This window comes from Phodopus roborovskii, unplaced genomic scaffold, assembly GCF_943737965.1.
Source record: "Phodopus roborovskii unplaced genomic scaffold, PHOROB, whole genome shotgun sequence".
In the NCBI taxonomy this organism is placed as follows: Eukaryota; Metazoa; Chordata; class Mammalia; order Rodentia; family Cricetidae; genus Phodopus; species Phodopus roborovskii.
In genome coordinates, this window is record NW_026126558.1 from 5,402,286 (window position 1) to 5,679,983 (window position 277,698).

The following is a 277,698-nucleotide window of genomic DNA, read 5'->3' on the forward strand; positions in this document are numbered from 1 at the left end:
CCCCCCAAAAAAAGTTAAGCTCTGCCTGCATATAGGCAGGATATGTGTTAACTTGACCCCAAATGTAGTTTTTGCCTTTATAAACCCCCAACTAACAATAAGAGCTCAGGGGGTCATTCTTGGAGAATCCTGAATCTCAGATATTGACCTGGTGTCTGAAACAAAAAGCCTCTTATTAGTGACTATTATGCCTAGTCAGACTGGTGAATCTCTGAAAGACCCCAGACCCATAATAGTGTATAGATATGCACGTGGAGGTCGGAGAACAACTTACAGAGGACAGCTATATAATCCTGACTGATCTCATTCTGCAGCCTTAGCTGGCCTGAATTTAATATGTAGACCAGGCTAGCCTCCAGCTCACAGTTTCTACCTCCCAAGTTCGAGGATTAAAGGTGTGTGCTACCATACCTAATATATATATATATATATATATATATATATATGAGATAGGGTTTCTCTGTGTAGCCCTGGCTGTCCTGGAACTTGCTCTGTAGACCAGGCTGGCCTCGAACTTACAGAGATATGCCTGCCTCTGGCTCCCAAGAGCTGGGATTAAAGGCATGAACTACCACAACTCTGCCCCAGAGTATTAGGTTTAAGATTAGAAGCTGCCACCTAAATGTTCTTCTGGAAGCATAAGCAATGCAGTTAAACAAGAAGGGGAAGCAGCAGACAAGCAGCTAAGAAATGAAATGCAAAGACACTAAACCATTTGACAAGATCACAGATCTGCAAAATTCTAGATAATGAATGATAAGACTGACTCAAGCAATAAAATAATTCAGCAAATTAGCAGACTATATGCCACAATAAACATGCAAATAGGTTCCATGCACACACAAACAATAGCCAGCTAGTTAGTAAAAACATAGCAAAAATCCATTTACAACAGCGACAGAAAAGATAAACTATCCCAGAGTAAATGAAATCCAGAAACATACAAAACCACTGAGGAAAACATTTTAAAAACTCCTCAAAAAAGTTAAAGTGGAATGTGGAGGGTGATGTCATTTGTCCTTACATAAGAGGACTGGCAGTATAAAGATATAGCTCTTCCCAAGTTACTTTGTTAATGAGGTTCTTTTTTGTTTGTTTGTTTCATTTGGGTTTGGTTTTGGTTTTTTTGGGGGGAGGGGGAGGGGAGATGGGTTGTTTCGTTTTGATTTTTTGGTTTTTTTGTTTGTTTGTTTGTTTGTTTTGGTAAGACAATCCCAATGGAAATGCCAACAAAGCTTATTGTTTTTGGAGCTAGCCGAATTTATGCTAAACCATGCAGAAAAAAATAAATATGCAAGAACAGACAGAACACCGAAAAAACTTCATGGGGAACTAGCTGTGCCAGATATTAAAATGTGGTTCATAGTCCCTTGAATTAGAACAATGTATCTCTGACACACTCACAAACAGACTGATCATGGGAAAGAATACAGTTAGGGGGCAGCCCTAGGCAGTTAGGGAGCAAGCAGGCCCTATGCAGTTAGGGAGCAACCCTATGCAGTTAGGGAGCAGCCCTATGCAGTTAGGGAGCAGCCCTATGCAGTTAGGGAGCAGACCCTATGGACATTCACTGGAGCTCTTGTAAGTGGAGAAAAAAAAAAAAAAAAACAGCTTTTCAATATACAGTGCTGAGACAACCAAATAGTCATTTGGAAAAAGATAAAATTAGATTCTGATGTTATACTATACACAAGAATAACTTCCTAATGAATCAGGAGAATCAGAAACATGAAAAGAAAATGGTTTTAATCTCTTTAATCTGTGTATAGGTGAAAATACTAAGTAACCTTGGAACACCATATTTGGTATATATGCCCTAGATTGAAGTAAGAATTGCTTTCTAGGGGCAGGTGAGATGTGTTCAGTGGTTAAGAGCACTGGCTGCTCTTCCAGAGATCCTGAGTTTAATTTCCAGCAAACGCATGATAACTCATAACTATCTGTAACGGGATCTGATTATCTCTTCTGGCCTACATGAAGACAGAGCACTCATATACATAAAATAAATAAATAAATAAATCATGAAAAAGAATGGCTTTCTAACCAGGAGTAGAGGTGTGCATGTGCAAGCCCAGCACCCAGGCAACTAAAGTATAAGGTGATGGGGGATGTCCTTCCGTATATATGTTTCTCTTATTGGTTAGTGAATAAAACACTGTTTGGCTAATAGCCAATAGAGGCAGGAAGATAGGCAGAACTAGGAGATGAGGGAATTCTGGGGAAGGTAGGCAGAGGGAGACTGAAAAAGACACCATGTAGAGACCTGGAGAATAGGACTCGCCAGGTGTTCTCTGGTAAGATAAGGCCATGTAGAAATACATAGATTAGTAGTTATGGGTTAGTAATTAAGAGAGAACTAGCCAGTAAGAGGCCTAAGCCATCAGTCAACAGTTCAATAATAAATATAGCGTCCTTGTGCTTATTTGGGTCTGAAGGACACAGGACCTGGTGGGACAAGGAGAAACTACAGCTACAATAAGGATTGATGTGAGTTCAAGGCCAGCTTGGGCTATACAGTAAGATTCTGTTGCAAAATTTAAAAAAGTTATCATTTTATGTGTAAGGGTGGTTTGTCTGAATGCATGTCTGTATACCACATGCATATCTGGTAGCCAGAAGAGGGTACTGGATTCCTTGGAACTGGAGTCCACTATGGGGATACTGAAAAGTCAAACCCAGGTCCTCTGGCAGATCATCTGTGGCGGCTCACAATTACTCGTAACTCCAGGTCCAGACAATTGGATGCCCTCTTCTGGTCTCCAGTACACATGTCACACATACATACACATCTTTTTTAAATATATAAACTTTTTAAATTTAAATGAGATGTAGAATGTAAGGAAGAGAAAAAGGAAGGAAGGAAGGAAAGAAGGAAGGAAGGAAACTAGGGCTAGAGAGATAGCTTTGTGGTTAAGAGTACTTGCTACTGTTCATGAGGACCCAAATGCAGTTCCTAGCATCTCATGATTTACAGCTGACCTAAACCCCAGTTCCAGGGGATTAGATGCCTTCTTCTGACCATTGAAGGCATCAAGCGTATACATGGCACACATACATGCATCAAAACATTCACACATACAGAGAATAAAATCTAATAAAAATGTAAGTAAAGTATATAGTATAAATTAAAACTTAAATGTGGAACTAAAATACTCAAAGCACCATTTTAAAATATGAAAGTACAGGTCTAGGGAGATGGCTCAGCAGTTAGCAGCATATGGTCATGGAAGCCTGTAACTCCAGTGATGGGGCAGAGGAGGGGACAGAGACTAGAGAATGGCTGGGGTTTGCTGGCCACCAACCTAGCTCCAGGTTCAGTGAGAGACCTAGTCTTAAGAGAATAAGGTGGAGAGTGGCAGAACAGGATGCCTAATGTCATTCTCTGACCTTTGTGGGCATACATAGCTATACAAAATCACATGTATTTGATATGCAAGCACACAATATAGGAAACTTTAAAAGTTTGAAAGAGTAGCCAGGCTGAGTTAGAAGCAGACTTGTAACTCCTGAGGTAGGAAACTTGGGAAATTGAAGCCAACCTAGGAAACATAGTGAGACTCCCTGATGATTTCTCAGACAGAAAAATAAGTTAATGGCATGAGGGACAATCCATACAACATACAAATGGATATGCAATAAGCTAGCAAACCAGAAGCTGCACGGAGAGACACAGAGGAGTGGACAAGATTCTCTGTGAAAAATAAACAAATGCCAATCAAAGAAAAACCAGGCTGTGCAGTGATACCACACACCTTTGATCCCAGCAGTCAGGAGACAGAGACAGGCAGATCTCTGAGTCTGAGACCAACCTGATCTATAGAGTGAGTTGTAGGACAGCCAGAGCTACATACAGAAACTCTGTCTCAAAAAACAAAAATAAAAACAAAAACAAAACAAAAAACAAAAGAAGAAGCAGCAGCAAGAAAACCAGATGGTTAAGCCATAGTAAGATGTCAGAATTAGGACTAGAAAAGGATAAAAAGAACAAATCACTAACTTACCAGGGAGATAAGCCAGCGCACCTCATAAAGTATCCCAAAACATGTGAAGAAACCAGGTTGTACATGGTACAAGGGAGGTTGAGGCAGGAGGATCATCAGGAGACAGCATGTGCTACATAGTAAGTTCCAGGCCTACCTGGTATAGGCTGAGACTGTCTCAAAGATGGAGGTGGAGAGAATAGGAAGAGGGGTGAGACAAAGGAGGGGGAGAGGGAGAGACATATCTAAAAGGGAAACGGGACATTCCTAGTTGAAATGTTTGCATATTTCAACACTTTCTTTCAGCAGCTGATGGACAAGCAGACAGAGTCAGCAGATGTGGAAAACCCGCAGGATGTCATGGCCACAACCACTGACTGACAGCTGGAGAATATTCTACTCCACAGCAGAATACATTTGCTTCAAGTACACATTAAATATTCAACAAGATTGACCATGTCACAATATAAACTGACAAGTTTGCAAGGATTAAAAGCATTCAAAGCACACATACCCTTTAACCATTACAAAAATTGTATTTAAAATTAATAACAGAAAAATGTTAGGAGAATCTAGACTTTGGATTATCTGAAAATTTGAAAATTAAATAACCCATTTATAAATCAAAACACCATAAATCGAAATATCAAACATACCAGAAAAGCAAGCTGAGTGTAGTGGCACACTCCTGCAGTCCTAGCACTTGGGAGGCAGGGGCAGGAGAATTAGAGAGAAGAGGTCATCCTTTACTACCTAGCAAGTTTGAGGCCAGATTAGATTACATGAAGCCCTTTCTAAAAAAAACTCAGCAGGCGCTGATGAAAAAAGCCAGGCTGGGTGGTGGCAGCACAAGCCTTTAATCCCAGCATTCAGGAGGCAGAAGCAGGCAGATTTCTTTACATTCAAGGCCAGCCTGACTACAGAATGAGTTCCAGGACAGCCAAAGCTGTTTGTAACTCTGTCTCAAAAAAAAAAAAAAAAAAAAAAAAAAAAATCAGCAGGCTAGGTGCATGCCATTAGTACCAGGATTTGGGGGACAGAAGCAACTGGATCTCACAGTTGAAAGGGAAGTTGGACTTCCCTTTATGGGACCACCAACCCACAAATAATGATACAGAGACATATTATTAGTTATGAAAACTTGGCCTTAGTTTAGGCTTTTCCCTAACTAGCTCTTATAACCCAAATTAACCTGCATTAGTAATCTGTGTTCTGCCATGTGGCTCAGTCACCTTTCCTCAGTATGGCACGTCAGAAGTCAAGACATCTCTCAACTATATAAGCTGGTTTAATGTAGCAGGCCCTTTCATAATCCAATGCATCTCGGCTGCTGTTTTCTGCTCATTAGCATTCAAAAACATCAAAATTAATAAAGCACCATACAAGGTCCAAACTCCCTGTGTTATATATTCCATCCTTACATGGCTTGCTTTTTTACATTATTTTACTCTTTTTAAAAGACTATTTTATTACTTTTAAACTATTTTTGACTGTCTATATCCATTTCCTTTTATTTCTCCATCATCTAAGCACATTTTTAAGCATACTATATCTGTTCAGAGGTTTTTCTCAGTGTGGACCTGATTTGTGTATGTCTGCAGCGTTTTTCTGACAACTTGAGCCAAACCTTAGCCTACCACACTATCTGCCAAGTGGCTGTCTATGCTGGTGGCTGGCTCTGCCTGACTCAGGTCCATGAGAGCCTAGCCTTATGCCTGTAGGCCCCAGCCAGGTGCTGCTTTTAACCAGGAGCTGAGTTTAAGCACCCCTGCTCTGGGAAGTTGGTGGGCCACACTGCAGCAAGCACTTTTACTTGGAATGCTGTTTCTACTCAGTGCACTGGCTGCTCAAGGGCTCACTCTACAGCAGGGTATCTTAAAGAAGCCATGCCTCTGCATGCCACAAACACTGAGTTACTAGGAAACTATGTCCTTTCTCAGGCCCTATGTGGAAATATGTGCCCCATTTTTTCCTAGTTAGTTTTTCCCCAACTAGCTCTTATAACTTAAATTAACCTGCTTTTATTAATCTATGTGCTGCCACATGGCTTGGTTACCTTTTCTCAGTATGACACATCCATCTTGCTCCAAGTCTGCCTGTCTTCTTCCCAGAGTTCTCTCTGCACCTGGAAGTCCTGCCTGACCTCTCTTGCCTAGCTGATCACAGCACCATATCTTCACACAGTGTACAACTATCCCACAATAGTTTCTTGTATCTTTTTCTTCTTGCAACTCCAAATTTCACATTATCCTAAATATACAGTGGTGGTTTGATTAAGAATGGTCCCATACATTTGAGCTCATACATTTGAGCTTAGTCATCAGGGAGTGCCACTCCTTGAGAAATAATGGGACATGTGACTTCGTTGGAGGAACTGTTACTGGGGGTGGGCTTCCAGTTTTCAAAAGCCCAAGCCAGGCCCAGTGTCTTTCTTCCTGCTTCCTGTGTATCTAGATGTAGAACTTTCAGATATTTTTTCCAGCACCATGTCTCCTTGCATGCTGCCATCCTCCCCTTCACATAGATAATGGACCAAACCTCTGAAACCGTAAGCAAGCTCCAATATAAGAGTTGCCATGGTCATGGTGTCTCCTCACATGAATAGAATACTGGCTAAGACACAAGATCCCAGGAGTGGAGTATTGTTGTGACAGGCTTGAATATGAGCTTGCTGGTGGAGTGTGGACTTTGGGATTTTGGGCTAAAAAAAGCAGTTGGATGTTTTAAGTGGGGCATAATGGGCAATACTATCAGGATCCCTTTATCATCTCTACAATGTCTTAAAACTGAAGCATAAGTAATTATTATACCTTTACACTCGATAAGCAGGGGAAAGGGCAGATGCCTGTCCTAACCCTATAGCTCAGAAACACAGGCCTTTTAAACTCGATGGCCAGAACTAAGCTGGTTATGACACACTGCATCCACCCCAGCTGCTGATCACAACTGTCTGTCACTGAAACATCAATTTGACATTCTGCAGAAGGCAGGCCTGGGTATGGAGATATGGGAAAACACCAAATTGCAAATTTTGAGAGCTGAATAGTCAACAGCTTGGCAGGAAAGGATGGGTGGGGCTGGCAGGCAGAGAGAATAAATGGGAGGAGAAAACTGAGGAAGATCAAGAAGGAGCAATAAAAGGAGGAAGACATCAGGGGCCAGACATCCAACTACACAGTGAGGCACAGAGTAAGAAGTAAAGGAAGTTAATCAGAAATAGAGAAATGTAAAAGCCCAGAGGCAAAGGATAAATGGAATAATTTAAGTTAAGAAAAACTGGCAAGAAATAAGCCAAGCTAAGGCCAGGCATTCATAAGAAAGAATAGCCTCTGAGTGGATTTATTTGGGAGCTGGGTGGCAGGCCCCCAGAAGAGTAAAAAGAGCCAAGGAGTAAAAACAATCAACTACAAACCCAGTTTCTTTTACAATTAATGAAAAAAATAAGACAAACGTGGTGGAATACACCTTTAATTGCAGTAGTTGAGAGGCAGAGAGGGGTAGATCCAGGCTAGTCAGGACTGCATAATGAGACATTTCCTCAAACAATATAAAATAAAATAAATAAATAAAAATAGTTCTAGAGTAACAGCTCAGTCAGTAAAAGTGTTTAATTCACAGACTTGAGGACATGGGTTCAGTCTCCCAGGACCCACTTAAATACCCAGGTATGGTAGAGTATAGTTGTTATTCCAGAACTGTGGAGGCAGAGATAGCAGGCAGGATCCCTGGGCTCACTGGCTGGCCATCCTGATCTACTCGGCAAGTTCCAGACCAATAAGAAATACTATATCAAAAAACAAACAAGTAGACAGTAACCGAGGAACAACGCCCAAAGTTGTCTTTAGCTTCTACATGCTTTTGCACACAGGTATAGACACACACACACACACACACACACACACACACACACACACACACACCAAGGTGTAGAAACACACATCTGTAACATCAGCATTTGAGACATGATGGTGTCACGAAGATCAGGAGTTCAATGTCATATATATATATATATATATATATATATATATATATATATATACACACGCATATATATCCATATCCATATCCATACATACATACATACATACATACATACATACATATATATATTTTGAGGGGAGCTTGAGCCTTATGAGACCATGTCTAAAAATAATGCTAAATTTTACATTTAAGTTTAAAAATCATTATGCTTATTCAGTGTGGCCTATCCTATCACCTCAGCATTTGGGAGGTGGAGGCAGGAGGATTAGGAGTTTAAGATTATCCTTACCTATACAGCCCTACATGGGCTATCTGAGTCTGTCTGAAACAAGCAAGCAAACAAATACCTTGGTTCAACTTCATAGTTATCAACCAGCTAAAAATTAATTGTTAATATGAAGTCAGGACAGAAATTTTGTTTGTTTATTTGCTTTTTTTTATTTTTTTATTTTTTAGACACGGTTTCTCTGTAGCTTTAGAGGTTGTCCTGGGACAACTTCTGTGTACCAGGCTGGCCTCTATCTCACAGAGATCCACCTGCCTCTGCCTCCCAAGTGCTGGGATTAAAGGTGTATGCCACCATCACCTAACAGGACAGAATTTAGTATTTGAGCTGAGTACCAATTTTTGCATGAAACTCTCCAGTATCTTCCCCCAACTATACTTTAAGCCTATTGAATCCTACCTGAGATCCAGAGTGCTAAGGTGCATTAGCATTCTGAAAACAGAGTGGCAGATAGACAGAGAGGAGTGTCACCCACTGGGTGGTGGAAGACCACAGGAGCTCACATCCCATGTGCAGCAACCCTGGGCCTCCCCGCTGAGGAGCGAGGGAGGCCCACATGTTTGGGGGCTTCTGCTGAACATGTGTCGCCAAGTTGTCTGCAAATATACCCTCTGTGAACTATCATGTGTAAGGTCAACATGAGAGCTCAACATGTCACCAGAACTCTTCATGGAAAGCTTTCACAACAACCCCTTTATAGAAATAAATACCTAATTGCTAATTGTTTTGTTTCTGGGGTTTCCTTAAGTCAAAGTATATCCACAAATACTGTAAAGGCTGATTCTGGAATTGCTAGAAAATGAAAAGCTAACAAAGGCCTGCGAAGCAATGCCTACCACCCAAGACACCAGAGGCCTACTTCCAAATAGGCCCCTCTTTCCTCCAGCACAGAATTTTCAGAAACAAACCTTCATACCAGTGTGAGGGGTAAGAGTGGGAGAAGGAGCCACAGGATGGAATTGTGTTCTCTTGGTAGCAGAGGCCTGGGTTCTTCCCATTGTGGAGTTTATGGTCTTCCAGAATACTTGATCCTTAAGAGTGGCAGACCACAAATGTGGCATGGTGTCATGTGCCTGTAATCCCAACACGTAGGAGGGAAGACAAGAGGGTCACGAGTTTAGGTATTCCCTGGCTACACAGGGAGTCCAAGAGTAGCCTGGGCTATATGTGAGCTGTCTCCAGAAAGTAAACAAACTTGATATACCACTGCGCAAAAACATTTATTTTTCAACAGGTACCAGTTTGTGCTAGTGTGGGCTAGCATGGGTTCTGGTCTCTGACTGGAGGTGTGGGTTCATATCCCACTTTTAATACCAGATATTATGGAAAAATGGCTAAATAGATGTTTATTCAGGGAGAAATAACTTACAACAGAGACAGATGAATGCCAGCAGGTTCCTGTCCCAAGGATGCCTCCACTCCAGATGCTCTCTGTCTCTGTCCAGCAAGTGGGAATGCTCAGGGGTCCCCTAGTTCTCCCAGGTCACATCAGCACCTGTCCCCCCCCCAATGGGCATGGTCAGTGCAACAGGTGTGGACAGAGTAAATGTCTCACTACAACTGGGATTGGATTTAGCACAGACTTTCTTCCCCAGATATCTTTGCAAAGAGCTTCAATCATTCCAACTGGAGTTTGAATCACTTTAAACATGGCACTGTCAAAATCAACTTGTGGAAGGCTGAACCTGGCCTCAGGTATGTTCCTTATTGGGCACTGGGGAGAGGGGTGGAGTAAAAGGCAGGAAGGTCTATGATATTTTGACAAGATCTGGAGGGGTAAGGCAGGGCATAATAGAAACAGAGAACAACAGACATACCATTGCTTACAGCACTCAGGAGACTGAGGTGGGAGGACCTTGCGTTTGAGGACAGCTTTGACTATATAGAGGCCTTAAGGGGGGGAAAGATCTTAATTCTTAATAGTTGTTTGAATTTTAGTATTTTTAATTATAGCAGCTGTATATCTGGGTGTTGGTGTGTACACATGAGTGCAGGTGCTCACAGAGGCAAAGATATGTTAGATGTCCCTGGAGCCGAGTTACAGGTGATTATGAGCTGCCCGATATTGGTGTTGGGAATTGAACTCAGGCCCTCTGGAAGAATAGTACATGCACTTAACTGCTGGGCCATTGCTCCAGCCCTTAGTAATTGTTCTGAAAACATATCCAATTCATTGAGACACACATAGATCTCCTCAGGGTGTCAGGGTTTTCACTTTCTTCTCTCTCTCTCTCTCTCTCTCTCTCTCTCTCTCTCTCTCTCTCTCTCTCTCTCTCTCTGTGTGTGTGTGTGTGTGTGTGTGTGTGTGTTTATGTGCCCTGCATGAGTGCAGTGTCCTGCCAGGCAGAAAAGGGCATTGGACTCCCTGGAGCTGGAGTTACAGACAGTTGTGAACCACCATGTGGGTGCTGGGAATTAACCCAGGTCCTCTGGAAGAGCAGCCAGTGCTCTTAACATTTGAATCACCTCTCCAACCTGATTCAGTCATCACACATTCCAGAATAGTGCTATGCAAGTAACTGATTCATAGCTTATGTTGTAATTACACCTAAACTATTTGTGGTTTAAAGCAACTTCAGAATGTTTTACGGTCTCATGTAATCCAAAGGACTTTGTGACCACATCGAGCTTGTACTTGCTGGGTGATGGCGCTAATCGTGCCAAGGACCATAAACTCTGGATAAAGTGATTAGAGACTTCCGCTGAGGTCCTGCAACCCTGGCATTGACTTTGCTTGCATTTGGGCTGTTGCCTCAGAGGAAGTACAGCAGAAACTGGATTTACAGCTCTGCTGTTTGGGATGAATTTTACCAGCTACTGTTTTTAGGTGACTGGGGATAAATTAAAAACAAACAAACAAACAAAAAACAGAAAACCCCTGTAACTTGTAAAATGTACACCATAAGCTCTGAGCACGGACGTTAACAGCAGTGCCATTTGCGGTGGTCAAAACTTGAAGAAACCAAAATGGCCTTCAGTAGGTAAATGAAAAATAAACAGTGGTTCTTTCAGATGGTGGAATACACTCAGGGCTAAAATAAAAGGATCTTGAGGACCCCAAATGGATGTTACTAAATGAGAGAAGTCAACATGAAAAGGGCAGACACCACAATTCCCACTGTGTGACATTCTAGAATAGCAGTTGCCAGGAGCAGGGTGGAAAGAGCTGAAGAGGAACCGGTGAATCACAGTGGACTCTTGGGGCAGTAAACCTACTCTGTGCCAAGACACATCATGTCGATAACAACAAACCCTATCACTGCAAATCTACAAAAACCCACGTGCCTTTCAGCACCAAGAGTGACCCCTCCTCTCTGTGAACTGTGAGCTCTGAGAAGTGACAAGGAGGCAATGAGGTTGGTGGCTGTTGAAAATGACTGATGTGGGCAGGTGTAGACAGAGTGACTCTCATAAAGTCTGTTGTTTTTTGTTGTTGTTTGTTTGTTTGAGACTGGGTTTCTCTGTGTAGCTTTGGCTGTCCTGGCACTCACTCTGTAGATCAGGCTGGCCTTGAACTCACAGGTATCTGCCTGCCTCTGCCTCCTGAGTGCTGGAATTAAAGGCATGTGCCACCACAGCCCAGCATAAAATCTGTTTTTAAAATGTACAGCTTAGCTGGGAAGCAGAGGCAGGTGGATGTCTGTGAGCTCCAAGTGAGCCTTGTCTACAAAGCAGATTCCAGGACAACCAGGGCTACACAGAGAAACCCTCTTTTAAAAAATAAATAAACAAACAACAAAAAGCTTAGACCCTCATGGTTAAATGTCTTTTCACAATCTAACTTTTCATATAACTACCTTAAGTCCTCTACAATTTTGAGAACATTATTAAATTATAGGATTAAATCATGAAATAATTTTCATTTAAGTACTACATAATACTGTTCTTTTTAAAAGAATCTGTAAAAGCTGGACATGATAGCACATGCATTATACTTGGGCAGTTGAAGCAGAAGGACCAAGAATTCTAGACTAGCCTGTGCCACAGAGCAGCAGTTTGTCTCAAAAAAAACAAAATAACCATAATTTTTTTTCTTTTTAAATACTCCACGCCATCGTATAATACATATTGAGACCCTGTCTTTTTGTTTTGTTTTTCAAGACAGGGTTTCTCTGCGTAGCTCTGGCTGTCCTGAAACTATCTCTCTAAACCAGGCCAGCCTCAAATGCACAGATATCTGCCTGCCTCTTCCTAATGAGTTTTGGGATTGAAGGTGTGCACCACCACCTCTGGTGAGACTCCGCCTTAAAAAAATTAATTTAGTATTCTGGAAACCCACTGCATTAAGAAAACTCCAGCAAAGAGTACAGAAACAAGAAGTGTAACTTAGATGCTTGTCAACTCTATCAAGTGTGCTGTTTGGGAAAAGGGCACCTTCCGCTCCCAGCTTTCCCCAAAGTGCTGCCTTTGCTGCTGCCAGCCCCTTTCTTACACCCTTGGCTGGCTTTTCCTATGAAAGTCAAGAGAGTGGCTTAAGTCTTGAACTTGTGTCTCTGCTAAGCTGACAATGTTGCTGATGTGTAAGACCAGGGGAGGGGAGAGAATCAACCTGTGCTGACCAGTAACAGAACCGGCAGCAGAACCAGTGAACTATTTGAACAGTTGCCAAGGGAAGTGTCAACCTCAGTGTTTTTTAAATAGCACTGGATATCAGTGTACACTGCCAAGTTCAGAGGCGCTAGTTCATGAGATAGCCCAGAGCTCTGCTGGTCAGCAGGAAGACTGGAAGGGAAGATAGGGCTCAGGCTTCTGCAATCCTACATGCCTTCCCCTGTTTCCACCACAACAGGCAGCCAGGGCAAAGGAAGAAGAAAAGTAAAAAATAGAACCCAATGCTAAGGGAGCGCCAAGTGGAGCTTGGCAGCCCCAAAAGCCTAGCAAGCGGCTCTGCCTCTAGAAACTGATTTTCTTGGTCCACAAACAGTCAGGTCACAAAGATCTGCTGCTGCCTTTAGGAAAGAGTGCTGGAAGAAGTCAAGAGAATCTGTTACACTAGAGAGAAAAACTGTCCTTTTAGACAGCACTTTAGCAATGGTGCCTTCCACAATGAGAGGCTTGGTGGTGGAGAGCAGAACCTGTGTGAGACGGTGTTCCAGTCTCAGTGTCCAGACACACTGTCCTGAACCCCCTGGAATCTGCTGATGGGAAGTGAACAAAATCCCTGCCCTCGTGTATCATCTGTGCTGTGAGGTAGAGGAAGATAATACTTAATTATCAGGATGGAAGAGTCCTAGGAAAGAAAGGGGGAAGGAAGAGAGGCAGAGGGGGAGAAGGGGCACATTGGAAATGCATTTCCATAGAAACCAAAGCAAGAGAAGGAAGGGCCAGGGTGGGGCAAGCGCAGTCCCCAGGGGAGCCGCCAGTTCTCTTGCCCTTATCTCGTGTGTGTGTGTGTGTGTGTGTGTGTGTGTGTGTGTGTGTGTGTGTGTGTTAAACAGTGGTTCATTCAAATAGGAAACAACCGAGTGCTCTGTCAGCTCACTTGCATTTTTTTATCATTAAAATGTCCTTTGCTTGCTGACTGTGATTATTAACACTTTAGGAACTTGCTGTTCCTAGGAATGTAGCTGCAATGCAATGTGCTGAGATTAGAGGGTGCAATGCCCACAGGTCAATAGTTGCTACATATTCCACAAAGCACCTGCTCTGGGCGCCCTCACAATTTAACACCAGCTATTATTATGCCCACTGGGCTGCCCCCATGCCAGATCCTGTTACAATGCCTGCTGTCCTTATTCCTTCCTGAGCAACTGAAAATAAATTGAGATACAAACAGCTAGATCAAGACACCCATGGTGGGTGGGGATAGGGCTGATGCTCCCATGGAGGTGGGTCACTCCCTGGCTTATTAGTAGTCTCACCAATATGAAGGCTCTCCAAATTCCACTATTTTGAGATTTCTGAAGCTCCATTGACTATTGGCTAGTAATTCTCTAATCACAAGGTTGTCTCCTCTGGCAATCAGGCCCACCCACCTGAAGCTACTTCAGGGTCCCCATAAATCACTGGATCACAACCAACCAAAGACTATCAACTCAGGAACTTCTAAGGGTATAGGAAGTTCTGAGCTAGGAAATGGGGAGGGTCTTTACTTTTTATTATCTGACAATAACATAGTAACAGTTCCATTGCCACTATTTTGAATGGTCCAATAAAGTGAAGGTGAGTAAAGTAAAACTTATTGTAACTCTATTATTTTATTAAAAACAGTATAAGCCTGGTGTGGTGGCGCATGCCTTTAATCCCAGCACTCAGGAGGCAGAGGCAGAGGCAGAGGCAAGTGGTTCTCTATGTGTTTGAGGCCAGCCTGGTCCACAAAGCAAGTTTCAGGACAGCCTGAGCGGTTACACAGAGAAACCCTGACTCAACCACCTCCCACCCCCACAAAGTATAAAAAATGAATAACATCTGTGGTTCAGTCGGTGGAGTACTTGCCTAGTAGCATGCACAAGGTCCTAGGTCTGATCCCTGGCACTAAGAAATAATAGTAGCTTAAAATTTAAAATCAAGAAAAATAAAAGAGTAATACCCAATGTGGGATGTAAAACATGATCCAAGTCTAGTGTGGTGGTGGTACACACCTGTAAGTCCAACACTAGGGATGCAGAGGCAGGGGGATCTCTATAAGTCCAGCCTCCTCTACATAGTGAGTTCTAAGCCGATCAGGGTTATAAAATGCATGGAAACCCTAGGGGTCATTTTATTTTGTTTTATTTTATTTGGTTTAGTTTATTTGGTTTGGTATGGTGTTTGGTCTTTTAAGACAGGGTTTCTATGTGAAGCCCTGGCTGTCCTGAAACTAGTTCTAATAAACCAGGCTGGCCTCAAACTCACAGAGATTCTCCTGCCTCTGTCTTCTGAGTGCTAGGATTAAAAGCATGCACCACCACTGCCCAGCAAGACCCTGGTTTGTTTGTTTGTTTGTTTCTTGGCAAAACAAAACAAGAACCATGAGACATGGGCCGGTAAGATGACTCAGCAGGTAAAGACACCTGCCACCCAGCTTGGGTTAAATATCCAGGACACAAAATGGGTAGAATGAGAGAAACATGCCACACAATAAATGTTTAAACAAAACTGGGCTCATTGTCATACAATAATCCCAGTACTCAGGAAGCAGAAGCAGAAGCACAGGCAGGTAAATCTACGTGTGTTCAAGGTCCACCTGGTCTACATAGCAATTTCCAAGTTAGCCAGGGCTACATAATAAGACTTTATCTGAAAACAAACAAACAATGAGAAAAATCCATGTTTGTTACTCACATCTATAAATCTTGCTCTTGGGGGATAAAGGCAGAAGAGTTAGAAGTTCAAGGCTATCCTTGGCTCCATAGTAAATTCAAGGTTAGCATGGATTACATGAGCTCCTGCCTCAAAAAAAAAAAAAAAAAAAAAAAAAAAAAAAAGGTATGGGGAATAGAAGAATCAGGTCAAATGAGAGACCCTGGGATCAGAACAAGAAGACCTCCCCTAGAGTAGAATGTCACAGGTGAGGAAAACGTTCTGGCATCCTGCCTCGCTCAGAGTGTGGTCTGGATCTGTGCATGTTTGAGACTTGGGGCTCTGAGCCAGCATGGAGGTTTCACCTATGTCTTAGAGTTTCGGTTTCTGTGATAAAATGCCCTGACCAAAAGCAATTTGGGGGAAGAAAAGGTTTGTTTTATGTTATACTTCCAGGTAACATTCCATCATGAAGGGAAGTCTGGGCCAAAAATCAGGATGTGAATCTGGAGGCAAGGCCTGAAGCATGGGGGAGGGGTGGGCGGACAGCTTACTGGCTTGCTCTTCATGGCTTGCTCTGTATGTAGGCTTCCTTCCTCCCTTCCTTCCTGTCCTCTCTCCCTCCCGCCCGCCCTTCCTTCTTTTTACCGTTATTTTTACTATTTATGTGTATCAGTGTTCTGCCTACATCTGCGTCTGTACATCATATGTATACAGTGCCCGTGGAAGCCAGAAGTGGACATCAAATCCCCTGGAACTGGAGTTGTAAGCTCTTATGAGCCTCCATGTGGGCACTGGAAATTGAACCCAGGTCCTCTGGAAGAGCAGCTAGCACTCTTAACGGCTTAAGGTTTAATCATCTCTCCAGTTTTCAGCCTGCTTTCTTATACTACCCAGACCTCCTGCCCAGGAATTGGCACCGCCCACAGTGAGCTGGACCCTCCCACATCCATCATTAATCAAGACAAAGCGCCACAGATTTACCCTATAGGCTGATCGTTTTGTTTTGTTTGAGGCAAGGTTTTCTCTGTGTAACAGCCCTAGCTGTCCTGGACTGGGAATTCACCTTATATACCAGACTGACCTTGAACTCATAGAGATACTCCTACCTGTCTCCCGAGTGCTGGGATTAAAGGAGTACTTCGCAGCACCAAATGAGGCTGATCTTAAGGGGGCATTTTCTCATTAAGATTCTTTCTTCCCAGATGTGGTGTTGCTGTGGATCTGAGGTCTCTCAGAGATTCACTGCGGCCATGAGTAAGTTTTAATAAGAAAAGGCTTCATTAAATCCTGGCACTGATACTCATGGCACCAGGACTGCAATGGAAAGCACCCACAAGATGCAGCATCTAATCATATCAGCCCACGGTTTATAAACTCAAAAGCCACAAGATTACAAGTGCAGGTGGAGACAGAGGCAGGTGGATCTTTGTGAGTTTGAGGCCAGCCTAGTCTGCAGAGAGAGTTTCAGGACAGCCAGGGCTACACAGAGAAACAATAGCAATAACAAATCAACATATGTCTTGTAGTTGTCTTATCATTGACAGAGTATTTGAGCAAACTAACAAAAGCAGAAATAGTTTGTCTTATGAACTACTATCTTGCTAGAACAGAAAATTTTATAAGATCAATCAATTTAAGTATAATCTTCAATGTCTGGGGGTGGAGAAGGGAAGTGGCTGCTAAGGCACAGCCTGTACAGGTTAGGGCTTGCATGTTAGAGGCATTTTTTGCTTTTTGGTCTCTCAGGCATAAAAAGTATAGCCTTTAAATGTAACCATTACAGTGGCTTGAAGGAAAACGGCCTCGAGTAAGTGGCCCTACTAGGAGGTGTGGCCTTGTTGGAGTAGGTGTGACCTTGTGGGAGTAGGTGTGACCTTGTGGGAGTAGGTGTGGCCTCGTGTGAGTGGGTGTGGCCTTGTGGGAGTGGGTGTGGCCTCGTGGGAGTGGGTGTGGTCTTGTGGTAGTGGATGTGGCCTTGTTGAAGTAGGTGTGCTGGGAAACAATCCTTTTCTACACTCTGAATTACTCTCTGTATTACTCTACACTCTGTATTACTCTCATTGGTTAATGAAAAGCTGACAAGTCAGTAGCTGGGTAGGAAGTTAGGTGGGAAAGCCAAACTGAGAATGATGGGTAAAGGGGGGACAGAGTCAGCAGAGAAGCCAGAGAGCCACCCAGGAAACATGCTAGAGGACAGGTGGGCCACGAGCTATGTGGCAAAACATAGGTTCATAAAAGTGGGTTAATTTAAATGCAAAAGTAGTTAGTAATTTATTGGCTGAACATTTACAAATAATATTAAGTCTCCGTGTGATAATTTGGAAGCAGCTGCTGGGATGGACTGGGGAATGTCCATCTACAGTGTGGCCTTGTTGGAGGAAGTGTATCACTGGGAGTGGGCTTTGAGGTTTCAAATGCTCAAGCCAGGTCTAGTGAGTGTCTCTCTCCCTGTGCGTGCAGATTCAGATGTAGAATTCTGGGATCCTTCTCCAGCACCATGTCTGCCTGCATGCCATCATGATAACAGACTAAACCTCTGAAACTGTAAATCAGCCCCAATTAAATGTTTTCCTTGTAAGAGTTGCTTTGATCATAGTGTCTCTTCATGACAATAGAAACACCAAGACTCTGTATGTGCCTAGGTTTGTGTCAATTTGCCTGAAATCCCAGGATTTTGAAGACAGAGACAGGAGAACTGAAAATGTCTGCCTTGCTGTGCTTCTATCAAGTTTAAAGCTGGCTTAGGAAGCTTATTATGACCCTGTCCAAAACAAGTAAGAAGATGGCTGGTGATACAGCTCATGGAACCTGCTATGCTCTCCCACGTGGTCCCTTACCTTGGGACCCCACTCACTTGGGACCCTCACTCAGGACCACCCACCCCCACCCCTTCTCCAGCTTTTATTCTTATAACTGTAACTAAAGAACAGCAGCAGTCTCCCTGTCTTTGTTCAGACCAACCAACCCTGAAATCACCTGACAATTTTACCAACCCAGGTAACTGGATCTATCCACAGAACCAATGAGGCTCAAGGCAAATGTCTCAAATCCGCAATTCTAGAAATCTCTCAGGGAACAATCACCCACATGTTTTGGTCCACCACCATGACTGACCCCATAAGCAGAGGTCAGGACCAGTGAAAACCGGATCTGGAGGTAGGGATTCGCCACTCCTGCCATCTGCTAGCACATCTTCACCTCTCGAAACCTTGGTTTTCTAACCGGTACAACAGGAAACATTTGGTTTAAAGAAGATCAGTGTAGTCAGCCCTTTTCTGTCCTGCCTGCCAGCTCCCAAATAACCACATGGGGACTTCTTACTAATTGTGAAAGCTTGGCTGATAACTTAGGCTTGTTATCAACTAGCTCTTACAATCTAAATTAACCCATTTGTATCAATCTAGTTTTTGTCTCATGACTGTATTACCTCTATTATGTATGCTTATGCTGCTTCCTCTATGTCTGCCTGGTGATTCCCTGCTTCCTTCTTCCCAGCATCCCGTGTGTCTGAAAATCCTGCCAGCTATTTGCCATTCAGCTCTTTATTAAACCAATCAGAATGGCACATTAACAATATACAAAACATTATTCTAAAGCAGGTCGGTGTTGGAAGTGTGGCTCAACTGGCAGAGCACTGATCTGGCAAGCTCTGGGTTTGGGTTTCATCTCCAACACCACATAATGAAGCCATAGAAGTTACACCTTGTAATCACAACACATTGGGAGGTAGAGACAGGAAACTCAGAAGTTCAAGGTCCTCTTCAGCCACATAATGAGTCTGAAGTCAGCCTGAGGTAAGTGAGAGTCTGTTTAAATATACAGGGTACTCAGACTTATGGCAAAGACATTATGCTCTTAGTCTGGACAGTCAGCAGGCTGACGCTGTTGACCATTCTGAGCTCAGCTCAGAGAGATTAGCTTTCCAGTGAGGTTGCAAATCATAAGACCTAGCTTTGAGAAAGGTGTTTGGGAATTTCCTAGAAGTTGAATAAGCTCCTACACAGCAGCAACGAATATTCACCAGATGCTTATCATATACTAAAGCTCTTCTGTTGCTGGATGGATAAATGACACATGGGGTAATGCTGCCCCCTGCTGAACTGTCTGGCTCATAACTGACAATTTTTTGTCCACCAGACAATAGGGTTTTTTTTTTTTTCTTTTTCTTTTTCTTTTTTTCCCTGAGTTAGCTGCCTGTGGAGGTATTTGGAAACTTATTTTATAAAGAAATTGACTCTGTGTTGGAAGGTCTTTGATTACTGCTTTGTCTAATTATGAGTCTATGTAGTTTCTATTTCATTGTGCTTAGTAGAGGTCAGGTTCTTTAGTGTGTGGATGAACAGTCATTCCCCCACCCCACTACCCCCCCACCCCCGTTCCCGTGGAGTCATCAGTAATAGCTCACATCCATGTCTGATGGTAGCAATCTGAGGCTTCTTTCTCATCTTTCTGGCTAAAGGTTAAGCTATTTCTTTTCATCAATAATCCTCAATTGCTTGGAGGCTCTCTGTTGTTCTCTGCTTTAGTTATCTATGCCCTAATATCTCTTATTCCCTCCCTCCTGCTAGCTTTCAGTTCAACTGATGCTTTTTTTTTTTTTTCTGGTTCCTTAGATTGTAAAGTTAACTTTTGAATTTCAAATCTTTCCCTGTTTTTTAGGAGAAACATTTTGGGACATAAATTTCTGCTTTTACTGTATGCCATAAATTTTGGTATGTTGTAGTACATTTGTCACGTCTATAAGCATTTTATTATGTTCTTGTGATTCCTTGATATTTAAATTCTTTTCAGGAAGATGGGAAAGGATTTGATTAGTTGGGTTTTGCTTGTTTTGCTTGTTTTTTGAGGCAGGGTCTTCCTAGGTATCCCAGGTCAATCCTGAACTCATGGCCCTCCATCATCTGCCTCATGATTGATGCTACAAATCTATTTGTTACTTAAGAATGTCTTGCCAGGGATAGTGGCACATACCTATAGTCCCAGTACTCAGGATGAGTTGGGAAGATTTTGAGTTTAAGATCCAATCTTGGATACAAAGCAAAACCCTGTTTCCCCAAATAAATAAATAACAAAACCAGAAACAGCCACTGAAAAGTGTCTTGGTTCATTCAACCAGCCGAAACAAAACATGAGACTAAGCAAATACATACAACGCAAGTTTATTTATCATGGTTCCAGGGGCTGGAATTTTGGTGTCTATACTTTTCTCTGTAGTTTCCCTGATGGCCTTGCCACTTCGTCCAGCTGGAAGGAGTACTGTGTCCTTGAGTGGTGGAAGGAGATGATTGTGCCTTCTGGTGTCTTAATCACCTCCTAAAGTCCCCACTTATTAATACTACCTAATTATGGTAGAGAAGATATAATGGTCTACCTGCCTAGTTCTAGACCACCTAGGGCTACATAATGAGATCCTGTCTCAAAATGAAAATTAAACAAACAAAAAAAATCGCACTTACAATGGGGATGTAGCTCATTTGAAAGCATGTGCCTGGAACAGACTAATAAAAATTTAGGAGGGAAAAAGAAAGAAATAAAAGCATATCCCTAGAATCACAGGACCCTGGATTCAGTCCCTAGAATCAAAAATCACAACTTAAATCTTTTGCTTTTATTTATTTGCTTCAAAAACCAGAAGAAAATGCTACTCTGTAATTTTTCAGTCTCTATCATGCCTCCATCACTCAAATGAAATCATATCTTTACATGTGGAGCAGCAAAACAACACTACTGATTTGTTTGCTTTAGCCTCTTAAATCAGGTCAGAAAGTACCCGATTTAAAAATCAAAATATCAAAGCTAATGTTATGTTACAAATTACCATAATCATCCATCAGATGTTTAATTCCTCAGATGGCACAAACCTGTATTTACACAAAATGGAGGCAAGATACAGGACTGTGAATACAAATACAGCATAGACATCACAACCAATTCGTGAGTTGACTTCTGCACACATACTACATGTCTACTATGCTTCAAGTTTGTTCTGAGTTGTTCCCTTGACCATACCAATGTTTGCTAGATATCAATATTTATTGCTTCTTGAGCCCAACCTGAGGGGCCAAGGCCTCAGCGCAGGATTGCAGTCAGTTAAGGTGCTGGCAAACCACCGAGGTCCAAGATGCGCATGGACTCGAGAGCATGGAAGCTCCTGGCTCAGGGCAAGAGAAAGTCACGCACGGTTCGGGTGCTGTTCCACTAAGCCGGTGCAACTATCAGGGAAACTGGCCACCCAGAGCCGAGAGAGGTCTGTACTGTGGGCTTCACGTGCCACCCGAAGCCATGCTTATGATGTCAGTCCGTCCGCGAGAAGGTGGTGCGCGGTCAGACCCAGAGGTGGCCGGGGAAGGAACAGGCAGGCAGGCGGCCCTTGGCTCTTGGTTGATGGAGGGAGATTGGGTGGCCGTGTGGCCCGGTGGAAGGAACTGAGGATACATAGCCCAAGATAATTCTGGCTCCAGACCTGACACCGCCCCCATAACCCCCAGCGCCCACCGGCACAGCGCCAAGACCCAAGTTCCAAGTTCCAAGTTCTGTGGTCTCCATCGATCCAGGAGCATCTTCCATGCTGGCCAGCGTGCCCCCCTTCTCCCATGGGCGGTGCGACGCTTCACACCCAGGAATGGATGGCAGCACTGGTGGTGCGGATGGACTTCGGGGTGGGGTGGGGTGGGGTGAGAGCAGAACTGGGAGCCCAGGAGCCTGCATTCCAAGTTCCAAAGAGTGAACCAAGATTCATCCTGGACACACACACACACACAGACACACAGACACACACACACACACACACACACACACACACACACACACACACAAGGGGGATGTGTTCGCAAAGTCCTTTTGTACACCAGGAATACATCCTGGTTCCACTGTCTGAGGTCCCTTAGACTGCTCAGTCCTTCTAGCTGAGACCCATCCATATTCAGGGGGGCCTGAGTCAGTCCCATGCTGGCTTCCCAGCTATCAGTTTGGTGGCCCGTTAGCTCCTCCTTGTTCAGGTAAGCTGTCTCGATGTGTTCTGCCGCTTGGTCTTGTCCTCTCCATCTGCATCTGGGTTCTACTTGACTCAGTATTTATGTATGGGTGTTTGCTCCTGTTTCCAACAGGCATTAGTTGAGGGCTCCATGGATAAGTTAGTTGTTGATCTCACTCTCCTGGAAGGGCATTTATGGTAGCCTTTCCACAGAAGCTCAAATTGTTAGTTGGCAGCAGTCTTGTAGTTCTCTAGACATTTCTTTGTGTTAATTTTATCTTCAAACCAATATTGGCTCCCTCTTTTATGTTCTCTCTCTCTCTCTCTCTCTCTCTCTCTCTCTCTCTCTCTCTCTCTCTCTCTCTCTCCTGTCTTCTATTCCTATCCAGGCTCAATCTTCCTGGTCGCACATGTTTTCCTTTCCTCCCCCTCGTTTACTCCTACTTCTCTCTCCATTCGCCTCACCCCCCACTTTCCCTGAGCTCTGGGGGACTTGTCCCTTCCCGGTTCTGTGAGGGACTTTATATGAATCTCTTAGAATACATCTTGTATCCTAGTTCCTCTGGTGGTGTGAATTATAGGCTGGTGATCCTTTGATCTAGGTCTAAAATCTATATATGAGTGAGTACATACTGTGTTCCTCTTTTTGTGACAGGGTTACCTCATTCAGGATGGTTTCTTCAAGTGCCATCCACTTGCCTGCAAATTTCAAGATACCATTATTTTTTTCTGCAGAGTAGTATTCCATTGTGTAGATGTGCCACATCTTCATTAACCATTCTTCAATTGAGGGGCATCTAGGTTGCTTCCAGGTTCTTGCTATTACAAATAGTGCTGCTATGAACATAGTTGAACAGATGTCTTTGTTGCATGGATGTGAATCCTTGGGTATATGCCTAAGAGGGGGATTGTCGGGTCCTGTGGTAAACTAATTCCCATTTTCCTGAGGAACCGCCATAATGATCTCCAAAAATGGCTGTATGAGTTTGCACTCCCACCAGCAGTGGAGGAGTGTTCCCCTTTCTCCACATCCTCTCCAACATGAGTCATCATTGGTGTTTCTAATTTTAGCCATTCTGGCAGGAGTAAGATGGTATCTCAAAGTTGTTTTGATTTGCATTTCCCTGATAGCTAAGGATGTTGAACACTTTCTTAAGTGTCTTTCAGCCTTTTTGATTTCCTCTATTGAGAATTCTTTCTTCAGTTCTGTACCCCATTTTTTAATAGGGTTATTTGGTGTTTTGTTGACTAGTTTCTTGAGTTCTTTGTGTATTTTGGAGATCAGCCCTTTGTTGGATATAGGATTGGTGAAAATCTTTTCCCAGTATGTGGGCTGCCGTTTGGTCTTGTCCACTGTGTCCTTTGCCTTACAGAAGCTTACAGAAGGTCCCATTTATTAATTGTTTCTCTTAGTGTCTGTGCCCCTGGAGTTATATTCAGGAAGCAGTCTCCTATACCAATTTGTTCAAAGGTACCTCCTACTTTCTCTTCTAAGAGGTTCAATGTGGCTGGATTGATGTTGAGGTCTTTGATCCATTTGGACTTGAGTTTTGTGCATGGTGACAGACATGGGTCTATCTGCAGTCTTCTACACACCCTCATCCAATTGTGCCAGCACCATTTGTTGAAGATGCTGTCTTCGCCCCATTGTATAATTTTAGCTGTTTTGTCGAAAATCAGGTGTTCATAGGTGTGTGGGTTAATATCAGGATTTTCAATTCGATTCCATTGGTCTACCTGTCTATTTTTTATGCCAATACCAGGCTGTTTTCAGAACTATAGCTCTGTAGTAGAGCTTAAAGTCAGGAATGGTGATGCCTCCTGAAGTTCTTTTATTGTATAGGGTTATTTTGGCTATACTGGGTCTTTTGTTTTTCCATATAAAGTTGATTATTATCCTTTCAAGGTCAGTGAAGAATTGTGGTGGGATTTTAATAGGGATTGCATTGAATCTGTAGATTGCTTTTGGCAAGATTGCCATTTTTACTATGTTTATCCTACCTATCCAAGAGCATGGGAGATCTTTCCATTTTCTGGTATCTTCTTTAATTTCTTTCTTTAGAGCCACAAAGTTCTTATTATATAGGTCTTTTACTTGTTTGGTAAGTGTTACACCAAGATACTTTATGTTGCTTGTGGCTATTGTAAAGGGTGATGTTTCTCTGATTTCTTTCTTTGTCTCTTTGTCGTCTGAAAAAAGCAGGGCTACTGATTTTTTTGAGTTTATCTTGTATCCTGCTAGTTTGCTGAAGGTGTTTATCAGCTGTAGGAGTTCCCTGGTAGAGTTTATTGGGTCGCTTATGTAAACTATCATATCATCTGCAAATAGAGACAGTTTGACTTCTTCCTTTCCAATTTGGATCCCCTTGATCTCCTTTTGTTGTCTTATAGCATTAGCTAGAACTTCTAGTACGATATTGAAAAGATATGGAGAGAGAGGGCAGCCTTGTCTTGTTCCTGATTTTAGAGGAATTGGCTTAAATTTCTCTCCATTCAGTTTGATGTTGGCAGTTGGTTTGCTGTATATTGCTCTTATTATGTTTAGGTACGTTCCTGTTATCCCTGACCTCTCCAAGACCTTTATCATGAAAGGGTGTTGAATTTTGTCGAAGGCTTTTTCTGCATCTAGGGAGATAATCATATGGTTTTTCTTTTTCTGTTTGTTTATATGGTGGATCACGTTGATAGATTTTCGTATGTTAAACCATCCCTGCATTCCAGGAATAAAACCTACTTGGTCATGGTGGATGATTTCTCTGATGTATTCTTGAATTCGGTTTGCCAGTATTTTATTGAGTATTTTTTGCATCGATGTTCATCAGGGATATTGGTCTTTCTTAGTTGTGTCTTTGTGAGGCTTGGGTACCAAAGTTATTGTGGCCTCATAAAAAGAGTTTGGCAATTAACCTTTTGTTTCTATCTTGTGGAACAGTTCGAGGAGTAGTGGTATTAGTTCTTCCTTGAATGTCTGGTAGAATTCTGCATTGAATCCATCTGGCCCTGGACTTTTTTTGGTTGGAAGGCTTTCGATGACTGCTTCTATTTCATTGTGGGTTATAGGTCTATTTAAGTCGTTTGTCTGTTCTTGATTTAATTTTGGTAAGTGATAGTTATCCAGAAATTTGTCCATTTCCTTTGAATTTTCAATTTTTGTGGAATACAGATTTTCAAAGTATGACCTGAAAATTGTCTGGATTTCCTCTGTGTCCGTTGTTATGTTCCCCTTTTTGTTTTTGATTTTGTTAATTTGCATGTTCTCTCTCTGCTTTTTCGTTAATTTGGATAAAGGTTTGTCTATCTTGTTGATTTTCTCAAAAAACCAACTTTTTGTTGCATTGATTTTTTTTGTATTGTTTTCCTGGTTTCTATTTTGTTGATTTCAGACCTCAAGTTGATTATTTCCTGGCATCTACTCCTTTGCGGTGAGTTCACTTCTCTCTGTTCTAAGGCTTTCAGTTGCTTTGTTAATTCTCTTATGTAACTATCCTCTGTTTTCTTCATATGGGCACTTAGTGCAATAAACTTCCCTCGTAGCACTGCTTTCAAGGTGTCCCATAAATTCGGGTATGTTGTGTCCTCATTCTCGTTGAATATTAGAAATTCCTTAATTTCTTTATTTCTTCTTTGACCCAGGAGTGGTACAATTGCACATTGTTCAGTTTCCATGAGTTTGCAGGTTTTCTGCTATTTGTGTTGTTGTTGAATTCCAATTTTAAAGCATGGTGGTCCGATAAGATACAGGGGACTATTCCTATTCTCTTGTATCTGTTGAGGTTTGTTATGCCACCTAGTATGTGGTTGATTTTAGAGAAGGTTCCATGTGGAGCAGAGAAGAAGGTATATTCTTTTGTGTTTGGATGGAATATTCTATAGATGTCTGTTAACCCCAGTTGAGACATAACTTCTGCTAGTTCTTTTGTTTCTTTGTTGAGTTTCTGATTTGTGGTCCTGTTTAGTGTTGAGAGTGGTGTATTGAAATCTCCCACTATAAGTGTGTGAGGTTTTATATGAGCTTTGAGTTTTAGTAGTGTTTCTTTTACGAATGTGGGTGACTTTGTATTAGGGGCATAGATGTTCAGAACTGAGACTTTGTGTTGATGGATTTCTCCTGCGATGAATATGAAATGACCGTCTTCATCTCTTTTGGTTAATTTTGGTTTGAAGTCTAACTTGTTAGATATTAGGATAGCTATGCCTGCTTGCTTCTTAGTTCCATTTGATTGGAAAATCTTTTCCCAACCCTTTACCCTGAGGTAATGTCTATCTTTGAAGCTTAGATGTGTTTCTTGTATGCAGCAGAAGGATGGATTCTGTCTTCGTATCCATTCTGTTAGCCTGTGTCTTTTTATAGGTGAGTTAAGACCATTAATGTTGAGAGTGAGTAAGGACCATTGATTGTTGATGCTTGTTTGATTTAGGTTTGTTGTTGGCAGTGGTATTGTGAATATATTAGTTCTGCTTTACCCTTGGTTTCTGGTGTAGTTGGATTATCTGTTGCCTACATTTTTGTGGGCGTAGTTACCTTCCTTGGGTTGGAGTTTTCCTTCCAATACTTTCTGTAGGGCTGGATTTGCAGATATGTATTGGGAAAATCTGGTTTTGTCATTAAATATCTTGTTTTCTCCATCTATAGTGACTGAGAGTTTTGTTGGATATAGTAGCCTAGGCTGGCATCCATGTTCTCTTAATACTTTTAGAACATCTATCCAGGACTTTCTGGCCTTGAGGGTTTCCATGGAGAAGTCAGGTGTAATTTTGATAGGTCTGCCTTTATATGTTACCTGTCCTTTTTCCTTCACTGCTCTTAATATTCTTTCTTTATTCTGTATGCTAGGTGTTTTGATTATTATATGCCGAGGGGTCTTTTTTCTTTGGTCCGGCCTATTTGGGGTTCGGTATGCTTCTTGTACTTTCATGGGCATGTCCTTCTTCAGATTTGGAAAATTTTCCTCAATGATTTTGTTGAATATGTTTTTGGCACTTTGAGCTGGGCTTCCTTACCTTCCTCTATGCCTATTATTCTTAGGTTTGGCCTTTTCATGGTGTCCCACATTTCCTGGATGTTTTGTGTTAAGGATTTGTTGGATTTATGATTTTCTTTGGTCGATGAATCTATTTCTTCTAGTTTATCTTCTGTGCCTGAGATTCTCTCTTCCATCCTTTGAATTCTGTTGGTTATGCTTGTGTCTGTAGTTCCCGATTTTTTGCCCAGTTTTTCTATTTCCAGCATTCCTTCAGTTTGTGTTGCCTTTATTTTCTCTATTTCAGTTTTCAAGTCTTGAACTGTTTCCTTCACCTGCTTAATTGTTTTTTCTTGGCTTTCTGTACTTTCCTTAAGGAATTTGTTCATTTCTTCCACTTTTTTGTTTGTTTTTTCCTCCATTTCTTTAAGGGATTTTCTCACATCTCCTTTGAGGGCCTCTATCATTTTTATGATGGTAATTTTTAAGTCATTCCCTTCTGCTTCCTCTGCTTTGTTGTTGTGTTCCGTTCTAGTTGGTGTAGATTCCCTAGATTCTGGTGGTGTCATGCTTGTCTTTCTGTTGTTAGGTGTTTTCTTGTATTGCCGTCTTCCCATAGCTTCTTCCAGTAGGTGTTGGTGGGGTCTCCCCCTCTCTCTATGGTACTTCCCCGGTGGGCTTATGTGGGTCAGAGATTCAATATCTGTAGCTCTGTGTGGCCCAAGCTCTCTAGGAGGTCTCTCCGGAGACAGGGACCCAAGGATGGGGTCAGGGCTGAGGATCCAGTAGAAGATGCCATGAGCCAATGGCTCTAGCCAATGGCTGGCAGAAGAAGACAAAGGCTGAGCTGAAACTTGGGAAGGTTTTGCAGGATAGTCGGATCTCACTGGAAACTGGAACTCTCCAGCTGAGGCCTCTTTCTTTAGCAGAGGGCCGGATTTGGGGATCAAGGATCTTGCCCACAGGAACTCATAGTGGACCCGCAGAGATAGGCGGATCTCTGGGAGGGGCCCGGGACTCCAGCAGAGGACTGGAGGTGGGGTCAGAGACCAAGCAGGTGGAAATTATGGGTGGTCCCATGTGGATAGGCAGGTCTCCTTTGTTCAGAGTTGCTCCGAGAAGTCTCCGAAGTAGGGTGGACTGTTGGCTCCACCCTCTGTCCCAGTGCTCAACCAGAGCGGCAGGACTGTGGGCAGGGTAGGGCACAGGGTAGGGGGGCCGGCTCGCGGTGGGGATGGGTGGGGGTGTATCAGAGGAGAGCCACTATCTTATACTTCTGAAGGACAATACCCAAAAAGATTAAAAAAATGTGTCGGGGGGGGGGGGGGAAGAGGCATCTGTGTGCTTATGTCTGCAGTTCTGCAGATGCTGTCTGAAAAGAGGAACCCATCCTCAAACATGCCCTGTACCTCCTTCACCCCCTCACTTCCAGGAACATCCTGGCAGTCACCTTCTAAGTTGTATGTGAAAATAAATTAGACAATGGAAATAGAAATCAGAAGGTGAACAAGTCAGCAGAACTCATCAAAATACAGAGAATAAATAATAAAGATTTCTGGATTAGTTGCATTCAGCATGCTCAGCATGAAAGTAACCAACATTTAACTTTAAATTTATTTATTTTGTGCATATGAAGGTTTTTCTGCATTCTTCTGTGCACCATGTGTGTGTGCTGCCCAGGGAGGTCAAACAATGACATTGGATTGCCTGGAATTGGACTTACAGATGTTTGTTAGCTATCATGTGGATACTGTGAATTGAACCTAGTCACCCGCAAGAGTAACAAATATTCTAAACTGCTTCTCCAGCTCTCTAGCCTCCAGAGCAAATATTTGATATATGAAGATTAGCGTATAAGCCAAGATATTTTAAGTGGAAATAAGTAGCCAGTCAGAGGATACTTGCCAGCTTTCTTGAACCCAGGAATAATAAGCTTGCCAATTCTATACATTGGAATCCAGAGAACATATAGGCGGGGGGGGGGAGCAATAGGAGGCAAGGTGTGTTTGCACCTGCCTTGAGTCACTGAGGAGACAGAGACAGGTCTCTATGAGTTCAAATCCACCCTGGTGTCAATTTATTTGGGGGAATGGGGGAAGGCAAAGCACATGAGTGCCATAATCTATGGGACTTGGTTTTCTCCTCATACCATGCCAGTCTCAGGGATCAAATCTAGTTGTCAATTTTGCTGGCAACCATATATATCCACTTAGCCATCTCATGTATTTGGCTACTGTAAGGAGTAAGGTTTTCCTCCCGCCGCTGGTCTGGTCCCACCACCGCGCCAGGACCAATTAACACACTGAGACTCTGTATTTGATATGCTGTTGGCCAGGTACTAGTTTCTTATCAGCTAGCTCTGTCTTAAGTATTAACCCATTTGTGTTAATCTATGTATTTCCACATGGTCTTCTTACTGGGAGCCAGCTGCCATACTGCTCTTTCCAGACTTTCCATCTTGACTCCTCCTTACTACTTCCTCTTTCCTCCTTGTCTCCTAGTCTCTCCTATCTTCCTTTCCTATTGGCCAACAGTGCTTTATTCATTAACCAGAATGAGAAACATATATACATAATGGCATCTCCCATCAGGCTACTGCTTTGGGAGGTTGTTTAACCTTTGGGATATGGCCTTGCTAGCAGAAGAAGGTTACCTATGTGGGTCTTAATGGTCATCACCACTTCTGGTGCCAATTCAGGGTTGTCTACTTCATGGTCTCCATGGTCTACCACAATGTGAGAAACAACAGAACACTGCCACAGACCAAACCAGCCTGTTTCTCTTCCAAGCTGTATTAGAATGAAATTTTTGGCAGCCAAGAGGCTTCCTTCAGTAAGCAATTTCTGTTACATTTTTGTCAAAACAACTAGAAAAGTAACAGCCCTCTTTTCTGTTTTAATACCACACCCAAAAAGTACAAAGCAAGAAAAGGGTTTTGTTTGTTTGTTTTTTTCAGACCTCACTTAAACCAAATGTTCATCTCCACTGCAATTAGTTAATCACCTTGAAGCATCTACCTTCAACACATTAGGAGAGAAATGTGGCAGATTAGAACAGTTCTAATGACACCATTACTCACTGTGATGGTTAGAAGTCAAACTCAAATGTTCTTTCTTTTAAGCCTAGTTAAATGTGCATTCCAAATTAACATTAGCTCTTATATGTGTGGTTATTTGAATGAAAATGGACCTGAAACGTTCGTGGGGTGGGACTATTAGGAGGAGTGGCCATTTTGGAGTAAGTGTGTCACTGGGGGTAGGCTTTGAGGTTTAAGATGCTTAAGCCAGGCCCAGTGTCTCTTTCTATTCCTGCTACCTGCTTCTCCAGCTGTAGAACCCTCAGCTACCTCCCAGTGCCATGCCTGTCTGAGAGCTGCCATGCTTGCTGCCATGACAATAATGGATCAAACCTCTGAACCTCTCAGACAGCCCCAGTTAAATCTTTTTCTTTATGAAAGTTGTCGGGACAGTGATATGTCATCACAACAATAAAACCCTAACTAAGGCAGTATGTGATCAAATAGAGTAACTTCTGGGTCAAGGGAGGACTTGGTAGGGAGATAATTCTCAAGTACTATTAATAAAAAATAAGTCAGAAACAGTATCTGAACCAATAATATCTTAGGTCAGACAGCGTGAATGATCTGTCTGTTAGCATATGTTGTCCTCCATTCCTGGTGACGGAAGAAGGAAATTTTAGAGTGTATGCAGCCTATTTAAAGACTCTAATGAGGACCTAGAGTTATGGCTCAGAGAGTCAGAGCACTTACTGCTCTTGTAGAGGACCCATGTTCTATTTCCAGCACCCATGTCCGGGGATTCATAACTGCCTGGAATTCTAGGTTCAGAGAGTACAACACTCAGGTCTCTTAGGTGCATGTGCTCATTTACACATTCCCACACGCATCAGTTTTAAAAGTGCAAGTGAATAGTGAAGATTTTTTTGTTTCATTTTCACCTTTAAAACCAAATTTGACATCTCAAATTTCAAATGGAGAGTTACAGATGTTTTTATTTTAGGTAAAAAAAAAAAAGCCCTATAACATGGAAATATTTGATAATAATAAACTATTGCAATCTACAGTTACTTGAAGGTAAATTTTATTTTCAGAAACATCTTCAGACTCAAGGCCAATTTCTTTTTGTGAAAAGACTTTCTGCATTCATGTGTATTATTCCCCAATAAGATGAGGGTGTGACTAACTTTGAGCCATGAATTAGATGGTTGAAGTTATGAGCAGTGTGACACTGATAGCCAGTGGGTTAGATTTTAGGAAGAGGAGCTCCTTCCTGGAGCCTTAAATCTGTAGTTTCATGTTGGAGGGGGGGACTCCTATGAAGTTCATAGAGCTATTTCTTCTACCTTGCAGTTCTAATTGTTTTAAGTCATTTTTCAAGGTTTCAGATAGAGTGGGAAAAATCTTTTAAGGCAAAGATTGCTTTTCCATGTTAAAAATTATCTAATTCAATTTGTTTTACAAACTTACCATATACTTAGGTGTATTTCTTCCAATCCCACTAAGTTATGTTTGTTGTTTTGTGTTTTGCTCCCTTTCCACGCTACTATAAATGATTCTGACTTCTAAATGAGAGCCTCATGCAACTAGCAGAGCATATGCAGAGGTATTTAACTGTTAAATGATTTTAATTGTTTCTATTTTTGCTTTGATCATACTTGAGGATCTGAAGGATTGAGTTAATTTGAACATGAGTACTCCTAAATAAAAACAACAGAATAGTTGACAATGACATCAAGAAAACTAATCATCCACCTTCTTATCTGTAGAATGTATGTACAGATCGAGCATTGAAAATACTTGATAGACAATCTAAACCTCCAAGATTTCCTCCTGAGGATAAGAGTGAGGATATGTTAATGGGGCAAAAATATACTCATGGCAAAAGCCCATTAAACAAGAAACAACAAAAATAGATCATGGGTTTTCTGGAAAAACTGAAGTTAATGTTGTTCTTGTGAGAGCCACTACCTAGTACCTCCAAAGATGAAGGATTACCACACTACACAGTGATCCCCACAAATTTGAAAAGTACTGTTCTATATGAATAAGCATGCATATTTAGAAAGCAGTTTGAGAACATGTCCATTTAGCAAGACAACACTATTAACTCCCCCCCCCCCACACACACACCAAGTCCTGTGACTTCCCAAGCCCAAGCTTTGGACCTGGTGTACAGTACCAGGCATGGATTTCCACCTAGGGAACTGGACTCACATCCAATCAAAAACTGATTGGTTATGTACACCCTTAACCTTTGGGCCACTTTTAAAGCAATGTATAGTTTTGGTGACTTAGTTGAATAGCTGTGGCTTTAGTTGCATGGCCTGGGAACTAGGTTCTCTATTACCATGATCTCTGAGTTTGCTTCTGTGCTGGTACCATGCTGGTTTTATTACTATGGCTCTGCGTCATAACTTGAAATCAAATATAGTGACATCCCCAGCATTGCCCTTTTACTTTGGATTAATTTGGTTTTCCAGGTTTTTGTGTATTTCTATATGAATATTAAAGTTCTTCCTCCAATTTTTGTGAAGAATACCATTGGAATTTCACCTGAAATTACATTGAATCTCTAGATTGCTTCTTGTAAGAAAGCCATTTCTCAGAATATTGAAATTTTCCAACCCATGATCATGACACATATTTGCAACTTCTAGTATCTTCCCCATATTTTTCCCTTGGTTTCTTAACATTTTCATTAACAGGGCCTCTTTGACATACTTGATTAGGCTTACTTCTAGATATGTTTTTTGAAGCTAGATTGAGTGGCAATGTTCTCATGATGCCTTTCTCAGTATGCTTGTTATTAGTGTATAAAAATGTTGCTCCCTTTCTAAGATTATTATTTATTGTATTTGTATTGCTTTATTATATTTCTGTAGCTTTATTTTTGTATATTCTTCCTGGATTTTAATATTTTAGTAATATTGGTTTCACAGAAGGAGTTTGAAAGGGCTTCTTCTGATTCTGTTTTTTTTTTTCAAATAATTTAAGAAGGACTGGCTATACATTTTTGAAAATGTGGTGGGAATCTACTGTGATTCAGTCTGTACCTGAACTTGTTTCAGTCAGATGGCTTTTTGTTACTCTTTCAGTTTTCTCACTTATTTTCAGTCTGATGATGTTACTGATCTCAGTTTTGTTTAATGTTTTGGTAGTTTGGATGGATTTGGAAATTGGTACATTTCTTTTAGATTTTCCAAGTTAATTGAAAACATATTTTAAAAATAATTTTGACCACCTCATTCTCATTTATTTTTATGTCTGTCGTGCTTGTATGTGTGTCTGGGCACCATGTCTATGCAGTATCCATGGAGGCCAGAAGGGGGTATGGAATCTCCTGGGACTGGAGTCACAGACTGGTGTGAGCCACCATGTGGGTGCTGGGTATTGGGACCCAGATCTTCTGGAACAGTAGAATATGCTCTTAACTTCTGAGTTACCTCCCCATCCCCAGAACAAAGGCTTTGTAATCATTTGTTTATTGTGGTCTGAATTTCTTGGTGTCTGTTGTAAAGACACCCTCTTCATTCTTTTAGTTTCTTGGGCAAATATCTGCTGATTTTCTGACTTATCATCATCTTTAAGAAGCAGCTCTTAGATTTATTGCTTCTTTCTATTGTTTTATTTGTTTCTGTTTCATTAATCTCTGCACAGATGGACTTTTTTTTTTTTTGGATGTGTGCCTGATGTCAGATTCTAGCCTGCTAGGGTTGTGTGGCCAGAGTTAGGCTGCATCTTAACCAGCAAAGTCGGTGTGAGCCATGGTCTGGAGCTATGCCTATGGGTATGGATGTAGCAGCGGTGGGAGTAAGGTAAGTCAGAGCCTGAGGGTCCAGAGTAGGTCACCGAGTGTTGAGATGGTAGCTGGGGAGGTGTGTGATTATTTTCACTTCTTTTTTTCTGTTCCAAGACAGAATTTCTTTGTAGCTTTTGTGCCTATACAGGAACTCGCTCTGTAGCCCAGGCTGGTCTCAAACTCACAGAGATCCACCTGTACTCTGCCTCCTGAGTGATGGGATTAAAACATGTGCTATTACTGCCCGGTTATTTTCACTTTTTAATGACAGGCCAGTGACTGTGAGTAGCTAAGCACTTATGAGGACATGTAATTAGTAAATGGTTAGTAGTGTCTAGTTTTTTTTTTTTTCTGTGTCTATATGGTTACCACTAAAAGAAAGAGTGGTTTGAAAATATGCATGCCAAAATAAAACAGATGAAAGTATAAAATAAAACAGATGAAAGTATAACCAAGTAAATGTTTATTCTACCTTTCCTATATGCATAAAATAACAAGAACAAGAAAATAAAGAACAAGGGGGAAAAAAACAAGAACAAGAAGAAAATAAGAAGAACAAGAAAAAAAATAAAACTAAATGTGACAGTGACTACACAACTGTCCATGTCCAGCCTCCCTCTGATGACTCAAATGAAGAACAGAGAGCCCAGCTAGGTCAACACAGTATTCATTTCTTAACCAGCACCTCAGGGAAAGATTAAAGGAGAGGATGAAAGAAGGTACTGAAAACTCTGAGTCGAATCTCACGCTTCTGATGAAGAACCGCACCCTAGTACTTCTGCAGGAAGAACACGCTCAACAGTAAGTGGCTCCCACTAATCTATAAAAGGCTCTATTTCATCATGAGGGGAAAGATGAATGCACAAGGACTCTCTGTGGTACTGCAGAGGGTTTCCAGACAGAAGAACCCACCCTTGAACATGCCCTTGCGCTTCCTTGTTCTCTTAGTCACAGGAATAATCTTAGTAGTCATAGTCCAACTTTACAGGCAGATCATTTAAACCCTGAAAATAACAAATCTTAAACTTGCCATGGCTTAAACACAAAAGTAAATGCTAAACCCACAATGCTGTAGTAGTGAGGAAGCTGGGAGTCGTTAGCGTTGGGATGATAATTGATGTATGTAAGCCAAAGCATAAGTATTTGGAGATTTGATGTTAGACATATGCCTAAATCTAGCAAAACCCAAGTGCAGTCATTTAGGCACTTTATAGAAACAATTTTACTTAACTGTAAAAAAAAAAAAAAAGACACCATACTTCTGTAGTTAACGATATTTATGTTAGGACAATTGAATTCTCATTATTTTCTCCATCCTGCTTTTACTTTAAATGTTTCAGAAATTTGTCTAGATTTGCATTCCTTTTTTCACTTCATTGAGAATTTCACACAATGTATTTGAATTGCATTCATCCCACAGTCCCTCACAGATTACATCACCTTTTCCTACTCATTTAATTTTGTGTCCTTAGGTTTTTCTCTAAATTCCATTGAGTCAGATTTGGAACATGGTCCACCTACCAAGGGCTACATTTACCCTTAAAGAAAACTCCCTCTCTCTCTCTCTCCTTGCAGCAATTGTTGCCAGTAGCTCCTGGGGGGGGGCTTCAGGTTCACCTCCCCTCTTCATGCTGGTTTTTCTCTGGCTTGAGATTGCACAGGTCTTGCACATGTTATTACAACTGCTGTGAACTGCATAACTGCAACTACCCTGTTTTTTTTTTATTTTGTTTTGTTTTGTTTTTTTTTTTTTTTTACAGAAAATACTGCCTCCTTGTAGTTACCCATGAGTTCCAGCTCTTAGAATCTTTCTGCCTCCCTCTTCTGAAATGATGCCTGAGTCTTAGGAGAGAGTATGAGATAAGTGTTTCATTTAGGGTGGAGCATTCTGCAGAGGGAAGGTGTGGGTCTCTGTCAATCACCATCTACTGCAAGAAGAAACTTCTCTGAAGAGGATTAATAGAGGCACTAATCTATGGGCTTAATGAAATTGATAGGTAAGTCATGAGGAACCAGTTTAATGCTGACCTCTATGGGTATTCCAAAAGAAACATTTACATCTATATATTCAAGCTTATATCTACAAATGAGAGACTTACAGTATTTTCACTCTGGGTGTGGACTACCTCACTCTGGATGACTCTTTCCAGTGTCATCATTTTACCTGTGGATTTTATGTCTTAATCTTACTCGCAGAATAAAACTCCATTTTTAAGTATGCCACATTTTTATTCTCTGTTCATCAGTTGATGGACATCTAGGTGGTTTCCACTTTTCTGAAAATCGGGAATAAGACAGCAATGAACATGGATGGGCAAGTATTGCTGTAGTGGGAAATAGAGTCCTTGGGTAGATGCCCTGGAATGGTCTAGCAGGATGAAGTGGTAGATTTATTTCTAGCTTTTTGAGGAACATCTTCCCTGATTTCCCTAGTTAGATACACCAGTGTCTCCCACCAACAGTGTAAACCTGTTTTCTCTCTCCCCATATCCACGCCAGCATTTGTTGACATTTTAAGAATCTTAGTCATTCTGACTGGTGTGAATAGAAATCACAAAGTAGTTTTAATTTATATTTTTCTGATTTCTAAGGATGTTGAACATTTAAAACTATTGGTCATTTGCTTTTCATCTTTTGGGAGCTATTTGTTTCATGCCATGCCTCATTTAAAAAAAAAATGGGTTGCTTTGTCTTGATGTTTATTTATTTATTTTTAATTATTTGTTAGTTTGCTTGTTCACTTGTTTTATATTATACATAGCAGCCTTCTGTCAGACAGATAGCTGGTGAAGATTTTTCACATTCTGTAGGCTGTCTCTTTACTCCAGTTATGGTGTCTTGAAAACATCAAAAAAAAAAAAAAAATCGAACAAAAAATAAATCCACCTTTAACCTGAATCACACCTTCTGGTAGCAGCATACATATATAAAGGGTGTAGAAGAAGCAAGTTCATTCCTTTACTGGCATTAGAGCCTACTTGTTTGGATTTTGGTGTACACTGAAGAGCAGCTGAGACATCCAGCCTCATGGACTGAACAGTTACTAACTGCTGGAGCCTTCAAGTTTTCATTGGTAGACATCCATTGTTGGATAGCTGGACCAGAGCTTGTGAGACATTCTAATAAATTCACTTTCTTTGTACACGGAGTGATTGATTTTTACCTGTCCTGCCCATGTAAAGAGCCTTGAAATATGTATCTGTGGTTTTCTTCCTTCCTTCCTTCCTTCCTTCCTTCCTTCCTTCCTTCCTTCCTTCCTTCCTTTCTTTCTTTCTTTTTTCCTTTTTATCTGCCCACTGAGGAAAATGTGTTGGTTAGGTTAACAACAGTACTCATAAAGAGTACTTCCTAGACCCATTATTCTCTAAGTATTCAATTTACCCTGAAGACTACTCTTTTTTTTTTTTTTTTTTTAAAGAGTTTGCCCTGAATTCCGGAAGAAAACTTTGGAAGCAATGGAGCCACCATCATCCAGCCTTGTGGTGGGAGACAGTTCTGTCATTATTTTATCTGGTTCCTACATTTTTCTCCATGTTCTCTAAAGTGCCTGTGACTGACAGGTAAAAAGTACCTCAGTTCACCTGACCTCAGCATGAAGCCACAGACCAAGCATCTTCTTTTGTGTCCTTAAACCTCTCTCCCTTTTTAAATTCGAGACGGGTTTCCCTGTGTAACAGTTCTGGCTGTCCTGGAACTCACCCTAGACAAGGCTGGCCTAGAACTCACAGAGATCCTCCTACCTCTGCCTCCTGGATTCTGGAATTAAAGGCACGTACTACCCACACCAGGCCTTAAATCTCTCTTTAAAATTGTTAATATTCAGGGCACCCTTCCATCTGTGGGACGGGGAGTCACTGTACTCCACATTGAGGAAAGGGCTGTGCTAGCTAGCCATGTTATTTTCAGAAGGAAGAATGGGAAGCGCCTGTGGAGTGCTGGAAGATAGCAGGATCAACTATTGGAGCCAGGGGCAAGAGCTGCTGAAATGCAAATCTCTACAGATCTGGAAAACCTCTGGGCCTGGGCTGGAAGGCAGAGACAAAACCGTTGTGCTGCGTCTTTAAGAACACTGTAACCATAAGGGCGGAACTCATGTCATTTAGACCTGACTAGCCAATCAGGGCCTTCAGTTCGAACTGCCAGTCAGAAGTGGTGTAGGGTTTTTCCGGGAGCCGGGCTGCAAACTCTGCTTTGCGGAGAAGTTGGAGCCAGTGTTTTCATGTGCTGTGCTGCGAGTGCTGCTGCGGGGAACTGTGAGGGGGTCATGGGCGAGCTGGGAACCAGGAACATGGTGAGTGAGGGGCTGCTGTCCCCAGATGGGGAAGAGCAGATGGGGAGGTGCGGGAGCCGGTGTGGAAGGTCCTCACCAGGGTTGGGTGGGAGTCTGTGGACAGATTGCTTGTCCTGTGAGTTCCCACGTGGTCCCTGCGATTCCCTGGACCCATACACAGGCTTCGGAATAACTTTGCTGTGTGGGCTTGATCTGTGTAGAGCATTTAGAGCAGGGAGCTGTGTGTAGAAACATATTTGTAGTCAACAACAAAAGTGCTTTTGGTGCCTCAACGGAAGGCAGGTTTCCAAACATGATGAGACCTAGTTTCTCCAGTTACTTCTAGGCGCTCAGCAGTTTGCATTTAATCTTTACGAGAACGGTCCATTTACAGTTACTTTTGTGGAGGTTGTAAAAGGCATCTGATGTGTTAGTTAGCACTCCACTACTTAGCTGTGATATATAAGAATAGAATTGGTGACATAAAGGATTTACTAGTGCCCGGTAGGTAGTTTCACTAGGTAGAATTTAGCTGAGGGAAGGCTGCCTCTAATACACCCCAAAGATAGCAGGGCGTTGGTGGTGCATGCCTTTACTTCCAGCACTGGAGAGGCAGAGGCAGAGGATCTCTGTGAGTTCGAGACCAGCCACATTTGGCTCCAAACCATTACAAAGGAGACACCCCTACTGCCACCAGCCACTAGGCCCATTCCCATATCAAAGAACAGGCCTCTAACAAGCAGCTCATGGAGGCATCACAATCTACATCAAAGCCTATTATGCCTTAAAGTTCCAGTTTTCTTCTAGAGAAAAGCATAGTTCCCAGAGATGGGGACTATGACACCAGGTGAGAAGTAAAACACTGTTGTGTTAAGGACTGGCTTGATCAAACAAGGTTTGCATTCAGGCCCTAAGACAGTGAGGAGGAACATTCTTGAGAGAGCCAGTGACAGCCTAGGGCCTAGGCCTTGGGAGCTTTGCCTAGGGCCTTGATGTATTGAGAATAAAACAAAGTTCTTTCTCTAAAACCAGGAGTATAGAGCTGGGAATGGTCTGGGGCTTTTGTGGAGGGGATCCATCAGGTCGAGAACTCAACTCTTCCCACCACGTGGGGCTGTGGTTATCAGTACTGAGGGCACTGTAGGCTTAGTCAGTAATGTTCTTGAGATTCCCTGTGTCCCCTTGTGCACCGTTGTTTGATTAGCCAACTCCTGCATTTGTCCCATTGTATGATAGTTTCTGGTGCATTCATAGATGTTCCCCATTTCCTTTCATTCTCCCCTGGAAGTAGTATACAAGATGCTAGTCTTCTTAAGAAGCTTACTTGGCATAAGACAGCTTGTGCAAGATCTCCTCACCCCAGATTTTATATTTTCTACCGCTACTTTTCCTGTCTTTCTCATTCCCTGGCACGGTCACCTCAGGACCTGAAGAATGACCTGCTGTCTCAAGTCACTGGTGTACTTCAGAAGTAATTCTGAAAATATCTTTACTGTGTCAGTCCCCCATCTACCTAAGTGTCTAGATTTGCAGTCTCCTGTCCCTATTTAAATAGTTCAAAGTGTAATCTGGCACATGATCCTAAAAGAAACTTAAGGATGACAGCATATGTGGAATGCAAAATCTGTCTAGGCTGGCTTCTCTTTGATCATTAGACAGAGATAGATGCATGCTCCTCATTAAAGAGATTTTTATTTATTAATCTTCTGAGTGTGTGGAACGATTTCTTCCTGAGAAGACATAGTAATTCTAGAGCAGCTGCATTTCCAGCCTTTTAGAAATATGTTTCTGAGGCAAGCTTTCCTATTGACTCAAGTGGCCTTGATTTCAAAGTGTTGCACTCAAGGACAATGACCTCTATAATACACCTCCAAAATTCTTAAATTAAATGACTGTACCACCACACATAATATAACAGGTTATAATAAGAATAGGCACAAACCATCATATTGAGGTTGGATAGGCAATCCAGTATGAAGAAAAGGGTCCCTAGAGCAGGTAAATGAGTCAAAGACACCCTCCTCACACTCCCACTTTTAGGAGTTCTACAAAAACACCAAGGTATGTGATCATAACATATATGCAAAGGACTTAGCACAGACCCCTACAGGATCCATGATTGCTCTTCAGTGTGTGTGAGCACTTATGACACCTGGTTTTTTGATTTTGTGGGCTGTGTTCTGCCGTCCTCAGTCCCTCTGGCTGCTACAATTCTTCCTCCCCCTTATCTGCAGAGTTTCCTGTATTCCTCCTAATGTTTGAATGTTGGTCTCTGCATCTGCTCCCATCCGTTTCTAGATTAATCTTGTCTCAGTAAAATTGGGCTAGGTATCATTCTATGAGTATAACAGAATATCATTAGGAATCATTTCACTGATTTATTTTTGCTAGTCTTGTTTGGATCTATCCTATTCTTGGACATCCAAGCAATGTTTGGCCTGGGTTCTCTTGCATAGAATGAGCTTAAATTTAGACCAGTCTTTGGTTGTCCACTCCCATAAGTTCTGAGCCACCAATAACCCAGCATCTTGCAAATAGGACTAAATGCAGTTTGAAGGTTTTGTGGCTGTGTTGGTGTCCCAATCCCAATACTAAAAGCCTTGCCTGTTTATAGAAAGCTGTTCAGGCTCCTCATCCCCCATTTTAGGAGTCCTTCCTAGGGTCATTTTCATAGAATTCAAAGAGTATCTAAAGAGGTAGGTTTACTGCTTCTTTTAAAGTTAGCAAGGAAAGTGGTTAAGTAAATGATAGCTATATTACAGAGGCTGCACTAGGTTTTCATATCAACACCCAAATGTCCCCGAATTCCAGTAGTCTCTCCTTATACTCTCTGTCTCCATCCCTCCTCACAGCCCACTCTGTTCTGTTCCCATCCCCACCTACCCCCAGTCTATCCAGAAAATCTATTCCATTTCCTCTTTCTCTGGAGATCCATGTATAACCCCCACCCCAGCCCTTCTTGTTAATTAGCATCTCAAGCTCTTTGGATTGTAGCATGAATATACTTTACTTTACAACTAACATTCACCTATAAATGAGTTCACACCATGTTTGTCTTTTTGGGTCTCAGCTACCTCACTCAGGGTGATTTTTATCTAGTTTCATTTGTCTGCAACTTTTATGATGTCCATGTTTAATAACTGAGTAATACTCCATTGTATCAGTATACCACATTTTCTTTATCCATTCTTTGGTTGAGGGAAGGTTGTTTCCACTTTCTGGCTATTAGGAATAAAGCTATTATGAATATAGTTGAGTAGGTGCCCTTGTGGTAGGATGGAGCATCCTTTGGGTATATGTCAAGAGTGGAATAGGGTCATCTTGGCATAGGTCTTATCCCAATTTTCTGAGGAACTACCATTTTGACTTCCATAGTGGCCGTACAAGTTTGTAAAAGTTATTTCCCATACAGGAATCAGCTCAGCTCAGCTCATGCCATTCTGAGGTTTAAGAGTTTCAGTGACTTGAAATTATTAGGCCTGCTCTTACTATCCTTAATGAAATTTTGTTGTTGTTTTGTTATTTAGCCCAGGCTGGCCACCAATTCATGGCAGTTTTCCTTCCAGCTTCTGAGTGCTGGTACTGTATTCCACATACCCCTTCAAATAGTTTAAAGTTACTGTCAGACCTGAAGAGTGAGGTTCACTACTTATAGAATGAGAAGGGAAAGTGGTTCAGCCAATGAAAGCTATCCAAGCAAGGCTGCAGAGATTGAGGGCATATGTTCACATCCATTGTGCCATTCACACATTTGTGGAGGGTTTAAAAACCAACACTCAACAAGTGTGGAGTAATGGTAACTATATTTGGCTGCTTGTCAGGATTGCAAGAATTGCTTACTACAGTTTACTCAACACCACCTGAGTTACTCTGAAGCACAGCAGTTAGGAGATGGAGCCTAGAGAGTGGAATTTTAAATAAACCTGCTTTAATGTGGGTATTTGTAACCTGCAGCTCTAGAGAGTTTCACAGAAGAAGGAACTCTCAACTTGGCATCATGTGGAATCTTCACACTAGAGGGATTATTTGCTAGTACAGGTATTCTGTATTTTTTTGAAGTTCAAGGACTTCCCTGTTGCCTACCTATTCTAATGGATGGTATTATAGTTTGTATGCATCTTAAATTGCCAACTTTGTCCTGTAACAGAGGCATGTAGCTAATGTTTTGACCTTGTTTAGCAAATGCATAGACCAGTGGATATAGTGAATTTGGATAATTGTAGCCTCTGTTGCTTTAGATAAAATTATTTTAAGCAATAAAGTCCTCCAACTCGTGAAATTGACCTAGGATAGTTCAGTAGTAAACTTGAATTAGCTCTTGTATGTTTGAAAAACAATCACACAGAACAAAATATTTATACTGACTTTGAGTGCCAGCAATTATTTTATAAAGCTTATTTACATGTATTTGTGAGATTTGGAGATGACTCATCAGGTCAAAGCATGTTGCTATACAAGCACAATAAGCTTGTTCCTGGGGACCCATGGTAAAATGAAACAAGTACTGAAAGTTCTCCATTCCAGTCCTCATGAGGTATAGCATATACCTGCACTCACACATCAGACACATATCACACACTTCTCCCTCTCTCTCTCTCTCTCTCTCTCTCACACACACACACACACACAAATGCACACACAACATACACACAAATCCACACACATAAAAACACACACCCCACATAAATCTACACACATTCAAACACACACACAAACACCAACATATACACAAACACAAATGCAAAGAAACGCAAACACACATACAAACATAAATATATACACAGCACACAAATACACACACATCACACATACCCACACACACAAATGCACACACAAACACATACACAAATATACACACAAATATATATACCCACAAAAAAACTACTGAAGATATATGTGGTAAATAAATTTACACAGGGCTAAATTTCTTGTTCAAATTGTTATTTTTTATTTGTATGAGATAATACCATGTACTGAAACGTTCTGACGTCATAAAACTAGTTTGTTCTGGTAGTCATAATAGAAATATTTGCAAAGTAAATATTCAGTGACCTTGGCTACCATGAGGAGATGTTGCCTACAATATTTTCATATTTAATATTAGTTGTTTAGAAGAATCATTTTGAATCTTCATCAAATCCAATGGAGACACTGGAATTTTAAAGACCCTTGTAGGTTAAATAATAAAGAACTTTAATATATTGAGGGAATAATAAAAGACTTTGGTTTGGTTTGGATTTTTTGTTTGTTTTTGTTTTTTCCATATTCTTTCTATGTAACCCTGGCTATTCTAGAACTTGCTATGTAGACCAGGCTGGCCTTGAACTCACAGACAGATTCTCCTGACTCTGACTCCCAAGTGCTGGGAATGAAGGCTTACACCAGCCTTGGTTTTAGATTGTTCAACAGTCTCAGTATGTATCATTGATCGGACTGGAGTTTTTGAGTACAGCATGCTGGCTATTTGCCTCTGAGATCTTTTTTATACGACCATTAACTACCAATGTCAGTTGTGCTTTGCAAAAGTAGAATAACATATGTGGCCAGAAATTTCAGGCCAGATTGATTTACTTTGCAAACTGGTCTTTAGGAGACCAGGATTGCCTTTTGTTCCATAGTCACCTGAGAATGGCCTCGACTTGATGCTCTCACACCCACACAAGCCACTATCCAGCTTATGATTTAAGCATGTAAAATGTGAAAACATTGCTCCTTTGCTCACAGTGCATAGACTTTGATTCAGAGTTGAAGAATAATTTTCATTCACATCTGTGTGATTTCTGTTTTCTTTTTGCCCTTTTTGGCCCAAGTCTACGGGAATTAGTTCTAAGTCATCACTCAGCTTTCCTTCTAAACAGCTTATTTGCTTTTACAATTATGACCTTTTGCATATCCTAGATTCTCTATTATTCTAGATAATTTTCATGTTGGGAGTGAAACCCATCCAGGGCTCATGCTAGGCAGGTGGTGTACTCTGGAGCTGCTTCTTTCCTTAGAAATACTTGTTTGAAAATATTTTTTCTTTGGTATCATTTAGTATCATTCAGCCCTTTGTTTAATAAGTCTTTTGCATTAGGTTTTACTTCATCTGTGGGTTTTCTCATTTGTATTGTTAAATGACTTCATTCCTTAGTTTTTAAGGCTTTTTTGTTTCTGTATCCTATCTTTGAATAAAGATTCAAGCTTTTTCTTGTGAATACTATTTAGAGTGATTATAAGGGCATGTTTTTGTTTTTGTCACAAAGCCTTATAGCTGTTTTGGCTAAATCACATTTACCCTCTTTTTTAATTTTTTTTCTTTATAGGATTTTTTATTAATTTTTTAAAATTTAAAACAATCTTATTTTACATACCAATCCCAGTTCCCTCTCCCTCTTGTCCCTCCCATTCCCCCCACCATCTCCCCATTCCACCCCCATCCACTCCTCAGAGAGGGTGAGGCCTCCCATGGGGGATCATCAAAATCTGTTACATCATTTAGGGCCGGACCGAGGCCCTCCGACCTTTATCTAGGCTGAGAGCATATCCCTCTATGGGGAATGGGCTCTAAAAAGCTAGTTCATCACTAGGGGTAAATACTGGTTCCAGGGATTTAAAATTTTTAATTAATAAATTAATTGATATTTTTGAGCTAATACGCTGGGTAGCTTTTCTGAAATTCATCTGTGTAGACCAGGCTGGTCTCACACATGGGGTAATCATGCTGCATTTCAAAGCTGGGATTACAGGTGTGTGCCCAGTAAAATGTCATTTATCTTGCAGTTATTTTCTTCTGTAATATGTGTCTAAATTAATGTTTGTGTGTTGCAGCAAATGTGATATCTGCTAACAAATGTAGCTCTTGCTTACAAGTAGATAGCTATTGGGATGGACATTTCCTGTTCTTCCATTGTAAGTTAGTATATTTGAGTTCAGATTACTTAAATGCAGGATACATTCTCAGTCCTATGGAAGTATAGAGACATTATGTGTATTTATGTTAAGTGAAACTATTACTTCTTTTCTATAACAATGTACCAGGAAGGTCCTTACAAATACAAAATAAGTAATAAAGTTTCCTGCAGTCCCTGTCTATGTTCTTTTAGGCCCCTGGGAGCAGGTTATGCTCCTTATAGGGAAAGCTGTTTTCTGGATTTAAGAAGCATTCATTTACTGTACAGGTGCCAGGGTAGTATATAATGGTGCATTTGCTTTTCTTCTATCTAGGCTCATAACTAACCAAAATTATACTGAGAAATACATTTCTGTTGACTCACAAATACCTATGTTTTTGTTTCTTAGCCCTACATTAGCCACTCTTTTTTGAGGACTTCGTACACAAATACAATGATCAAATCCACCCCTTATTTCCTCTCCTTCTGTACCCCAGCCTCCTTTGTTTCCTCTTCTCAGCTTCATGGGCTGATTTTAGACTCACGGAATTCACTTTGTGCTTGGGGAGGAAATGGTTTATTTGGCTTCCAAGTCCAATTCACAGTCAGTCGGGAACTCAAGGCAGAAGCTGAAATAGAGGCCCTGGAGGATGCCTTGTTCTTCAGAACTAGCTTCTTCAGTTTTCTTTTCTTTCCTCTTTTAATTGAAAATAGATTTTTGTGCAATATATTTCAGTGATGATTTCCCCTTCCCCAACTACTCCGAGATCTTCCTTTCCCATCCAAACCCACACTCCTTCTTTCCCTCTCTCATTAGAAAAGAAATAAGCATCCAAAAAATTCTGTTTGCATTCTCATACTCTATGCCTAGGAATAGCACAGCTCACAGTAGACTGGGCCCTCATAGGTCATTAATCAAGAAAGCTCCCTATAGTTGAAGTTCCTCTTCTCAAATATTCCTAGTTTGTATCACGTTGAGGAATATTTAACTAGAACAAGTACCATTAGTTTAGGACCATTGTGGGCTGTGAAATGAGACCTCATCTGAAAATAAAATAAAGTAACAGAATAAACAAATAAATACATCAACCCTTAGGATTAGTTTATCTTTTACATTACTAATTTCAAATAATTTGATTCTTCCTAAGATTTTGGAAGGTTTGTTTATGAAAGCACCTATTATTTTTGTCTTAAGTTTGGCTTTAACCAATTTGATGATTTTGTTCAAAGGTATAAAATAGGGGAAGTTTGGATGTGGGTAGGTGAAGCATGACCCTAATTAGTCTTATCAATAGAAACCAGGAGTCAGATATTGAGGTAAATGCTGAAAGATCAGAGAAGCAAAGGAGCAAACATTAGAGACTTTTTACCTCTCCAAATCCTCAGCCAAAAGAGTCTGAGACCCTGTCTCGACCCACGTTATATCCCTGGCTCTACTTCCTGATTATGCTGGGATCAAAGATGTGAGCCTGTCAAGTCCTGGGATTAAAGATATGAGCCAACACAATGTGGCCTTAATGGTTAATTAGTGCCTAGCTCCAAGCCAGCTTTATTTGTCTGCACAAACAAAATATACATTTCTCCTTTTTTTGTCTAAACAAGAAACAAAAGTTTTAACTAACATATAAAAATTATATATAATAACTATATACAAATATATACAGGTAATAATTTCATTAATAAGGTCTAGTCCACTAGCATTTGGCAAATTCAGAGAAAATACTCTATCATCTATCCTATCTTGGTGAGTCCAAACTGTTGTACCTAATTCACTATCTATCTATCCTAACTTGCATTATCACAGTTCTATATCCCCTCTTTTCTTTTTACCAGATCCCTGAATTTAATCTCCTTTGTTCAGATTTTGTCTTGACCATTACCAATAACAACTTGTACCCCCTTTAAGGATAATAAGTGGATATGACCCATCTTTTTGGAATGTGGGCATAGTTCTTTAGACTACTTCATGCTGATTGAGGACACTGGAAATCTTGGGGGACCCCGAGAAAATTCAGGATTATGGTCAAGTCCTGACTGGAGAATTCTTTGAGGCTAGATTATCTCAGCCAGCAGCCTTGAAGCCATTCTGGGTGTAGAACTCAGAGAAAACTGCAATAGAAAGGCTGTGAGATATTGGATCATCTGGGCCATTTGCTCCCATTGGAGATTATTCAGGGGGTCTTCCTTGATCAAACCTATTTTTCCTTAACCCAGAATGAATTCAGCACCTCTCATTTCCTGTGCAAACATAATACATCTTTTGACTTAAATTTTGAAGTCAAGATATTTTTTAAATATATAGGTTGGATTAATCTAGCAACAGTTATAATCAAATGTTTCTTAGCAGCTGTTGCTTCTTCCTCATCAAACAGTTAAAAAAACAACACAATAACATAGTATCCAGACTCTGTTTATTTTCCATCTTTTTGTAGCTTTCTTTATATTGCTTTACTCCTTTTTAAAGGATTTTATTATTTTAAAATTGTAAACCATCTAGAGGTTTTTTTGTTTTGTTTTGTCTTTTGTTTGTTTGTTTTGTTTTTTTCTGACTCTGTCTTGGCAGCATATCTCTATCTTTTGGGGACCAGATCAGTCTTTAAGTGGGAAGACAGATTGGAAAACCAAAGGTCTAGTTCATAGAGGTTGTGAACATTGCACTCTACTTTCAGGTTTGTCTTACATTACAAATAATTTGGAAACTGGTAGAAACAAGAGATAGGGATCATCCTTCAGCAATACATGGTTAGAATGTTTTTAAATTTCTGTTGCCAGGCTTGCTTCCCAAAGCAAGTAAAGAACCTAATACCTACTGTAAGAAACCATACTTCTTTAGTTGATAGAACGCTATAGAAAAAGATGACAAAACATTCCGGGAAAACTGCAAAGTATTTTGGCAAACTTCTACAAATGAGCTAAGACTAAAATTAAAAAATAGGAATAAATGATGTTGCCATTGAAGGTCTGGTAGGCACAGGTGCAGATGTAACAATTATTTCACCAAATTGGCATCCAATTTGGCCTCTCAGGAGGTAAGTATTCAGCTTGTAGGGATTGGAATTTTATCTCAGATTAAAAAAAAAAAAAAAAAAAAAAAAAAAAAGGGCACAAGATGGGTCGAATGTATAGGGCCAGAAGGACAGAGAGGAAAATTAAAGCCATATGTTGCTAACACAGTGCCCTGGCCCACGGGGTCAGTCGATGGGGACCCTGACGGAGGGAGTGAGAATGAGGGGACAAGAGACGTGAGAGAAGGAGACAAGACAGTGCTCAGATCAAGTCTCATTTAATGACTATAACCACAGTGTTTAAGTAGTGGAGAAATGAGGGAATGGGCCAAAGGGAGGATGTGAGGGAGGCACAATGTGCTTACAAGCAGGATGCTGGTGCTCTGCTATAAGATAAGTTGTTATATGATAAGCCTGCAGCTGGGGCTCTTTCAGGGTCAGGCTGCATCATATGCTTAATAGGAAAATAGTCAAAGGGGAATGGAAAATTACCAGTATGTTAGTATCTAAGAGAGTAGTAGGAATGATGGCTGTTAAGATGCTAACTTTGCTCTGGGGTTCTCCACAACATAGTAATGAATTTGTGGGTACATGATTTGTTATAGCAGTTGAATAATCAGATTAACATTCCCCCAATCTTAGAAACAAACCATAAACTAAAGTGTGTTTCAGGGAAAAATATTAGAAGGTATTATAAAGAACAGTCACTGACAGTTCAGGTTGTACAAGAGCAGAGCAGAACAGCTGATCTTTCAAAGACACCAACAGCCCTACCTTTAAAATGGTTGACAGACAAACCTGTATGAGTTGTGCAATGGCCTTTAACAAAAGAGAAATTGCAGGCTTTAGAACAGCTGGTACAGGAGCAGCTAAATGCTCAGCATATTGAAGAATCACCCCAGCCCTTGGAATTCTCCTGTATTTGTTGTTAAAAAGAAATCTGGAAAGTGGAGAATGGTAACAGATCTAAGAGCTGTTAATAAGGTGATTCAGCTAATGGGCTCTCTACAGTCTGGAATTCCTTTGTCTTCTCTATTCCCTAAATGATGGGCTCTTATAATTATTGATTTAATAGACTTTCCCCCCCCCCACTGTACCTTTACAGAAAAAGAGAAAAATTTGCCTTCACATTACCTGCTTATAATAATTCTCAACCTGCTAAATGATATCAATAGAAGGTTCTCCCAAAGGGAATGTTAAATAGCCCCACCCTGTGCCAATATTTTGTATATCAGCTGTTGGAAATGATACATATGTAATTTCCTCAATCTATAGTTTACCATTACATGGATGATATCTTAATATCTGTAATTTCCTCAATCTATAGTTTACCATTACATGGATGATATTTTAATATCTGATTTAAATGTAGATACTTTAGAAAGAATATTTGAAGAAGTAAAGAACATTTTGTCCTGTTGGAGGTTACAATTGGTCCAGAAAATATACAAAGAGGAGATGCTATTAATTATTTAAGCTGTAAAATAGATTTAGAAAAAATTAGACCCTAAGTAGGGTAAATTAGGAAATATTAATTGTAGACTCTTAATAACTTTGAAAGATTGCTAGGAGACATTTCCTATTTATGGCCCATTCTTGGGTAGGTCCTGAGTAACTGAGTAATTTGATCAAAACCTCAGAGCGTGACAAGGGCTTCAGTAGTTCCAGGAAATTATCAGCTGAAACTAAGAGAGAGTTGGCTTTGGTGGAATAGAAAGTACTAAATGTAAATGTGTGTCATGTGGATCCAAAGCTTAACTGAATTCTGGTCATTTTTCCCTCTCAGCATCCCCTACAGGAATATTAATGCAGAGGGAAGATATCTTAGAATGGTTCTTTTTAACCACATAAACTGAGTTTAAAAAAAAAAAATAGAAACTTTTGTGGAAAAGATCTCTGAGTTAATTCTAAAGGAAAATTGAGATTTCATCAATCAGCAGGAATGGACTCAGTAGAAATTGTAGTACCTTTTAATAAGGGTGAAGTTGACAAATTATGGCCAGAAAATTTTCCTGGCAAAGAGCTAGCAGTGATCTTTGGGAGGTATTAATAACAAACATCCCAAAAGCAAGAGAATTAAACTTATAAAGATAACTAGTTGGATTGTTCCTCACATTTTTATTGGAAACACCAATATCTGGAGCTCCTACATTCTACTCTGATGCAAATAATTAGTAAAGGCAAGTTACAAATCAGAAAATTCAAGTAAAATGGTTCTAAGTCCTTATGATTCTCTTCAAAAGTCAGAACTTCATGCTGTTCTCCTGGTGTTAATGGATTTTATGGCACTTCTCGACATAGTTACTGATTAACAATATGCAGAAAGAGTTGTTTTGCATGTTGAAACCATTGAATTTATGCCAAATGATACAGAATTGACTTTTTATTTATTCACTTTCAAGAAATAATCAGGAGTAGGAATCGTCCCATATACATACATAACAGGCATTTGATCCCATATGGGTCTGCTAGGCTCTCTAGCTCCAAATAATGAAGAAATTGATCAACTTTTGGTTGGAAATGTGCTGGAGGCCTCAGAATTTCATAAAAAAATATCATGCCAATAGCAAAGTTTAAAAGACTTTCCCATCACTTGGCAACAAGCCAAGAAAATTATAAGGAAATGTCCTACTTGTTCTTTATACAATCAAACTCCACTACCTGCAGGAAGTAACTCAAAGGGTACTCAAAGGAATGAAAACTGGCAGATGGATGTGTTCCACTTTGTAGAACTTGGAAAATTAAAATATGTACACCATGTCGTTGATACCTATTCAGGTTTTTAATTGGCAACTGCTTTCAGTTTGGAAAAGGCAGATTTGGTCATCAAACATTTGTTAGAAGTTATGGTCATTATGGGTATATATGTAGAAATAAAGATAATGCAAAAGCATATGTCTCTAGAAAAGAAACAGGTTTTTGCTTATTATAATATAAAGCATAGTACAGGTATACCACACAATCCTACAGGGCAGGCAGTTACAGAAAGATGAAATCATACTCCAAAGGATATGCCATATAAATAGAAACGGATAATAAAGGCCCCCAGAAGTAGATTGCATAATGCTGTATTAACTTTGAATTTTCTAAATGCTAATGAGAAAGGAACAACGGCTTTGGAGAGACATTGGGTAATGGAAAAAAAAACTACAGAATTAAATCAGCTAGTATATTTTAAACATGTGTTGACCTCAGAATGGAAACCAGGACATGTGTTACATTGGTGAAGGGATTTTGCTTTTGTTTCCACAGGAGAATAAAAGCTATGGATACTATAAAAATTGATAAAGATTAGATTTGAACAAGAGACCTCTTAATTAGAAGAGATGATAATTCATCAAGCTGCATTACTGTTTAAACTAGCTTACAAAGCTAACAAATGCTTTTCATTTGATCAGATATAATTTGTTCTCAAAATTAGGATCAGGGAAGGGTTTTGTTTCTGTCCTTTCAGGAGAATAAAGACATCCAAATCCAGGTAAGGACTCTGAAGAACACTGGCCAAATGAGACATCTGAAGAAAAAGAACAAATCATCTAGGGAAAAAAAATGTCCCAAGAAAAAGAATAAATTGGCCTATTCTTATATCACATTTACAACAAGATAAACTTTCCTAAATCTTCCCAATGTTTGTTTCTACTGTTCTCTACAGACATATGATGTAAATGGGATTTTTATAGTCCCAGTCTCATTAAAGACTAAAGCTGGCTTTAGAATTGGAATGTGGCTCTTTACTTCTTTGAGCCTAGGCATGCTTGATCTTTCTCATATCAGAAGAGCCACCTGATATGGGACAAGAAAAACAAAAAATAAAGGACTTTATTATTGCCACTAATCCTCATAATCCTTTCTTTTTATATTGCCTCTTTAACAGGTTTTCTTAAGTTACAAATATTATATCAAAATTTATAAGATTAATATATAAGTATTTTATATATGTATACACACACACACACATATATATATATATAGTTTTTGTCATGAAATGCAACATAAAAGAATGCAACACATTTTTGCAACATTAAAACACATGTTACACAGCATAAGCAAATATAATCCATCTTAAAATAATATTCCACAACAGCCTGATTTGAATTTTGACACCACAAAATATTGAGATCCCTAGAGCTATGAGACATCTTCCATGGAGAGTTAGCTGTATATAGGCAGTGGAAGTAACCAAAGAGAGAGATGTGTGAGAAGTTGCAGGGATAGGGCCATCTAAACCCATTGAAAATGAAGCCCAATGCATCTGAGACAGAGCTATAGGGTTTGATGTTTGTTTTGCTGTACTTTCGTCTTATCTTGGGTGAGTCTTCCCTCACTATGTCTTCATTTGTCTCTTTTGGAATATGAATGGTGTTCTGTGCCATTGTGTGATGGAAAGATGAAATTTGTTTTCTGATTTTATAAGATGTCAGTCAAGAGATTGTCTTGAGTGTCAGAAGAGGCCAGACATTTGAACAGACATTTAACAACAGTAATAAGAAGTATTTTCTCTTTTGCGGGCACACCACCCAGCTCCCAAACAAATCACACACAGAGTCTTATTGTTAGTTATGAATGTCCTGGCTAGCTCATTGCTAGCCAGCTTTTCTTAACTTAAATTAATTATCCTGTCTGCCTTTTTGCCTCTGGGCTTTTCCTGTTCTCTTACATCTGTAAATTGTACTCTTACTCTGTGGATTGCTGTGTTGCTGGGTGGCTGGCCCCTGACACCCTCCTCTAATGCTTCTCTTGCTATCCTTTTCTTCATTTCTCCTATTTATACTTTCTGCCTGCCATCCCTGCCTATCCTTGCTCCTGTCTTGCTATTGGCCATTTGGCTCTTTATTAGACATTGGGTGTTTAAGATAAGCAAAGAATCACAGCTTCATCAAGTTAAACAGTTGAAGCACAAACAAAGTCACACACCTTAAAATAATATTCTAACACAAACAACTGTAGGGGTTGTTGCAGATTATGAGGATCATTGAAATGACTAAATGCATTTTCTTTATGGATGACCATTAGCCCATAGTAACTTGTGTCAGAATGTAATTGACTGAATGAAAAACCTCCCAAACAGGGTTGTATGCTTGCACCTGTGTCTTTCCTTGGTGACTTTCTTTGGATTGCTCATGACACTTTAGGCTTTCTGGATGAAATTCTTCATTGGGGATGTGATATGAGTCTGAATAGCCTCACTCTGTTTTCTGTTCTTTGTATCTAATGTGTTGTGGTTGAAACTAATCATCCAGTTTCCTTCTTGTACTATCATACCTTCACTAACATTATAGACTCTACCCATGATTCGCATAAGATGCAGTAGAAGCAGTTACTGTTTAGTGCTAAGCCAGTTTGCTACCCTTCTGTTTTGTTTTAATTTGTTTGTTTTTGAAGACAAGATCAGCCCTCGCTGTCCTGAAAGTAGCTATATACACCAGGTCAGCCTTGAACTCAGAGATCCCCTCAATTCTTGTTTCTAAATGCTGGAAATAAATGTGCGCCAAGATTCCTGGCTGTGTTTTTTGTTTTGTTTTGTTTTGTTTTGTGTTGTTGTTTCGTTTTTTGTTGTTGCCGTCATTTTTTCTTTTTGTTATTGTGTGATGGGCCTGGAATGCAGGGTTTTTGTCCATGTCAAGGAAGCATATGCTGTTGTACTGAGCTTTGCTCATATCTTGAAATTTAAAATTGGGCAAAGGGTACAATTCTGTTCCAGGATGGCATGTATATATGGCATTAATATTGCCTGAGCCTTCTATGTCATTGGATTGCAAGTACATCATGTTCTTCCTCGCTGTTGTATTTGTTTTTTGTTTGTTTGTTTTTTTTTTTTTTTTTGTAATGAGAATGAGTGTTTTATTTGTATGGATGGATGTGCACCACTAGGGTTCCAGCTCCTTACAGTGGTCAAAAGATGATCTCAGAAAACCTGAGCTTAGATACTAACTGTAGTAGATACTAGCTAGTACTAGTAATACTAGCAATTGAGCCACCTGTATGCAAGACCAGCAAGAGCTCTTCAATATTGAGCCATCTCTTCTGCCCTGTATTATTTATGTTCGGCATTTGTTACTAATGTTTTCATCTGTCCATTTGTAACATTTAAAACATGCAGTGCCTTGAAGTAAAATCTTATTGATGTAACAGCTTAAATTGTTGTACTCTAGGTTTCTGTAAGAGGAATATAGAACTGGAGTGAATGCATAACTCTTTGTAGTAAGGTCAGTAAAAACCTGAGTTCTTTCTTTTTTGTTTGTTTGACTGATTTTTTGCATTAGTATGTACTTCTGGCTATTCTTGAACTGACTGCATATGCTAAGTTGGCATTCAACTCTGTGGCAAATGTCTGCCTCTGACTTCTGAGTGCAGAAGTGAAAGATTAGCTAATACACCCAGCTTGTCCATCTTATTTTTCTTTTTTGTAGTTAGTAATTGTTCATATAATTTCTCTCATGTATACTCTGTACTGTTGACCTGTTTACTTGTCTGTCTATGTCTTTTAATAGACATTTCTTTTGCAAGATGATATCCCATTCTCAGGGAACAGAGTTGACTGGGAAATTCCATTATAATGTCTATGTCATGGGATGAGTGCGGGGAGCATCAGAATTATATGACTATACTATCAAAGAAGTAGTCATTTACCATGCAGCCAGTATCATGCTTTCTGTTGAACACATGTATGGGATATTTCAGAATACAGTGACCTATAACGATGTGCATGTTGACTTCACTTGGGAAGAGTGGACTTTGCTGGATCCTTCCCAGAAGAATCTCTACAAAGATGTGATGCTGGAGACCTACAGGAACCTCACTACCATAGGTATGACTGACTGCATTTTCCTTCATGTTTTAAAAGAAGGGGACAACTGTTCCATGGTTTTTGATGCTCTTCTGTAATTTGTTTGAGAAAGAAGAGTGAGGTGAATAAATGAGGCATGGTTCTAAGGTTCACAGAAGATAGTAACTTAAATTTTGCACAGTTTTCAATAATATACCATACATTTTCTGGTACTATATTTTAGGATACAATTGGGAAGACCGTAATATTGAAGACCATTGTCAAAGTTCTAGAAGACTTAAAAGGTAATTATTATGTGCAAGCTGATAGAAATGTGCCCCTGAAGAAATTGTAATGTGTCCTGGAAGTAAACAAAAACAACAGTATAAATATGCCCATCTTAATTTGTATGGATTATTATTCAATTCTCACAAAACTATAACTTCTGGTAGGTGAATTGCATTTGTAAGTCATTCATTTAAAAAAGAAGTCATGGAAACAGTGTCTTAGCAGATATCACCATTTGAATCATAGCTCCATGAGAACTATGCTGTGGATTTGTCAATTCATACCACCCATATTACAAAAGGTATGCATGTTGAGGAGGTGATAAGTATATCTCCAAACTATTATAATAAGTAAATAGTCCATAGTAAATCTAGTGTATCTCATATACTTGTGACTGTGCTTAGTTTAGTTAGAGAAGCAGTTAGCGTCAAAGGACAGTTGTTCTGGAGAATTCTTTACCTATACCACAAGTCTATGAAGGGCAATTAGAATCAGAGGGCAGTTGTAGTGGAGAAACCTTAACCTATACAACAAGTCTGTGAGGCAGATAGAATCAAGGGGCAGTTTAGTTTTGTGATTCTTTATAAAGTTACCTTTCAATATAACTAATAAAGTAATTCATTCTTTGTAAATGAAAACTGCATCCTGACGGCAAAAGAGCTGATTGAGAAGAGTATCTTGTTTGCCTACACAGTTAATCTGTAACAAGCTGCTTGGGTATGAATGTATGTGGGTTCTTGGGATAATTTGTTTTTTACGTGTAGTATGTAAAATGTTTACTGATGTAAGGGATATTGAAAACATGCTGTTTTTATTTGTATTCATTGTAATCATTTACTTGAGAAACAGAATGTAACCACATTGTAATTGTTATATTGCTTGAAAGCTTTTGCTGTTGTATATAAGCTTTAAGGGAAAGAATAAGATAGAGTTAAAAATGAGTTAGAAAGAAAACATCAAGAATGAGAGAGATGGAAGGATTTACAAGAAAAACATCAAGGATAAAGATAGATTTAGAAGGAAAATGTCAAGAGTGAGAGAATTAAGAGGAGAACATCAAGAAAGTCAGAAGGAAAACTTCAAGAGGACATATGGGACAGTTCTAAATAGAGATAAGCATACAGGATGAGAACACAAAAGGAGAATAAAGAATAGGTCTGAAAGAAACAACAACAGCAAGAAAAAACAAACAAACCCAAACCCTTAATGAAGGGGAATAACATGAGTGTAAACCTGGTGATAAAAACCTTAAGATCTGATTTCTCTTTACAGTTGATCCAAAGTGTAAAATTTATTCCTACCGATACAAAGATTTAACAATGTATTTAACGTGGTAAAGATTTTACATGTGCCAATTATTCTTGCAGGCATGAAAGACGACAAACTGGAGAGAAACCTTCTATATGTACCCAATGTGTTAAAGCCTTTACATATGGCAGTAATCTTCAAAGCCATGAAAGAACACACATTGAAGAGAAACCATATGAATGTAATCACTGTGGTAAAGCCTTTGCTCATCATAGTGTTCTTCAAAGGCATACAAGAACACATACTGGAGAGAAACCCTTTGAATGTAATCAATGTGGTAAAGCCTTTGCTTATCACTATGGTCTTCAAATACATACCAGAACACATACTGGAGAGAAACCCTATGCATGTAATCAATGTGCTAAAGCCTTTGTACAACATATTCATCTCCAAATACATAAAAGAACACATACTGGAGAAAAACCCTATGAATGTAATCAATGTGGTAAAACCTTTGCTCATCCCAATACTCTTCAAAGGCATACAAGAACACATACTGGAGAGAAACCATATGAATGTAATCAATGCGATAAAACCTTTGCAGGTCATAATGAACTTCAAAAGCATAAAAGAACACACACTGGAGAGAAACCCTATGAATGTAATCAGTGTGCTAAAGCTTTTACACGTCACGCTCATCTCCGAATACATAAAAGAACACATACTGGAGAGAAACCCTATGAATGTAATCAATGTGGTAAAGCCTTTGCCCTTCACAGCCATCTCCAAAGCCATGAAAGAACACATACTGGAGAGAAACCATATGAATGTAATCAATGTGGTAAAGCTTTTACACGACACTTTAATCTTCAAAAGCATAGAAGAACACATATTGGAGAGAAGCCCTATGGATGTAATCAGTGTGGTAAAACCTTTGTTTGTATCAGTAGTCTTCGAAATCATGAGAAAAAAACATACTGTAGCGAAACCAAATAAATTTAATCAATGTGGTAAAGTTTTGCATGTCATACTGGTGTAAACCTTTTTGTGTGCAACCAATCTGTTGCAAGTTACATTAGTTTTTGAGTAATGAAAAAGATACCAAGGGCTTGTTATTTGGTAAGATCTTTAGCCAGCACGCAATCAGAAAAAAAAAAAAAAAAAAAAAAAAAAAAAAAAAAAAACCAACAACAAAGAAATCCAGTATTCTGTAGAAGAAATTTGACAGTGTTAACTATCTGTTCAAGCATTATGATATGTTTTTATATTGTTTGCATGGAAAAATACAAATTTATGAACCTTATGTGTAGGGTAAAAGTGTCAGCCAAAGAAACACACTCTGACCCTGAATAGAGAGCCCAAGTAACATACCTTGTCCCTAATCCAGAACCAGCGAAAGGTCCCCTCTGGCCCTGAAACTAGAGCCAAAAAAACAAAAACAAAAACAAAAACCAGCAACAACAACAAAAAAACACTCTACCTTTGACCAACTGAACACAAAACCAACCAATCCCTGAGCACAAAAGCCAGCCATTCTCTGAGCTAATTCACATTCAGGGATTGAAATCTGACCAATTCCCACCCAGAAAATCTTCTCCCTGGAAAAACTCTACCCCTATGAAGCCCTATGTAAACCCTGTGTTTTTTCAGTTGACAGAATCCTTTTTCCATTCTGGCAGAGGCAGCCACTCCCCTGGATTCCTCCCCTCCAAATAAATCTCTCGATTGGGTTTTAGATGAAGGCCTTCCTTTCAGTGAAGTGGAGCAGAGAAGCAATGGACACCTTTGCTGGGAAGCTGTCTTAAGGGAGTTTGCAGGAGCTGGAGTTGACTAGTACATTACTGCAGCAGTTTCCCCCTAGGTTGAGTGAAGCAGAGAAGTAGCAATTTGGTCCAGAGCGGAGAAGAAACAGACATCTCTGCTGGGAAACTCTCTGTTGGAGTGGAGCAGAGCAGCATGGGACATCTCTGCTGGAAAGTTCTCTTAGCAGAGTGAAGCAGAGCCTGCTGAACAGCTCTCAGAGAGGAGCAGGATTGCTACATTCTGCCTGGAGACCATCCCCAGTGGAACTCAGATTAAGGTATAGCCTGACATCCTGACAACCAGGATTCCTTTCTTCTCATAGCTGCAGGTGTCAAGGATACCTTCCTTTCACAGCTGTAGGTATAACCTGCCTTCCAACAGTTAGGGTATCTTTCTTCCCAGAGCTGTAACACTTGCAATATGAATTTAAATGATAATGTAACCCTTTTAGACTGTATACTTCTCTTCAGTTGCTTGAAATAACTAATTCAGGTATAGAACTTTATGGATTTGTATTAGTTCCTATTCTGTTGTTGTGATGTCTGTCAACTTACAAAAGAGTTTAGTTTGGCCCTGGTTTCCAGAGGGATACAGGATCACCATGAAAGTGTCATGTGGACAAGTGTCACACATAGCAGCTAAAGTAAGAGGATAAGAACTCACATCCTTACCCTGCAGCAGGAAGCAGAGCGTGGAGACTGGAAATGGTGTGTAAATATAAATTCCCAGTGACATATTTCCTCCAGTAGGGCAGCATTTCCTACATCTTCCTAAATGTTACCACCAATTTAGAAGGATTGATTTGTCTGGCTTCAAGGCTATATTCTTGCTTTCTGTTAAATTAACCAATTCATGATGAGGAAAAACTTTGTAAGTAAGGCATTAGATATTAGAAATGCTGTGTTACAGGAATGAATGCTTAAAGAGAAAAACTTTTAATCGATGAAAAATCATTTCTTAAGAGTTGTTTTAACTGTGATTATGTAATGTCAGGGTGTGTTTCTGTGGGTATGTGAATGTTCATTCTGGTTCCTGAGAACATTAGAGCCTTGGATGTTCTTGTAGAAGGAATTACAAGAAGTCGTCACAAATCAGACCTTGGTCCTGGGAATGAACATTTCTTAACACCCAGCCATGTCTCTAGCACTGGAGATATTTTAAAGCCTATTTATATCATTTTTTAAGGTAGGAAATAGGGACAAACTCATACAAGAGAAAAACTATGTAAGTGATTTATTAATGATTTCAGACATCACAGTGTATTTAGCTTCAATGAATGTTTCATTTCTTTTACATAACAGCCTTGAAGGAAGTAAATTCCTTGCCATGTTCACTCAAGACTGATGGTGCAGATCACTACATTATGGTTCCCATTTTGAGACATTTGAGGTAGACACTAAAGTGTGCTACACGTGAAAATCCATTTAGTGAAGTTTATTTTGTGGTCCTTATATTCGTTCTGTGGCTTCTAAACAGGCAAAGTATCACAGCTTCACAGAGTTAAACAAATGCAGCATAACAAAAGCAACAAAGCATCACATTGCCCAACATATCCGCATTTTTCTATACAAAAATGAAAAGTTTTAGCTTGAACATAGTAAAGATTGTATTCACAATATACTTAATTCCAATTCATTTGTTTCTGGTAAATTTGAATAAAATACTTCACAATCTATCCTAACTTAAATGATCTCTAACTATCTAATGATCAACTCCATCAAAGGCACCAGAAGGATATTATTTAAATAAACAAAAACTCCAATGCAAATGACCTTAAAAAATTAAAAAAAAAAAAAAAAAAAAACCAACCCTAGAAATGACAAGACACTTAACTGCCTGGACAGTCACCCAGAGATACTTTACAACTTTGGAGCATCCATCTTTACCCTACAGCCCATAATATCTGGCAGACATTTCAGTGAAGCAGGAAATTTGAAAGAATCTTCGTTGATGGAGGGAGATTGGGTGGCCGTGTGGCCCAGTGGAAGGAACTGAGGATACATAGCCCAAGATGATTCTGGATCCAGACCTGCCACTGCCCCCACAACCCCCAAGGCCCACCGGCACAGCGCCAAGACCCAACTTCCAAGTTCTACGTTCCAAGTTCCGTCGGCTCCAGGCTCCATCGATCCAGGAACATCTTCTACGCTGGCAAGCGTGCCCTTCTCCCTTCTCCCATGGGCGGTGTGAGGCTTCACAAGGACGAATGGATGGCAGCACTGGCGGTGCGGATGGACTTCGGGGAGGGATGGAGTGGGGTGGGGTGGTGTGGGGTGGAGTGGGGTGGGGTGGGGTGGGATGGGATGAGAGCAGAACTGAGAGCCTAGGAGCCTGCATCCCAAGTTCCTAAGAGTGAACCAAGATTCTTCCTGGCCCCCACCCACCAACACGCACACACGCACGCACACACACACACGAGCACGCGCGCACGCGTGAGCAAATGCACAGGTAAGTACGCAGGCTCACACAAACACTCCCTCTAACCCGCTGCCAGCCACCCTGCTGATCTTCCTGGATTCTCTGGGAAGAGGGGGGATGTCCTGGGGAGATGGGGAGGACTAGGAGGAGGATGTGGATGAGGACGAAGAGGAGGACCAGAGAAAGGACCAGGAGGTGGAAGAGTGGCAGAGAGAGAGGAGGAGGAGGAGGAGTAGCGGGAGCAGAGGGAGGACGATTTGCAAGAGCAGGAGTCAACAGGTTCCCCCCAAGCGTGCCCCGCCCGAGGGTGATAGGATGACCGCCCTGCCCAGCGAGCACCCGATCCGATCCGTCCTGGCACCGCGCGGGAGAGCACCTGCAGGAGAGTATCTTCCCCCGTCTGGGAGGATGACAGAAGCCATCCCGACGCCTTGCCTGCGCCTTCCTGGGCACCTGCCCTGGAAGCCAGCGGTAGACGCTCATCGGGAAGAGAAAGCTGCAAAGCGCACTCCGCAGCCTGGGATGAGCCTCGCACCTCTCCTCTTCCGACGCCCGCACCCCCATTCGCACCCCTAACCCTGATCCCACGCCTGCTCCGCCGGGCACAGAAATGGCCTGCAGGTCAGAGGAGGGCTCCAATCCGCCCCGAGGCAAGGAGCTGCAGCTGGCTAGCTGCAGGGCAACAGGCCCCAGGTGGGGCGGGTCGGGGGTCGGGGTCCAAAGCCCTCCCCTGCCCTCCTGCCCTCCTGCCCTGGAAGGCCCCCCCGTAGGGTCCGAGCCAACACCCGTGGATTCCCCACGGGGGGGAGCGAGAGGCGAGGCGCGTGCACACTGGAGCCGAGGCCGAGGGAAAGGGAGGAGCAGGCCCTGGGGGGCCAGCACACCTGGCGGGGGCAGGCACGGCTGGGGCCCGGTGAGGGTGCCCGATGAAGGGAGGGAGTGGAGGTCCGTGGGGCGGGGGAGGAAAGGGTGGCAACGGCTGGCCCTGGGCCCCTGCTCCGGGCTGGGGCAGAGTGCTGAGGAGGGCCTAGGTGACAGGCAGGGGGCGGGAGCGCTGGCGCGGGGCTGGCTGAGGTTTGAGCCGGGCTCAGCTCAGGGCCGGTCGGTGGTGGGCTGGGCTCGGCTGGGCTCGGCCGGTGGCAGGCTGGCAAGCGCAGCAGCAGCCGCAGCAGCAGGCTGATGGGGCGTCGCGGCGACAGCCGCCCTCGTCTACGGCCATACCACCCTGAACGCGCCCGATCTCGTCTGATCTCGGAAGCTAAGCAGGGTCGGGCCTGGTTAGTACTTGGATGGGAGACCGCCTGGGAATACCGGGTGCTGTAGGCTTTTTGGCTGCCCTTTTGGCCCTTTGGGGCCTTCAAGGCCGGCGGGCCGAGAGCCAGCACTGGCCAGGACACCCCCATCCATCCGCACCCCGGAAAAAGCCCCTCCCCACCACACCCCCAGCCCACCGCCACAACCTTCGAAATTCACCCACCGCTCAGAGCCCTCAGGCGGGCAGGAAACCCACGAGGAGGGAGGGCAAACCCCCGAGTGGGAATCCCAGAAGCACCCAGGCTGAGAACCGCCTGCTACAGGTTGTCTGCATATGGGCGTGCTTGTGTGTGTGTGTGTGTGTGTGTGTGTGTGTGTGTCTGTCTGTCTGTCTGTCTGTCTGTCTGTCTGTCTGTGTAGGCACCGATCCCTTCCCTCCGTGCATGCTTGTGTTTCAGCGTGCTTGCGTGCATAGGAGAGTGTGTGCCTGTCAGTCTGTCTGTGTGTGTGTGTGTTGTGTGCCTGTAGGCCCCGTTGGGAGTGCAGCACACGCAGGGGTGCCCTCTGCGACTCCCATGGGAAGGTGGGTGTGGGTGGCTGTGCGAGCCATGATGGGATCGGACGGGCCACGGGCCACGGTACGGTATGGGACGGGACGCAAGATGTCAACAGTTGGAGGCTTCTTGACTCGAGAGCATGGAAGCTCCTGGCTCAGGGCAAGAGAAAGTCACGCACGGTTCGGGTGCTGTTCCACTAAGCCGGTGCAACTATCAGGGAAACTGGCCACCCAGAGCCGAGAGAGGTCTGTGCTGTGGGCTTCACGTGCCACCCGAAGCCATGCTTGCTTATGATGTCAGTCCGTCCGCGAGAAGGTGGCGCGCGGTCAGACCCAGAGGTGGCCGGGGAAGGAACAGGCAGGCAGGCGGCCCTTGGCTCTTGGTTGATGGAGGGAGATTGGGTGGCCGTGTGGCCCGGTGGAAGGAACTGAGGATACATAGCCCAAGATGATTCTGGATCCAGACCTGCCACCGCCCCCACAACCCCCAGCGCCCACCGGCACAGCGCCAAGACCCAACTTCCAAGTTCTACGTTCCAAGTTCCGTCGGCTCCAGGCTCCATCGATCCAGGAACATCTTCTACGCTGGCAAGCGTGCCCTTCTCCCTTCTCCCATGGGCGGTGAGAGGCTTCACGAGGACGAATGGATGGCAGCACTGGCGGTGCGGATGGACTTCGGGGAGGGATGGAGTGGGGTGGGGTGGGGTGGGGTGGGGTGGGGTGGGGTGGAGTGGGGGTGGGGTGGGGTGGGATGGGATGAGAGCAGAACTGGGAGCCTAGGAGCCTGCGTTCCAAGTTCCTAAGAGTGAACCAAGATTCTTCCTGGCCCCCACCCACCAACACGCACACACGCACACACGCACGCACACGCACACACAGACGCGCGCGCGCGCGCGCACGTGAGCAAATGCACAGGTAAGTACGCAGGCTCACACAAACACTCCCTCTAACCCGCTGCCAGCCACCCTGCTGGTCTTCCTGGATTCTCTGGGAGGAGGGGGGATGTCCTGGGGAGATGGGGAGGACTAGGAGGAGGATGTGGATGAGGACGAAGAGGAGGACCAGAGAAAGGACCAGGAGGTGGAAGAGTGGCAGAGAGAGAGGAGGAGGAGGAGGAGGAGGAGGAGGAGGAGGAGTAGCGGGAGCAGAGGGAGGACGATTTGCAGGAGCAGGAGTCAACAGGTTCCCCCCCAAGCGTGCCCCGCCCGAGGGTGATAGGATGACCGCCCTGCCCAGCGAGCACCCGATCCGATCCGTCCTGGCACCGCGCGGGAGAGCACCTGCAGGAGAGTATCTTCCCCCGTCTGGGAGGATGACAGAAGCCATCCCGACGCCTTGCCTGCGCCTTCCTGGGCACCTGCCCTGGAAGCCAGCGGTAGACGCTCATCGGGAAGAGAAAGCTGCAAAGCGCACTCCGCAGCCTGGGATGAGCCTCGCACCTCTCCTCTTCCGACGCCCGCACCCCCATTCGCACCCCTAACCCTGATCCCACGCCTGCTCCGCCGGGCACAGAAATGGCCTGCAGGTCAGAGGAGGGCTCCAATCCGCCCCGAGGCAAGGAGCTGCAGCTGGCTAGCTGCAGGGCAACAGGCCCCAGGTGGGGCGGGTCGGGGGTCGGGGTCCAAAGCCCTCCCCTGCCCTCCTGCCCTCCTGCCCTGGAAGGCCCCCCCGTAGGGTCCGAGCCGACACCCGTGGATTCCCCACGGGGGGAGCGAGAGGCGAGGCGCGTGCACACTGGAGCCGAGGCCGAGGGAAAGGGAGGAGCAGGCCCTGGGGGGGCCAGCACACCTGGCGGGGGCAGGCACGGCTGGGGCCCGGTGAGGGTGCCCGATGAAGGGAGGGAGTGGAGGTCCGTGGGGCGGGGGAGGGAAAGGGTGGCAACGGCTGGCCCTGGGCCCCTGCTCCGGGCTGGGGCAGAGTGCTGAGGAGGGCCTAGGTGGCAGGCAGGGGGCGGGAGCGCTGGCGCGGGGCTGGCTGAGGTTTGAGCCGGGCTCAGCTCAGGGCCGGTCGGTGGTGGGCTGGGCTCGGCTGGGCTCGGCCGGTGGCAGGCTGGCAAGCGCAGCAGCAGCCGCAGCAGCAGGCTGATGGGGCGTCGCGGCGACAGCCGCCCTCGTCTACGGCCATACCACCCTGAACGCGCCCGATCTCGTCTGATCTCGGAAGCTAAGCAGGGTCGGGCCTGGTTAGTACTTGGATGGGAGACCGCCTGGGAATACCGGGTGCTGTAGGCTTTTTGGCTGCCCTTTTGGCCCTTTGGGGCCTTCAAGGCCGGCGGGCCGAGAGCCAGCACTGGCCAGGACACCCCCATCCATCCGCACCCCGGAAACAGCCCCTCCCCACCACACCCCCAGCCCACCGCCACAACCTTCGAAATTCACCCACCGCTCAGAGCCCTCAGGCGGGCAGGAAACCCACGAGGAGGGGAGGGCAAACCCCCGAGTGGGAATCCCAGAAGCACCCAGGCTGAGAACCGCCTGCTACAGGTTGTCTGCATATGGGCGTGCTTGTGTGTGTGTGTGTGTGTGTGTGTGTGTGTGTGTGTCTGTCTGTCTGTCTGTCTGTCTGTCTGTCTGTGTAGGCACCGATCCCTTCCCTCCGTGCATGCTTGTGTTTCAGCGTGCTTGCGTGCATAGGAGAGTGTGTGCCTGTCAGTCTGTCTGTGTGTGTGTGTGTTGTGTGCCTGTAGGCCCCGTTGGGAGTGCAGCACACGCAGGGGTGCCCTCTGCGACTCCCATGGGAAGGTGGGTGTGGGTGGCTGTGCGAGCCATGATGGGATCGGACGGGCCACGGGCCACGGTACGGTATGGGACGGGACGCAAGATGTCAACAGTTGGAGGCTTCTTGACTCGAGAGCATGGAAGCTCCTGGCTCAGGGCAAGAGAAAGTCACGCACGGTTCGGGTGCTGTTCCACTAAGCCGGTGCAACTATCAGGGAAACTGGCCACCCAGAGCCGAGAGAGGTCTGTGCTGTGGGCTTCACGTGCCACCCGAAGCCATGCTTGCTTATGATGTCAGTCCGTCCGCGAGAAGGTGGCGCGCGGTCAGACCCAGAGGTGGCCGGGGAAGGAACAGGCAGGCAGGCGGCCCTTGGCTCTTGGTTGATGGAGGGAGATTGGGTGGCCGTGTGGCCCGGTGGAAGGAACTGAGGATACATAGCCCAAGATGATTCTGGATCCAGACCTGCCACCGCCCCCACAACCCCCAGCGCCCACCGGCACAGCGCCAAGACCCAACTTCCAAGTTCTACGTTCCAAGTTCCGTCGGCTCCAGGCTCCATCGATCCAGGAACATCTTCTACGCTGGCAAGCGTGCCCTTCTCCCTTCTCCCATGGGCGGTGAGAGGCTTCACGAGGACGAATGGATGGCAGCACTGGCGGTGCGGATGGACTTCGGGGGAGGGATGGAGTGGGGTGGGGTGGGGTGGGGTGGGGTGGGGTGGGGTGGAGTGGGGTGGGGTGGGGTGGGATGGGATGAGAGCAGAACTGGGAGCCTAGGAGCCTGCGTTCCAAGTTCCTAAGAGTGAACCAAGATTCTTCCTGGCCCCCACCCACCAACACGCACACACGCACACACGCACACACAGACGCGCGCGCGCGCGCACGTGAGCAAATGCACAGGTAAGTACGCAGGCTCACACAAACACTCCCTCTAACCCGCTGCCAGCCACCCTGCTGGTCTTCCTGGATTCTCTGGGAGGAGGGGGGATGTCCTGGGGAGATGGGGAGGACTAGGAGGAGGATGTGGATGAGGACGAAGAGGAGGACCAGAGAAAGGACCAGGAGGTGGAAGAGTGGCAGAGAGAGAGGAGGAGGAGGAGGAGGAGTAGCGGGAGCAGAGGGAGGACGATTTGCAGGAGCAGGAGTCAACAGGTTCCCCCCAAGCGTGCCCCGCCCGAGGGTGATAGGATGACCGCCCTGCCCAGCGAGCACCCGATCCGATCCGTCCTGGCACCGCGCGGGAGAGCACCTGCAGGAGAGTATCTTCCCCCGTCTGGGAGGATGACAGAAGCCATCCCGACGCCTTGCCTGCGCCTTCCTGGGCACCTGCCCTGGAAGCCAGCGGTGGACGCTCATCGGGAAGAGAAAGCTGCAAAGCGCACTCCGCAGCCTGGGATGAGCCTCGCACCTCTCCTCTTCCGACGCCCGCACCCCCATTCGCACCCCTAACCCTGATCCCACGCCTGCTCCGCCGGGCACAGAAATGGCCTGCAGGTCAGAGGAGGGCTCCAATCCGCCCCGAGGCAAGGAGCTGCAGCTGGCTAGCTGCAGGGCAACAGGCCCCAGGTGGGGCGGGTCGGGGGTCGGGGTCCAAAGCCCTCCCCTGCCCCTCCTGCCCTCCTGCCCTGGAAGGCCCCCGTAGGGTCCGAGCCGACACCCGTGGATTCCCCACGGGGGGGAGCGAGAGGCGAGGCGCGTGCACACTGGAGCCGAGGCCGAGGGAAAGGGAGGAGCAGGCCCTGGGGGGGCCAGCACACCTGGCGGGGGCAGGCACGGCTGGGGCCCGGTGAGGGTGCCCGATGAAGGGAGGGAGTGGAGGTCCGTGGGGCGGGGGAGGAAAGGGTGGCAACGGCTGGCCCTGGGCCCCTGCTCCGGGCTGGGGCAGAGTGCTGAGGAGGGCCTAGGTGGCAGGCAGGGGGCGGGAGCGCTGGCGCGGGGCTGGCTGAGGTTTGAGCCGGGCTCAGCTCAGGGCCGGTCGGTGGTGGGCTGGGCTCGGCTGGGCTCGGCCGGTGGCAGGCTGGCAAGCGCAGCAGCAGCCGCAGCAGCAGGCTGATGGGGCGTCGCGGCGACAGCCGCCCTCGTCTACGGCCATACCACCCTGAACGCGCCCGATCTCGTCTGATCTCGGAAGCTAAGCAGGGTCGGGCCTGGTTAGTACTTGGATGGGAGACCGCCTGGGAATACCGGGTGCTGTAGGCTTTTTGGCTGCCCTTTTGGCCCTTTGGGGCCTTCAAGGCCGGCGGGCCGAGAGCCAGCACTGGCCAGGACACCCCCATCCATCCGCACCCCGGAAAAAGCCCCTCCCCACCACACCCCCAGCCCACCGCCACAACCTTCGAAATTCACCCACCGCTCAGAGCCCTCAGGCGGGCAGGAAACCCACGAGGAGGGAGGGCAAACCCCCGAGTGGGAATCCCAGAAGCACCCAGGCTGAGAACCGCCTGCTACAGGTTGTCTGCATATGGGCGTGCTTGTGTGTGTGTGTGTGTGTGTGTGTGTGTGTGTGTGTCTGTCTGTCTGTCTGTCTGTCTGTCTGTGTAGGCACCGATCCCTTCCCTCCGTGCATGCTTGTGTTTCAGCGTGCTTGCGTGCATAGGAGAGTGTGTGCCTGTCAGTCTGTCTGTGTGTGTGTGTGTTGTGTGCCTGTAGGCCCCGTTGGGAGTGCAGCACACGCAGGGGTGCCCTCTGCGACTCCCATGGGAAGGTGGGTGTGGGTGGCTGTGCGAGCCATGATGGGATCGGACGGGCCACGGGCCACGGTACGGTATGGGACGGGACGCAAGATGTCAACAGTTGGAGGCTTCTTGACTCGAGAGCATGGAAGCTCCTGGCTCAGGGCAAGAGAAAGTCACGCACGGTTCGGGTGCTGTTCCACTAAGCCGGTGCAACTATCAGGGAAACTGGCCACCCAGAGCCGAGAGAGGTCTGTGCTGTGGGCTTCACGTGCCACCCGAAGCCATGCTTGCTTATGATGTCAGTCCGTCCGCGAGAAGGTGGCGCGCGGTCAGACCCAGAGGTGGCCGGGGAAGGAACAGGCAGGCAGGCGGCCCTTGGCTCTTGGTTGATGGAGGGAGATTGGGTGGCCGTGTGGCCCGGTGGAAGGAACTGAGGATACATAGCCCAAGATGATTCTGGATCCAGACCTGCCACCGCCCCCACAACCCCCAGCGCCCACCGGCACAGCGCCAAGACCCAACTTCCAAGTTCTACGTTCCAAGTTCCGTCGGCTCCAGGCTCCATCGATCCAGGAACATCTTCTACGCTGGCAAGCGTGCCCTTCTCCCTTCTCCCATGGGCGGTGAGAGGCTTCACGAGGACGAATGGATGGCAGCACTGGCGGTGCGGATGGACTTCGGGGAGGGATGGAGTGGGGTGGGGTGGGGGTGGGGTGGGGTGGGGTGGAGTGGGGTGGGGTGGGGTGGGATGGGATGAGAGCAGAACTGGGAGCCTAGGAGCCTGCGTTCCAAGTTCCTAAGAGTGAACCAAGATTCTTCCTGGCCCCCACCCACCAACACGCACACACGCACACACGCACGCACACGCACACACAGACGCGCGCGCGCGCGCGCGTGAGCAAATGCACAGGTAAGTACGCAGGCTCACACAAACACTCCCTCTAACCCGCTGCCAGCCACCCTGCTGGTCTTCCTGGATTCTCTGGGAGGAGGGGGGATGTCCTGGGGGAGATGGGGAGGACTAGGAGGAGGATGTGGATGAGGACGAAGAGGAGGACCAGAGAAAGGACCAGGAGGTGGAAGAGTGGCAGAGAGAGAGGAGGAGGAGGAGGAGGAGGAGTAGCGGGAGCAGAGGGAGGACGATTTGCAGGAGCAGGAGTCAACAGGTTCCCCCCAAGCGTGCCCCCGCCCGAGGGTGATAGGATGACCGCCCTGCCCAGCGAGCACCCGATCCGATCCGTCCTGGCACCGCGCGGGAGAGCACCTGCAGGAGAGTATCTTCCCCCGTCTGGGAGGATGACAGAAGCCATCCCGACGCCTTGCCTGCGCCTTCCTGGGCACCTGCCCTGGAAGCCAGCGGTGGACGCTCATCGGGAAGAGAAAGCTGCAAAGCGCACTCCGCAGCCTGGGATGAGCCTCGCACCTCTCCTCTTCCGACGCCCGCACCCCCATTCGCACCCCTAACCCTGATCCCACGCCTGCTCCGCCGGGCACAGAAATGGCCTGCAGGTCAGAGGAGGGCTCCAATCCGCCCCGAGGCAAGGAGCTGCAGCTGGCTAGCTGCAGGGCAACAGGCCCCAGGTGGGGCGGGTCGGGGGTCGGGGGTCCAAAGCCCTCCCCTGCCCTCCTGCCCTCCTGCCCTGGAAGGCCCCCCGTAGGGTCCGAGCCGACACCCGTGGATTCCCCCACGGGGGGAGCGAGAGGCGAGGCGCGTGCACACTGGAGCCGAGGCCGAGGGAAAGGGAGGAGCAGGCCCTGGGGGGGCCAGCACACCTGGCGGGGGCAGGCACGGCTGGGGCCCGGTGAGGGTGCCCGATGAAGGGAGGGAGTGGAGGTCCGTGGGGCGGGGGAGGAAAGGGTGGCAACGGCTGGCCCTGGGCCCCTGCTCCGGGCTGGGGCAGAGTGCTGAGGAGGGCCTAGGTGGCAGGCAGGGGGGCGGGAGCGCTGGCGCGGGGCTGGCTGAGGTTTGAGCCGGGCTCAGCTCAGGGCCGGTCGGTGGTGGGCTGGGCTCGGCTGGGCTCGGCCGGTGGCAGGCTGGCAAGCGCAGCAGCAGCCGCAGCAGCAGGCTGATGGGGCGTCGCGGCGACAGCCGCCCTCGTCTACGGCCATACCACCCTGAACGCGCCCGATCTCGTCTGATCTCGGAAGCTAAGCAGGGTCGGGCCTGGTTAGTACTTGGATGGGAGACCGCCTGGGAATACCGGGTGCTGTAGGCTTTTTGGCTGCCCTTTTGGCCCTTTGGGGCCTTCAAGGCCGGCGGGCCGAGAGCCAGCACTGGCCAGGACACCCCCATCCATCCGCACCCCGGAAACAGCCCCCTCCCCACCACACCCCCAGCCCACCGCCACAACCTTCGAAATTCACCCACCGCTCAGAGCCCTCAGGCGGGCAGGAAACCCACGAGGAGGGGAGGGCAAACCCCCCGAGTGGGAATCCCAGAAGCACCCAGGCTGAGAACCGCCTGCTACAGGTTGTCTGCATATGGGCGTGCTTGTGTGTGTGTGTGTGTGTGTGTGTGTGTGTGTCTGTCTGTCTGTCTGTCTGTCTGTCTGTCTGTCTGTGTAGGCACCGATCCCTTCCCTCCGTGCATGCTTGTGTTTCAGCGTGCTTGCGTGCATAGGAGAGTGTGTGCCTGTCAGTCTGTCTGTGTGTGTGTGTTGTGTGCCTGTAGGCCCCGTTGGGAGTGCAGCACACGCAGGGGTGCCCTCTGCGACTCCCATGGGAAGGTGGGTGTGGGTGGCTGTGCGAGCCATGATGGGATCGGACGGGCCACGGGCCACGGTACGGTATGGGACGGGACGCAAGATGTCAACAGTTGGAGGCTTCTTGACTCGAGAGCATGGAAGCTCCTGGCTCAGGGCAAGAGAAAGTCACGCACGGTTCGGGTGCTGTTCCACTAAGCCGGTGCAACTATCAGGGAAACTGGCCACCCAGAGCCGAGAGAGGTCTGTGCTGTGGGCTTCACGTGCCACCCGAAGCCATGCTTGCTTATGATGTCAGTCCGTCCGCGAGAAGGTGGCGCGCGGTCAGACCCAGAGGTGGCCGGGGAAGGAACAGGCAGGCAGGCGGCCCTTGGCTCTTGGTTGATGGAGGGAGATTGGGTGGCCGTGTGGCCCGGTGGAAGGAACTGAGGATACATAGCCCAAGATGATTCTGGATCCAGACCTGCCACCGCCCCCCACAACCCCCAGCGCCCACCGGCACAGCGCCAAGACCCAACTTCCAAGTTCTACGTTCCAAGTTCCGTCGGCTCCAGGCTCCATCGATCCAGGAACATCTTCTACGCTGGCAAGCGTGCCCTTCTCCCTTCTCCCATGGGCGGTGAGAGGCTTCACGAGGACGAATGGATGGCAGCACTGGCGGTGCGGATGGACTTCGGGGGAGGGATGGAGTGGGGTGGGGTGGGGTGGGGTGGGGTGGGGTGGGGTGGAGTGGGGTGGGGTGGGGTGGGATGGGATGAGAGCAGAACTGGGAGCCTAGGAGCCTGCGTTCCAAGTTCCTAAGAGTGAACCAAGATTCTTCCTGGCCCCCACCCACCAACACGCACACACGCACACACGCACGCACACGCACACACAGACGCGCGCGCGCGCGCGCACGTGAGCAAATGCACAGGTAAGTACGCAGGCTCACACAAACACTCCCTCTAACCCGCTGCCAGCCACCCTGCTGGTCTTCCTGGATTCTCTGGGAGGAGGGGGGATGTCCTGGGGAGATGGGGAGGACTAGGAGGAGGATGTGGATGAGGACGAAGAGGAGGACCAGAGAAAGGACCAGGAGGTGGAAGAGTGGCAGAGAGAGAGAGGAGGAGGAGGAGGAGGAGGAGTAGCGGGAGCAGAGGGAGGACGATTTGCAGGAGCAGGAGTCAACAGGTTCCCCCCAAGCGTGCCCCGCCCGAGGGTGATAGGATGACCGCCCTGCCCAGCGAGCACCCGATCCGATCCGTCCTGGCACCGCGCGGGAGAGCACCTGCAGGAGAGTATCTTCCCCCGTCTGGGAGGATGACAGAAGCCATCCCGACGCCTTGCCTGCGCCTTCCTGGGCACCTGCCCTGGAAGCCAGCGGTGGACGCTCATCGGGAAGAGAAAGCTGCAAAGCGCACTCCGCAGCCTGGGATGAGCCTCGCACCTCTCCTCTTCCGACGCCCGCACCCCCATTCGCACCCCTAACCCTGATCCCACGCCTGCTCCGCCGGGCACAGAAATGGCCTGCAGGTCAGAGGAGGGCTCCAATCCGCCCCGAGGCAAGGAGCTGCAGCTGGCTAGCTGCAGGGCAACAGGCCCCAGGTGGGGCGGGTCGGGGGTCGGGGTCCAAAGCCCTCCCCTGCCCTCCTGCCCTCCTGCCCTGGAAGGCCCCCCCGTAGGGTCCGAGCCGACACCCGTGGATTCCCCACGGGGGGAGCGAGAGGCGAGGCGCGTGCACACTGGAGCCGAGGCCGAGGGAAAGGGAGGAGCAGGCCCTGGGGGGGCCAGCACACCTGGCGGGGGCAGGCACGGCTGGGGCCCGGTGAGGGTGCCCGATGAAGGGAGGGAGTGGAGGTCCGTGGGGCGGGGGAGGAAAGGGTGGCAACGGCTGGCCCTGGGCCCCTGCTCCGGGCTGGGGCAGAGTGCTGAGGAGGGCCTAGGTGGCAGGCAGGGGGCGGGAGCGCTGGCGCGGGGCTGGCTGAGGTTTGAGCCGGGCTCAGCTCAGGGCCGGTCGGTGGTGGGCTGGGCTCGGCTGGGCTCGGCCGGTGGCAGGCTGGCAAGCGCAGCAGCAGCCGCAGCAGCAGGCTGATGGGGCGTCGCGGCGACAGCCGCCCTCGTCTACGGCCATACCACCCTGAACGCGCCCGATCTCGTCTGATCTCGGAAGCTAAGCAGGGTCGGGCCTGGTTAGTACTTGGATGGGAGACCGCCTGGGAATACCGGGTGCTGTAGGCTTTTTGGCTGCCCTTTTGGCCCTTTGGGGCCTTCAAGGCCGGCGGGCCGAGAGCCAGCACTGGCCAGGACACCCCCATCCATCCGCACCCCGGAAACAGCCCCCCTCCCCACCACACCCCCAGCCCACCGCCACAACCTTCGAAATTCACCCACCGCTCAGAGCCCTCAGGCGGGCAGGAAACCCACGAGGAGGGAGGGCAAACCCCCCGAGTGGGAATCCCAGAAGCACCCAGGCTGAGAACCGCCTGCTACAGGTTGTCTGCATATGGGCGTGCTTGTGTGTGTGTGTGTGTGTGTGTGTGTGTGTGTCTGTCTGTCTGTCTGTCTGTCTGTCTGTCTGTCTGTCTGTGTAGGCACCGATCCCTTCCCTCCGTGCATGCTTGTGTTTCAGCGTGCTTGCGTGCATAGGAGAGTGTGTGCCTGTCAGTCTGTCTGTGTGTGTGTGTGTTGTGTGCCTGTAGGCCCCGTTGGGAGTGCAGCACACGCAGGGGTGCCCTCTGCGACTCCCATGGGAAGGTGGGTGTGGGTGGCTGTGCGAGCCATGATGGGATCGGACGGGCCACGGGCCACGGTACGGTATGGGACGGGACGCAAGATGTCAACAGTTGGAGGCTTCTTGACTCGAGAGCATGGAAGCTCCTGGCTCAGGGCAAGAGAAAGTCACGCACGGTTCGGGTGCTGTTCCACTAAGCCGGTGCAACTATCAGGGAAACTGGCCACCCAGAGCCGAGAGAGGTCTGTGCTGTGGGCTTCACGTGCCACCCGAAGCCATGCTTGCTTATGATGTCAGTCCGTCCGCGAGAAGGTGGCGCGCGGTCAGACCCAGAGGTGGCCGGGGAAGGAACAGGCAGGCAGGCGGCCCTTGGCTCTTGGTTGATGGAGGGAGATTGGGTGGCCGTGTGGCCCGGTGGAAGGAACTGAGGATACATAGCCCAAGATGATTCTGGATCCAGACCTGCCACCGCCCCCACAACCCCCAGCGCCCACCGGCACAGCGCCAAGACCCAACTTCCAAGTTCTACGTTCCAAGTTCCGTCGGCTCCAGGCTCCATCGATCCAGGAACATCTTCTACGCTGGCAAGCGTGCCCTTCTCCCTTCTCCCATGGGCGGTGAGAGGCTTCACGAGGACGAATGGATGGCAGCACTGGCGGTGCGGATGGACTTCGGGGGAGGGATGGAGTGGGGTGGGGGTGGGGTGGGGTGGGGTGGGGTGGAGTGGGGGTGGGGTGGGGTGGGATGGGATGAGAGCAGAACTGGGAGCCTAGGAGCCTGCGTTCCAAGTTCCTAAGAGTGAACCAAGATTCTTCCTGGCCCCCACCCACCAACACGCACACACGCACACACGCACGCACACGCACACACAGCCGCGCGCGCGCGCGCGCACGTGAGCAAATGCACAGGTAAGTACGCAGGCTCACACAAACACTCCCTCTAACCCGCTGCCAGCCACCCTGCTGGTCTTCCTGGATTCTCTGGGAGGAGGGGGATGTCCTGGGGAGATGGGGAGGACTAGGAGGAGGATGTGGATGAGGACGAAGAGGAGGACCAGAGAAAGGACCAGGAGGTGGAAGAGTGGCAGAGAGAGAGGAGGAGGAGGAGGAGGAGGAGTAGCGGGAGCAGAGGGAGGACGATTTGCAGGAGCAGGAGTCAACAGGTTCCCCCCAAGCGTGCCCCGCCCGAGGGTGATAGGATGACCGCCCTGCCCAGCGAGCACCCGATCCGATCCGTCCTGGCACCGCGCGGGAGAGCACCTGCAGGAGAGTATCTTCCCCCGTCTGGGAGGATGACAGAAGCCATCCCGACGCCTTGCCTGCGCCTTCCTGGGCACCTGCCCTGGAAGCCAGCGGTGGACGCTCATCGGGAAGAGAAAGCTGCAAAGCGCACTCCGCAGCCTGGGATGAGCCTCGCACCTCTCCTCTTCCGACGCCCGCACCCCCCATTCGCACCCCTAACCCTGATCCCACGCCTGCTCCGCCGGGCACAGAAATGGCCTGCAGGTCAGAGGAGGGCTCCAATCCGCCCCGAGGCAAGGAGCTGCAGCTGGCTAGCTGCAGGGCAACAGGCCCCAGGTGGGGCGGGTCGGGGGTCGGGGTCCAAAGCCCTCCCCTGCCCTCCTGCCCTCCTGCCCTGGAAGGCCCCCCGTAGGGTCCGAGCCGACACCCGTGGATTCCCCACGGGGGGAGCGAGAGGCCAGGCGCGTGCACACTGGAGCCGAGGCCGAGGGAAAGGGAGGAGCAGGCCCTGGGGGGCCAGCACACCTGGCGGGGGCAGGCACGGCTGGGGCCCGGTGAGGGTGCCCGATGAAGGGAGGGAGTGGAGGTCCGTGGGGCGGGGGAGGAAAGGGTGGCAACGGCTGGCCCTGGGCCCCTGCTCCGGGCTGGGGCAGAGTGCTGAGGAGGGCCTAGGTGGCAGGCAGGGGGGCGGGAGCGCTGGCGCGGGGCTGGCTGAGGTTTGAGCCGGGCTCAGCTCAGGGCCGGTCGGTGGTGGGCTGGGCTCGGCTGGGCTCGGCCGGTGGCAGGCTGGCAAGCGCAGCAGCAGCCGCAGCAGCAGGCTGATGGGGCGTCGCGGCGACAGCCGCCCTCGTCTACGGCCATACCACCCTGAACGCGCCCGATCTCGTCTGATCTCGGAAGCTAAGCAGGGTCGGGCCTGGTTAGTACTTGGATGGGAGACCGCCTGGGAATACCGGGTGCTGTAGGCTTTTTGGCTGCCCTTTTGGCCCTTTGGGGCCTTCAAGGCCGGCGGGCCGAGAGCCAGCACTGGCCAGGACACCCCCATCCATCCGCACCCCGGAAACAGCCCCCTCCCCACCACACCCCCAGCCCACCGCCACAACCTTCGAAATTCACCCACCGCTCAGAGCCCTCAGGCGGGCAGGAAACCCACGAGGAGGGAGGGCAAACCCCCCGAGTGGGAATCCCAGAAGCACCCAGGCTGAGAACCGCCTGCTACAGGTTGTCTGCATATGGGCGTGCTTGTGTGTGTGTGTGTGTGTGTGTGTGTGTGTCTGTCTGTCTGTCTGTCTGTCTGTCTGTCTGTCTGTGTAGGCACCGATCCCTTCCCTCCGTGCATGCTTGTGTTTCAGCGTGCTTGCGTGCATAGGAGAGTGTGTGCCTGTCAGTCTGTCTGTGTGTGTGTGTTGTGTGCCTGTAGGCCCCGTTGGGAGTGCAGCACACGCAGGGGTGCCCTCTGCGACTCCCATGGGAAGGTGGGTGTGGGTGGCTGTGCGAGCCATGATGGGATCGGACGGGCCACGGGCCACGGTACGGTATGGGACGGGACGCAAGATGTCAACAGTTGGAGGCTTCTTGACTCGAGAGCATGGAAGCTCCTGGCTCAGGGCAAGAGAAAGTCACGCACGGTTCGGGTGCTGTTCCACTAAGCCGGTGCAACTATCAGGGAAACTGGCCACCCAGAGCCGAGAGAGGTCTGTGCTGTGGGCTTCACGTGCCACCCGAAGCCATGCTTGCTTATGATGTCAGTCCGTCCGCGAGAAGGTGGCGCGCGGTCAGACCCAGAGGTGGCCGGGGAAGGAACAGGCAGGCAGGCGGCCCTTGGCTCTTGGTTGATGGAGGGAGATTGGGTGGCCGTGTGGCCCGGTGGAAGGAACTGAGGATACATAGCCCAAGATGATTCTGGATCCAGACCTGCCACCGCCCCCACAACCCCCAGCGCCCACCGGCACAGCGCCAAGACCCAACTTCCAAGTTCTACGTTCCAAGTTCCGTCGGCTCCAGGCTCCATCGATCCAGGAACATCTTCTACGCTGGCAAGCGTGCCCTTCTCCCTTCTCCCATGGGCGGTGAGAGGCTTCACGAGGACGAATGGATGGCAGCACTGGCGGTGCGGATGGACTTCGGGGAGGGATGGAGTGGGGTGGGGTGGGGTGGGGTGGGGTGGGGGTGGAGTGGGGGTGGGGTGGGGTGGGATGGGATGAGAGCAGAACTGGGAGCCTAGGAGCCTGCGTTCCAAGTTCCTAAGAGTGAACCAAGATTCTTCCTGGCCCCCACCCACCAACACGCACACACGCACACACGCACGCACACGCACACACAGCCGCGCGCGCGCGCGCGCACGTGAGCAAATGCACAGGTAAGTACGCAGGCTCACACAAACACTCCCTCTAACCCGCTGCCAGCCACCCTGCTGGTCTTCCTGGATTCTCTGGGAGGAGGGGGGATGTCCTGGGGAGATGGGGAGGACTAGGAGGAGGATGTGGATGAGGACGAAGAGGAGGACCAGAGAAAGGACCAGGAGGTGGAAGAGTGGCAGAGAGAGAGGAGGAGGAGTTGGAGGAGGAGGAGTAGCGGGAGCAGAGGGAGGACGATTTGCAGGAGCAGGAGTCAACAGGTTCCCCCCAAGCGTGCCCCGCCCGAGGGTGATAGGATGACCGCCCTGCCCAGCGAGCACCCGATCCGATCCGTCCTGGCACCGCGCGGGAGAGCACCTGCAGGAGAGTATCTTCCCCCGTCTGGGAGGATGACAGAAGCCATCCCGACGCCTTGCCTGCGCCTTCCTGGGCACCTGCCCTGGAAGCCAGCGGTAGACGCTCATCGGGAAGAGAAAGCTGCAAAGCGCACTCCGCAGCCTGGGATGAGCCTCGCACCTCTCCTCTTCCGACGCCCGCACCCCCCATTCGCACCCCTAACCCTGATCCCACGCCTGCTCCGCCGGGCACAGAAATGGCCTGCAGGTCAGAGGAGGGCTCCAATCCGCCCCGAGGCAAGGAGCTGCAGCTGGCTAGCTGCAGGGCAACAGGCCCCAGGTGGGGCGGGTCCGGGGTCGGGGTCCAAAGCCCTCCCCTGCCCTCCTGCCCTCCTGCCCTGGAAGGCCCCCGTAGGGTCCGAGCCGACACCCGTGGATTCCCCACGGGGGGAGCGAGAGGCGAGGCGCGTGCACACTGGAGCCGAGGCCGAGGGAAAGGGAGGAGCAGGCCCTGGGGGGGCCAGCACACCTGGCGGGGGCAGGCACGGCTGGGGCCCGGTGAGGGTGCCCGATGAAGGGAGGGGAGTGGAGGTCCGTGGGGCGGGGGAGGAAAGGGTGGCAACGGCTGGCCCTGGGCCCCTGCTCCGGGCTGGGGCAGAGTGCTGAGGAGGGCCTAGGTGGCAGGCAGGGGGGCGGGAGCGCTGGCGCGGGGCTGGCTGAGGTTTGAGCCGGGCTCAGCTCAGGGCCGGTCGGTGGTGGGCTGGGCTCGGCTGGGCTCGGCCGGTGGCAGGCTGGCAAGCGCAGCAGCAGCCGCAGCAGCAGGCTGATGGGGCGTCGCGGCGACAGCCGCCCTCGTCTACGGCCATACCACCCTGAACGCGCCCGATCTCGTCTGATCTCGGAAGCTAAGCAGGGTCGGGCCTGGTTAGTACTTGGATGGGAGACCGCCTGGGAATACCGGGTGCTGTAGGCTTTTTGGCTGCCCTTTTGGCCCTTTGGGGCCTTCAAGGCCGGCGGGCCGAGAGCCAGCACTGGCCAGGACACCCCCATCCATCCGCACCCCGGAAACAGCCCCCTCCCCACCACACCCCCAGCCCACCGCCACAACCTTCGAAATTCACCCACCGCTCAGAGCCCTCAGGCGGGCAGGAAACCCACGAGGAGGGAGGGCAAACCCCCGAGTGGGAATCCCAGAAGCACCCAGGCTGAGAACCGCCTGCTACAGGTTGTCTGCATATGGGCGTGCTTGTGTGTGTGTGTGTGTGTGTGTGTGTGTGTGTGTGTGTGTCTGTCTGTCTGTCTGTCTGTCTGTCTGTCTGTGTAGGCACCGATCCCTTCCCTCCGTGCATGCTTGTGTTTCAGCGTGCTTGCGTGCATAGGAGAGTGTGTGCCTGTCAGTCTGTCTGTGTGTGTGTGTTGTGTGCCTGTAGGCCCCGTTGGGAGTGCAGCACACGCAGGGGTGCCCTCTGCGACTCCCATGGGAAGGTGGGTGTGGGTGGCTGTGCGAGCCATGATGGGATCGGACGGGCCACGGGCCACGGTACGGTATGGGACGGGACGCAAGATGTCAACAGTTGGAGGCTTCTTGACTCGAGAGCATGGAAGATCCTGGCTCAGGGCAAGAGAAAGTCACGCACGGTTCGGGTGCTGTTCCACTAAGCCGGTGCAACTATCAGGGAAACTGGCCACCCAGAGCCGAGAGAGGTCTGTGCTGTGGGCTTCACGTGCCACCCGAAGCCATGCTTGCTTATGATGTCAGTCCGTCCGCGAGAAGGTGGCGCGCGGTCAGACCCAGAGGTGGCCGGGGAAGGAACAGGCAGGCAGGCGGCCCTTGGCTCTTGGTTGATGGAGGGAGATTGGGTGGCCGTGTGGCCCGGTGGAAGGAACTGAGGATACATAGCCCAAGATGATTCTGGATCCAGACCTGCCACCGCCCCCCACAACCCCCAGCGCCCACCGGCACAGCGCCAAGACCCAACTTCCAAGTTCTACGTTCCAAGTTCCGTCGGCTCCAGGCTCCATCGATCCAGGAACATCTTCTACGCTGGCAAGCGTGCCCTTCTCCCTTCTCCCATGGGCGGTGAGAGGCTTCACGAGGACGAATGGATGGCAGCACTGGCGGTGCGGATGGACTTCGGGGGAGGGATGGAGTGGGGTGGGGTGGGGTGGGGTGGGGTGGGGTGGAGTGGGGTGGGGGTGGGGTGGGATGGGATGAGAGCAGAACTGGGAGCCTAGGAGCCTGCGTTCCAAGTTCCTAAGAGTGAACCAAGATTCTTCCTGGCCCCCACCCACCAACACGCACACACGCACACACGCACGCACACGCACACACAGCCGCGCGCGCGCGCACGTGAGCAAATGCACAGGTAAGTACGCAGGCTCACACAAACACTCCCTCTAACCCGCTGCCAGCCACCCTGCTGGTCTTCCTGGATTCTCTGGGAGGAGGGGGGATGTCCTGGGGAGATGGGGAGGACTAGGAGGAGGATGTGGATGAGGACGAAGAGGAGGACCAGAGAAAGGACCAGGAGGTGGAAGAGTGGCAGAGAGAGAGGAGGAGGAGGAGGAGGAGTAGCGGGAGCAGAGGGAGGACGATTTGCAGGAGCAGGAGTCAACAGGTTCCCCCCAAGCGTGCCCCGCCCGAGGGTGATAGGATGACCGCCCTGCCCAGCGAGCACCCGATCCGATCCGTCCTGGCACCGCGCGGGAGAGCACCTGCAGGAGAGTATCTTCCCCCGTCTGGGAGGATGACAGAAGCCATCCCGACGGCCTTGCCTGCGCCTTCCTGGGCACCTGCCCTGGAAGCCAGCGGTAGACGCTCATCGGGAAGAGAAAGCTGCAAAGCGCACTCCGCAGCCTGGGATGAGCCTCGCACCTCTCCTCTTCCGACGCCCGCACCCCCATTCGCACCCCTAACCCTGATCCCACGCCTGCTCCGCCGGGCACAGAAATGGCCTGCAGGTCAGAGGAGGGCTCCAATCCGCCCCGAGGCAAGGAGCTGCAGCTGGCTAGCTGCAGGGCAACAGGCCCCAGGTGGGGCGGGTCGGGGGTCGGGGTCCAAAGCCCTCCCCTGCCCTCCTGCCCTCCTGCCCTGGAAGGCCCCCCGTAGGGTCCGAGCCGACACCCGTGGATTTCCCCACGGGGGGAGCGAGAGGCGAGGCGCGTGCACACTGGAGCCGAGGCCGAGGGAAAGGGAGGAGCAGGCCCTGGGGGGGCCAGCACACCTGGCGGGGGCAGGCACGGCTGGGGCCCGGTGAGGGTGCCCGATGAAGGGAGGGAGTGGAGGTCCGTGGGGCGGGGGAGGAAAGGGTGGCAACGGCTGGCCCTGGGCCCCTGCTCCGGGCTGGGGCAGAGTGCTGAGGAGGGCCTAGGTGGCAGGCAGGGGGCGGGAGCGCTGGCGCGGGGCTGGCTGAGGTTTGAGCCGGGCTCAGCTCAGGGCCGGTCGGTGGTGGGCTGGGCTCGGCTGGGCTCGGCCGGTGGCAGGCTGGCAAGCGCAGCAGCAGCCGCAGCAGCAGGCTGATGGGGCGTCGCGGCGACAGCCGCCCTCGTCTACGGCCATACCACCCTGAACGCGCCCGATCTCGTCTGATCTCGGAAGCTAAGCAGGGTCGGGCCTGGTTAGTACTTGGATGGGAGACCGCCTGGGAATACCGGGTGCTGTAGGCTTTTTTGGCTGCCCTTTTGGCCCTTTGGGGCCTTCAAGGCCGGCGGGCCGAGAGCCAGCACTGGCCAGGACACCCCCATCCATCCGCACCCCGGAAACAGCCCCTCCCCACCACACCCCCAGCCCACCGCCACAACCTTCGAAATTCACCCACCGCTCAGAGCCCTCAGGCGGGCAGGAAACCCACGAGGAGGGAGGGCAAACCCCCGAGTGGGAATCCCAGAAGCACCCAGGCTGAGAACCGCCTGCTACAGGTTGTCTGCATATGGGCGTGCTTGTGTGTGTGTGTGTGTGTGTGTGTGTGTGTGTGTGTGTGTCTGTCTGTCTGTCTGTCTGTCTGTGTAGGCACCGATCCCTTCCCTCCGTGCATGCTTGTGTTTCAGCGTGCTTGCGTGCATAGGAGAGTGTGTGCCTGTCAGTCTGTCTGTGTGTGTGTGTGTTGTGTGCCTGTAGGCCCCGTTGGGAGTGCAGCACACGCAGGGGTGCCCTCTGCGACTCCCATGGGAAGGTGGGTGTGGGTGGCTGTGCGAGCCATGATGGGATCGGACGGGCCACGGGCCACGGTACGGTATGGGACGGGACGCAAGATGTCAACAGTTGGAGGCTTCTTGACTCGAGAGCATGGAAGCTCCTGGCTCAGGGCAAGAGAAAGTCACGCACGGTTCGGGTGCTGTTCCACTAAGCCGGTGCAACTATCAGGGAAACTGGCCACCCAGAGCCGAGAGAGGTCTGTGCTGTGGGCTTCACGTGCCACCCGAAGCCATGCTTGCTTATGATGTCAGTCCGTCCGCGAGAAGGTGGCGCGCGGTCAGACCCAGAGGTGGCCGGGGAAGGAACAGGCAGGCAGGCGGCCCTTGGCTCTTGGTTGATGGAGGGAGATTGGGTGGCCGTGTGGCCCGGTGGAAGGAACTGAGGATACATAGCCCAAGATGATTCTGGATCCAGACCTGCCACCGCCCCACAACCCCCAGCGCCCACCGGCACAGCGCCAAGACCCAACTTCCAAGTTCTACGTTCCAAGTTCCGTCGGCTCCAGGCTCCATCGATCCAGGAACATCTTCTACGCTGGCAAGCGTGCCCTTCTCCCTTCTCCCATGGGCGGTGAGAGGCTTCACGAGGACGAATGGATGGCAGCACTGGCGGTGCGGATGGACTTCGGGGAGGGATGGAGTGGGGTGGGGTGGGGTGGGGTGGGGTGGGGTGGAGTGGGGTGGGGTGGGGTGGGATGGGATGAGAGCAGAACTGGGAGCCTAGGAGCCTGCGTTCCAAGTTCCTAAGAGTGAACCAAGATTCTTCCTGGCCCCCACCCACCAACACGCACACACGCACACACGCACGCACACGCACACACAGACGCGCGCGCGCGCGCACGTGAGCAAATGCACAGGTAAGTACGCAGGCTCACACAAACACTCCCTCTAACCCGCTGCCAGCCACCCTGCTGGTCTTCCTGGATTCTCTGGGAGGAGGGGGGATGTCCTGGGGAGATGGGGAGGACTAGGAGGAGGATGTGGATGAGGACGAAGAGGAGGACCAGAGAAAGGACCAGGAGGTGGAAGAGTGGCAGAGAGAGAGGAGGAGGAGGAGGAGGAGGAGTAGCGGGAGCAGAGGGAGGGACGATTTGCAGGAGCAGGAGTCAACAGGTTCCCCCCCAAGCGTGCCCCCGCCCGAGGGTGATAGGATGACCGCCCTGCCCAGCGAGCACCCGATCCGATCCGTCCTGGCACCGCGCGGGAGAGCACCTGCAGGAGAGTATCTTCCCCCGTCTGGGAGGATGACAGAAGCCATCCCGACGCCTTGCCTGCGCCTTCCTGGGCACCTGCCCTGGAAGCCAGCGGTAGACGCTCATCGGGAAGAGAAAGCTGCAAAGCGCACTCCGCAGCCTGGGATGAGCCTCGCACCTCTCCTCTTCCGACGCCCGCACCCCCATTCGCACCCCTAACCCTGATCCCACGCCTGCTCCGCCGGGCACAGAAATGGCCTGCAGGTCAGAGGAGGGCTCCAATCCGCCCCGAGGCAAGGAGCTGCAGCTGGCTAGCTGCAGGGCAACAGGCCCCAGGTGGGGCAGGTCGGGGGTCGGGGTCCAAAGCCCTCCCCTGCCCTCCTGCCCTCCTGCCCTGGAAGGCCCCCCGTAGGGTCCGAGCCGACACCCGTGGATTCCCCACGGGGGGAGCGAGAGGCGAGGCGCGTGCACACTGGAGCCGAGGCCGAGGGAAAGGGAGGAGCAGGCCCTGGGGGGCCAGCACACCTGGCGGGGGCAGGCACGGCTGGGGCCCGGTGAGGGTGCCCGATGAAGGGAGGGAGTGGAGGTCCGTGGGGCGGGGGAGGAAAGGGTGGCAACGGCTGGCCCTGGGCCCCTGCTCCGGGCTGGGGCAGAGTGCTGAGGAGGGCCTAGGTGGCAGGCAGGGGGGCGGGAGCGCTGGCGCGGGGCTGGCTGAGGTTTGAGCCGGGCTCAGCTCAGGGCCGGTCGGTGGTGGGCTGGGCTCGGCTGGGCTCGGCCGGTGGCAGGCTGGCAAGCGCAGCAGCAGCCGCAGCAGCAGGCTGATGGGGCGTCGCGGCGACAGCCGCCCTCGTCTACGGCCATACCACCCTGAACGCGCCCGATCTCGTCTGATCTCGGAAGCTAAGCAGGGTCGGGCCTGGTTAGTACTTGGATGGGAGACCGCCTGGGAATACCGGGTGCTGTAGGCTTTTTGGCTGCCCTTTTGGCCCTTTGGGGCCTTCAAGGCCGGCGGGCCGAGAGCCAGCACTGGCCAGGACACCCCCATCCATCCGCACCCCGGAAACAGCCCCTCCCCACCACACCCCCAGCCCACCGCCACAACCTTCGAAATTCACCCACCGCTCAGAGCCCTCAGGCGGGCAGGAAACCCACGAGGAGGGAGGGCAAACCCCCGAGTGGGAATCCCAGAAGCACCCAGGCTGAGAACCGCCTGCTACAGGTTGTCTGCATATGGGCGTGCTTGTGTGTGTGTGTGTGTGTGTGTGTGTGTGTCTGTCTGTCTGTCTGTCTGTCTGTCTGTCTGTCTGTCTGTGTAGGCACCGATCCCTTCCCTCCGTGCATGCTTGTGTTTCAGCGTGCTTGCGTGCATAGGAGAGTGTGTGCCTGTCAGTCTGTCTGTGTGTGTGTGTGTTGTGTGCCTGTAGGCCCCGTTGGGAGTGCAGCACACGCAGGGGTGCCCTCTGCGACTCCCATGGGAAGGTGGGTGTGGGTGGCTGTGCGAGCCATGATGGGATCGGACGGGCCACGGGCCACGGTACGGTATGGGACGGGACGCAAGATGTCAACAGTTGGAGGCTTCTTGACTCGAGAGCATGGAAGCTCCTGGCTCAGGGCAAGAGAAAGTCACGCACGGTTCGGGTGCTGTTCCACTAAGCCGGTGCAACTATCAGGGAAACTGGCCACCCAGAGCCGAGAGAGGTCTGTGCTGTGGGCTTCACGTGCCACCCGAAGCCATGCTTGCTTATGATGTCAGTCCGTCCGCGAGAAGGTGGCGCGCGGTCAGACCCAGAGGTGGCCGGGGAAGGAACAGGCAGGCAGGCGGCCCTTGGCTCTTGGTTGATGGAGGGAGATTGGGTGGCCGTGTGGCCCGGTGGAAGGAACTGAGGATACATAGCCCAAGATGATTCTGGATCCAGACCTGCCACCGCCCCCACAACCCCCAGCGCCCACCGGCACAGCGCCAAGACCCAACTTCCAAGTTCTACGTTCCAAGTTCCGTCGGCTCCAGGCTCCATCGATCCAGGAACATCTTCTACGCTGGCAAGCGTGCCCTTCTCCCTTCTCCCATGGGCGGTGAGAGGCTTCCTGAGGACGAATGGATGGCAGCACTGGGGGTGCGGATGGACTTCGGGGAGGGATTGGGGTGGGGTGGGGTGGGGTGGGGTGGGGTGGAGTGGGGTGGGGTGGGGTGGGATGGGATGAGAGCAGAACTGGGAGCCTAGGAGCCTGCGTTCCAAGTTCCTAAGAGTGAACCAAGATTCTTCCTGGCCCCCACCCACCAACACGCACACACGCACACACGCACGCACACGCACACACAGACGCGCGCGCGCGCACGTGAGCAAATGCACAGGTAAGTACGCAGGCTCACACAAACACTCCCTCTAACCCGCTGCCAGCCACCCTGCTGGTCTTCCTGGATTCTCTGGGAGGAGGGGGGATGTCCTGGGGAGATGGGGAGGACTAGGAGGAGGATGTGGATGAGGACGAAGAGGAGGACCAGAGAAAGGACCAGGAGGTGGAAGAGTGGCAGAGAGAGAGGAGGAGGAGGAGGAGGAGGAGTAGCGGGAGCAGAGGGAGGACGATTTGCAGGAGCAGGAGTCAACAGGTTCCCCCCAAGCGTGCCCCGCCCGAGGGTGATAGGATGACCGCCCTGCCCAGCGAGCACCCGATCCGATCCGTCCTGGCACCGCGCGGGAGAGCACCTGCAGGAGAGTATCTTCCCCCGTCTGGGAGGATGACAGAAGCCATCCCGACGCCTTGCCTGCGCCTTCCTGGGCACCTGCCCTGGAAGCCAGCGGTGGACGCTCATCGGGAAGAGAAAGCTGCAAAGCGCACTCCGCAGCCTGGGATGAGCCTCGCACCTCTCCTCTTCCGACGCCCGCACCCCCATTCGCACCCCTAACCCTGATCCCACGCCTGCTCCGCCGGGCACAGAAATGGCCTGCAGGTCAGAGGAGGGCTCCAATCCGCCCCGAGGCAAGGAGCTGCAGCTGGCTAGCTGCAGGGCAACAGGCCCCAGGTGGGGCGGGTCGGGGGTCGGGGTCCAAAGCCCTCCCCTGCCCTCCTGCCCTCCTGCCCTGGAAGGCCCCCCCGTAGGGTCCGAGCCGACACCCGTGGATTCCCCACGGGGGGAGCGAGAGGCGAGGCGCGTGCACACTGGAGCCGAGGCCGAGGGAAAGGGAGGAGCAGGCCCTGGGGGGGCCAGCACACCTGGCGGGGGCAGGCACGGCTGGGGCCCGGTGAGGGTGCCCGATGAAGGGAGGGAGTGGAGGTCCGTGGGGCGGGGGAGGAAAGGGTGGCAACGGCTGGCCCTGGGCCCCTGCTCCGGGCTGGGGCAGAGTGCTGAGGAGGGCCTAGGTGGCAGGCAGGGGGGCGGGAGCGCTGGCGCGGGGCTGGCTGAGGTTTGAGCCGGGCTCAGCTCAGGGCCGGTCGGTGGTGGGCTGGGCTCGGCTGGGCTCGGCCGGTGGCAGGCTGGCAAGCGCAGCAGCAGCCGCAGCAGCAGGCTGATGGGGCGTCGCGGCGACAGCCGCCCTCGTCTACGGCCATACCACCCTGAACGCGCCCGATCTCGTCTGATCTCGGAAGCTAAGCAGGGTCGGGCCTGGTTAGTACTTGGATGGGAGACCGCCTGGGAATACCGGGTGCTGTAGGCTTTTTGGCTGCCCTTTTGGCCCTTTGGGGCCTTCAAGGCCGGCGGGCCGAGAGCCAGCACTGGCCAGGACACCCCCATCCATCCGCACCCCGGAAACAGCCCCCTCCCCACCACACCCCCAGCCCACCGCCACAACCTTCGAAATTCACCCACCGCTCAGAGCCCTCAGGCGGGCAGGAAACCCACGAGGAGGGAGGGCAAACCCCCCGAGTGGGAATCCCAGAAGCACCCAGGCTGAGAACCGCCTGCTACAGGTTGTCTGCATATGGGCGTGCTTGTGTGTGTGTGTGTGTGTGTGTGTGTGTGTGTGTGTGTCTGTCTGTCTGTCTGTCTGTCTGTCTGTCTGTGTAGGCACCGATCCCTTCCCTCCGTGCATGCTTGTGTTTCAGCGTGCTTGCGTGCATAGGAGAGTGTGTGCCTGTCAGTCTGTCTGTGTGTGTGTGTGTTGTGTGCCTGTAGGCCCCGTTGGGAGTGCAGCACACGCAGGGGTGCCCTCTGCGACTCCCATGGGAAGGTGGGTGTGGGTGGCTGTGCGAGCCATGATGGGATCGGACGGGCCACGGGCCACGGTACGGTATGGGACGGGACGCAAGATGTCAACAGTTGGAGGCTTCTTGACTCGAGAGCATGGAAGCTCCTGGCTCAGGGCAAGAGAAAGTCACGCACGGTTCGGGTGCTGTTCCACTAAGCCGGTGCAACTATCAGGGAAACTGGCCACCCAGAGCCGAGAGAGGTCTGTGCTGTGGGCTTCACGTGCCACCCGAAGCCATGCTTGCTTATGATGTCAGTCCGTCCGCGAGAAGGTGGCGCGCGGTCAGACCCAGAGGTGGCCGGGGAAGGAACAGGCAGGCAGGCGGCCCTTGGCTCTTGGTTGATGGAGGGAGATTGGGTGGCCGTGTGGCCCGGTGGAAGGAACTGAGGATACATAGCCCAAGATGATTCTGGATCCAGACCTGCCACCGCCCCCACAACCCCCAGCGCCCACCGGCACAGCGCCAAGACCCAACTTCCAAGTTCTACGTTCCAAGTTCCGTCGGCTCCAGGCTCCATCGATCCAGGAACATCTTCTACGCTGGCAAGCGTGCCCTTCTCCCTTCTCCCATGGGCGGTGAGAGGCTTCACGAGGACGAATGGATGGCAGCACTGGCGGTGCGGATGGACTTCGGGGAGGGATGGAGTGGGGTGGGGTGGGGTGGGGTGGGGTGGGGTGGAGTGGGGTGGGGTGGGGTGGGATGGGATGAGAGCAGAACTGGGAGCCTAGGAGCCTGCGTTCCAAGTTCCTAAGAGTGAACCAAGATTCTTCCTGGCCCCCACCCACCAACACGCACACACGCACACACGCACGCACACGCACACACAGACGCGCGCGCGCGCACGTGAGCAAATGCACAGGTAAGTACGCAGGCTCACACAAACACTCCCTCTAACCCGCTGCCAGCCACCCTGCTGGTCTTCCTGGATTCTCTGGGAGGAGGGGGGATGTCCTGGGGAGATGGGGAGGACTAGGAGGAGGATGTGGATGAGGACGAAGAGGAGGACCAGAGAAAGGACCAGGAGGTGGAAGAGTGGCAGAGAGAGAGGAGGAGGAGGAGGAGGAGGAGGAGTAGCGGGAGCAGAGGGAGGACGATTTGCAGGAGCAGGAGTCAACAGGTTCCCCCCCAAGCGTGCCCCCGCCCGAGGGTGATAGGATGACCGCCCTGCCCAGCGAGCACCCGATCCGATCCGTCCTGGCACCGCGCGGGAGAGCACCTGCAGGAGAGTATCTTCCCCCGTCTGGGAGGATGACAGAAGCCATCCCGACGCCTTGCCTGCGCCTTCCTGGGCACCTGCCCTGGAAGCCAGCGGTGGACGCTCATCGGGAAGAGAAAGCTGCAAAGCGCACTCCGCAGCCTGGGATGAGCCTCGCACCTCTCCTCTTCCGACGCCCGCACCCCCATTCGCACCCCTAACCCTGATCCCACGCCTGCTCCGCCGGGCACAGAAATGGCCTGCAGGTCAGAGGAGGGCTCCAATCCGCCCCGAGGCAAGGAGCTGCAGCTGGCTAGCTGCAGGGCAACAGGCCCCAGGTGGGGCGGGTCGGGGGTCGGGGTCCAAAGCCCTCCCCTGCCCTCCTGCCCTCCTGCCCTGGAAGGCCCCCCCCGTAGGGTCCGAGCCGACACCCGTGGATTCCCCCACGGGGGGAGCGAGAGGCGAGGCGCGTGCACACTGGAGCCGAGGCCGAGGGAAAGGGAGGAGCAGGCCCTGGGGGGGGCCAGCACACCTGGCGGGGGCAGGCACGGCTGGGGCCCGGTGAGGGTGCCCGATGAAGGGAGGGAGTGGAGGTCCGTGGGGCGGGGGAGGAAAGGGTGGCAACGGCTGGCCCTGGGCCCCTGCTCCGGGCTGGGGCAGAGTGCTGAGGAGGGCCTAGGTGGCAGGCAGGGGGGCGGGAGCGCTGGCGCGGGGCTGGCTGAGGTTTGAGCCGGGCTCAGCTCAGGGCCGGTCGGTGGTGGGCTGGGCTCGGCTGGGCTCGGCCGGTGGCAGGCTGGCAAGCGCAGCAGCAGCCGCAGCAGCAGGCTGATGGGGCGTCGCGGCGACAGCCGCCCTCGTCTACGGCCATACCACCCTGAACGCGCCCGATCTCGTCTGATCTCGGAAGCTAAGCAGGGTCGGGCCTGGTTAGTACTTGGATGGGAGACCGCCTGGGAATACCGGGTGCTGTAGGCTTTTTGGCTGCCCTTTTGGCCCTTTGGGGCCTTCAAGGCCGGCGGGCCGAGAGCCAGCACTGGCCAGGACACCCCCATCCATCCGCACCCCGGAAACAGCCCCTCCCCACCACACCCCCAGCCCACCGCCACAACCTTCGAAATTCACCCACCGCTCAGAGCCCTCAGGCGGGCAGGAAACCCACGAGGAGGGAGGGCAAACCCCCGAGTGGGAATCCCAGAAGCACCCAGGCTGAGAACCGCCTGCTACAGGTTGTCTGCATATGGGCGTGCTGTGTGTGTGTGTGTGTGTGTGTGTGTGTGTGTCTGTCTGTCTGTCTGTCTGTCTGTCTGTCTGTGTAGGCACCGATCCCTTCCCTCCGTGCATGCTTGTGTTTCAGCGTGCTTGCGTGCATAGGAGAGTGTGTGCCTGTCAGTCTGTCTGTGTGTGTGTGTGTTGTGTGCCTGTAGGCCCCGTTGGGAGTGCAGCACACGCAGGGGTGCCCTCTGCGACTCCCATGGGAAGGTGGGTGTGGGTGGCTGTGCGAGCCATGATGGGATCGGACGGGCCACGGGCCACGGTACGGTATGGGACGGGACGCAAGATGTCAACAGTTGGAGGCTTCTTGACTCGAGAGCATGGAAGCTCCTGGCTCAGGGCAAGAGAAAGTCACGCACGGTTCGGGTGCTGTTCCACTAAGCCGGTGCAACTATCAGGGAAACTGGCCACCCAGAGCCGAGAGAGGTCTGTGCTGTGGGCTTCACGTGCCACCCGAAGCCATGCTTGCTTATGATGTCAGTCCGTCCGCGAGAAGGTGGCGCGCGGTCAGACCCAGAGGTGGCCGGGGGAAGGAACAGGCAGGCAGGCGGCCCTTGGCTCTTGGTTGATGGAGGGAGATTGGGTGGCCGTGTGGCCCGGTGGAAGGAACTGAGGATACATAGCCCAAGATGATTCTGGATCCAGACCTGCCACCGCCCCCCACAACCCCCAGCGCCCACCGGCACAGCGCCAAGACCCAACTTCCAAGTTCTACGTTCCAAGTTCCGTCGGCTCCAGGCTCCATCGATCCAGGAACATCTTCTACGCTGGCAAGCGTGCCCTTCTCCCTTCTCCCATGGGCGGTGAGAGGCTTCACGAGGACGAATGGATGGCAGCACTGGCGGTGCGGATGGACTTCGGGGAGGGATGGAGTGGGGTGGGGTGGGGTGGGGTGGGGTGGGGTGGGGTGGAGTGGGGTGGGGTGGGGTGGGATGGGATGAGAGCAGAACTGGGAGCCTAGGAGCCTGCGTTCCAAGTTCCTAAGAGTGAACCAAGATTCTTCCTGGCCCCCACCCACCAACACGCACACACGCACACACGCACGCACACGCACACACAGACGCGCGCGCGCGCGCACGTGAGCAAATGCACAGGTAAGTACGCAGGCTCACACAAACACTCCCTCTAACCCGCTGCCAGCCACCCTGCTGGTCTTCCTGGATTCTCTGGGAGGAGGGGGGATGTCCTGGGGAGATGGGGAGGACTAGGAGGAGGATGTGGATGAGGACGAAGAGGAGGACCAGAGAAAGGACCAGGAGGTGGAAGAGTGGCAGAGAGAGAGGAGGAGGAGGAGGAGGGGAGGAGTAGCGGGAGCAGAGGGAGGACGATTTGCAGGAGCAGGAGTCAACAGGTTCCCCCCCAAGCGTGCCCCGCCCGAGGGTGATAGGATGACCGCCCTGCCCAGCGAGCACCCGATCCGATCCGTCCTGGCACCGCGCGGGAGAGCACCTGCAGGAGAGTATCTTCCCCCGTCTGGGAGGATGACAGAAGCCATCCCGACGCCTTGCCTGCGCCTTCCTGGGCACCTGCCCTGGAAGCCAGCGGTGGACGCTCATCGGGAAGAGAAAGCTGCAAAGCGCACTCCGCAGCCTGGGATGAGCCTCGCACCTCTCCTCTTCCGACGCCCGCACCCCCATTCGCACCCCTAACCCTGATCCCACGCCTGCTCCGCCGGGCACAGAAATGGCCTGCAGGTCAGAGGAGGGCTCCAATCCGCCCCGAGGCAAGGAGCTGCAGCTGGCTAGCTGCAGGGCAACAGGCCCCAGGTGGGGCGGGTCGGGGGTCGGGGTCCAAAGCCCCTCCCCTGCCCTCCTGCCCTCCTGCCCTGGAAGGCCCCCCCCGTAGGGTCCGAGCCGACACCCGTGGATTCCCCACGGGGGGAGCGAGAGGCGAGGCGCGTGCACACTGGAGCCGAGGCCGAGGGAAAGGGAGGAGCAGGCCCTGGGGGGGGCCAGCACACCTGGCGGGGGCAGGCACGGCTGGGGCCCGGTGAGGGTGCCCGATGAAGGGAGGGAGTGGAGGTCCGTGGGGCGGGGGGAGGAAAGGGTGGCAACGGCTGGCCCTGGGCCCCTGCTCCGGGCTGGGGCAGAGTGCTGAGGAGGGCCTAGGTGGCAGGCAGGGGGGCGGGAGCGCTGGCGCGGGGCTGGCTGAGGTTTGAGCCGGGCTCAGCTCAGGGCCGGTCGGTGGTGGGCTGGGCTCGGCTGGGCTCGGCCGGTGGCAGGCTGGCAAGCGCAGCAGCAGCCGCAGCAGCAGGCTGATGGGGCGTCGCGGCGACAGCCGCCCTCGTCTACGGCCATACCACCCTGAACGCGCCCGATCTCGTCTGATCTCGGAAGCTAAGCAGGGTCGGGCCTGGTTAGTACTTGGATGGGAGACCGCCTGGGAATACCGGGTGCTGTAGGCTTTTTGGCTGCCCTTTTGGCCCTTTGGGGCCTTCAAGGCCGGCGGGCCGAGAGCCAGCACTGGCCAGGACACCCCCATCCATCCGCACCCCGGAAACAGCCCCCTCCCCACCACACCCCCAGCCCACCGCCACAACCTTCGAAATTCACCCACCGCTCAGAGCCCTCAGGCGGGCAGGAAACCCACGAGGAGGGAGGGCAAACCCCCCGAGTGGGAATCCCAGAAGCACCCAGGCTGAGAACCGCCTGCTACAGGTTGTCTGCATATGGGCGTGCTGTGTGTGTGTGTGTGTGTGTGTGTGTGTGTGTGTCTGTCTGTCTGTCTGTCTGTCTGTCTGTCTGTCTGTGTAGGCACCGATCCCTTCCCTCCGTGCATGCTTGTGTTTCAGCGTGCTTGCGTGCATAGGAGAGTGTGTGCCTGTCAGTCTGTCTGTGTGTGTGTGTGTTGTGTGCCTGTAGGCCCCGTTGGGGAGTGCAGCACACGCAGGGGTGCCCTCTGCGACTCCCATGGGAAGGTGGGTGTGGGTGGCTGTGCGAGCCATGATGGGATCGGACGGGCCACGGGCCACGGTACGGTATGGGACGGGACGCAAGATGTCAACAGTTGGAGGCTTCTTGACTCGAGAGCATGGAAGCTCCTGGCTCAGGGCAAGAGAAAGTCACGCACGGTTCGGGTGCTGTTCCACTAAGCCGGTGCAACTATCAGGGAAACTGGCCACCCAGAGCCGAGAGAGGTCTGTGCTGTGGGCTTCACGTGCCACCCGAAGCCATGCTTGCTTATGATGTCAGTCCGTCCGCGAGAAGGTGGCGCGCGGTCAGACCCAGAGGTGGCCGGGGAAGGAACAGGCAGGCAGGCGGCCCTTGGCTCTTGGTTGATGGAGGGAGATTGGGTGGCCGTGTGGCCCGGTGGAAGGAACTGAGGATACATAGCCCAAGATGATTCTGGATCCAGACCTGCCACCGCCCCCCACAACCCCCAGCGCCCACCGGCACAGCGCCAAGACCCAACTTCCAAGTTCTACGTTCCAAGTTCCGTCGGCTCCAGGCTCCATCGATCCAGGAACATCTTCTACGCTGGCAAGCGTGCCCTTCTCCCTTCTCCCATGGGCGGTGAGAGGCTTCACGAGGACGAATGGATGGCAGCACTGGCGGTGCGGATGGACTTCGGGGAGGGATGGAGTGGGGTGGGGTGGGGTGGGGGGGTGGGGTGGGGTGGAGTGGGGTGGGGTGGGGTGGGATGGGATGAGAGCAGAACTGGGAGCCTAGGAGCCTGCGTTCCAAGTTCCTAAGAGTGAACCAAGATTCTTCCTGGCCCCCACCCACCAACACGCACACACGCACACACGCACGCACACGCACACACAGACGCGCGCGCGCGCGCGCGCACGTGAGCAAATGCACAGGTAAGTACGCAGGCTCACACAAACACTCCCTCTAACCCGCTGCCAGCCACCCTGCTGGTCTTCCTGGATTCTCTGGGAGGAGGGGGGATGTCCTGGGGAGATGGGGAGGACTAGGAGGAGGATGTGGATGAGGACGAAGAGGAGGACCAGAGAAAGGACCAGGAGGTGGAAGAGTGGCAGAGAGAGAGGAGGAGGAGGAGGAGGAGGAGTAGCGGGAGCAGAGGGAGGACGATTTGCAGGAGCAGGAGTCAACAGGTTCCCCCCCAAGCGTGCCCCCGCCCGAGGGTGATAGGATGACCGCCCTGCCCAGCGAGCACCCGATCCGATCCGTCCTGGCACCGCGCGGGAGAGCACCTGCAGGAGAGTATCTTCCCCCGTCTGGGAGGATGACAGAAGCCATCCCGACGCCTTGCCTGCGCCTTCCTGGGCACCTGCCCTGGAAGCCAGCGGTGGACGCTCATCGGGAAGAGAAAGCTGCAAAGCGCACTCCGCAGCCTGGGATGAGCCTCGCACCTCTCCTCTTCCGACGCCCGCACCCCCATTCGCACCCCTAACCCTGATCCCACGCCTGCTCCGCCGGGCACAGAAATGGCCTGCAGGTCAGAGGAGGGCTCCAATCCGCCCCGAGGCAAGGAGCTGCAGCTGGCTAGCTGCAGGGCAACAGGCCCCAGGTGGGGCGGGTCGGGGGGTCGGGGGTCCAAAGCCCCTCCCCTGCCCTCCTGCCCTCCTGCCCTGGAAGGCCCCCCCGTAGGGTCCGAGCCGACACCCGTGGATTCCCCACGGGGGGGAGCGAGAGGCGAGGCGCGTGCACACTGGAGCCGAGGCCGAGGGAAAGGGAGGAGCAGGCCCTGGGGGGGCCAGCACACCTGGCGGGGGCAGGCACGGCTGGGGCCCGGTGAGGGTGCCCGATGAAGGGAGGGAGTGGAGGTCCGTGGGGCGGGGGAGGAAAGGGTGGCAACGGCTGGCCCTGGGCCCCTGCTCCGGGCTGGGGCAGAGTGCTGAGGAGGGCCTAGGTGGCAGGCAGGGGGGCGGGAGCGCTGGCGCGGGGCTGGCTGAGGTTTGAGCCGGGCTCAGCTCAGGGCCGGTCGGTGGTGGGCTGGGCTCGGCTGGGCTCGGCCGGTGGCAGGCTGGCAAGCGCAGCAGCAGCCGCAGCAGCAGGCTGATGGGGCGTCGCGGCGACAGCCGCCCTCGTCTACGGCCATACCACCCTGAACGCGCCCGATCTCGTCTGATCTCGGAAGCTAAGCAGGGTCGGGCCTGGTTAGTACTTGGATGGGAGACCGCCTGGGAATACCGGGTGCTGTAGGCTTTTTGGCTGCCCTTTTGGCCCTTTGGGGCCTTCAAGGCCGGCGGGCCGAGAGCCAGCACTGGCCAGGACACCCCCATCCATCCGCACCCCGGAAACAGCCCCCTCCCCACCACACCCCCAGCCCACCGCCACAACCTTCGAAATTCACCCACCGCTCAGAGCCCTCAGGCGGGCAGGAAACCCACGAGGAGGGAGGGCAAACCCCCCGAGTGGGAATCCCAGAAGCACCCAGGCTGAGAACCGCCTGCTACAGGTTGTCTGCATATGGGCGTGCTTGTGTGTGTGTGTGTGTGTGTGTGTGTGTGTGTGTCTGTCTGTCTGTCTGTCTGTCTGTCTGTCTGTCTGTGTAGGCACCGATCCCTTCCCTCCGTGCATGCTTGTGTTTCAGCGTGCTTGCGTGCATAGGAGAGTGTGTGCCTGTCAGTCTGTCTGTGTGTGTGTGTGTTGTGTGCCTGTAGGCCCCGTTGGGAGTGCAGCACACGCAGGGGTGCCCTCTGCGACTCCCATGGGAAGGTGGGTGTGGGTGGCTGTGCGAGCCATGATGGGATCGGACGGGCCACGGGCCACGGTACGGTATGGGACGGGACGCAAGATGTCAACAGTTGGAGGCTTCTTGACTCGAGAGCATGGAAGCTCCTGGCTCAGGGCAAGAGAAAGTCACGCACGGTTCGGGTGCTGTTCCACTAAGCCGGTGCAACTATCAGGGAAACTGGCCACCCAGAGCCGAGAGAGGTCTGTGCTGTGGGCTTCACGTGCCACCCGAAGCCATGCTTGCTTATGATGTCAGTCCGTCCGCGAGAAGGTGGCGCGCGGTCAGACCCAGAGGTGGCCGGGGAAGGAACAGGCAGGCAGGCGGCCCTTGGCTCTTGGTTGATGGAGGGAGATTGGGTGGCCGTGTGGCCCGGTGGAAGGAACTGAGGATACATAGCCCAAGATGATTCTGGATCCAGACCTGCCACCGCCCCCCACAACCCCCAGCGCCCACCGGCACAGCGCCAAGACCCAACTTCCAAGTTCTACGTTCCAAGTTCCGTCGGCTCCAGGCTCCATCGATCCAGGAACATCTTCTACGCTGGCAAGCGTGCCCTTCTCCCTTCTCCCATGGGCGGTGAGAGGCTTCACGAGGACGAATGGATGGCAGCACTGGCGGTGCGGATGGACTTCGGGGAGGGATGGAGTGGGGTGGGGTGGGGTGGGGTGGGGTGGGGTGGAGTGGGGTGGGGTGGGGTGGGATGGGATGAGAGCAGAACTGGGAGCCTAGGAGCCTGCGTTCCAAGTTCCTAAGAGTGAACCAAGATTCTTCCTGGCCCCCACCCACCAACACGCACACACGCACACACGCACGCACACGCCCACACACAGACGCGCGCGCGCGCACGTGAGCAAATGCACAGGTAAGTACGCAGGCTCACACAAACACTCCCTCTAACCCGCTGCCAGCCACCCTGCTGGTCTTCCTGGATTCTCTGGGAGGAGGGGGGATGTCCTGGGGAGATGGGGAGGACTAGGAGGAGGATGTGGATGAGGACGAAGAGGAGGACCAGAGAAAGGACCAGGAGGTGGAAGAGTGGCAGAGAGAGAGGAGGAGGAGGAGGAGGAGGAGGAGTAGCGGGAGCAGAGGGAGGACGATTTGCAGGAGCAGGAGTCAACAGGTTCCCCCCAAGCGTGCCCCGCCCGAGGGTGATAGGATGACCGCCCTGCCCAGCGAGCACCCGATCCGATCCGTCCTGGCACCGCGCGGGAGAGCACCTGCAGGAGAGTATCTTCCCCCGTCTGGGAGGATGACAGAAGCCATCCCGACGCCTTGCCTGCGCCTTCCTGGGCACCTGCCCTGGAAGCCAGCGGTGGACGCTCATCGGGAAGAGAAAGCTGCAAAGCGCACTCCGCAGCCTGGGATGAGCCTCGCACCTCTCCTCTTCCGACGCCCGCACCCCCATTCGCACCCCTAACCCTGATCCCACGCCTGCTCCGCCGGGCACAGAAATGGCCTGCAGGTCAGAGGAGGGCTCCAATCCGCCCCGAGGCAAGGAGCTGCAGCTGGCTAGCTGCAGGGCAACAGGCCCCAGGTGGGGCGGGTCGGGGGTCGGGGTCCAAAGCCCTCCCCCTGCCCTCCTGCCCTCCTGCCCTGGAAGGCCCCCCCGTAGGGTCCGAGCCGACACCCGTGGATTCCCCCACGGGGGGAGCGAGAGGCGAGGCGCGTGCACACTGGAGCCGAGGCCGAGGGAAAGGGAGGAGCAGGCCCTGGGGGGGCCAGCACACCTGGCGGGGGCAGGCACGGCTGGGGCCCGGTGAGGGTGCCCGATGAAGGGAGGGAGTGGAGGTCCGTGGGGCGGGGGAGGAAAGGGTGGCAACGGCTGGCCCTGGGCCCCTGCTCCGGGCTGGGGCAGAGTGCTGAGGAGGGCCTAGGTGGCAGGCAGGGGGGCGGGAGCGCTGGCGCGGGGCTGGCTGAGGTTTGAGCCGGGCTCAGCTCAGGGCCGGTCGGTGGTGGGCTGGGCTCGGCTGGGCTCGGCCGGTGGCAGGCTGGCAAGCGCAGCAGCAGCCGCAGCAGCAGGCTGATGGGGCGTCGCGGCGACAGCCGCCCTCGTCTACGGCCATACCACCCTGAACGCGCCCGATCTCGTCTGATCTCGGAAGCTAAGCAGGGTCGGGCCTGGTTAGTACTTGGATGGGAGACCGCCTGGGAATACCGGGTGCTGTAGGCTTTTTGGCTGCCCTTTTGGCCCTTTGGGGCCTTCAAGGCCGGCGGGCCGAGAGCCAGCACTGGCCAGGACACCCCCATCCATCCGCACCCCGGAAACAGCCCCCTCCCCACCACACCCCCAGCCCACCGCCACAACCTTCGAAATTCACCCACCGCTCAGAGCCCTCAGGCGGGCAGGAAACCCACGAGGAGGGAGGGCAAACCCCCCGAGTGGGAATCCCAGAAGCACCCAGGCTGAGAACCGCCTGCTACAGGTTGTCTGCATATGGGCGTGCGTGTGTGTGTGTGTGTGTGTGTGTGTGTGTGTGTGTGTCTGTCTGTCTGTCTGTCTGTCTGTCTGTCTGTCTGTGTAGGCACCGATCCCTTCCCTCCGTGCATGCTTGTGTTTCAGCGTGCTTGCGTGCATAGGAGAGTGTGTGCCTGTCAGTCTGTCTGTGTGTGTGTGTGTTGTGTGCCTGTAGGCCCCGTTGGGAGTGCAGCACACGCAGGGGTGCCCTCTGCGACTCCCATGGGAAGGTGGGTGTGGGTGGCTGTGCGAGCCATGATGGGATCGGACGGGCCACGGGCCACGGTACGGTATGGGACGGGACGCAAGATGTCAACAGTTGGAGGCTTCTTGACTCGAGAGCATGGAAGCTCCTGGCTCAGGGCAAGAGAAAGTCACGCACGGTTCGGGTGCTGTTCCACTAAGCCGGTGCAACTATCAGGGAAACTGGCCACCCAGAGCCGAGAGAGGTCTGTGCTGTGGGCTTCACGTGCCACCCGAAGCCATGCTTGCTTATGATGTCAGTCCGTCCGCGAGAAGGTGGCGCGCGGTCAGACCCAGAGGTGGCCGGGGAAGGAACAGGCAGGCAGGCGGCCCTTGGCTCTTGGTTGATGGAGGGAGATTGGGTGGCCGTGTGGCCCGGTGGAAGGAACTGAGGATACATAGCCCAAGATGATTCTGGATCCAGACCTGCCACCGCCCCCACAACCCCCAGCGCCCACCGGCACAGCGCCAAGACCCAACTTCCAAGTTCTACGTTCCAAGTTCCGTCGGCTCCAGGCTCCATCGATCCAGGAACATCTTCTACGCTGGCAAGCGTGCCCTTCTCCCTTCTCCCATGGGCGGTGAGAGGCTTCACGAGGACGAATGGATGGCAGCACTGGCGGTGCGGATGGACTTCGGGGAGGGATGGAGTGGGGTGGGGTGGGGTGGGGTGGGGTGGGGTGGGGTGGAGTGGGGTGGGGTGGGGTGGGATGGGATGAGAGCAGAACTGGGAGCCTAGGAGCCTGCGTTCCAAGTTCCTAAGAGTGAACCAAGATTCTTCCTGGCCCCCACCCACCAACACGCACACACGCACACACGCACGCACACGCACACACAGACGCGCGCGCGCGCGCACGTGAGCAAATGCACAGGTAAGTACGCAGGCTCACACAAACACTCCCTCTAACCCGCTGCCAGCCACCCTGCTGGTCTTCCTGGATTCTCTGGGAGGAGGGGGGGATGTCCTGGGGAGATGGGGAGGACTAGGAGGAGGATGTGGATGAGGACGAAGAGGAGGACCAGAGAAAGGACCAGGAGGTGGAAGAGTGGCAGAGAGAGGAGGAGGAGGAGGAGGAGGAGGAGTAGCGGGAGCAGAGGGAGGACGATTTGCAGGAGCAGGAGTCAACAGGTTCCCCCCAAGCGTGCCCCGCCCCGAGGGTGATAGGATGACCGCCCTGCCCAGCGAGCACCCGATCCGATCCGTCCTGGCACCGCGCGGGAGAGCACCTGCAGGAGAGTATCTTCCCCCGTCTGGGAGGATGACAGAAGCCATCCCGACGCCTTGCCTGCGCCTTCCTGGGCACCTGCCCTGGAAGCCAGCGGTGGACGCTCATCGGGAAGAGAAAGCTGCAAAGCGCACTCCGCAGCCTGGGATGAGCCTCGCACCTCTCCTCTTCCGACGCCCGCACCCCCCATTCGCACCCCTAACCCTGATCCCACGCCTGCTCCGCCGGGCACAGAAATGGCCTGCAGGTCAGAGGAGGGCTCCAATCCGCCCCGAGGCAAGGAGCTGCAGCTGGCTAGCTGCAGGGCAACAGGCCCCAGGTGGGGCGGGTCGGGGGTCGGGGTCCAAAGCCCTCCCCTGCCCTCCTGCCCTCCTGCCCTGGAAGGCCCCCCCGTAGGGTCCGAGCCGACACCCGTGGATTCCCCCACGGGGGGAGCGAGAGGCGAGGCGCGTGCACACTGGAGCCGAGGCCGAGGGAAAGGGAGGAGCAGGCCCTGGGGGGGGCCAGCACACCTGGCGGGGGCAGGCACGGCTGGGGCCCGGTGAGGGTGCCCGATGAAGGGAGGGAGTGGAGGTCCGTGGGGCGGGGGGAGGAAAGGGTGGCAACGGCTGGCCCTGGGCCCCTGCTCCGGGCTGGGGCAGAGTGCTGAGGAGGGCCTAGGTGGCAGGCAGGGGGGCGGGAGCGCTGGCGCGGGGCTGGCTGAGGTTTGAGCCGGGCTCAGCTCAGGGCCGGTCGGTGGTGGGCTGGGCTCGGCTGGGCTCGGCCGGTGGCAGGCTGGCAAGCGCAGCAGCAGCCGCAGCAGCAGGCTGATGGGGCGTCGCGGCGACAGCCGCCCTCGTCTACGGCCATACCACCCTGAACGCGCCCGATCTCGTCTGATCTCGGAAGCTAAGCAGGGTCGGGCCTGGTTAGTACTTGGATGGGAGACCGCCTGGGAATACCGGGTGCTGTAGGCTTTTTGGCTGCCCTTTTGGCCCTTTGGGGCCTTCAAGGCCGGCGGGCCGAGAGCCAGCACTGGCCAGGACACCCCCATCCATCCGCACCCCGGAAACAGCCCCCTCCCCACCACACCCCCAGCCCACCGCCACAACCTTCGAAATTCACCCACCGCTCAGAGCCCTCAGGCGGGCAGGAAACCCACGAGGAGGGAGGGCAAACCCCCCGAGTGGGAATCCCAGAAGCACCCAGGCTGAGAACCGCCTGCTACAGGTTGTCTGCATATGGGCGTGCTTGTGTGTGTGTGTGTGTGTGTGTGTGTGTGTGTCTGTCTGTCTGTCTGTCTGTCTGTCTGTCTGTCTGTGTAGGCACCGATCCCTTCCCTCCGTGCATGCTTGTGTTTCAGCGTGCTTGCGTGCATAGGAGAGTGTGTGCCTGTCAGTCTGTCTGTGTGTGTGTGTGTTGTGTGCCTGTAGGCCCCGTTGGGAGTGCAGCACACGCAGGGGTGCCCTCTGCGACTCCCATGGGAAGGTGGGTGTGGGTGGCTGTGCGAGCCATGATGGGATCGGACGGGCCACGGGCCACGGTACGGTATGGGACGGGACGCAAGATGTCAACAGTTGGAGGCTTCTTGACTCGAGAGCATGGAAGCTCCTGGCTCAGGGCAAGAGAAAGTCACGCACGGTTCGGGTGCTGTTCCACTAAGCCGGTGCAACTATCAGGGAAACTGGCCACCCAGAGCCGAGAGAGGTCTGTGCTGTGGGCTTCACGTGCCACCCGAAGCCATGCTTGCTTATGATGTCAGTCCGTCCGCGAGAAGGTGGCGCGCGGTCAGACCCAGAGGTGGCCGGGGAAGGAACAGGCAGGCAGGCGGCCCTTGGCTCTTGGTTGATGGAGGGAGATTGGGTGGCCGTGTGGCCCGGTGGAAGGAACTGAGGATACATAGCCCAAGATGATTCTGGATCCAGACCTGCCACCGCCCCCACAACCCCCAGCGCCCACCGGCACAGCGCCAAGACCCAACTTCCAAGTTCTACGTTCCAAGTTCCGTCGGCTCCAGGCTCCATCGATCCAGGAACATCTTCTACGCTGGCAAGCGTGCCCTTCTCCCTTCTCCCATGGGCGGTGAGAGGCTTCACGAGGACGAATGGATGGCAGCACTGGCGGTGCGGATGGACTTCGGGGGAGGGATGGAGTGGGGTGGGGGGTGGGGTGGGGTGGGGTGGGGTGGAGTGGGGTGGGGTGGGGTGGGATGGGATGAGAGCAGAACTGGGAGCCTAGGAGCCTGCGTTCCAAGTTCCTAAGAGTGAACCAAGATTCTTCCTGGCCCCCACCCACCAACACGCACACACGCACACACGCACGCACACGCACACACACAGACGCGCGCGCGCACGTGAGCAAATGCACAGGTAAGTACGCAGGCTCACACAAACACTCCCTCTAACCCGCTGCCAGCCACCCTGCTGGTCTTCCTGGATTCTCTGGGAGGAGGGGGGATGTCCTGGGGAGATGGGGAGGACTAGGAGGAGGATGTGGATGAGGACGAAGAGGAGGACCAGAGAAAGGACCAGGAGGTGGAAGAGTGGCAGAGAGAGAGGAGGAGGAGGAGGAGGAGGAGTAGCGGGAGCAGAGGGAGGACGATTTGCAGGAGCAGGAGTCAACAGGTTCCCCCCAAGCGTGCCCCCGCCCGAGGGTGATAGGATGACCGCCCTGCCCAGCGAGCACCCGATCCGATCCGTCCTGGCACCGCGCGGGAGAGCACCTGCAGGAGAGTATCTTCCCCCGTCTGGGAGGATGACAGAAGCCATCCCGACGCCTTGCCTGCGCCTTCCTGGGCACCTGCCCTGGAAGCCAGCGGTGGACGCTCATCGGGAAGAGAAAGCTGCAAAGCGCACTCCGCAGCCTGGGATGAGCCTCGCACCTCTCCTCTTCCGACGCCCGCACCCCCATTCGCACCCCTAACCCTGATCCCACGCCTGCTCCGCCGGGCACAGAAATGGCCTGCAGGTCAGAGGAGGGCTCCAATCCGCCCCGAGGCAAGGAGCTGCAGCTGGCTAGCTGCAGGGCAACAGGCCCCAGGTGGGGCGGGTCGGGGGTCGGGGTCCAAAGCCCTCCCCTGCCCTCCTGCCCTCCTGCCCTGGAAGGCCCCCCCGTAGGGTCCGAGCCGACACCCGTGGATTCCCCACGGGGGGAGCGAGAGGCGAGGCGCGTGCACACTGGAGCCGAGGCCGAGGGAAAGGGAGGAGCAGGCCCTGGGGGGGGCCAGCACACCTGGCGGGGGCAGGCACGGCTGGGGCCCGGTGAGGGTGCCCGATGAAGGGAGGGAGTGGAGGTCCGTGGGGCGGGGGAGGAAAGGGTGGCAACGGCTGGCCCTGGGCCCCTGCTCCGGGCTGGGGCAGAGTGCTGAGGAGGGCCTAGGTGGCAGGCAGGGGGGCGGGAGCGCTGGCGCGGGGCTGGCTGAGGTTTGAGCCGGGCTCAGCTCAGGGCCGGTCGGTGGTGGGCTGGGCTCGGCTGGGCTCGGCCGGTGGCAGGCTGGCAAGCGCAGCAGCAGCCGCAGCAGCAGGCTGATGGGGCGTCGCGGCGACAGCCGCCCTCGTCTACGGCCATACCACCCTGAACGCGCCCGATCTCGTCTGATCTCGGAAGCTAAGCAGGGTCGGGCCTGGTTAGTACTTGGATGGGAGACCGCCTGGGAATACCGGGTGCTGTAGGCTTTTTGGCTGCCCTTTTGGCCCTTTGGGGCCTTCAAGGCCGGCGGGCCGAGAGCCAGCACTGGCCAGGACACCCCCATCCATCCGCACCCCGGAAACAGCCCCCTCCCCACCACACCCCCAGCCCACCGCCACAACCTTCGAAATTCACCCACCGCTCAGAGCCCTCAGGCGGGCAGGAAACCCACGAGGAGGGAGGGCAAACCCCCGAGTGGGAATCCCAGAAGCACCCAGGCTGAGAACCGCCTGCTACAGGTTGTCTGCATATGGGCGTGCTTGTGTGTGTGTGTGTGTGTGTGTGTGTGTGTGTGTGTGTCTGTCTGTCTGTCTGTCTGTCTGTCTGTCTGTCTGTGTAGGCACCGATCCCTTCCCTCCGTGCATGCTTGTGTTTCAGCGTGCTTGCGTGCATAGGAGAGTGTGTGCCTGTCAGTCTGTCTGTGTGTGTGTGTGTTGTGTGCCTGTAGGCCCCGTTGGGAGTGCAGCACACGCAGGGGTGCCCTCTGCGACTCCCATGGGAAGGTGGGTGTGGGTGGCTGTGCGAGCCATGATGGGATCGGACGGGCCACGGGCCACGGTACGGTATGGGACGGGACGCAAGATGTCAACAGTTGGAGGCTTCTTGACTCGAGAGCATGGAAGCTCCTGGCTCAGGGCAAGAGAAAGTCACGCACGGTTCGGGTGCTGTTCCACTAAGCCGGTGCAACTATCAGGGAAACTGGCCACCCAGAGCCGAGAGAGGTCTGTGCTGTGGGCTTCACGTGCCACCCGAAGCCATGCTTGCTTATGATGTCAGTCCGTCCGCGAGAAGGTGGCGCGCGGTCAGACCCAGAGGTGGCCGGGGAAGGAACAGGCAGGCAGGCGGCCCTTGGCTCTTGGTTGATGGAGGGAGATTGGGTGGCCGTGTGGCCCGGTGGAAGGAACTGAGGATACATAGCCCAAGATGATTCTGGATCCAGACCTGCCACCGCCCCCACAACCCCCAGCGCCCACCGGCACAGCGCCAAGACCCAACTTCCAAGTTCTACGTTCCAAGTTCCGTCGGCTCCAGGCTCCATCGATCCAGGAACATCTTCTACGCTGGCAAGCGTGCCCTTCTCCCTTCTCCCATGGGCGGTGAGAGGCTTCACGAGGACGAATGGATGGCAGCACTGGCGGTGCGGATGGACTTCGGGGGAGGGATGGAGTGGGGTGGGGTGGGGTGGGGTGGGGTGGGGTGGGGGAGTGGGGTGGGGTGGGGTGGGATGGGATGAGAGCAGAACTGGGAGCCTAGGAGCCTGCGTTCCAAGTTCCTAAGAGTGAACCAAGATTCTTCCTGGCCCCCACCCACCAACACGCACACACGCACACACGCACGCACACGCACACACAGCCGCGCGCGCGCGCGCGCACGTGAGCAAATGCACAGGTAAGTACGCAGGCTCACACAAACACTCCCTCTAACCCGCTGCCAGCCACCCTGCTGGTCTTCCTGGATTCTCTGGGAGGAGGGGGGATGTCCTGGGGAGATGGGGAGGACTAGGAGGAGGATGTGGATGAGGACGAAGAGGAGGACCAGAGAAAGGACCAGGAGGTGGAAGAGTGGCAGAGAGAGAGGAGGAGGAGGAGGAGGAGGAGGAGTAGCGGGAGCAGAGGGAGGACGATTTGCAGGAGCAGGAGTCAACAGGTTCCCCCCAAGCGTGCCCCGCCCGAGGGTGATAGGATGACCGCCCTGCCCAGCGAGCACCCGATCCGATCCGTCCTGGCACCGCGCGGGAGAGCACCTGCAGGAGAGTATCTTCCCCCGTCTGGGAGGATGACAGAAGCCATCCCGACGCCTTGCCTGCGCCTTCCTGGGCACCTGCCCTGGAAGCCAGCGGTAGACGCTCATCGGGAAGAGAAAGCTGCAAAGCGCACTCCGCAGCCTGGGATGAGCCTCGCACCTCTCCTCTTCCGACGCCCGCACCCCCATTCGCACCCCTAACCCTGATCCCACGCCTGCTCCGCCGGGCACAGAAATGGCCTGCAGGTCAGAGGAGGGCTCCAATCCGCCCCGAGGCAAGGAGCTGCAGCTGGCTAGCTGCAGGGCAACAGGCCCCAGGTGGGGCGGGTCGGGGGTCGGGGTCCAAAGCCCTCCCCTCCCCTGCCCTCCTGCCCTCCTGCCCTGGAAGGCCCCCCCCGTAGGGTCCGAGCCGACACCCGTGGATTCCCCACGGGGGGAGCGAGAGGCGAGGCGCGTGCACACTGGAGCCGAGGCCGAGGGAAAGGGAGGAGCAGGCCCTGGGGGGGGCCAGCACACCTGGCGGGGGCAGGCACGGCTGGGGCCCGGTGAGGGTGCCCGATGAAGGGAGGGAGTGGAGGTCCGTGGGGCGGGGGAGGAAAGGGTGGCAACGGCTGGCCCTGGGCCCCTGCTCCGGGCTGGGGCAGAGTGCTGAGGAGGGCCTAGGTGGCAGGCAGGGGGGCGGGAGCGCTGGCGCGGGGCTGGCTGAGGTTTGAGCCGGGCTCAGCTCAGGGCCGGTCGGTGGTGGGCTGGGCTCGGCTGGGCTCGGCCGGTGGCAGGCTGGCAAGCGCAGCAGCAGCCGCAGCAGCAGGCTGATGGGGCGTCGCGGCGACAGCCGCCCTCGTCTACGGCCATACCACCCTGAACGCGCCCGATCTCGTCTGATCTCGGAAGCTAAGCAGGGTCGGGCCTGGTTAGTACTTGGATGGGAGACCGCCTGGGAATACCGGGTGCTGTAGGCTTTTTGGCTGCCCTTTTGGCCCTTTGGGGCCTTCAAGGCCGGCGGGCCGAGAGCCAGCACTGGCCAGGACACCCCCATCCATCCGCACCCCGGAAACAGCCCCCTCCCCACCACACCCCCAGCCCACCGCCACAACCTTCGAAATTCACCCACCGCTCAGAGCCCTCAGGCGGGCAGGAAACCCACGAGGAGGGAGGGCAAACCCCCGAGTGGGAATCCCAGAAGCACCCAGGCTGAGAACCGCCTGCTACAGGTTGTCTGCATATGGGCGTGCTTGTGTGTGTGTGTGTGTGTGTGTGTGTGTGTGTGTGTGTGTCTGTCTGTCTGTCTGTCTGTCTGTCTGTCTGTGTAGGCACCGATCCCTTCCCTCCGTGCATGCTTGTGTTTCAGCGTGCTTGCGTGCATAGGAGAGTGTGTGCCTGTCAGTCTGTCTGTGTGTGTGTGTGTTGTGTGCCTGTAGGCCCCGTTGGGAGTGCAGCACACGCAGGGGTGCCCTCTGCGACTCCCATGGGAAGGTGGGTGTGGGTGGCTGTGCGAGCCATGATGGGATCGGACGGGCCACGGGCCACGGTACGGTATGGGACGGGACGCAAGATGTCAACAGTTGGAGGCTTCTTGACTCGAGAGCATGGAAGCTCCTGGCTCAGGGCAAGAGAAAGTCACGCACGGTTCGGGTGCTGTTCCACTAAGCCGGTGCAACTATCAGGGAAACTGGCCACCCAGAGCCGAGAGAGGTCTGTGCTGTGGGCTTCACGTGCCACCCGAAGCCATGCTTGCTTATGATGTCAGTCCGTCCGCGAGAAGGTGGCGCGCGGTCAGACCCAGAGGTGGCCGGGGAAGGAACAGGCAGGCAGGCGGCCCTTGGCTCTTGGTTGATGGAGGGAGATTGGGTGGCCGTGTGGCCCGGTGGAAGGAACTGAGGATACATAGCCCAAGATGATTCTGGATCCAGACCTGCCACCGCCCCCCACAACCCCCAGCGCCCACCGGCACAGCGCCAAGACCCAACTTCCAAGTTCTACGTTCCAAGTTCCGTCGGCTCCAGGCTCCATCGATCCAGGAACATCTTCTACGCTGGCAAGCGTGCCCTTCTCCCTTCTCCCATGGGCGGTGAGAGGCTTCACGAGGACGAATGGATGGCAGCACTGGCGGTGCGGATGGACTTCGGGGGAGGGATGGAGTGGGGTGGGGTGGGGTGGGGTGGGGTGGGGTGGGGTGGAGTGGGGTGGGGTGGGGTGGGATGGGATGAGAGCAGAACTGGGAGCCTAGGAGCCTGCGTTCCAAGTTCCTAAGAGTGAACCAAGATTCTTCCTGGCCCCCACCCACCAACACGCACACACGCACACACGCACGCACACGCACACACAGACGCGCGCGCGCGCGCACGTGAGCAAATGCACAGGTAAGTACGCAGGCTCACACAAACACTCCCTCTAACCCGCTGCCAGCCACCCTGCTGGTCTTCCTGGATTCTCTGGGAGGAGGGGGGATGTCCTGGGGGAGATGGGGAGGACTAGGAGGAGGATGTGGATGAGGACGAAGAGGAGGACCAGAGAAAGGACCAGGAGGTGGAAGAGTGGCAGAGAGAGAGGAGGAGGAGGAGGAGGAGGAGGAGTAGCGGGAGCAGAGGGAGGACGATTTGCAGGAGCAGGAGTCAACAGGTTCCCCCCAAGCGTGCCCCGCCCGAGGGTGATAGGATGACCGCCCTGCCCAGCGAGCACCCGATCCGATCCGTCCTGGCACCGCGCGGGAGAGCACCTGCAGGAGAGTATCTTCCCCCGTCTGGGAGGATGACAGAAGCCATCCCGACGCCTTGCCTGCGCCTTCCTGGGCACCTGCCCTGGAAGCCAGCGGTGGACGCTCATCGGGAAGAGAAAGCTGCAAAGCGCACTCCGCAGCCTGGGATGAGCCTCGCACCTCTCCTCTTCCGACGCCCGCACCCCCATTCGCACCCCTAACCCTGATCCCACGCCTGCTCCGCCGGGCACAGAAATGGCCTGCAGGTCAGAGGAGGGCTCCAATCCGCCCCGAGGCAAGGAGCTGCAGCTGGCTAGCTGCAGGGCAACAGGCCCCAGGTGGGGCGGGTCGGGGGTCGGGGTCCAAAGCCCTCCCCTGCCCTCCTGCCCTCCTGCCCTGGAAGGCCCCCCCGTAGGGTCCGAGCCGACACCCGTGGATTCCCCACGGGGGGAGCGAGAGGCGAGGCGCGTGCACACTGGAGCCGAGGCCGAGGGAAAGGGAGGAGCAGGCCCTGGGGGGGCCAGCACACCTGGCGGGGGCAGGCACGGCTGGGGCCCGGTGAGGGTGCCCGATGAAGGGAGGGAGTGGAGGTCCGTGGGGCGGGGGAGGAAAGGGTGGCAACGGCTGGCCCTGGGCCCCTGCTCCGGGCTGGGGCAGAGTGCTGAGGAGGGCCTAGGTGGCAGGCAGGGGGGCGGGAGCGCTGGCGCGGGGCTGGCTGAGGTTTGAGCCGGGCTCAGCTCAGGGCCGGTCGGTGGTGGGCTGGGCTCGGCTGGGCTCGGCCGGTGGCAGGCTGGCAAGCGCAGCAGCAGCCGCAGCAGCAGGCTGATGGGGCGTCGCGGCGACAGCCGCCCTCGTCTACGGCCATACCACCCTGAACGCGCCCGATCTCGTCTGATCTCGGAAGCTAAGCAGGGTCGGGCCTGGTTAGTACTTGGATGGGAGACCGCCTGGGAATACCGGGTGCTGTAGGCTTTTTGGCTGCCCTTTTGGCCCTTTGGGGCCTTCAAGGCCGGCGGGCCGAGAGCCAGCACTGGCCAGGACACCCCCATCCATCCGCACCCCGGAAACAGCCCCCTCCCCACCACACCCCCAGCCCACCGCCACAACCTTCGAAATTCACCCACCGCTCAGAGCCCTCAGGCGGGCAGGAAACCCACGAGGAGGGAGGGCAAACCCCCCGAGTGGGAATCCCAGAAGCACCCAGGCTGAGAACCGCCTGCTACAGGTTGTCTGCATATGGGCGTGCTGTGTGTGTGTGTGTGTGTGTGTGTGTGTGTGTGTGTGTGTGTCTGTCTGTCTGTCTGTCTGTCTGTCTGTCTGTGTAGGCACCGATCCCTTCCCTCCGTGCATGCTTGTGTTTCAGCGTGCTTGCGTGCATAGGAGAGTGTGTGCCTGTCAGTCTGTCTGTGTGTGTGTGTGTTGTGTGCCTGTAGGCCCCGTTGGGAGTGCAGCACACGCAGGGGTGCCCTCTGCGACTCCCATGGGAAGGTGGGTGTGGGTGGCTGTGCGAGCCATGATGGGATCGGACGGGCCACGGGCCACGGTACGGTATGGGACGGGACGCAAGATGTCAACAGTTGGAGGCTTCTTGACTCGAGAGCATGGAAGCTCCTGGCTCAGGGCAAGAGAAAGTCACGCACGGTTCGGGTGCTGTTCCACTAAGCCGGTGCAACTATCAGGGAAACTGGCCACCCAGAGCCGAGAGAGGTCTGTGCTGTGGGCTTCACGTGCCACCCGAAGCCATGCTTGCTTATGATGTCAGTCCGTCCGCGAGAAGGTGGCGCGCGGTCAGACCCAGAGGTGGCCGGGGAAGGAACAGGCAGGCAGGCGGCCCTTGGCTCTTGGTTGATGGAGGGAGATTGGGTGGCCGTGTGGCCCGGTGGAAGGAACTGAGGATACATAGCCCAAGATGATTCTGGATCCAGACCTGCCACCGCCCCCACAACCCCCAGCGCCCACCGGCACAGCGCCAAGACCCAACTTCCAAGTTCTACGTTCCAAGTTCCGTCGGCTCCAGGCTCCATCGATCCAGGAACATCTTCTACGCTGGCAAGCGTGCCCTTCTCCCTTCTCCCATGGGCGGTGAGAGGCTTCACGAGGACGAATGGATGGCAGCACTGGCGGTGCGGATGGACTTCGGGGGAGGGATGGAGTGGGGTGGGGTGGGGTGGGGTGGGGTGGGGTGGAGTGGGGTGGGGTGGGGTGGGATGGGATGAGAGCAGAACTGGGAGCCTAGGAGCCTGCGTTCCAAGTTCCTAAGAGTGAACCAAGATTCTTCCTGGCCCCCACCCACCAACACGCACACACGCACACACGCACGCACACGCACACACAGACGCGCGCGCGCGCGCACGTGAGCAAATGCACAGGTAAGTACGCAGGCTCACACAAACACTCCCTCTAACCCGCTGCCAGCCACCCTGCTGGTCTTCCTGGATTCTCTGGGAGGAGGGGGGATGTCCTGGGGAGATGGGGAGGACTAGGAGGAGGATGTGGATGAGGACGAAGAGGAGGACCAGAGAAAGGACCAGGAGGTGGAAGAGTGGCAGAGAGAGAGAGGAGGAGGAGGAGGAGGAGGAGGAGTAGCGGGAGCAGAGGGAGGACGATTTGCAGGAGCAGGAGTCAACAGGTTCCCCCCAAGCGTGCCCCCGCCCGAGGGTGATAGGATGACCGCCCTGCCCAGCGAGCACCCGATCCGATCCGTCCTGGCACCGCGCGGGAGAGCACCTGCAGGAGAGTATCTTCCCCCGTCTGGGAGGATGACAGAAGCCATCCCGACGCCTTGCCTGCGCCTTCCTGGGCACCTGCCCTGGAAGCCAGCGGTAGACGCTCATCGGGAAGAGAAAGCTGCAAAGCGCACTCCGCAGCCTGGGATGAGCCTCGCACCTCTCCTCTTCCGACGCCCGCACCCCCATTCGCACCCCTAACCCTGATCCCACGCCTGCTCCGCCGGGCACAGAAATGGCCTGCAGGTCAGAGGAGGGCTCCAATCCGCCCCGAGGCAAGGAGCTGCAGCTGGCTAGCTGCAGGGCAACAGGCCCCAGGTGGGGCGGGTCGGGGGTCGGGGTCCAAAGCCCTCCCCTGCCCTCCTGCCCTCCTGCCCTGGAAGGCCCCCCCGTAGGGTCCGAGCCGACACCCGTGGATTCCCCACGGGGGGAGCGAGAGGCGAGGCGCGTGCACACTGGAGCCGAGGCCGAGGGAAAGGGAGGAGCAGGCCCTGGGGGGGGCCAGCACACCTGGCGGGGGCAGGCACGGCTGGGGCCCGGTGAGGGTGCCCGATGAAGGGAGGGAGTGGAGGTCCGTGGGGCGGGGGAGGAAAGGGTGGCAACGGCTGGCCCTGGGCCCCTGCTCCGGGCTGGGGCAGAGTGCTGAGGAGGGCCTAGGTGGCAGGCAGGGGGCGGGAGCGCTGGCGCGGGGCTGGCTGAGGTTTGAGCCGGGCTCAGCTCAGGGCCGGTCGGTGGTGGGCTGGGCTCGGCTGGGCTCGGCCGGTGGCAGGCTGGCAAGCGCAGCAGCAGCCGCAGCAGCAGGCTGATGGGGCGTCGCGGCGACAGCCGCCCTCGTCTACGGCCATACCACCCTGAACGCGCCCGATCTCGTCTGATCTCGGAAGCTAAGCAGGGTCGGGCCTGGTTAGTACTTGGATGGGAGACCGCCTGGGAATACCGGGTGCTGTAGGCTTTTTGGCTGCCCTTTTGGCCCTTTGGGGCCTTCAAGGCCGGCGGGCCGAGAGCCAGCACTGGCCAGGACACCCCCATCCATCCGCACCCCGGAAACAGCCCCCTCCCCACCACACCCCCAGCCCACCGCCACAACCTTCGAAATTCACCCACCGCTCAGAGCCCTCAGGCGGGCAGGAAACCCACGAGGAGGGAGGGCAAACCCCCGAGTGGGAATCCCAGAAGCACCCAGGCTGAGAACCGCCTGCTACAGGTTGTCTGCATATGGGCGTGCTTGTGTGTGTGTGTGTGTGTGTGTGTGTGTGTGTGTGTGTGTCTGTCTGTCTGTCTGTCTGTCTGTCTGTCTGTCTGTGTAGGCACCGATCCCTTCCCTCCGTGCATGCTTGTGTTTCAGCGTGCTTGCGTGCATAGGAGAGTGTGTGCCTGTCAGTCTGTCTGTGTGTGTGTGTGTTGTGTGCCTGTAGGCCCCGTTGGGAGTGCAGCACACGCAGGGGTGCCCTCTGCGACTCCCATGGGAAGGTGGGTGTGGGTGGCTGTGCGAGCCATGATGGGATCGGACGGGCCACGGGCCACGGTACGGTATGGGACGGGACGCAAGATGTCAACAGTTGGAGGCTTCTTGACTCGAGAGCATGGAAGCTCCTGGCTCAGGGCAAGAGAAAGTCACGCACGGTTCGGGTGCTGTTCCACTAAGCCGGTGCAACTATCAGGGAAACTGGCCACCCAGAGCCGAGAGAGGTCTGTGCTGTGGGCTTCACGTGCCACCCGAAGCCATGCTTGCTTATGATGTCAGTCCGTCCGCGAGAAGGTGGCGCGCGGTCAGACCCAGAGGTGGCCGGGGAAGGAACAGGCAGGCAGGCGGCCCTTGGCTCTTGGTTGATGGAGGGAGATTGGGTGGCCGTGTGGCCCGGTGGAAGGAACTGAGGATACATAGCCCAAGATGATTCTGGATCCAGACCTGCCACCGCCCCCACAACCCCCAGCGCCCACCGGCACAGCGCCAAGACCCAACTTCCAAGTTCTACGTTCCAAGTTCCGTCGGCTCCAGGCTCCATCGATCCAGGAACATCTTCTACGCTGGCAAGCGTGCCCTTCTCCCTTCTCCCATGGGCGGTGAGAGGCTTCACGAGGACGAATGGATGGCAGCACTGGCGGTGCGGATGGACTTCGGGGAGGGATGGAGTGGGGTGGGGTGGGGTGGGGTGGGGTGGGGTGGAGTGGGGTGGGGTGGGGTGGGATGGGATGAGAGCAGAACTGGGAGCCTAGGAGCCTGCGTTCCAAGTTCCTAAGAGTGAACCAAGATTCTTCCTGGCCCCCACCCACCAACACGCACACACGCACACACGCACGACACGCACACACAGACAGACGCGCGCGCGCGCACGTGAGCAAATGCACAGGTAAGTACGCAGGCTCACACAAACACTCCCTCTAACCCGCTGCCAGCCACCCTGCTGGTCTTCCTGGATTCTCTGGGAGGAGGGGGGATGTCCTGGGGAGATGGGGAGGACTAGGAGGAGGATGTGGATGAGGACGAAGAGGAGGACCAGAGAAAGGACCAGGAGGTGGAAGAGTGGCGAGAGAGAGAGGAGGAGGAGGAGGAGGAGGAGGAGTAGCGGGAGCAGAGGGAGGACGATTTGCAGGAGCAGGAGTCAACAGGTTCCCCCCAAGCGTGCCCCGCCCGAGGGTGATAGGATGACCGCCCTGCCCAGCGAGCACCCGATCCGATCCGTCCTGGCACCGCGCGGGAGAGCACCTGCAGGAGAGTATCTTCCCCCGTCTGGGAGGATGACAGAAGCCATCCCGACGCCTTGCCTGCGCCTTCCTGGGCACCTGCCCTGGAAGCCAGCGGTGGACGCTCATCGGGAAGAGAAAGCTGCAAAGCGCACTCCGCAGCCTGGGATGAGCCTCGCACCTCTCCTCTTCCGACGCCCGCACCCCCATTCGCACCCCTAACCCTGATCCCACGCCTGCTCCGCCGGGCACAGAAATGGCCTGCAGGTCAGAGGAGGGCTCCAATCCGCCCCGAGGCAAGGAGCTGCAGCTGGCTAGCTGCAGGGCAACAGGCCCCAGGTGGGGCGGGTCGGGGGTCGGGGTCCAAAGCCCTCCCCTGCCCTCCTGCCCTCCTGCCCTGGAAGGCCCCCCCGTAGGGTCCGAGCCGACACCCGTGGATTCCCCACGGGGGGAGCGAGAGGCGAGGCGCGTGCACACTGGAGCCGAGGCCGAGGGAAAGGGAGGAGCAGGCCCTGGGGGGGCCAGCACACCTGGCGGGGGCAGGCACGGCTGGGGCCCGGTGAGGGTGCCCGATGAAGGGAGGGAGTGGAGGTCCGTGGGGCGGGGGAGGAAAGGGTGGCAACGGCTGGCCCTGGGCCCCTGCTCCGGGCTGGGGCAGAGTGCTGAGGAGGGCCTAGGTGGCAGGCAGGGGGCGGGAGCGCTGGCGCGGGGCTGGCTGAGGTTTGAGCCGGGCTCAGCTCAGGGCCGGTCGGTGGTGGGCTGGGCTCGGCTGGGCTCGGCCGGTGGCAGGCTGGCAAGCGCAGCAGCAGCCGCAGCAGCAGGCTGATGGGGCGTCGCGGCGACAGCCGCCCTCGTCTACGGCCATACCACCCTGAACGCGCCCGATCTCGTCTGATCTCGGAAGCTAAGCAGGGTCGGGCCTGGTTAGTACTTGGATGGGAGACCGCCTGGGAATACCGGGTGCTGTAGGCTTTTTGGCTGCCCTTTTGGCCCTTTGGGGCCTTCAAGGCCGGCGGGCCGAGAGCCAGCACTGGCCAGGACACCCCCATCCATCCGCACCCCGGAAACAGCCCCCTCCCCACCACACCCCCAGCCCACCGCCACAACCTTCGAAATTCACCCACCGCTCAGAGCCCTCAGGCGGGCAGGAAACCCACGAGGAGGGAGGGCAAACCCCCCGAGTGGGAATCCCAGAAGCACCCAGGCTGAGAACCGCCTGCTACAGGTTGTCTGCATATGGGCGTGCTGTGTGTGTGTGTGTGTGTGTGTGTGTGTGTGTGTGTGTCTGTCTGTCTGTCTGTCTGTCTGTCTGTCTGTCTGTGTAGGCACCGATCCCTTCCCTCCGTGCATGCTTGTGTTTCAGCGTGCTTGCGTGCATAGGAGAGTGTGTGCCTGTCAGTCTGTCTGTGTGTGTGTGTGTTGTGTGCCTGTAGGCCCCGTTGGGAGTGCAGCACACGCAGGGGTGCCCTCTGCGACTCCCATGGGAAGGTGGGTGTGGGTGGCTGTGCGAGCCATGATGGGATCGGACGGGCCACGGGCCACGGTACGGTATGGGACGGGACGCAAGATGTCAACAGTTGGAGGCTTCTTGACTCGAGAGCATGGAAGCTCCTGGCTCAGGGCAAGAGAAAGTCACGCACGGTTCGGGTGCTGTTCCACTAAGCCGGTGCAACTATCAGGGAAACTGGCCACCCAGAGCCGAGAGAGGTCTGTGCTGTGGGCTTCACGTGCCACCCGAAGCCATGCTTGCTTATGATGTCAGTCCGTCCGCGAGAAGGTGGCGCGCGGTCAGACCCAGAGGTGGCCGGGGAAGGAACAGGCAGGCAGGCGGCCCTTGGCTCTTGGTTGATGGAGGGAGATTGGGTGGCCGTGTGGCCCGGTGGAAGGAACTGAGGATACATAGCCCAAGATGATTCTGGATCCAGACCTGCCACCGCCCCCACAACCCCCAGCGCCCACCGGCACAGCGCCAAGACCCAACTTCCAAGTTCTACGTTCCAAGTTCCGTCGGCTCCAGGCTCCATCGATCCAGGAACATCTTCTACGCTGGCAAGCGTGCCCTTCTCCCTTCTCCCATGGGCGGTGAGAGGCTTCACGAGGACGAATGGATGGCAGCACTGGCGGTGCGGATGGACTTCGGGGAGGGATGGAGTGGGGTGGGGTGGGGTGGGGTGGGGTGGGGTGGGGTGGAGTGGGGTGGGGTGGGGTGGGATGGGATGAGAGCAGAACTGGGAGCCTAGGAGCCTGCGTTCCAAGTTCCTAAGAGTGAACCAAGATTCTTCCTGGCCCCCACCCACCAACACGCACACACGCACACACGCACGCACACGCACACACAGACGCGCGCGCGCGCGCGCGCACGTGAGCAAATGCACAGGTAAGTACGCAGGCTCACACAAACACTCCCTCTAACCCGCTGCCAGCCACCCTGCTGGTCTTCCTGGATTCTCTGGGAGGAGGGGGGATGTCCTGGGGAGATGGGGAGGACTAGGAGGAGGATGTGGATGAGGACGAAGAGGAGGACCAGAGAAAGGACCAGGAGGTGGAAGAGTGGCAGAGAGAGAGGAGGAGGAGGAGGAGGAGGAGGAGTAGCGGGAGCAGAGGGAGGACGATTTGCAGGAGCAGGAGTCAACAGGTTCCCCCCAAGCGTGCCCCGCCCGAGGGTGATAGGATGACCGCCCTGCCCAGCGAGCACCCGATCCGATCCGTCCTGGCACCGCGCGGGAGAGCACCTGCAGGAGAGTATCTTCCCCCGTCTGGGAGGATGACAGAAGCCATCCCGACGCCTTGCCTGCGCCTTCCTGGGCACCTGCCCTGGAAGCCAGCGGTAGACGCTCATCGGGAAGAGAAAGCTGCAAAGCGCACTCCGCAGCCTGGGATGAGCCTCGCACCTCTCCTCTTCCGACGCCCGCACCCCCATTCGCACCCCTAACCCTGATCCCACGCCTGCTCCGCCGGGCACAGAAATGGCCTGCAGGTCAGAGGAGGGCTCCAATCCGCCCCGAGGCAAGGAGCTGCAGCTGGCTAGCTGCAGGGCAACAGGCCCCAGGTGGGGCGGGTCGGGGGTCGGGGTCCAAAGCCCTCCCCTGCCCTCCTGCCCTCCTGCCCTGGAAGGCCCCCCCGTAGGGTCCGAGCCGACACCCGTGGATTCCCCACGGGGGGAGCGAGAGGCGAGGCGCGTGCACACTGGAGCCGAGGCCGAGGGAAAGGGAGGAGCAGGCCCTGGGGGGGCCAGCACACCTGGCGGGGGCAGGCACGGCTGGGGCCCGGTGAGGGTGCCCGATGAAGGGAGGGAGTGGAGGTCCGTGGGGCGGGGGAGGAAAGGGTGGCAACGGCTGGCCCTGGGCCCCTGCTCCGGGCTGGGGCAGAGTGCTGAGGAGGGCCTAGGTGGCAGGCAGGGGGGCGGGAGCGCTGGCGCGGGGCTGGCTGAGGTTTGAGCCGGGCTCAGCTCAGGGCCGGTCGGTGGTGGGCTGGGCTCGGCTGGGCTCGGCCGGTGGCAGGCTGGCAAGCGCAGCAGCAGCCGCAGCAGCAGGCTGATGGGGCGTCGCGGCGACAGCCGCCCTCGTCTACGGCCATACCACCCTGAACGCGCCCGATCTCGTCTGATCTCGGAAGCTAAGCAGGGTCGGGCCTGGTTAGTACTTGGATGGGAGACCGCCTGGGAATACCGGGTGCTGTAGGCTTTTTGGCTGCCCTTTTGGCCCTTTGGGGCCTTCAAGGCCGGCGGGCCGAGAGCCAGCACTGGCCAGGACACCCCCATCCATCCGCACCCCGGAAACAGCCCCCTCCCCACCACACCCCCAGCCCACCGCCACAACCTTCGAAATTCACCCACCGCTCAGAGCCCTCAGGCGGGCAGGAAACCCACGAGGAGGGAGGGCAAACCCCCGAGTGGGAATCCCAGAAGCACCCAGGCTGAGAACCGCCTGCTACAGGTTGTCTGCATATGGGCGTGCTTGTGTGTGTGTGTGTGTGTGTGTGTGTGTGTGTGTCTGTCTGTCTGTCTGTCTGTCTGTCTGTCTGTCTGTGTAGGCACCGATCCCTTCCCTCCGTGCATGCTTGTGTTTCAGCGTGCTTGCGTGCATAGGAGAGTGTGTGCCTGTCAGTCTGTCTGTGTGTGTGTGTGTTGTGTGCCTGTAGGCCCCGTTGGGAGTGCAGCACACGCAGGGGTGCCCTCTGCGACTCCCATGGGAAGGTGGGTGTGGGTGGCTGTGCGAGCCATGATGGGATCGGACGGGCCACGGGCCACGGTACGGTATGGGACGGGACGCAAGATGTCAACAGTTGGAGGCTTCTTGACTCGAGAGCATGGAAGCTCCTGGCTCAGGGCAAGAGAAAGTCACGCACGGTTCGGGTGCTGTTCCACTAAGCCGGTGCAACTATCAGGGAAACTGGCCACCCAGAGCCGAGAGAGGTCTGTGCTGTGGGCTTCACGTGCCACCCGAAGCCATGCTTGCTTATGATGTCAGTCCGTCCGCGAGAAGGTGGCGCGCGGTCAGACCCAGAGGTGGCCGGGGAAGGAACAGGCAGGCAGGCGGCCCTTGGCTCTTGGTTGATGGAGGGAGATTGGGTGGCCGTGTGGCCCGGTGGAAGGAACTGAGGATACATAGCCCAAGATGATTCTGGATCCAGACCTGCCACCGCCCCCACAACCCCCAGCGCCCACCGGCACAGCGCCAAGACCCAACTTCCAAGTTCTACGTTCCAAGTTCCGTCGGCTCCAGGCTCCATCGATCCAGGAACATCTTCTACGCTGGCAAGCGTGCCCTTCTCCCTTCTCCCATGGGCGGTGAGAGGCTTCACGAGGACGAATGGATGGCAGCACTGGCGGTGCGGATGGACTTCGGGGAGGGATGGAGTGGGGTGGGGTGGGGTGGGGTGGGGTGGGGTGGAGTGGGGTGGGGTGGGGTGGGATGGGATGAGAGCAGAACTGGGAGCCTAGGAGCCTGCGTTCCAAGTTCCTAAGAGTGAACCAAGATTCTTCCTGGCCCCCACCCACCAACACGCACACACGCACACACGCACGCACACGCACACACAGACGCGCGCGCGCGCGCACGTGAGCAAATGCACAGGTAAGTACGCAGGCTCACACAAACACTCCCTCTAACCCGCTGCCAGCCACCCTGCTGGTCTTCCTGGATTCTCTGGGAGGAGGGGGGATGTCCTGGGGAGATGGGGAGGACTAGGAGGAGGATGTGGATGAGGACGAAGAGGAGGACCAGAGAAAGGACCAGGAGGTGGAAGAGTGGCAGAGAGAGGAGGAGGAGGAGGAGGAGGAGGAGTAGCGGGAGCAGAGGGAGGACGATTTGCAGGAGCAGGAGTCAACAGGTTCCCCCCAAGCGTGCCCCCGCCCGAGGGTGATAGGATGACCGCCCTGCCCAGCGAGCACCCGATCCGATCCGTCCTGGCACCGCGCGGGAGAGCACCTGCAGGAGAGTATCTTCCCCCGTCTGGGAGGATGACAGAAGCCATCCCGACGCCTTGCCTGCGCCTTCCTGGGCACCTGCCCTGGAAGCCAGCGGTAGACGCTCATCGGGAAGAGAAAGCTGCAAAGCGCACTCCGCAGCCTGGGATGAGCCTCGCACCTCTCCTCTTCCGACGCCCGCACCCCCATTCGCACCCCTAACCCTGATCCCACGCCTGCTCCGCCGGGCACAGAAATGGCCTGCAGGTCAGAGGAGGGCTCCAATCCGCCCCGAGGCAAGGAGCTGCAGCTGGCTAGCTGCAGGGCAACAGGCCCCAGGTGGGGCGGGTCGGGGGTCGGGGTCCAAAGCCCTCCCCTGCCCTCCTGCCCTCCTGCCCTGGAAGGCCCCCCCGTAGGGTCCGAGCCGACACCCGTGGATTCCCCACGGGGGGAGCGAGAGGCGAGGCGCGTGCACACTGGAGCCGAGGCCGAGGGAAAGGGAGGAGCAGGCCCTGGGGGGGCCAGCACACCTGGCGGGGGCAGGCACGGCTGGGGCCCGGTGAGGGTGCCCGATGAAGGGAGGGAGTGGAGGTCCGTGGGGCGGGGGAGGAAAGGGTGGCAACGGCTGGCCCTGGGCCCCTGCTCCGGGCTGGGGCAGAGTGCTGAGGAGGGCCTAGGTGGCAGGCAGGGGGGCGGGAGCGCTGGCGCGGGGCTGGCTGAGGTTTGAGCCGGGCTCAGCTCAGGGCCGGTCGGTGGTGGGCTGGGCTCGGCTGGGCTCGGCCGGTGGCAGGCTGGCAAGCGCAGCAGCAGCCGCAGCAGCAGGCTGATGGGGCGTCGCGGCGACAGCCGCCCTCGTCTACGGCCATACCACCCTGAACGCGCCCGATCTCGTCTGATCTCGGAAGCTAAGCAGGGTCGGGCCTGGTTAGTACTTGGATGGGAGACCGCCTGGGAATACCGGGTGCTGTAGGCTTTTTGGCTGCCCTTTTGGCCCTTTGGGGCCTTCAAGGCCGGCGGGCCGAGAGCCAGCACTGGCCAGGACACCCCCATCCATCCGCACCCCGGAAACAGCCCCCTCCCCACCACACCCCCAGCCCACCGCCACAACCTTCGAAATTCACCCACCGCTCAGAGCCCTCAGGCGGGCAGGAAACCCACGAGGAGGGAGGGCAAACCCCCCGAGTGGGAATCCCAGAAGCACCCAGGCTGAGAACCGCCTGCTACAGGTTGTCTGCATATGGGCGTGCTTGGTGTGTGTGTGTGTGTGTGTGTGTGTGTGTGTGTCTGTCTGTCTGTCTGTCTGTCTGTCTGTCTGTCTGTGTAGGCACCGATCCCTTCCCTCCGTGCATGCTTGTGTTTCAGCGTGCTTGCGTGCATAGGAGAGTGTGTGCCTGTCAGTCTGTCTGTGTGTGTGTGTGTTGTGTGCCTGTAGGCCCCGTTGGGAGTGCAGCACACGCAGGGGTGCCCTCTGCGACTCCCATGGGAAGGTGGGTGTGGGTGGCTGTGCGAGCCATGATGGGATCGGACGGGCCACGGGGCCACGGTACGGTATGGGACGGGACGCAAGATGTCAACAGTTGGAGGCTTCTTGACTCGAGAGCATGGAAGCTCCTGGCTCAGGGCAAGAGAAAGTCACGCACGGTTCGGGTGCTGTTCCACTAAGCCGGTGCAACTATCAGGGAAACTGGCCACCCAGAGCCGAGAGAGGTCTGTGCTGTGGGCTTCACGTGCCACCCGAAGCCATGCTTGCTTATGATGTCAGTCCGTCCGCGAGAAGGTGGCGCGCGGTCAGACCCAGAGGTGGCCGGGGAAGGAACAGGCAGGCAGGCGGCCCTTGGCTCTTGGTTGATGGAGGGAGATTGGGTGGCCGTGTGGCCCGGTGGAAGGAACTGAGGATACATAGCCCAAGATGATTCTGGATCCAGACCTGCCACCGCCCCCACAACCCCCAGCGCCCACCGGCACAGCGCCAAGACCCAACTTCCAAGTTCTACGTTCCAAGTTCCGTCGGCTCCAGGCTCCATCGATCCAGGAACATCTTCTACGCTGGCAAGCGTGCCCTTCTCCCTTCTCCCATGGGCGGTGAGAGGCTTCACGAGGACGAATGGATGGCAGCACTGGCGGTGCGGATGGACTTCGGGGAGGGATGGAGTGGGGTGGGGGGGGGTGGGGTGGGGTGGGGTGGAGTGGGGTGGGGTGGGGTGGGATGGGATGAGAGCAGAACTGGGAGCCTAGGAGCCTGCGTTCCAAGTTCCTAAGAGTGAACCAAGATTCTTCCTGGCCCCCACCCACCAACACGCACACACGCACACACGCACGCACACGCACACACAGACGCGCGCGCGCGCGCACGTGAGCAAATGCACAGGTAAGTACGCAGGCTCACACAAACACTCCCTCTAACCCGCTGCCAGCCACCCTGCTGGTCTTCCTGGATTCTCTGGGAGGAGGGGGGATGTCCTGGGGAGATGGGGAGGACTAGGAGGAGGATGTGGATGAGGACGAAGAGGAGGACCAGAGAAAGGACCAGGAGGTGGAAGAGTGGCAGAGAGAGAGGAGGAGGAGGAGGAGGAGGAGTAGCGGGAGCAGAGGGAGGACGATTTGCAGGAGCAGGAGTCAACAGGTTCCCCCCAAGCGTGCCCCGCCCGAGGGTGATAGGATGACCGCCCTGCCCAGCGAGCACCCGATCCGATCCGTCCTGGCACCGCGCGGGAGAGCACCTGCAGGAGAGTATCTTCCCCCGTCTGGGAGGATGACAGAAGCCATCCCGACGCCTTGCCTGCGCCTTCCTGGGCACCTGCCCTGGAAGCCAGCGGTGGACGCTCATCGGGAAGAGAAAGCTGCAAAGCGCACTCCGCAGCCTGGGATGAGCCTCGCACCTCTCCTCTTCCGACGCCCGCACCCCCATTCGCACCCCTAACCCTGATCCCACGCCTGCTCCGCCGGGCACAGAAATGGCCTGCAGGTCAGAGGAGGGCTCCAATCCGCCCCGAGGCAAGGAGCTGCAGCTGGCTAGCTGCAGGGCAACAGGCCCCAGGTGGGGCGGGTCGGGGGTCGGGGTCCAAAGCCCTCCCCTCCCCTGCCCTCCTGCCCTCCTGCCCTGGAAGGCCCCCCCGTAGGGTCCGAGCCGACACCCGTGGATTCCCCACGGGGGGAGCGAGAGGCGAGGCGCGTGCACACTGGAGCCGAGGCCGAGGGAAAGGGAGGAGCAGGCCCTGGGGGGGGCCAGCACACCTGGCGGGGGCAGGCACGGCTGGGGCCCGGTGAGGGTGCCCGATGAAGGGAGGGAGTGGAGGTCCGTGGGGCGGGGGAGGAAAGGGTGGCAACGGCTGGCCCTGGGCCCCTGCTCCGGGCTGGGGCAGAGTGCTGAGGAGGGCCTAGGTGGCAGGCAGGGGGGCGGGAGCGCTGGCGCGGGGCTGGCTGAGGTTTGAGCCGGGCTCAGCTCAGGGCCGGTCGGTGGTGGGCTGGGCTCGGCTGGGCTCGGCCGGTGGCAGGCTGGCAAGCGCAGCAGCAGCCGCAGCAGCAGGCTGATGGGGCGTCGCGGCGACAGCCGCCCTCGTCTACGGCCATACCACCCTGAACGCGCCCGATCTCGTCTGATCTCGGAAGCTAAGCAGGGTCGGGCCTGGTTAGTACTTGGATGGGAGACCGCCTGGGAATACCGGGTGCTGTAGGCTTTTTGGCTGCCCTTTTGGCCCTTTGGGGCCTTCAAGGCCGGCGGGCCGAGAGCCAGCACTGGCCAGGACACCCCCATCCATCCGCACCCCGGAAACAGCCCCCTCCCCACCACACCCCCAGCCCACCGCCACAACCTTCGAAATTCACCCACCGCTCAGAGCCCTCAGGCGGGCAGGAAACCCACGAGGAGGGAGGGCAAACCCCCGAGTGGGAATCCCAGAAGCACCCAGGCTGAGAACCGCCTGCTACAGGTTGTCTGCATATGGGCGTGCTTGTGTGTGTGTGTGTGTGTGTGTGTGTGTGTGTGTGTGTCTGTCTGTCTGTCTGTCTGTCTGTCTGTCTGTCTGTGTAGGCACCGATCCCTTCCCTCCGTGCATGCTTGTGTTTCAGCGTGCTTGCGTGCATAGGAGAGTGTGTGCCTGTCAGTCTGTCTGTGTGTGTGTGTGTTGTGTGCCTGTAGGCCCCGTTGGGAGTGCAGCACACGCAGGGGTGCCCTCTGCGACTCCCATGGGAAGGTGGGTGTGGGTGGCTGTGCGAGCCATGATGGGATCGGACGGGCCACGGGCCACGGTACGGTATGGGACGGGACGCAAGATGTCAACAGTTGGAGGCTTCTTGACTCGAGAGCATGGAAGCTCCTGGCTCAGGGCAAGAGAAAGTCACGCACGGTTCGGGTGCTGTTCCACTAAGCCGGTGCAACTATCAGGGAAACTGGCCACCCAGAGCCGAGAGAGGTCTGTGCTGTGGGCTTCACGTGCCACCCGAAGCCATGCTTGCTTATGATGTCAGTCCGTCCGCGAGAAGGTGGCGCGCGGTCAGACCCAGAGGTGGCCGGGGAAGGAACAGGCAGGCAGGCGGCCCTTGGCTCTTGGTTGATGGAGGGAGATTGGGTGGCCGTGTGGCCCGGTGGAAGGAACTGAGGATACATAGCCCAAGATGATTCTGGATCCAGACCTGCCACCGCCCCCACAACCCCCAGCGCCCACCGGCACAGCGCCAAGACCCAACTTCCAAGTTCTACGTTCCAAGTTCCGTCGGCTCCAGGCTCCATCGATCCAGGAACATCTTCTACGCTGGCAAGCGTGCCCTTCTCCCTTCTCCCATGGGCGGTGAGAGGCTTCACGAGGACGAATGGATGGCAGCACTGGCGGTGCGGATGGACTTCGGGGAGGGATGGAGTGGGGTGGGGTGGGGTGGGGTGGGGTGGGGTGGAGTGGGGTGGGGTGGGGTGGGATGGGATGAGAGCAGAACTGGGAGCCTAGGAGCCTGCGTTCCAAGTTCCTAAGAGTGAACCAAGATTCTTCCTGGCCCCCACCCACCAACACGCACACACGCACACACGCACGCACACGCACACACAGACGCGCGCGCGCGCACGTGAGCAAATGCACAGGTAAGTACGCAGGCTCACACAAACACTCCCTCTAACCCGCTGCCAGCCACCCTGCTGGTCTTCCTGGATTCTCTGGGAGGAGGGGGGATGTCCTGGGGAGATGGGGAGGACTAGGAGGAGGATGTGGATGAGGACGAAGAGGAGGACCAGAGAAAGGACCAGGAGGTGGAAGAGTGGCAGAGAGAGGAGGAGGAGGAGGAGGAGGAGGAGTAGCGGGAGCAGAGGGAGGACGATTTGCAGGAGCAGGAGTCAACAGGTTCCCCCCAAGCGTGCCCCGCCCGAGGGTGATAGGATGACCGCCCTGCCCAGCGAGCACCCGATCCGATCCGTCCTGGCACCGCGCGGGAGAGCACCTGCAGGAGAGTATCTTCCCCCGTCTGGGAGGATGACAGAAGCCATCCCGACGCCTTGCCTGCGCCTTCCTGGGCACCTGCCCTGGAAGCCAGCGGTAGACGCTCATCGGGAAGAGAAAGCTGCAAAGCGCACTCCGCAGCCTGGGATGAGCCTCGCACCTCTCCTCTTCCGACGCCCGCACCCCCATTCGCACCCCTAACCCTGATCCCACGCCTGCTCCGCCGGGCACAGAAATGGCCTGCAGGTCAGAGGAGGGCTCCAATCCGCCCCGAGGCAAGGAGCTGCAGCTGGCTAGCTGCAGGGCAACAGGCCCCAGGTGGGGCGGGTCGGGGGTCGGGGTCCAAAGCCCTCCCCTGCCCTCCTGCCCTCCTGCCCTGGAAGGCCCCCCCCGTAGGGTCCGAGCCGACACCCGTGGATTCCCCACGGGGGGAGCGAGAGGCGAGGCGCGTGCACACTGGAGCCGAGGCCGAGGGAAAGGGAGGAGCAGGCCCTGGGGGGGCCAGCACACCTGGCGGGGGCAGGCACGGCTGGGGCCCGGTGAGGGTGCCCGATGAAGGGAGGGAGTGGAGGTCCGTGGGGCGGGGGAGGAAAGGGTGGCAACGGCTGGCCCTGGGCCCCTGCTCCGGGCTGGGGCAGAGTGCTGAGGAGGGCCTAGGTGGCAGGCAGGGGGCGGGAGCGCTGGCGCGGGGCTGGCTGAGGTTTGAGCCGGGCTCAGCTCAGGGCCGGTCGGTGGTGGGCTGGGCTCGGCTGGGCTCGGCCGGTGGCAGGCTGGCAAGCGCAGCAGCAGCCGCAGCAGCAGGCTGATGGGGCGTCGCGGCGACAGCCGCCCTCGTCTACGGCCATACCACCCTGAACGCGCCCGATCTCGTCTGATCTCGGAAGCTAAGCAGGGTCGGGCCTGGTTAGTACTTGGATGGGAGACCGCCTGGGAATACCGGGTGCTGTAGGCTTTTTGGCTGCCCTTTTGGCCCTTTGGGGCCTTCAAGGCCGGCGGGCCGAGAGCCAGCACTGGCCAGGACACCCCCATCCATCCGCACCCCGGAAACAGCCCCCTCCCCACCACACCCCCAGCCCACCGCCACAACCTTCGAAATTCACCCACCGCTCAGAGCCCTCAGGCGGGCAGGAAACCCACGAGGAGGGAGGGCAAACCCCCGAGTGGGAATCCCAGAAGCACCCAGGCTGAGAACCGCCTGCTACAGGTTGTCTGCATATGGGCGTGCTTGTGTGTGTGTGTGTGTGTGTGTGTGTGTGTGTGTGTGTCTGTCTGTCTGTCTGTCTGTCTGTCTGTCTGTCTGTGTAGGCACCGATCCCTTCCCTCCGTGCATGCTTGTGTTTCAGCGTGCTTGCGTGCATAGGAGAGTGTGTGCCTGTCAGTCTGTCTGTGTGTGTGTGTGTTGTGTGCCTGTAGGCCCCGTTGGGAGTGCAGCACACGCAGGGGTGCCCTCTGCGACTCCCATGGGAAGGTGGGTGTGGGTGGCTGTGCGAGCCATGATGGGATCGGACGGGCCACGGGCCACGGTACGGTATGGGACGGGACGCAAGATGTCAACAGTTGGAGGCTTCTTGACTCGAGAGCATGGAAGCTCCTGGCTCAGGGCAAGAGAAAGTCACGCACGGTTCGGGTGCTGTTCCACTAAGCCGGTGCAACTATCAGGGAAACTGGCCACCCAGAGCCGAGAGAGGTCTGTGCTGTGGGCTTCACGTGCCACCCGAAGCCATGCTTGCTTATGATGTCAGTCCGTCCGCGAGAAGGTGGCGCGCGGTCAGACCCAGAGGTGGCCGGGGAAGGAACAGGCAGGCAGGCGGCCCTTGGCTCTTGGTTGATGGAGGGAGATTGGGTGGCCGTGTGGCCCGGTGGAAGGAACTGAGGATACATAGCCCAAGATGATTCTGGATCCAGACCTGCCACCGCCCCCACAACCCCCAGCGCCCACCGGCACAGCGCCAAGACCCAACTTCCAAGTTCTACGTTCCAAGTTCCGTCGGCTCCAGGCTCCATCGATCCAGGAACATCTTCTACGCTGGCAAGCGTGCCCTTCTCCCTTCTCCCATGGGCGGTGAGAGGCTTCACGAGGACGAATGGATGGCAGCACTGGCGGTGCGGATGGACTTCGGGGGAGGGATGGAGTGGGGTGGGGTGGGGTGGGGTGGGGTGGGGTGGAGTGGGGTGGGGTGGGGTGGGATGGGATGAGAGCAGAACTGGGAGCCTAGGAGCCTGCGTTCCAAGTTCCTAAGAGTGAACCAAGATTCTTCCTGGCCCCCACCCACCAACACGCACACACGCACACACGCACGCACACGCACACACAGACGCGCGCGCGCGCGCACGTGAGCAAATGCACAGGTAAGTACGCAGGCTCACACAAACACTCCCTCTAACCCGCTGCCAGCCACCCTGCTGGTCTTCCTGGATTCTCTGGGAGGAGGGGGGATGTCCTGGGGAGATGGGGAGGACTAGGAGGAGGATGTGGATGAGGACGAAGAGGAGGACCAGAGAAAGGACCAGGAGGTGGAAGAGTGGCAGAGAGAGAGGAGGAGGAGGAGGAGGAGGAGTAGCGGGAGCAGAGGGAGGACGATTTGCAGGAGCAGGAGTCAACAGGTTCCCCCCAAGCGTGCCCCGCCCGAGGGTGATAGGATGACCGCCCTGCCCAGCGAGCACCCGATCCGATCCGTCCTGGCACCGCGCGGGAGAGCACCTGCAGGAGAGTATCTTCCCCCGTCTGGGAGGATGACAGAAGCCATCCCGACGCCTTGCCTGCGCCTTCCTGGGCACCTGCCCTGGAAGCCAGCGGTAGACGCTCATCGGGAAGAGAAAGCTGCAAAGCGCACTCCGCAGCCTGGGATGAGCCTCGCACCTCTCCTCTTCCGACGCCCGCACCCCCATTCGCACCCCCTAACCCTGATCCCACGCCTGCTCCGCCGGGCACAGAAATGGCCTGCAGGTCAGAGGAGGGCTCCAATCCGCCCCGAGGCAAGGAGCTGCAGCTGGCTAGCTGCAGGGCAACAGGCCCCAGGTGGGGCGGGTCGGGGGTCGGGGTCCAAAGCCCTCCCCTGCCCTCCTGCCCTCCTGCCCTCCTGCCCTGGAAGGCCCCCCCGTAGGGTCCGAGCCGACACCCGTGGATTCCCCACGGGGGGAGCGAGAGGCGAGGCGCGTGCACACTGGAGCCGAGGCCGAGGGAAAGGGAGGAGCAGGCCCTGGGGGGGCCAGCACACCTGGCGGGGGCAGGCACGGCTGGGGCCCGGTGAGGGTGCCCGATGAAGGGAGGGAGTGGAGGTCCGTGGGGCGGGGGAGGAAAGGGTGGCAACGGCTGGCCCTGGGCCCCTGCTCCGGGCTGGGGCAGAGTGCTGAGGAGGGCCTAGGTGGCAGGCAGGGGGCGGGGAGCGCTGGCGCGGGGCTGGCTGAGGTTTGAGCCGGGCTCAGCTCAGGGCCGGTCGGTGGTGGGCTGGGCTCGGCTGGGCTCGGCCGGTGGCAGGCTGGCAAGCGCAGCAGCAGCCGCAGCAGCAGGCTGATGGGGCGTCGCGGCGACAGCCGCCCTCGTCTACGGCCATACCACCCTGAACGCGCCCGATCTCGTCTGATCTCGGAAGCTAAGCAGGGTCGGGCCTGGTTAGTACTTGGATGGGAGACCGCCTGGGAATACCGGGTGCTGTAGGCTTTTTGGCTGCCCTTTTGGCCCTTTGGGGCCTTCAAGGCCGGCGGGCCGAGAGCCAGCACTGGCCAGGACACCCCCATCCATCCGCACCCCGGAAACAGCCCCCTCCCCACCACACCCCCAGCCCACCGCCACAACCTTCGAAATTCACCCACCGCTCAGAGCCCTCAGGCGGGCAGGAAACCCACGAGGAGGGAGGGCAAACCCCCCGAGTGGGAATCCCAGAAGCACCCAGGCTGAGAACCGCCTGCTACAGGTTGTCTGCATATGGGCGTGGTTGTGTGTGTGTGTGTGTGTGTGTGTGTGTGTGTGTGTGTGTCTGTCTGTCTGTCTGTCTGTCTGTCTGTCTGTGTAGGCACCGATCCCTTCCCTCCGTGCATGCTTGTGTTTCAGCGTGCTTGCGTGCATAGGAGAGTGTGTGCCTGTCAGTCTGTCTGTGTGTGTGTGTGTTGTGTGCCTGTAGGCCCCGTTGGGAGTGCAGCACACGCAGGGGTGCCCTCTGCGACTCCCATGGGAAGGTGGGTGTGGGTGGCTGTGCGAGCCATGATGGGATCGGACGGGCCACGGGCCACGGTACGGTATGGGACGGGACGCAAGATGTCAACAGTTGGAGGCTTCTTGACTCGAGAGCATGGAAGCTCCTGGCTCAGGGCAAGAGAAAGTCACGCACGGTTCGGGTGCTGTTCCACTAAGCCGGTGCAACTATCAGGGAAACTGGCCACCCAGAGCCGAGAGAGGTCTGTGCTGTGGGCTTCACGTGCCACCCGAAGCCATGCTTGCTTATGATGTCAGTCCGTCCGCGAGAAGGTGGCGCGCGGTCAGACCCAGAGGTGGCCGGGGAAGGAACAGGCAGGCAGGCGGCCCTTGGCTCTTGGTTGATGGAGGGAGATTGGGTGGCCGTGTGGCCCGGTGGAAGGAACTGAGGATACATAGCCCAAGATGATTCTGGATCCAGACCTGCCACCGCCCCCACAACCCCCAGCGCCCACCGGCACAGCGCCAAGACCCAACTTCCAAGTTCTACGTTCCAAGTTCCGTCGGCTCCAGGCTCCATCGATCCAGGAACATCTTCTACGCTGGCAAGCGTGCCCTTCTCCCTTCTCCCATGGGCGGTGAGAGGCTTCACGAGGACGAATGGATGGCAGCACTGGCGGTGCGGATGGACTTCGGGGAGGGATGGAGTGGGGTGGGGTGGGGTGGGGTGGGGTGGGGTGGGGTGGAGTGGGGTGGGGTGGGGTGGGATGGGATGAGAGCAGAACTGGGAGCCTAGGAGCCTGCGTTCCAAGTTCCTAAGAGTGAACCAAGATTCTTCCTGGCCCCCACCCACCAACACGCACACACGCACACACGCACGCACACGCACACACAGACGCGCGCGCGCGCGCGCGCACGTGAGCAAATGCACAGGTAAGTACGCAGGCTCACACAAACACTCCCTCTAACCCGCTGCCAGCCACCCTGCTGGTCTTCCTGGATTCTCTGGGAGGAGGGGGGGATGTCCTGGGGAGATGGGGAGGACTAGGAGGAGGATGTGGATGAGGACGAAGAGGAGGACCAGAGAAAGGACCAGGAGGTGGAAGAGTGGCAGAGAGAGGAGGAGGAGGAGGAGGAGGAGGAGTAGCGGGAGCAGAGGGAGGACGATTTGCAGGAGCAGGAGTCAACAGGTTCCCCCCAAGCGTGCCCCGCCCGAGGGTGATAGGATGACCGCCCTGCCCAGCGAGCACCCGATCCGATCCGTCCTGGCACCGCGCGGGAGAGCACCTGCAGGAGAGTATCTTCCCCCGTCTGGGAGGATGACAGAAGCCATCCCGACGCCTTGCCTGCGCCTTCCTGGGCACCTGCCCTGGAAGCCAGCGGTAGACGCTCATCGGGAAGAGAAAGCTGCAAAGCGCACTCCGCAGCCTGGGATGAGCCTCGCACCTCTCCTCTTCCGACGCCCGCACCCCCATTCGCACCCCTAACCCTGATCCCACGCCTGCTCCGCCGGGCACAGAAATGGCCTGCAGGTCAGAGGAGGGCTCCAATCCGCCCCGAGGCAAGGAGCTGCAGCTGGCTAGCTGCAGGGCAACAGGCCCCAGGTGGGGCGGGTCGGGGGTCGGGGTCCAAAGCCCTCCCCTGCCCCTGCCCTCCTGCCCTCCTGCCCTGGAAGGCCCCCCCGTAGGGTCCGAGCCGACACCCGTGGATTCCCCACGGGGGGAGCGAGAGGCGAGGCGCGTGCACACTGGAGCCGAGGCCGAGGGAAAGGGAGGAGCAGGCCCTGGGGGGGCCAGCACACCTGGCGGGGGCAGGCACGGCTGGGGCCCGGTGAGGGTGCCCGATGAAGGGAGGGAGTGGAGGTCCGTGGGGCGGGGGAGGAAAGGGTGGCAACGGCTGGCCCTGGGCCCCTGCTCCGGGCTGGGGCAGAGTGCTGAGGAGGGCCTAGGTGGCAGGCAGGGGGCGGGAGCGCTGGCGCGGGGCTGGCTGAGGTTTGAGCCGGGCTCAGCTCAGGGCCGGTCGGTGGTGGGCTGGGCTCGGCTGGGCTCGGCCGGTGGCAGGCTGGCAAGCGCAGCAGCAGCCGCAGCAGCAGGCTGATGGGGCGTCGCGGCGACAGCCGCCCTCGTCTACGGCCATACCACCCTGAACGCGCCCGATCTCGTCTGATCTCGGAAGCTAAGCAGGGTCGGGCCTGGTTAGTACTTGGATGGGAGACCGCCTGGGAATACCGGGTGCTGTAGGCTTTTTGGCTGCCCTTTTGGCCCTTTGGGGCCTTCAAGGCCGGCGGGCCGAGAGCCAGCACTGGCCAGGACACCCCCATCCATCCGCACCCCGGAAACAGCCCCTCCCCACCACACCCCCAGCCCACCGCCACAACCTTCGAAATTCACCCACCGCTCAGAGCCCTCAGGCGGGCAGGAAACCCACGAGGAGGGAGGGCAAACCCCCCGAGTGGGAATCCCAGAAGCACCCAGGCTGAGAACCGCCTGCTACAGGTTGTCTGCATATGGGCGTGCTTGTGTGTGTGTGTGTGTGTGTGTGTGTGTGTGTGTGTCTGTCTGTCTGTCTGTCTGTCTGTCTGTCTGTCTGTGTAGGCACCGATCCCTTCCCTCCGTGCATGCTTGTGTTTCAGCGTGCTTGCGTGCATAGGAGAGTGTGTGCCTGTCAGTCTGTCTGTGTGTGTGTGTGTTGTGTGCCTGTAGGCCCCGTTGGGAGTGCAGCACACGCAGGGGTGCCCTCTGCGACTCCCATGGGAAGGTGGGTGTGGGTGGCTGTGCGAGCCATGATGGGATCGGACGGGCCACGGGCCACGGTACGGTATGGGACGGGACGCAAGATGTCAACAGTTGGAGGCTTCTTGACTCGAGAGCATGGAAGCTCCTGGCTCAGGGCAAGAGAAAGTCACGCACGGTTCGGGTGCTGTTCCACTAAGCCGGTGCAACTATCAGGGAAACTGGCCACCCAGAGCCGAGAGAGGTCTGTGCTGTGGGCTTCACGTGCCACCCGAAGCCATGCTTGCTTATGATGTCAGTCCGTCCGCGAGAAGGTGGCGCGCGGTCAGACCCAGAGGTGGCCGGGGGAAGGAACAGGCAGGCAGGCGGCCCTTGGCTCTTGGTTGATGGAGGGAGATTGGGTGGCCGTGTGGCCCGGTGGAAGGAACTGAGGATACATAGCCCAAGATGATTCTGGATCCAGACCTGCCACCGCCCCCACAACCCCCAGCGCCCACCGGCACAGCGCCAAGACCCAACTTCCAAGTTCTACGTTCCAAGTTCCGTCGGCTCCAGGCTCCATCGATCCAGGAACATCTTCTACGCTGGCAAGCGTGCCCTTCTCCCTTCTCCCATGGGCGGTGAGAGGCTTCACGAGGACGAATGGATGGCAGCACTGGCGGTGCGGATGGACTTCGGGGAGGGATGGAGTGGGGTGGGGTGGGGTGGGGTGGGGTGGGGTGGGGTGGGGTGGGGTGGGGTGGGATGGGATGAGAGCAGAACTGGGAGCCTAGGAGCCTGCGTTCCAAGTTCCTAAGAGTGAACCAAGATTCTTCCTGGCCCCCACCCACCAACACGCACACACGCACACACGCACGCACACGCACACACAGACGCGCGCGCGCGCGCACGTGAGCAAATGCACAGGTAAGTACGCAGGCTCACACAAACACTCCCTCTAACCCGCTGCCAGCCACCCTGCTGGTCTTCCTGGATTCTCTGGGAGGAGGGGGGATGTCCTGGGGAGATGGGGAGGACTAGGAGGAGGATGTGGATGAGGACGAAGAGGAGGACCAGAGAAAGGACCAGGAGGTGGAAGAGTGGCAGAGAGAGGAGGAGGAGGAGGAGGAGGAGGAGGAGTAGCGGGAGCAGAGGGAGGACGATTTGCAGGAGCAGGAGTCAACAGGTTCCCCCCAAGCGTGCCCCGCCCGAGGGTGATAGGATGACCGCCCTGCCCAGCGAGCACCCGATCCGATCCGTCCTGGCACCGCGCGGGAGAGCACCTGCAGGAGAGTATCTTCCCCCGTCTGGGAGGATGACAGAAGCCATCCCGACGCCTTGCCTGCGCCTTCCTGGGCACCTGCCCTGGAAGCCAGCGGTAGACGCTCATCGGGAAGAGAAAGCTGCAAAGCGCACTCCGCAGCCTGGGATGAGCCTCGCACCTCTCCTCTTCCGACGCCCGCACCCCCATTCGCACCCCTAACCCTGATCCCACGCCTGCTCCGCCGGGCACAGAAATGGCCTGCAGGTCAGAGGAGGGCTCCAATCCGCCCCGAGGCAAGGAGCTGCAGCTGGCTAGCTGCAGGGCAACAGGCCCCAGGTGGGGCGGGTCGGGGGTCGGGGTCCAAAGCCCCCCCTCCCCTGCCCTCCTGCCCTCCTGCCCTGGAAGGCCCCCCCGTAGGGTCCGAGCCGACACCCGTGGATTCCCCACGGGGGGAGCGAGAGGCGAGGCGCGTGCACACTGGAGCCGAGGCCGAGGGAAAGGGAGGAGCAGGCCCTGGGGGGGCCAGCACACCTGGCGGGGGCAGGCACGGCTGGGGCCCGGTGAGGGTGCCCGATGAAGGGAGGGAGTGGAGGTCCGTGGGGCGGGGGAGGAAAGGGTGGCAACGGCTGGCCCTGGGCCCCTGCTCCGGGCTGGGGCAGAGTGCTGAGGAGGGCCTAGGTGGCAGGCAGGGGGGCGGGAGCGCTGGCGCGGGGCTGGCTGAGGTTTGAGCCGGGCTCAGCTCAGGGCCGGTCGGTGGTGGGCTGGGCTCGGCTGGGCTCGGCCGGTGGCAGGCTGGCAAGCGCAGCAGCAGCCGCAGCAGCAGGCTGATGGGGCGTCGCGGCGACAGCCGCCCTCGTCTACGGCCATACCACCCTGAACGCGCCCGATCTCGTCTGATCTCGGAAGCTAAGCAGGGTCGGGCCTGGTTAGTACTTGGATGGGAGACCGCCTGGGAATACCGGGTGCTGTAGGCTTTTTGGCTGCCCTTTTGGCCCTTTGGGGCCTTCAAGGCCGGCGGGCCGAGAGCCAGCACTGGCCAGGACACCCCCATCCATCCGCACCCCCGGAAACAGCCCCTCCCCACCACACCCCCAGCCCACCGCCACAACCTTCGAAATTCACCCACCGCTCAGAGCCCTCAGGCGGGCAGGAAACCCACGAGGAGGGAGGGCAAACCCCCGAGTGGGAATCCCAGAAGCACCCAGGCTGAGAACCGCCTGCTACAGGTTGTCTGCATATGGGCGTGCTTGTGTGTGTGTGTGTGTGTGTGTGTGTGTGTGTGTGTGTCTGTCTGTCTGTCTGTCTGTCTGTCTGTCTGTGTAGGCACCGATCCCTTCCCTCCGTGCATGCTTGTGTTTCAGCGTGCTTGCGTGCATAGGAGAGTGTGTGCCTGTCAGTCTGTCTGTGTGTGTGTGTGTTGTGTGCCTGTAGGCCCCGTTGGGAGTGCAGCACACGCAGGGGTGCCCTCTGCGACTCCCATGGGAAGGTGGGTGTGGGTGGCTGTGCGAGCCATGATGGGATCGGACGGGCCACGGGCCACGGTACGGTATGGGACGGGACGCAAGATGTCAACAGTTGGAGGCTTCTTGACTCGAGAGCATGGAAGCTCCTGGCTCAGGGCAAGAGAAAGTCACGCACGGTTCGGGTGCTGTTCCACTAAGCCGGTGCAACTATCAGGGAAACTGGCCACCCAGAGCCGAGAGAGGTCTGTGCTGTGGGCTTCACGTGCCACCCGAAGCCATGCTTGCTTATGATGTCAGTCCGTCCGCGAGAAGGTGGCGCGCGGTCAGACCCAGAGGTGGCCGGGGAAGGAACAGGCAGGCAGGCGGCCCTTGGCTCTTGGTTGATGGAGGGAGATTGGGTGGCCGTGTGGCCCGGTGGAAGGAACTGAGGATACATAGCCCAAGATGATTCTGGATCCAGACCTGCCACCGCCCCCACAACCCCCAGCGCCCACCGGCACAGCGCCAAGACCCAACTTCCAAGTTCTACGTTCCAAGTTCCGTCGGCTCCAGGCTCCATCGATCCAGGAACATCTTCTACGCTGGCAAGCGTGCCCTTCTCCCTTCTCCCATGGGCGGTGAGAGGCTTCACGAGGACGAATGGATGGCAGCACTGGCGGTGCGGATGGACTTCGGGGGAGGGATGGAGTGGGGTGGGGTGGGGTGGGGTGGGGTGGGGTGGGGTGGAGTGGGGTGGGGTGGGGTGGGATGGGATGAGAGCAGAACTGGGAGCCTAGGAGCCTGCGTTCCAAGTTCCTAAGAGTGAACCAAGATTCTTCCTGGCCCCCACCCACCAACACGCACACACGCACACACGCACGCACACGCACACACAGACGCGCGCGCGCGCACGTGAGCAAATGCACAGGTAAGTACGCAGGCTCACACAAACACTCCCTCTAACCCGCTGCCAGCCACCCTGCTGGTCTTCCTGGATTCTCTGGGAGGAGGGGGGATGTCCTGGGGAGATGGGGAGGACTAGGAGGAGGATGTGGATGAGGACGAAGAGGAGGACCAGAGAAAGGACCAGGAGGTGGAAGAGTGGCAGAGAGAGGAGGAGGAGGAGGAGGAGGAGGAGTAGCGGGAGCAGAGGGAGGACGATTTGCAGGAGCAGGAGTCAACAGGTTCCCCCCAAGCGTGCCCCGCCCGAGGGTGATAGGATGACCGCCCTGCCCAGCGAGCACCCGATCCGATCCGTCCTGGCACCGCGCGGGAGAGCACCTGCAGGAGAGTATCTTCCCCCGTCTGGGAGGATGACAGAAGCCATCCCGACGCCTTGCCTGCGCCTTCCTGGGCACCTGCCCTGGAAGCCAGCGGTAGACGCTCATCGGGAAGAGAAAGCTGCAAAGCGCACTCCGCAGCCTGGGATGAGCCTCGCACCTCTCCTCTTCCGACGCCCGCACCCCCATTCGCACCCCTAACCCTGATCCCACGCCTGCTCCGCCGGGCACAGAAATGGCCTGCAGGTCAGAGGAGGGCTCCAATCCGCCCCGAGGCAAGGAGCTGCAGCTGGCTAGCTGCAGGGCAACAGGCCCCAGGTGGGGCGGGTCGGGGGTCGGGGTCCAAAGCCCCCCTCCCCCTGCCCTCCTGCCCTCCTGCCCTGGAAGGCCCCCCCGTAGGGTCCGAGCCGACACCCGTGGATTCCCCACGGGGGGAGCGAGAGGCGAGGCGCGTGCACACTGGAGCCGAGGCCGAGGGAAAGGGAGGAGCAGGCCCTGGGGGGGCCAGCACACCTGGCGGGGGCAGGCACGGCTGGGGCCCGGTGAGGGTGCCCGATGAAGGGAGGGAGTGGAGGTCCGTGGGGCGGGGGAGGAAAGGGTGGCAACGGCTGGCCCTGGGCCCCTGCTCCGGGCTGGGGCAGAGTGCTGAGGAGGGCCTAGGTGGCAGGCAGGGGGGCGGGAGCGCTGGCGCGGGGCTGGCTGAGGTTTGAGCCGGGCTCAGCTCAGGGCCGGTCGGTGGTGGGCTGGGCTCGGCTGGGCTCGGCCGGTGGCAGGCTGGCAAGCGCAGCAGCAGCCGCAGCAGCAGGCTGATGGGGCGTCGCGGCGACAGCCGCCCTCGTCTACGGCCATACCACCCTGAACGCGCCCGATCTCGTCTGATCTCGGAAGCTAAGCAGGGTCGGGCCTGGTTAGTACTTGGATGGGAGACCGCCTGGGAATACCGGGTGCTGTAGGCTTTTTGGCTGCCCTTTTGGCCCTTTGGGGCCTTCAAGGCCGGCGGGCCGAGAGCCAGCACTGGCCAGGACACCCCCATCCATCCGCACCCCGGAAACAGCCCCCTCCCCACCACACCCCCAGCCCACCGCCACAACCTTCGAAATTCACCCACCGCTCAGAGCCCTCAGGCGGGCAGGAAACCCACGAGGAGGGAGGGCAAACCCCCGAGTGGGAATCCCAGAAGCACCCAGGCTGAGAACCGCCTGCTACAGGTTGTCTGCATATGGGCGTGCTTGTGTGTGTGTGTGTGTGTGTGTGTGTGTGTGTGTCTGTCTGTCTGTCTGTCTGTCTGTCTGTCTGTCTGTGTAGGCACCGATCCCTTCCCTCCGTGCATGCTTGTGTTTCAGCGTGCTTGCGTGCATAGGAGAGTGTGTGCCTGTCAGTCTGTCTGTGTGTGTGTGTGTTGTGTGCCTGTAGGCCCCGTTGGGAGTGCAGCACACGCAGGGGTGCCCTCTGCGACTCCCATGGGAAGGTGGGTGTGGGTGGCTGTGCGAGCCATGATGGGATCGGACGGGCCACGGGCCACGGTACGGTATGGGACGGGACGCAAGATGTCAACAGTTGGAGGCTTCTTGACTCGAGAGCATGGAAGCTCCTGGCTCAGGGCAAGAGAAAGTCACGCACGGTTCGGGTGCTGTTCCACTAAGCCGGTGCAACTATCAGGGAAACTGGCCACCCAGAGCCGAGAGAGGTCTGTGCTGTGGGCTTCACGTGCCACCCGAAGCCATGCTTGCTTATGATGTCAGTCCGTCCGCGAGAAGGTGGCGCGCGGTCAGACCCAGAGGTGGCCGGGGAAGGAACAGGCAGGCAGGCGGCCCTTGGCTCTTGGTTGATGGAGGGAGATTGGGTGGCCGTGTGGCCCGGTGGAAGGAACTGAGGATACATAGCCCAAGATGATTCTGGATCCAGACCTGCCACCGCCCCCACAACCCCCAGCGCCCACCGGCACAGCGCCAAGACCCAACTTCCAAGTTCTACGTTCCAAGTTCCGTCGGCTCCAGGCTCCATCGATCCAGGAACATCTTCTACGCTGGCAAGCGTGCCCTTCTCCCTTCTCCCATGGGCGGTGAGAGGCTTCACGAGGACGAATGGATGGCAGCACTGGCGGTGCGGATGGACTTCGGGGGAGGGATGGAGTGGGGTGGGGTGGGGTGGGGTGGGGTGGGGTGGGGTGGAGTGGGGTGGGGTGGGGTGGGATGGGATGAGAGCAGAACTGGGAGCCTAGGAGCCTGCGTTCCAAGTTCCTAAGAGTGAACCAAGATTCTTCCTGGCCCCCACCCACCAACACGCACACACGCACACACGCACGCACACGCACACACAGACGCGCGCGCGCGCACGTGAGCAAATGCACAGGTAAGTACGCAGGCTCACACAAACACTCCCTCTAACCCGCTGCCAGCCACCCTGCTGGTCTTCCTGGATTCTCTGGGAGGAGGGGGGATGTCCTGGGGAGATGGGGAGGACTAGGAGGAGGATGTGGATGAGGACGAAGAGGAGGACCAGAGAAAGGACCAGGAGGTGGAAGAGTGGCAGAGAGAGAGGAGGAGGAGGAGGAGGAGGAGGAGTAGCGGGAGCAGAGGGAGGACGATTTGCAGGAGCAGGAGTCAACAGGTTCCCCCCCAAGCGTGCCCCGCCCGAGGGTGATAGGATGACCGCCCTGCCCAGCGAGCACCCGATCCGATCCGTCCTGGCACCGCGCGGGAGAGCACCTGCAGGAGAGTATCTTCCCCCGTCTGGGAGGATGACAGAAGCCATCCCGACGCCTTGCCTGCGCCTTCCTGGGCACCTGCCCTGGAAGCCAGCGGTAGACGCTCATCGGGAAGAGAAAGCTGCAAAGCGCACTCCGCAGCCTGGGATGAGCCTCGCACCTCTCCTCTTCCGACGCCCGCACCCCCATTCGCACCCCTAACCCTGATCCCACGCCTGCTCCGCCGGGCACAGAAATGGCCTGCAGGTCAGAGGAGGGCTCCAATCCGCCCCGAGGCAAGGAGCTGCAGCTGGCTAGCTGCAGGGCAACAGGCCCCAGGTGGGGCGGGTCGGGGGTCGGGGTCCAAAGCCCTCCCCTGCCCTCCTGCCCTCCTGCCCTGGAAGGCCCCCCCGTAGGGTCCGAGCCGACACCCGTGGATTCCCCACGGGGGGAGCGAGAGGCGAGGCGCGTGCACACTGGAGCCGAGGCCGAGGGAAAGGGAGGAGCAGGCCCTGGGGGGGCCAGCACACCTGGCGGGGGCAGGCACGGCTGGGGCCCGGTGAGGGTGCCCGATGAAGGGAGGGAGTGGAGGTCCGTGGGGCGGGGGAGGAAAGGGTGGCAACGGCTGGCCCTGGGCCCCTGCTCCGGGCTGGGGCAGAGTGCTGAGGAGGGCCTAGGTGGCAGGCAGGGGGCGGGAGCGCTGGCGCGGGGCTGGCTGAGGTTTGAGCCGGGCTCAGCTCAGGGCCGGTCGGTGGTGGGCTGGGCTCGGCTGGGCTCGGCCGGTGGCAGGCTGGCAAGCGCAGCAGCAGCCGCAGCAGCAGGCTGATGGGGCGTCGCGGCGACAGCCGCCCTCGTCTACGGCCATACCACCCTGAACGCGCCCGATCTCGTCTGATCTCGGAAGCTAAGCAGGGTCGGGCCTGGTTAGTACTTGGATGGGAGACCGCCTGGGAATACCGGGTGCTGTAGGCTTTTTGGCTGCCCTTTTGGCCCTTTGGGGCCTTCAAGGCCGGCGGGCCGAGAGCCAGCACTGGCCAGGACACCCCCATCCATCCGCACCCCCGGAAACAGCCCCTCCCCACCACACCCCCAGCCCACCGCCACAACCTTCGAAATTCACCCACCGCTCAGAGCCCTCAGGCGGGCAGGAAACCCACGAGGAGGGAGGGCAAACCCCCGAGTGGGAATCCCAGAAGCACCCAGGCTGAGAACCGCCTGCTACAGGTTGTCTGCATATGGGCGTGCTTGTGTGTGTGTGTGTGTGTGTGTGTGTGTGTGTGTCTGTCTGTCTGTCTGTCTGTCTGTCTGTCTGTGTAGGCACCGATCCCTTCCCTCCGTGCATGCTTGTGTTTCAGCGTGCTTGCGTGCATAGGAGAGTGTGTGCCTGTCAGTCTGTCTGTGTGTGTGTGTGTTGTGTGCCTGTAGGCCCCGTTGGGAGTGCAGCACACGCAGGGGTGCCCTCTGCGACTCCCATGGGAAGGTGGGTGTGGGTGGCTGTGCGAGCCATGATGGGATCGGACGGGCCACGGGCCACGGTACGGTATGGGACGGGACGCAAGATGTCAACAGTTGGAGGCTTCTTGACTCGAGAGCATGGAAGCTCCTGGCTCAGGGCAAGAGAAAGTCACGCACGGTTCGGGTGCTGTTCCACTAAGCCGGTGCAACTATCAGGGAAACTGGCCACCCAGAGCCGAGAGAGGTCTGTGCTGTGGGCTTCACGTGCCACCCGAAGCCATGCTTGCTTATGATGTCAGTCCGTCCGCGAGAAGGTGGCGCGCGGTCAGACCCAGAGGTGGCCGGGGAAGGAACAGGCAGGCAGGCGGCCCTTGGCTCTTGGTTGATGGAGGGAGATTGGGTGGCCGTGTGGCCCGGTGGAAGGAACTGAGGATACATAGCCCAAGATGATTCTGGATCCAGACCTGCCACCGCCCCCACAACCCCCAGCGCCCACCGGCACAGCGCCAAGACCCAACTTCCAAGTTCTACGTTCCAAGTTCCGTCGGCTCCAGGCTCCATCGATCCAGGAACATCTTCTACGCTGGCAAGCGTGCCCTTCTCCCTTCTCCCATGGGCGGTGAGAGGCTTCACGAGGACGAATGGATGGCAGCACTGGCGGTGCGGATGGACTTCGGGGAGGGATGGAGTGGGGTGGGGTGGGGTGGGGTGGGGTGGGGTGGGGTGGAGTGGGGTGGGGTGGGGTGGGATGGGATGAGAGCAGAACTGGGAGCCTAGGAGCCTGCGTTCCAAGTTCCTAAGAGTGAACCAAGATTCTTCCTGGCCCCCACCCACCAACACGCACACACGCACACACGCACGCACACGCACACACAGACGCGCGCGCGCGCACGTGAGCAAATGCACAGGTAAGTACGCAGGCTCACACAAACACTCCCTCTAACCCGCTGCCAGCCACCCTGCTGGTCTTCCTGGATTCTCTGGGAGGAGGGGGGATGTCCTGGGGAGATGGGGAGGACTAGGAGGAGGATGTGGATGAGGACGAAGAGGAGGACCAGAGAAAGGACCAGGAGGTGGAAGAGTGGCAGAGAGAGAGGAGGAGGAGGAGGAGGAGGAGTAGCGGGAGCAGAGGGAGGACGATTTGCAGGAGCAGGAGTCAACAGGTTCCCCCCAAGCGTGCCCCGCCCGAGGGTGATAGGATGACCGCCCTGCCCAGCGAGCACCCGATCCGATCCGTCCTGGCACCGCGCGGGAGAGCACCTGCAGGAGAGTATCTTCCCCCGTCTGGGAGGATGACAGAAGCCATCCCGACGCCTTGCCTGCGCCTTCCTGGGCACCTGCCCTGGAAGCCAGCGGTAGACGCTCATCGGGAAGAGAAAGCTGCAAAGCGCACTCCGCAGCCTGGGATGAGCCTCGCACCTCTCCTCTTCCGACGCCCGCACCCCCATTCGCACCCCTAACCCTGATCCCACGCCTGCTCCGCCGGGCACAGAAATGGCCTGCAGGTCAGAGGAGGGCTCCAATCCGCCCCGAGGCAAGGAGCTGCAGCTGGCTAGCTGCAGGGCAACAGGCCCCAGGTGGGGCGGGTCGGGGGTCGGGGTCCAAAGCCCTCCCCTGCCCTCCTGCCCTCCTGCCCTCCTGCCCTGGAAGGCCCCCCCGTAGGGTCCGAGCCGACACCCGTGGATTCCCCACGGGGGGAGCGAGAGGCGAGGCGCGTGCACACTGGAGCCGAGGCCGAGGGAAAGGGAGGAGCAGGCCCTGGGGGGGCCAGCACACCTGGCGGGGGCAGGCACGGCTGGGGCCCGGTGAGGGTGCCCGATGAAGGGAGGGAGTGGAGGTCCGTGGGGCGGGGGAGGAAAGGGTGGCAACGGCTGGCCCTGGGCCCCTGCTCCGGGCTGGGGCAGAGTGCTGAGGAGGGCCTAGGTGGCAGGCAGGGGGCGGGAGCGCTGGCGCGGGGCTGGCTGAGGTTTGAGCCGGGCTCAGCTCAGGGCCGGTCGGTGGTGGGCTGGGCTCGGCTGGGCTCGGCCGGTGGCAGGCTGGCAAGCGCAGCAGCAGCCGCAGCAGCAGGCTGATGGGGCGTCGCGGCGACAGCCGCCCTCGTCTACGGCCATACCACCCTGAACGCGCCCGATCTCGTCTGATCTCGGAAGCTAAGCAGGGTCGGGCCTGGTTAGTACTTGGATGGGAGACCGCCTGGGAATACCGGGTGCTGTAGGCTTTTTGGCTGCCCTTTTGGCCCTTTGGGGCCTTCAAGGCCGGCGGGCCGAGAGCCAGCACTGGCCAGGACACCCCCATCCATCCGCACCCCGGAAACAGCCCCTCCCCACCACACCCCCAGCCCACCGCCACAACCTTCGAAATTCACCCACCGCTCAGAGCCCTCAGGCGGGCAGGAAACCCACGAGGAGGGAGGGCAAACCCCCGAGTGGGAATCCCAGAAGCACCCAGGCTGAGAACCGCCTGCTACAGGTTGTCTGCATATGGGCGTGCTTGGTGTGTGTGTGTGTGTGTGTGTGTGTGTGTGTGTGTGTCTGTCTGTCTGTCTGTCTGTCTGTCTGTCTGTGTAGGCACCGATCCCTTCCCTCCGTGCATGCTTGTGTTTCAGCGTGCTTGCGTGCATAGGAGAGTGTGTGCCTGTCAGTCTGTCTGTGTGTGTGTGTGTTGTGTGCCTGTAGGCCCCGTTGGGAGTGCAGCACACGCAGGGGTGCCCTCTGCGACTCCCATGGGAAGGTGGGTGTGGGTGGCTGTGCGAGCCATGATGGGATCGGACGGGCCACGGGCCACGGTACGGTATGGGACGGGACGCAAGATGTCAACAGTTGGAGGCTTCTTGACTCGAGAGCATGGAAGCTCCTGGCTCAGGGCAAGAGAAAGTCACGCACGGTTCGGGTGCTGTTCCACTAAGCCGGTGCAACTATCAGGGAAACTGGCCACCCAGAGCCGAGAGAGGTCTGTGCTGTGGGCTTCACGTGCCACCCGAAGCCATGCTTGCTTATGATGTCAGTCCGTCCGCGAGAAGGTGGCGCGCGGTCAGACCCAGAGGTGGCCGGGGGAAGGAACAGGCAGGCAGGCGGCCCTTGGCTCTTGGTTGATGGAGGGAGATTGGGTGGCCGTGTGGCCCGGTGGAAGGAACTGAGGATACATAGCCCAAGATGATTCTGGATCCAGACCTGCCACCGCCCCCACAACCCCCAGCGCCCACCGGCACAGCGCCAAGACCCAACTTCCAAGTTCTACGTTCCAAGTTCCGTCGGCTCCAGGCTCCATCGATCCAGGAACATCTTCTACGCTGGCAAGCGTGCCCTTCTCCCTTCTCCCATGGGCGGTGAGAGGCTTCACGAGGACGAATGGATGGCAGCACTGGCGGTGCGGATGGACTTCGGGGGAGGGATGGAGTGGGGTGGGGTGGGGTGGGGTGGGGTGGGGTGGAGTGGGGTGGGGTGGGGTGGGATGGGATGAGAGCAGAACTGGGAGCCTAGGAGCCTGCGTTCCAAGTTCCTAAGAGTGAACCAAGATTCTTCCTGGCCCCCACCCACCAACACGCACACACGCACACACGCACGCACACGCACACACAGACGCGCGCGCGCGCGCGCGCACGTGAGCAAATGCACAGGTAAGTACGCAGGCTCACACAAACACTCCCTCTAACCCGCTGCCAGCCACCCTGCTGGTCTTCCTGGATTCTCTGGGAGGAGGGGGGATGTCCTGGGGAGATGGGGAGGACTAGGAGGAGGATGTGGATGAGGACGAAGAGGAGGACCAGAGAAAGGACCAGGAGGTGGAAGAGTGGCAGAGAGAGGGAGGAGGAGGAGGAGGAGGAGGAGTAGCGGGAGCAGAGGGAGGACGATTTGCAGGAGCAGGAGTCAACAGGTTCCCCCCAAGCGTGCCCCCGCCCGAGGGTGATAGGATGACCGCCCTGCCCAGCGAGCACCCGATCCGATCCGTCCTGGCACCGCGCGGGAGAGCACCTGCAGGAGAGTATCTTCCCCCGTCTGGGAGGATGACAGAAGCCATCCCGACGCCTTGCCTGCGCCTTCCTGGGCACCTGCCCTGGAAGCCAGCGGTAGACGCTCATCGGGAAGAGAAAGCTGCAAAGCGCACTCCGCAGCCTGGGATGAGCCTCGCACCTCTCCTCTTCCGACGCCCGCACCCCCATTCGCACCCCTAACCCTGATCCCACGCCTGCTCCGCCGGGCACAGAAATGGCCTGCAGGTCAGAGGAGGGCTCCAATCCGCCCCGAGGCAAGGAGCTGCAGCTGGCTAGCTGCAGGGCAACAGGCCCCAGGTGGGGCGGGTCGGGGGTCGGGGTCCAAAGCCCTCCCCCCCTGCCCTCCTGCCCTCCTGCCCTGGAAGGCCCCCCCGTAGGGTCCGAGCCGACACCCGTGGATTCCCCACGGGGGGAGCGAGAGGCGAGGCGCGTGCACACTGGAGCCGAGGCCGAGGGAAAGGGAGGAGCAGGCCCTGGGGGGGCCAGCACACCTGGCGGGGGCAGGCACGGCTGGGGCCCGGTGAGGGTGCCCGATGAAGGGAGGGAGTGGAGGTCCGTGGGGCGGGGGAGGAAAGGGTGGCAACGGCTGGCCCTGGGCCCCTGCTCCGGGCTGGGGCAGAGTGCTGAGGAGGGCCTAGGTGGCAGGCAGGGGGCGGGAGCGCTGGCGCGGGGCTGGCTGAGGTTTGAGCCGGGCTCAGCTCAGGGCCGGTCGGTGGTGGGCTGGGCTCGGCTGGGCTCGGCCGGTGGCAGGCTGGCAAGCGCAGCAGCAGCCGCAGCAGCAGGCTGATGGGGCGTCGCGGCGACAGCCGCCCTCGTCTACGGCCATACCACCCTGAACGCGCCCGATCTCGTCTGATCTCGGAAGCTAAGCAGGGTCGGGCCTGGTTAGTACTTGGATGGGAGACCGCCTGGGAATACCGGGTGCTGTAGGCTTTTTGGCTGCCCTTTTGGCCCTTTGGGGCCTTCAAGGCCGGCGGGCCGAGAGCCAGCACTGGCCAGGACACCCCCATCCATCCGCACCCCCGGAAACAGCCCCCTCCCCACCACACCCCCAGCCCACCGCCACAACCTTCGAAATTCACCCACCGCTCAGAGCCCTCAGGCGGGCAGGAAACCCACGAGGAGGGAGGGCAAACCCCCCGAGTGGGAATCCCAGAAGCACCCAGGCTGAGAACCGCCTGCTACAGGTTGTCTGCATATGGGCGTGCTTGTGTGTGTGTGTGTGTGTGTGTGTGTGTGTGTGTGTGTCTGTCTGTCTGTCTGTCTGTCTGTCTGTCTGTGTAGGCACCGATCCCTTCCCTCCGTGCATGCTTGTGTTTCAGCGTGCTTGCGTGCATAGGAGAGTGTGTGCCTGTCAGTCTGTCTGTGTGTGTGTGTGTTGTGTGCCTGTAGGCCCCGTTGGGAGTGCAGCACACGCAGGGGTGCCCTCTGCGACTCCCATGGGAAGGTGGGTGTGGGTGGCTGTGCGAGCCATGATGGGATCGGACGGGCCACGGGCCACGGTACGGTATGGGACGGGACGCAAGATGTCAACAGTTGGAGGCTTCTTGACTCGAGAGCATGGAAGCTCCTGGCTCAGGGCAAGAGAAAGTCACGCACGGTTCGGGTGCTGTTCCACTAAGCCGGTGCAACTATCAGGGAAACTGGCCACCCAGAGCCGAGAGAGGTCTGTGCTGTGGGCTTCACGTGCCACCCGAAGCCATGCTTGCTTATGATGTCAGTCCGTCCGCGAGAAGGTGGCGCGCGGTCAGACCCAGAGGTGGCCGGGGAAGGAACAGGCAGGCAGGCGGCCCTTGGCTCTTGGTTGATGGAGGGAGATTGGGTGGCCGTGTGGCCCGGTGGAAGGAACTGAGGATACATAGCCCAAGATGATTCTGGATCCAGACCTGCCACCGCCCCCACAACCCCCAGCGCCCACCGGCACAGCGCCAAGACCCAACTTCCAAGTTCTACGTTCCAAGTTCCGTCGGCTCCAGGCTCCATCGATCCAGGAACATCTTCTACGCTGGCAAGCGTGCCCTTCTCCCTTCTCCCATGGGCGGTGAGAGGCTTCACGAGGACGAATGGATGGCAGCACTGGCGGTGCGGATGGACTTCGGGGGAGGGATGGAGTGGGGTGGGGTGGGGTGGGGTGGGGTGGGGTGGAGTGGGGGTGGGGTGGGGTGGGATGGGATGAGAGCAGAACTGGGAGCCTAGGAGCCTGCGTTCCAAGTTCCTAAGAGTGAACCAAGATTCTTCCTGGCCCCCACCCACCAACACGCACACACGCACACACGCACGCACACGCACACACAGACGCGCGCGCGCGCGCACGTGAGCAAATGCACAGGTAAGTACGCAGGCTCACACAAACACTCCCTCTAACCCGCTGCCAGCCACCCTGCTGGTCTTCCTGGATTCTCTGGGAGGAGGGGGGATGTCCTGGGGAGATGGGGAGGACTAGGAGGAGGATGTGGATGAGGACGAAGAGGAGGACCAGAGAAAGGACCAGGAGGTGGAAGAGTGGCAGAGAGAGAGGAGGAGGAGGAGGAGGAGGAGGAGGAGTAGCGGGAGCAGAGGGAGGACGATTTGCAGGAGCAGGAGTCAACAGGTTCCCCCCAAGCGTGCCCCGCCCGAGGGTGATAGGATGACCGCCCTGCCCAGCGAGCACCCGATCCGATCCGTCCTGGCACCGCGCGGGAGAGCACCTGCAGGAGAGTATCTTCCCCCGTCTGGGAGGATGACAGAAGCCATCCCGACGCCTTGCCTGCGCCTTCCTGGGCACCTGCCCTGGAAGCCAGCGGTAGACGCTCATCGGGAAGAGAAAGCTGCAAAGCGCACTCCGCAGCCTGGGATGAGCCTCGCACCTCTCCTCTTCCGACGCCCGCACCCCCATTCGCACCCCTAACCCTGATCCCACGCCTGCTCCGCCGGGCACAGAAATGGCCTGCAGGTCAGAGGAGGGCTCCAATCCGCCCCGAGGCAAGGAGCTGCAGCTGGCTAGCTGCAGGGCAACAGGCCCCAGGTGGGGCGGGTCGGGGGTCGGGGTCCAAAGCCCTCCCCTGCCCTCCTGCCCTCCTGCCCTCCTGCCCTGGAAGGCCCCCCCGTAGGGTCCGAGCCGACACCCGTGGATTCCCCACGGGGGGAGCGAGAGGCGAGGCGCGTGCACACTGGAGCCGAGGCCGAGGGAAAGGGAGGAGCAGGCCCTGGGGGGGCCAGCACACCTGGCGGGGGCAGGCACGGCTGGGGCCCGGTGAGGGTGCCCGATGAAGGGAGGGAGTGGAGGTCCGTGGGGCGGGGGAGGAAAGGGTGGCAACGGCTGGCCCTGGGCCCCTGCTCCGGGCTGGGGCAGAGTGCTGAGGAGGGCCTAGGTGGCAGGCAGGGGGCGGGAGCGCTGGCGCGGGGCTGGCTGAGGTTTGAGCCGGGCTCAGCTCAGGGCCGGTCGGTGGTGGGCTGGGCTCGGCTGGGCTCGGCCGGTGGCAGGCTGGCAAGCGCAGCAGCAGCCGCAGCAGCAGGCTGATGGGGCGTCGCGGCGACAGCCGCCCTCGTCTACGGCCATACCACCCTGAACGCGCCCGATCTCGTCTGATCTCGGAAGCTAAGCAGGGTCGGGCCTGGTTAGTACTTGGATGGGAGACCGCCTGGGAATACCGGGTGCTGTAGGCTTTTTGGCTGCCCTTTTGGCCCTTTGGGGCCTTCAAGGCCGGCGGGCCGAGAGCCAGCACTGGCCAGGACACCCCCATCCATCCGCACCCCGGAAACAGCCCCTCCCCACCACACCCCCAGCCCACCGCCACAACCTTCGAAATTCACCCACCGCTCAGAGCCCTCAGGCGGGCAGGAAACCCACGAGGAGGGAGGGCAAACCCCCGAGTGGGAATCCCAGAAGCACCCAGGCTGAGAACCGCCTGCTACAGGTTGTCTGCATATGGGCGTGCTTGTGTGTGTGTGTGTGTGTGTGTGTGTGTGTGTGTCTGTCTGTCTGTCTGTCTGTCTGTCTGTCTGTCTGTGTAGGCACCGATCCCTTCCCTCCGTGCATGCTTGTGTTTCAGCGTGCTTGCGTGCATAGGAGAGTGTGTGCCTGTCAGTCTGTCTGTGTGTGTGTGTGTTGTGTGCCTGTAGGCCCCGTTGGGAGTGCAGCACACGCAGGGGTGCCCTCTGCGACTCCCATGGGAAGGTGGGTGTGGGTGGCTGTGCGAGCCATGATGGGATCGGACGGGCCACGGGCCACGGTACGGTATGGGACGGGACGCAAGATGTCAACAGTTGGAGGCTTCTTGACTCGAGAGCATGGAAGCTCCTGGCTCAGGGCAAGAGAAAGTCACGCACGGTTCGGGTGCTGTTCCACTAAGCCGGTGCAACTATCAGGGAAACTGGCCACCCAGAGCCGAGAGAGGTCTGTGCTGTGGGCTTCACGTGCCACCCGAAGCCATGCTTGCTTATGATGTCAGTCCGTCCGCGAGAAGGTGGCGCGCGGTCAGACCCAGAGGTGGCCGGGGAAGGAACAGGCAGGCAGGCGGCCCTTGGCTCTTGGTTGATGGAGGGAGATTGGGTGGCCGTGTGGCCCGGTGGAAGGAACTGAGGATACATAGCCCAAGATGATTCTGGATCCAGACCTGCCACCGCCCCCACAACCCCCAGCGCCCACCGGCACAGCGCCAAGACCCAACTTCCAAGTTCTACGTTCCAAGTTCCGTCGGCTCCAGGCTCCATCGATCCAGGAACATCTTCTACGCTGGCAAGCGTGCCCTTCTCCCTTCTCCCATGGGCGGTGAGAGGCTTCACGAGGACGAATGGATGGCAGCACTGGCGGTGCGGATGGACTTCGGGGAGGGATGGAGTGGGGTGGGGTGGGGTGGGGTGGGGTGGGGTGGGGTGGAGTGGGGTGGGGTGGGGTGGGATGGGATGAGAGCAGAACTGGGAGCCTAGGAGCCTGCGTTCCAAGTTCCTAAGAGTGAACCAAGATTCTTCCTGGCCCCCACCCACCAACACGCACACACGCACACACGCACGCACACGCACACACAGACGCGCGCGCGCGCGCGCACGTGAGCAAATGCACAGGTAAGTACGCAGGCTCACACAAACACTCCCTCTAACCCGCTGCCAGCCACCCTGCTGGTCTTCCTGGATTCTCTGGGAGGAGGGGGGATGTCCTGGGGAGATGGGGAGGACTAGGAGGAGGATGTGGATGAGGACGAAGAGGAGGACCAGAGAAAGGACCAGGGGGGAGGTGGAAGAGTGGCAGAGAGAGGAGGAGGAGGAGGAGGAGGAGGAGTAGCGGGAGCAGAGGGAGGACGATTTGCAGGAGCAGGAGTCAACAGGTTCCCCCCAAGCGTGCCCCGCCCGAGGGTGATAGGATGACCGCCCTGCCCAGCGAGCACCCGATCCGATCCGTCCTGGCACCGCGCGGGAGAGCACCTGCAGGAGAGTATCTTCCCCCGTCTGGGAGGATGACAGAAGCCATCCCGACGCCTTGCCTGCGCCTTCCTGGGCACCTGCCCTGGAAGCCAGCGGTAGACGCTCATCGGGAAGAGAAAGCTGCAAAGCGCACTCCGCAGCCTGGGATGAGCCTCGCACCTCTCCTCTTCCGACGCCCGCACCCCCATTCGCACCCCTAACCCTGATCCCACGCCTGCTCCGCCGGGCACAGAAATGGCCTGCAGGTCAGAGGAGGGCTCCAATCCGCCCCGAGGCAAGGAGCTGCAGCTGGCTAGCTGCAGGGCAACAGGCCCCAGGTGGGGCGGGTCGGGGGTCGGGGTCCAAAGCCCTCCCCTGCCCTCCTGCCCTCCTGCCCTCCTGCCCTGGAAGGCCCCCCCGTAGGGTCCGAGCCGACACCCGTGGATTCCCCCACGGGGGGAGCGAGAGGCGAGGCGCGTGCACACTGGAGCCGAGGCCGAGGGAAAGGGAGGAGCAGGCCCTGGGGGGGCCAGCACACCTGGCGGGGGCAGGCACGGCTGGGGCCCGGTGAGGGTGCCCGATGAAGGGAGGGAGTGGAGGTCCGTGGGGCGGGGGAGGAAAGGGTGGCAACGGCTGGCCCTGGGCCCCTGCTCCGGGCTGGGGCAGAGTGCTGAGGAGGGCCTAGGTGGCAGGCAGGGGGCGGGAGCGCTGGCGCGGGGCTGGCTGAGGTTTGAGCCGGGCTCAGCTCAGGGCCGGTCGGTGGTGGGCTGGGCTCGGCTGGGCTCGGCCGGTGGCAGGCTGGCAAGCGCAGCAGCAGCCGCAGCAGCAGGCTGATGGGGCGTCGCGGCGACAGCCGCCCTCGTCTACGGCCATACCACCCTGAACGCGCCCGATCTCGTCTGATCTCGGAAGCTAAGCAGGGTCGGGCCTGGTTAGTACTTGGATGGGAGACCGCCTGGGAATACCGGGTGCTGTAGGCTTTTTGGCTGCCCTTTTGGCCCTTTGGGGCCTTCAAGGCCGGCGGGCCGAGAGCCAGCACTGGCCAGGACACCCCCATCCATCCGCACCCCGGAAACAGCCCCTCCCCACCACACCCCCAGCCCACCGCCACAACCTTCGAAATTCACCCACCGCTCAGAGCCCTCAGGCGGGCAGGAAACCCACGAGGAGGGAGGGCAAACCCCCGAGTGGGAATCCCAGAAGCACCCAGGCTGAGAACCGCCTGCTACAGGTTGTCTGCATATGGGCGTGCTTGTGTGTGTGTGTGTGTGTGTGTGTGTGTGTGTGTGTGTCTGTCTGTCTGTCTGTCTGTCTGTCTGTCTGTCTGTGTAGGCACCGATCCCTTCCCTCCGTGCATGCTTGTGTTTCAGCGTGCTTGCGTGCATAGGAGAGTGTGTGCCTGTCAGTCTGTCTGTGTGTGTGTGTGTTGTGTGCCTGTAGGCCCCGTTGGGAGTGCAGCACACGCAGGGGTGCCCTCTGCGACTCCCATGGGAAGGTGGGTGTGGGTGGCTGTGCGAGCCATGATGGGATCGGACGGGCCACGGGCCACGGTACGGTATGGGACGGGACGCAAGATGTCAACAGTTGGAGGCTTCTTGACTCGAGAGCATGGAAGCTCCTGGCTCAGGGCAAGAGAAAGTCACGCACGGTTCGGGTGCTGTTCCACTAAGCCGGTGCAACTATCAGGGAAACTGGCCACCCAGAGCCGAGAGAGGTCTGTGCTGTGGGCTTCACGTGCCACCCGAAGCCATGCTTGCTTATGATGTCAGTCCGTCCGCGAGAAGGTGGCGCGCGGTCAGACCCAGAGGTGGCCGGGGAAGGAACAGGCAGGCAGGCGGCCCTTGGCTCTTGGTTGATGGAGGGAGATTGGGTGGCCGTGTGGCCCGGTGGAAGGAACTGAGGATACATAGCCCAAGATGATTCTGGATCCAGACCTGCCACCGCCCCCACAACCCCCAGCGCCCACCGGCACAGCGCCAAGACCCAACTTCCAAGTTCTACGTTCCAAGTTCCGTCGGCTCCAGGCTCCATCGATCCAGGAACATCTTCTACGCTGGCAAGCGTGCCCTTCTCCCTTCTCCCATGGGCGGTGAGAGGCTTCACGAGGACGAATGGATGGCAGCACTGGCGGTGCGGATGGACTTCGGGGGAGGGATGGAGTGGGGTGGGGTGGGGTGGGGTGGGGTGGGGTGGAGTGGGGTGGGGTGGGGTGGGATGGGATGAGAGCAGAACTGGGAGCCTAGGAGCCTGCGTTCCAAGTTCCTAAGAGTGAACCAAGATTCTTCCTGGCCCCCACCCACCAACACGCACACACGCACACACGCACGCACACGCACACACAGACGCGCGCGCGCGCACGTGAGCAAATGCACAGGTAAGTACGCAGGCTCACACAAACACTCCCTCTAACCCGCTGCCAGCCACCCTGCTGGTCTTCCTGGATTCTCTGGGAGGAGGGGGGATGTCCTGGGGAGATGGGGAGGACTAGGAGGAGGATGTGGATGAGGACGAAGAGGAGGACCAGAGAAAGGACCAGGAGGTGGAAGAGTGGCAGAGAGAGAGGAGGAGGAGGAGGAGGAGGAGGAGTAGCGGGAGCAGAGGGAGGACGATTTGCAGGAGCAGGAGTCAACAGGTTCCCCCCAAGCGTGCCCCCGCCCGAGGGTGATAGGATGACCGCCCTGCCCAGCGAGCACCCGATCCGATCCGTCCTGGCACCGCGCGGGAGAGCACCTGCAGGAGAGTATCTTCCCCCGTCTGGGAGGATGACAGAAGCCATCCCGACGCCTTGCCTGCGCCTTCCTGGGCACCTGCCCTGGAAGCCAGCGGTAGACGCTCATCGGGAAGAGAAAGCTGCAAAGCGCACTCCGCAGCCTGGGATGAGCCTCGCACCTCTCCTCTTCCGACGCCCGCACCCCCATTCGCACCCCTAACCCTGATCCCACGCCTGCTCCGCCGGGCACAGAAATGGCCTGCAGGTCAGAGGAGGGCTCCAATCCGCCCCGAGGCAAGGAGCTGCAGCTGGCTAGCTGCAGGGCAACAGGCCCCAGGTGGGGCGGGTCGGGGGTCGGGGTCCAAAGCCCTCCCCTGCCCTCCTGCCCTCCTGCCCTCCTGCCCTGGAAGGCCCCCCCGTAGGGTCCGAGCCGACACCCGTGGATTCCCCACGGGGGGAGCGAGAGGCGAGGCGCGTGCACACTGGAGCCGAGGCCGAGGGAAAGGGAGGAGCAGGCCCTGGGGGGGCCAGCACACCTGGCGGGGGCAGGCACGGCTGGGGCCCGGTGAGGGTGCCCGATGAAGGGAGGGAGTGGAGGTCCGTGGGGCGGGGGGAGGAAAGGGTGGCAACGGCTGGCCCTGGGCCCCTGCTCCGGGCTGGGGCAGAGTGCTGAGGAGGGCCTAGGTGGCAGGCAGGGGGCGGGAGCGCTGGCGCGGGGCTGGCTGAGGTTTGAGCCGGGCTCAGCTCAGGGCCGGTCGGTGGTGGGCTGGGCTCGGCTGGGCTCGGCCGGTGGCAGGCTGGCAAGCGCAGCAGCAGCCGCAGCAGCAGGCTGATGGGGCGTCGCGGCGACAGCCGCCCTCGTCTACGGCCATACCACCCTGAACGCGCCCGATCTCGTCTGATCTCGGAAGCTAAGCAGGGTCGGGCCTGGTTAGTACTTGGATGGGAGACCGCCTGGGAATACCGGGTGCTGTAGGCTTTTTGGCTGCCCTTTTGGCCCTTTGGGGCCTTCAAGGCCGGCGGGCCGAGAGCCAGCACTGGCCAGGACACCCCCATCCATCCGCACCCCGGAAACAGCCCCTCCCCACCACACCCCCAGCCCACCGCCACAACCTTCGAAATTCACCCACCGCTCAGAGCCCTCAGGCGGGCAGGAAACCCACGAGGAGGGAGGGCAAACCCCCGAGTGGGAATCCCAGAAGCACCCAGGCTGAGAACCGCCTGCTACAGGTTGTCTGCATATGGGCGTGCTTGTGTGTGTGTGTGTGTGTGTGTGTGTGTGTTGTCTGTCTGTCTGTCTGTCTGTCTGTCTGTCTGTGTAGGCACCGATCCCTTCCCTCCGTGCATGCTTGTGTTTCAGCGTGCTTGCGTGCATAGGAGAGTGTGTGCCTGTCAGTCTGTCTGTGTGTGTGTGTGTTGTGTGCCTGTAGGCCCCGTTGGGAGTGCAGCACACGCAGGGGTGCCCTCTGCGACTCCCATGGGAAGGTGGGTGTGGGTGGCTGTGCGAGCCATGATGGGATCGGACGGGCCACGGGCCACGGTACGGTATGGGACGGGACGCAAGATGTCAACAGTTGGAGGCTTCTTGACTCGAGAGCATGGAAGCTCCTGGCTCAGGGCAAGAGAAAGTCACGCACGGTTCGGGTGCTGTTCCACTAAGCCGGTGCAACTATCAGGGAAACTGGCCACCCAGAGCCGAGAGAGGTCTGTGCTGTGGGCTTCACGTGCCACCCGAAGCCATGCTTGCTTATGATGTCAGTCCGTCCGCGAGAAGGTGGCGCGCGGTCAGACCCAGAGGTGGCCGGGGAAGGAACAGGCAGGCAGGCGGCCCTTGGCTCTTGGTTGATGGAGGGAGATTGGGTGGCCGTGTGGCCCGGTGGAAGGAACTGAGGATACATAGCCCAAGATGATTCTGGATCCAGACCTGCCACCGCCCCCACAACCCCCAGCGCCCACCGGCACAGCGCCAAGACCCAACTTCCAAGTTCTACGTTCCAAGTTCCGTCGGCTCCAGGCTCCATCGATCCAGGAACATCTTCTACGCTGGCAAGCGTGCCCTTCTCCCTTCTCCCATGGGCGGTGAGAGGCTTCACGAGGACGAATGGATGGCAGCACTGGCGGTGCGGATGGACTTCGGGGAGGGATGGAGTGGGGTGGGGTGGGGTGGGGTGGGGTGGGGTGGAGTGGGGTGGGGTGGGGTGGGATGGGATGAGAGCAGAACTGGGAGCCTAGGAGCCTGCGTTCCAAGTTCCTAAGAGTGAACCAAGATTCTTCCTGGCCCCCACCCACCAACACGCACACACGCACACACGCACGCACACGCACACACAGACGCGCGCGCGCGCACGTGAGCAAATGCACAGGTAAGTACGCAGGCTCACACAAACACTCCCTCTAACCCGCTGCCAGCCACCCTGCTGGTCTTCCTGGATTCTCTGGGAGGAGGGGGGATGTCCTGGGGAGATGGGGAGGACTAGGAGGAGGATGTGGATGAGGACGAAGAGGAGGACCAGAGAAAGGACCAGGAGGTGGAAGAGTGGCAGAGAGAGAGGAGGAGGAGGAGGAGGAGGAGGAGTAGCGGGAGCAGAGGGAGGACGATTTGCAGGAGCAGGAGTCAACAGGTTCCCCCCAAGCGTGCCCCGCCCGAGGGTGATAGGATGACCGCCCTGCCCAGCGAGCACCCGATCCGATCCGTCCTGGCACCGCGCGGGAGAGCACCTGCAGGAGAGTATCTTCCCCCGTCTGGGAGGATGACAGAAGCCATCCCGACGCCTTGCCTGCGCCTTCCTGGGCACCTGCCCTGGAAGCCAGCGGTAGACGCTCATCGGGAAGAGAAAGCTGCAAAGCGCACTCCGCAGCCTGGGATGAGCCTCGCACCTCTCCTCTTCCGACGCCCGCACCCCCATTCGCACCCCTAACCCTGATCCCACGCCTGCTCCGCCGGGCACAGAAATGGCCTGCAGGTCAGAGGAGGGCTCCAATCCGCCCCGAGGCAAGGAGCTGCAGCTGGCTAGCTGCAGGGCAACAGGCCCCAGGTGGGGCGGGTCGGGGGTCGGGGTCCAAAGCCCTCCCCTGCCCTCCTGCCCTCCTGCCCTCCTGCCCTGGAAGGCCCCCCCGTAGGGTCCGAGCCGACACCCGTGGATTCCCCACGGGGGGAGCGAGAGGCGAGGCGCGTGCACACTGGAGCCGAGGCCGAGGGAAAGGGAGGAGCAGGCCCTGGGGGGGCCAGCACACCTGGCGGGGGCAGGCACGGCTGGGGCCCGGTGAGGGTGCCCGATGAAGGGAGGGAGTGGAGGTCCGTGGGGCGGGGGAGGAAAGGGTGGCAACGGCTGGCCCTGGGCCCCTGCTCCGGGCTGGGGCAGAGTGCTGAGGAGGGCCTAGGTGGCAGGCAGGGGGCGGGAGCGCTGGCGCGGGGCTGGCTGAGGTTTGAGCCGGGCTCAGCTCAGGGCCGGTCGGTGGTGGGCTGGGCTCGGCTGGGCTCGGCCGGTGGCAGGCTGGCAAGCGCAGCAGCAGCCGCAGCAGCAGGCTGATGGGGCGTCGCGGCGACAGCCGCCCTCGTCTACGGCCATACCACCCTGAACGCGCCCGATCTCGTCTGATCTCGGAAGCTAAGCAGGGTCGGGCCTGGTTAGTACTTGGATGGGAGACCGCCTGGGAATACCGGGTGCTGTAGGCTTTTTGGCTGCCCTTTTGGCCCTTTGGGGCCTTCAAGGCCGGCGGGCCGAGAGCCAGCACTGGCCAGGACACCCCCATCCATCCGCACCCCGGAAACAGCCCCTCCCCACCACACCCCCAGCCCACCGCCACAACCTTCGAAATTCACCCACCGCTCAGAGCCCTCAGGCGGGCAGGAAACCCACGAGGAGGGAGGGCAAACCCCCGAGTGGGAATCCCAGAAGCACCCAGGCTGAGAACCGCCTGCTACAGGTTGTCTGCATATGGGCGTGCTTGTGTGTGTGTGTGTGTGTGTGTGTGTGTGTGTGTGTCTGTCTGTCTGTCTGTCTGTCTGTCTGTCTGTCTGTGTAGGCACCGATCCCTTCCCTCCGTGCATGCTTGTGTTTCAGCGTGCTTGCGTGCATAGGAGAGTGTGTGCCTGTCAGTCTGTCTGTGTGTGTGTGTGTTGTGTGCCTGTAGGCCCCGTTGGGAGTGCAGCACACGCAGGGGTGCCCTCTGCGACTCCCATGGGAAGGTGGGTGTGGGTGGCTGTGCGAGCCATGATGGGATCGGACGGGCCACGGGCCACGGTACGGTATGGGACGGGACGCAAGATGTCAACAGTTGGAGGCTTCTTGACTCGAGAGCATGGAAGCTCCTGGCTCAGGGCAAGAGAAAGTCACGCACGGTTCGGGTGCTGTTCCACTAAGCCGGTGCAACTATCAGGGAAACTGGCCACCCAGAGCCGAGAGAGGTCTGTGCTGTGGGCTTCACGTGCCACCCGAAGCCATGCTTGCTTATGATGTCAGTCCGTCCGCGAGAAGGTGGCGCGCGGTCAGACCCAGAGGTGGCCGGGGAAGGAACAGGCAGGCAGGCGGCCCTTGGCTCTTGGTTGATGGAGGGAGATTGGGTGGCCGTGTGGCCCGGTGGAAGGAACTGAGGATACATAGCCCAAGATGATTCTGGATCCAGACCTGCCACCGCCCCCACAACCCCCAGCGCCCACCGGCACAGCGCCAAGACCCAACTTCCAAGTTCTACGTTCCAAGTTCCGTCGGCTCCAGGCTCCATCGATCCAGGAACATCTTCTACGCTGGCAAGCGTGCCCTTCTCCCTTCTCCCATGGGCGGTGAGAGGCTTCACGAGGACGAATGGATGGCAGCACTGGCGGTGCGGATGGACTTCGGGGAGGGATGGAGTGGGGTGGGGTGGGGTGGGGTGGGGTGGGGTGGGGTGGGGTGGGGTGGGGTGGGGTGGGATGGGATGAGAGCAGAACTGGGAGCCTAGGAGCCTGCGTTCCAAGTTCCTAAGAGTGAACCAAGATTCTTCCTGGCCCCCACCCACCAACACGCACACACGCACACACGCACGCACACGCACACACAGACGCGCGCGCGCGCACGTGAGCAAATGCACAGGTAAGTACGCAGGCTCACACAAACACTCCCTCTAACCCGCTGCCAGCCACCCTGCTGGTCTTCCTGGATTCTCTGGGAGGAGGGGGGATGTCCTGGGGAGATGGGGAGGACTAGGAGGAGGATGTGGATGAGGACGAAGAGGAGGACCAGAGAAAGGACCAGGAGGTGGAAGAGTGGCAGAGAGAGAGGGGAGGAGGAGGAGGAGGAGGAGGAGGAGTAGCGGGAGCAGAGGGAGGACGATTTGCAGGAGCAGGAGTCAACAGGTTCCCCCCAAGCGTGCCCCGCCCGAGGGTGATAGGATGACCGCCCTGCCCAGCGAGCACCCGATCCGATCCGTCCTGGCACCGCGCGGGAGAGCACCTGCAGGAGAGTATCTTCCCCCGTCTGGGAGGATGACAGAAGCCATCCCGACGCCTTGCCTGCGCCTTCCTGGGCACCTGCCCTGGAAGCCAGCGGTAGACGCTCATCGGGAAGAGAAAGCTGCAAAGCGCACTCCGCAGCCTGGGATGAGCCTCGCACCTCTCCTCTTCCGACGCCCGCACCCCCATTCGCACCCCTAACCCTGATCCCACGCCTGCTCCGCCGGGCACAGAAATGGCCTGCAGGTCAGAGGAGGGCTCCAATCCGCCCCGAGGCAAGGAGCTGCAGCTGGCTAGCTGCAGGGCAACAGGCCCCAGGTGGGGCGGGTCGGGGGTCGGGGTCCAAAGCCCTCCCCTGCCCTCCTGCCCTCCTGCCCTCCTGCCCTGGAAGGCCCCCCCGTAGGGTCCGAGCCGACACCCGTGGATTCCCCCACGGGGGGGGAGCGAGAGGCGAGGCGCGTGCACACTGGAGCCGAGGCCGAGGGAAAGGGAGGAGCAGGCCCTGGGGGGGCCAGCACACCTGGCGGGGGCAGGCACGGCTGGGGCCCGGTGAGGGTGCCCGATGAAGGGAGGGAGTGGAGGTCCGTGGGGCGGGGGAGGAAAGGGTGGCAACGGCTGGCCCTGGGCCCCTGCTCCGGGCTGGGGCAGAGTGCTGAGGAGGGCCTAGGTGGCAGGCAGGGGGGCGGGAGCGCTGGCGCGGGGCTGGCTGAGGTTTGAGCCGGGCTCAGCTCAGGGCCGGTCGGTGGTGGGCTGGGCTCGGCTGGGCTCGGCCGGTGGCAGGCTGGCAAGCGCAGCAGCAGCCGCAGCAGCAGGCTGATGGGGCGTCGCGGCGACAGCCGCCCTCGTCTACGGCCATACCACCCTGAACGCGCCCGATCTCGTCTGATCTCGGAAGCTAAGCAGGGTCGGGCCTGGTTAGTACTTGGATGGGAGACCGCCTGGGAATACCGGGTGCTGTAGGCTTTTTGGCTGCCCTTTTGGCCCTTTGGGGCCTTCAAGGCCGGCGGGCCGAGAGCCAGCACTGGCCAGGACACCCCCATCCATCCGCACCCCGGAAACAGCCCCTCCCCACCACACCCCCAGCCCACCGCCACAACCTTCGAAATTCACCCACCGCTCAGAGCCCTCAGGCGGGCAGGAAACCCACGAGGAGGGAGGGCAAACCCCCGAGTGGGAATCCCAGAAGCACCCAGGCTGAGAACCGCCTGCTACAGGTTGTCTGCATATGGGCGTGCTTGTGTGTGTGTGTGTGTGTGTGTGTGTGTGTGTGTGTCTGTCTGTCTGTCTGTCTGTCTGTCTGTCTGTCTGTGTAGGCACCGATCCCTTCCCTCCGTGCATGCTTGTGTTTCAGCGTGCTTGCGTGCATAGGAGAGTGTGTGCCTGTCAGTCTGTCTGTGTGTGTGTGTGTTGTGTGCCTGTAGGCCCCGTTGGGAGTGCAGCACACGCAGGGGTGCCCTCTGCGACTCCCATGGGAAGGTGGGTGTGGGTGGCTGTGCGAGCCATGATGGGATCGGACGGGCCACGGGCCACGGTACGGTATGGGACGGGACGCAAGATGTCAACAGTTGGAGGCTTCTTGACTCGAGAGCATGGAAGCTCCTGGCTCAGGGCAAGAGAAAGTCACGCACGGTTCGGGTGCTGTTCCACTAAGCCGGTGCAACTATCAGGGAAACTGGCCACCCAGAGCCGAGAGAGGTCTGTGCTGTGGGCTTCACGTGCCACCCGAAGCCATGCTTGCTTATGATGTCAGTCCGTCCGCGAGAAGGTGGCGCGCGGTCAGACCCAGAGGTGGCCGGGGAAGGAACAGGCAGGCAGGCGGCCCTTGGCTCTTGGTTGATGGAGGGAGATTGGGTGGCCGTGTGGCCCGGTGGAAGGAACTGAGGATACATAGCCCAAGATGATTCTGGATCCAGACCTGCCACCGCCCCCACAACCCCCAGCGCCCACCGGCACAGCGCCAAGACCCAACTTCCAAGTTCTACGTTCCAAGTTCCGTCGGCTCCAGGCTCCATCGATCCAGGAACATCTTCTACGCTGGCAAGCGTGCCCTTCTCCCTTCTCCCATGGGCGGTGAGAGGCTTCACGAGGACGAATGGATGGCAGCACTGGCGGTGCGGATGGACTTCGGGGGAGGGATGGAGTGGGGTGGGGTGGGGTGGGGTGGGGTGGGGTGGGGTGGAGTGGGGTGGGGTGGGGTGGGATGGGATGAGAGCAGAACTGGGAGCCTAGGAGCCTGCGTTCCAAGTTCCTAAGAGTGAACCAAGATTCTTCCTGGCCCCCACCCACCAACACGCACACACGCACACACGCACGCACACGCACACACAGACGCGCGCGCGCGCGCACGTGAGCAAATGCACAGGTAAGTACGCAGGCTCACACAAACACTCCCTCTAACCCGCTGCCAGCCACCCTGCTGGTCTTCCTGGATTCTCTGGGAGGAGGGGGGATGTCCTGGGGAGATGGGGAGGACTAGGAGGAGGATGTGGATGAGGACGAAGAGGAGGACCAGAGAAAGGACCAGGAGGTGGAAGAGTGGCAGAGAGAGAGGAGGAGGAGGAGGAGGAGGAGGAGTAGCGGGAGCAGAGGGAGGACGATTTGCAGGAGCAGGAGTCAACAGGTTCCCCCCAAGCGTGCCCCGCCCGAGGGTGATAGGATGACCGCCCTGCCCAGCGAGCACCCGATCCGATCCGTCCTGGCACCGCGCGGGAGAGCACCTGCAGGAGAGTATCTTCCCCCGTCTGGGAGGATGACAGAAGCCATCCCGACGCCTTGCCTGCGCCTTCCTGGGCACCTGCCCTGGAAGCCAGCGGTAGACGCTCATCGGGAAGAGAAAGCTGCAAAGCGCACTCCGCAGCCTGGGATGAGCCTCGCACCTCTCCTCTTCCGACGCCCGCACCCCCATTCGCACCCCTAACCCTGATCCCACGCCTGCTCCGCCGGGCACAGAAATGGCCTGCAGGTCAGAGGAGGGCTCCAATCCGCCCCGAGGCAAGGAGCTGCAGCTGGCTAGCTGCAGGGCAACAGGCCCCAGGTGGGGCGGGTCGGGGGTCGGGGTCCAAAGCCCTCCCCTGCCCTCCTGCCCTCCTGCCCTCCTGCCCTGGAAGGCCCCCCCCGTAGGGTCCGAGCCGACACCCGTGGATTCCCCCACGGGGGGAGCGAGAGGCGAGGCGCGTGCACACTGGAGCCGAGGCCGAGGGAAAGGGAGGAGCAGGCCCTGGGGGGGGCCAGCACACCTGGCGGGGGCAGGCACGGCTGGGGCCCGGTGAGGGTGCCCGATGAAGGGAGGGAGTGGAGGTCCGTGGGGCGGGGGAGGAAAGGGTGGCAACGGCTGGCCCTGGGCCCCTGCTCCGGGCTGGGGCAGAGTGCTGAGGAGGGCCTAGGTGGCAGGCAGGGGGGCGGGAGCGCTGGCGCGGGGCTGGCTGAGGTTTGAGCCGGGCTCAGCTCAGGGCCGGTCGGTGGTGGGCTGGGCTCGGCTGGGCTCGGCCGGTGGCAGGCTGGCAAGCGCAGCAGCAGCCGCAGCAGCAGGCTGATGGGGCGTCGCGGCGACAGCCGCCCTCGTCTACGGCCATACCACCCTGAACGCGCCCGATCTCGTCTGATCTCGGAAGCTAAGCAGGGTCGGGCCTGGTTAGTACTTGGATGGGAGACCGCCTGGGAATACCGGGTGCTGTAGGCTTTTTGGCTGCCCTTTTGGCCCTTTGGGGCCTTCAAGGCCGGCGGGCCGAGAGCCAGCACTGGCCAGGACACCCCCATCCATCCGCACCCCCGGAAACAGCCCCTCCCCACCACACCCCCAGCCCACCGCCACAACCTTCGAAATTCACCCACCGCTCAGAGCCCTCAGGCGGGCAGGAAACCCACGAGGAGGGAGGGCAAACCCCCGAGTGGGAATCCCAGAAGCACCCAGGCTGAGAACCGCCTGCTACAGGTTGTCTGCATATGGGCGTGCTTGTGTGTGTGTGTGTGTGTGTGTGTGTGTGTGTGTCTGTCTGTCTGTCTGTCTGTCTGTCTGTCTGTCTGTGTAGGCACCGATCCCTTCCCTCCGTGCATGCTTGTGTTTCAGCGTGCTTGCGTGCATAGGAGAGTGTGTGCCTGTCAGTCTGTCTGTGTGTGTGTGTGTTGTGTGCCTGTAGGCCCCGTTGGGAGTGCAGCACACGCAGGGGTGCCCTCTGCGACTCCCATGGGAAGGTGGGTGTGGGTGGCTGTGCGAGCCATGATGGGATCGGACGGGCCACGGGCCACGGTACGGTATGGGACGGGACGCAAGATGTCAACAGTTGGAGGCTTCTTGACTCGAGAGCATGGAAGCTCCTGGCTCAGGGCAAGAGAAAGTCACGCACGGTTCGGGTGCTGTTCCACTAAGCCGGTGCAACTATCAGGGAAACTGGCCACCCAGAGCCGAGAGAGGTCTGTGCTGTGGGCTTCACGTGCCACCCGAAGCCATGCTTGCTTATGATGTCAGTCCGTCCGCGAGAAGGTGGCGCGCGGTCAGACCCAGAGGTGGCCGGGGAAGGAACAGGCAGGCAGGCGGCCCTTGGCTCTTGGTTGATGGAGGGAGATTGGGTGGCCGTGTGGCCCGGTGGAAGGAACTGAGGATACATAGCCCAAGATGATTCTGGATCCAGACCTGCCACCGCCCCCACAACCCCCAGCGCCCACCGGCACAGCGCCAAGACCCAACTTCCAAGTTCTACGTTCCAAGTTCCGTCGGCTCCAGGCTCCATCGATCCAGGAACATCTTCTACGCTGGCAAGCGTGCCCTTCTCCCTTCTCCCATGGGCGGTGAGAGGCTTCACGAGGACGAATGGATGGCAGCACTGGCGGTGCGGATGGACTTCGGGGGAGGGATGGAGTGGGGTGGGGTGGGGTGGGGTGGGGTGGGGTGGGGTGGGGTGGAGTGGGGTGGGGTGGGGTGGGATGGGATGAGAGCAGAACTGGGAGCCTAGGAGCCTGCGTTCCAAGTTCCTAAGAGTGAACCAAGATTCTTCCTGGCCCCCACCCACCAACACGCACACACGCACACACGCACGCACACGCACACACAGACGCGCGCGCGCGCGCGCACGTGAGCAAATGCACAGGTAAGTACGCAGGCTCACACAAACACTCCCTCTAACCCGCTGCCAGCCACCCTGCTGGTCTTCCTGGATTCTCTGGGAGGAGGGGGGATGTCCTGGGGAGATGGGGAGGACTAGGAGGAGGATGTGGATGAGGACGAAGAGGAGGACCAGAGAAAGGACCAGGAGGTGGAAGAGTGGCAGAGAGAGAGGAGGAGGAGGAGGAGGAGGAGGAGGAGTAGCGGGAGCAGAGGGAGGACGATTTGCAGGAGCAGGAGTCAACAGGTTCCCCCCAAGCGTGCCCCGCCCGAGGGTGATAGGATGACCGCCCTGCCCAGCGAGCACCCGATCCGATCCGTCCTGGCACCGCGCGGGAGAGCACCTGCAGGAGAGTATCTTCCCCCGTCTGGGAGGATGACAGAAGCCATCCCGACGCCTTGCCTGCGCCTTCCTGGGCACCTGCCCTGGAAGCCAGCGGTAGACGCTCATCGGGAAGAGAAAGCTGCAAAGCGCACTCCGCAGCCTGGGATGAGCCTCGCACCTCTCCTCTTCCGACGCCCGCACCCCCATTCGCACCCCTAACCCTGATCCCACGCCTGCTCCGCCGGGCACAGAAATGGCCTGCAGGTCAGAGGAGGGCTCCAATCCGCCCCGAGGCAAGGAGCTGCAGCTGGCTAGCTGCAGGGCAACAGGCCCCAGGTGGGGCGGGTCGGGGGTCGGGGTCCAAAGCCCTCCCCTGCCCTCCTGCCCTCCTGCCCTCCTGCCCTGGAAGGCCCCCCCGTAGGGTCCGAGCCGACACCCGTGGATTCCCCACGGGGGGAGCGAGAGGCGAGGCGCGTGCACACTGGAGCCGAGGCCGAGGGAAAGGGAGGAGCAGGCCCTGGGGGGGGCCAGCACACCTGGCGGGGGCAGGCACGGCTGGGGCCCGGTGAGGGTGCCCGATGAAGGGAGGGAGTGGAGGTCCGTGGGGCGGGGGGAGGAAAGGGTGGCAACGGCTGGCCCTGGGCCCCTGCTCCGGGCTGGGGCAGAGTGCTGAGGAGGGCCTAGGTGGCAGGCAGGGGGCGGGAGCGCTGGCGCGGGGCTGGCTGAGGTTTGAGCCGGGCTCAGCTCAGGGCCGGTCGGTGGTGGGCTGGGCTCGGCTGGGCTCGGCCGGTGGCAGGCTGGCAAGCGCAGCAGCAGCCGCAGCAGCAGGCTGATGGGGCGTCGCGGCGACAGCCGCCCTCGTCTACGGCCATACCACCCTGAACGCGCCCGATCTCGTCTGATCTCGGAAGCTAAGCAGGGTCGGGCCTGGTTAGTACTTGGATGGGAGACCGCCTGGGAATACCGGGTGCTGTAGGCTTTTTGGCTGCCCTTTTGGCCCTTTGGGGCCTTCAAGGCCGGCGGGCCGAGAGCCAGCACTGGCCAGGACACCCCCATCCATCCGCACCCCGGAAACAGCCCCTCCCCACCACACCCCCAGCCCACCGCCACAACCTTCGAAATTCACCCACCGCTCAGAGCCCTCAGGCGGGCAGGAAACCCACGAGGAGGGAGGGCAAACCCCCGAGTGGGAATCCCAGAAGCACCCAGGCTGAGAACCGCCTGCTACAGGTTGTCTGCATATGGGCGTGCTTGTGTGTGTGTGTGTGTGTGTGTGTGTGTGTGTCTGTCTGTCTGTCTGTCTGTCTGTCTGTCTGTCTGTCTGTGTAGGCACCGATCCCTTCCCTCCGTGCATGCTTGTGTTTCAGCGTGCTTGCGTGCATAGGAGAGTGTGTGCCTGTCAGTCTGTCTGTGTGTGTGTGTGTTGTGTGCCTGTAGGCCCCGTTGGGAGTGCAGCACACGCAGGGGTGCCCTCTGCGACTCCCATGGGAAGGTGGGTGTGGGTGGCTGTGCGAGCCATGATGGGATCGGACGGGCCACGGGCCACGGTACGGTATGGGACGGGACGCAAGATGTCAACAGTTGGAGGCTTCTTGACTCGAGAGCATGGAAGCTCCTGGCTCAGGGCAAGAGAAAGTCACGCACGGTTCGGGTGCTGTTCCACTAAGCCGGTGCAACTATCAGGGAAACTGGCCACCCAGAGCCGAGAGAGGTCTGTGCTGTGGGCTTCACGTGCCACCCGAAGCCATGCTTGCTTATGATGTCAGTCCGTCCGCGAGAAGGTGGCGCGCGGTCAGACCCAGAGGTGGCCGGGGAAGGAACAGGCAGGCAGGCGGCCCTTGGCTCTTGGTTGATGGAGGGAGATTGGGTGGCCGTGTGGCCCGGTGGAAGGAACTGAGGATACATAGCCCAAGATGATTCTGGATCCAGACCTGCCACCGCCCCCACAACCCCCAGCGCCCACCGGCACAGCGCCAAGACCCAACTTCCAAGTTCTACGTTCCAAGTTCCGTCGGCTCCAGGCTCCATCGATCCAGGAACATCTTCTACGCTGGCAAGCGTGCCCTTCTCCCTTCTCCCATGGGCGGTGAGAGGCTTCACGAGGACGAATGGATGGCAGCACTGGCGGTGCGGATGGACTTCGGGGAGGGATGGAGTGGGGTGGGGTGGGGTGGGGTGGGGTGGGGTGGGGTGGAGTGGGGGTGGGGTGGGGTGGGATGGGATGAGAGCAGAACTGGGAGCCTAGGAGCCTGCGTTCCAAGTTCCTAAGAGTGAACCAAGATTCTTCCTGGCCCCCACCCACCAACACGCACACACGCACACACGCACGCACACGCACACACAGACGCGCGCGCGCGCGCGCACGTGAGCAAATGCACAGGTAAGTACGCAGGCTCACACAAACACTCCCTCTAACCCGCTGCCAGCCACCCTGCTGGTCTTCCTGGATTCTCTGGGAGGAGGGGGGATGTCCTGGGGAGATGGGGAGGACTAGGAGGAGGATGTGGATGAGGACGAAGAGGAGGACCAGAGAAAGGACCAGGAGGTGGAAGAGTGGCAGAGAGAGGGAGGAGGAGGAGGAGGAGGAGGAGGAGTAGCGGGAGCAGAGGGAGGACGATTTGCAGGAGCAGGAGTCAACAGGTTCCCCCCAAGCGTGCCCCGCCCGAGGGTGATAGGATGACCGCCCTGCCCAGCGAGCACCCGATCCGATCCGTCCTGGCACCGCGCGGGAGAGCACCTGCAGGAGAGTATCTTCCCCCGTCTGGGAGGATGACAGAAGCCATCCCGACGCCTTGCCTGCGCCTTCCTGGGCACCTGCCCTGGAAGCCAGCGGTAGACGCTCATCGGGAAGAGAAAGCTGCAAAGCGCACTCCGCAGCCTGGGATGAGCCTCGCACCTCTCCTCTTCCGACGCCCGCACCCCCATTCGCACCCCTAACCCTGATCCCACGCCTGCTCCGCCGGGCACAGAAATGGCCTGCAGGTCAGAGGAGGGCTCCAATCCGCCCCGAGGCAAGGAGCTGCAGCTGGCTAGCTGCAGGGCAACAGGCCCCAGGTGGGGCGGGTCGGGGGTCGGGGTCCAAAGCCCTCCCCTGCCCTCCTGCCCTCCTGCCCTCCTGCCCTGGAAGGCCCCCCCGTAGGGTCCGAGCCGACACCCGTGGATTCCCCCACGGGGGGAGCGAGAGGCGAGGCGCGTGCACACTGGAGCCGAGGCCGAGGGAAAGGGAGGAGCAGGCCCTGGGGGGGCCAGCACACCTGGCGGGGGCAGGCACGGCTGGGGCCCGGTGAGGGTGCCCGATGAAGGGAGGGAGTGGAGGTCCGTGGGGCGGGGGAGGAAAGGGTGGCAACGGCTGGCCCTGGGCCCCTGCTCCGGGCTGGGGCAGAGTGCTGAGGAGGGCCTAGGTGGCAGGCAGGGGGGGGGAGCGCTGGCGCGGGGCTGGCTGAGGTTTGAGCCGGGCTCAGCTCAGGGCCGGTCGGTGGTGGGCTGGGCTCGGCTGGGCTCGGCCGGTGGCAGGCTGGCAAGCGCAGCAGCAGCCGCAGCAGCAGGCTGATGGGGCGTCGCGGCGACAGCCGCCCTCGTCTACGGCCATACCACCCTGAACGCGCCCGATCTCGTCTGATCTCGGAAGCTAAGCAGGGTCGGGCCTGGTTAGTACTTGGATGGGAGACCGCCTGGGAATACCGGGTGCTGTAGGCTTTTTGGCTGCCCTTTTGGCCCTTTGGGGCCTTCAAGGCCGGCGGGCCGAGAGCCAGCACTGGCCAGGACACCCCCATCCATCCGCACCCCGGAAACAGCCCCTCCCCACCACACCCCCAGCCCACCGCCACAACCTTCGAAATTCACCCACCGCTCAGAGCCCTCAGGCGGGCAGGAAACCCACGAGGAGGGAGGGCAAACCCCCGAGTGGGAATCCCAGAAGCACCCAGGCTGAGAACCGCCTGCTACAGGTTGTCTGCATATGGGCGTGCTTGTGTGTGTGTGTGTGTGTGTGTGTGTGTGTGTGTCTGTCTGTCTGTCTGTCTGTCTGTCTGTCTGTCTGTGTAGGCACCGATCCCTTCCCTCCGTGCATGCTTGTGTTTCAGCGTGCTTGCGTGCATAGGAGAGTGTGTGCCTGTCAGTCTGTCTGTGTGTGTGTGTGTTGTGTGCCTGTAGGCCCCGTTGGGAGTGCAGCACACGCAGGGGTGCCCTCTGCGACTCCCATGGGAAGGTGGGTGTGGGTGGCTGTGCGAGCCATGATGGGATCGGACGGGCCACGGGCCACGGTACGGTATGGGACGGGACGCAAGATGTCAACAGTTGGAGGCTTCTTGACTCGAGAGCATGGAAGCTCCTGGCTCAGGGCAAGAGAAAGTCACGCACGGTTCGGGTGCTGTTCCACTAAGCCGGTGCAACTATCAGGGAAACTGGCCACCCAGAGCCGAGAGAGGTCTGTGCTGTGGGCTTCACGTGCCACCCGAAGCCATGCTTGCTTATGATGTCAGTCCGTCCGCGAGAAGGTGGCGCGCGGTCAGACCCAGAGGTGGCCGGGGGAAGGAACAGGCAGGCAGGCGGCCCTTGGCTCTTGGTTGATGGAGGGAGATTGGGTGGCCGTGTGGCCCGGTGGAAGGAACTGAGGATACATAGCCCAAGATGATTCTGGATCCAGACCTGCCACCGCCCCCACAACCCCCAGCGCCCACCGGCACAGCGCCAAGACCCAACTTCCAAGTTCTACGTTCCAAGTTCCGTCGGCTCCAGGCTCCATCGATCCAGGAACATCTTCTACGCTGGCAAGCGTGCCCTTCTCCCTTCTCCCATGGGCGGTGAGAGGCTTCACGAGGACGAATGGATGGCAGCACTGGCGGTGCGGATGGACTTCGGGGAGGGATGGAGTGGGGTGGGGTGGGGTGGGGTGGGGTGGGGTGGGGTGGAGTGGGGTGGGGTGGGGTGGGATGGGATGAGAGCAGAACTGGGAGCCTAGGAGCCTGCGTTCCAAGTTCCTAAGAGTGAACCAAGATTCTTCCTGGCCCCCACCCACCAACACGCACACACGCACACACGCACGCACACGCACACACAGACGCGCGCGCGCGCGCGCACGTGAGCAAATGCACAGGTAAGTACGCAGGCTCACACAAACACTCCCTCTAACCCGCTGCCAGCCACCCTGCTGGTCTTCCTGGATTCTCTGGGAGGAGGGGGGATGTCCTGGGGAGATGGGGAGGACTAGGAGGAGGATGTGGATGAGGACGAAGAGGAGGACCAGAGAAAGGACCAGGAGGTGGAAGAGTGGCAGAGAGAGAGGAGGAGGAGGAGGAGGAGGAGGAGTAGCGGGAGCAGAGGGAGGACGATTTGCAGGAGCAGGAGTCAACAGGTTCCCCCCAAGCGTGCCCCGCCCGAGGGTGATAGGATGACCGCCCTGCCCAGCGAGCACCCGATCCGATCCGTCCTGGCACCGCGCGGGAGAGCACCTGCAGGAGAGTATCTTCCCCCGTCTGGGAGGATGACAGAAGCCATCCCGACGCCTTGCCTGCGCCTTCCTGGGCACCTGCCCTGGAAGCCAGCGGTAGACGCTCATCGGGAAGAGAAAGCTGCAAAGCGCACTCCGCAGCCTGGGATGAGCCTCGCACCTCTCCTCTTCCGACGCCCGCACCCCCATTCGCACCCCTAACCCTGATCCCACGCCTGCTCCGCCGGGCACAGAAATGGCCTGCAGGTCAGAGGAGGGCTCCAATCCGCCCCGAGGCAAGGAGCTGCAGCTGGCTAGCTGCAGGGCAACAGGCCCCAGGTGGGGCGGGTCGGGGGTCGGGGTCCAAAGCCCTCCCCTGCCCTCCTGCCCTCCTGCCCTCCTGCCCTGGAAGGCCCCCCCCGTAGGGTCCGAGCCGACACCCGTGGATTCCCCACGGGGGGAGCGAGAGGCGAGGCGCGTGCACACTGGAGCCGAGGCCGAGGGAAAGGGAGGAGCAGGCCCTGGGGGGGGCCAGCACACCTGGCGGGGGCAGGCACGGCTGGGGCCCGGTGAGGGTGCCCGATGAAGGGAGGGAGTGGAGGTCCGTGGGGCGGGGGAGGAAAGGGTGGCAACGGCTGGCCCTGGGCCCCTGCTCCGGGCTGGGGCAGAGTGCTGAGGAGGGCCTAGGTGGCAGGCAGGGGGGCGGGAGCGCTGGCGCGGGGCTGGCTGAGGTTTGAGCCGGGCTCAGCTCAGGGCCGGTCGGTGGTGGGCTGGGCTCGGCTGGGCTCGGCCGGTGGCAGGCTGGCAAGCGCAGCAGCAGCCGCAGCAGCAGGCTGATGGGGCGTCGCGGCGACAGCCGCCCTCGTCTACGGCCATACCACCCTGAACGCGCCCGATCTCGTCTGATCTCGGAAGCTAAGCAGGGTCGGGCCTGGTTAGTACTTGGATGGGAGACCGCCTGGGAATACCGGGTGCTGTAGGCTTTTTGGCTGCCCTTTTGGCCCTTTGGGGCCTTCAAGGCCGGCGGGCCGAGAGCCAGCACTGGCCAGGACACCCCCATCCATCCGCACCCCGGAAACAGCCCCTCCCCACCACACCCCCAGCCCACCGCCACAACCTTCGAAATTCACCCACCGCTCAGAGCCCTCAGGCGGGCAGGAAACCCACGAGGAGGGAGGGCAAACCCCCGAGTGGGAATCCCAGAAGCACCCAGGCTGAGAACCGCCTGCTACAGGTTGTCTGCATATGGGCGTGCTTGTGTGTGTGTGTGTGTGTGTGTGTGTGTGTCTGTCTGTCTGTCTGTCTGTCTGTCTGTCTGTCTGTCTGTGTAGGCACCGATCCCTTCCCTCCGTGCATGCTTGTGTTTCAGCGTGCTTGCGTGCATAGGAGAGTGTGTGCCTGTCAGTCTGTCTGTGTGTGTGTGTGTTGTGTGCCTGTAGGCCCCGTTGGGAGTGCAGCACACGCAGGGGTGCCCTCTGCGACTCCCATGGGAAGGTGGGTGTGGGTGGCTGTGCGAGCCATGATGGGATCGGACGGGCCACGGGCCACGGTACGGTATGGGACGGGACGCAAGATGTCAACAGTTGGAGGCTTCTTGACTCGAGAGCATGGAAGCTCCTGGCTCAGGGCAAGAGAAAGTCACGCACGGTTCGGGTGCTGTTCCACTAAGCCGGTGCAACTATCAGGGAAACTGGCCACCCAGAGCCGAGAGAGGTCTGTGCTGTGGGCTTCACGTGCCACCCGAAGCCATGCTTGCTTATGATGTCAGTCCGTCCGCGAGAAGGTGGCGCGCGGTCAGACCCAGAGGTGGCCGGGGAAGGAACAGGCAGGCAGGCGGCCCTTGGCTCTTGGTTGATGGAGGGAGATTGGGTGGCCGTGTGGCCCGGTGGAAGGAACTGAGGATACATAGCCCAAGATGATTCTGGATCCAGACCTGCCACCGCCCCCCACAACCCCCAGCGCCCACCGGCACAGCGCCAAGACCCAACTTCCAAGTTCTACGTTCCAAGTTCCGTCGGCTCCAGGCTCCATCGATCCAGGAACATCTTCTACGCTGGCAAGCGTGCCCTTCTCCCTTCTCCCATGGGCGGTGAGAGGCTTCACGAGGACGAATGGATGGCAGCACTGGCGGTGCGGATGGACTTCGGGGAGGGATGGAGTGGGGTGGGGTGGGGTGGGGTGGGGTGGGGTGGGGTGGAGTGGGGTGGGGTGGGGTGGGATGGGATGAGAGCAGAACTGGGAGCCTAGGAGCCTGCGTTCCAAGTTCCTAAGAGTGAACCAAGATTCTTCCTGGCCCCCACCCACCAACACGCACACACGCACACACGCACGCACACGCACACACAGACGCGCGCGCGCGCGCGCACGTGAGCAAATGCACAGGTAAGTACGCAGGCTCACACAAACACTCCCTCTAACCCGCTGCCAGCCACCCTGCTGGTCTTCCTGGATTCTCTGGGAGGAGGGGGGATGTCCTGGGGAGATGGGGAGGACTAGGAGGAGGATGTGGATGAGGACGAAGAGGAGGACCAGAGAAAGGACCAGGAGGTGGAAGAGTGGCAGAGAGAGAGGAGGAGGAGGAGGAGGAGGAGTAGCGGGAGCAGAGGGAGGACGATTTGCAGGAGCAGGAGTCAACAGGTTCCCCCCAAGCGTGCCCCGCCCGAGGGTGATAGGATGACCGCCCTGCCCAGCGAGCACCCGATCCGATCCGTCCTGGCACCGCGCGGGAGAGCACCTGCAGGAGAGTATCTTCCCCCGTCTGGGAGGATGACAGAAGCCATCCCGACGCCTTGCCTGCGCCTTCCTGGGCACCTGCCCTGGAAGCCAGCGGTAGACGCTCATCGGGAAGAGAAAGCTGCAAAGCGCACTCCGCAGCCTGGGATGAGCCTCGCACCTCTCCTCTTCCGACGCCCGCACCCCCATTCGCACCCCTAACCCTGATCCCACGCCTGCTCCGCCGGGCACAGAAATGGCCTGCAGGTCAGAGGAGGGCTCCAATCCGCCCCGAGGCAAGGAGCTGCAGCTGGCTAGCTGCAGGGCAACAGGCCCCAGGTGGGGCGGGTCGGGGGTCGGGGTCCAAAGCCCTCCCCTGCCCTCCTGCCCTCCTGCCCTCCTGCCCTGGAAGGCCCCCCCGTAGGGTCCGAGCCGACACCCGTGGATTCCCCACGGGGGGGAGCGAGAGGCGAGGCGCGTGCACACTGGAGCCGAGGCCGAGGGAAAGGGAGGAGCAGGCCCTGGGGGGGCCAGCACACCTGGCGGGGGCAGGCACGGCTGGGGCCCGGTGAGGGTGCCCGATGAAGGGAGGGAGTGGAGGTCCGTGGGGCGGGGGAGGAAAGGGTGGCAACGGCTGGCCCTGGGCCCCTGCTCCGGGCTGGGGCAGAGTGCTGAGGAGGGCCTAGGTGGCAGGCAGGGGGGCGGGAGCGCTGGCGCGGGGCTGGCTGAGGTTTGAGCCGGGCTCAGCTCAGGGCCGGTCGGTGGTGGGCTGGGCTCGGCTGGGCTCGGCCGGTGGCAGGCTGGCAAGCGCAGCAGCAGCCGCAGCAGCAGGCTGATGGGGCGTCGCGGCGACAGCCGCCCTCGTCTACGGCCATACCACCCTGAACGCGCCCGATCTCGTCTGATCTCGGAAGCTAAGCAGGGTCGGGCCTGGTTAGTACTTGGATGGGAGACCGCCTGGGAATACCGGGTGCTGTAGGCTTTTTGGCTGCCCTTTTGGCCCTTTGGGGCCTTCAAGGCCGGCGGGCCGAGAGCCAGCACTGGCCAGGACACCCCCATCCATCCGCACCCCGGAAACAGCCCCTCCCCACCACACCCCCAGCCCACCGCCACAACCTTCGAAATTCACCCACCGCTCAGAGCCCTCAGGCGGGCAGGAAACCCACGAGGAGGGAGGGCAAACCCCCGAGTGGGAATCCCAGAAGCACCCAGGCTGAGAACCGCCTGCTACAGGTTGTCTGCATATGGGCGTGCTTGTGTGTGTGTGTGTGTGTGTGTGTGTGTGTGTCTGTCTGTCTGTCTGTCTGTCTGTCTGTCTGTCTGTCTGTGTAGGCACCGATCCCTTCCCTCCGTGCATGCTTGTGTTTCAGCGTGCTTGCGTGCATAGGAGAGTGTGTGCCTGTCAGTCTGTCTGTGTGTGTGTGTGTTGTGTGCCTGTAGGCCCCGTTGGGAGTGCAGCACACGCAGGGGTGCCCTCTGCGACTCCCATGGGAAGGTGGGTGTGGGTGGCTGTGCGAGCCATGATGGGATCGGACGGGCCACGGGCCACGGTACGGTATGGGACGGGACGCAAGATGTCAACAGTTGGAGGCTTCTTGACTCGAGAGCATGGAAGCTCCTGGCTCAGGGCAAGAGAAAGTCACGCACGGTTCGGGTGCTGTTCCACTAAGCCGGTGCAACTATCAGGGAAACTGGCCACCCAGAGCCGAGAGAGGTCTGTGCTGTGGGCTTCACGTGCCACCCGAAGCCATGCTTGCTTATGATGTCAGTCCGTCCGCGAGAAGGTGGCGCGCGGTCAGACCCAGAGGTGGCCGGGGAAGGAACAGGCAGGCAGGCGGCCCTTGGCTCTTGGTTGATGGAGGGAGATTGGGTGGCCGTGTGGCCCGGTGGAAGGAACTGAGGATACATAGCCCAAGATGATTCTGGATCCAGACCTGCCACCGCCCCCACAACCCCCAGCGCCCACCGGCACAGCGCCAAGACCCAACTTCCAAGTTCTACGTTCCAAGTTCCGTCGGCTCCAGGCTCCATCGATCCAGGAACATCTTCTACGCTGGCAAGCGTGCCCTTCTCCCTTCTCCCATGGGCGGTGAGAGGCTTCACGAGGACGAATGGATGGCAGCACTGGCGGTGCGGATGGACTTCGGGGAGGGATGGAGTGGGGTGGGGTGGGGTGGGGTGGGGTGGGGTGGGGTGGAGTGGGGTGGGGTGGGGTGGGATGGGATGAGAGCAGAACTGGGAGCCTAGGAGCCTGCGTTCCAATTTCCTAAGAGTGAACCAAGATTCTTCCTGGCCCCCACCCACCAACACTCACACACGCACACACGCACGCACACGCACACACAGACGCGCGCGCGCGCGCGCACGTGAGCAAATGCACAGGTAAGTACGCAGGCTCACACAAACACTCCCTCTAACCCGCTGCCAGCCACCCTGCTGGTCTTCCTGGATTCTCTGGGAGGAGGGGGGATGTCCTGGGGAGATGGGGAGGACTAGGAGGAGGATGTGGATGAGGACGAAGAGGAGGACCAGAGAAAGGACCAGGAGGTGGAAGAGTGGCAGAGAGAGAGGAGGAGGAGGAGGAGGAGGAGGAGGAGGAGTAGCGGGAGCAGAGGGAGGACGATTTGCAGGAGCAGGAGTCAACAGGTTCCCCCCCAAGCGTGCCCCGCCCGAGGGTGATAGGATGACCGCCCTGCCCAGCGAGCACCCGATCCGATCCGTCCTGGCACCGCGCGGGAGAGCACCTGCAGGAGAGTATCTTCCCCCGTCTGGGAGGATGACAGAAGCCATCCCGACGCCTTGCCTGCGCCTTCCTGGGCACCTGCCCTGGAAGCCAGCGGTAGACGCTCATCGGGAAGAGAAAGCTGCAAAGCGCACTCCGCAGCCTGGGATGAGCCTCGCACCTCTCCTCTTCCGACGCCCGCACCCCCATTCGCACCCCTAACCCTGATCCCACGCCTGCTCCGCCGGGCACAGAAATGGCCTGCAGGTCAGAGGAGGGCTCCAATCCGCCCCGAGGCAAGGAGCTGCAGCTGGCTAGCTGCAGGGCAACAGGCCCCAGGTGGGGCGGGTCGGGGGTCGGGGTCCAAAGCCCCTCCCCTGCCCTCCTGCCCTCCTGCCCTCCTGCCCTGGAAGGCCCCCCCGTAGGGTCCGAGCCGACACCCGTGGATTCCCCACGGGGGGAGCGAGAGGCGAGGCGCGTGCACACTGGAGCCGAGGCCGAGGGAAAGGGAGGAGCAGGCCCTGGGGGGGCCAGCACACCTGGCGGGGGCAGGCACGGCTGGGGCCCGGTGAGGGTGCCCGATGAAGGGAGGGAGTGGAGGTCCGTGGGGCGGGGGAGGAAAGGGTGGCAACGGCTGGCCCTGGGCCCCTGCTCCGGGCTGGGGCAGAGTGCTGAGGAGGGCCTAGGTGGCAGGCAGGGGGGCGGGAGCGCTGGCGCGGGGCTGGCTGAGGTTTGAGCCGGGCTCAGCTCAGGGCCGGTCGGTGGTGGGCTGGGCTCGGCTGGGCTCGGCCGGTGGCAGGCTGGCAAGCGCAGCAGCAGCCGCAGCAGCAGGCTGATGGGGCGTCGCGGCGACAGCCGCCCTCGTCTACGGCCATACCACCCTGAACGCGCCCGATCTCGTCTGATCTCGGAAGCTAAGCAGGGTCGGGCCTGGTTAGTACTTGGATGGGAGACCGCCTGGGAATACCGGGTGCTGTAGGCTTTTTGGCTGCCCTTTTGGCCCTTTGGGGCCTTCAAGGCCGGCGGGCCGAGAGCCAGCACTGGCCAGGACACCCCCATCCATCCGCACCCCGGAAACAGCCCCTCCCCACCACACCCCCAGCCCACCGCCACAACCTTCGAAATTCACCCACCGCTCAGAGCCCTCAGGCGGGCAGGAAACCCACGAGGAGGGAGGGCAAACCCCCGAGTGGGAATCCCAGAAGCACCCAGGCTGAGAACCGCCTGCTACAGGTTGTCTGCATATGGGCGTGCTTGTGTGTGTGTGTGTGTGTGTGTGTGTCTGTCTGTCTGTCTGTCTGTCTGTCTGTCTGTGTAGGCACCGATCCCTTCCCTCCGTGCATGCTTGTGTTTCAGCGTGCTTGCGTGCATAGGAGAGTGTGTGCCTGTCAGTCTGTCTGTGTGTGTGTGTTGTGTGCCTGTAGGCCCCGTTGGGAGTGCAGCACACGCAGGGGTGCCCTCTGCGACTCCCATGGGAAGGTGGGTGTGGGTGGCTGTGCGAGCCATGATGGGATCGGACGGGCCACGGGCCACGGTACGGTATGGGACGGGACGCAAGATGTCAACAGTTGGAGGCTTCTTGACTCGAGAGCATGGAAGCTCCTGGCTCAGGGCAAGAGAAAGTCACGCACGGTTCGGGTGCTGTTCCACTAAGCCGGTGCAACTATCAGGGAAACTGGCCACCCAGAGCCGAGAGAGGTCTGTGCTGTGGGCTTCACGTGCCACCCGAAGCCATGCTTGCTTATGATGTCAGTCCGTCCGCGAGAAGGTGGCGCGCGGTCAGACCCAGAGGTGGCCGGGGAAGGAACAGGCAGGCAGGCGGCCCTTGGCTCTTGGTTGATGGAGGGAGATTGGGTGGCCGTGTGGCCCGGTGGAAGGAACTGAGGATACATAGCCCAAGATGATTCTGGATCCAGACCTGCCACCGCCCCCACAACCCCCAGCGCCCACCGGCACAGCGCCAAGACCCAACTTCCAAGTTCTACGTTCCAAGTTCCGTCGGCTCCAGGCTCCATCGATTCAGGAACATCTTCTACGCTGGCAAGCGTGCCCTTCTCCCTTCTCCCATGGGCGGTGAGAGGCTTCACGAGGACGAATGGATGGCAGCACTGGCGGTGCGGATGGACTTCGGGGAGGGATGGAGTGGGGTGGGGGGGTGGGGTGGGGTGGGGTGGGGTGGAGTGGGGTGGGGTGGGGTGGGATGGGATGAGAGCAGAACTGGGAGCCTAGGAGCCTGCGTTCCAATTTCCTAAGAGTGAACCAAGATTCTTCCTGGCCCCCACCCACCAACACTCACACACGCACACACGCACGCACACGCACACACAGACGCGCGCGCGCGCGCGCACGTGAGCAAATGCACAGGTAAGTACGCAGGCTCACACAAACACTCCCTCTAACCCGCTGCCAGCCACCCTGCTGGTCTTCCTGGATTCTCTGGGAGGAGGGGGGGATGTCCTGGGGAGATGGGGAGGACTAGGAGGAGGATGTGGATGAGGACGAAGAGGAGGACCAGAGAAAGGACCAGGAGGTGGAAGAGTGGCAGAGAGAGAGGAGGAGGAGGAGGAGGAGGAGGAGTAGCGGGAGCAGAGGGAGGACGATTTGCAGGAGCAGGAGTCAACAGGTTCCCCCCAAGCGTGCCCCGCCCGAGGGTGATAGGATGACCGCCCTGCCCAGCGAGCACCCGATCCGATCCGTCCTGGCACCGCGCGGGAGAGCACCTGCAGGAGAGTATCTTCCCCCGTCTGGGAGGATGACAGAAGCCATCCCGACGCCTTGCCTGCGCCTTCCTGGGCACCTGCCCTGGAAGCCAGCGGTAGACGCTCATCGGGAAGAGAAAGCTGCAAAGCGCACTCCGCAGCCTGGGATGAGCCTCGCACCTCTCCTCTTCCGACGCCCGCACCCCCATTCGCACCCCTAACCCTGATCCCACGCCTGCTCCGCCGGGCACAGAAATGGCCTGCAGGTCAGAGGAGGGCTCCAATCCGCCCCGAGGCAAGGAGCTGCAGCTGGCTAGCTGCAGGGCAACAGGCCCCAGGTGGGGCGGGTCGGGGGTCGGGGTCCAAAGCCCTCCCCTGCCCTCCTGCCCTCCTGCCCTCCTGCCCTGGAAGGCCCCCCCGTAGGGTCCGAGCCGACACCCGTGGATTCCCCACGGGGGGAGCGAGAGGCGAGGCGCGTGCACACTGGAGCCGAGGCCGAGGGAAAGGGAGGAGCAGGCCCTGGGGGGGCCAGCACACCTGGCGGGGGCAGGCACGGCTGGGGCCCGGTGAGGGTGCCCGATGAAGGGAGGGAGTGGAGGTCCGTGGGGCGGGGGAGGAAAGGGTGGCAACGGCTGGCCCTGGGCCCCTGCTCCGGGCTGGGGCAGAGTGCTGAGGAGGGCCTAGGTGGCAGGCAGGGGGCGGGAGCGCTGGCGCGGGGCTGGCTGAGGTTTGAGCCGGGCTCAGCTCAGGGCCGGTCGGTGGTGGGCTGGGCTCGGCTGGGCTCGGCCGGTGGCAGGCTGGCAAGCGCAGCAGCAGCCGCAGCAGCAGGCTGATGGGGCGTCGCGGCGACAGCCGCCCTCGTCTACGGCCATACCACCCTGAACGCGCCCGATCTCGTCTGATCTCGGAAGCTAAGCAGGGTCGGGCCTGGTTAGTACTTGGATGGGAGACCGCCTGGGAATACCGGGTGCTGTAGGCTTTTTGGCTGCCCTTTTGGCCCTTTGGGGCCTTCAAGGCCGGCGGGCCGAGAGCCAGCACTGGCCAGGACACCCCCATCCATCCGCACCCCGGAAACAGCCCCTCCCCACCACACCCCCAGCCCACGCCACAACCTTCGAAATTCACCCACCGCTCAGAGCCCTCAGGCGGGCAGGAAACCCACGAGGAGGGAGGGCAAACCCCCGAGTGGGAATCCCAGAAGCACCCAGGCTGAGAACCGCCTGCTACAGGTTGTCTGCATATGGGCGTGCTTGTGTGTGTGTGTGTGTGTGTGTGTGTGTGTCTGTCTGTCTGTCTGTCTGTCTGTCTGTCTGTCTGTGTAGGCACCGATCCCTTCCCTCCGTGCATGCTTGTGTTTCAGCGTGCTTGCGTGCATAGGAGAGTGTGTGCCTGTCAGTCTGTCTGTGTGTGTGTGTGTTGTGTGCCTGTAGGCCCCGTTGGGAGTGCAGCACACGCAGGGGTGCCCTCTGCGACTCCCATGGGAAGGTGGGTGTGGGTGGCTGTGCGAGCCATGATGGGATCGGACGGGCCACGGGCCACGGTACGGTATGGGACGGGACGCAAGATGTCAACAGTTGGAGGCTTCTTGACTCGAGAGCATGGAAGCTCCTGGCTCAGGGCAAGAGAAAGTCACGCACGGTTCGGGTGCTGTTCCACTAAGCCGGTGCAACTATCAGGGAAACTGGCCACCCAGAGCCGAGAGAGGTCTGTGCTGTGGGCTTCACGTGCCACCCGAAGCCATGCTTGCTTATGATGTCAGTCCGTCCGCGAGAAGGTGGCGCGCGGTCAGACCCAGAGGTGGCCGGGGAAGGAACAGGCAGGCAGGCGGCCCTTGGCTCTTGGTTGATGGAGGGAGATTGGGTGGCCGTGTGGCCCGGTGGAAGGAACTGAGGATACATAGCCCAAGATGATTCTGGATCCAGACCTGCCACCGCCCCCACAACCCCCAGCGCCCACCGGCACAGCGCCAAGACCCAACTTCCAAGTTCTACGTTCCAAGTTCCGTCGGCTCCAGGCTCCATCGATCCAGGAACATCTTCTACGCTGGCAAGCGTGCCCTTCTCCCTTCTCCCATGGGCGGTGAGAGGCTTCACGAGGACGAATGGATGGCAGCACTGGCGGTGCGGATGGACTTCGGGGAGGGATGGAGGAGTGGGGTGGGGTGGGGTGGGGTGGGGTGGGGTGGAGTGGGGTGGGGTGGGGTGGGATGGGATGAGAGCAGAACTGGGAGCCTAGGAGCCTGCGTTCCAATTTCCTAAGAGTGAACCAAGATTCTTCCTGGCCCCCACCCACCAACACTCACACACGCACACACGCACGCACACGCACACACAGACGCGCGCGCGCGCGCACGTGAGCAAATGCACAGGTAAGTACGCAGGCTCACACAAACACTCCCTCTAACCCGCTGCCAGCCACCCTGCTGGTCTTCCTGGATTCTCTGGGAGGAGGGGGGATGTCCTGGGGAGATGGGGAGGACTAGGAGGAGGATGTGGATGAGGACGAAGAGGAGGACCAGAGAAAGGACCAGGAGGTGGAAGAGTGGCAGAGAGAGAGGAGGAGGAGGAGGAGGAGGAGGAGGAGGAGTAGCGGGAGCAGAGGGAGGACGATTTGCAGGAGCAGGAGTCAACAGGTTCCCCCCAAGCGTGCCCCGCCCGAGGGTGATAGGATGACCGCCCTGCCCAGCGAGCACCCGATCCGATCCGTCCTGGCACCGCGCGGGAGAGCACCTGCAGGAGAGTATCTTCCCCCGTCTGGGAGGATGACAGAAGCCATCCCGACGCCTTGCCTGCGCCTTCCTGGGCACCTGCCCTGGAAGCCAGCGGTAGACGCTCATCGGGAAGAGAAAGCTGCAAAGCGCACTCCGCAGCCTGGGATGAGCCTCGCACCTCTCCTCTTCCGACGCCCGCACCCCCATTCGCACCCCTAACCCTGATCCCACGCCTGCTCCGCCGGGCACAGAAATGGCCTGCAGGTCAGAGGAGGGCTCCAATCCGCCCCGAGGCAAGGAGCTGCAGCTGGCTAGCTGCAGGGCAACAGGCCCCAGGTGGGGCGGGTCGGGGGTCGGGGTCCAAAGCCCTCCCCTGCCCTCCTGCCCTCCTGCCCTCCTGCCCTGGAAGGCCCCCCCGTAGGGTCCGAGCCGACACCCGTGGATTCCCCCACGGGGGGAGCGAGAGGCGAGGCGCGTGCACACTGGAGCCGAGGCCGAGGGAAAGGGAGGAGCAGGCCCTGGGGGGGCCAGCACACCTGGCGGGGGCAGGCACGGCTGGGGCCCGGTGAGGGTGCCCGATGAAGGGAGGGAGTGGAGGTCCGTGGGGCGGGGGAGGAAAGGGTGGCAACGGCTGGCCCTGGGCCCCTGCTCCGGGCTGGGGCAGAGTGCTGAGGAGGGCCTAGGTGGCAGGCAGGGGGGCGGGAGCGCTGGCGCGGGGCTGGCTGAGGTTTGAGCCGGGCTCAGCTCAGGGCCGGTCGGTGGTGGGCTGGGCTCGGCTGGGCTCGGCCGGTGGCAGGCTGGCAAGCGCAGCAGCAGCCGCAGCAGCAGGCTGATGGGGCGTCGCGGCGACAGCCGCCCTCGTCTACGGCCATACCACCCTGAACGCGCCCGATCTCGTCTGATCTCGGAAGCTAAGCAGGGTCGGGCCTGGTTAGTACTTGGATGGGAGACCGCCTGGGAATACCGGGTGCTGTAGGCTTTTTGGCTGCCCTTTTGGCCCTTTGGGGCCTTCAAGGCCGGCGGGCCGAGAGCCAGCACTGGCCAGGACACCCCCATCCATCCGCACCCCGGAAACAGCCCCTCCCCACCACACCCCCAGCCCACCGCCACAACCTTCGAAATTCACCCACCGCTCAGAGCCCTCAGGCGGGCAGGAAACCCACGAGGAGGGAGGGCAAACCCCCGAGTGGGAATCCCAGAAGCACCCAGGCTGAGAACCGCCTGCTACAGGTTGTCTGCATATGGGCGTGCTTGTGTGTGTGTGTGTGTGTGTGTGTGTGTGTGTCTGTCTGTCTGTCTGTCTGTCTGTCTGTCTGTCTGTGTAGGCACCGATCCCTTCCCTCCGTGCATGCTTGTGTTTCAGCGTGCTTGCGTGCATAGGAGAGTGTGTGCCTGTCAGTCTGTCTGTGTGTGTGTGTGTTGTGTGCCTGTAGGCCCCGTTGGGAGTGCAGCACACGCAGGGGTGCCCTCTGCGACTCCCATGGGAAGGTGGGTGTGGGTGGCTGTGCGAGCCATGATGGGATCGGACGGGCCACGGGCCACGGTACGGTATGGGACGGGACGCAAGATGTCAACAGTTGGAGGCTTCTTGACTCGAGAGCATGGAAGCTCCTGGCTCAGGGCAAGAGAAAGTCACGCACGGTTCGGGTGCTGTTCCACTAAGCCGGTGCAACTATCAGGGAAACTGGCCACCCAGAGCCGAGAGAGGTCTGTGCTGTGGGCTTCACGTGCCACCCGAAGCCATGCTTGCTTATGATGTCAGTCCGTCCGCGAGAAGGTGGCGCGCGGTCAGACCCAGAGGTGGCCGGGGAAGGAACAGGCAGGCAGGCGGCCCTTGGCTCTTGGTTGATGGAGGGAGATTGGGTGGCCGTGTGGCCCGGTGGAAGGAACTGAGGATACATAGCCCAAGATGATTCTGGATCCAGACCTGCCACCGCCCCCACAACCCCCAGCGCCCACCGGCACAGCGCCAAGACCCAACTTCCAAGTTCTACGTTCCAAGTTCCGTCGGCTCCAGGCTCCATCGATCCAGGAACATCTTCTACGCTGGCAAGCGTGCCCTTCTCCCTTCTCCCATGGGCGGTGAGAGGCTTCACGAGGACGAATGGATGGCAGCACTGGCGGTGCGGATGGACTTCGGGGAGGGATGGAGTGGGGTGGGGTGGGGTGGGGTGGGGTGGGGTGGGGTGGGGTGGAGTGGGGTGGGGTGGGGTGGGATGGGATGAGAGCAGAACTGGGAGCCTAGGAGCCTGCGTTCCAAGTTCCTAAGAGTGAACCAAGATTCTTCCTGGCCCCCACCCACCAACACGCACACACGCACACACGCACGCACACGCACACACAGACGCGCGCGCGCGCGCACGTGAGCAAATGCACAGGTAAGTACGCAGGCTCACACAAACACTCCCTCTAACCCGCTGCCAGCCACCCTGCTGGTCTTCCTGGATTCTCTGGGAGGAGGGGGGATGTCCTGGGGAGATGGGGAGGACTAGGAGGAGGATGTGGATGAGGACGAAGAGGAGGACCAGAGAAAGGACCAGGAGGTGGAAGAGTGGCAGAGAGAGAGGAGGAGGAGGAGGAGGAGGAGTAGCGGGAGCAGAGGGAGGACGATTTGCAGGAGCAGGAGTCAACAGGTTCCCCCCAAGCGTGCCCCGCCCGAGGGTGATAGGATGACCGCCCTGCCCAGCGAGCACCCGATCCGATCCGTCCTGGCACCGCGCGGGAGAGCACCTGCAGGAGAGTATCTTCCCCCGTCTGGGAGGATGACAGAAGCCATCCCGACGCCTTGCCTGCGCCTTCCTGGGCACCTGCCCTGGAAGCCAGCGGTAGACGCTCATCGGGAAGAGAAAGCTGCAAAGCGCACTCCGCAGCCTGGGATGAGCCTCGCACCTCTCCTCTTCCGACGCCCGCACCCCCATTCGCACCCCTAACCCTGATCCCACGCCTGCTCCGCCGGGCACAGAAATGGCCTGCAGGTCAGAGGAGGGCTCCAATCCGCCCCGAGGCAAGGAGCTGCAGCTGGCTAGCTGCAGGGCAACAGGCCCCAGGTGGGGCGGGTCGGGGGTCGGGGTCCAAAGCCCTCCCCTGCCCTCCTGCCCTCCTGCCCTCCTGCCCTGGAAGGCCCCCCCGTAGGGTCCGAGCCGACACCCGTGGATTCCCCACGGGGGGAGCGAGAGGCGAGGCGCGTGCACACTGGAGCCGAGGCCGAGGGAAAGGGAGGAGCAGGCCCTGGGGGGCCAGCACACCTGGCGGGGGCAGGCACGGCTGGGGCCCGGTGAGGGTGCCCGATGAAGGGAGGGGAGTGGAGGTCCGTGGGGCGGGGGAGGAAAGGGTGGCAACGGCTGGCCCTGGGCCCCTGCTCCGGGCTGGGGCAGAGTGCTGAGGAGGGCCTAGGTGGCAGGCAGGGGGGCGGGAGCGCTGGCGCGGGGCTGGCTGAGGTTTGAGCCGGGCTCAGCTCAGGGCCGGTCGGTGGTGGGCTGGGCTCGGCTGGGCTCGGCCGGTGGCAGGCTGGCAAGCGCAGCAGCAGCCGCAGCAGCAGGCTGATGGGGCGTCGCGGCGACAGCCGCCCTCGTCTACGGCCATACCACCCTGAACGCGCCCGATCTCGTCTGATCTCGGAAGCTAAGCAGGGTCGGGCCTGGTTAGTACTTGGATGGGAGACCGCCTGGGAATACCGGGTGCTGTAGGCTTTTTGGCTGCCCTTTTGGCCCTTTGGGGCCTTCAAGGCCGGCGGGCCGAGAGCCAGCACTGGCCAGGACACCCCCATCCATCCGCACCCCGGAAACAGCCCCTCCCCACCACACCCCCAGCCCACCGCCACAACCTTCGAAATTCACCCACCGCTCAGAGCCCTCAGGCGGGCAGGAAACCCACGAGGAGGGAGGGCAAACCCCCGAGTGGGAATCCCAGAAGCACCCAGGCTGAGAACCGCCTGCTACAGGTTGTCTGCATATGGGCGTGCTTGTGTGTGTGTGTGTGTGTGTGTGTGTGTGTGTCTGTCTGTCTGTCTGTCTGTCTGTCTGTCTGTCTGTCTGTGTAGGCACCGATCCCTTCCCTCCGTGCATGCTTGTGTTTCAGCGTGCTTGCGTGCATAGGAGAGTGTGTGCCTGTCAGTCTGTCTGTGTGTGTGTGTGTTGTGTGCCTGTAGGCCCCGTTGGGAGTGCAGCACACGCAGGGGTGCCCTCTGCGACTCCCATGGGAAGGTGGGTGTGGGTGGCTGTGCGAGCCATGATGGGATCGGACGGGCCACGGGCCACGGTACGGTATGGGACGGGACGCAAGATGTCAACAGTTGGAGGCTTCTTGACTCGAGAGCATGGAAGCTCCTGGCTCAGGGCAAGAGAAAGTCACGCACGGTTCGGGTGCTGTTCCACTAAGCCGGTGCAACTATCAGGGAAACTGGCCACCCAGAGCCGAGAGAGGTCTGTGCTGTGGGCTTCACGTGCCACCCGAAGCCATGCTTGCTTATGATGTCAGTCCGTCCGCGAGAAGGTGGCGCGCGGTCAGACCCAGAGGTGGCCGGGGAAGGAACAGGCAGGCAGGCGGCCCTTGGCTCTTGGTTGATGGAGGGAGATTGGGTGGCCGTGTGGCCCGGTGGAAGGAACTGAGGATACATAGCCCAAGATGATTCTGGATCCAGACCTGCCACCGCCCCCACAACCCCCAGCGCCCACCGGCACAGCGCCAAGACCCAACTTCCAAGTTCTACGTTCCAAGTTCCGTCGGCTCCAGGCTCCATCGATCCAGGAACATCTTCTACGCTGGCAAGCGTGCCCTTCTCCCTTCTCCCATGGGCGGTGAGAGGCTTCACGAGGACGAATGGATGGCAGCACTGGCGGTGCGGATGGACTTCGGGGAGGGATGGAGTGGGGTGGGGTGGGGGTGGGGTGGGGTGGGGTGGGGTGGGGTGGAGTGGGGTGGGGTGGGGTGGGATGGGATGAGAGCAGAACTGGGAGCCTAGGAGCCTGCGTTCCAAGTTCCTAAGAGTGAACCAAGATTCTTCCTGGCCCCCACCCACCAACACGCACACACGCACACACGCACGCACACGCACACACAGACGCGCGCGCGCGCGCACGTGAGCAAATGCACAGGTAAGTACGCAGGCTCACACAAACACTCCCTCTAACCCGCTGCCAGCCACCCTGCTGGTCTTCCTGGATTCTCTGGGAGGAGGGGGGATGTCCTGGGGGAGATGGGGAGGACTAGGAGGAGGATGTGGATGAGGACGAAGAGGAGGACCAGAGAAAGGACCAGGAGGTGGAAGAGTGGCAGAGAGAGAGGAGGAGGAGGAGGAGGAGGAGGAGTAGCGGGAGCAGAGGGAGGACGATTTGCAGGAGCAGGAGTCAACAGGTTCCCCCCAAGCGTGCCCCGCCCGAGGGTGATAGGATGACCGCCCTGCCCAGCGAGCACCCGATCCGATCCGTCCTGGCACCGCGCGGGAGAGCATCTTCCCCCGTCTGGGAGGATGACAGAAGCCATCCCGACGCCTTGCCTGCGCCTTCCTGGGCACCTGCCCTGGAAGCCAGCGGTAGACGCTCATGGGGAAGAGAAAGCGGCAAAGCGCACTCCGCAGCCTGGGATGAGCCTCGAACCTCTCCTCTTCCGACGCCCACCCCCCCCCACCCGCACCCCCATTCGCACCCCTAACCCTGATCCCACGCCTGCTCCGCCGGGCACAGAAATGGCCTGCAGGTCAGAGGAGGGCTCCAATCCGCCCCGAGGCAAGGAGCTGCAGCTGGCTAGTGCAGGGCAACAGGCCCCAGGTGGGGCGGGTCGGGGGTCGGTGTCCATAGCCCTCCCCTGCCCTCCTACCCTGGAATGTGGCATGAGGTCAGATGCAGAGGTGAGTGGTAGGGTGGTTTGGCATGGAGCGTGCTGGGGTGGGGTGAGTGCTGAAATTTTAGCCGAGCAGCCTCAATTCCAATTTTCTAAGAGTGAACCCAAAATCTTCTCTTTGGATCTCTTATTTTCCTGTGAACAACTCTCGTTTCCTTTCTGTTTTTCAATAACCATTCATTGTCTAGCTCTTTTGGAGGCTTCTCCTGGCTTTTTCCATACAGCCCCATGAAGAACCAGACTCCTCTTACCCCTTCAGTCTTCCGGTTCCCTGTGCCCAGGCAGGCCACTGGCAGCCTCTTCGACAGGGCCTTAAATAATTGAATCTAGTTGCTGCCTGTGCTCATTTTCATATTGAACAGATTCATGAATATCAGACTCCATGGAGCTATCAAAAGAAGACTCATCCCATCCTCAGTCCTCAGGAAGGTTATGGAGAGTCTTATAAATTTCACAAGTCCCTGCTTTTGAGCACATCGCTCTATACCACCTACCAGGGGAGGTTGTACAGAGCCTGGCCTAGAAGAAGCCTGCCAGTCCTCTCTGGCTCTGCCCAGCCAAGTCAAGAACACCGACTTCTTGTTCAACAAAGGACAGTGAGTTTCCCTCTTGCTGGAGAGGTTAGTACTCAGAGGTAACTTAGAGAAAGGACTGCAGAGGTTGGAGGCAGGACTCAAAGGGGAAAGTGTGACACAAACTAGGCAGTAGACGAAAACAAGTAGACAAAAGAGACCTTAACAGAAGCCTAGAAGACACTTCTTCCCAACAAAGACAGAAAACAAAGGAAATGTGGAAATTTTTCCTTGCTGATGAAGTCTTCATAACAAAAACTTGCTGTTTGTGGAGTAGAATAGGTATCATTTGCAAAGTAGGGCAGGCAAGGTCTAAAGGCAAAAGCCCCCAGACGGTGGCTATGTAGGGGCACCCACAAGTCCGGCAGGGCCCTGTCCCAGTGTCTGTCCAATCACTGCTGTCTCCAGGGGCTTGAATCCCACATTGTCCAGGGGGATCCCAAAGGCCAATAACTTCGCCTCATATGTACGCAACAGGTCATTGTGGGCCTGAAAGGACAGAGCAATGTTAGGGAGAAAAGGAGTCTATTCTGCCCTGGGAACCATAGTCAACATGCTATGGCCCACCCAGAGACAGGCTCCATCCCATGGACGGTAGAGTAGGAGATCTGGGCCAAGCATTTGTCAATGGTTTGTTCTGTGCTAGAGCAGTGCTGATGCCTTTATGTCATTAACTCAAATCACTCACAATAAGGACCAACTCAGAAGAACTGAGACTTGGGTGGACTCCTGGCTCTTTAGTAAGTACTTCCCAGGGAGGGTCTCTATCCCTTCCCTGCCTCTGAAAAGTCAACCCAGTGACTCTGCAGAGGCTACATGTGGAGGTCCCTGGCTGGACCTTAGAAACTGTGCTGTTGGAGCCAACAACACCAATACCCCCCTTCCTTTCTGTTAATCCTGTGCTGTTCCGTGTTTTCATTTTTGACTTGGAAAAGGCCACATCATATAGCCCAGGCTGGCTAGAACTTGCTATTTCTCCCAGAACAGCCTAGCACTCAAAATCTCACTGCTTCAAGGGAAAGTCAGTTTTCTCCTGCAGTGTTACTGGGCAAGGCAACCACATTCTAGGGCAGGTTCCTTGACCTCGGGTAACTGACCAACATAAAACAAACTCTATTTGTGAGTGTGTGTGTGTCTGTGTCATATTTTTTGTCATATTTTTTTTTTGGCATTTATTTGTTTGTTTGCCTTATTGGTCTTTTAGGTTTTTTCATTTTTATGGGTTCTATTTATTGTTTTTGTTTTTGAAAGAGAGAGAAAGAAAATAAAGATGAGTGGGTAGGGAGGAGTTGGGGGAAAGAAAGGAACATGATCAAAATACAGTGTGTAAAATTTCTTAATTAAAAAACCCTGCTAGAGGGCTGGAGAGATGGCTCAGAGGTTAAGAGCTTTGAATGTACTTCCTGAGGACCTGGGTTCAATTCCCAGCAACCACATAGTGGCTCACAACCATCTATAATCAGATCTGGTGCCCTATTCTGGCCTGCAGGGGATACATGTAGGCAGAATGTTGTATACGGAATAAATAAATAAATCTTAAAAAAAAAAAAAAAAAAAAAAAAAAAGTGCTAGAGCCAGGTGTTGGTGGTGCTCATCTTTTATCCCAGCACTCAGGAGGCAGAAGCAGGTGAGTCCGAGGCCAGCCTGGTCTACAAGAGCTAGTTCCAGGACATCTTCCGAAACTACAGAGAAACCCTGTCTCAAGCAACAAAATTAAAAAAAAAAAAAAAAAAAAAAAAAAAAACAAAAAACCCTGCTGAGTGCTAAGCTTCCAAGCATACACCAACACACCTTGCTTTTTTTTTTTTTTTTTTTGCCATTGATGTCCTGGAACTTGCTATTTGGACCAGACTTGCCTATAATTTACCAAGAATCACCTGTCTCTGCCTCCTGAGTGGCAGCATTAAAGGGTGTACACCACACCCAGCTCAAAAAAATCATGTCTAGTACTTTTTATTGTTACTATATATGCATGTGGGTATATGTATGGGAAGATACACATATGTGCAGTCACCCAAAGAGGCCAGAAAAAGAAAGTCAGATCTTTGGAGCAGAAGTTACAGGCATCTGTGAGCCACCCAATGTGGATGCTGGGAACTACACTCCAATGTTCTTAACCAATGAGCCATCTTTCCAACTCCCAAAATGCACTTTTTGCTGGTTTGTTTTTCAAGACAGCATTTTTCTGTGTAGCCCTGGATGTATGGAACTTGCTCTATAGACCAGGCTAGTCTCACACTCAGATCTGCCCCTGCCTCTGTCTCCCAACTACTGGGACTAAAGGGGTATACCACCATAGCACAACTAAAATGCACATTTTTAATTGGGAAAATTTCACTAGGTGGTTGTAAAGAATGAATTTTTTATAGTTTGCCTAAGACAGGGTCTCACCTTGTAGCCTAGGCTGCCTTTGAATTAATGTTCCTCCTGCCTCAGTGCTAGGATTATGGATGTTGATGAGCTGAATGAAATGAGAATGCCTGCAGTTTGTGAGCCTCATAGCAAATTTCCAAAAGGGTCACTAGCTAGGACTAAGTGCACACCTGTAATCCCTGCACTTAGGCAGAGGCACACGGATCCTGGTCCTCACAGTGAGTGCACCAGCCAGGGTTATATAATAGGACTATTACTCAAAAGCAAAAAGGTTTGTTATCCCCACTGTGGTTTAATGAACAGAACTAATCCTTGAAAGGAATAGAGAGAAAAAGGTAAATAAGGATGGGCTCCAGAGAGAACTCAGAGGCTGTTCTCTGGTTACCAGACACCACAGGTTCAGACTCCTTGATCAGACAGAAGCCAAAGATATCCCCAGTCCCCAAGAGCTGTACACACAGCAGATATCCCTAATTTTGCTCAGCCATGTCAGTTGAGGGACAGGTGTGAGAAGGAAAGCTCTAGCCTGACCTCTGGTGAGGGCCGGGAAGCCAGGGCAGCTTGAGCAGCATGGAATCTGGGAAGCAGTAACAGATACTGCCGACCTACGTCTAGGGTTAACTGTTTTTGTTTTTTGAGATAGGGTTTCTCTGTGTAGCCCTGGTTGCCTTGGAACTCAGAGATCTGCTTGCCTCCAGAGTGAGGGGGTTAAGGTGTGCACCACCACTGCCCAGCCAAACAAATATTTTTAAGAAATAAAACAAGATGACATAAATGTCGGAATAAGGCCCTAAACAACAAACAGGGATGCGGTGCCTGCCCCACATAGTTAAGGATGTGACTTGTGGAGTGGCTGCTTTTGGTAAATCCTTGGTCAGACAGTAGGTAAAGCACAGGCAGAACAGTCCACTTAAGGACCATCTAGACATACAACTCAGGCCTCTCTCGGGTGCACGGGACAGATGGCAGCTAGGGTCCAGTGGGAGTCTGTAGATACACATGTCAGCATGAAAGGATACTGAACTATTTTAGATTCATGAAGGTAACCAAAAGGTGAGAGACTTACTGCCGTGACATTAATCTAAAAGAGCAGAGAGACTTTTCCAACTGCCTGCCTGAGAGACCAAGTGAGCAAAGAAGGGTGAGAGGCAGACAGATTTGAACATGGTAGGTGACAGAGTCCTAAGTGTGTACCAGGCAGCCTATAAACAATGCTAGGACTAGGTCACTCTCAGGCCCTAAGGCTATAAGGATATAGCACATGGGGATTACCATACCTACCCTCTGAATGAAATATGCAGAAGAAATGAGAGAGGTCCTCAGGGACCCTTCATCTAGAAGGTTCACAAGCTGAAGCTGGATACGTGGGCACAATTCTATGGGAGGAGACAGCCCTGCGGGAGAAGGTGGGGCTCTGGGGATGGGGGGAATTAGCCATACCTTGCAGACCCGGGCCAGCTCATACTGTAAGTCCTTGATGGTGGTATTCTTTGATTCTAGAACATCCTAAGAAGAGAGACAAGGGTGACTTTAATATTCGTCATCTGATAGAAGTGGACAGGTAGATACTAGTCTTAAGATTGGAAAGGCTCAGGGAATAGTAGTATAGGTTACCTCAGCCCATACATGTATCCATACAAGTTTGTCAGCAGGAAAGGTATCCAAGGTATAAGCAAGAACAACAGTAGTGTCTTTGTATTGCCTAATCCTTACAATGAAGCATCAGACTGCCAAGATGAAACAGCAGTTGGTGTGTGTGTGTGTGTGTGTGTGTGTGTTTATGTGTGTGTTTGACATAGGACAGAGATCAACATTGGGTGTCATCCTCTATTGCTCTCCATCTTTTGTTTTGTTATTAAGACAAGGTTTCTCTGTGTAGCCCTTGTTATCCTAGAATTCGCTCTGTAGGCCAGGCTGGCCTCAAACTCACAGAGGACTGCATGCTTCTTCCTCCTGAGTGCTGGGATTAAAGGTGTGCATCACCACCACCTAGACTATAGGGAGGGCGTTTTCTTAATGACTGATGCAGAAGGGCCCCACTCACTGTGGTTGGCACCGTCCCTGGGCAGGTGATCCTGGATGGTATACCAGGGATGAGATAAGACAACAGGTTAATAGGACAGTCAGGGCTACACATTGAAATCCTGTCTCAAAAATCCAAACCAAACCAAAACAAAACAAAACAAAAGCAGATTGAGCAAATATGAGGAGCAAGCAAGTAAACAGCATTCCTCTGTGGCTTCTGCTTCAATTTCTACTCCCAGGTTCCTGCTCTGACTTCCTTCAGTGATGCACTGTAATGTAGAAATGTTAAGTGTAGGCAGAAGTTTCTTTCTTACCAGCAACCCCCAAATATCCAGCAGCTGCTTTATAAGTAATTTATATTACTTATAAATGCTCAGCCAGTAGTTTATTACTAACTAACTATTACACTTAAATGAACCCATAATTCTTATCTATGTTTAGCCATATGGTTTGTTATCTTTTATCAGTAAGGCATTCTCATCTTGTTTCCTCTGTGTCTGGCTGGTGACTCTGTGACTCTGCCATTCCTTTTCCCAGAATTCTTAGTTTGGTCACCCTGCCTATACTTCCTACCTGGCTACAATGTTTTATTAAACCAGTTTGAGTGGCAAATCTTTACAGTGCATTTCCCCCTTTTGTCCAATTAAAAAAGGAGGTTTTAACTTAACATAGAAAGATTATATACAACAAAAACTGTTATTAAGAATTACAGTAACACGCCAGGTGGTGGCGTCGCACACCTTTTATCCCAGCATTCAGGAGACATAGGCAGACTGATTTATGTGAGTTTAAGACTAGCCTGATCTACAGAGCAAGTTCCAGGATAGCCAGGACTACATAAGAAACCCTGTCTCAAAAAACTAAAAAGAATTACAGTAACACTACCTACTCCATGTGTATTTGGCAAAGTTAGAGAAAATACTTAATTACACCACATGTAAGTGAAATAAACCCTTTCTCCCAAATTATTTTCAGTCATGATATTTTTGAGAAAGCTCAAATTCAGGTGCACACACCACCACAGCCAGCTTTTCATGTAGGTGCTGGGGATGCAAACTTTGGTCCTCAAGGCTTTTCCTACTAAACCATCTTCCCAGGCCCTATTTTTTTTTTTTTTGTATGTTTAGTTTTCATTTTGTGTTTGTTTTTGGAGCAGGGTTTTTCTGTGTAGCCCTATAGCCCTGGCTGTCCTGAAACTCATACTGTGCACCAGGCTAGCCTGCCTCACACTCACAGAGATCCACCTGCCTCTGTTTCCAAGCACTGGGATGAAAGGTGTGTGTCACCACTGCCTGGCCCTAATTGTTTTTAAAGAAAAAAATCATTGTATAAGTTTTAAAACCCTACAGTTACTGGGTAGTGGAATTCACCAGCAAGATGACAAAGAAATGGGACACACAGTACTGAGCAGAGGTAATGAACCACATGGTAGAATGCAGATTAATATAAACAGGTTCATTTAAGTCATAAGAGCTAGTTGGGAACAAGCCTAAGCTAAGGCAAGGCTTCTATAATTATTAAGAAGCCTGAATCATTATTTGGGAGCTGGCAGTCCAAAACAAGTCTGACTATAGACTAAGGCTTGGCACACACTATGACTATGGCCAAACAGGGACATCAGAGACTCAGGTTAGGGATAGGGTTAGTGAGGAGCTGGGACAACTCAGGAGAGACCACAAAGCTGGTGTGGTACATGCCCTTAATTTAATGCCAGCATTCATGAGGCAGAAGAAGGCAGATGTCTATGACTCTGGGGCCAGCTGGGTCTAGATAGTGAAATTCCTGTCTCAAAAATAGAGAGAGGTAGGGGCAGGGAGCAAAACTGGAAGAGGACCATTCCAGTGTACAAGGGCCTATAGCACATGCTCTGTTCTCAGATGCAGAAACCATGGCAGCCCCTGACTTAACTGAGGGATCTCTGTGCCACCCAAGAAGGCAAAGCACAGGACTAAAAGACCCACTGTGGAAAACAAACACCGTGATTCACAAGGCTATCAGCACCTACCTCAAGTTTGCGGGACACAAGCGTTAGTGCTGCAGGATCCAAGTTGGAGGCTGCCAGCACCTCGTTGAACTGCACCTCTCTCTTCTCCACAGCAGCATTCAGTGCCTGCAGTTTACGCTCCAACACTAGGTTCTTGAAGCCTGTCTTTTGTTGCACCTCCTGGATGGCTGCAGTGAACTTACGGTAGAGCTCGTCTCTCTCCTGCTGTACCTGGGGACAATAAGTCTGGAGTGAGCAACAAGGACCCTCACATGAGATATCACTTTAGGGAGAAACCACTTCCCACCCTGCCCTAAGTATGTTGCTTCTGTAGAAGGGTCACGTTCACTACAGCCACACCCATGGCACTTGGGCATTTGCTGTCCACACTGCCTGCACTATACCCTACATGCACAGAATGGAAAGTTTGTAGTTTAGCACATAGCAGAAGGTAAGCAAAGGGAGACAGCATTACCATTTATCCTAGTTAGGGTCACTATTGCTCTGATGAAACACCATGATCAAGCAACTTGGAGAGGAAAGGGCTTATTTAGCTCATACTTCTATATTGTAATCCATCATTGAAGGAAGTCAAAAATAAGAACTCAAGTAGGACAGGAACCTAGAGGCAGGAATTGATGTAGAGGCCATGGAGGGTGCTGCTTGCTGGCTTGCTCCTCATGGCTTGCTCAGTCTGCTTCCTTATAGAATCCAGGACCACCAGTCCAAGGACAGCACCACACATTTAGACCCAAGCCTTAGAAGAACTGAAGCCATAGCACAAAGACTGGAGCAAGATACAGCCCGCAACCCCCTCCCAAGTCCACACTGTCCCTGACCTTAGCCCTAGTTACAGGAAAAACCATGGACACCAACAATACCCCCCCAAAAATTAAAAGCTACAGTATAAACAAAGTGATATTTTATTCCTAATAATAAGAGGGCTTTCACATGTGAAGAGAACAGGAAAGAGTTTAGAAATGTTTAGATTAGCAGCCTTTGGGAATTCAGGTTAAAGGATGTTGGTTTTGTTTATCAAAGTCATAAGATGCAATTATTTATTAATTAATTTATTTTGAGATAGATTCTCCTCATGTACTATGGATTTTTTTTCTTTCTTCATTTTTATTGGGTTTTTTTTTGAGTCAGGGCTGTTACACAGCCCTGACTGTCCTGGAACTCCTTTGTAGACCAGGCTGGCCCCGAACTTACAGCATTCACCTGCCTCTGCCTCCTGAGCGCTGGGATTAAAAACATGCACCACTACCACCTGGCTCTCCATGGTTTCTTTATAATAGATAGGCAGTAAGTGAATACTAAGAAATGTACAACACAGATGAAATCATAGGGGCCAAGCCTCCTCCACAAACTGATAGGAATTCTGGTTCTCATGAGGTCTGGGGCCTTCTACAAAATATACCACAGGTTTTTGCCTCATAGAAGTTGCATGCATGCTGGGTGGTGGTGATGCACATCTTTAATCCCAGCACTTGGGAGGCAGAGGCAGGCAGATCTCTGTGAGTTTGAGGCCAGCCTGGTCTACAGAATGAGTTTCAGGACAGCTAAGGATACACAAAAAAATCCTGTCTCAAAAAATAGAAACCAAAAACAAAACAAAAGTTGTGTGCACACACACCTATAATTCCAGCTACTCAGAAGGATAAATTAGGAGGATGCCAGATCATCCCAGGAGTTCATGACCAGGCTGAATGAGACAGTGACCCTATTTACAAACAAACAACAAAAATGTAGATTAGGAGTAGGCAGGAGGAACCTCTAGCTCCCAAAACCAGGCATCCACACCTGCTCACCTTGATGAACCGCTGCTCCAGTACCTCATGCTCCCACTGCAGGTCTTTCAGCTCCTTCTCGGCAACCTTTAAACGTGCCTTTGTACACTGCAGAGAAATTAGGGAGTAGGGGACATAAAATACTTAGGATTCACAGACACTCACATGCCACAGACTCCTGGAGACAGCACAGCCAGAAAAAAAAACCATCAGGAACAACTGGTTGGAAGATTCCTGCAGCTGGGCCCCACCTCAGCTATGAGTGGAATGTGTGCAAAACCAGAGTCTGGTCTACAATAGCGCCCACCTACTTATAGCTCCAGAAGAGTCCAAGAACAACAGGGTCCAGCGTCACCATGCCTCCCTTTCTTGGACTAAGGAGAAGTCCCGCTCACATAGGCCTCAAGAGACATCCCCTAATATGCCTTCCCTCCTGGGCCCAGAAGGGAGGGGAAGATGCTTAAAAGGAAAGAAAAGAATTCAGAGGAAACTCACAACCAGGATCTGCTTGTCCCGTTCATAGTTTCCAATCCTCTTCTGCATCTCATTCATCTCATCTTTCGCTCTCTGCAGAGGGTCTGCCAGCCGCTTGTTCTGCAGAGACACCTCTGCCATCTCCCTCTCCAGGTGCTCCTCTTTCTTCCGCATGTCCTCCATCTGTTCCTATTAGCACAGTGCACGTACAGGGCCTTGGCCTGGGAGCATTGGCCAAATGCCCTCAATATTATTTTATTGATTATTAGTGTTTGATATGTGTGAGTGTGGATGTGCATGCCACAGTACACTGTAGAGGTCAGAGGACAGCTTTCAGGAGTTAATTCTCTCCTTCCACTACGGGTTCTAGGGCTCCAACTCAGGTTATCAGGTTTGCATGGCAAGCACTTTCACTCACTGAACCACTTCGCTGGTACTTTTTGTTTTTTAAGACAATGGCTCCCTAATCAGCCTTGGCTAGCTTTGAACTTGTTCTCTTCCTGCCTCTATCTCTTCAGCACTGGGATTACAGGTTTGTGCCACCATATCCAGTTATGGATACCCTCAAGGAAAAACAGATCCTGAGGCAGGCATGGTGGCACACACCTTTAATCTCAGCCCTCAGGAGGCAGAGGCAGAGGCAGGTGGATTTCTGAGAGTTTGAGGCCAGCATGGTTACATGGTGAGTTCTAGGACATCTATAACTACACAATGAGGCCCTGTGTCAAAGGGCCAGCCAGTCACATGCATGCTGAGAGTCTAGTCCTATTTTCATATAAGCGGTATTTCCGCAGTCTTGACATCTTCTGAATTATCTAAGAATAGAACTTCCATGAAAACTGAGAGGTTGCATTTGTTTAGACCAAAGGCAGTTCTCTACTGTGGAGATCCTGTCAGCATCAGGGTTATGTGTCTCCAGTCACCAAGCAGTGATTGATGGGGTAAACTCCTGACACCATCCTGTCTGCACCCACACACGTTAATAACAACTGCTAAGTGTGGCCACACTCCAGCTGACACATATTGCCTACTGTAGCCCTGCCTAGGCTTTTTCAAGTCAGGACACCTTTAATTTTATCTGAGAGTAATAAAGGAACACTGTCCAATATTGTAGAAGGGGATGTTAGATCTGGTGGAACTGAAGTCTAGGTCTGCATCCTGGGCCCTGAGCATGTCTCCCAGACCACATCAGTACCTTGAGGGAATTGATTAGTGCCAGGTTGTTAAGAGTGATGTCATTGTAGTAGTTCTTGATATCAGTGAAGGCCTCCTCATGACGCTGCATCAGCGTACTGATCTGGCCATTCTTCCTCTCCTCCACCTCATGGATCTCAGTCTTTCTTCGAAGGTCAAGCTCATCTCTCAACATCTTCATTTTCTTATCATACTTGGCCTCAATTTCTGAAAGGCAACAGCACACACAGCAGCTTAGAACAGGTGACCCAAAGCCACAAGAAAAGATGGAACCAATAAACAGTGCTCAAGAATACTGGTCAGGGTCAGAATGCAAGCTGCACAGGCAACTCTGCCGGAGTCAGGTGGGCTTTGGTGGAACTTCTCCTGCAAGTGACATATGCAGCACATAGGCCACTGTCACCTTTCCTCTGTCTATGATAATCAACGCTTGCAGTGGGTGTCCCACACTAATCTCAGTGCACACTAACCATAGCCTATGTGGCTGTCTAGCCACGCACTATAGGGCTCAGTCAATACAGCAGATGGACTTCTGACATGGATGGCTTTGCAATCCAGGAGCTAAGGAGAAGCTGGAACAGAGTGCTACATGCTGCTAATGGCTGGCTTTAGACAGAAATGGAGACACGAGTGGTAACCACAGCTTCCCAAATTCACATGGGAATGACTTTTTCTATGGCTCTGAATGAATATGTTGACTTCAGAAATATTCCCTTTTGATCCAGGCATGGTGACACACACCTGTAATCCCAGCACTAGGAAGGCAGAGGTAGGTGGCTCTCTATGAGTTTGAGGCCACCCTGGTCTACAAAGTGAGTTGCGGGACAGCCAAGGATACACAAAGAAACCCTGTCTCAAAAAAACAAAAACAAAAATCTTACTTTCTGTCTCTCCTCTCTCCACTGTCTGTCTGTCTCTGTTTGTATGTGTGTGTGAGACAGAGAGAGAGATAGAGAGAGAGACAGAGAGAGAGGTAGAGAGACTGAGCTGCTTTTATATGGTTTATGTGCCCTAAGTTACCAAGCAGTGATGGGAGGGTTCCCTGACACCATCCTACACCCTGTACATCTGCGAAACTGACCTCGAACTTGCCTTTCAAAGTCATTTCGCATCTTGGTGATCTCCTCAGCATGTTTCTGCACAAATGAGAAGGTGATATTACTAGAAAGCCAGACAGAAAGGCCCATGACCCTACTACCTGTAGGAAAATTCAGTTTAGTAACCCCTGTGCTGTTACTGCTTCCTGGACTCTCCTTACCTCCATATCATAGAGTATGCCCAATAACACGGCTTGGAGAACCTCCACATTTCAAATATGACTTGCTTCCCTCAGGGGAGTCACCTCTGCATCTGACAGGCAGTGAGCACTGTACATGGTTGGGTTCCTCATCCAACCTTTCCAAAGCCAGAATCAGCAGTCACATCTACATGGATGACAGGCTCCCTCCAGGAGCCTTACAAAGCTCCTGCTAGCCTGCCTCACTATTGCTTAGCACAGATGATGATTATTCTGATTTTTTTGAGACAGGGTTTCTCTGCGTAGCCCTGGCTGTCCTGGAACTTGCTCTGTAGAGCAGGCTGGCCTCTGCCTCCTGTGCACCACATCACCCAGCTCAGAGATTATTTCAATAAGCAGTTACATGCTACAATTTTTTGTAAGATTTATTATCTAATTATTATTTGATTTTATGTGAGCAAGTATTATGTCTACACCATCTGCATGCCTGGTGCATACGGAGGACATGATAACCTTTAGTCCTGGAGTTATATACAGTTGTGACTCACCACATGGGTAATGGAAACTGAACTCAGGTCTTCCCTAAGAGCGACCAGTACTCTTAAGCACTGAGCCAGCTCAGATCTTTATTTTATGTGTATGGGTATTTTGCCTACATGTATGTCAGTATACTACATGTGTGCCTGATGTTCACAGAAGTCAGAAGAAGCTGTTGGATCCTCTAACTAGAGTTATAGATGGTTGTGAGCTGCTAGAAATCGAACCCAGGTCTTTAGAAGAATAATTAAGCCATCTCTCCCACCCCTACATATTATGAATTTGAATAAACATTTTCCTAACTTATTTGTTAAAAAACCTCTGATCATTTTTGCACAAAACCACAAATCTCTAGATGTCAAGGAACTAGTTCTGGCATGTAGGTTCACTGTTTGCACATCATCAAACCACAGGCTGCACCTACCAGACGAAGGTTCTTTATCACCACCTCGTTAGCCAACTCCTGCTCCTTGAGCTCCACTTTCAGCACCCGCATGTCCTTGCGCAGGGCGCCCTCCTGTGTGCGATGCTCCTTCTGGGCCAGCTTCATGACTACGGTACCCTCAGCCTTCACCTCCGCCAGGTTGTTCTGGTGCTCATACAATAGGTGCTTTACTTTCTGTTTGTACACCTGCAAAGAGCGTGGGGTGGGGAGCCACATGCTCATCGGAGCACCAGTGCGTGCCCAGCTCACAGGCAGCTAAGTGGCAGAAGGACTGCAGAGGGCGACCTGCTCCTACTCCTGCCTTTCACAGAGGCTTCAATTCAAATACTCAGGACCCACAGGGCCTCTCCTGCTAGAAGATGAAACTGCTTTCCCTTCCTCTTCAGAGACTATTGGGAGGGTCTAACAGGAACACAGTGGACACTGTGACAGGTCATTCAGTTATAAAAAAAATAAATGAATAAAAACAATTAAAACCTTATATTCTTGTTTGTTTTGAAATGGGGACTTCCATAGCCCAGGCTGGCCTCAAACCAAAGTTGGCCTCGAACTCCTTGTTCTCTTGTATCTACCTCCCAAGTGCTGGGATTACAGGCAGGTACCACCACGCCTAGCTCTATGTTTTAAGTACTTTCCAATTTTGTTTGGCTGAATTCATAGGTGTTCTTAGCACACCTGCACTTAGACCTTACCATAGTCCTCCTTCACCAGAGTGAGTGGTCCTCTTCCACAGACCACACATGTAGCAGTACAGGAGGATTTGGATACTCACCTAGTCCAGGCTAATCAACAGAATCGATGCTGGTGATCAATGTGGTGACAAACGACACAGCCAAATCACCTTTGCAACCTTCCACGGACTCTTAGAAAAATTGCCTCTTGTTCCCAGTACAAAGAGCAACAAGCAAAGGAATATATTCCCAAAGGGAAACAGAAAATGTCCCCACCCAGACCCATCCTTGTGCCGCTGCACCATGACTCTGGTGGGCACAGACAGACCAACTCCACTCACCTTGATCTCCACTTGGTGCCTTTCCTCTGCCTCCTCCATCTCACGGTCTTTATTTCGAAGCTCAGCCTTCTTTTCCTCCAGTTGCCTTCTTGTGATCTCCCAGAAGGTGTGGATTTTGTCGCGCTCTAGCTGGAAGTAGTTGCGCTCCTCTCGCTCTCGGTCCAGCTCCTCCCGGATGCGGGCAACATGTTCCTCTACCTGACCAGGCACAGGGCATCAAATGAGGTACCCTGCAGGAGCCCATCCACCATCAGTGTGTGGAACAAGGGAAGCAGGGAAGAAAAAGGGAGGGACCATTTTACTAAAGTTAAAATACAAAGCAGGAAGGCTCCAGAGACAGTAAATAGCAAAAGTCTCTCAAATTTGGGAAAGAATTACAAAACAATTGTATCTGTTAAGCAACTCCTCAATTCTTTTAAGAAATTTCTCAAGCTAGGCAATGATATTGTATGCTTTTAATCACAGCACTTGAGAGACAGAGGCAAGGAGATCTCTGTGAGTTCCAGGCCAGCCCGGTCTACAGAGTGAGTTCCAGGACAGCCAGAAATGTTTCACAGAGAAACCCTTTCTTGAAAAAAACAAAAACAAACAAAAAAGAAATTTCTCAAAAGAAACACAATCATTATTTTTGTTCAAAGATATTATTCCCATTGTTATTATCTACAAAAAAAAACTTTAAAAGGAAATAATCTAAAATTTTAAATAGGAAAATGGCTGAAAATTAGAATACATCAACTCTAAGAGATATAAAAATTACACAGAAGCAAATAAATGTCTCCACAAAAGGTTAAAAATAAAAAGGCCACTGGAAATACTTACTATTAAAAAATTATATAAACTAGTGGCTCTTTGCACTCAACAGCCTTTGGTCCAAAGCCAACTATAAATCTGCAAATAGGTTAAGGAAAAAAGTAGGACAGGCTTCCAGATTTCTCGAGCTCTTGCTTCCCCTGAGAATTAGTTATCTTTAGCCACAGTCCCAAGACAGTTACTGTGAAATATTTTCTCTCTCAAGATACATTCCACACAAGGAGACCATATTTGTCATTTCAACAAACAAGACAACAAGCAGACAAGTGGCTCTGAGGAAGGATGCGAGGCAGGGGCTAGGTGCCTATGGGGGAACATGGTATCATTCATATTGATAGTGTCTGACAAGTGTCTTCACATCATGGGCCTTTGGTGACACTCAAACAGTCACAAACAGATCCCTGCTCTGCTTGGCTCATATCATGTCAGAGTTTGTTATCAACAGCAATTTGGATTTCTTAAAATATTCAAATTTCTAGCTTCTCTTAAAAACTCAAAAAGCTAAGAACACCAGAGAGTACAGGGGCTGGAGAGATGTCTCAATGATTAAGAGCACTGACTGTTCTTCCAGAAGACCTGAGTTTAATTCCCAGCACCCATTGTGGCAACTAAACTGACTAACTCCAACACCTTCACACAGACATACATGCAGGCAAAACACTGATGCAAATAAAATAAAAATAAATTATATATGTATAATTTATTTGATAATTTATTGTATGTATACAAATACACACACACACAAAATCACCAGAGTTCAATACTCACAGGGCAACCACCCTGTGAACTGACTACAAATAAAAACCCAGTCTTGTCTTCCTACTGAACTCTCTTCCAAGACTGCTTCAAACATATAGTACGTGGAGGCCAGCCCCTGCTCTGCAGACTGTGTATGTATTAGGAACTTAGTGTACTAGAACACTAAAACATTAAGGTCCAGTCTCCAAATATGTAAAATAAGCAGGGTACAAGAAACAGGTCAGGACAGCCTGAAATTCAGTCTATTTTCCATCCATCCATTCATCCATCCATCCCAGTCATTTTCCTGTACATAAAATGAAACACTCATGGGAGTAGAAAGATGGTTCAGGGTTAGAAGCACTTGTTGCTTTTGCAGAGGAACAAGATCCCGTTCTCAGCACACACAAAGTAGCTAACAATTATCTATAAATTCAATTCCAGGCCACCTTCTGGCCTCTGTAGGCACTGCACAAACAAAACACACATGCATACATGCTGGCAACACACACACACACAAAATAAAAATGAATGAGTGAATGAATTTTTTTTTTAAGTTAAGGTTTCTCTGTATAGTCCTGGCTGTCCTAGAACTCACTCTGTAGACCAGGATGGCCTTGGATCCACAGAGATACATCCACTTTTGCCTCTCAAGTGCTGGGATTAAAGGAGAATAAATATTTTGCAATATATATTTTGCATGCATGTCTGTGTACCATGTGCATGCTTGGTGCCTGTGAAGGTCAGAGGAGAGCATCAGATATCCATTCCTGGGCCCCCTGGAATTGGAATTACAGATGGTTGTGAGCTACTATGTGGGTGCTGGGAATCAAACCTGAGTCCTCTGCCCAAGCTCTTAACCAACAAGCCACCTATCCAGCTCCTAAAAATATAGTTTAGCCAAGTGGTGGGAACACACACCTTTGATCCCAGCACTCAGAAGCAGAGACAGGAGGCAGAGGCAGGTGGATCTCTGAGTTCCAGGACAGCCTGGGCTACAGACAGAGAAACCCTGTTTGGTGCCCATGTACAATATGAGAAATCATACTAATAAGTCCATCTCAAGGATCAGGATTTACTTTATTTAATAGGAATTTCATGTTAAAGAAAAGAAAAAACATTTAAAGTAAAAATACAGCTATGTAAAGTAGCATGTAAGGTCAGTGCTGCAGATGATAAAAGAAATTAAACAGACTACAAAGATAGAGAAAATTTATTAAAACATGCTGTAAGCAAGTAGTACACAAGTTCCCAGAGAGGTCTCACGTGGCTTGGGGCAAGTGCAAGTTTTTTATGGTAGTTCAGGGGGATGTTACTTGGTCTTATCTCTGTAGCCATTTGTGTGAGATCCATATCTGGGTACAAGGGTTTGTGTGGATATCTCACTGTCTTATATGTAGTAAATTTACTGCACAGATTGTTTTACTTGAGACTGGCCAGCAGAGTACAATATCACAGGTCAGTAGATGTTAGGCTCCAACTGTCTATATACCATATCACATACGTCACTAGGAGACAGGCACCAAGTGGTCAAGCCTGGTTGCTAAAGTAAGGGAATTTTGCTCTTATTTTTTGGCCTTTTGCCTCTGAAATCACCAATACTCAACCCTTGTCCAACTCCAATTTTAGCTTATATTACTCAATCTCCTTCATATTATCTCAAACTATTAAAATAGTAAATCTTATTAACACAATTATATATATCCCTCCAGTCTTGTGTGAAAACCTCACAAGGCAGCTATGATGAACACAAACCCAGGCAGATATACCATGTTTGTCACATGTTGTAGCTTCCAAGAGCCTTGTAAATTTTATAATTATGTCTTCTAGCCATATATATATGTATATATATATATATACACATATATATACATATATATGTCTGTGTGTATACACACACACACACATATATATATATATCTATATATATGTGTGTGTGTGTGTGTATCTGGCTTAAAATAACTTGTATAAGGACATTACCTCCCCGAGTTAAATCTTCAACACTACCAAAAAATAAAATAAAGATATCACCCCAGAATCAGGGGTAGAGTTCAGTAGTATAGCATGTGCCTTAACAAAAAAATTCACACAAAGGAAGAAAACCTCCATCAAACTCAGTACAGTCAATAAGAAAGAGGCAGCTCCAACAGGACTACTCCTTGTTAGAAGTGTTGTCAAAAATAAAACAGTGAGGGGCCAGCAAAATGGTTCAGCAGGTAACGGTACCTGCTGCCAAACCCGAGTTCAATCCCAGACCCAGAACCAACTCATACAAAAGAAAAACAATAATTTCTGGCCAGGCTTTTGTGACATACACCTTTAGTTCCAGCACTCGAGGCAGAGGCAGGCAGATCTCTATGAGTTTCAAAGCTGGCTTGGTCTACAGAGCGAGTTCCAGGACAGGCTCCAAAGCAAAAGAGAAACCCTGTCTCCAAAAACAAACAAAAAAAAATTTTTTTTTCAAAAACAGTGGATGATTAATTAAATTGAGACATTACAATTTTAAATAAGTCATGTTCCTTTTAAAACTTTCCTCGACTCCCTCCCTCCCTCTTTCCTGCTGTTCCTCTGAAGGGGCAGACAGGACTTTTCCTGTCTCTCTCTCCCACTCTTTCTCTTCTCTTTCCCCTCTTCCTTTCCTTTCTCCCCTTCCCTCTCCCCCAATAAAACTCCCTTCTTAGAAAACAAACCTGCCTCTTTTTTCTCCTTCCTTTTTGGATGTTTGAAACAGAACCTCTCTGTGGCTTTGTCTGTCTTGGAACTGCCTATGTAGATCAGACTGGCCTTGAACTTGCAGAGATCCACCTGCCTTTGCCTTCCAAGGCATGAGCCATCACACCAGGCTAAAAACTTTTTGCTATAATGTTTACTGGCAAACAAAGAATGGCATATACGTATCAGCTCTATGAACAACAGGTACATAAAAAAGATAAGAATGAAAGAAAATACACAAAGTTAAAAATAGCTATTATGTTCCAAGGGATTGGGGGACTCCTTCCAAGTTCCTATTAACGTTTCTTCACATGGATGTATTGCATTTTTAAAAAATATGTAATGTGGAGGTGATGGAAACTACAGATACAGAACAGGCATATTATGTATGGACAGACTGAGAGGAGATGGACAAGCAGAAGAGTGGGATAAGTTTACCAACACATTTGTCACAGTGCCCCCCTGGGACCAGACAACAAGGCCATGCTTACCTGCTCCTTCGTCATGTCCTCTGGTGCGAGCCCATCAACAACCGAATTGCCTTTGGCTTTGCCTTTCTTCCCTTTCTTTTTGGGTGCCTTTGTTTGAAAGAGAGATGACTGAGTAAGTAAAGGCCTATCTACCTAATGCCATCCCCCTTGACTACTTGCTTACATGAGCATTAGGGGAAGGTACACCCATCTAGAATCACACACTGCTGATTGGAGCACTCACTAGAGGGCATCACTATACTTACCCCCTCTCCACAAACACACTGTGAACCACATATACATGGGGGGGGGGAGGGATGGGGAAGGGAGATCGCTAACACATTTGGAGAAGCACAAAAAAGAAATCTTCCTCTTCAGAAAAGACCACTTTCTCTTCCCAAAAGGGAAAGAGGAAGAATTCACTCCAAACCCTTTCACTCCTGGACATAGGGCAAAGATGTCTTTGGTGTGGTTAATTTTGTTTTGTTTTTTTCCAATAAAAATTCATTTAGGAGAGAAGGAGAGTGTTGAGGGAAGGAATAAGGGGAAAGAAAGCTAAAATTAAGGAGCATTCGAAGCACAGCATGGAAGCGTAAAAGAACTTATCTGGGCTAAAAAAAGGAGGAATGTTTTTTTTTTTTTTTTTTTTTTTTTTTACCCTACAGTATGTTGGCTATCATGCAAGGAACATCAATAAGTATAGAGAGTTTGCCTTTTAGCTAAGATCTAGTTCTTATGAGTATAAATGTAGAAGGGGTGAACTCATGGCAATAACTAAATCTCAGGCTTCATTTCCCCCAAATTTAAAACTACAGCGAACTCTAGTCAGGAGAGCCCAAAATGCACACTAGTGTCTGCAAAAGTGTCTCCAGAAGAAACTGCTCACTGCTTTATTTTAGCGGCTTTGATAAGGTCATAAAAGCTTCCAGGGAAAATTCAATAGCAGTTAATATTCGCGATGTTTCCAGCCAGGAGCTCCCACAGGGAAAAGCCACCCCGCCTCTTGGCACACCTGTCAAGAATCTGCATTAATGACAACACCTGTATCCTAAAGGGAAGGGCCTCATTATATGAGTAAGGTCTAAGGAGCCTGAGGTCTCTGTAAACCCAAGGTGATGGGTGATATCCTGATCAAGCTGTGACACTCGACCCTCTCCACACCCCTTGTTAGAGAGGGACCTCTAGCCACCATGGTATGCACCAGGTTCTTCACCTCTGAGACAGAGTGTCTGTCCCGAGGGTTTCTCCTGAGCCGGACTGTGCTCCTGTGAACCCTTAAGTGCCTCAGAGCCCATATGAGATGGAATCCTAGATCTCAAGGATTTGGCGGACTCAGCTTCTGACTTCTGGTCACCTTGCACACCAGGCTCTCAGTCTGATAAATTTGGTGACCATCCCAGAGAACAGCAGAGCTAAACCTTAGCTCAAGTGTATGCAGGCCCCGGCATCCTGGCCTCTCAGACTGGAGCCTCACAGAAGTTCTCAATTGTAGTAATCCAAAACTGTAGACCGCTAATCCCAGGCCTCTCAGTCCCCGGGACCCGACCCTATCCGCACTTCTGCGCGAAAGTCCCCTATTCACCCCAAATTCTCTGTGCACCGGAGACCCAGAGCACCAGCCCAACTCACCATGCTGCCTGCAGTCTAGCACCTATACTACTCCGGGATAGGCGCTGGTCTACGGAGGCTGCGTTGTCTCCTGGCAACCCGAACGAGATCCCGCGCTGGTTCTCAAATCCTCGCGAGAGTCTCCTTAGTGCTGCCGCCCCACGAACCCCAGAGACCTCGACGACGGGGAGTGCGTCCCTAACGACGAGCCAGAAGGGGAGATAACAGCTGACGGCTACCCGGTGTTGCCTTCAGTGTATCACTGGTCTCCTTCCCGCTAGAACTTGAGCTACAAAAGAGACGGCTGTGCTTCCTTCGGTTCTCCAGAGTCTACATTGCGGGCACTCAGGGAAGAATAGAAAAAAAATAGATGGGAAGAGGGAGACACACACACGGGGGGCGGGGGGGAGAGGGAGAGAGCGAACGAGCACAGAGAGGGAGACAGAGACACAGAGACAAAGACAGAGAGAGAGGGAGACGGAGACAAAGACAGAGAGAGAGGAGGGAGAGAGACACAGAGACAGAGAGAGACAGAGACAAAGACAGAGAGACAGAGAGAGAGAGAGAGAGAGAGAGAGAGAGAGAGAGAGAGAGAGAATGTGAAAATGCCTGAATGATTATTCTGCCACCCAAGCTCCGTTCCCAAACTGGATTCAAATAAGAGCCCGCTCCTGCGATTCATCCACTTTGTCCTGCTTGTGAAAATTCCTTTCACATACTGCCCTGATGAGGCTGAAAATGCATAGCTGGACTTTCAGAAACTCGAGAAAGAAAGAGAAAGGCTGGGGGTGTTATCTTATGCCTGTCATCACTGCACTGGGGAAGCTGGAAGAAAACTGCATGGGTTCAAAGCTAGCCTTGGCTACATAGTTCTAATCCAGCCAGAAATGTGGGTGGGGCAAGAAAAAAAAGTGGCTTAGCACGCTGACTTTCCTGGTTTCAGTCCCCAGAAACAGAAAGAGCAGCAAGTCACACATTGCTGTCTGCTCTATGGATGAAGATTCCACGACCATAACTGGATGCAGGCGTCCACATCCAACCAGGAGAGAAAGGCTTGCTCAGTGGTGGGGATCTGGGAGTCATAGCAATGAGTTCTTCCTGCTAGCCTACCCACCCACCCCACCCCACTCCAACCCCCACCCCTCACCCCTGCCCCCTCCCTCGTGCGAGGACTCTCTCTCTCTCTCTCTCTCACACACACACACACACACACACACCAACAGAGATTCTTGGAAAAGAATGGCCAGCTGGAAGAACAGCACTGAATCCTTATGAACGCTCAGCTCTAACAGTGACTTATTTATAGTAAATCTTAACAAAGAGCCAACATGACTGCCAGACTGTCTGTCAGTGAACTCTAAGGTGAACACAGAGGGGCAAGGGGTTAGGAGTCTCCCGGAGATTGACATGGGACAGTGAAGTAGCAGAGTCAGTAATTACTTAGCACTTACCCACAACAGGATAGGTGCTTCAGGCTGATTTGCATTTTTTGTTTCATTAGTCTATTGGGGAATCCTGAATTAAATAAATGTATTAACAATCCCTTTCAGCTGGGTGGCACACCCCTCTAGTTCCCAGCGCTTGGGAGGCAGAGGCAGCCAAATCTCCCAGTTGGAGGCCAGCCTGATCTACAGGGTGAATTCCAGGACAGCCAAGGCTATACAGAGAAACCCTGTCTCAAAAAAAAAAAAAAAAAAAAGAACCCACTTGGTTGTCTAAATAAACTACCACACCCCACTGCATCAATACATTGAAGGTGTGAATATTGGTGTAACAAAACTGGTCTTTATTTTAGAAGTAAATGTTGAAATATTTGAAAATGAAAAGAATGATGTTTATAGGAATTTGCTTCAGAACAATTCAGTGTAGAAGAAGGTGGCTGAACACAGAGACCTGGTTACTTGTTGGGTTGGGGTTACAGGGGATCTTATGATGCCATTCCTCCCTACTGTGTGTTTTGAGAAGGTCCTTCATGGAAATGCAAAGATAAAACAGACACTGACCTCAAAAAGCATATCACCTATCAATAACCAGCATGGGAATCTTTGACAAGAGCTTGTTTCTTTCATTTATTCATCTTTCAAATGGAAATCACCACTGAACAAAACTTGCTGTTAACAGATATTGACTGTGGGGTGGAGAGCTGACTCAGCAGGTAAGAGTACTGACTGCTCTTCCAGAGGACCAGGGTTCAATTCCCAGCATCCACATGACAGCTCACAACTGTCTGCAACTCCAAGGTCTGACACCTTCACATACAGACATACACGAAGGTAAAACACCAATTTGAGAACACACACACACACACACAGACTAACAAGGAACCCTAAAGCACAGAGACAATACAGTGACCAAATTGGTTTTGCTCATGATTCTGAAACTTGTCTCTGACTTAAGGGGGCAACCTACCCAGCGCCCTCATCACTCCCCCTCCTGGAAAACCCAAAAGTAGCACCTGGAACCACCTGAGTAGGCCAGCTGATGGCTGGGATCTCAAAGAGAATGTCAGCATGAATGTACACAGGTAGAGTCTGGGTAGCCTGGTTTTCTCACCACATGGTGACTTGGTTTTTACAGGAGTCTTCCAATAAAGCTGGACTTTTTTTTTTTTTTTTCTTCTTTTATGACCTAGCCTTGGAAGTCACATGGTATCAAATCTACCACATTCCACTGGCCAATGCAGTTACAGGCTCTGACAGCACTGAAGCCAAAATGTCTTGATGGGAATGGTTCTGGAAGAAACACTACCAGTGTTTTTTGAACTGTTTGTCTGTTGAGACAGGGTCCCATGGGCAACCAAGGCTCACCTCAAAACTGCCTTGTAACAGAGGATGACCTTGAACTCCTGTTGCACCACGGTCGGCTCCATGACATTTTGACTGCCATAGTATTTTGGAAAATGCAGCATGCTGCCCCAGCTGACTAGGAGTGACCTATGCCCAGACACTGCGATCAGTGGTCACTCATGCTAACTCTATACCCTAGCTTAGCCCCAGGGAGGGAAGTAATGACCAAAGAATGACCATTGACTCAGCTAGTCCTGGTGGAGCTTCAGAGGGCTTTAACCAGCAGGTGGATGTGCTTCCTTGTTTTGTAAAATAAATAAAAAGAGAACTATTAACTTTCTGGAATTGGCCTTCAGGATCAAAGGCCACAGACTACCCAGTGTCCACTAGATCTGGGCAGGAAGCCAGAGTTTTGACTCAGACCCGCCTGAATGAATGAAGCTGTTTGACTACTGTCCTTCTACCCATCAATTTTGCCCAAAGAAGGACCAAATTTACAAAATTTATCTATCTGTTCATACTCTTCTCAGCCTTTTCAGCTATGAATAACTCATTCTCCCTGATTATTTTATTTATTTGTAAAAGAGCAAAAGGGTTTTAGGTTGGGCCTTCTGACTTCTAGCCCTGAATGTGCAACCTGGGGAAAGTTACTGCCTGTCTCTGAGCTCAGCATCTTCAGATGTCTAGAAGGAGTAAGGAGATAGTGTGTGTTTTAGGGATACTATTGCTGCGATGAAATGTCATGACCAAAACAACTTGGGGAGAAAAGGGTTTATTCGGCTTACACTTCCATATCACAGTTTACCACCAAAGGAAGTCAGGGCAGGAACCTGGAGGCAGCAGCTGCTGCAGATGCCATGGAGGAACTTGGCTCCCTCCTCATGATTTACAGAGACTACTTTCTTACACAACCCAGAACCACCAACTCAGGGATGGCACTACCCACAATGGGCTGGGCCCTCCCACACCAATAATTGATTAAGAAAATGCCCTACAGCTGGCCATTGTGAAAGCATTTTCTTAATAAAGGTTCCCACTTCTCAGATGATTTCAGCTGGTGTCAAGTTGATGTAAAACTATGCAAGCAGGCCTGGTGCAGGACTAGACTTCAGAGATGGGACTCCAATTGGGGGACTCTCGATATATACGAGGCCTCGTTTATCCAGGTCACTCCCATCCCCCAACCCCACCCCGTCTTGAACTCTCAATATGGATTCATTTAGCATTAATTAGATCTATAATTCCAGGCTTATAAACTGAGGGGTTCGGTGATGCTTTGGCCCTTCAGCTGCCTCCTCACCTATCTCCGCCAGGCGCCTCACGTACTTGGTGCCCCATAAATGCCTGTGAATAAATGGACCAAAGCCCCCTAGCTTGTCAGGGCGCAGGAGCCCTGAACTGCGGTGGCAAGCTGGGTACGCAAAGGGCTACTATCTATGTCTGTGCTAGAGGGGATGTGGGGATGGGGGTTGTTGGCCAGGTCTGCAGGGGGCGCCCGAGGAACAGGGCGGGGCCGCACCTGTGCTGCTGGCTGCTAGAAATGGGGAGGGGACCGGCGCCCGAAGCAGCTGCGCGCCCCGCCCCGCGGGCTCCTCCCCGCCGCCGCGGCCCCTTGGCTGCTGCCCCGATGCGCTGCTCCGGAAGCCTGGACCCAGTCAGTAGTCGCCAGAGCAGTTGGGATACCCGGGCCGGCTCCAGCCGCCGCTGCCCACACCCCTCGCGGACCCCATTGGCCGCATGGAGTCCCCGGAGAGCGCTGGTCGGGGAGGTGAGTCGGATCCACGTCCCTAGAACCCCAGCAACAAACCGCAGCCCCTCCCTCTGCCTACTGGCCCGCTGCTCCCGCGGCCTGGAGACCGGCGGGTGCCTCAGGAGCCCGCCTGTCCGACTCATAGCTAGAGACGGAGGAGGGGGCCGGTCCAGCGCCTTGAAAACCTGCGGGGACCCGGCTCGGGAAGCACAGACTGCGTCTCTTCCCCTGCTCTTCGAGCTCCGGGTTCAGGAAGCCTTGCTAACTGCCCTCCCAGGCGATGGCGAGGGGGTTCGCCCTGAGCCCCCTTACTAGTCCAGGCTGGGAGTGGGGGGGAGGGGCGTGCCGGGACCGGAGTTAGGGTCTGGAGAGGCAATCGGTGGGGATGATGCTACCGCTTGTTCGCGCGTAGGCTTTGTTCGCCCCAGCGGCGAAACCAGGAGGAATGACAAGAGGCGGAAGGGGGCCTGGGGCTCCCGGCTGAGCTGGGGTTTTAGTGAGGTCATGGCGCATGCACCCGAGCTCTTGGTGCTGCAGGACAGCGTTGTCCGTGCTGCCCAGCTGCCATATATTTAGAAAGGAAGGTGTGAATGGTATGTTCGTTCCCTCCTCAGCCTCTCCAAGAAATTGGGGACCCTTGACGGTTAAGGTCCTACCGCGAATCTGCCCTGCTTGGAGTCTGCCCACAGGCAGCTGGCTGATAATAGGAAAGAAACTCTAAATCATCCCTCCCCTCTTCTCAGCTTTCTAGATAGCTTTTCAGGGATCAATTGCTGTGGGAACTTGGATGTAAGCTCAACAATCCTTCGCTGGTTTGGCCATGACCAATACCTCTAGGATTTCCTGAAGTTCCCATCCCAAGGAACCACCAGGTGCCTGAGAATTTGGCCTGCTTGTCATTCCACGTATTGATAGCCCAGCCACATGATGGTTGCTTCTGAAGCCCAAAAGGGCTGTCCCCCTGGGAGCTATCCCCAAGCTGTCGTTTGTGTCTGCAGTTGGGGAGCAATATCCTGTTTGAAAACCCTTATCCTCCCAAGCACCAGACGCCCTCAGCCAGTGGGATTAGTTGTGCTTTTTTTGTTTTATTTTTATGGAAGATCAGATTTCTTGCTATTGAAGATTCCAGGACCCTGGATCTTTCCAGTACCAGCTCTGCGGGTACCAGAAGGTAGATGGTTTAGAGAGCAAGGACTTGCTTGCAGAGCTCAGGGCTATTTTTGAGCTGTGCGATGTTGGCAACCTGCCTGTGCCCCCTGAGCCTTGGTTAGCATGGTTGTAGTACAGACAGCCCCTTGTATAGGGCAGAGGTTTTTCTTTCCTTCTCTGGAGAAAGGAAAAACTTGCCCAAAAGCTTAAACGGAGATGGAATGAGTTGTTTCTGATGTATAAATTACTGGCTGGGGGCCCCAGACACTAGATTCATTGAACAAATACCAGGTACCTATTCTCTGCAAATACTGTGCCTGATTGTAGGGAGACAAAAACTAAAAGGGCTTGTGCTCTTGAGACCTTTAGCTGTGTTTTCTTGTCTGCATCCTGAGCTAGCAAGCTCTACTTGGAGGGATTTCATAAGGCTTCATGTGGGTGACTATGGCTGTCATATCTGAGTTACACTTTGGAGAATGTAAAACACACAAAAGCAGAGCCCAGTATGATTGTGGTCTGTATACCACCTGCGGGAATCACAGCCAGGCTAGTTCATACAGACCTTATCAAATCTAGACTCATTTTCATTGATAGCCTTTGAAGAAACTATCTCCAAAAGGTAAAATTTTTATAAGGTATCATTAAGCCAGGTCTGACCATGTATCTATAGGTGGCTACACTGGCACTTGCTATGCAGACCAGGTTTGCCTCAGACTCTAGAGAATCTGCATGCCTCCATTTTCTGGATGCGGAGATTAAAGGTATGCACCATCATGCCAAGCCTAATATGCATTTTTTTTTACCTAAATAATTTTGGGAGGAGGGGACAAGGCCTCATTATATAGCCCTGGATGACCTGGAGCTCACAGAGATCTGCCTGACCCTTGAGTGCTAGGATTAAAGTAGTGCTTGAGTAGCTTGCCCCACCAGGCCTAGCTACTAAATTCTTAAAAGTGTGCAGACCATGGACTTAAAGCATGTGCATGAAAGTGTAAAACGTTCCCTCCTTGAGAAGCCCACCTGTGCCTTTGGAGAGCAAGTCTGTTTCTTCATTTCCAAGGATCCCCAGGGTCTGAAGAGAAACAGAGGCTGTGGCCCTGCACTTGAGACTGGTGGTATAGATTCCTGGAGAGAGATGCTGGGAAATGGGGCTCAGGTGGCCCCTACTTTTATGACCATCTCTCCCTCCTGGTGGTCATTTGTTTACATTCATTTATTCATATCATTAATTCATTTGTTCACTTTTTTAGTGGCATAAAGCATGGCCAGGCTTTTGGAGCACAGCAAGATTTGGGCCTAGTTTCCAAGACACCAATGTACTAGAAATAGGGCAACAGCAAAGCATTATGTGACAAGTTAGCCCTTAGGAAACCTGGTAGGCAGGAAACTCAAAACCACAGCTCCCATCTTCACCCACAGGTTAGGGTAGGAATAGCAGCCCCCTAACAGAGATTGTATGGGACCAGAGTCAAGGGTCACTGTGGAGTCCTTCCCAGCACATCAGACACCCACTTCCCTATATCCTGTCCTGCATGACTCCAGATCTGAGCCCATTCAGCTATTGGCTCAGATAGTCTGCCAGTATTTGACCCTGCCCTGGCCTGCCCTAACACGGTGGGCTCTGCTTCCTAACTGGGAAGAACAACAGATTTTGCTGGTGGAGAATCGAATATTCCTTCTCCATACAATACTTTGCAAAGAAGGTGCAGATTGACCCAGATGTTTCTTAGCACAGCCATTTGTTGTGGGGCCGGGGGTCATCCATTCAGACAGACAGAGATGGGGGTCATTCATGAATACACATGGATGGGGGTCATAGGCTTTCTCTGTCCTAGCAGATTTTGACTTGTGGCTTCAAACTCATAAACCTGCCTGTTGTCACTTCCTGATGACTGGGACTGTAAGTGTAGCTACTACACAAGCCTCAACATCAGTCAGTTTACTTGTTTGTAGACAGTCTCACTGAGCCCTGCCTCTACCTCCCAAGTGCTGGGACTATAGGCATGTACCACAAGAATGTTCTTGATGGTGACAACTCTTATCTTCCTCATTCTCCTCCCCTTCAAATTTGGTTTAGGTCAAAGCACCAGGATTTACAGTATAAAGACAGGAACAAGGACAAAGCAAGATGGAAAAAACCAAAATTAGATACATGATGATACCTTACTGATAATACTTGCCTAGTGTTCATGTTCTTGGTTTGATTCCCCAGTACCCCACACAAAGAGGTACTGCATCTCATTGACCCTAAAATTTCATGGACAATATGAAAAGGCATAATAAGACTACTGTTTTCTTGTCCCAGGGGCTGAATACTCATATGATCCCAGGATCTCTAGCGAGGGGTGCAAGACAGGGGCCAAACTTGCTATTTAGGTAAGGTCCTAAATGGGGTCCCTCTCTCAGCACAAAACCCCAGAAAACAAAGGAAGTGGGAAAGCAGCAGCATTTCTCCCCTCTTATAGAAGTACAGATAGACACTCAGTTTAGGACGCTTCAGTAGTTTTTCTCAACAAATTCCCATAGAACCTGTAGTTCAGAGGTCCACTAGTCCTGCATACAACTCTACTACTGTGGCCTTCTACCCATCCCCCTGCTCCCGGCCCCATCTGATATCCATACTCCCCGTAGGTCCTTTCCATCTGATGCTCCAGTCCCACATCTGCTGCAAACACATTTCACCAGGAAAGACAGATTAGCCTGACATGCAGCTGTCAATAGTGGGAGCCTGAGCCTTGGCCTTCTCAGTTCCAACTCTTGCTCACAGCAGCAGCTGCTCTTCTGTGTCCCTGCTCATCACCCAGGGCTGCCAAATCTAATGCCATGGGGTACTTGTGCATCCCAGCACAGATCCACAGATTACACAAGGACTTTCATCCACACCAAGTGTGGATGTACTCAGAAGTCAGATACACACTGTGTGCCTTCAGGTGGGGGTCAGACACACCATAAAGGACCTAGAAACCAGAGAGGGAAGTCTCTGGGAAGAGCCCTGGAGAACAGGACAGGGAGGTAAGATGGTAACTTAGGGGACACACTTGACTAAATATTGGGATCTCTGGCAGGGTGTAAGGAATGGCAAGGAGGCTGCTGAGGGGGATAGGATGGGAAAGGAGATAAAGGGTACCTGCTAAGAGCTCTGAACTACCCCATGGGAGAAGCTGCCAGGATTGTGTATGGAGATATAGGAGAGTCCAGAACTCTACTAAGTAATAGCTCCAAGCACTGGAAAGGAAACCACTAGTACTAGTGTGGGACTAAGAGCACAGTCTTCATCCCAGCAGATTCCTGAGAGGCTCATTCTCCCAACAGGAAGGTGTTAAATAAGAAAAGCAGTTCATTCTGTGAAACGGACATTCACCAAACTGCAATGGAGCTGGTCATGAGGGATGATGGGATAACAAGGGTACTGTTCTACCTGATTTTTTTCCATTTGAGTCCAAATACTACAGAGGGTTTTTATAAGGAAGTCAGTCCCCAAGAGAAAAACAGGAACTCACAGGTGACCCTTCATTAAACCCTAGGCCAGCCAAAACATTGACAAACTACAGTATACAGACAACAGAGCCTTACAGTGGGAAACCTCATGTGGAATTCCCATACTAAGAGCTCCTTGGAGTTGCAGTGTTGAGTAGTCTGTCTATCCATCTGTCCACTCCCATATCTTTTGCCTCGTCACCCATGGAGGACAGGGCCTGAGAAGCAGCATCTCTACACCCTTGTCTAAGGCCATGAACCAGTCCAGGGACCCTGGCTGCAGCAGAATGTCAGAGGACCTGACTGCCAACTCCTCATATTCTTTCCCACTAGCCACAGATCCCAGTCCTGGAGGGACGTGGGGTTCCTATGAGTGTGCAGGTGACACTATGCCTCTTTTTTTTTTTTTTTTTTTTAAGATAGGGTTTCTCTGTGTAGCTTTAGAGGCTGTCCTGGAACTTGCTCTGTAGACCAGGCTGGCTCCAACTCACAGAGATCTGCCCGGCTCTTCCTCCTGAGTGCTGGGATTAAAGCCAGGTGCCACTACTGCCAGGCTAACACTATGTCTTGGTTGCAGAGATTGTTAAAGAAGTCAAGGTACCACAGGCTGCCCTGGGTGTTCCAGCTCATGAGACAGGGGACACTTGCCATACACCTGTGACAGAGGGAGAGGAGGTTGGCATCCCAATACCAGCACCAGGGTTCCTGCAGGTCACAGAGAGGAGGCGTAAGTATCACTGACAAACCCAGGAGCATAGAACCCCAATCATGGAGGACAAAGAAAGCAGCCTGAGTGTGAAAGGCAGCAACACTGTTCAGGGATGGGCAATTGTGCATATGCACTTACTCCATCTGCAAAATGGAGGAGCTAAGAGCTCTCCAGTCTGGAGTATGCAGAACTATTGGGGCCCTAGGTTTGCCTCTGTCTAGTCTAGTACTGGCTTTACAGAAAGTGTCAGTTCAGGGAATGGCTCATGGGTAAACTGACTGCTGTGCAAACTTAAGAACCTGAGTTCAGATCCCCAGCCCTCCTGTAAAAAGCAATAAAAACAAACAAAACAAAACAAACAAAATCTCATGGCCCACGGGGGCTGGAGATGGTTCAGGTCCTGAGTTCAATTCCTAGCAACCATGTGGTGGCTCATGACCATATACAGTGCCCTCTTCTGGTATGCAGTTGTACATACAGGTAGAACACTATATATAATAAAATCTAAAACAAACCAAAAAACCCCAAACAACAACAACAACAAAAAATGATCCAAAAAACAAGCATGGTAGTACATGCATGTAATGTACTCCTGGGGAGACAGGAACAAAGAGAATCCCTGGGACTTCCTGGTCAGCCAGTATAGCCAAGTTATATGAGGATCCCCATCTCAAAAAGTAAAGCAGCAAACAACCGAGTTAGACACACATCAGCTTTGACCTGCATACATGCATGTACATATGTATGAAAACACACACATAAATCCAAAGTGCCAGGTCACCCATGTGGAAAGAAGCCTGTGGGAAGAAACCCCTGGTCACCTCATCAAGTGACACTGAGAGGTAACTGTCTTCTACAACCCCTAGAGCCTCTGAGCAGTGTCTCCTCTCTGGAGGTCCACTTTGATCTCCTGGACCTCACAGAGCTGACCGACATGTCTGACCAGGAGCTGGCTGAGGTCTTCGTGGACTCCGATGACGAGAACCTTGCCACTGAATCCCCAGCAGGTGAGGCTGCACATTGGCTTGGGGAAAGAGAACATACAGGAAGTGGTCTGGGGAAGTCCTGGGGTCCCTGCTCCCCATAGGTCCCTACCTAGGAAAAAAACCTCCCACCCAACTATGTATTTAGTACTCATCCTCACAGTCCATCCCTTACTTACATTTTGCATCGACATTTCCCACATGTGAAGGAATTTCCCTCCTGTCATATCTACTTATCCTTGACCTCTCACAGGTAGCCAAAGCTATTATTCCTTGAAAATGTAACTTACTGGATGTGGGTTTTAAGTTACGCCAAGCACAAAGACAGGGGGACATTCACCAACCTGGGCCCCTCCACAGATCACCTGACAGGCTAAACCTCTGGAGAGGAAGGGTGCTGCTATCTGGGGCTGGGTATGTGGGTGAGACTGCAGCCTCACCATCTTCCCACCCTCTCCTGAACCACATGCCAGCAGGGTATGTTCCAATCCTTATAGCCAGAACATAGGGTTTGCCACAAATCCTTACCGGGGACAAAGCCTTCAGTCTCCAATTTAAAAGAAGAGAAAAAAACTTTTGGTTTTTCTACACAGGATTTCTCTGTAGACTTGAATTTACTATGTAGACTAGGCTGACCTCAAACTCAGATCTGCCTGCTTCCAATTCCTGGCTTGTAGAAATAAAGTGCTGATTTATTTTTTTAAAGACATGGTCTCACTGCAGTGGTGGAGCATATCTTCAATCCCAGCACTCAGGAGGCAGAGGCAGGCAGATCTCTGAGTTTAAGGTCATCTGTTCTACCCAGTAAATTCTAGGACAGCCAGAACTACACAGTGAAACCCTGTCTAGAAAAATAAAAACAAACAAAAGACATGGTTGGCCTCATTATGTAGCCCCTGGTTGACCTCTCTTTGTAGACCAAGGTGGCCTCAAACTCCAAAGATCCAACTGCCTCTACCTCCCAAGCATTAGGATTACAAGTCACCACCATACCTGGTATTCCAACATGTTTAAAAAAAGATACCAACGTGAGCCGGATGTTGGTGGCACACACCTTTAATCCCAGCACTCAGGAGGCAGAGACCATCGGATCTCTGAGAGTTGGAGACCAGCTTGGTCTACAAGAGCTAGTTCCAGGACAGCCTCCAAAGCCACAGAGAAACACTGTCTCGGAAAAAAAAAAAAAAAAAAAAAAAAACAAGCAAAAAAAGATGCTGTGACCTTCAGCTGTGCACTTTGTGCTGTGAAGGAGATGAGCCCCACCCCCAACCAGCTTCAGCTTCTCCCACCCCAGGTCAAAACAAGCACACAAGACCTGAGAGAAGACCTATACCATGCACCAAGGCCTCATTAAAGTCAGTGCCGCCCTTTCTCACTTTTGAGACAAGGCCTCACCATGTAGCCTGTTGCCCTTAAACTCAGAGACCCACTTTTTTGTCTGGCCCCCAAATGCTAGGAAGTCACCATCCTTATTAAAACACCACCAGCCCAGTGAGGCTCTGCAGATTAGCTGCTCACATGGAGGTTGGTGGTGTGGCTTACATATATCAGGAGCCGTGGGCTCTGAGTAGGACACCACATGAAGGAGATCCCTGGCTCCACCTTGAATGTTTTCTTGTCCCATCTCTCCTACAAAATGGAGGCTCTGCCTGACACTAGTGGCATCCCTCCTTAGTTCTACCTTCCCCTCAAGCCTGCTTGTGTGTGTTGAACCAGGAATGCCCGTGGCAGCTGTGGCTGGACAAGTAGAGTGGGAAGCTCAACTCCATCCCAACTGTGTCTCTAGCCCCATACAGCCTGCACCCTGGAGAGGAGACTATCAGGCCTGCAGGGCAACAAGCTGTACTAAGCCACTTAGGAAGGCAAAGCTTTGGCAGCATCCTAACAGGATCACATAGGGGATAGGGTAGATGGTTTCAAGACTTAAGTTGAGCCAGGCATAGTGAGTGGTACATGGCTTTAATTTCAGTACTCAGGGAAAGCAGAGGCAGGTGGATCTCTGAGCTTGAGGCCAGCCTAGGCTATGTGGTAAGTTCCTGTCTAGCCAAAGCTACATAGTAAGACCCTGTCTCCAAAAAAAAAAAAAAAAAAAAAAAAAAAAAACCAAATAAACAAAAAACAAAACAAAACAAAAAAACTTAGCCTTGAGTCTAGTGACTCCTAGGGGCATCAGAAAAGCCCTTGTCCATCATATAAAATCTTCAGTACAGTGTCAGACACCAAGAAAGCATATATACATCCAGAAGCCACATCAAGACTGGCAGAGCCATTGTAGAGCTTCAGCCACCCCACCACCCCACCCATTTTACTGAAGTCTAGACTGCTTTCTTACCAGGTCTGCACCCACTATCTCGAGCTGGCTGCCTACGCTCCCCATCCTGGACAAAAGCAAGGGCAGAGCAGAACCGTGAGAAACAGCCCTCAAACGACCCAGAACGGAAAGGCACAGTTATGGACTCGTTCCTCACTGTAGAGGGGCCCAAGGAAGATTAGCCCAACTCCATCTGTTCCAGAGTTGCTGAAGGACTGGGCCAGACCACCATGATGGCAAATCAGGACCCTACCGAAACAAAAGAAGCACTCTGTCGACTCCCGAGACTCCAGCCGTCAACTGACAACGGGTCAAAGTCTAGGTGCCAGGCACAGGCCTCTGGGCACCCCAGCACAAGCACAGCCCAGTGGCCTTAGGTCCAGCTGGTTCCTGGACCCTGAATCAGGGATGACACTGTATGGAATCTCTTGCCTTGGGATGAGAGGAGGAATGGAGTGGGTAATGGTGGCCTCTGTCTTCTAAAAACCCATCTCTAGGACGACATTTTGTCTCTTGTGAGATTCCAAGTAGGTTCAAGGTATGGGGATCCAAGCCCAAGAGAGCTGCCCAGGAACCTGGAGGGGTGTATATATCCAACCGCAGTGAGCTCCTAAGCCCAAAGTAGATTTGGTGGTCAGTCATGGGCTAGCTCTGTTGCTTAGCCAAGTGGCTGGGACAGGTTATTTCCCTAAAATTTCCACCTTGACTCAAAATGTGCACCCTTCTTCTGTCTTGGGCAGGTACCACTGTTTTCAGTCTCCTCCCCAGGCTTGCTTCTCTTTGTCTGTGGATGTGATAGCTCAAAGGCTGACAAATTACCCCATGTCTTCCTTACTTCAGAACACCAAACCTCAGTGACAACTCCCAGATTGCTCAGAGGGACAGAGTACTGTCTCCCCATTCCTGTCACAAGGGCATATACTGTACCTATCCTCCACATCCCATTGTCTAGCTCAACCACCTACATAGCCTGTCAGATGCTCAGTTGGGAGGCTAACACTGTGGATTTCTCTCAGGAGCAGTGCAGGGGAGGCAGGGCCAATCTAGCCACCCACTCTGCTATGAGATGTTGGACTCTAAGTTTAGATGCGCTCAACACTACTTTCATGTGCTCAAAGACAAAACAGACTGCTGCTCTGACCATGATCAAAGACTGGTCTTAAAATAAAGGTTTACTTGCTTTTTGTCCCCAGGCCAACCTGCCCTGCTGCCCACTGTCTTCTAAGAAAGAAAAGACTTTTGATCTTCTTTTGCACATTTGCAGTGAATGCTACTGGGGAAAAATGTCCTGGGCTGCTTCTGGGGGGAGGGGGGCTGAGCACGATCCAGGATGCTTCCACATCAGAGCCACTCTGCCTCTGCACTGTTGACCCCTAAATGTGGGTTATTTCTGCCTGTCTCCTGAAATGAAAACCAACCCTGGTTTCCAAAGAACACAACCCAGCAGCTGCCTTTTAATCTCATGGTAGCCATGTCCCCTTGGCCACACTCCAACCTACCAGGGTCTTACCCCCATCATCCACTCTTCCTGCTACAGCTTCCTCGGGGCACAGTTACTGAGTGGGATTAAAGTATCACCATCTTTGGACCAGTGGTCCTTCTAGCTGATATCAAAGTGCCAATGGGACTCTGCTGTGCTGTTCTAGGCTGTCCTTATTTGAGTTGCATTTTAAGGGCAAGTGCCCTGGATTTCTACTCCTTAAAGTAATACAGCAAAAGGAATCGCTAAGAAATAAAATCCTGTGGGCCTGAGCTGAAGGAGCACTCTGCCCAGAAGCCACAGAGAAGCCCAAACCTTGCTGTTAAATTAACCAGTGGAATGAGGTGATGACGAAGCCAGCCAGGACTTTCCACACAGGCAGTCACCTCAGGTATTCTTGTTGGCAGCCAGGTCTACTGTGCACATTTTCTGGGCATGGTGTGATATCCGACACATTCTAAACATCCATGTCCCTTCCCCCTTTCCTCAATGGGAGGCAGGCAGTGAGAATCTCTGCCAATGTTAGTTGCTCTTAGTTCTGAGCAAGGAAGGATGCTGGTTCATACTTTTGCTGGCCTTTACCTGCTAGTAGACTTTCAGGTTTCCATGGCAGGTAGAGCAGCACCAATACAGTGTTACTTGTTCTGCTGTCTAGAAATGGAGTGCTGTGGCACACCCCCGTAAGTCACATAAAATACACAGGAAAATGGATTCCACTGATAAGGTACCAGCAGAGCAAGAGGATGGTATAGCTCTTTAACCAGAAACTTACGAGAGACAGAATACGGGGAGATACCTGGATCAAACAAGGTGAATGTATGGGGTGGCAAACCTCCGTGGGGACACAGACAGACTAGAATGGGAGGTGCAGCCCAAGTATGGTTAGAAGTATGCTGACCACCTCAGGATCTGTGATATACAGGATCCCTGCTCCCAGATCTTCTCAAAGGGAAGTAGTGATTAAGGTCAGTGGTAATTCCAGTCTTCCAGAAGCATATGCTGCCTATTCTCCACATCCCACTGACCAGCTCCACCATCCCCCACAGCTTCTCGCATGCTCTGATGGCAGAACCTGACACTGTAGATCTGACACAGGAGCAGCCCAGGGAAGACAACCCAGCCACCCACCCTATCCCACCACTGGTCCGTGACTTTGGAAAGAGTCCCACAGATATGCCAAAGTAGCAACTGCAAATAACCCTGACAACACTGACCCTAGAGTCTGCCTGTGCCTATAATGTCACAGGCCTTCTGGGACCTTAATACAAGACCTCCAGGACCCTAAGTAGCTCAGTGAATAATGGTTTGGTTGACAGCATGATATAGGTTAAGCCCTGAAGATTTAAAAAATTCAATAATATGGGGCTGGAGAGATGGCTCAGCAGTTGCTGCTCTTCCAGAGGACCTAGGTTCAATTCCCAGCAATCACATAGTGGCTCACAACTGCCTATATATAGCTCCAGCTCCAGAGGATCCGACAGGTACCGCACACACATGATGCATATATATACATGCAGCCAAAACTCCCATATGCACACAATTAGAAATGAAAGAAACATTTTTTAAAATTCAATAATGTACATTTTACAAACAGCAAAAGTTGAAAGTATCTGTCCCCCGATAAAATTTCTGTTACTGAGGCTCTGAGGCAAACACAATTTAGAAAATGTACTATACTATGTACATCCAGTATGTCTGGTCTTTAACCAGGCCCCAAAGAAAAGGTAAGGACAAAAAAGTTTAAGGCAGAGAGCAGGTCTCCACCCTCCTGACTAGTCACCCAGAAAGCCTGTCAACATCGGTTAAAGGGCTGCAGAGAGAGAGTTTACAGTTGCTAAAGTTCTTGCTGCACAAGCATGAAAATGTAAGAACAGTTCCCCATCATCCACATAAAAGCCAGGCATAAAGGTATGCCTGTAAGGGAAGGCAGAGACGAGAGGATCCCTAGAGCTTGCTGGCCTGCAAATCTAGCCAGATTCAATAAGAGATCCCATCTCACAAAACAAGATGGCTGGCTGGCAAGATGGCTCAGTGGTAAAGGCACTTTCTGCCAAGCCTAATGGTTGTTAGAACCCACACAGTTGAAGGAGAGAAATGACTCTCAGAAGTTGTCCTCTGACATACCCATGTGTACCATGGTGTATATGTGTTTGTGGACATGCATGTACAGACACAAGCACAACTAAATAAATGGAAAAAAAAATGTAAGATAGAAAGCAACTGAGGAAGGCATACTATGTTAACCTTTGGCATATGTATACATGCATATGTATACATGAACACCTGTAGGCATACATACAAAACTTTTAAAACTTTTAAAAAGTCAAGGGAGCAAATGTATTCCTCCCCAGGGCCATGAGAAGACTTGAACAGTTGGCTGATGCAGCTGATGGTACAGCTCTGAGATCTGTGATCCCAGAGAGTCCTGGAGGAAGTATACACACTCATGGAACCTCAGGACTCCAAGCATTATTAAGGTCTCAAGTGCAAGCTGCACCACACCCCAGAGCAACAAGAAAAAGATGCCTCTTAACCCAAGGAGGCTTGGAAGTTACAAAGCCCTTCCTTTACTCAAGAGCTGTCCTACAACAAAATGGTTGATAAATAGGCACCAGAGCCAGAGGGTTCAGACCAAGACAACCCTTATAGAGATTTAAAAAGGAGGAAGGGGTGCTGGGGAAAGGACTACTGTAAAGTGGAATGAAATTTGACACTTTATCAGTGAAACAGACAATTCCCAAGGCTAGATGTCTAATAAAATTTCTGATTCTGCCACCAAGTCCAGGAATGTACCACACTCTTCCTCTCCTTAGCCAGAGATCTGCAGGTGTGCTGGCTTTCTTTCCTAAGTCTGATCAGCTTAAGAACCTAACCTTCCCTTGATTACTGGCTTACATTTTCATTAATTTTTCACCAAACTTTATTTGTGTTGGGCCAAGGCTCATTCATCCTCTGAGCAATTACCTCAGAGGCAAGCTATAAGGCAGCAGCATACTTGAAAACTGAATTGGTTCTGTGTCTACTGGAAGCGTGATGTAGCTAATGGCCCTACACATCGAATCCCCAAAAAGACAGCTCTCATGGCTTCATGGAAGCCAGTGTCCAACTCCTTCTCCTATCTGAACTGACAGACCTCTAGGTCCAGGACCTGTGACCTCAGGCCACACCTTTGATCCCTTAGTTATTGCCTTGGCTGAATGCTGCCAAGTCCTAGCGCCTCTTCTGTGGATTCCTGAATGGTCTTACCTAAAACATTTGTTTGCAGTTGTCACCTGTTTTAATTAGTTTTCGTTACTCTGACAGCTGTTCTGCAAAGGCTAAGCAGCTCCCAGTCAACAGTGGTCACAGGCGGCCACCCACAGGCCATGGCTATGCAGGGCTCTCCTGTAAGCACCGCTCAGTGCCTCCTTCCTCCTGTCCCTGATTCCAGTCTTTCAGCCCCTCAGGAAGAGATGTGTCCTCCTCTAGGCTGCCGGTGCCCTCTACAAACTCCTCATAGGTAGACTTCTCTGCAAAGGGCCGAGGGCCCAAAAGCTCTATCATGTCGGCCTTCTCCAGCACTTCTTTCTCCAAGAGTCGCCTGCTCACCTGAAAAGGATAACCGCCCATTAGGCTGCTGTGCCCAGGACAGGGATGTACTAGTGGTCCTGGTCTAGGACATAACCTAAAGATCTAGGACATAACCACAAAGATCAGCATGGCCTGACCATATATATCCCAACCTGGGACCCACAACCTGGCTATCTGAGCGGGGCATCCACTCACCTTCTCTACCTGTTCCCGGCACTGCGTCAGCAGCTCCAGGGTCCGATCATAGGCAGACCTGACCAGGCGCCGGACCTCCTCATCAATGAGCTGGGCAGTTGCTTCACTATATGGCTTCTCCACCATGGTTTCACCTTGTCTGGGGAGGTCAAAGGATACCTGGCCCAGCTTCTCACTCATTCCAAACTGCACAATCTGAAGTACAGGAGGAAACTAGGGTTAGTTGTGTCCAATACAACCAACAGGGTCATACACTAGGACACTGCTCCTTACCTGGGCATAGGCACTCTGGGTGACTTTCCTCAGATCATCCTGAGCTCCTGTAGTGATTTGACCAAAGAATAGCTGCTCAGCCACCCTACCCCCTAGCATCATACACATGCGGTCGAAGAGCTGCTCCCGTGTGTAGAGGTACTGCTCACGGGGAAGGTACTGGGCATAGCCAAGCCCCTTGCCCCTAGGTATGATGGACACCTGAAAAATAAGAGCCTGAAGCTGTAGAAATGGGTCAGTGGTTAAGAGCATGTATTGCTCTTGCAGAACAACCAAATTCAGTTCCCAGCACTCACACTGGGTGGCTTACAACCATCTTGTAACTCCAACCCCAGATCAGATGCCCTCTTATCCCAGTGCAGGACTCTGTGAGGACTGCAGTCATGTGTGCAACCCTACACACACACACACTAGAGGCTGGAGAAATGGCTAACAGTTAAGAGCATTTGTTAATTTTGCAACAAATGGACCCAGGTTCAGTTCCCATCACCACATAATGGCTCACAACCATCTGTAACTTAACTATAGCCCCTATCAGATGCGCACCCCGCCCACCTTCAGGACTCTTGTGAGGACTGCATTCATGTGTACAACCCTATACAACACACACACACAACTTAAATGGACCCAAGTTCAGTTCCTGGCACCCAGAAGTGGCTCACAACCACCAGTAACTCCATAGGCTGAGTTCTAGGACATCTGACACTGTTCTGCTGAAGTGCACATAAACATGCAGGCAAACACTCATACACATAAATCTTTAAAAAAAATTCAAATTAATCTTTAAAAAAAAATGCCAAAGCCTTGTCTTTGTCAGCCTCAAATACTGTTCCACCAGGTGCTGCACTGGCCATGGTCCCCTATGCCTGAGGGAGGCAGGATAAGAGCCCTAAGCTTGAGCCACTATAGACCAATGGAGTTACCTTGAGGAGTAACCCACACCAACAGCCTCAGTTTCTGACTGTCCTAAGAGGCTCTGCAGACACTGATTGCACAATTACTCTGACAAGAGTCAGACCCAAAGCTTAAGACTTAAAGAAGGCCTCATTCAGAGCCAATGCCTCCTGCTCTGCTTCCCCATTCAAGGAACCAGACAAATTATACACCAACATTTTTCTTGAAAAGTACGATGGCTCAGATGGTAAAGGCACTTACCACCAAGGCTTATGACTTGAGTTTAATCCCCAGAACCCATATAGGAGGAGGAAACTGGCTCCCATCTCTGACCACCATACATGTAAACACACTCTCTCTCCTCTCTCTCTCTCTCTCTCTCTCTCTCTCTCTCTCTCTCTCTCTCTCTCTTAAAAAACAGAGAAAGGAAAGTAAAAGGGCCATGTCTATGAGTATGCTGACACCTAGAAGGCCAGAGATGGCTCTTGGGCCTAGAGGCTGCCAAGCCCATCAGCAGACTCACTCAGCTTGAGAAACTGACCTTCAGCAGAGGGTCTGCATGTTCCAAGAACCAGCCCACCACTGCATGCCCAGCCTCATGGTAGGCTACAGTTGTCTTTTCATTGGGTTGTAGGACCTGGGTCTTCTTCTCAAGGCCTACAAACCACATTCCAAGGAGTGAGAAACAGGGGAAGAATGTTCACCTAAAAACCCCCAAGGGCACCGAATAGTCTGGATTGACTGCTATATCCCATTCCAAGGCCTTGTCAGGAACCTGTCCCTCCCTCTATATCAGACAGTCTTCCCCTGAGCAACAACTCCATCCTACTCTCTGCTCTGTAGTGAAACCTATCTCCCAGCACTGGAGGGACCCCATTCATCCACTGTGACCAAACATGACTCATCCTGCCTGAGAAAGCCATTTTTAGAGCTGGAGAGATGGCTTAGCAGGTTCTTCTAGAAGACCAGGGTTTGATTCCCAGCACGGATATGGCAGCTAATAACCATGTGTAACTTTAGTTCCAAAGGGATCTAACACCCTCCCCACCATGCCCAAGATAAGGTTTCTCTGTCTAGTCCTGGCTGTCCTATAACTCACTCTGTAGACCACACTAGCTTCAAATTCAGAGATCCAACTGCCTCTGCCTTGCCATGAAAGTAATGAGATTAAAGGTGTATGTCACCATCACCCAGCATGACACCCTCTTTTGGACTCTATGGGCACTGTACACATGTAGTACACAGACAAACAAGCAAAATACCCATACACATAAAAATAAATTAAATCTAAAAAACTTTTTTTTGTTTGTTTGTTTTAAAGCAAGCCACTGTCAGTCAATGAACTTATGAGTCAGAAGTACAGGGCTACTTTCTGCCATGTGTCAAGAAGCAACAGGAATGTTCTCAATGTCCAATTAGCACACTTAGAACAGGTACAGGACCAAGAGAAGCGGATAACATGTGTTGAGCTGTTCAGACTGCCACTGCAAGGATTAATTAATTAACTAATTAGAGCCACTGGGACAGCCCTCAAGATTTATATACTCTATACAGTTAAACATTAAAAATAAAATGTCATTAATGAAGCCTAAGGATGATGGCCAACCTGGATAAACTTCAGTTTTTGGCACATGGATGGATCTACACTACCATCTGCCTGATCCTCCTCTCCCAGAACCACACCAGACATGCCAACAGCAGTATGTAGTACCTCTCAGTCTCAGAAGCCTATGACACCCTTAATTCACCAAACTCCAATTCCTGCCTGGCTAGTACAGCTAGCTGAACTGCTCCAGGTTTCTATATGAACTACCCAGGTGACCTGTATGCTGGTGTAGACTGAAGACTGAGCTGAAAAAAACACATAACATTCATTCCTTTAACAGCGCTGTCCCAAAAGAGCTCGAGCAGTAGACGTCCTGGGATGAGCCCTGCCTAACACACGAATTTCCTTGGAAATATCATTCATCCAAGCTCTGCTCTTCCTCTCTCCAAGTAGACTTTGCCTGTCTCCAACACCCAAGCTTAGCTCTGGTTTCCCAAGGCCTACAAATGGCTTGCATACAATTTAGAAGGGAGTGAAAACTCCTAGAACAGCCCTAGTTCTAAATTTTGGTTCAAAAAAAAAAAAAAAAAAAAAAAACAGTTGTGGTTTTCTACATGCTGAAGTGAGGCTGGGCTATCCAAAAAATGTCTGTCCCTTCCCAGGGGATGTGGGCTTACCTCCAATGACCCTCTCGATTGCTTTCTCAAAGTGCTGCTCCTGGACAGAAGGGCTAAGATGGCGGGCAGCAATCAGTGCTGCTTCATTGCATACATTGGAAATATCAGCACCTGAGTTGGGAAAAGAAAGTAAAGCCAATGTTTATGGCTGTTGCAGTTCTACCAAGATCAACTTCATTAAAGGAAAATCTTAAGTAGAAGCCAAGTTAAACTTCAGCAGAAAATGTAGGTAGAAATTACTTCACCAGTCATTATAACTTTTGCCCAAGTTTCTCCTTTGTTATACAGTTTTACTGAGAAGTAATCCATATATCATAAAGGCATATGCAACATTAACTTGTAGTAAATTTAACAATGTGATGGATAGTATTAGCAACTTGAAAGAATATACAATCACCTGAGAGACAGATCTCTAGATATGTGTAGTAATTTGAATGAGAATGGTCCCCAGTTGGTAGAATTGTTTGGGAAGGATTAGGAAGTGTGGCTTTGTTGGGGGATGTGTCTCACTGGGAGTTGGGGTTTGAAGTTTCAATGGAGTCCATTCCCAGGTAGCTCTCTCTGCTTCCAATTTGTGGTTTAAAATGTAAGCCTCAGCTCTCTCCTGACACCATCTTTGCTCCATCATCACAGACTCTACCACCCTAAACCATAAGCCTAACTAAATGCTTTGGTCATGGTATTTTATCAGTGACAGAAACATAGCTAAGATAGCATGTGAGGACTGTCTTGATTACATCAACTGATGTAATCTTAATTGTGGGAAGGATCTAGGCTGTGTAAGTGGAAATGAGCTAGGTACTAATAGGCATGTACTCATTGTTCCCTATCGCTAGATGGGATGCAGCCAGCTCCTTCAAACTCCATTCATTATGACTCCATCAGGATGGACTGTAACCTGCCACTCTGAGCCAAAGCAAACCCGTTCTCCCTTAAGTTACTTTGTCTGGGTATTTTATCAGAGCAATAGGGAAAGAAACTAAGACACCAAAGTTTCCAGCTATAGCCCCAGTCCTGCTCTAAGACACTTTCCATAGTCTGAGAAACCTTGTGCCTTTTACACTTAATTCCTATTGCTACACCAGTCAATTACTAGTCTGTTTTCACCTCTGTGAATTTGAATTTTCTAGATCTCTACTGAAAGCCCAAACCCTCATGAGAAGGGGTTCCTGTAAGGTATAGCTTTTTATGTCTGGTTTGTTTCTTTGAGCACTGTTTTTAGACTTACCTACACTGTAGTATGTATCACTACCTCATCCCTTTTTGCTAAATTTTATTTATTTTAAATTCATGAGTATGTGTCTCCACATATGCGATATGCATCACATGTGTGCTTGGTGCTCAGGGAGACCTGGGGTAGTGGTTGTAAGTGGCCATGTGGGTGCTGGGAACGACCAACTCAGGTCCTCTGCAAGAGTAAGTATTCTGTAATCTCTGAGCTATCTTTCCAGCCCCTACTATTTCATTCCTTTTTATAACTGAAAATTGTTATATATAGTATATACCATATACTGCTGATCTACTCATCCATTGTTGGAAATTTGACTAAGTTCTGCTTGGGGAATATTACAAATAATGGGGCTATAAACATGCATGTTCAAGTCTGAAATACATTTCCAATTGTCTTGAGGATACATGTTGCTGGGTCATAGGATAACCCTGTTTTGCTTTTGGACTAATTTCTATAGTGGGTATACCATTTCTATTTTATATTCCTGCTAGCAACATGGGGGTTCCAACTCTTGTTCTCATTTTTTTTTCTTCTTCTTTCTTTCTTTCTTTTTTTTGTATAGCCACCCTTTTCAGGTATGAAGTTTTTAACACATTGTGGTTTTACTTTGTACTTTCCTAGTAATCAAGGTTAAACATTTTTTAATGTACTTATTGGCCACTAATTGCAGATATGTATATTTAAATCCCTCCAAGGGTTTCATTATATAACCCAAGCAAGCCTCAACCTCCCTAATATGATAAGCTATGAAAGCTTTTAGATATTCTGCATACCATACCTTTATCAGATACATGATTTTCATTTTCATTGTGTGGGTTACCTTTTCATTCTCCTGAGTGTATCATTTGAAACAAAGATTTAGTATCCAATATGTCTATTTTTCTGTTTGTTTGTACACTGGGTCATATATAAGAAAGCACTGGCAATTCAATGTAATAAAGATTCACCTATTTTCTTCTAAGCATCTTATATTTGAAGCTATTAAATTAAAACTTTTATCCATTTTGAATTAATGTTTACAGCTGGTAAAGTTAAGGGTCCAACCTCATTCTTTTGCCTGTGAAGACCCAGTTGTCCCAGCACCATTTGTTGACGAGAAGGCTTTCTGGCTCTTTCCCCAACTGTCAAAAAATCATCTGACTAGCGACGTAAAGGCTTCTATCTGGACTTTCGCCTCTCTTCCATTGGCCTCTGTCTCTCCTTTGCCAGGACCACAGTTTGCTTACAATGCCTCTGTGGGAAGTTTTGAAACAGCAAAATGTGAGTCCTTCATCCTTTACAAGATTGCTTTGTTTATTGGGGCCCTCGCAGCTAGTTCCATTTGAATTTTAGAAACCAGTATTTCTATTTCTGACTTTCATAAGAATACACTCTGCTCTTTTTTACCTCCTTCCTCCTCCTTGTAGGAATCTGTAGACATGAAACATTGTTGAATTTGTGCTCTTTAACACAGATCTGTAGTTGTTTTTATGTGCTTGTTTTTTAAAATTATAAAACAAAACATTTACCTACATAGTCACCTTTGTAAATGTGTTTTTCTTTATGGCCTCAAGTTATTGCCTGTCACCCTCTTGCTTTATTTCTTGCAGGGCAGAGCTACTATGATCCTTCTGCCTTTTATAATCTGTAATTTTTCCTTCACTCTTAAAAACAATAGTATTGGCAGTCACAAAATACTTAACTGATGGATTTTTTAGCACCTCATCAGTGCCTTCTGAACTCTAGTTTCTAAACAGAAGGTAAGTGTTCATCATTGAGGGCCTCTGAACTATATGTCCCCCTTTATTGATACTTTCAAGAGTCTCCCGTACCTTTGGTTTTTCATAGTTGGTTTATGATTTTTATGTGGGCCTGACTTTATTCATACATTTGAGTTCACTGAGTTTCTTGAATGTATGTATGCATTCACATCTTTTATCCAGTTTGGAAAGTTTTGTTCGTTGTATCTTCAAATATTCCTTCAGTTTTTATTCTCTCTTCTGTACTTATCCTCTATCCTGTCCTTCCACAAGTTCACTGACACAGGCCCCTAGGCTCTTCCTTTTCTCCATTTTCTTCTCCTTCTGTTCCACAGATTTGGTCATTTCATTTACTCTATCTCTGCTTCCTGGTTCTCTTCTATCTATTTAAGCCTGTCATTCTGTCCCAGCTGTAAATTTCACATTCTACTTACCAGTACTTTTCCCCTCCACATTTGTACTTGGACCTTTCTCTACTTCCATCTATCTCTTCACTCTGCTTCCTGAAACAGTTTTCCTGACTTCCTTTACTCCTTTGTCCATGCTTTCTTTTACATTTTTGAGAATATTTAAGATACATAATTTTAAGAATTGTTTTGCTTTGCTTTGATTTTCTTATTTTCTGAGACAGAGTTTCTCTGTGTAGTCTTGGCTGTCCTGACAGTCTCTCTGTAGAACACACTGGCCTCGAACTCACAGAGATCCACCTGACTCTGTCTCCCAAGTACTGGGATTACAGGTGTTTGCCACTACACCCAGCTTCATTTTAAGAATTTTTAAAAATTATATCTATTCATGTATTGTGTGTATGCGTATGAGTGTGTCAAACTACATGTATGGTGGTCAGAGAACAAATTGTGGAAGATGGTTCTCTCTTTCCACTATATGGTTACTGGGATCCTTTTGAGCCCTCTTACCCACCCATTTTAAGAATTGCAGGTGGTGATGGCACATGGCAGGCAGATCTCTGAGTTTGAGGCCAGCCTGGTCTACAGAATGAGTTTCAGAACAGCTAGGCCTACATAGAGAAACCCTGCTTCCAAAAATGAAACGAACCAACCAACCAAACAAACAAAAATTGCTTACTATGCTTAATATTGTATTTACTTGGGGCTTAAGATATAATATCTGCTTCTTTGCAGGTTTTATAGTTTTCTGCTAAATCATCAACCAACATTTTTAGTACCTGTTCTTGATCCACTGCAGTGAAAAACAAGTAGAGACCATGAAAGAAATTTAAGCTGCCTATTTTCTGGGGAAGCACTCAGGATTAAAATAGTTACATCTCCTAGCCAAGGGTCAATCCGAATACAGGGGAAAAGCAGCTTTCAACAGTAAGAACCAATGGGATGCCACAATCAGTGCTGATTTCTGACTTTGGAAACATGCCAGCAGTTCTTTGCATGGCTCCTGTTGTCAAAAACAGTGACAAAGACCTGTCCTCAGCATCTTGATATTCTCAGAGATTCTGTGCTATGCCCTTTATGTACAATGAGTCTTGGGGAGGAAAATTACTTTGTTTTGGAAAATTATCTTATTATTTACTTATGTGTTTGTAGAGTCTAGAATAGTGTATCAGATCCCTGGAGCAGAGTTATAGATCCACCCACTGTGGGAGCTACTAACTAAATTCTAGTCCTCTGGAAGAGCAACAAACAACCTTAACCACTAAGCCATCTCTCCAGGCCTAGAAATGTACTTTAATGATGCAGCATCCTCAAGTCCATGTGGGAGTGGGTCAAAGTGAGTTATTGAGAGGTTCTAAGTCTGCCCTATTGTGGAAGTGTTGAATTCTCTTGCTGAGTCCTCCAAACTGAAAATCCTCACAGGGAAATCTAAAGTCTGTGTAACTTACTCTAGCTTTTAGCTGGGCACATAAGTGGACACCTGAATTCTGCAAAGGGTGAAAAAAACGGGACAGGAAGGACACTCTAGACAGAATACCAAGAAGGCCTTTCACATGTTAGTCTGGCAAGAACTTCTCACCACTATACCACAGACAAATACATACTTGGTGAACATACCTGACCCAATGCTAAGTAGGATACTATAGGCAGCCAGAGTGAGGACACTCCACTGCCAAAGGATCCATATGGCAGAAGTAGAGGACTACAAACAACTTGCTACAGTAGCCATGAGGCAACTGTTGTTTTCAAAGGGCTGCTATGGAGAAGCAAATATGTCAGAAAATCCCTTCTGGTGTTCAGACCACTCTGGTAGGGAAACAATTATCCTAGCACTGGAAATGAGGTTTCAAAAATGGAGAAGCACTGGAGATGAGGTTTCAAAAAAGGAAAAGCCAAACAATTACTCCAGATGAGAGTTAAAGCCAAGACCAATATGTGATATGATCCATCTCTTCAGGGGATCACCCTCAGACATTATTTTCACCTCTATAGTAAAGACTCAAGTCTAAACAGAAATCAACAAATTCAAATGGGCACCAACAGGCTTTAGGTTAAAAAGATCTGAAACCTTTGAAATGTCTCAGGTTCAAAGTTCTATAGACCAAGATGACCATTTGCCAGGACCAAATGGGCAAGGGTGACAACACCAGTCACTATAGAATTAACAAATGCACTTGGCCCCTGCTGAGTAGCTCAGCAACAAAACACTTACCAGTAAAGCCTGGAGTAAGAGCTGCTAGCTTCCTCGAAAGAGCATCTTTGGTGAGGCATTCATCTAGCTTGAGTGGACGCAAGTGGACCTTGAAAATGGAAGACCTGCCTTTGATATCAGGGGGACCTAATAAAGAAAATGAGACATAAAATTAGGTTCTCAGAGCTTTTGGAAAAGGTTTCCACAAAATTACTTCACAAAACTTCAAGGACAGCCACCAGAGCTCCATGCCTGCATTAGCTGCCTGCAACAAGGTTGAAATGATAAAAAAAAAAAAAAAAAAAAAAAAAACCCATACATCAATGCCATACATCAAACACCAAATATCTTCTTGGACTAGGTATGAAGCTCAGAGTTAGCATGAACAAGACCTTGGGTTCAATCACCACTAACACACACACACATACACACACACACACACACACACACACACACACACACACACACACACACACCTACCTACTTAATATTAAATCTATTCCCCCAAGGCCATGTGACCCAACAGAAACTATCTACCCATGATCAATGTTTTCCACTTGGGAAATGTCAAGGGAAGGTGAATATCCTTGACTGTCAGAAAGAAGGACAAGGGATAAATCCTTTTTCTCTAACATATCAAGGTTTTATAAAGTTGTATGAGAATAAAATCTGGAGAACAGAAATAGGCTATGCCTCTCTACCTGTATTCTCTACAAGGACATTTGGACAGCCAAACCACACCTATTATTCCCAAAATGTGGACTGTCAGACGAAACCCAGCATCAGCATCTCCAAAAGCACAGCAAGTGAGTTACCCAAACCTTTAACCTAAGGGGGCTGAGGTCCAAACCCAAGTACCTACATGACAGGCACTCACCAATGTAAATCTGGCGATCAAACCGGCCAGGCCGTGTCAAGGCTGGATCAAGGATATCAGGGCGATTGGTACCGGCTAGCACTACCACATTAGTGGTAGAGTTGAACCCTAAACACAAGAAATGCTGGTTAACCTGAGGAAGGCCCAGCAACACCAGAATCTGCATGACCATTCCAAGTCAGGCCCCATGCTGGCTCTACTTCCCTTCTGCTTGCCATACATCCTTCTGTAAGTGCCAAGAAACAGGTATGAGGCCCTGCATAGCTGCCCCAGGGGGCCAGGCTTGCCCCATTCTAGGAAAGACAATACACAAAGACTTGACTCTGGCTCTAAGCTCTCACTATTACCTTCTGTTATGAGTAAGGTACATTTATACTGGAAATCCTACAATCTGAGTCAAGGATAGGAGATAAAGCCTGGAACATGGGGAGTCTCTTTTTATTTCTGACTCCTGATACCCTGATACCATCTTGTCAGGACTCACTGCCTCCTTCCACCAAAGTCCTTGTGGGCTTGAAGGATTCATCAAGCATAACCAGGTGATGGCAAAAAAGGAACACTCATCCAAAGTGAGTCCATGAAGATAGAATTAGTATGGGGTTTTAGGTATGCACATGTGTTCTCTTCTTTTTTGTCTCCACTCAGTCCTCACCAGAGGAAAGCATAGTAAGAACCTATTTTACTTACCTTTAAGTACTAAAGATTTAATACAGGTCTCCAGAAACAACTTTGGTATGTGCATATAACTGCCTTGGCCTTTTTTTTTTTTTTTTTTTTTTTTTTCCTTCCGGTTTGTCGACAGGGTTTCTCTGTGTAGAATTGTAGAACAGCCTGGCCTCGAACTCACAGAGATCCACCTGCCTCTGCCTCCAGAGTGCTGGGATTAAAGGCGTGTGCCACCACCTCCCAGCCTGGCTTGGCTGTCTTAAGGACCACATGAGTGCTGCCCTCAGCCACCTTTCCCTGACAATGGCTCCTGGTGTCCAAATTACTAGTGCAAACAATGTTATTTATGCACAATACCTACCTTCCTACACAAGTCTGGAATCTTGGTGCATGTCAAGCAGAGAGTACTTGACCCAATGAAAACAGCAGGATCAAGGCAATTCCTACATGCCATCACAACTTCTTCCTAGAGAAGATTCTAGATTCTGCACCTGGTCTCAATGGACCATTCCTTGTGCCTTCCTTTTTAACTAATTTTGCTGTGTCCTTTCTTTGTGTTGGACCATACCTGAGTACACCTGATTCTGTGACTCCCTGGCAAAAACCCAACCCAGAGAGGGCTTAGGGACTTCAACATGACAAAGATCCAGTGGAAGCTTTACCAAACTCAAAAGCTTGGATAATGACTAGAAGTATTCCATGGAGGTACACCCTGGCTAGAATTACTCTGAGATCAGAAGAACAAGGCCCGCAGCAAAAGGAGTATGTCTGAGTCCACTTTATCCTATGTGCACCATGCTCATATACACATTTATGTCCCAAGAGAAGGGGGTGCCCTCACCCCAGCTAATTCCCTGCCCTCCTGGCAGGTAGGAAACAAGTTTCCCACTGTGCAGTGAGGAGCTCTATATGAATCAAACACTGCTTTCTCACTTATGTTTGCTTGAGAGCATTCTTTTTTAAAATCAGAATGCATCAGCTAGGCACGGTGGCACATGCCTGTAATTCCCTCACTCCGGAAATGAAGGCAGAAAGAATCAGAGCTCTAAGTCAGGCTTAATAGTGAGAGAGAAGAATAAATGCAAATTCCTGTGGAAACTAAGTCCCTGCAGATCTGCTACGGTGTTTACTCACCATCCATCTCCACAAGCATCTGGTTTAAAGTATTCTCCTGCTCACTCTGGCCCCCCAGGTGACCACGGCCTCGCTTCCTGCCAATTGCATCAATCTCATCAATGAATAAAATACAAGGAGCATTTTTTCGGGCCATTGCAAACATGTCACGAACCTGGAAAAGAAATCCAGATCCTATTTTGTTATTTACATTCCTATCATACAGAAGAACAGTTCACCCTTAGACCTCCCTTTGATATGTCAGTACCTCCCTGATGGGGCGCACTCAGTGCTTGTCCCACAAAAAGCCTATAGCTAACAAAATGGAACAATCCTGAACAAGAAGTGTACTGGCACCTTCTATAGCTGGTTACCCAGCCACCTACCCGTGCTGGCCCAACACCAACAAACATTTCTAGGAACTCTGATCCATTCACAGTGATGAAGGGCACATTGGCCTCCCCAGCAGTTGCTTTTGCAAGAAGTGTTTTGCCAGTTCCAGGTGGACCAGTGAGCATTGCTCCCTGTAAGAGAAAAGAGACACCTAGTTCTCCAGTAGGACAGATAGCACACTGGGAACAAGCCAGTTTCTACTTAGATATAAAATGGAGCTTGTTTTCTAATACATACAGGAAACTTCTAGGACTAACAAGAATCTCATCAAATCCACCACCTTTGGAGCCTAAGATTTTTAGAAAATCTTCTCTCCTTAAAAATAAATTAATGTGGGCTGGATAAATAGCAAAGCAGAGGTCCTGAGTTCAATTTCCAGCAACTATATGGCTCACAACCATCTAAAATGAGATCTAGCACCCTCTTCTGGCCTGCAAACATACATGCAGACAGAATGCTGTATATAAAATACATAAAAATCTTTTTAAAAAGAGTAATTACATGATTGGAGAAATGGCTCAGTATAGGTAAGGTGCCATGAAAGCACAAAGATATGAGTTCAATTTCTACAGGCAATGTGAAAAAGCCAGGCACAAAGATAAGTACACTTGTAATCACATTATTAGGAAGGCAGAAACAGGTTGAATCCCATGGACTCCATGGCCAATAAGCCAGCCTTGCCTACTCACAGTCTCAAAACAGAAGGCGGAGGGCTCCTGAGAAATGACACCCAAAGTTATCCTCTGGCCTACCACCTCCCCACACATACATACACCTGCATGTGCACACACAGATACATACACAAACACACAACATATTCACCATAGTTTACACACAATCACAGCATCTAAAAAGAAAACTCCCAGAATGAGATCCTCACTCGGAGAAGTTATCGTCTGCAGGAATAGTCCACTAGGAGGAGTCCACTAGCTCAAAAATCCAGAATGCTTTTCTATTTTCTTTTCTTCTCTGGTTATTTTGTTTGTTTGTTTGTTTTTGTTCTTGCTTTTTGGGAGGCAGGGTTTTTCTGTATAGTCCTGGCTGTCCTGGAACTCACTCTGTAGACCAGGCTGTCCTCAAACTAACAGAGATCCGCCTGCCTCTGCCTCCCAAGCACTGAGATTAAAGGTGTGTGCCACCACGGCCAGGATTAGAATGCTTTCCTTAATGATTATTGTCAAAATGCTCTCTAAGACAGCAGTGCTAGTTTGCATAGGCACCCAGGAGTGAAACTCATTGCCTGCTGAAATTTAGCCAGTGAGCTTGTCCAGCTTCACAGCCTTTGGTTTAAGGGTGGACACAACTCATTTTTTTTTTGGGGGGGGGAGGGGCCTCCATCAGTTGTTCAGGCCAGACACCTGAGGACCAGCGTGTGAATCCCCAGAATCCATATAAAGTCAGGCATAATAGCAGTGCTCCTACGTAAGATAGTAGACATAGACAGGGGAATCCCCTGTGTAGCCTGGCATACACAGCAGCAAATAGCAAGATATCCTGTATGTGAAAAGTGAGATTGTCCTATGACCTTCACACATGTGCTGCTTAGTGTTCTGTCACCTCAACCCAAAAGGAAAGGGCAAACCTCATTAGAGAAAATACTTCCATTAGACTGGCCTGTAGACAAGTTTGTGGAGTGTTTCCCTGATTGATGATTAGTGTGGGCCAACCCACTGTGGGTGGAGCTACCACTGGGCAAATGGTCCTGGGTTATATAAGGTAGCAAGCTGAGTAAGCCATGGGGAGCAAGCCAGTACGCGCAACATTCTTCCATGGCTTCTGCCTCCTGGTACCTGCCCTGCTTGAGCTCTGCCCCGACACCCTTCATTAACTGTTACTGAAGTCCAAGATGAAATAAACTCTTTCCTCCCCGAGGCTGTTTTAGGTCATGATGCTCATCATAGCAACAGAAACTAAGATTTGAAGACTGCAAATTCACATCTTTGTAACACACCTTCATTTTAATTTTAAATTAAATTTATGCCTGAAACTATTATGCCTGAAAATTAAAAAGATTTTTTTAAAAAGTTATTACATTTATTTAGTTATGTTTGGGTGCAGGGTTGGCATGCTATGGCATATATGAGAAAGTCAGAGTACAACTTGCAAGAGTCAGTTCTCTCCTTCCACCATGTAAAAATGGCATGTGGGTACAAGAATTAAAACTTGGCTGTTTCCAGGCAGTGGTGGGACATACTTTCAATCCAGACACTAGGGAAGGCAGAGGTAGGCAGATCTCTGAGAGATCAAGGTCAATCTGGTAAAAAGAGCTACTTCCAGGATAGCCAAGGCTACAGAGAGAACCCTGGGGTAGAGGAGAGAGACCGGAACAGTATAAGGACAGACACTCAGGCTGTCAGGTTTGGTGGCAAAGTTCCTTCACCACAGAGCCACCACACCCAGCTTTGTGTATTTGAAGCCTGTCCTGGAACCAGCTCTGTAGACCAGACTGGCCCCAAACTCAGAGAGATCCACCTGCCTCTGCCTCCTGAGTGCAGTGAGTATTAAAGGTGTGTGCCAATGTATTTGCTTTTTAATGTGCACATGTGGCCATGGATATGCCTCTGCACACATGTGGCTGTCATAAACAATTCACAGAAGGTGGTTCTCTCTTTCCAGGGATCAAACCTGTCTCACCAGGCTTGGTGGTACATGCCTTTAACCAGCAGAGCCAACTCACTGCCCCCCTGTAAAAGATCTAAATAAGTCCCTGTTTCTGTTTGGCATGGTAGTGAAAGGGGTAAACTAATAAAGGGACCAGACCTGCACTCAGCCCCCTGCTTTAGCAGCCATGACAGGCTACAGAAAAGACATGTAGGCCTCTGACTCAGCGCATAGCACAAAGAAACTCCAGATCTCCTGGCCTCCTGAAGCCTAGGTCCAAAACTGAACACAAAGAAACTCCAGACCACCCCCAGCCTCCCAGATGCTTGGTTCCTGGGAACTGTTTGGCCACAAAAGAAACTCCAGGGGAGACCAAAGCCTCCCCTGTAGTTTCCAGGATACTGAAAACTACTGATATCTATGTATAACAGATCACCTGCAAGTAACAAGATAAAGCCACAGAAACCACAGAATGTCCCCTCTCAACACTGACCAATGAGAATAATTGGTACACAGGTATTTCATGCCAAAATATGACTGAGAAATTACCGACTGCTCCCCAAATGTCAACCAATCTAAAACCAACCCATACCTACTGATGTAATCCTGTTATTTTTGCCTTTAAAAACCTGACAATAGACAGGGAACTCGCTTCCTCTGGTGGCTGCTGTATCAGCCAGCCAGACAAGGTCCCTGTCATAGTTGGATGAACAATAAACCTTATGCATTTGCATCAGTGGGTCTGTCTCTCCTTGGTGGTTTTTGGGGAGCTTCACAACTTGGGCACAACAGGTAGTACGTGCCTTTAATGACAACACTTGGGAGGCAGAGGCAGGCAGATCTCTGTGAGGTAAGCAGCCTGGTCTACACAGTGAGTCATAGGCCAGCCAGAGCTACATAATTAGACCCTGTCCCAACAACAAACCTTGTATCTAGAGTTCAGGTGCTGGAATACCATCAGGTCATTGGAGATGAGATCACAACTTAAAAAAACAAACAACCTAATGTGGAGTTTTTGAGCAGTGTCTTTTAGTCTACAGCATAGGCTGCCATGTACTCACTATGTGGCCTAGACTAGCTTTGAACTCTCACTAGTCCTCCCCCCTTGACCAACCAGTGCTAGAGCTACAGGCATAAGCCACCTCACCAATCACACATGAGGACTTTTAATGCTCTACACTGCAGACACTATTTACATCCTCTATTGTGATTAACAGGAATACAAACTTAAGGAAGAAAAAATAAACTAATAGCAGCAATCTGTACTTCAACTTGGAGCCTAGATTGTATCACTGTTTCCTGGAATCAATACCTTTGGAATTTTGGCTCCCAAGTCCTGATATTGCTTTGGGTTCTTCAGGAAATTCACAAACTCCATAATTTCCAATTTGGCTTCTTCACAGCCAGCCACATCTGCGAATCGCACATCAATGTTGTTTTTTAAGATTTTGGCTGTTGTCTCACCAACACTGAAGAGGCCTCCTCCTCGCCCACCACGACCAGTCCCCATTGGACCCCTCTTCATAGCATAGAGGAGGATGCTAACCAGGACCAGGGTGGGTACTAGGCTTCGGAGAAGAGAACTGCAAAAATCAAAGAAAACAATATGTTACATTCACTTAAGAGAAAGGTCAGGGCCCTGGCTGCTCTTCCAAAAGTCCTGAGTTCAATTCCCAGCAACTACATGATGGCTCATATCTGTAGTGAGATCTGGTACCCTCTTCTGGCCTGTAGTCATACATGCAAATAGAACACTGTATATACTTAGAGAGAGAGACACACATACAGAGAGAGAGAAAGAGAGAGAGGTCAGAAGTTCCACTGTTACCCAGAAAGAGCAAACCACCCTAAAACTTTCATTATATAAAATATACAAAAGAGACAGTTTCTAAAATGCCCCTTACCCACCCAGTACAGAACAAATAGGTCTGACAGAGCCTGAGCCATATGCTCTCCTCAAAAGACTCTGGTTCAGCAAAGATATCAATACCTAATAAGGTTATTTTTCCTACATACTTCTTGAAGGCTACCTGGCATTCTCTTAGCAATAAAGAGACATAAGTTAGTGCCATGGCATACACTTGGGAGGCTGAAGCAAGAGAATCACTTAAACCCAGGAGTTGAGACTTGGATGGCTAAGAGTGAGGCCATCTCAAAACAAAAAATTTTAAATAAAAAAAAATCAAAATATTCTTTTAAAGTATTAGCAGATGTCTAGAATGTTTTTAAAAAAAATAAGCATACCCACAAATAGGTTAAACATCAAATTTTTGTTTTGTATTAAGAATCAAATATCATAGGGCTACTACATAGAGAAAAGAAAATGTCCTACACCACAGCCTCCCAAGAACCTCTGCATCCCTAGAACTCACCCATCACTCTCAGTAGTATAGACCACAGCAGCCTGATTGGTGGGCTCAATCCCCAGCTCCCACTGAGCAGACTCAAGGTTCCGCTCAAAGGTGTCAACACTACCAATGTTAAACCACACGAACTTCTGCAGAGACCAAGAGGAAGTTTAGGTTTAGCATTGTGTCCTATAGAGAACTGCTGACACACTCATCCACATCTGTGTTCTCCCAGACAAGCCTCTTTCCCCAGCTCTGGCAGACAGATATGGACAAATCCCTTCCTGAAGCTAGCTCCAAGAGTAAATAGGTAAACAGCAGCTCATTCAGCTCTGTCACTCAAAACTTCAAGGTTTTAAGTACTGGACAAAATATAAAATGCTGTAACAATAGTCAAAGTCTCCCTTTGTCTTTTTATTCTCTCCTCACAAATTTTGGCAAGTAGTCCTTATATATTACTTGACAAAAACTAATTATACTAGTCTCAAAGGCTTCCTGCATTAGCCATTATCTATTTAAATTGTGTGTATCAAGGGACTGGAGAGATGATTCAACAATAAGAATATGTACTGTTCTTGCAAAAGACCAAAGTTGATTCCCAGCTCCCAAGTCAGGAGGTTCTTAACTCCAACACCAAGGGGATCTAATACCTCTGGCCTCAGCAGGCACCTGTGCACATACCCACACAGACATACATACACATAATTAAAAATAGTAAAAATCAAATCATTAAAAAAAAAAAAAAAAGTGGCCAGGGTGTGATAACACACACCTTTATTCCCAGAACTTGGGAGACAGAAACAGGAGGAGCTCTGAGTTCATGGCCAGTCTGGTCTACTGTGATTCCAGAACAGCCTCCAAAAACTATAAAGAAACCCTGTCTCAAAAAACAACAACAAAAAGTGATCTGGCGTGGTGGCACATGCCTTTAATCCCAGCACCTAAGAGACAGACAGGTTATCTCTGTGAGTTTAAGGTCAGCCTGGTCTACATAAAGAGTTCAAGGATATACAGAGCTAGAGTGAGACTGTCTCAAAAAACAAACAAACAACAAAAAAAGGTATCTGAGGAACTGGAGAGATTGCTCAGAGGTTAAGAGAGCACTGATTGCTCTTCTAGAGGTCCTGAATTCAATTCCCAGCAACCATATAGTGGCTCAAAGCAATCTATAATGACATCTGGTGCCCTCTTCTGTTGTGCAGGCAGACTTGGGGGCAGAATGTTGTATACATAATAAACAAATCTTTAAAAAAAAAAAAGGTATCTGAACACTGGGCTTTAAATTGCCCCCTCACCTCAGATGTCGTCCCAGGAACAGGAATAACACGCACAAATTGCTTGTTCACAACTTCCAGTCGATCCACCTTGGAAAAAGGTAAAAACAGTAGTAACAGCCAAGTCAGTAAGGACATTCGAGCCAACCACATGCGGGCACACCTACATCCTAAAGACAACATATCATCCCCTACCACCCACAGCCTACTCTAAGTTTTAGTTTCTTGCTCTCTTGGATCTATAAGGTTGGGGCATGAATCTACTTCATTTTAATAAAGAACTCAAGAAGTTTCTCAAATTTGGAACATCTGAGCTCCATACTAGACTATTTTAAAATCCTAAATACTGACAAATGAATATAATCTGTTAGTATACAATGTGTACGAATTCGGACGCACATGCAACCATATGTGGACATGAGAGGACAACTTCAACTTGAGGGACCAGTCCTCACCTCTAACCTCGTTCTAGACAGTGTCTCTGTTTTTCCTTTGCATATTCCAGTCTACCTAGCCCACAAGCTTCTCTCCATCTCCCCATAGGTGCACAAAGATCACAGACATCCTTGCTATGCATCCAGTTTTTATGTGGGTTCTGGGGATTTGACCTAAAATCCTTAAGCTTGTGTAGCAAGTTTCTGCACCCACCAACCCATCTCTCATACATAAGAAAGTAAATCTTGAGTACAGACCTGATTCAGAACCATTTTGTCTACCACAAAAACCAGCCAAACAAAAACAATGTCAATAAAAAAGTTAAAAGCAGTCCCAGAGGCTCATGAGCTACCAGTGGCTGTACAACAGACTAATATGTGCCTCTGAGAAACAGAAAAAAAGGAAATAGGCACACCGATAACCCCAGTAATCAAGAAGCAGGAGGACTGCTGCAAATTCAAGGCCAGATTGGGCTGCAGAGGGCAACCTCAATTCAGAAACAACAATCAGAAAGGAAACCACATTCTGTAAATATGATGGTACCCATTCTGTAAATATGATGGCACGGTATCATTCTTGTTCAATTTGTTTCTAAGATTTGTTTTTATTTATGTGCACATCTCTGTGTGTCTGCCACATGTATACAAATGCCCACACAGGCCAGAAGAAGACATCAGACACCCCAGGGGTAGAGTTCCAGGCTGCTGTGGCTGCCTGGTGTGGGTGTTCAGGTACCCTGGGAGAGCAGCAAATGTTTTTAACTGCTGAGCCATCTTTTCATGCCATCATGAAACAATTTTAAACCACTACAATATAAATGAAAAGACTAATGTAAACATGCTCTTTCGTAAAGATCCTCCCAAACACAGTAAACAGCAGGTTACATGCCTAAATTGGGGAAATTCTGGACGCTGTCCACAAGTTCTGTTCTCACTCAGCACACCTGTCTCCCTCTCCCAGGCACATCCACAGATGGCAGATCCATATGCAGGGAAGGGCTGCAGTGGCTCTATTCCCCACTATTCTTAGGGAAGCTACCAAGCACCTCTCATAAAACAGCGTCTCACAAGTCCAGGGCTGGCCAGCAGGGACCAAGGGGTACAGTGAAGGGAAAAAAAAGTTTGAATCAGACATTAGACTGAAATTCAAAGATGAATGGATAGGGCCAAATTTTAAAACACAAGCTAATTTTTTATCTTTTGATAATGCCAGGACATGGTATTAAGGCAGCTTCCCCCCCAAACAGAAAATAACCCTGACACTGTTCTGCTTTAGCTGTTTCTGTCCCCAGGTGAACTGCTTAGGACTCAATCTCACAGTAACCCGTCTTTCAGCCCCTCCCAGAGCTCACAGATCCCTCAGGGTATTGTAAACCTCCTGCATGGCACCTTCTTTCCCAAGAAGACAGTCTATAAATCTACTCACCAGACCTCTGGCAAGGTAATATTGTACAAAGTGCTTCCAGGTGATCTCTTTTCCGGGATCTCGAAAATAGAAATATAAAAATCCCATAGCCACACCTGCCCCCAAAACAGCCAGACTCCGGAAATCTTTGTCATCCCAGGGAAATTCCCCCTATGGAAGAAAAGACAACACGTTCTCTAGTTAAATGACAAATAAGGTGGTTTCATTTTTTGCTTAAAATTTTTTATTTTTAATTTTTATTTACATGTATATGTCCAGGAAAGGGAGTGCCCATGGCCAGAAGGAGTTTGGTTCCATGAAACTGGAGCTACAGGCAGCTTGTAAGCCAAACTCAGATCCTCTGAACAGCATGAAAATGATAATTTCTTTATGAAAATGACTACTTCTCTTTTCAATATGTAGCCCTGGTTTGCCTGGAACTTACTCTGTAGACCAGTCTAGTCTCAATGTCACAGAGCTTTGCCTATCTCTACCTCTGGGTATTAGGATTAAAGGCATATGCCACCATGCCTGGCAGAAGGTTCTCTCTTATCTTGGTCTCTAAGTCTTGACACATTTTAATAAATGTCTTAGACTCTTCGAACTGTCTAGGTCCCTCAAAAATCCACCCTGGAAATCAACACCAATAGTGAAAGCATTAAAGAGGGGGGACCTTTGGGAAATGATTAAGTCATTTGGGATACATCTTCATGAATGGAATTTGTGTGCTAACATTAAAGGTCTTGAAGGATGAATATGTTTCTTCTTATCATTTAGGGTACAGTATTATTCCTCTATGGACAAAGCAGGATACAAGACACCATGAATGGAGCCTTGAAACCAGAGATCAAAGCCTCAACAAAAAATGAACACACCAGCACTCTGACCACACATTTTCTAGCCTTTTCAATTGTGAATAAATATACACTATTTAAAATTACACAGTCTAAGCAGGAATGGTGGTACACATCTGTAATTCCTGCACTCAGAGGCAGAGACAGGAGGTTCACCATAGGCCTAGGCTACACAGTGAATTCTAGGCCAGCCAAGGTTACATAGGAGGTCATGTCTCAAGAAAGCCAAAACAATAAAGAAACATCAAGTTACCCAGCAATTTTGTCCAAGAGCAGGAACAAAATAAGACAAAAGACCATTCAAATCCTTAGCTCTGTAGCAACCACACCCTGTAGAGAAAAGACTGCATGGCTGTCTCCGATCTCTAGATACATACAAACCTTCTGCATCCGTTTCCACCAGGCAAAGTCATCTCGCTTCCCTCCTCTCTTGCCTCCATCTCCTCCAGACACAGCATTCTTTGGGCCTACAGTTTCTGAGATTAAAAGGAAGGAAGGGAGGGAGGGAGGGAGGGAGGGAGGGAGGGAGGGAGGGAGGGAGGGAGGGAGGGAGGGAGGGAGGGAAAAGAAATATACATAATTTTTCAGAGAAAGAGAATTCAAAAAACAAAGAAAAAGAGCTAGGGAGGTATTTCAGTCAGTCATGTGCTCTCTGTGCAAACATGAGGATCTGAGTTTAGATCTCCAGCATCCATGTTAAACACCAGATACAGTGGCGTGCATTCCTGCAGATTCAGTGCTATGGCAGCAGACACAAGAGGATCCCTGAGGGTCTGGTAAGCCAGTCTAGCCCACCCAGCAAGTTCCAGGTTCAGAAAAAGACCCTGCTTCAAAAAATAACGTGGAGGATAGTGAGATGCTTCATCAGGTAAAGGTATTTGCCGCCAAGCATGAGAACCTGAGTTTCATCCCTGAAACACAAGTGATAGAAGGAAAGAACCAAGTCTTACATGTTGCCTTCTGACCTCCACATGTGCTCAGTGGTACGTCGTGTATGCACTCGAGAATACACACACATATACACAAACACATTCAAATAAATGTAGTTTAAAAAATTAAAAATAAAGTAGAGTAATTAAGGGATATACCCAATATCAATCTCATACATAAACATATATGTATAATGTACATACAAAAAGGCATACCAAATAAATAACAGATATGTATCACTATACTAGGCAGGCCTAAATTTTAACAGCAATTTTTTTTTTGGGGGGGGGGGAAGGCTAAAAAATAGCATGGATTAAAAAAAAAAATGAGAGAGGCTGACACAGGCACATCCCTTTTCAAGAGAATTGAGATGTACATTACCTGCTCTCAAGAACAGCATATCATATCAATATGCAGAAAAATCCGCCAGTGTTTGTTTTCTTCTTTTTAAGTCAGGGTCTCACTATGCAACTCTGGTTGTCTTGAACTCCTTATCTAGACCAGGCTGGCCTCAAACTCACAGAGATCCGTCTGCCTCTACCTCCCAAGTGCTGGGATTAAAGGCATGCACCACTAAGCCTGACCCATGTGTACACTTTTGATCAGAAGTAGAGTCTCCTTTTGCAATAGTCACACAAGTTCTAGGTCAAAACAAGTCCTTCTCTATATATCACCACTCCAACAACCATTAAAAAAAAAAAAATCATACAAGTTGAGAAAAAGCTACAGTGACACCAGAAAAGACAACATGAATTAATGGTAGAGAAACATTTACACAATTTTTACAGATAAAACAAGTCTTAAAAAATGGTAGCAAGATGTACCACCATACCTCCTAATTAGCTTGTATTTGTTTTATTGCTATTTAATGCTCATAGGTGAAACACACCTGTTAAACCCATCCACATCACCAAACTGAGATGCAACTTAAAAATGACTCATAACAGGCTAGAGAGGCGGCTCTGTGGTTAAGAGCACCGGATACTCCTACACAGGACATGGTGGCTCACAACTAACACCCTCTTCTGGCCCCTCCAGCATAGGCACACAGTGGTACACAGGCATACATACACAAAAACCACCCCAATACATGAAATAAAAATTTAAAAAACCCTAATTTTAAAAATGTTAAAGCCGGCAGTAGTGGTACATGCTTTTAATCCCATCACTTGGGAGGCAGAGGCAGGGAGATCTCTGACTTCAAGGCCAGTCCAAAGAAGCTAAAAAATATAATAAGAGATGAAGACAAAAAAAAAAAAAAAAAAAAAAAAAACAAAAAACAAAAAAACAGTGACTTAGGAACAAGGAGGCAGCAGTCACACACACGCAAAAAAAAAAAAGGTAGGATCAACTTCAGACAGTCATATCTTCTTCCTGGTTTTCCCTCTTCAAGAAGATAAACCCAACACCAGTCAATACTTTAAAAACACTCAAACATGCCAAGCATGGTAACATACAACTCTGTCCCCAGCACTTAGGAGGCAGAAGACAAATCACTATGAGCTTGAGAAGAGCCTGGTCTATATATTGAGTTCTAAACCAGCCACATCTATAGTAAAACTCTATCTCGAAAACAAAAAGCAAGCAAACAAACAAACAAACAAACAAACAAAAAAAACAAAAAAAACAAAAAAAAAACCTCAAATAAGGGGCTGGAGAGATGGCTCAGCAGTTAGGACAACTGGCTGCTCTTCCAAAGACAAAGGTTCAATTCCAAACACCCATGTGTCAGCTCACAACTGTCTGTAGCTCCAGTTCCAGATCTGGTCCCTTTTCTAGCCTCTCTGGGCACCAGGCATACCCATGGTACACAAACACACATGTAGGCAAAACATTCAAGCATGTAAAATAAAAATAAAAAAATAAACTAAAATAATCAAATGTAAAACTTGACAGTCTGACTTATCAAACTGGACTTTTTACCTTTTGGGGGAGCTACTGAGTTTCCTGGGTCTGTACTTCTTCCATTCTTCTTATTCTTAAAAAATTTTTCAAACCCTTAGGGACAAAATGGAGAGGTCATAGTATTTTTAAAAAGAAAAACACACACACACACACACACACACACACACACACACACTCAGAAAAGCAGCAGTACAGTAAATCTGGCTAAGAAAGAAAGCTAGCTTTCCTTCTTGCCTTTCTTCTTACCTGATGATCAAAGCAACATGCAGCCCCAGTTGCAAACACAGACATGTGAGCTAAGGAATATTTCTTCTACTCTCTGGATAGAGAGGTCTCCTAACACTTGTATAAATATGGTCCCTTGGCTCAGGACACTAAGCACAGGTCCTTGACCTGCTCTGAAGGGCTCCAAGTAGACCACTGTGTTTCAGGTAACTAGTCTACCTGTTTTACTTTCCAAACCTGAGGCTGGATCCTCAAAATCAACTATGCAGAAACAAAAGTGAATTCCCACACCTCCACAAGATTCAACTATAATATCCTTCTGAGACAGGTTCACTTTTGCCAGTGTCAATGATGTACCAAAGTGATAAAGGCATGGAGGTGGCACTGTGTGGCTCAATATGGAAACTAGAAAGAGAATAATGGGAGCACTCCAGCTGTCATGCCCCCTTGTCACCTGCTCAGTCACTATGGAAGACACCCTGAGCAAGTTACACTAGTCCTATAAATGTTATGCTGCAGAAGGTAAGAGAAGTACAGTACCTTTGGGAGGTTTTGAACACAGCCTTGGGGAAAACGAAGTCAGTCTTCCCTGCAGAGCCTGCTGCTGCAAGCATATCACCTGATGACACAGAAAGGAGAGATGATTAGGCCACTTCTGCAATGCAACACAGCATCTTCTCAAAGTGGCCCGGACAGGATGCAAGGGACAGAATTCAGACTGAAGCATAGACTTGTTACTTAATTTATCTACATAGATATTCAAACAGAATAAATATGAACTAAATTCACTGTAAAAACTCACACAGGATTTTTTTATAGCTATAATATCCAGACTGGCAGAGGTGGTACATGCCTTTTATCCCAGTACTCAGGAGGCAGATCTAGGTTGATCTATGAGTTTGAGGCCAGCCTGGTCTACAAAGTTGTTTCCAAGACAGCCAGGACTACACAGAGAAACCCTGACATGAAGAAACAAAAAAATAAACAAAAAAGGAGGTGTGGCTTTATTGGAAGAGATGGGTCACTAGGGTCTGGATTTGAGGTTTAAAAAGACTTGTGCCAGTCCCAGTGTCTTCTCTGTCTACTGCTTTCAGCTTTAAGATGTGAGCTCTCAGCTGTTTCTGCCATTATGCATTTGCTCTGCCATCATGAACTCTAACCCTCTGAAAATAGACATTTTCTTTTGTTAAGTTGCCTTGGCCGTGTTTTATCACAGCATAGAAACTTAACTAATAAGACCAGTTGGTACCAGGAAATGGGCTACTGCTGTGACAGACCTGACTGTGTGGTTGTTTTGTTTATTTTGTTGTTGTTTTTGAGGAACTTGGAAGACTTTGTGACTTTGAACTAGAAAAGCAGATGAATGTTTTAAACAGAGCTTAATGGGCCATCCCAATAGGAGTCTGGAAGACAGGAGTACTGAAAGCTATATGGAGGCCTGCTCAAGAGGCTTCCGAGGGAAGAAGGACTTAACAGCACCTGGGCTAGAGGCATTCATTCCTATGATACTTTAGCCAGGAATGTGGCCACCTTCTGCTTTCATCCTCAGAATCTGTCTGATGCTAAATTAGAAAGTTATAGACTAATTTCTTTGGTGGAGGAGTTTTCAAGACAGCCTAATACTGACTTTGTCAGATGGTTATTAAAACCACCTTTCTTTAATGAAAGAAAACAAGTAGGGCAAGGAAGAAATACAAATGCACAATTTGAAAAGAAAAAGATCACCAGGAAATGTAACGTTGGAGCTAAGGCTTGTGTTGAAAGAGTAAGGAGCTCAAGGTGGGGTATGGCCTGATCTGCACTGTAATAAAGGGAGGGCAAGACTCCAACTTCCAACTTATGAAAGGATTTCCTGCTGCTGGAAAAACACATCAAATCTGCTAAAAATGTGATTTGAGAAGGCCAAGGCTCACCTCAGGTTGGTAGCTAAACTCAGCAGTAGATACATGTGGTTTTGGCTTTAGTCATGAAGCATACATGAGTAAAGAGGTTATGGACTCTCTGCAGTTAAGGAGAGATGCTGAGGCCAAACAATACGTAGCAGGGCAGTGCCTAGATGAAGGCCCTAAGAAGGCAAGAAATCCTAAGAGGTCATTTTGTGAAGCTGTGAATTGTGAAGCCTGGATTGGATTAGAGATACCAAGAGGTTAGAGATGCTAGTGTCATGAGATACCTGCCAAGGAAAACTGCATACAGAGAAGGAAGCCAGTCCAAGAGAGAAACTGCCTTGAGAACCAAAACTGTATGTTATGGTCTCAAGGGTTGTGTGTTTGAAGTGAGCCTTGCTGATCTAAGAATGATGAAGTTTCATTCAGAAATTCAAGCTAACTTATTGAAGATGTTCTGGGGAAAATCTGTGTGACTAACTTCCATGCTGTGAGTTCTATAGTCAACCAGATTCACTAGGCCCTTACCTCTCCAAAATATATAAACACCAAGAACTGCTGAAACTCTCAGACAAGACAAACCACAATAAAGATAGACTGCCTAGATGAAGCAGAGGCCATCCAAGTTGCCTAGAAGACTCTGTGACAGCTGAGATGCCTGGAAGAGGCTCAGACCAACCAAGCCCCTAGAAATGGAACACTCTCCAACCTGTTGAACTACCTGAAACTTGTGCAGTATGCTAACAGAGTTCCAGCTTCTATGAGCAGTCTACCAGGCTTGGGTGGGTTTGGTGATGCATCTCTCTGAGTCACTCCTGTTCCTATAAGTAGCTCCAATAAAATTCACTGGTTCACCAAGATGGAATTCAGTGCTACCCATACTTTTGCCTGTTGTCAGCTCCCTATCCCTATCTGGATTGAGTACACCTTTGTTCACACCTCCAAGTATCATTCAACATCATTTCTTTGGTCTGTTGCCAGTGCTCTGTCTAGGGTACACAGACATTTATTCACCCATGAAAAGTGACACAATCAACTCAAAGACCATTCCACTTACTTCTTTCACAAAAGACATAGGCCCACAGCTGTTCAGTGACTCAGACTGTGCTATATAACAATCTATAACACTCACAATAGGACTGGTCATCACCAGGTTAATCACAACAACAGGATCTGCAACACGGAACATGAAACAACTCTGCAACTGACAGTGCTGGAAACAAACCTGTGAGCATTTCCCCAACCTGTGTGTGCAGCTATTTCCTCCAAATCCAAAGATTCGATCCTGGAGGATGGAGGGAAGCTCTTAAAACTCAAGATGCTAATAAACCGTATGCTCAGGAAATTATAAGGTTCACAAGGCCCATCCCCAAAGTTATACAGGCAGTAAACAACTGCTGGGGAGATGAGACCCTCTTCAATGGCACTGACTGTAGGTTTTGTAGGGAGCTCCAGGAATGCAGTTTTTCCCTGGGTTGCCTATGTGTGCACCTTTTAATGAAGAAACTGCTTTTGACTGACTCACTCCTGTAAGGAACTCTTCCCCAATGCCCCCGTAATTAATTACAATAAACTCCTTTGTTCACAAAGTTAGACCTGTCACAAGTGCCCTATCTGGGGTAAATGGACATTTGCTCATCGAAAGTTACACAACACTACTGGCATATTAAGAGGGAACAACAGTACTAGACAGCTAGGGTGGTTCCACAGAGAAACCCTGTCTCAAAAAACCAAAAAGAAAAAAAGAAAAAAAATTTTGAAAGAAAAAAGGCAAAAGAGGGATCAACAAAAGCAAACACAACTTGAGAAATAGCTGTATAGCCCCTGTGATGAGCGATAACACTGACTAACCTATTTGAAGATGGAAAATCCTCTGGGTAATTCCAATTCTCTCTCCATGAGGTACGAGATATGGGATAGTGACCCTCCCCTCCTTACTGTAGTAGCAGACACACTATGTGATGGGTGGTAAAATATGGAATAAAGTTTAACTGTCTAAGAATGTAGCATCCATGGCAGGAATTCCATGTGGCCATATTTCTCTGCTTAGTATTAAGAGCTACGCCTGGGGGGACCCCCCCCAAAAAAAAACTACCTAAAAGATATGTTGCAAACCCTAACGTACTAGGATCCGCAGTAGGTAGGTGTTAGTATTTAGGCATTTGTACTGGCCTGCCTTTGGAGTACTGACAAGATACGCCCACAGCTGCTGCCAGCTGTGCCTATTCATTTTGTTCTTTTAAAAGGGCCCTTCCCATCCTTCTCTCTCCTCTCGGTCCCTCGCCCTCCCTCTGGTGGAGTCTGAAGCAGAAATCCGGAAGCGGCTGCGCCCGTCCCAGCCGCAGGCAGATGACGTCACTACGACGTCCAGTGAAGCCCCCATCACGCTGCCAGAAACCTGTGGAGGGCGCTTCCCTGCTCACCTGCTGAGCAATGCCTCGAACCCTCACGCTGCTCCAGACCGCCCCGCCGCTTCCTGCGCTGCCGCCACATCTCCACAACTTGGAAAAAGGCCAGGCCAGGGCCCGACCGCCGGCCGCCCCCGCCAGCCGGAGTAACATCCCCCTACCCTGACCTCGCGCCGCGTAGGCGCGCGCAAGCGCAGCGACGGGTCATAGTGTGACACGCCCCTGTGTGCGCGCGTGCGCAGTAGGCCACAGCAGTGGCTCGGTGTCCCGTTCGCGGCTGAGCTTTTAAAGATCCTGAATTGGGGTGTCACTTTTTGCTGCCTGATGGCTGATGAGCGGTGGCTCTCTGCCAACTTGACCTAGGCACCAAGGACGTGTAGACGTATTTTAAATTTGGCATTTCAACGTCACCAATGGTTTGGGTGGGTCATCGGCATGAAGCCACTTACCGAACTGAACTCAGTGTCTACTTCCATGGGTGTACGAGTTAGAGGTGTTCCCCAGTGTTACGCATCCAGGTTAGACGTGCTTCGACCTCTCGTAAACAAAGTAACTGTTTGGTACACATCTTGCCCCATTGTTCCCCATCAGAGACCTTTGTTTAGTTTTGATTGGTTGGTTGGTATGTGCAGCCGCGTAGGTTTTGTCTTGCCAACTGAGTATAATGAGGGGCTTGTGGGAGCAAAGGCGGCTTGGGTTGTGTTTTGTTTGGGTTTTTGTTTGTTTTTTCGAAACAGGGTTTCTTTGTGTAGCTTTGGCTGTTCTGGAATTCAATCTGTAGATCAAGCTGGTCTTGAACTTTTCCACCTGCCTCTGCCTCCTCAGTTGGTTTCTGTTTTGACAGTCCCATATATTCTAAGCTGCACTCAGACATTTATGCAGCCAAAGGTGACTGTGAACTCTTGATATTCCTGCCTCTAATTCCAGGGAGTGTTGAGTGTTGGATTACAGTCATGTACCACCATGCCCAGTTTATGCTAGAGATCAAACCCAAGGCTGCATGCATGCTATACATGCTCATGCTCTTTTCCAGTTAAGCTGCATCCCCAGTGTGAATAGATTTTTTTTTTTCTTTTTGATACAGGGTCTCTCTACATAGCCCTGGATGTCCTGGAACTTACTATGTAGAACAAGCTGATTTCAAATTCACAGAGATATGCCTGCCTCTGCTTCCTGAGTGCTGAGATTAAAGGTGTGCACTACCACACCAAGCTCTGTGAATAAGACCTTTATATCAATGTTAGTTTCCTTTGATAGTTAAATTAAGGCCATGAAAAAAAAATAATTTGTTTCCTTATTCACTTATGTATTGGGTTGTTTGTTTGTTGAGGTAGGGTTTCTCTGTGTGGCCCTAGGTTGGCCTTGAATTTAGAGATCCACCTGCCTCTGCCTCCCAAGTGCTTGGGATTCAAAGTGTGTACCACCACACCTGGTTGAAAAGAAAAAAAAAAGGTTTTTAAAATTTATTTATCACTTTATGTCTGTGAGTATTTTGTCTGCATGTGTATATGTGCACCACATTTGTGCCTGCTGCCTACAAAAATCAAAAGAGGGCATCAGATCTTCTGGGACTGGAGTTAAATATGGTTATAAGCTGCCATGTAGGTACTAGGAATTGAACCCAGGTCCTCTGCAAAAGCAACTAGTGCTCTTAACTGCTAAGGCAATTCTCCAGCCTCTGAGCTAGGTGGTGGTGGCTCATGCCTTTAGTCTCAGCACTCAGGAGGCAGAGGCAGGCGGATCTCTCTAAATTTGAAGCCAGCCTGGTCTACAGAGTGAGTTCCAGGACAGCTTGGACTGTTACACTGAGAAACCCTGTCGAAAGAAAGAAAGAAAGGAAGGAAGGAAGGAAGGAAGGAAGGAAGGAAGGAAGGAAAAGAAAGAAAGAAAGAAAGAGATATATATGTGGAAGTTCGAAGAAAATGGGAAATATCTGAAAATGAGTAACAAATGATTACACACACATGCTCATGAGCACACACGCACACAATAAAAATAAAGTGAACAAGGCAAAATGTTAACATTTAGGGAATCGAGGAAATGGGCAAATAGGAAGTTTTGCCTATTGTAAAATAAAAGCATCAAAAGAAAAACACTCAAAACCTGAAAGTGAGCTGTGCATTCCTAGTGCGGACATCCTTAGTGCAGTGGTTATTGTCCGACCTGTAGCTGGAAGCACATGCATCTCAACCCAGAGTCTTCTATGGCTGTGTGGGTGTGCCAATAGAAGGAAAGAAATAACCTCAAGTTCTTAGGTTTCCTCTGGCATAGGGTAACAGCATATTAGCCTATGAAGATTGAAGTGTTTGAATGTACTGTATTTGGGGGAGATCATAAGACACTACATGTCCCCAGCTGAGCTCTGACTCTGGATACTCCCTTTTCTACCTTTCAAGTGTTGGTACTTCAGGGATACACCTCCATGCTGGGATATACCGAAAGAGAGCCTGTAGTTTCTCTGAAGCCAGGGCATTAAAAACCACCATAGGGCAAAGGTAATGGCCTTGAAAGCAATAATGACTCTTTTCCTGCATCTGGCTTAAAAAGATCAGTGACGTCCCCAGGAGCTAGAGTCAACTCTTGCTGAATCTGCCATGGTTATACAATTGGCTGGTCTCATGGACTTAAAACAAAGCTGTTACTACAGAGCATTCCTTGCATGCCAAGTACATGTGAAATTCCTGGAACCTGAACCCCAAGGGTACATGCATGTGTGAGCATCCCATCTCACCCAAATGAAGGCCAAGAAAATTTGGAAATTTTCTCTATACATTGTCAGGAACAGGCTCAGGCCTTGCCTGACACCATTTAAATATTTCTTCCAATGGACCCCTAAATATTATTTATCCCCAAATATCATACTCAAGCCCATGAAATAGGGAAGGCAAGATGCTTTCCCAAACCTGTAATTGGCTCGTGTGTCAATGAACCCTGCTTTATCCCAGATTCATCATAAAGCAGTCTAGATATCCCATATTTAATGAGACTGAGACAATGGCATAGTTTTAACTGGGTCTCCATGTTGCCAGCCTGGTTCCATGCTGGGTACCACTCTTCCATAAGTGTCAGTCATTCAAATGGGCTTTGGTGCCTGGCAAGATTATTATTATTTTAATATTATTATTGGGAGGGGGCATTCAAGACAAGGTTTCTCTGTGTAGCCCTGGTTGTCCTGTAACTCACTCTGTATACCAGACTGGCCTTGAACTCAGTGATCTGCCTGCCTCTGTCACCTGAGTGCTAGAATTAAAGGTCTGCGCCACCACTGCCACCTACCTGGCTAGACTCCTCTTACCAAGCAAGCAGTGGACTCATAGAAGGACCCACAAATAATTCTACGAAAATATACATCATCCTGAAGGCGATGGTAGAGAAGAGGTATTGAGGAAGAAGGTTTAGAGTGTATTGTAAGAGGGGGCCCAACACTTGGTTCAACAAACACCAGACCAGTAATATTTTCTTTAGACACTATGATTTATAGCTGGGAACACGTGATGCTGATTACACAGGAGGCTCAGGAAGGGCCAATAGCCACAGGACAGAAATGTGATACAATGGTACGAAACAAAGATTTGGGGTGTAGGAAAATGGCATTTGGTTTTAAGTCCCTCTAACACCAAAGAGGAAGCAGGGCAGGGACCTGCTGCCGACCCACATCACACTCAGAGGGCTCCTTACTGTTCCGCCCCGAGGTAGGTCAACTCCACTTTCCCCATTTTCCAAATGGGAAAATTGAAACAGAAAAGATAGGAAGAGTAAAGCCACCTGATGGTACAGAGGAGCAAGGAGGAGGTGGCAGTGCGTCCATCCACCCCTCAAATAGGCCAGCAAGCTAGGCTTCATCTGCTCGTTGAGGTGTCCCTTCTTGTGCCCCATTGAAGGTGAGGGAAATCCAAGTTGTGACACTCCTTGGCCTCTACCCACCACCTGTGTGTGTCAACGGTAATCCATGGGCAAGGAGTAAAGGGGAAGATGCAAGCAATTCCTGCTTCCCAGGTAAGAAAGACAGAAGCCATATTCTGAGATCCCCTTGGCTCCACACATCTTCAACCATAGGATTTATGGGGTATATGCATGGAGGTGGAATGTGCCTCACTGGAAAGCTATAGGTCTTGCCCACCTCCAAAGCCTAGACTTTCTTGCTTGGGCCATAGACCTCTTGCTTGGGTCTCTCTCAAGCAAATATTCCTAGCTCTTGGTCTCAGGCTCCTAAATGAAAACTCAGTAACTGGCCATATTTAAGCAGAGCACAAACTTCTGTGGGAAATTTTGGTCCCCCAAATGTCACACAGGCCAACACTAACTGACCAGCCAACCTGACCTTGTTCCCAGAACATAATCCCACCTATGTAACTGGAGACTGAGATCTCTTCCTTAGGAGGAGTCCCTAGCTGCCCAGCTCAGAGCACCAGGATAAAGTGGACTAGGCTATGGCAGGAGCAGGTGTATGTGCCAAGAAAAGCTCCACAGACCCTTTCCCTCCCTATTGTACAAAAAGGGCAGGGAAACATACAGGACTGACAGGCTAAGGAGGAAGAGGATTCTCAGGATGCTGAGACAGTCCATAGGACACTGTTGTGAACAGCCCCACTCAGAAAACCTGAATCCCTAAGGAGACAAGGTGCTAAGAGGGAGGGGAGCCTCTAAGTAGAACCTAAATTATTACAGCAGAGATAAAACTCAGGAGGCCTCCTCTGGTCTCACTGGGCAGGCTTCTAGAGTTTCTGACCAGTTGTCAGGGTGGTGTAGACAGGAGCAGAGCCCTCTCTAAGGCCTAGAAGGATTGGTTGTAAAGGACTGGAGAACTCTGTGCCACGGTAAAGTGACTTCCCACTTTCCTGGGGATTCATACTCAAGTTCCCCTGCCTAAGGAGTCCTACAGTGGGTCAGAAGCAGCATTCTCACCCCTGTCAGCAGCACACCCAATAACAGGCAGGCATAAAACTCCAAGTCTCTGCAAACACCCAGGGAATGAGAGTCCTGGTGGCTGCCAGTCATTTCCTTCTGGTCCAAAAGAGATGAAGAGGCCCAGGGGATGCACTCAGGGGTCTCCAGAGTAGAATGAACACCTGGCTGGCAATGCCAGCAGGGTGACAGCCAGAGGGGAAGATATGGTTGCCTGGTATTTCCTCCAGTGTTCTAGGCATCCACATCCAGACCAGGTTCCTGGAATAGTGACTGCTTCCTCAAGTTGAGCCGGGCACACTTGGGGCACGTGGTTGAGTTGTCATAATAGCAGTCCCTGAGGTTAGAAAGAAAGGAGGTTCTGCACAGAAAATTCTACATCCTGGGCTAGCTCTCAATATGTTCCTGCAAATAGGCAATCAAGCTCAGAGATGTGAATAACTACAGAACAGAGTAGAACCTGTGCCCAAGTATGATTTACCACAAAGCCTGCTATGTAGGTGCTAGCCTCTATTTTAGAGTCAGGCTTCAGGCAGTCATACCCAGGCTATATGCCTTTTTTTTTTTTTTTTTTTTTTGGTATGTGCGTGTACCTGCACAGGTGAAGGGAGGCACACATGTGCCATGTTACACCTATGGAAAACAAGAACAACTTGCAGGAAGTGGTTCTTTCTACCATGTGGATTTCAGGGATCAAACTCAAGTAACTAGGCTTGGCTCCTTTACATACTAAGCCATCTTGTTAGCCCTCAGAGTTCTTACTTACTCAGTCACCTCCATCATTTATTAACACTAATGCATCATCACCCCTGTTCCCAAACTGTGTGTCAGAGTATGATAGGGCTCAGCAAACTCCTTTGTTATTTTGGTTTTTAAACTTTTCTCTTCAGGCATGAAGGGTACCACAGGTTTGACCAATCTAACCCTAGAAATCAAACACAAGGTTTCATGCTTGCTAGGCTACATTTCTGGCCCCATAATGGAACTTTGAATTTGGACATAGATACCAGGGCCTAACTCCAGCAAAGGGCTCTGAAAACTAGACAGCAAAAGCCCAAACGTCTACTTCCTCTGTCATGGTTCCACAAGACCAGCTGCAGCCAAGGACAAGGGAAGGCTTTCTGTTTAGAAAGCAGGAAGGAGCCCTAATATTTTGCCTGAGAGTGAGTTACAGACCATACCCACCTGTGGAAGACAGCTGAACAGTCCGTGCACACAGATGTATGGCTGTCAAAAGGGAACAGCACGTCACCTTCTTTGCAGAGTTCACACACGAACCCCTTGGCTTGACACCGCTGTTGGAAATAGGAATCAGTATTAATGACTGACAAGTAAATGCCAATTCAGACCAGGAATTCACTGCCAATCCTGACCCTGAGGACTGGTGGACAGAACAGCTGAGAGTCTCCTCCAGATAAGGCCACAATCACAGAGGGAATGGGGAGACCCACCTCACAGTCCAGCTTGATGTGCTTGGCAAAGAGTGTGTGGATCTCAGTGAGTGAGCAACTGAGGCGGCCCATGTGCACCTCCAAGAGGTCCTGGATAGAGTACATCTCATCGTTCTCCACAAAATGCTGTCGGTCCTGGAGCTGCCAAGACCCAGCAGGTATTACTCCAAATGCAGAGAAAGGATTCCCCATTCCCCACCCAGGGCTGCTCCTGTTGTCAGAGCCCAGGGTTCTTGTGAAAACCACAAGTTTCATAGGGTGTCTGTGTAAGGACCTCAAGAGCCTGGAAAAGGCAAAGGGAAGATACAGCAGGGCAACATTTTCTAATGTATACGACCCCATTTCACACACCTATACTGCCCCTCCAGCCACAATGGCTGTCCAGTGCTCCTCACTTTTACCATGGCTTTCCCCAACATCCTTCCAATTCTTTCCACCCCTTGCCCTGCTTACTTCTATGTACACCCTGACTTACTGCTACTTTCCTTGCCTTCTCCACCCACTGGTCACGCTCCGAGGGCCTGTTTTGCTCACTGCCCCCATAATTATGAGATTACGTACTGCACAAAGCAGTGGGAGAGTCTTAAAACTTGTGTTTTGTTCAACCTGCCTGAGGAGGCTAAGGTCAAGGCCACCCACCGCCATGAAGGCTAAACACAATGATTGCATTTATCTTAGTTTCCCTACCTGAGATCATCAGAGAACACTGTTATGTGTAAAATATTTGACAGTTAATTATAGATGGCATTCCCAGAATAAAAAGTTTGGAAGACTTCTAGAACTATAGCACGTCTATCTACCATGTGATCTGAAGAATCTGAGCATCAAGTACCCTATCACCCTGGCTTCCAGAGACCTGTCCCTCTCACAATCAGACCTGCAGCAGCAGTCGTGCCTCCATGGCCTCCTTGCATGTGATGAAGTATGGCTTCATGAGCAGGATATCCTGGCGCAGCTTCTGCAGACACAGACAACAGGTGGACATCTCAGCCAGGCACACTGGCAGCACTGTGACTCTTTCTGTAGGACTAAGGGGTTGTTTTTGTACTGGCTTCATAGGGGCCATGCTCAAAGGCCTTATCCTTTACTGTAGCTGACAGCAAGTTCAGTAGGGATGGGGGAAGGTGCTCTCAAATTCTACAAGATAGTCCTAGATTTGAGTGGTCTATCTAACTTAAAGTGCAAATCACAGTTTCTGGGCTACATAGGATCTTGAGGTTCATTAAACATGCCTTTTGAGATCTCCCATTCATGTCACTTCGCCTAGCCCCACAGAAAAGTGGTGAGCCCATCCTCCTGCCTCAGGACAGTACCAAGTTATATCCAACATAGTGGGCCAAAACCCTAGGCAGATTCCATATCATTCATCAATGCCTTGGCCTTGACCATTCTCCTCGCTCTGCCTCAGACCCCTCACTAAAACATAGAATTTAAGTTCTTTCTATTACCTTGCCCACAGCATCAACTCCTGCCCAAACTACAGCAAGGTTTTAACCTCAGCCCTGACTTCTGGCTATGAGTAGCCAAAGCCATATAGAGCTGCTGAAAATGTCTAGTCTTCACTTGGATTGCTGTAAGTATAGCATACACACTAGAATTCAAAGTTACAGTACACACAAAAAGAGAATAAAATATCTGGACAATTTTGTATGTTGGTTGCATATTATAATAATATTTTGGACTGAATATTCAGTCCAATAATCTATTGGACTGAAAATATACTTAGATAGGTGTAGAAGCACAAGCCTGCTGTATACGCACGCTTGGGAGGTAAGACACAGGAGGATTAGGGATCAAGAACAACCTCAGCTATATATCAAATTCAAGGTCAGCCTGAGCTACATGTTCTACCATGCCAGATTTATAAAATGCTTGAAATTGAACCCAATTCTTCCTGCATCTAAGCTAGCATTCTCACAACTGAACTACATCCCCAGCCAGGTAGGTAAATAGGTAGATAGATGATAGTTGGTTGATAAATGAATAGAATGCACATACACACACACACACACACACACACTTTCTGACAGGCTCTCTGACTGTCTAGCTCAGGCTGACCTCACACTAGTGATCCTCCTGCCTAGGTCCCTAATGCTAACATCACAGGAATGAGCCACCACCCTAGGTTCTGCTTTTTTCAATGATATTAGAGAATTTAACACTGTCTCTATGGTTGTAATACTTTTGAACCAAAAAATAGCCAAGGAGCTTGTGAAAGTAGCACACCTCCTCTGCTCAGACCTCCCATGGGGAGACAAATCCATCCTAACCAGGGTCCAGCCTCACCCGGATCTCCACCAGCTCTTCCACGTAGTTAAACAGCAGAGGGTTAATCTCCCGGAGCCGGAGCACTGGCCGAGACACCATCAGTGCCAGGTAGCGCATGCTGCAGCGGGACACCTGCAGGGAAGCTGAGTGACCAGCTTGCAGAGCTAGGACTGGTGGGGACAAAACATGCCCACCTTCTCCCTGCTCTCCCTCCCCACCCTCACAGCCACATCTCCAAACCCACACCTTGCGTGGCTCAAAGTCCCAGTTGTGCACCACTCGTGCAGGGATAACAGCCAGGTCGTTCCAGTGGCAGTGGCTGCAGTAGTACTGGCCAGTGTAGTCACACTGCCGGGCTTCACTGGGCACACCTCCTGCCGGGGCCAGGTCGTTACAAGATCAGGGTAGCTATTAGGGATTAAGGTCTGACTTCCCTGCCCAAGGACTCACACCATGTGGTCCACCCTCCCTCACCAAAGTTTCAGAAATGAGTAAGTTGAGTTAGGGGTCCCTTGACCCCAAGACTTGACTTACCCATTCTCACCCAGGAGGCCCACGGCCATCCCAGTGTCTCAGTACTCTGTCTACTCATCAGCAAAATGAGACAACAGAGTAATAAGACAGAAAGAACCCCTGGAGGGACCCCACAAGTTCATAGTAGTTAAAATTTCCACCTCCAGAATGTGGTTATTGTGTAGTTTTCATTTTCTTTTCTTCTGCACACTTGGGATGAAACCAAGAGCCTTATACATGCTAAGCAAGCATTCTTACACTGAATCATATCCCCAGTGCTGTGTCATTTGTTTTCCCCTAGTCCTTGTCTTTGTGGGTTGTCTGTGACAGTGGGAACACAAAGGCACTGCAGTCAGAGATCAGAGATCAGCCCTGGAGAGACCTGGACAAGTCATGAAACAGCCAGAAACCATCTGATCCTATGGGACCTGAAGGAATGCCAGTAACTTCCCTGTGTGATGTCCCCAAAGCAAGGCGCATGGACAATGCTGGCCTCACTCAGCTGCTGTAGTATAGCTTCTCACACCCCAACCAGGTGCCCTTCCTGGGTCAGCTCTGCCACTGTTCTCCCTCAGCTTGCAAGAGGGCCCCAGAATCTTGCACTCACGCAGAGAGATGGGAGCACGGCACTCGGCACAGCGGTAGTCCTGGCTGTCCAGCCCAGTCTCAGGGCAGATGTTCAGCTCATACTCAGCCTGGTGACTAACCTTGGAGCTGACACATGGTTTGGAGATGAGGTTCAGGCACTTGCTGTGACAGCGGTAATAACACCCTGCAGTAGGAAAATATCGCTCAAAAGTTGTGGTGTGGATCAACAGCCTACGATGACCTTTAGCTGGACTGTTCCACACAAATCAGCACCCCTCCAGTGTCCATATCAACTCAAGACTTTCTCCTTGCACTACTGAGTGGCTCAGCATCTCAAAGACCCTCATGTCTCTAGACCCCAAGCTTTGTCCATTAATCATGACTCACACAACCAAACCCAAGCTATCCAATGAAGTTTCCTCTCTTACATCTCAACTGTCTTCTCCCATCTCCTCTGTCCTTCTGGGTTGAGACTACAGCATGAGTCATCCTGACTCCTCTATTACTTCTGCAGCCAGCATTGACCTCAACCACTCCTCATACATACCTTCATCGGAGACAATACTCTCTTCCAGCTCAACTTAGCAACCAGAATCTACATATTCAGCACCCATGTACAGTCTTCACTGTATATAAAAAAGGAATGCCCTTGGTTTCCTCTGATTATACCTCTATTGTACCTCGCCTTAGACATGGTACTTACCCTCACAGGCAATAGACACACATCAACCACAGGGCCTTTGCATATAAGATTCCCCCATACCACATCCTTCCTCCTTAAATAATACTCATGGCTTGTGCCCTGACCTCCAAGCGCTTGTTTAAATTGCCATGAGTCTTTTCATTCTACCAAAAACAGTACCCACTGTACCCCCTATAAATACTATTCCCTTTCCATTTTCCTTTGCTAGCACAGTCTGACTACCATGTATTTCCTAATCTGGAATCTCATACAGACTCTACCATCATTATTCAATATTCTCTCTGCATTATCTAATATGGTAACCAGCAGCCTCACGTGGCTACTGAGCATTCGTAAAGAAGATAATAAAACCAATCTACATATTCAACTCAAGTGAATTTAAATTTCAAAAACCAGGCAGTGGTGACTCACACCTTTAATCCCAGCACTAGGGAGGCAGAGGCAGGTGGATCTCTGTGAGTTTGAGTCCAGCCTGGTCTACACAGCAAATTCCAGGACAGGCTCCAAAGCCACACAGAAACCTTGTCTGGAAAAAAAAACCAACCCCTTTCAAAAAATAATGTTTTAAAATTTCAAAAACCTTCTGTGATTTATCACCACTATACTAAACAGCAGAGGTCCAGAATCAAGGCCAGTGAAGGCAGCCATGCTGGCCCCCTCTGCTCCTCTTATCTCCGGTGTACAGCAATGCTTGGTCATCTGTACATTCTGGACAATTCACTTGAAGGTGAGCCACATGTGGAAGCAGAGCTTATATTGGTCCTGGCCTACCTGTGCAGGTGTACCAGGTCTGAATGAGGCCCCAGATGGTGGTATTGCACTTATCACAGGTTTGCTTGACACTCTTGCTCTTCTCCTTGTAGAAGCGATGCTCTAGGAGAACCCGGATATTGGGTTCCTCCTCATTGGGATCCTATAGGGGAAGAACAATGGAAAAGTCATGGGCTTAGCTGTAGCTCCTTCCTTTCACTTAAGAAACTCAGCAAATGCCTTCCAGGAACTGCCTGTAGCAGAGATTTTGAGTTTCTGCTCAACTCTATGTTCCCATTCTCTCTTTAGCAACAGAACTGTATCTAGGTACCAAACCCCAAGAACACACCCAACATTTCCCAGCCTCTTTGCATCCAGATGCTGTACAGACCCAAGGACCTGTAAGCAGGAGGGGTATTGCCTCAGCCCTTCTGTTTGCTGTGGTAGGGTGACCCTGGGTTCCTTTCAGGATCTGGCAGAGCAACAAGGGCTCTAATATATTTCTGGCTGTTGCCTGAACCAACTCAGTGGTTTTCTTTCATGAGGAAAACTACATGTGTATCTTGGGATATGCTTACTACCATACATATCCTTACCTATTTCCTAATGAATATTCCACTTTAAACTCCCATAGTTTCAGAGTCAGTACAAGGGAGACAATGACAGCCAAGCCAAAAGACACAGACACAGGACTACACCTAGACTTCTGTGGGTTGGATTCTATGATACACCATTGCCTCCTGTTAACACCTTCAGGTTATCACTCCTCCTAGGTCATACAACTCAAAGAGTTGCCCACACTTTTGTGGGTAATCACAAAACTAACCAATGGCTGTGATGGTTTCAGGAATAAGCACATAATCCAGGACTAGTCAATTACTGTGAATGTTCCAGGCCTGGCCAATCAACTCATGACTGACCTCCTGCCCACACTGAGAAAGGTAAACACGTGGAAAGACAGGAATCAGTTGCTGTAAGTGCCTCTAAGTGCCTACCTGAAGGTGGATTTAATACAAATTAGAGCAAAACAGTACAGCATTCTTGATGTTAGAAGCTACCCCTCTCCCACAAAAGGTTAACAAAAATATCTTCCTTTTGCTCGAAGCACCTTAGGATTGTGTTTCTGTCCCTCACAATCAAGAGGGGCTGTATCATCAGGGAAATAACTAGCCTACACTTTCACCCTGCTTTTCTCTTCCTACCTCAACCTCTCAGAGAACAGAGAAGACCCACCCCCTGGAAGAAGCCAATGGCACCCTGTCCTCCTGTTTCCCACAGTCCTGGCCATGTTCCAGGTATGTCTTTGTGGTAGAGCAGCTTCGCACCCACCTTCAGCTCCTGTAGCTTCAGCCGGAGGTGGATCAGCCTCACCACAGCATCTTTCTGCTTCTCTGACTGCTCCGGTAGCTCCAGAATCACCTGTTTGCACTCTTCAATTGCCTGCCGCAGCTGCTGGACATCAGAGGCCAGGAAAAGACCCTACCCAAGTGGGAAGGCCACAGTCAGATGACCACCTAGAAGTCCCTCCCCATGGAAGGTAGACCTATCCTGATGAGTAGTTAGGCATAAAGCAGACCTCAGCTCCCTTCCCCAGATAAGACTTGCTCAAGGCCTAGGAGTTAGCCACACTTAAGAATCCACTCTTGCTCCCTGCTTCTAGCTGGACTGATCTACCCATGGGCCTCTGAACACTTAATTCAGGAGACTTTCCAAAAGCCAATTTCTGCAGCTGGCGATGTGCCTCAGTTGATAAAGTACTTGCTGCCTAGCATACAAGAATTCAGTCCCCGGCACCAAATAAGCCTCACTTGATGATCTGTGTGATCCAAACACTCAGGAAGTAGAGGCAGGGAGATCGTGTATTAAACATAACAAACTGGAGGGCAGACAGGGCTAGAGACCTGTCTCAAAAATAGGAAGAAGGGGAAAAAGGAGTTAAAAGTCATCTTCAGTTACATAGTAATTACATAGCAAGTTTGAGGTCAACCTGGGTTACTTGAGAACCTGTCATAAAGACAGAACAAGGGGCTGGGAGATGACAATCACTTAAGTGCTTGCCATGCAAGTATGAGGATCTGAGTTTGGATCCCCAGCACACAGATAAGATGCTGAGTGTGGCAGAACACATCTATAATCCTAGTGCCGGGGAAATGGAAACCGGATGATCCCTGGAGTGCTGTGGTCGGCTGGTCTTGCTGAATAAGTGAGCTCCAGGTTCACTTAAGAGACTCTCTCAAAAGTAAATAAAGAAGGTAAAGCAGATGAGGCAGAGGCAAGTGGATTCTGTGAGTTAGAGGTCAGGCTGATCTATACAGTGAATTCCAGGTCAGCCAGGGCTACATAGCAAGACCCTATCTCAAACAAACAAACGAGGTGAAGAACAATAAAGGACACCTCTACACAGGAGTCACACAGACATTAAATCATGTATTTGTGTAGAGACACATACACCAAACACAAAATTAAGATTTTTTTTTTTTTTTTTAATGCCAGGCCTGATGGCACAGGCCTTTAATCCAGCACTTGACAGGCAGAAGCAGATGGGTTTCTGAGTTCCAAGTCAGCCAGGCTATGTACAGAGAAACCCTGTCTCATGAGGGTGGGAGCAAGGGTGAGAATGGCTCAAGAGCTGGGAGTGTTACTCAGAAGTAGTGCTTATCTCACACTGCAGAGGCCCCCAATATTACACACATACATACACACTTCCTCTTAGAAAATCCAAATCCAATAGCGTTATTAGCCATGCCGTTTCATTTCTAAAAAGAAAGCTGAGGAAATGAAGAGAGGCCTCTGGTTTAATGGCTGAAACATCAGTGCAGCCTAAAGATGCACACTCACCCCAGACTCAGCACTGCCGAGTGCTTTCTCACAGACTGACCCAGAAGCTCCAAGCCTAGCCAAAGCCCAGCCCAAGAATGCTCCACTTCCAGGTTCAGACCACAGTGTGTGTGTGTGTAGGTGGGGACAGGTGTCAGCTGACTCTGCTCTCAAGAGACACCCTCCTCCTCCCACAAGATGGGCTTTCAAAAGACCCAGGCAGAATGGTAGTGGTACCCTTCCTTCCTCTTTGGAGCTCATTTTGTGGCTAAGAGAAAGTGTGAGCCATGTTATAAATGATATAGAATTTTCTGGGCTTGATGGCATGGGCATGTAATCTAACTACTTGAGAGGTCAAGACAAAAGAATAAAAATGTCAAGACCTGCCTGGGCTAAAAAACAAGTTGCAGACTAGCTTTCGAAACTTAGGAAGAATTAATTTAAAAATGAAAAGTTAAAAATGGAAGAGTGGGGTCTGGAGTAACAACTCAGCAGTTAAGAGCACTTGCTCCTGAGGTTGGGAGGTAGCCCATGCCTTTCATCCCAACACTCAGGAGGCAGGGGCAGGTAGATCTCTGAGTTCGAGGCCAGCCTGGTCTAGAGCATGCCACATAACAGAGAGGGCTACCCAAAAAAATGCTGTCTTGGAAAACCTAGGAGGAAAAAATTAAAACCACTTGTAGAGATCCTAAATTCAGTTCTCAGTATCCTCACTGGGGTTCACAACTGCCTATAATTCCAGTTCCACACAAACACACATGTGGTGTACACACATATATGCAGGCATTCATATACACATACAAAATAAAAATATATCTTTTTAAAATGAGGGATTTAAAGTTGGGGATACAGCTCAGTTGTAGAGCTCTTGCCTAGTGTGCCTGAGGCTCTGAGTATAATCCCTTGTGTGTACAGATACACATCTAAAAATTATATACACATGAGTCAGGCTTAGTGGTGCACACCTTTTATCCCAGCACTTGGAAGGCAGAGGCAGGCAGATTGCTGTGAGTTTAAGGCAAGCTTGGTTTACACTGTGAGTTCCAGGACAGTCAGAGATACATAGTGAGACCCTGTCTGGAAAAAAATTATATGCACATATATGGTGTATGTATACATCTGCATGAACAAAGCTTAAAGGTCAAATAAATAAATTAAAAGAAGCAGGTGGATCTCTGTGAATTCAAGGCCAACCTGATCTTCATAGTGGGTTCCAGACCAACCAAATTAATATGGTTAGACCCTGCCTCAAAATAAACAAATAAATAAATAAGAATAAATAAAATAGGAACCCCATCTCCTCTCCCCAAGCTGTCTCTAGACTCTCGGATTTTGAAGATGAGGATCAAGTACCATGTACATTTCAGATTCGAAACCCAAGAGACTTGACTGACTTGGGAGTCATTGAGCCCAACAGTAGTGACTAGAAAGGAAGCTACATCTCAGCTCATGAGAGTGTCTGAACCACTAGCCACCTGGATGTGGTGTGATGAGGATAGCACCTCAGAAAGAGTCTAGACTCCAAACCTTACCACAGGGCGGGAAAAGTGGTCTTCAGACAGGCCAAGATCCATCATGCGCTCAGAGTAGTGGAACTCAGGCTCCCCAGTGGGCAGCTCAGGCAGAGTCTCTGTAGTTAAGAGGACATGGACGAAAGGTGGTAAAAGGTCTGCCTATGGCCAGAGGTGTTGGGGAGCCCACAGAAAGGGGGTAGTGGGGAAAGCTAGGCACCAGTCAGCTGTCTGCTTCTGTCTGCTTGGCATTTGTAAATGACTCTGTCTCACTGTGGAGACCAGAAAGCACTCATCAAAATTACAAGTGAAGGATTCCAGTTTCTGATCCCCTTGTAAGAAGTCTGACTCTTAGGTGCTTTGCTAAAAAAAAAAACAACAGAAACTTGTGAACCAATACTGGGTAGCACTCAGAGAAGTCCACAGAATAGCATTATAGAAACTAGATGTGGCCATACATGCCTGCAATCCCAGCAGTTGGGAAACTGAAATCGAACCCCTAGTTTCAGTTTCAGGCCAACCTGGTCTATATAGAGAAACTCAGTATCTAAATAAAGAAATACACAAACAAATAAATAATATCGATTTCTAAGGCAGATGCTTCCTGTGTGACTGAAGAAAAACCACTGTCTGTGTACATCACAAAATTCATCAAGTCCTGTGTGGACTTCAGGACACCCCATCAACCACTCTGGTCCCAAGACTCTAACTACCTTATCCAAAATGACTGCCCTGCTCCCTTTCTGACCCTAAGAAGGTGAGGGTCTATCCTTGGACATCCCACCCATTGGACTCTTCTCCCTAGAACTTGGCTCTGAGTTTGCTCAAGTGCTCACTAAGCAATACTGTGTGGGACCCTGGGACTTTACTGTGATTCCCCAGACTCAGATCCCTGCCCTCTAGAGTGTTCATTCTGGTAAGGAAGGCAAAAGAGAACCCTAGAGCAGGTGGAAAGTGACTATTCCCACCCATGGGAGGGGCCACAGGCAGAAAGAGTGGTGGGGTTGGTATATGTGTCAGTCTATACAGCCCTCACCCTGCACAGTGCTCACCTTCAGAAGTGACTTCTTGGGCCTTCTCACTGGGCTCCAGTTCATGTTGCCTTGGTCCAAGCGGTTTATTGAAAGGGTTGAGGTGGGCCTGCCGGAACCGAGCCAGCTTCTCATCATATTCCATAGCATCCCACCTGCAGGGTGCAGCATGGCTGTATGAGTGCCCAGGCCACAGGCTCACAATGGCTCACCCCTTTTCTCCAGTGCTTCCTGTCTCTTTCCCTTCCCAGAGCCTGGGGGATAGTGCGGGGCAGCCCTGCCAAGCAGCCTGAATCTTTATCCTCCCCACAGGCTACTTTAGCTACTTCTAACCAGGCTCCATGGGCACTGTTCTCTCAGAAGAACCCCCATTGAGGCAGGCTAGCCCAGGCATACAGGCTTATCCCAGAGTGCCAGATGCAAAGTCTGAAATCCAAGGCCCTGCTCTTCTGTGCAGGGGCTCCTTTGGCCCCAGATGCTGAAGGGCGCTAGCTCTGGAGCTGGCCAGTGGGCTCCTTGCTAGGCCTCAAATGGCAAAGTTCTCACTTGGTCCCAGTCCAGCCGGGCCCTTGCTGCTAGCCTGTTCCTATGAGACACACCTCTTGGAATTGGATCTTCCTTCCTGTCACCTTACTTGAGGTGTTCCATATGAATCAGAGCACCCAAAAATACCATCCCTGCTAGAGTGTTCACCAGTGAATTCTCTAGAGCCAAATCCAAGGCCCATCCTTGTCCTGCTACTGGCAGGTGACCTATGCTCCTCCCTGGTCCCAGCAATGCGTCTAGGTTCTGGTATGGGCCTGTACCTCTTGGGCCTGCATTCCAGTCCTGCTTCAGAACCATATGGGCTGAGTTATTCCCATAGCTTCCTGCCCTGGGATCCCATGTAACAGAAAGTGTTTAGTTTCCCACTTCAGAAGTCCTGATCACTGGCACGATTTCCCCTCCCTAGAGCTCAGCCCACATTGGGAATACAAAGCTGGTGGCTCTGGGCAAAAAGGGAAGGGCTGTACCAGAATAAAACAGAAGCAGCTGGAATGCAGTTCTGCACTTATCTAGTCGGGCCACATTCCATAGCCTCTCTCTGCCCCTGTTCCCTCATCCAGAGGTGGGTGGGTTGCACTGTTGGTGAAATTAGTTCACAGGCACTATGCACAACAAGCGTGGTGGTGCACGACTTTAATCGCAGCACTCGGAAGGCAGAGGCAGGTGGATCGCTGTGAGTTCCAGCTAGCCTGGTCTAAAGTGAGTTCCAGGACAGCTAAGTTATACAGAAAAACCCTGTCTTGAAAAAAAAAAAAACCAAAAAAATAAATAAATAAATAAAAAGACAATAACTCCTTCCCTGCTCTTTCCCTTGAAAGAAAAATAAGAGCTCCAAGTCCAGAGTGGCTGGTCCTGCTCACTCCTCATTATTTAGAGTGGGACCCTGTACTGATGGCCCCTCTGAACATCAGCAGAGGCCTCCTCCAAAGCCAGGTTCTCCAAATGCCTGCAGGTCAAGTCCTGCTGGCTCTGTCTCGTTGAGGGAGGATAGTGATAAGAACTACCAGATGCTAACTGAAGGCCTAAGGCAGTGGTTCTCAACCTGTGGGTCTTGACCCCTTTGGGGGTTGAATGACCTTTTCACAAGGGTCACATATCAGATATTTACCTTATGATTCAGAACAGTAGCAAAATTACAGTTATGGAGTAGCAACAAGAATAAATTTATGGTGGGGGTGTGTTACAACAACATGAGGAACTGTATTCAAGGGCTGAAGCATTAGGAAGGTTGAGAACCACTGGCCTAAGGGGGTGCAGGTGCCCTGGGATAACGACGTCCAGTAAGTCAAACAGTGTACTACCGTCAGCTGTCCCCAACTAATGCCCAGCACCTCCCAAGAATCCTAAGGTGCAGGAGAGATGAAAGTACCCCAGTGTTCACTCACCCCTTCATCCTGAGTGAGGAGTCATCATTGTCACATGAGTTCCCAGTCTTCCCTGCACTGAGGCATGGTAATGTGACTATGTTCTGATCAATAGAACATGAGCAAGAAGATCACTCAGGACTTCTCAGAATTGTTCTTCCGACCTCCCTCCTCTGTCTGGAATGCAGATGTAATGGGTGAAGCTGGCACAAGCACCTTGAGCTAGAGCAGAAGCCACAAATGAGGACTGCCAAGCTCTAAAGCGATTCCACCGAGCCTAGAGCTGCTCACTACTAGGTTTCAGTCAAGCAAGGCAGAAACAAACTCGTGCGTAGCATTGCTATTGGAAGCACTCGGGAGGCAGAAACAGACGGATCTCTGTGAGTTCGAGGCCAGCCTGATCTACAGAGCAAGTTCCAGGACAGCTAGAGCTGTTACACAGAGAAACCATGTCTTGAAAAACCAAAATAATAATAATAAATAAAATGAATCAATATATGACTCTGTTCTCTTGCTTGGAAACTGGGGAGTAGTCCAGGGTAGAAGGGAAGGATGAGTAGGCAGTCTAGTTGCTGATGAGCAGTCACTGACATCACAGGGTGACCAGTGAAATCTAAAAGGAGCTGGGTGGAGAGTGCAGGAACCACTCCAAGAAGCCTTCCCTGAAAACCTCCTGATGCTTTAGAATATAGTCAGAGGGTCACAAAGACCTTGGCAAGAATACTTGCCAGCAACCCTCCTTTGAGCTACTTTTCCCAAGAAAATGGTTTCCTTAGCCATTTCCCGATTGGCTCTGCCACCACCTGCTCTGGAACAAAAGTAAGGGATGAATTAGACAACAGAGCCATTCGACCTGTCTGCCTAGTTTGTCTGGAACCAGTTTGGAGAATCATATTGCCCTGACAACAGAGAACAAATAGACAACATCCCAACACAGGCTGCTGGAAGCAACAGCTGGCTTCTAGTATGACACCATCTCCTATAACCCCACCTATCTCACAGAGTTCTGCACCCAGAATTCATGGTTGGCTTCAAGGAAAAGATTCAAGAAAGGGGAAAACAAAACAAAACTCTATTCCATAAAACCCCTGCAGAGCCCTCTCCCAAAGCAGATATTAATCACAATTCGACAACTGAAATCCTCAGAGGAAAAGATCGAGGGTCTGTGGACGCATCAGAAGTAATAGGTTAAAGTTCAGGACGTGTTCCTGATACCAAGAACCTGCCTCTCATGTGTTACTGTGGGTTCAGCCACCAAAAGTGCTAGTCCAAGGACCACAAGAGGCCCTGGAAATTGACAAGATACATCCTATCTGCTCATGTCTGTAACAAGAATGGACGGGAAATACGGGCCAATCAGGGCCAGTGTTAACCATTGTCAACTACCCAAACAGATGCAGCGAAGCCACCCGAGCAGTGCGCCTCACACTTCTACCCTTTACAATATGAATTCATTTCGAGAATGTTCCTGTCCTCACTGGGGCAGGTTTGTACGACATTCCTCGCCTATTTCATAGCTGTGAAACCGAAGGCTCAGAAAAGCCCAACACCGCAAGAGGGCGGACAGCCCTGTGGTCCTTGGGTCGGGAGTCCCACACACAGCCTCTGACTGTCACCCGGGGGACTGGAGGGGCGGGGGTCCCCATCTATGGATGCTAATAAGCTCTGCCCCACGTAATGCGGGGACCAATGAGGTCACCGAGGCCTTGCACAAAGCGGAGAGCCAGCAGGCGGCAGCCGGGAGCTGGACGTCTAGCTTGAGGCCTCTACCAGTTCTGCTACCTCGGTGCGCGCGACAGAAACTGGATCCCGGAGTTCGGCCCGTGACGATTACGTGCTAAGATCTGTACCCTTGCTTGCTTCCCCACCAGACCCACTGGTCGCCTGCGGAGGCCGCTCCGACGCTTACCTGGCTGCCGCTACATTGTACCGGACCGGCAGGCTACACTGTACTCGGTTGCCACTGCTACATTGTACCGGCTCCACTGCTCGCTGCTGCCGCCTGCGGCCAGGAGGTTCATGACACCGGTGGCCCCTCTGGCTCACTAGAGGGCCTCCAAGTCTCCTGCCTCAGAGCCATAGGGTGCTTTGCCTTTGCCATGAGTCTTTTCTGGCTTCTGAGAAATTTTCTTCCCCTGATAATTGTATTCAAGCGAATGGCTCCACAGTGGGAACCCCTAAGCGTCTGTATAACTCCAACACTGACATTCAAATATCCCCTGGACACCACCATGGCAACACCATCTCAAGCTCAAAAGTCCTAGCTGAGATGGCAACAACAACCTCTCTCTCTCTCTCTCCCCCCCTAAGCATCTGTATAACTCCAACACTGACATTCAAATATCCCCTGGACACCACCATGGCAACACCATCTCAAGCTCAAAAGTCCTAGCTGAAATGGCAACAACAACCTCTCTCTCTCTCTCTCTCTCTCTCTCTCTCTCTCTCTCTCTCTCTCTTCCTCCCTCCCTCCCTCCCTCCCTCCCCCTTAAAAGCAGGTAAATCATTCCCACCTCAGGCCAAACTTCAGTGCATTCCTGATCTCATTCCCCAGATGCTTTGAGGGGTCTGACCTCCACCAGTGCCTAGGACTAGCTATTCTTCTCCCCACTCCAAGGGTAGCATCTCAGGTAACCATGGCGGCCTTACCATCTTCAGCTTCCCTCAAGTCTAAGCCCAGCAGTTGGAAGTGTCCTGGGGAAGAAGTCTGCTTCCCAGCTCTCTCGCCAACCTCCCTCTTCATCCCTAACAGGCTAGGTCCACGTTTAGGGCCCTCTCCAGCTCAGCCTCTATAAAACATTCTTTCCTAATGACAGCCAAGTGTCTCCCATAATATCTTCATCCTCAGTTGTCAGCAGAGATCTCTAAGAAGCATGGCCCTTTCTCTAACATACCCATCACTGGCTGATTTCCCTCCTCTTACATTTATACTTACTGTGTGTGCCTCATCCCAAAAGCTAAGAGCTAAAGGCAACCATTTTATTTTCTTTCTTCAGTGCTGGAAGCCTAGACCAGTGCTTGGGCTCAAAAGGACTAGTCACACTGGCCCAGGACCTGTTGAATCCCCACATGAAGATGGTCTGAATGGAAAATGATCTCCTTAAGCAGGTAGACTACTCCATAGAATGAAGTGGGAGGAATACTGGAAGTTCAAGGCTAGGCTTAGCTACATGAGAATTCAGTTTTTTCTAAAAGGGGGAAATTGTGGTGGTTTGAATAAGAATGGTTTCCATGTCCTCCTAAACTTGAATGCTTGGTCATCAGGGAAGGGCACTGCTTGAGAGGGATTAGGAGGGTGGCTTTGTTGAAGTAGGTGTGGTCTTGTTGGAGGAAGTGAGTCACTAAGGGTGGGCTTTGGGGTTTCAAAAGCCTAAGCTAGGCCCAGTGTCTCACTCCCTCTTCTTGCTGCCTGTGGATCCAGATGTGGAACTCTCAGCTCCCTCTTGTAGCACCATGCATGCCTGCATGCCACCACGTTCCCCACCATGATGAGAAAGGACTAAACCTCTGTTAGTAAGCCCCAATCAAATACTTTCTTTTATGTCAGTTGCCAAGGTCATGAGGCCTGTCTTAGCTACAGTTTCTATTGCTGTGAAAAGATTTTTTTTTTTTTTTTTTTTTTTTTTGAGATAGAGGCACAGTCTGTAGCTAAGGCTAGTTTGGAACTCACTGTGTAACCCAGGCTGTCTCAGCCTCCCAAATGCTTGGTGCTGTAGAATAATCCTTCTGTACACTATAAATATATATTGCTCTCATTGTTTAAAAAAAAAAAGAAAAAAGGTGATTGGCCAATAACTGGGCAGGAAGAGATTGGGCAAGATAGCCTGAAACAGAGAGGAAGAGGGGTGGAGTTAGAAGGGTCTCGAGGAGAGACAGAGAAGCAAAATGGACATGCCATACTGAGAAAAGGTACCAAGACACATGGCAAAGCATAGATAAGAAATATGGGTTAATGTAAGTGTAAGAGCTATTGGCCGAGCATGTATAATTCATATTAAGCCTCAGGGTTGTTTATTTGGGAAACAGTTGCCAGGACAGAACAGGAAAACTGCCTGCAGCTGGGATCACACATGTGAACCACCAGGTCTGACTATGATTTTGTTGTTGTTAAAAGAGCTCTCTAAAGTAGTGTGGAAGGTGGGTGAGGCCAAGTGGGAAAGAGATTTCACAGTGAATTGATATCCTCTCTCCTGGAGCCAGGTGGTTCCAAATCCATGGCTCTGATTTCTCTCACCAGTCCCCATCCACCAGTCACATTCCTCTTAGATATCTTCCCTCTTCCAATTGAGCCTGCTTGTTCTCTCCCACCCATCTCTAGCTAAAACCACCCTCTGCTGGTGAAACTTCCTTTGAGTGGGGTCCTATTTCTCTACCCCAAGGACAAGGGCACAGAAGGAGGCATGGGGGCATGTGCAAATGGGCTGCACACTCCACCACACCTGGCCTGAGTATGGCATTTTAAAGAAATATCTTCCTTGCCCAGGTATGATAGTGCACACTAATTCCAGCACCAGGAAGGCAGAGACAGGCAGATCTCTGTAAATTCCAGGCCAGCCAGGACTACATGGTGATACCCTGTCTCAAATAAATATATAAACAAAGAAATGAATAAGCTTTCTTCCTGTCCAGTGGCTCACATCTGTTGTCCCTGCACTAAAGTCTGAGGCAGGTAGATTGCTATAAGCATAAGGCCAGTCTGTGCTGCATGAGACTATGACTCAAAAATAAAATAAAGCTGGGCGCCTTTAATCCCAGCACCTGGGAGGCAGAGGCAGATGGATCTTTGTGAGTTTGAGGCCAGCCTGGTTTACATAGTGAGTTCGGGACAGCCAGGACTACACAGTGAAACTCTTGTCTCGAAAAAAACCAAGCCAAACCAAACAGACAAACAAATAAATAAACAGAAAGGGCAGTAAGGGATTTTAATTAATATAACTGTATTAGTAAGAGAATTAGAAGCACCTCAGCCCATCTTCGGAATGTGGACATTCAGGTTTACACAAAGGAAGAATTGGAACAGAGAGTTAGGAGATATGACTCAATTCTAGGTCTGCAGGGTAAGATTATTGCTTGAGGAGACAGTCTGGCTCAGGGTGCTCTCATCTTGGGATGTGTGAAGCGCTTCTGCTACTGCTGCTGGAAGCCAAGGTGACTTGCAAGTTTGCAGCAATAACTGGAGAGAGAGCTTCAAGCACATTTTCTAAAGTTTTGTTTGTTCTTAATACAGTTTTAAGTAGCCCGGGCTGGCAGATCTCTAACTAAATGTGTAGCTAAGGATGACTTTAAATTTCTAATCCTCCAACCTCCACATCCAGGGAAATGGGATTATAATGCTTCTGGTTTTGTTTTGTTTTGTTTTGTTTGGATTGTCTAGGATCAAACCCAGGGTTTTCTGCACAGCAGGCAAACACCCTATCAATTAAACTACATTCCCAACTCCTTTGAGGGCAGATATTCTTGAAGTGACTAAGATGTCTAAGGGTTAAGCAGATGTCTGACATAAATGTTTAAGGCAAAGGAGATCGATGAAAAATCAGGCAGGAATACCAGGCCTTTAGCTTGCTTTGTTGGCCCAGATGAGGAGCTCCCCGGGGTGATGTTTGAAACAGAGCCCCACTATGTAGCCTTGTATAGCCTAGAATTCACAGTGCAGACCAGGCTGGTCTCTCAAAACAACAAAAAAACCTGCTTGTCTCTGCCTCCAGAGTGCCAGGGGTCCATTGTTTAGCAAAAGCAATTTCTAAGCCCCCATTGTGGTCAGGTCAAGCGGATCGCTACAACAGGCCTGCAAGGTGGTTATGAAGGATCAGTGAGGTGTAGTGTAGAGCCCTCAAGGAGAGCACCTGGCAGGGAGCAAATCTTGTGGAAAGGTTGTCCTTAATTTAGAAGTAAGCTTAGCAAAGGTCATAGGAGTTTGTCACTCTAGGTGTAGACACTCTCCAAAACTACTAGGTACTTCTGCTCAGGTCATGCAACCACAACTCTAAGGGCATCCTGCTGCAACAACTCTGGTCTCCTTGACCTCTGTCAGTGCGCTCTCAGTGGCCCTAAGAATAAGCGTGTATGCGCCAACAGACAAGACAAGACAAGCCTTGCCTTGAAAACCTTATTGTTCAACTTAACTCCTGAAGCTCCTGCCGCAGTGACCCATCACGGCTGTCACCAGGCAACCCATAACAGACCAAATAAAACTCTGCCTTCTTCCGAAATGCTGAGTTTGGACACGTATCCTCGAAAAGCGAATCAGAGTGCTGGGGCCACCGAGTGGAGACAAAGGAATCGAAAGAGGGAGGACTTACAGGGGTGGAGCCTGAGTAAGGACAGAAGGTGTGGGCTGAGCTCTGTCTGGGCAACCCTTGCTGGCTGCATGGAAATCGCTCTGGGGCAGGAACTTTTCTTTCTTCCTTCCTTCCTTCCTTCCTTCCTTCCTTCCTTCCTTCCTTCCTATCTTCCTTCCTTCCTTCCTTTCTTTCTCTTCCTTCCTTCCTTCCCCCTCTTCTTTCCTCTCTCTCTCTCTCCCTCTCTCTCTCTCTGTCTCTCCTTTGTTCATCTGTTTCAAGAGATTTCTCTGTGTAGCCCAAGCTGTCCTGAAACTCACTCTGTAGACCAGGCTGGCCTCAAACTCCCAGATCTGCCTGCCTCTGCCTCCGTTGTGTTGGGATTAAAGGCCTGTGACACCACTGCCAGGCTGACACTTTCTATTTTGCCAGCTGTATTTGAACCTTCTATCTTGATCAAAGAGTTTTGGCCACTTTCTGTTCTACCCCCACCCCCATTCTCTCTTTCTTCCTTTCTCCAGGCAAGGTTTTTCTGTATATCCCTGGCTATCCTTGAACTCAGAAATCTGCCTGTCTCTGTCTCCTGAATGCTGGGATTAAAGTCATGAGCTACCACTGTCCAGCTCAGTCTATTTCTTTATGACCAAAAATCTAAAGGCTATATCTTTGCAGTTTAAAAGAGATCATTGCCTGTAGTAGCAAGTAATCAGAAAGCTGAGACAGGAGGAACTCTGGGACCCTTGACCAGCCTGTGCAACATAGTAAGACTGTGTCAAAACCCAAAACAAATGGAAGAAGTAATTTTTCTAGGCTAAGCTCCTACAGACAAGAACATAAAAGCCCACGAAGAGAGGGGCCACACACCAAACAAAACCTAAAAAGCAGGCTAGTTGTCCACTGTCTAGGAGATGGCTCAGCTGGTAAAGTGGGAACCTGAATTGCTCCCCAGAACCCACATAAAAATCTGACATTGCTGTGGGTTCATAATCCAGTGCTGGGTCTTCTGAGACAGATAGATCCTAGAGATCACTGGTCAGCCAGTCTAGCCAGTCATTGACTGAGTCCCAGGTCTCAGGTTGAGCAGCACTGGCTGCTCTTCTAGAGGACTGGGTTCAGTTCCTGGCACCAACCTGGCAGCCCACAACAGTCTATAATTCCAGTTGCAGGAGTTCTATGCTCTCTTCTGGGTTTCCAGGGCAGCAGGGCACACATGGGGAATATACATGCGTGTAGGCAAAACACTCATACACACAAAATAAAATAAACGTATTTAAAAGAATGGAGGAAGACACTTGACTTCAACCTCTAACCTCCACACATTTATGTGCAATCACACACAGGCACATATCCATCAGATACATACACACACACACACACACACATTTCCAAAATGGGGCAATTATAGCACCAGTCACATGGCATGATGAAGATGTTCAAAGACCAATCTGCCAAGAGCAGTGGTGCACACCTTTAATCCCAACATTTGGGAGACAGACACCCGCAGATCTCTGTGAGTTCAATGCCACCCTGATCTACATTGGGAGTTCTAGGCCAGCCTGGACTATATAGGGAGATTGTCTAAGAAACAAAGACGAATCTGATGCTTGCTCAGTTCTGCTTCCTGCAGCCTTTCCTGCTAGAGCCCCTTTGCCTCTGCTATATAATACTTCCACTTTCTATTGCATATAGCTGCCCAGTAAAGGTAGTCACATCTTTAGTCCATTTTCTTTTTCTTCCTTTCTTTTCTTTTTTTCTACTTTTGAGACAGGTCTCAGAGTGCTGGGATTAAAGGTATGTGCCATTACACCAGCAATTGTTTATTTATTTTTGAGATGGGGTCTCTCCGTATAGTCCTGGATGCCCTGGAGCTCCCTAGGTAGACCAGGCTGACCCTAAATCACAGAGATCCTCTTGCCTCTGTCTTCAGAGTACTGGAATTAAAGACATGCATCACCACACACCACTCTTTATTTATTTTTTTTAACTTTAACCACACTAAATCGCCCTACTACTGGAAATGATATAAATGGGGAAGGCTCCAGGCTAGAATTTGCTACCTGCCATTTCTACTACATTCACCATGGGAAGAGAAAAAAGCAGTGTCTGGTCTTTGCTGGTTGATTATGAACTTTAGGCTGCATTCTAGACTTGCCCTACCTTTTACTTAAGAACAACAAGGGTGCAGGCAGACTGAACTCCAAGGTCATGCAGACCAGGGCTTTCACAGTCCCCTATCTATGCTATATAACAGACCACCCAAATCCTACTGTGTTGAAATAGAAGCCCCTAGTATGTATGTATGTATGTGTTATGTGTGTATATATATATATATAGATAGATAGATAGATAGATAGATAGTCTCAGGATGTGACTGACACCTGATAGGAGGTGTACCTTTGTTGTAGATAGGGACACCAAATGCTAATGCTCTATGTACATTCTTGCTCATGCCTGGGGGGGACTGGGTGGCTCAGGTTGAAGTTACCTAAAGATGAGTGGACAACCATATACTGCCTCTTTAGGTATGTGGGCTTACACCAGCAGAGTGCTGGATTCCACGAGTGCCCTCTCTGAGAACCAAGCAGTCTTTTCCCGCCCTAACCTTTGGAACATAACTTCTGTGAAAGTGGTTATGCTCTTCAGTTTTCCATTACTCTAACACAATACCTGAGATAGACAACTGGTAAGGGGTAACTGCTTATTTTGCTCAGTTCTGGAGGCTTTATCCCAAGTTCTCATAGACCTGTTGCCTTTTGCCCCTCCCATAATGGTAAGGAGTGCATAGTAGGTAGAGCAAAGACATTCACCTCATAATTAGAACAAAAGCCCAAGGAGACGACCACCACACATTGGAAAGACTATGTAGCTATGCACAGCCTCCACAGAGAAGAGACT

The 277,698-nt window shown here is 53.0% G+C and overlaps 5 protein-coding genes and 45 non-coding genes across 52 annotated transcripts; 47 read left to right on the plus strand and 3 right to left on the minus strand.

Moving 5' to 3' along the window:
- Positions 1 to 38,419: 38,419 nt before the first annotated feature.
- LOC127234541 (zinc finger protein 120-like) lies at positions 38,420 to 57,705 on the plus strand. Its single transcript, XM_051201525.1, is given in 4 exon segments — positions 38,420 to 38,514; positions 55,052 to 55,178; positions 56,792 to 56,845; positions 56,848 to 57,705. Coding segments are annotated over 4 exon segments (1,074 nt in total). The 5' UTR covers positions 38,420 to 38,442; the 3' UTR covers positions 57,669 to 57,705.
- Positions 57,706 to 62,100: 4,395 nt separating this feature from the next.
- LOC127234764 (5S ribosomal RNA) lies at positions 62,101 to 62,219 on the plus strand. The gene has a single exon (XR_007835592.1). It is a non-coding gene; the product is annotated as a 5S ribosomal RNA (ribosomal RNA).
- A 2,596-nt stretch (positions 62,220 to 64,815) lies between these two features.
- Positions 64,816 to 64,934, plus strand: LOC127234803 (5S ribosomal RNA). Its single transcript, XR_007835622.1, has one exon. It is a non-coding gene; the product is annotated as a 5S ribosomal RNA (ribosomal RNA).
- A 2,566-nt stretch (positions 64,935 to 67,500) lies between these two features.
- LOC127234814 (5S ribosomal RNA) lies at positions 67,501 to 67,619 on the plus strand. The gene has a single exon (XR_007835633.1). It is a non-coding gene; the product is annotated as a 5S ribosomal RNA (ribosomal RNA).
- A 2,573-nt stretch (positions 67,620 to 70,192) lies between these two features.
- On the plus strand, positions 70,193 to 70,311 carry LOC127234826 (5S ribosomal RNA). Its single transcript, XR_007835644.1, has one exon. It is a non-coding gene; the product is annotated as a 5S ribosomal RNA (ribosomal RNA).
- Positions 70,312 to 72,895: 2,584 nt separating this feature from the next.
- On the plus strand, positions 72,896 to 73,014 carry LOC127234838 (5S ribosomal RNA). Its single transcript, XR_007835655.1, has one exon. It is a non-coding gene; the product is annotated as a 5S ribosomal RNA (ribosomal RNA).
- Positions 73,015 to 75,597: 2,583 nt separating this feature from the next.
- Positions 75,598 to 75,716, plus strand: LOC127234771 (5S ribosomal RNA). Its single transcript, XR_007835596.1, has one exon. It is a non-coding gene; the product is annotated as a 5S ribosomal RNA (ribosomal RNA).
- A 2,578-nt stretch (positions 75,717 to 78,294) lies between these two features.
- LOC127234782 (5S ribosomal RNA) lies at positions 78,295 to 78,413 on the plus strand. The gene has a single exon (XR_007835603.1). It is a non-coding gene; the product is annotated as a 5S ribosomal RNA (ribosomal RNA).
- Positions 78,414 to 80,987: 2,574 nt separating this feature from the next.
- On the plus strand, positions 80,988 to 81,106 carry LOC127234794 (5S ribosomal RNA). Its single transcript, XR_007835614.1, has one exon. It is a non-coding gene; the product is annotated as a 5S ribosomal RNA (ribosomal RNA).
- A 2,570-nt stretch (positions 81,107 to 83,676) lies between these two features.
- LOC127234795 (5S ribosomal RNA) lies at positions 83,677 to 83,795 on the plus strand. The gene has a single exon (XR_007835615.1). It is a non-coding gene; the product is annotated as a 5S ribosomal RNA (ribosomal RNA).
- Positions 83,796 to 86,364: 2,569 nt separating this feature from the next.
- Positions 86,365 to 86,483, plus strand: LOC127234796 (5S ribosomal RNA). Its single transcript, XR_007835616.1, has one exon. It is a non-coding gene; the product is annotated as a 5S ribosomal RNA (ribosomal RNA).
- Positions 86,484 to 89,066: 2,583 nt separating this feature from the next.
- On the plus strand, positions 89,067 to 89,185 carry LOC127234797 (5S ribosomal RNA). Its single transcript, XR_007835617.1, has one exon. It is a non-coding gene; the product is annotated as a 5S ribosomal RNA (ribosomal RNA).
- Positions 89,186 to 91,767: 2,582 nt separating this feature from the next.
- On the plus strand, positions 91,768 to 91,886 carry LOC127234798 (5S ribosomal RNA). Its single transcript, XR_007835618.1, has one exon. It is a non-coding gene; the product is annotated as a 5S ribosomal RNA (ribosomal RNA).
- Positions 91,887 to 94,477: 2,591 nt separating this feature from the next.
- On the plus strand, positions 94,478 to 94,596 carry LOC127234799 (5S ribosomal RNA). The gene has a single exon (XR_007835619.1). It is a non-coding gene; the product is annotated as a 5S ribosomal RNA (ribosomal RNA).
- A 2,583-nt stretch (positions 94,597 to 97,179) lies between these two features.
- LOC127234801 (5S ribosomal RNA) lies at positions 97,180 to 97,298 on the plus strand. Its single transcript, XR_007835620.1, has one exon. It is a non-coding gene; the product is annotated as a 5S ribosomal RNA (ribosomal RNA).
- A 2,591-nt stretch (positions 97,299 to 99,889) lies between these two features.
- LOC127234802 (5S ribosomal RNA) lies at positions 99,890 to 100,008 on the plus strand. The gene has a single exon (XR_007835621.1). It is a non-coding gene; the product is annotated as a 5S ribosomal RNA (ribosomal RNA).
- A 2,578-nt stretch (positions 100,009 to 102,586) lies between these two features.
- LOC127234804 (5S ribosomal RNA) lies at positions 102,587 to 102,705 on the plus strand. The gene has a single exon (XR_007835623.1). It is a non-coding gene; the product is annotated as a 5S ribosomal RNA (ribosomal RNA).
- Positions 102,706 to 105,301: 2,596 nt separating this feature from the next.
- Positions 105,302 to 105,420, plus strand: LOC127234805 (5S ribosomal RNA). Its single transcript, XR_007835624.1, has one exon. It is a non-coding gene; the product is annotated as a 5S ribosomal RNA (ribosomal RNA).
- Positions 105,421 to 108,009: 2,589 nt separating this feature from the next.
- LOC127234806 (5S ribosomal RNA) lies at positions 108,010 to 108,128 on the plus strand. Its single transcript, XR_007835625.1, has one exon. It is a non-coding gene; the product is annotated as a 5S ribosomal RNA (ribosomal RNA).
- Positions 108,129 to 110,715: 2,587 nt separating this feature from the next.
- LOC127234807 (5S ribosomal RNA) lies at positions 110,716 to 110,834 on the plus strand. Its single transcript, XR_007835626.1, has one exon. It is a non-coding gene; the product is annotated as a 5S ribosomal RNA (ribosomal RNA).
- A 2,586-nt stretch (positions 110,835 to 113,420) lies between these two features.
- LOC127234808 (5S ribosomal RNA) lies at positions 113,421 to 113,539 on the plus strand. Its single transcript, XR_007835627.1, has one exon. It is a non-coding gene; the product is annotated as a 5S ribosomal RNA (ribosomal RNA).
- Positions 113,540 to 116,131: 2,592 nt separating this feature from the next.
- On the plus strand, positions 116,132 to 116,250 carry LOC127234809 (5S ribosomal RNA). Its single transcript, XR_007835628.1, has one exon. It is a non-coding gene; the product is annotated as a 5S ribosomal RNA (ribosomal RNA).
- Positions 116,251 to 118,828: 2,578 nt separating this feature from the next.
- Positions 118,829 to 118,947, plus strand: LOC127234810 (5S ribosomal RNA). The gene has a single exon (XR_007835629.1). It is a non-coding gene; the product is annotated as a 5S ribosomal RNA (ribosomal RNA).
- A 2,585-nt stretch (positions 118,948 to 121,532) lies between these two features.
- LOC127234811 (5S ribosomal RNA) lies at positions 121,533 to 121,651 on the plus strand. The gene has a single exon (XR_007835630.1). It is a non-coding gene; the product is annotated as a 5S ribosomal RNA (ribosomal RNA).
- A 2,579-nt stretch (positions 121,652 to 124,230) lies between these two features.
- On the plus strand, positions 124,231 to 124,349 carry LOC127234812 (5S ribosomal RNA). Its single transcript, XR_007835631.1, has one exon. It is a non-coding gene; the product is annotated as a 5S ribosomal RNA (ribosomal RNA).
- A 2,590-nt stretch (positions 124,350 to 126,939) lies between these two features.
- LOC127234813 (5S ribosomal RNA) lies at positions 126,940 to 127,058 on the plus strand. The gene has a single exon (XR_007835632.1). It is a non-coding gene; the product is annotated as a 5S ribosomal RNA (ribosomal RNA).
- A 2,595-nt stretch (positions 127,059 to 129,653) lies between these two features.
- On the plus strand, positions 129,654 to 129,772 carry LOC127234815 (5S ribosomal RNA). The gene has a single exon (XR_007835634.1). It is a non-coding gene; the product is annotated as a 5S ribosomal RNA (ribosomal RNA).
- Positions 129,773 to 132,359: 2,587 nt separating this feature from the next.
- Positions 132,360 to 132,478, plus strand: LOC127234817 (5S ribosomal RNA). The gene has a single exon (XR_007835635.1). It is a non-coding gene; the product is annotated as a 5S ribosomal RNA (ribosomal RNA).
- Positions 132,479 to 135,063: 2,585 nt separating this feature from the next.
- On the plus strand, positions 135,064 to 135,182 carry LOC127234818 (5S ribosomal RNA). Its single transcript, XR_007835636.1, has one exon. It is a non-coding gene; the product is annotated as a 5S ribosomal RNA (ribosomal RNA).
- A 2,583-nt stretch (positions 135,183 to 137,765) lies between these two features.
- LOC127234819 (5S ribosomal RNA) lies at positions 137,766 to 137,884 on the plus strand. Its single transcript, XR_007835637.1, has one exon. It is a non-coding gene; the product is annotated as a 5S ribosomal RNA (ribosomal RNA).
- A 2,582-nt stretch (positions 137,885 to 140,466) lies between these two features.
- LOC127234820 (5S ribosomal RNA) lies at positions 140,467 to 140,585 on the plus strand. Its single transcript, XR_007835638.1, has one exon. It is a non-coding gene; the product is annotated as a 5S ribosomal RNA (ribosomal RNA).
- A 2,587-nt stretch (positions 140,586 to 143,172) lies between these two features.
- LOC127234821 (5S ribosomal RNA) lies at positions 143,173 to 143,291 on the plus strand. Its single transcript, XR_007835639.1, has one exon. It is a non-coding gene; the product is annotated as a 5S ribosomal RNA (ribosomal RNA).
- Positions 143,292 to 145,884: 2,593 nt separating this feature from the next.
- On the plus strand, positions 145,885 to 146,003 carry LOC127234822 (5S ribosomal RNA). The gene has a single exon (XR_007835640.1). It is a non-coding gene; the product is annotated as a 5S ribosomal RNA (ribosomal RNA).
- Positions 146,004 to 148,598: 2,595 nt separating this feature from the next.
- LOC127234823 (5S ribosomal RNA) lies at positions 148,599 to 148,717 on the plus strand. The gene has a single exon (XR_007835641.1). It is a non-coding gene; the product is annotated as a 5S ribosomal RNA (ribosomal RNA).
- Positions 148,718 to 151,307: 2,590 nt separating this feature from the next.
- Positions 151,308 to 151,426, plus strand: LOC127234824 (5S ribosomal RNA). The gene has a single exon (XR_007835642.1). It is a non-coding gene; the product is annotated as a 5S ribosomal RNA (ribosomal RNA).
- A 2,578-nt stretch (positions 151,427 to 154,004) lies between these two features.
- LOC127234825 (5S ribosomal RNA) lies at positions 154,005 to 154,123 on the plus strand. The gene has a single exon (XR_007835643.1). It is a non-coding gene; the product is annotated as a 5S ribosomal RNA (ribosomal RNA).
- A 2,599-nt stretch (positions 154,124 to 156,722) lies between these two features.
- Positions 156,723 to 156,841, plus strand: LOC127234827 (5S ribosomal RNA). The gene has a single exon (XR_007835645.1). It is a non-coding gene; the product is annotated as a 5S ribosomal RNA (ribosomal RNA).
- A 2,597-nt stretch (positions 156,842 to 159,438) lies between these two features.
- LOC127234828 (5S ribosomal RNA) lies at positions 159,439 to 159,557 on the plus strand. Its single transcript, XR_007835646.1, has one exon. It is a non-coding gene; the product is annotated as a 5S ribosomal RNA (ribosomal RNA).
- A 2,604-nt stretch (positions 159,558 to 162,161) lies between these two features.
- Positions 162,162 to 162,280, plus strand: LOC127234829 (5S ribosomal RNA). Its single transcript, XR_007835647.1, has one exon. It is a non-coding gene; the product is annotated as a 5S ribosomal RNA (ribosomal RNA).
- A 2,598-nt stretch (positions 162,281 to 164,878) lies between these two features.
- Positions 164,879 to 164,997, plus strand: LOC127234830 (5S ribosomal RNA). Its single transcript, XR_007835648.1, has one exon. It is a non-coding gene; the product is annotated as a 5S ribosomal RNA (ribosomal RNA).
- A 2,596-nt stretch (positions 164,998 to 167,593) lies between these two features.
- On the plus strand, positions 167,594 to 167,712 carry LOC127234831 (5S ribosomal RNA). The gene has a single exon (XR_007835649.1). It is a non-coding gene; the product is annotated as a 5S ribosomal RNA (ribosomal RNA).
- A 2,592-nt stretch (positions 167,713 to 170,304) lies between these two features.
- On the plus strand, positions 170,305 to 170,423 carry LOC127234832 (5S ribosomal RNA). The gene has a single exon (XR_007835650.1). It is a non-coding gene; the product is annotated as a 5S ribosomal RNA (ribosomal RNA).
- A 2,603-nt stretch (positions 170,424 to 173,026) lies between these two features.
- On the plus strand, positions 173,027 to 173,145 carry LOC127234833 (5S ribosomal RNA). The gene has a single exon (XR_007835651.1). It is a non-coding gene; the product is annotated as a 5S ribosomal RNA (ribosomal RNA).
- A 2,577-nt stretch (positions 173,146 to 175,722) lies between these two features.
- Positions 175,723 to 175,841, plus strand: LOC127234834 (5S ribosomal RNA). The gene has a single exon (XR_007835652.1). It is a non-coding gene; the product is annotated as a 5S ribosomal RNA (ribosomal RNA).
- Positions 175,842 to 178,432: 2,591 nt separating this feature from the next.
- On the plus strand, positions 178,433 to 178,551 carry LOC127234835 (5S ribosomal RNA). Its single transcript, XR_007835653.1, has one exon. It is a non-coding gene; the product is annotated as a 5S ribosomal RNA (ribosomal RNA).
- A 2,591-nt stretch (positions 178,552 to 181,142) lies between these two features.
- LOC127234836 (5S ribosomal RNA) lies at positions 181,143 to 181,261 on the plus strand. The gene has a single exon (XR_007835654.1). It is a non-coding gene; the product is annotated as a 5S ribosomal RNA (ribosomal RNA).
- Positions 181,262 to 184,238: 2,977 nt separating this feature from the next.
- Gas8 (growth arrest specific 8) lies at positions 184,239 to 203,451 on the minus strand. Of its 2 annotated transcripts, none has more exons than XM_051201504.1 (11): positions 203,413 to 203,451; positions 201,805 to 201,891; positions 197,054 to 197,251; positions 196,021 to 196,227; positions 194,904 to 194,958; positions 193,824 to 194,029; positions 192,650 to 192,817; positions 192,176 to 192,262; positions 190,386 to 190,595; positions 187,796 to 187,861; positions 184,239 to 184,471 (listed from the first exon to the last, which is right to left on the minus strand). In XM_051201504.1, the coding sequence occupies exons 1-11, from the start codon at positions 203,413 to 203,415 to the stop codon at positions 184,322 to 184,324; spliced, it is 1,437 nt and encodes a 478-aa protein (XP_051057461.1). In that variant the 5' UTR covers positions 203,416 to 203,451; the 3' UTR covers positions 184,239 to 184,321. The 2 variants fall into 2 exon arrangements, with proteins under 2 accessions (XP_051057461.1, XP_051057462.1); XM_051201505.1 differs by having other exon boundaries at positions 197,054 to 197,283; positions 203,413 to 203,432.
- Positions 203,452 to 207,650: 4,199 nt separating this feature from the next.
- On the plus strand, positions 207,651 to 217,754 carry Dbndd1 (dysbindin domain containing 1). Its single transcript, XM_051201417.1, is given in 5 exon segments — positions 207,651 to 207,843; positions 207,846 to 207,945; positions 213,131 to 213,280; positions 214,129 to 214,269; positions 216,581 to 217,754. Coding segments are annotated over 5 exon segments (675 nt in total). The 5' UTR covers positions 207,651 to 207,717; the 3' UTR covers positions 216,739 to 217,754.
- Positions 217,755 to 219,576: 1,822 nt separating this feature from the next.
- Positions 219,577 to 250,261, minus strand: LOC127234753 (AFG3-like protein 1). Its single transcript, XM_051201856.1, has 17 exons — positions 250,094 to 250,261; positions 246,325 to 246,403; positions 245,578 to 245,652; positions 243,106 to 243,200; positions 241,892 to 242,041; positions 240,053 to 240,121; positions 238,782 to 238,906; positions 237,722 to 237,992; positions 233,802 to 233,939; positions 233,437 to 233,590; positions 231,637 to 231,744; positions 230,781 to 230,906; positions 225,192 to 225,302; positions 223,510 to 223,625; positions 222,075 to 222,275; positions 221,802 to 221,996; positions 219,577 to 221,624 (listed from the first exon to the last, which is right to left on the minus strand). The coding sequence occupies exons 1-17, from the start codon at positions 250,229 to 250,231 to the stop codon at positions 221,406 to 221,408; spliced, it is 2,370 nt and encodes a 789-aa protein (XP_051057813.1). The 5' UTR covers positions 250,232 to 250,261; the 3' UTR covers positions 219,577 to 221,405.
- Positions 250,262 to 253,533: 3,272 nt separating this feature from the next.
- Def8 (differentially expressed in FDCP 8 homolog) lies at positions 253,534 to 270,547 on the minus strand. Of its 2 annotated transcripts, none has more exons than XM_051201863.1 (13): positions 270,435 to 270,547; positions 268,547 to 268,747; positions 266,637 to 266,770; positions 265,606 to 265,703; positions 262,586 to 262,735; positions 261,278 to 261,419; positions 259,823 to 259,987; positions 258,949 to 259,076; positions 258,721 to 258,834; positions 257,312 to 257,392; positions 256,435 to 256,575; positions 256,169 to 256,278; positions 253,534 to 255,320 (listed from the first exon to the last, which is right to left on the minus strand). In XM_051201863.1, the coding sequence occupies exons 2-13, from the start codon at positions 268,552 to 268,554 to the stop codon at positions 255,218 to 255,220; spliced, it is 1,374 nt and encodes a 457-aa protein (XP_051057820.1). In that variant the 5' UTR covers positions 268,555 to 268,747; positions 270,435 to 270,547; the 3' UTR covers positions 253,534 to 255,217. The 2 variants fall into 2 exon arrangements, with proteins under 2 accessions (XP_051057820.1, XP_051057819.1); XM_051201862.1 differs by having other exon boundaries at positions 268,547 to 268,702; positions 270,435 to 270,515.
- Between the last annotated feature and the right edge of the window lie 7,151 nt (positions 270,548 to 277,698).

Excerpts from the sequence above, each read along its gene's own strand:
- LOC127234753 (XM_051201856.1), bottom strand. The coding sequence starts at position 250,231 with ATGTTACTCCGGCTGGCGGGGGCGGCCGGCGGTCGGGCCCTGGCCTGG. Across the intron at positions 237,993-238,781 it reads TATACTACTGAGAGTGATGG|TTCTCTTCTCCGAAGCCTAG; the intron begins GTGAGTTCTAGG and ends TGATTTTTGCAG. Across the intron at positions 230,907-231,636 it reads TGATCGCCAGATTTACATTG|GTCCCCCTGATATCAAAGGC; the intron begins GTGAGTGCCTGT and ends TTTCTTTATTAG.
- Def8 (XM_051201863.1), bottom strand. Across the intron at positions 256,576-257,311 it reads AGGCACGACTGCTGCTGCAG|CTCCAGGACCGACAGCATTT; the intron begins GTCTGATTGTGA and ends GGGTCTTGGCAG. Across the intron at positions 255,321-256,168 it reads TGTTCAGCTGTCTTCCACAG|GGACTGCTATTATGACAACT; the intron begins GTGGGTATGGTC and ends TTCTAACCTCAG.
- Gas8 (XM_051201504.1), bottom strand. Across the intron at positions 194,030-194,903 it reads CTTTGAAAGGCAAGTTCGAG|AAATTGAGGCCAAGTATGAT; the intron begins GTCAGTTTCGCA and ends GTTGCCTTTCAG. Across the intron at positions 187,862-190,385 it reads TTGTGTCCCGCAAACTTGAG|GATGTTCTAGAATCAAAGAA; the intron begins GTAGGTGCTGAT and ends CTCTCTTCTTAG.